Source organism: Macaca nemestrina, chromosome 2 (genome assembly GCF_043159975.1).
Source record: "Macaca nemestrina isolate mMacNem1 chromosome 2, mMacNem.hap1, whole genome shotgun sequence".
Lineage (NCBI taxonomy): Eukaryota > Metazoa > Chordata > Mammalia > Primates > Cercopithecidae > Macaca > Macaca nemestrina.
The window spans coordinates 120,026,639-120,236,461 of record NC_092126.1 but is presented as its reverse complement, the minus strand read 5'-3'; the positions used below and the strand labels follow the sequence as shown (position 1 = coordinate 120,236,461).

Sequence of the window (209,823 nt, the reverse complement as noted above, 5' to 3'; positions counted from 1 at the left end):
CTACCTTCTAGCCCCTGTTCCCTTTCCATAGGCAAACAATATTGCTAGCTACTTATGTAGCCTTCCACTAAAGTTTTATGCAAATAGATGTAAATATTTGTATATATTTAACTGTATTTTCCATTTTTTGATATAAATACTAACACACTATTCATCCTGTTCTGCATGTTGGTTTTTTTTTTGTTTTTTTTTTTTAGACGGAGTCTTGCTCTGTCACCCAGATTGGCGTGCAGAGGTTTGATCTTGGCTCACTGCCATCTCTGCCTCCTGGGTACAAGCAATTCTCCTGCCTCAGCCTCCTGAGTAGCTGGGATTACAGGCGTGCGCCACCATGCCTGGCTAATTTTTGTATTTTTAGTAGAGATGGGGTTTCACCATGTTGGCCAGGCTGGTCTTGAACTGCTGACCTTGTGATCCACCTGCCTTGGCCTCCCAAAGTGCTGGAATTACAGGTGCAAGCCACTGCACCTGGCCACTTTTTTTTTTTTTTTGAAAAAACACTAGTACCTTATGAGCTTCTTTATTAGAAAAATAGGAATAATGTGAGTACTTACCTCATAGCATTGTTGTGAAAATCAAATGAGTTAAAATATACAAAGCACTGGCCCGGTGCGGTGACTCATGCCTGTAATCTTATCACTTTGGGAGGCCGAGGCGAGCAGATCACCTGAGTCAGGAGTTCGAGACCAGCCTGGCCATCATGGTGAAACCCTGTCTCTACTAAAAATACAAAAATTAGCTGGGCCTGGTGGCATGTGCCTGTAATCCCAGCTACTCGGGAGCCCGAGGCAGGAGAATTGCTTGAACCTGGGAGGTGGAGGTTTTAGTGAGCCGAGATTGTGCCACTGCACTCCAGCCTAGGTGACAGAGCAAGACCTCTCTCAAAAAAAACAAGAAAAAACAAAACAAAACAAAAAAAAACAAAAAGAAAAGAAAAAGAAGATGCCAAATGCCAGGCATATTGTAACCTCTGTATTAGTTTTCTATTACTGCATAACAACTTACCACAAACCTAGTGGCTTAGAACAAAACTGTATTAGCTCGCAGTTTCTGCAGGTCAGAAGTCCAGGCATGGCTTAGCTGGGGTCTGTGCTCAGAGTCTCACAAGGTTGAAATCATGCAGCTGGACTGCATTCTCACTTGGAGACTTAACTACAAAAGGGGTTTGCTCCCAAATTCCTTCAAGTTGTTGGCAGCTATAAAACTCATGGCAGCTTATTTGTTCAAACTCAGCAACAGGAGAGAGTTTCTGCTGCTTGGAGTCTCTGACCTCAAGGAATGCCTAGTCCTCCCCACCACATTGAGATATAATTCATATATTATAAAATTCATCTTTTTAAAGTATATAGTTTAGCCAGATGTGGTGACTCACGCCTGTAATCCCAGCACTTTGGGAGGCCGAGGTGGGTGGATCACGTGAGGTCAGGAGTTTGAGACTAGCCTGGCCAACATGGCAAAAACCTCATCTCTACCAGAAATGCAAAAATTAGCTGGGTGTGGTGGCAGGCACCTGTAATCCAAGCTACTTGTGAGGTTGAGGCAGTAGAATCACTTGAACCCAGGAGGCAGAGGTTGCAGTTAGCCAAGATGGCACCACTGCATTCCAGTCTGGGTGACACAGTGAGACTCCATCTCAAATAAATAATAAAGTATATAGTTCAATGGTTTTAAATATATCCACAAAGTTGTGGAATTACCACCACTATCCAATTCTAGAATATTTTCATCACCCCAAAAAGAAACCCTGTACTCATTAGCAGTCAGTCCCCATTCCCCACTCTCTCTGGTCCCTGGTAACCACCAATCATTTTTCTGTTTCTGTGGAATTTCCTATTTTGAACTTCCATATTAACAGACTCTATAACATACTGCTTTTGTATCTGGCTTATTTCACTTAGCATAATGTTTTCAAGGTTCATTCATGTTGTAGCATGCATCAGCGCCTCATTCCTTTTTATGGCTGTATTCCACTGTATGCACATACCCCATTGATAGATAAGTTATTTCTAATCCTTTGCTATTATAAACAACACTGTAAAGAATATCCTTGAATACATATTTAGAATGTGAATGAGTACATCTGTACCATATACATTTCTAGAAGTAGAATTGCTAGGTAAAAAGGTTATGCATCAGTAATATTGATAGTTACTGCTGAGTTATGCTATTTATATCCTGTCTTTTAAAGTACTGTTTGAGGAAGGGAGATGAAATGGCATAGTGGAAAATGCACTGAGTTTTGGACTTTGTTTCAAGAGAAGTTTAATATATTGTGGTTATTAAGGGCATGGGGCTTTGGAGGCACACTGCCTGTGTTAGAATCTTGGTTTTGCCACTTACACTCTAAATGACATTAAGTTAATTAACTGCTCTGCCTCAGTTTTTTTCATCTGTAAATGGAAATAACATTAGTACCTTCTCTGGGGATTGATGAGACTACACATGTAACACTCTTAGAACAGTGTCTAGGCTGGGCGCAGTGGCTTATGCCTGTAATCCAGCACTTTGGGAGGCCGAAGTGGGTGGATCACCTGAGGTTGGCAGTTTGAGATCAGCCTGACCAACATGGTCAGAGAAACCCTGTGTCTACTAAAAATACAAAAATTAACTGGGCATGGTGGTAGGTGCCTGTAATCCCAGCTACTTGGGAGGCTGAGGCAGGAGAATCACTTGAACCCGGGAGGCGGAGGTTGCGGTGAGCAGAGATCATGCCATTGCACTCCAGCCTAGACAACAAGAGTGAAACTCCATCTCAAAAACAAAACAAAACAAAAAGTGTCTGACACACAGAAAGTACTCAATAAATGTTCACTCTTTTTACTAGCTTGCTATATGATCTTGGGTCATTGTCTTTTCCTATTTTTATTTTTTTACATTTCTGAGACAGAGTCTCACTCTGTCACCCAGGCTGGAGTGCAGTGGCGCAATCTCGGCTCACTGCAACCTCCACCTCCCAGATTCAAGTGATTCTCCTGCCTTAGCCTCCTGAGTACCTGGGATTATAGGCATGTACCACCATGCCCAGCTAATTATTTATTTATTTTTTTGAGATGGAGTCTAGCTCTGTTGCCCAGGCTGGAGTGCAGTGGCACAATCTCAGCTCACTGCAACCTCTGCCTCCTGAGTTTAAGCGATTCTCCTGCCTCAGCCTCCTGAGTAGTTGGGATTACAGGTACCCGCCCCCATGCCCAGCTAATTTTTGTATTTTTAGTAGAGATGGGGTTTCACTGTGTTGGCCAGGCTGGTCTCGAACTCCTGACCTCGTGATCTGCCCGCCTCGGCCTCTCAAAGTGCTGGGATTACAAGCGTGAGCCACTGCCCCCGGCCTTAACTTTTGTATTTTTAGTAGAGACAGGGTTTTACCATGGTGGCCAGGCCGATCTCAAACTCCTGACCTCAAGTCCACCTGCCTCGGCCTCCCAAAGTGCTGGGATTATTATTATTGTTTTTAAAAACAGAGACAGAGTCTCACCATATTGTGAAGGCTGGTCTTGAACTCCTAGGCTCAAGTGAGCCTCCGCCCTTGACTCCCAAAGTGCTGGGATGACAGGTGTCAGTCACCACATCCAGCCAAATTTCACTAAACTTTTTTTTTTTTTTTAAAATAAATGTTGATTTGGAATGGGAAGCAATTTTTATCTTCACAAAATTTAAGATTCAACCTCTGTGGAGGGCTAATGATTCTGTCTAGCCTTAGTTTTAGGTACTCTTTACTAACAACCTGTGGTGCTTTATGCATAGCCTAGGAGCTTCCAAGTAGAGTTGCCTTTTCTTGAGTGGATGAGTGCTGGCATTAGTATGCAATTAGTTGTTTTGTTTGTTTTAGTAGAGACAGGGTCTCACTGTATTGCCCAGGCTGGTCTTGAACTCCTGGGCTCAAGTGATTCTCTTGCCTCTACCTCCCAAAGTAGGATTTTGACGTGAGCCACACCTGGCTGCAATTAGTTCTTAGTTTTGAATTTGATAAAAATTAGCTTTTAGGTATACCTTCAATGAATCAACAAAAAAGCGAGTTACCAATTTGGGACTGCAATGTGAATTTCTGATCTTCTGTACTCTTTTCTAAATCAAGTAAAGCGCCTCCCCCAATTAAAAAAAATTTACTTAAAATAATGTAGCATTTTTCCCTCAACCTAGACCTCAGTTTTTCATTTAAACATATTTTAAAATGTGTGTGTATGTTTTGAGACAAAGTCTCAGCCCAGGGTGGAGTGCAATGGTGCCATCTCAGGTCAGTGCAACCTCCGCCTCCCGGGTTCAAGTGATTATCATGCCTCAGCCTCCTGAGTAGCTGGGATTACAGGCATGTGCTACCATGCCCGGCTGATTTTTGTATTTTTAGTAGAGATGGGGTTTCACTGTTGGCCAGACTGATCTGGAACCCCTGACCTCAGGTGACCCGCCCGCCTCGGCCTCCCAAAGTGCTGGGATTACAGGCATGAGCCACTGCGCCTGGCCTAAAATGTGTTTTTAAACTATTTACTAATAATGGATTTACACTCTTTCGTATGATTTACTAAATTGATTCCAATAGGTTGGCAATTCATGATTAATTTTTTTAAATATCAGCTGTTAAACAGTGGTAATATTTATTAGAGGACAAAGGAATCCAACTTTCGTGTTGCCCTTGGGAATGCTCTTTAAGCCTGAGGCTTTATTATGAATAATTTGGTCTGTAAACTCCTTGGGAGGTAGTTTGGGATTAGAGATCTGGGTCTCAAACCTGATCCTGCTGCTTGGCGACCCTCAGCAAAATGTCAGCCCTCTGTCGCTTCGTGCATAAAATGAAAAAAAGTGCACAGCTGCTGTGAAAATTAGGTCTTAGAGAAGCAGTCAGTGCAGTGCTTAAGTACTTACTGGGAGAGTTAAATAGACCTGGTTTCAAATCTTGGTTTTGTTACCATAATTTGTCCCGTCTTGCAACGCTTATTTTAAATTGTGCAAAACAGTATCTCCCTCATATCTGTTGCTGTGAAGATTAAATGGAGATAATGCACGTAAATCACTTGTCCAGTCAGTGTCTAGCACATAGAAAGCACTCAGTAAATATTGGCTGTACTCACGATAACCCATGATAGTTTATACTGACAAGGTAGAAATTACTATGCAAACGGTTCTTCACTATGAAGTTATTCCCTTTATGGGACAGCGACCACTGCTGTATATTTTTTAATGTAACGGCAAGTTTATTTTTTCTTTAATATACATTTAATATAGGAAAACGTGGAGGGGGGGTGCGACCAAAGAAAAATGGTAAAAGTTAACAGCCTCCTCCTCTCAAACTCCCCAGAACCAAATCCTGTTAACACTAGGTTGTTAAGTACCATCAGAGGATCTCAGGTTAAAGTGCTTGCTGGCGCTGTGACACTGGGTCACACCCTCTGAGATAAAAGAGAAGGCCGGGTGCGAGTCATCTATCATAAAGATACAAGATCCGGTGAGAACAGCAGGTCGCAGAGGCCGGACGCTTTTAGGCTATTACTGCGTAGCCCATTCTCTTATTTCCTCTCCAGGTCTCTGTACACATGCAAATAGTTCATAAAGCCGAGATCGTCCCGCATCCATGCGCTGAAGCCCGTTTGGGCCGAGATAACTCGTACACTGAGGAAAGTTCTTGCCCACAAATGGGCCACCCCTGCGATCCGGAGACAAGGCCAAGCCCGTCTCCCTCGCCTGCAGCGCGGCGGGGGATCCCCGGGAACCCGAGGATCGCCAGCGCGGCATCGCCAGGAACCCGAGAATCGCCAGGGGCCCACACATTCTGCAGGCCACGGCTGCGGCGTCGAGGCCCTCGCCGGGCGTGGCAGTCTCCCCTTTTGGCGGGCTCAGGCGCCTCAAAACTCCGCCCCCCGGCGCAGTATATCCGCACTCGCGGAGGCGGGTTCCGCACTCCCATTGGTAGAGTGGCCCGCGGTGGCCCCGCCCCCTCCCGGCCCCGACGCGCGCACGTTGAGTGGCGGGGGAAGGCAGAAGAACTGCCCGAGCGAGGAGCGGCTCCGAGGGCCGGGCAGCACAGTTGGGGTGCCCGCTTCGGGGCCCCCAAGAGGCTGCCGGGTCGGAGTGCAGCCTGAGACCACGGGGGGAAGGGGGTGGGTGGGCTGAGAGCAGTTCGGCGGCGAGGCTGGCCCGCCGCCCCTTCCCCCCACACCCGTCGACCTTGTGGGCAGAAGCTTCCCAGAGCTCCTTACGCCGGCGCGATGGCGACTGCTGTGGAGACGGAGGCCTCGCAGCCGACGGATGCGAGCTGTGAAAGTGGCGGCGGCGGAGACGACGAGATGAAGCAGGCGCTTCCGGAGCTTGAGTCCTCCCCACAAAATGGCGGCGGCGGCGGCGGCCTCAACATCGCTGAGCCCGGCGGCGGCGCTGGGCCTGAGGAGACCGCGGGGGCCGAGGCCGCCCAGAGCTTCAGCCACGAGCAGCCTCAGGACTCCTCTGAGGCGGGCGCGGCCGCCCTGCTCAGAGGCCCCGAAGAGCCCGAAAGGCCTCTTAGGAGGAGTTTTCAGATCCCCAGGAAGAGCAGAGAAAAGAAAGGTGGTGCCTCCCCTTCTTCTCAACCCTCTCTCTCTCCCCTCCATCTTTTCATTAGAACCTTTCTATCTCCTCTTCCCACACCCATCTGAGATACGTAAACACGCATGCAGCGCCGGCTGCCTCTCCCCTCACCGCCACGGCCGCCCAGCTGCCGCGCTTGGTGCGAGAGAAAGCGGTGGAACCACGCTCCCCTGCTGCCCCTCCCCGCGGAAGTTGGAAGTAGCTCAGGTTTGAAGCTTGTCCATAAGGCTGCAGCTCCCAGAGAGGAAAGATGGTGCTCGGCGCCCCTCCCTCCCAGCCCCCGAAGGCAGAGAAGCTGTTGTGTCCTCCTAAGGATGCTTCTGAGAAGTCTCGCTATGGAAATAGCCCGTGGCCATGGATTCTGGGGCTTTCTCCAAGGCCATTGCCAATGTTCTGAGGACCATGAGTGCTTCTCCCCGTGGAAATTCTTCAGCTCTGTGTGTCTACTTGAAATGTGCTTGATGTCAGCGTCCTCCCTTATTTAGAAATCTCTATTAGTAGATGTGATCCATGCACACTGCTATTTTCCATCACACTTCATTTCCATTTAGTTTTTTCCCCCTTGTTTTTGAAGCGTTAAATAGGTCTCTCTCTCTTTAAATTTGAATTTAGTATTGTTTTTCTTATATTTGAAAAGAATGGCAAGGTAGGTTCTTGGTGCAGTAATTTCCCAATGGAAAAAGATTAATGAGAAGTTACCTTATCCTCAAGAGTCACCAAGTTGGTCTTCTAGATGGTAGAACTTCAGATTAGAAAAAAGTCTAGTCTTAGTTTTTGGAACCCATATGGAAACAGTTACATTAATTACTTGTGCCTTTAAAAAATCTTAATGCCATATTGTTAATACGGAGACAATTCCTAATGGACATAAAAATTAGTATTGTTTTTTGTTATTGGGGTATAATTTTTTAACTATCCAGTAAATTTTGGATATTCTGGATTTAGACAACTTCCTTTTTGCCCTATTGTGTGGTTAGGTTTTCATTATTTACTTTGGAAAATAATAGGATTTGGTTTTTTCCCGTATAGAAAGCTTTTCCATTTATTTGATTATAGAATCTTGGCTGTAGCCTTACACTGACTTTCCATAAGCATCACCAGTTCCATTTGCACTACTGGAATTGTTTGAGCCTTTTATTGGGAAAGTACAAATAAAGTTCATTTCTGTTTGAATGGCAAAGCCAAGAAAATACTTGGTGTGAGAAACCGTGTTGACAAAGATAAAGTTAACCTTTGGAAGTTAGCATGAGGAATGTTTCTAGAAATATCTTTTGAGTTAATGTAGTTTAGGGTTCAGAAAGATACTTTTAAAGGTCAAGACTGTCAGTTTTTTTGGTGTATTTAGTTAAGATTTGAGATGTATGATTATAGTCTATATGAGAAAAGTTCCCATTGTAATCAGTTGGTAGAGAATAGGTTGGAAGTACATTCAGATGGGCTCTGGTTATGAGGTAGGAGGTGGAACTATTTTTTTCTTCACAGCTTGATAAAAGTCGGTTGGAGTCTTTTTTTTTTTTAGGTTTAAGTGCCTAAGAATATGGACAAACCACGATATATATATTTTTTTACTGTTAGGACCAGAAAATTGGCCTAGAAACTTAAAATTTTGTTTGAAATGTGGGAAGGCAGTAGGAACTGGAAAGGCACTGTGTTTGTGTGTTTTTTAAATAAAACCCAGAGATTGTTGTAAAATAGACTTCAGTTGAACACACTAAAAGTGGAAATAATTGAGGGATTAGGAAATACAAACCTTGCTGTTGTCCCCCATAGTCTTGTACCTCTTGGGTAAAACTTGTATTTTCCATTTTTACTTGAGAGACAAAAGTTGTGAGGAAAATATATCGCAGTGGGCTTTTTCATGATTAGTGAAAATGAGCAATTTTTAACTTGTGTAATTATTTATACCCTGAACACCAGCTGTTCAAATAGTAAAATAGCTAAAATAGCGATTTAAATAGAACTTTAAAAAATTAAATAAGCAGCTATTTTACCACCGTGAATTTTATCTTGTTGAAGCTGAGGGAAGTTAGTAGTTGGTGATAGAATTCAATACATAAATTCAACTTTATTTAAAAAAAAAATTCATCATAAACAGTACAGGTGCTGCTAGTTTTACTCTTCATACTCTTCATCGCAACGCCATCTCTTGGAAGGCTCTAAAGGTAAAGATATCACTTTGTATAGGATTTGGCTAGGTATTACTAGTTGTGGTCATCTGAGTCTTTTAATCAAGAATATTAGATGGTTTTCAGTAGGTATGTCTGCTTGAACTTTTCAGTATCAAAGGTTCTGTTGCATTCATGTTTTAATACGGCAGACCTTTTCTTGTGACTGTGCTTTTCCAGTGAAATTTAAGATTAGTACTTAAATATTTTAATAACTTAAAGGTCATTACTATGGAAGTATAACTTGTTGACTCAAAGTTCTTTCTTTGGTCTTGCCAATAGTATGACATCCAAAATAACTGCCATTGTAATTGAGTAATAATATTGGCAAACACTTGTATAGTGCCTAATAAGTTGTGGGCATTGTTCTAAGCAATTTACATACATTGACTAAATCTCAACAGTGTTTTGTGGTAGGTACTATTCCCATTTTACAGATGAGACTAAAGTACTGAGAAGTTAGGTAACTTGCCCCAGATGACACAATTAATAAGTGGTGGAGCTGGAATTTGAAGATAGGTGTAGAGTACTTTTACTACTATAAAAAAGAAAAATCTTGCTACCCAGTTTGAATAATCTAAGGTTTTAAGTTAGCTGCTTTTGATCTGACCTGTTAGTAACAAAAACTGTTTTTATCCCCCTATTAAATATAGAAATACTTAATATGTTTTCATCCTTGGGGAATTTTGACATTCAGAGATTATGTTCACTATCAACATTTGATTGGTACTGACAGATTAAGTGCCTCTTTGACTGGAAAGGTATACATTTTACTGTTTTTGATGTATGTTACATTATTTATTGGCTGAGGCATGATTCTTATATTTAACCAAATTGTAGAATTGCATTTTGTTGGTAGATGTTTCACTATCGCCGCCTTCAAATTTAGTAAGTCATAAAATAAATTAAAATTGGTAATTGCATTTGATGTAATTTTTCCCTCCAAAGTTCTTGGGAAATGGAGTAGCGATGATTGACTATCTGGAAAATGTTTATTGGTTAATGTTTTTGTAGGGTCCAAGGGAGTCTCAAAAATTAATTGCTCTCATGCACTAAGTTTCCATACTGGTTTAGTCCAGAAGTAATGGCTAATTCTGCTAACCTCCATCTTCCCACACAAAATTTGCACTTGCGTGTTGGAAGCCATTGGAGCCAAGTCTCATTCTTAAGGAAATTTCCGTGGTATTTCATTAGTTGTATATGGATGAGTGGGTTCTGAGAACAATAGGTCTCTCCATACATAATAGCAAAGTAATCGAGGTAAAATTTACTTTGACCTATCCTCAGTGCAAAAAACATTGTTTTGTATTTGTACTCTCTTGATTCCTGCCAGCATATTCATTTCTAATTGTACGCTATGTTCAACCTTGTTGATTTAGAGATGAAGTACCCACTCCTAAAGTATTGTCTGTGGTAATTTTTTTTAGACTGAAGAAAAGTGATTTTAAAAAAAGACCTTACTGTGAAGAAGAAATGGATGGAGAGTGGTTGTATTATAATCATTACACATCAGCGATGAATTCAGAGAAAATTTCAGATCCCTAGCCTCCTCTTGCTAATTATTCCGTCATCTTCCATGAATTAGTTACTTTAAATCAGACAATTGTTTATTTATACCTCATACTACCCATTTATTTATTTATTTTTTTTTTTCTGGAGGCAGAGCCTCTGTCGTCCAGGCTGGCATGCAGTGTTGCAATCCCGGCTCACTGCAGCCTCCGCCTCCTAGGTTCAAAGGATTCTCCTTCCTCAGCCTCCTCCGAGTAGCTCGGTTACAGGCATGCGCCACCGTGCCCAGCTAATTTTTGTATTCTTTTTAGAGACGGGATTTCATCATGTTGGCCAGGCTGGTCTCGAACTCCTGACCTGAAGTGATCCGCCCTTCTTGGCCTCCCAAAGTGCCGGGATTATAGGCATGAGCCACCATGCCCAGCCCCATTTGTATGTTTTGATAGGAATGGTCCATCTTTTAAGTTTAGCTTTTTAAAATTTACGTATATACGATAATATTTTTTGCGATTCATATATATGTAATACAAAAAGATCTGTCTTAACACCAAATTGGTAAAACTGATGAAGATGTTCTTTTGATTAAGGAACAAAGCTGTTTGATGATTTAAATTATATATCTATGCTGACTGCCTTTATAAATATAACCTTCAAATCTTGAGTGTGGGCCAGGCATGGTGGATCATGTCTGTAATCCCAGCACTTTGAGAAGCCAAGGTGGGCGAATCACGAGGTCAGGAGTTTGAGACCAGCCTGGCCAACGTGGTAAAACCCCGTCTCTCCTAAAAATACAAAAAATTAGCTGGGCCTGGTGGCGGGCTCCTGAAATCCCAGTTACTCAGGAGGCTGAGGCAGGAGAATCACTCGAACCCAGAAGGTGGAGGTTGCAGTGAGCTGAGATCGTGCCACTGCACTCCAGCCCGGGCAACAGTGCGGGACTCCATCTCAAAAAAAAAAAAAAAAAAAAAAAATTTGAGTATGTTTTATATGATGCTACTAATAAAAAATATTTGATGATAGTATGGCTAAGAGTCAGGAAATTTGAATTCCAGTTCACATTCTATGTTACTGTCAGTTTCCTCATTTAAATTATAAATCTCCAAGTGCCCTTCTAAATCTGTGCTCTTCAGTCTCGTAAAATACATCTATAATTAGTTTGTCAATAGGGAAACCTAGTATGATCAGTAATCAACTCAGCTGTTTTTCTGACAGGCATTTAATGGAAATCCATTAAATAAGCAAAATTACACATTTCTTAATGTGTGAAAGAGCCTCTATTGCTACTGCTGTTAACCTTTATAAAACAAAGGGCTTTACAACTCTTGGCCCTGTTATCTCTAGAGGAAGATTAAAATCAGAAAAAATTAAGAGATTTGAGAAAGGATATGAGGGTAGAAAGAGCAGTATTAGAACCAAATTCTTTGTTCTTTTATAGCCAACTTCCTGTGCCTAAGTGTTCTATATGATTTATGGTCTATAAAATGAGGAAACAGTCATTTTTCCAGCTTTTGACATGATTGGATATTGTACTTCTAATATTACCACACACACGCACGTCGTATATTTCAGGATACAAGATAGGGAGCCTGATCACTTGAATTTGAATCCCAGCAGCTTGATCCATTCGTTAATCCTGTAACCTTGGGCCAACTCAAAGGCTACTTGTCCCAGTTTCAACTGAGAAATGGGCATGTTGAACTTCATAGCATAGTTTGGATGATTGAAATGATACATGTAAAGCTCTTAGTACAGTATTGAAGGTGGTACTTAACCACTAATGGTTAGACAGTAACTGTCATAATCTAGAGAACAGTATGTTGAATACTGAGTTCCCTGAGTGAAATGGATGGTTCATATACATAATGCTTTCCCTGTTTGGATAGACACAGGGTTGTTTATTATTACTACCTCAAATAGTGACCCATATTTGAGATTTTTGACTTAAGTATTTTCTTTAAAAGGAGTGACAAGACACATTGATCAAGATACATGTAGTGTTAAACGACCTCTGAGGACATAAAATAGACTACCAGAGAATGTACATTCAGAAGATGAACTTAATAAATTTTCTGAACTGCTATTACCAGCAAGTTGACTTGAAATCCTTAAAAATAGTTGCAGGGTAATTTTATTATTTTAGAAATTATCACCAGAAAAAATGAGAAATTATAACCGGCCTAATGAAGCCACTGAGGCATTTACAAAACAAAATCATTAGGATACAGATATTTATTGTTAGAGCTAAAATGCTTTTTTCTTTGCATTAAAAAAATTTTTTTCCTGTCAGCTGTCATTTTTAGTACATTGGACATGACTCTTGGACATTGCTTTAGAGTGAACTGGAAATGTTAAGTACTTTGAGAATAATTTGGATGTGAGCTTTTACGCAGATTTATGATTTGACTAATTTTTTACTTATGATTAGATTAATGGTATAAATTGTATTGGGTAGCTTAACTAATGAAAATCTATGTAGACTATAAAATTTCATAGAAATTGGCAGCCATGTGATATCTTTTTTTGTGTAAATTTTAGATATCCGAAGTCATTTTGTTTAGAAACAAAATTGTGTAAATTTAACCCAGCTTTTACAATCATGCTTGGCCCACTTTAGATGTGAAAGCTATAAAGACCTCCATATGCTGCGTTCCTTGCCAAGTTTTTCACAGTTTAATTGGGGACAGTCATCACAAAGATAAGATGTTTTTGTCCTACATTCCGTAACACAGGTTTGAATGAAGACAATATATGCCTCCTACCCTCTTCTGAGCTTTCATTTGTGTTTTGTATGTTACTGAATTGTTGAATTTGCGAATGAGTCTTAATTTTAAATAACAGTCATTTAGTAGTAGAATATATTGTTACCATTTTTAAAACTTGACAAAATTTCTCATTTTCTTCACTTGACTGTTCAATATTTTTAGGGCTAGCACTCACAGGTCTAGCTACTGGAATACAGGAAAGATGAGTAATGAGCAAGGCAGATACAGTTCCTGCTCTCATGGAGCTTACAATCAATAGGTTACTGAACATATTCGTCTGCTACAAGTTTGATTACAGTACACTTTGTGTTGAGTAGTCTTGTTCTGTTTGAGTACTTGTTTGAGCTTACTCCTGTTTATTAGTTGCATAACTATAACTGTGTTGTCTATTTTTTTAGTGTGCAGTTCCAAAATAGTGGTAACCATTTGTTTGTACACATTGTGCCATTGAAAACTGTGTTTTTACAGTCACTTCTGTAATATAGACATGGTTGGTAAATGAATGGATGAATGGCTCTGTCATTTGACATGTCCTTTAAAGTCTAATAATCATGTATAGAAAAGACAAAAGTTCGCTGCATCTGTCACCTTTAGGAGTATGTAAAAGTGGAACATTATGTTTTCAGTAGTGACCTGTTTTGACTATGACATTTGTTGACCCTTATTAAATAGTGTCTTGAAAGAAATTAAGGTAATAGAGAATAATATAGTTTCTATGAGTAGTTCTCTCTACAGTGAAAAGTGGTTCCTTTTTGATTTGGGGAAATATATATATGTATAGACTTGTATTAGTAAATTAAAGTATTTTGTGCATAAGATGGAAATTCGAGGTTAATAGACCAGTAATTCTCAAGAACGAATTGGATATTTGACTTAAATATTTTAAAAATTAAGTGGGGGCCAGGTGCAGTGGCTCACGCCCGTAATCCCAACACTTAGGGCGGCTGAGGCAGGTGGATTACCTGAGGTCAGGAGTTTGAGACCAGCCTGGCCAACATGGTGAAACCCCATATCTACTAAAAATCTAAAAATTAGCTGGGCGTGGTAGCAGGTGTCTGTAATCCCAGCTACTTGGGAGGCTGAGGCAGGAGAATCACTTGAACCTGGGAGGCATGGAGGTTGCAGTGAACTGAGATCGCGCCACTGCACTCTAGCCTGGGTGACGAGCAAAACTCCATCAAAAAAAAAAAAAAAAAAAAAAAAAAAATTCAGTAGGATGTAGAATGGTTGGGGATGTGGAGAATAAAAACTTAATGTCCTGGCCAGGCACGGTGGTTCATGCCTGTAATCCTAGCACTTTGGGAGGCTGAGGCAGGCGGATCACGAGGTCATGGGATTGAGACCATTCTGGCTAACACTGTGAGACCCCATCTCTACTAAAAATACAAAAAAAAAAAAAAAAAAATTAGCTGGGCGTGGTGGCGGGTGCCTGTAGTCCCAGCTACTCGGGAGGCTGAGGCAGGAGAATGGTGTGAACCCAGGGGAGGGAGTTTACAGTGAGCCGGGATTGCACCACAGCGGTCCAGCCTGGGTGACAGAGTAAGACTCCGTCTCAAAAACAAAAAAATAACCTTAATATCCTACTATGTGTTGGATGCTATGTTTAGAGCTTTTTCCACGTGTTGTCTTATGTATGGCGTGTGGCATATAATGGTTATTAGGGCTGCTGGAGTTTGCTGTTTTACATAGGAGAGAGCTGAGCTATATAAGTAATTTATTTACCCGCATCTTATTCCAAGCCAGTAATGCTGGGTTTGGTATTTGTGTCCAGGTTTGACTCCAAAGCCTGACGTGTTTTCATTTTACTAAGTTGTCATAATAAATGTTCTACTACTTTTTATGGATTATACAAGAAGCCACGTGAGTGCAGCATTTTATTTTTTATTTTTATTTTTGAGACGGTCTTGCTCTGTCTCCGAGGCTGGAGTGCAGTGGCATGAATATGGCTCACTGCATCCTAGAACTCCTGGGCTCAAAGGATCCTCCTGCCTCAGCCTCCTAAGTAGCTGGGACTACAGGCATGCACCACCATGCCTGGCTGATTTTTTTTTTTTTTTAATGGTTTGTGAAGACAGGGTCTCACTATGTCGCCCAGGCTGCTGTCGAACTCCTGAGCTCAAGCAGTCTTGCTGCCTTGGCCTCCCAAAGAGCTGGAATTACAATCATGAGCCACCAAGCCTTTTTTTTTTTTTTTTTTTTTTTAAAAAGACAAGTGTGTCAGTAACAGCATATAATTTGTTCACATAATGTCTTAAATGTTTTTATGTTCTCATATATGATATAGGTATTTAGTTTGCGGAAATACACAATCTGAGACATACTTCAGTGTAACATAAAATAGGAGCTGAGACAAGTTGAGTATAAGCACAGATTCTTATAAGAGTCTTTAAGCAATTTAGGTTGCCTGATGTAGCATGCCTAAGGTTGGCAAAGTTGCAACTTCCTTGTCTGTGTATGTAATGCCAGATCCTCATTGTTGAAGGAACTGGTATATGTAGGCAACTAGTTTTACATTTTTTTCAATGAGTTAGTATCTCTTTTGCATATCACAAAGTAAGATAGCCTTCATGCCTTTTTTCGTGTTTAAGGTTACATTTGCCCACAAAAATATAAGAAGCTATATTTAAGATGGAGTAATGTTAAACATTTTAAATGTTTGTTTTTTTTTTATTTTAGCACTTTTCCAGCCATTAACTCCAGGCTCTCGAGAATTTGAAGATGTTGTAAATATTCTTCATTCTTCTTACCTTGAACCAACCTCAGTAACAAATTTTAACTACAGACGTGCTTGCTTGATACACAATGAGCTTTTGGAAAAGGAGGTATGTTTTAAATTATACTTACTGTAAGATTGTTTTCAGAACCAGTTAACAGCCTGGGAAAAAAATTTTCTCTAGAAATACTAAAATTTTTAGGAAAACCAAATTACAAAGGGAAAACAAGTTGTTGTTTTTTGTTTTTTTTTTTTTTGAGATGGAGTTTCACTCTTGTTGCCCATGCTGGAGTGCAGTGGCACGATCTCCGCTTACTGCAACCTCCGCCTCCCCAGTTCAAGCAATTCGGCCTCGGCCTCCAGAGTAGCTAGGATTACAGGCATGTGCCACCATGCCTGCCTAATTGGGAAAACAAGTTTTAAATGATATCTCTTTTTCCCACCAAATGTTGCTGTAGCATTACATTTATCTGCTATGTTAAATTGTTATTAATAGCAATTGTGTAAAATAACTTTTTAACTGAAAATCTTAAGTATAGCGATAGCTTACTAGCTAATGGTTTAATTGTAAATTCAACTGAGCATTGTGGCTCATGCCTGTAATCCCAGCACTTTGGGAGGCTCAGGCGGACAGGTTGCTTGAGGCCAGGAGTTTGAGACCAGCCTGTCCAATGTGGCGAACCCTGACTCTATAATAATTAGCTAGGCATGGTGGCACATGCCTGTAATCCAACTTCTTGAGAGGCTGAGGCACAAGAATTGCTTGAACCCATGAGGTTTCAGTGAGCTGAGATTGTGCCACTGCACTCAAGCTTGGGTGATAGAACAAGAACTCTGTCTCAGATAAATAAGTAAATAAATAAACTGAATTTGTAGGGCTTTTTGCTCTTTTTGAGTATTGTACATGTTAATTAAATGCCTAAATTGGAAGGTAATTAATGAAATTAAATATGTGGGTGTATTCGTTTTTAGAACATGCTTAATTTTTTCCACAATTATTGCCTGGTGGCTATATGATGATTTTATCATTAGTGGATATTCTTAGTGAAAAAGTTCAAACAAAGAGGAACAATTAAGCATGTTAGACAGTGAACTTAAGTTTCCTGTACAAATTAGAATATTTGAGTTTTGATTTAGGAAAAGCCAGCATGTGTAGATGTTTCGAAATATTTGATGCATAATGCTTTCTGATGGGCCTGAAATACGAATTTTTTGTTTTTGCAAGTTGGTTAACCAAGGGATACCAGGATTTAATTTTGAAAGGTTCCCTAAAGGGCACTAGTGTTACTGAATCCCAGAGAAAATTAAAATCTTAGTAGTTTGAATTGATGTGGCTTCATGGTATGATAGCGATTATTTGTTAATTTTATGTGAAAATTTAGTCTGAAGATTCATTAGTTATGTTATTGAAGAGCAGTAATAGCCTGAATATAAAATGTTAGATATTTTATATTTTAAATGTATATCTGTTTTATAGATAGGAAAGCCAGCAGTTTAGGATAACTTACAGTTCCGACGACTAAGATGAAGTCACTCTTCCATCCTGTAAATATTTATGGAGCACATCTTATGTGCTTGGCATTGAGAATACAGTTACAGAGAAAAGAAGCATTTTTCTTGTCTTAATTGAGTTTATAGTCTAGAAGTTGGTCATTCAGATTTATTAAACCACCTATTGGATGCAGTGTACCATGTTAAGTAAATGGGAGATACAAAGATAACTAAAGCATTAATTTATAATCTGTGGGAGAGTTGTAATGTGGTAAAATTATAAGAGAAATTAGGCCGGGCGCGGTGGCTTATGCCTGTAATCCCAGTGATTTGGGAGGCCAAGGCGGGCGGATCACAAGGTCAGGAGATCGAGACCATCCCGGCTAACATGGTGAAACCCTGTCTCTACTAAAAAAAAACACAAGAAATTAGCCGAGTGTGGTGGTGGGTGCCTGTAGTCCCAGCTAATCGGGAGGCTGAGGCAGGAGAATGGCGTGAACCTGGGAGGCGGAGCTTGCAGTGAGCCGAGATCGGCCACTGCACCTCCAGCCTGGGCAGCAGAGCGAGACTCCATCTCAAAAAAAAAAAAAAAAAAAATTAGAAATTTAAAGATTGATGAGCATTAGATGTTTATTTGACTATATTAATATATATAAAGAGCCAGTTAAAATAGGGGAAAAACTGAAGGACAGAGAGTATAGAGAGATAGAGATTTTTTTTTTTATTTTGGAAGGTATGAGATTTCTTGGGGAAAAAAATAAAACTTGTAGCTTGAAAAACATAATCACATGCTAAGGCGTTGTTATAGATTTAATTTCATTTAGTTTACAGAAAAGCGAAGAGAACTGAAGTTTGATGGTCGCTTAGATAAGGAACTTTCAGAATCCTATGCATTTCTGATGGTTGATCGATACCAGGTGAGTTAATGCATTTTATAAAGAACAATTTGAGATTGTTTCCATTGTAAGTTACTAATTTTGTGATTATTCAACAATATACTTGACAATTATAGACTTTTTTTGAAATATAAGTGGAATGCATGATTTAAGGGGGCAAAATGTTTATTGTTTGTAATTTGTTTTTCAAATGTACTCAATTTTTTCTCTGACCAGTCCTATTTTCTTACCCTAGAATGTGCTTGATAATAATAGTTTTCTCTTTATTTATTTATTTTTTTTTCTAAGATGGAGTCTTGCTCTGTTACCCAGCCTGGAATACAGTGGCGTGATCTTGGCTCACTGTAACTTCTGTCTCCTGAGTTCAAGCGATTCTCCTTCCTCAGCCTCCCAAGTAGTTGGGGTTACAGATATACCCCATGAGGCCTGGCTGATTTTTGTATTTTTAGTAGAGATGGGGTATCACCATGTTGGCCAGGCTGCTCTTGAACTCCTGACCTCGTGATCCATCCACCTCAGCCTCCCAAAGTGCTGGGATTACAGGTGTGAGCCACTACCCCCGGGCTTTTCTCTTTATTAAAAAGATTGTCTTCTATATTGTTGATTATATGTGAGATTATCTTCTATATTGTTGATTATGTGTGGCTGGAACCATTTTTCCTTTTTTTTTTTTTTTTTTTGAGATGGAGTCTCACTCTGTCCAACAGCTCAGGCTGGAGTGAAATGGTGTGATCTCGGCTCACTCACTGCAGCCTCCTTCTCCCAGGTACAAGTAACTCTTGTGCCTCAACCTCCCGAGTAGCTGGGATTATAGGATGCGCCACTGCACCTGGCTAATTTTTTTGTGTCTTTTTAGTAGAGTTGGGGTTTCCCCATGTTGGCCAGGCTGGTCTTGAACTCCTGACCTCGAGTGATCTGCCTGCCTTGGCCTCCCAAAGTGCTATTATTACAGGCGTGAGCCACTGTGTCTGGTCTGTTTTTTCCCCTTTTAATTGAAGATATTTAGGTGGAATAATATTTTGCTGTTTCTAATTTTCTTTGAAAAGTAATGGTTATATATATTGAGTGGCAGGAGTTAAGAGTTATCTGTCACCCTTGGCATAAAGAAAAATGATTGAAAACTAGCCAGGCATGGTGGCACGCATTTGTAGGCCTAGTTACTCAGGAGGTTGAGGTGGGAGAATCACTTGAGCCAAGGAGTTCAAGGTCATGCCACTGCACTCCGGCCTAGGGGGCAGACAGAGACCCCGTCTCTAAAAAAATTAAACAAAGAAAAATGGATTCTAGATATGGTTACTTTGAGAAGTGTAAGTCAGTTTTACATTAATATTTATAAAGTGGCAAATATATAACTTTTGTGTGATTTAGAATGATATGTAGTTTAGAAGCTTTGTTTTTATTTAAAACAAGTTTATAAAATTATTTTTTCATGTTTTAAATGTTATTATGACTGCAAGATGAAGTAATTTTTTTTTAATTTAGGTTCAAAGCATATGTGAAAAAGGATTACATGTGGGTCAGTCCAAAATAACAATTCTTGGCAGTCCTTCCATGGGTAATCTTTTTTTCTTTTTAAATATAAATATCTACTATTAAGTTGCTGTCTAAAAATATATTATCTCATGTAATTTCACTGTAGTTGTTATTAAATTCATGCTTTATTATGTTTCCAGAAAAAGAGACTACTCATAGGTTCTGAAATGTAAGATCAGTTTTATCTTTTGTTTCTGACTTTCTGCACACTTCAAATTGATCAAGGATAGCTTTTTAAAAATGTCTTTAGTCCTAGTGATTTTGAAAAATATAATCAGTTTCCTTAATTTTTCCCACTTTTCTAGGTGTCTATCTTTCTAGGTATGCTGATTTATTACAAGCGAATCCTTTGGACACGGGGGCAATGGGTGATGTTGTTATTTTTAAAATAATGAAGGTAATTTAAACTTACACATTTCATAGATGAAAAACTACACTTGATTTGGATTTTAATTTTTAGATGATGCTAAGTCTTTAGAAGATTGTTTAAAAGTTCATGCTTGCTAGTGTTTGGTAGTTAAAGATTCTTTTGAAAATGGTTTATTTGCCATCTTTTTTTTGTGTGTGTTGTTTTTTGTTTTTTGAGACGGAGTCTCGCTCTGTCGCCCAGGCTGGATGAAGTGCAGTGGCACCATCGTGGCGTACTACAAGCTCCGCCTCCTGGGTTCATGCCATTCTCCTGCCTCAGCCTCCCTAGTAGCTGGGACTACAGGTGCCCGCCACCACGCCTGGCTAATTTTTTGTATTTTCAGTAGAGACGGGGTTTCACTGTGTTAGCCAGGATGGTCTTGATCTCCTGACATCGTGATCCCACCCGCCTTGGCCTCCCAAAGTGCTGGGATTACAGGCGTGAGCCACTGTGCCCGGCCTGTTTGCCATCTTTGATCTAAGCTAACCATTCTTAAGAGTTTGTTTTCCTTTCCAAAGAAAGGAATGTAGAGAGTAATATGTTGGTAATATAATTTATGTTAGTGGAGAGTATTATGAATGGAGTTTATATTTACTTGTTATTAAACAAGTTCAAATGATTTTTTTTAGTGATTAACTTTTTCTTACTCCTTCAAATTTGGTAAAAGTGTTCTGTGAGATATTATTTTATTTATTTTTTGGAGATGGAGTCTCACTCTGTCACCCAGGCTGGAGTGCAGTGGCACAATCCCAGCTCACTGCAACGTCTGCCTCCCAGGTTCAAGCAGTTCTGCCTGCCATAGCCTCCTGAGTAGCTGGGATTACAGGTGTGCACCACCATGCACTGCTAATTTTTGTATTTTTAGTAGAGACAGAGTTTCGTCATGTTGGCCAGGCTAGTCTCAAACTCCTGACTCCAGGTGATCCGCCTGCCTTGGCGCCCACCTGTTCTGTGAGATACTGAAGGGAAAAAATGGTTGGTATAGTTGATCTATATTCAAAGAAGTATTTCATAATATTAATGTTATATAGTCAACAATTAGGTTTAGGTAGACACTTAAAAGGTTTTCTCTATTTTAGGGTAAAATAAAGAGTATATATGACCCCATGGGTGTAAAAAGTTTGGAATCTATGTTAAATAAAAGTGCTTTGGACCCCACACCAAAGCATGAATGTCACGTGTCGAAGAATGCCAATCGAATTACATCACTTTTGGCTTACAGAGCCTATGAGCTTACTCAGGTAGGTGCCAGGATCTGTTGTAATTTTATGACCGCATATCTGTTTGTTAACAAATCCTTTAAAATGTCTCCCTTTCAGTTCTCTCTGTCCCCACACCAGTCTAGACTCTGGTTTCTGCATATCACTTCCAGACTCCAGTGTCTGTTGCTGCTGTTTGTTCAGTGTTTTCTGAGATGTCTCAGAAACATACAGTGGCTCTTCAAGGTTACAGGGTAATATTTATAGACTGCCTAGTCTAGCTCTTCCTGCCGGAAGACTGTGGCCTGGTTTTTGTATGATCATTGCCCTCAACACATCTTACTTCATTTTGAAACCTTGGCATTTCCTGGCCTAGAAAGGTCTCCTGCCTAATACGATATTACTTATCTTTCAAGGTAAAGTTGAAATCCCTTGAAATATCTTAAGTCATAACATTTCGTACTATTGATTTATTTGATAGATATTTTCTATCTTTATTAACATTTTTAAAGATGCAAACCTAGACTTATTTTTAAAGCCTTATTCAAGTATAATTGACATACAATAAACCACACATAAATAAAAGTAACATTTGATGAACTTGAGTGTTAAGTTTTTATATGAGGTTTGACTATAAAGCAATGGTTTTTTTGTTTTTGTGTTTGTTTAAATAGAAATGGGGGTGTCACTGTTTTGCCCAGACTGGTCTAGAACTCCTGGGCTCAAGTGATCTTCCCACTTCGGCCTCACTATTCTTGTTTTTTTTTATTTTAGTATTTTGTTATTTTATTTTGAGACAGAGTCTCGCTCTGTTGTCCAGTCTGGAGTGTGGTGGCGTGATCTTGGCTCACTGCAACCTTCGCCCCCAAGGTTCAAGTGATTCGCCTGCCTTAGCCTTCCGAGTAGCTGGGATTATAGGCACCTGCCACCTCACCTAGCTAATTTCTTGTATTTTTTTAGTAGAGACGGGGTTTCACCATGTTGGCCAGGCTGGTCTCAAACTCCTGAGCTCAGGTGATTCCACCTGCCTCAGCCTCCCAAAGTGTCGGGATTACAGACGTGAGCCACTGCACCTGTTCTTTTTAACATTAAAAAAATGTCTGTAACCAAATGGATGGACTGTTTGTGAAAAGTAGTAATGTTAACTTCCCTGGAAATGTTCTTTCTTTAATTATGTAAAATAAAATTTTAAGAACTATTGTTGTGGGCTTTCAGCAAAAATTATATTCACCAAAGTCATTTGGAACTGACTCATTTGATTACCTTCTGGACAGTAGCAGTATTGGTAGGTGTGAAGTATACATGTAAAATAGTTACTGGCTTTTCTAGAAGGACTTGCAAACTAGCCTTATGTTTTTTAAAAACTCCAGGCATTTTTAGAGCAATAACAATATTATTGAAATCAGGTTTCCCAGGGGAATGGACTTTGAAGGACAATACTACTGTGTTCATAAACTCAGGCATTCTTAAAGTGAAAATCACTAGTCTGCAAGTTACAAAACTGTACTATACTGGATGTGGTGAAGAGGTGAAGGGAAAAGGCTGATGCGTAATGAGAAGAGGGTCAGCTACCTTTGTCACCTATGTTCATATTCTTTTCCGTATCTCCTTTGCTACTTTATTTGCAATTGGAGCCCAGGTGTGTTTTTCTTTTGAAATAGCAAAACCATAGTTTGGTTTAGTTGAGATTGTGTTCTTAGTATTTTGCTTTTTGTATTAGATTGGCTATTCTGAGCTGACCTGCGAGCTTAGGCTCTGTTTATAATATTTTTATTAGGAAACTCCCAGTAGTCAACTCTACAGAAGTAAACTTTTGGAATACTTAGTAATACTGTGGGATCTTACACACTTAGATGCAGAATATTTTATATCACAAAACGAATAAAAAGTACTAATTATTTTAGTTAATTTGGCAAGCAGAGCTTAAAGACATTTTTGTCAGAGGTGCATATATGGTTTTCTATTTCTCAAAAATCAGGCAGATAAATATAAGGTTTCATCTTGCCTTTTTAAAGAAGTTAATTTTGCATTTTCTTATTTTTAGTATTATTTTTATGAGTATGGCTTTGATGAGCTAAGGCGAAGACCAAGACACGTTTGTCCATATGCAGTTGTGTCTTTTACTTACAAAGATGATATACAAACTCCGAAGTTTGTACCTTCATCAAGGTAAGACTTAGGAGTTTTAGACATCATCCACAGTGATACTCTACTACAGATCCTGCACTGCTGAGTTAGGAGGACCATTTTGTTTCTTTCCCATTTTTTTTTTTTTTAACTTCCCTTGAAGTTAGTTGGAGACTGAAGTGTTTACGATGACTTTTAAATGGTCAGTGTGAAGAACAGTTAGTTTACCATGTGGAAATAAATACAAGCTAAAATTTAAACCTCATCTGGTTAATCTCTTCCTTAGAAATGAAGGTTTGTGTAGTTAAGTAAGTGGCAGGTTTTTTTGTTTGTTTGTTTGTTTGAGACGGTCTCTCTGTCTGCCAGGCTGGAGTGCAGTGGCACAATCTGGCTCACTGCAAGCTCCGCCTCCCGGGTTCAGGCCATTCTGCCTCAGCCTTCCGAGTAGCTGGGACTACAGGCGCACACCACCATGCCCGGCTAATTTTTTTATATTTTTAGTAGAGACAGGGTTTCACTGTGTTAGCCAGGATGGTCTCCATCTCCTGACCTTGTGATCCACCCACCTTGGCCTCCCAAAGTGCTGGGATTACAGGCGTGAGCCACCATGCCTGGCCAGTAAGTGGCAGTTTTAAAAAGTGAGATTTGGCCGGGCGCAGTGGCTCACGCCTGTAATCCCAGCACTTTGGGAGGCCGAGGTGGGTGGCTCACCTGAGGTCAGGTGTTCAAGAACAGCCTGTCCAACATGGTGAAACCCTGTCTCTACTAAAACTACAAAAAACTTAACCGGATGTGGTGGCGCGCGCCTGTAGTCCTAGCTACTTGGGAAGCTGAGGCAGGAGAATTGCTTGAACCTGGGTGGCGGAGGTTGGTAGTGAGCCGAGATCGCACCACTGCACTACAGCCTGGGCGACAGAGTGAGACTCTGTATTTTTTTTTTAAAAGTGAGATTTTGTGTGTTAGCACTCTTGGAAATGGGGAGCTTCTACAAAGGATGCTCATGCCTCACCACAAACCAATCAAATATTTAGTGGGCAGTCAAGGCATTGATAGTTTTTAAAAACTTCCAGGTGATTCTGATTTTCAGCCAGTGTTGAGGACCATTGGTTTCTTTTTTTTTTTTCTCTTTAGAGACAAAATCTTGCTCTGTTGCTCAGGCTGGAGTGAAAGTGGTGCGATCATAGCTTGCTGCAGCCTCAAACTGCTGCGTGCAAGCCATCTTCCCAAGTAGCCAGAACTACAGGCGTGCACCATCACGTCTGGTTTATTTTTAATTTTTGTGGAAATGGGTCTTGCTGTGTTGCCCAGGCTGGTCTCAAACTCCTAGCCTCAAGCAGTTCCCCTGCCTTGGTATTCCAAAGCACTGGGATTATAGGCATGGGCTGCCACACCTGGCCTGATGATTTCTTTCTTTTTTTTTTTTTTGGTTTTCTGTTCTTGTGTTATTGAATATTTCTTACAAGCTCTAGGATAAGGTGACCAAATAGGAAGCAGTTACCATTTTTTCCCCATGTGGTGATTCTAAAAATGTTTTAGCCAAATGGAGTAAGTAAGTTTATAGGAATGTAGGTGAGATGGTCAAATGTCTGCTGATTTTTACTTTGGGTGTCTGTACATAGTTGAAGTCATGTATGATATCAATTAATTTGGAAATACTACTGTTTTAAAACCATATATTATGAAACATATATGTACATTTTTGAGGTTGACCTCTTTGTCAGTTTTCCAGATCAAATTATCTTCTCTACCATTTACGGTCCTTTTTTCATGTAGGTGAATAATCCTTGAAAACCATCTGTAGCCACGGGTACCAATTGACATAGTATCAAGACAGTTGTGGCTTTTAATTTTTGTGGCTCTAAATTTATGATCACTCTGATATATACTTCACTACTTCACTATAGTGTTTTTCATAAGTAGTCTTTTTTTTTTTTTTTTTTTTTTTTTTGAGACGGAGTCTCGCTCTGTCACCCAGGCTGGAGTGCAGTGGCCGGATCTCAGCTCACTGCAAGCTCCACCTCCCGGGTTCACGCCATTCTCCTGCCTCAGCCTCCCGAGTAGCTGGGACTACAGGCGCCTGCCACCTCGCCCGGCTAAGTTTTTGTATTTTTAGTAGAGATGGGGTTTCACTGTGTTACCCAGGATGGTCTCGATCTCCTGACCTCGTGATCCGCCCGTCTCGGCCTCCCAAAGTGCTGGGATTACAGGCTTGAGCCACCGCGCCCGGCCCCATAAGTAGTCTTTAAAAGACATCTAGCACTTATAATTATGAGGTCATGCCCCCAGGAATAATGACTATTAATTTCTTTGCCTCCTCTTTTGATTCCATCTCTTGACCTCCATATCATTTCAAAGGAGCATTGATTGAACATCCATCCTTGTACCTTGAATATTCCATGAATGCTCCTGCTTCAGGGCCTCTGCATTTGCTGTTCTCTCTCTTTCCTCAGTAAGCTGCATAATTCATTCTGCATTTCTTCGGGTATCTCCTTATCATTGAGGTTTCTCTGTTTTTTTTTTTTTTTTTTTTTTTTTTTTAACCTCTGTACTCTTAATGTCTCTTTTTATAGCACTTAAAACCATCATGATCTGTTACATTAACATTGTTTTCTGTCTTCCTCATTAGATTTATGTACGTTGGAACTTTGTTTAATATTATTACCTAGAACTGTGCCTGGTAAATAATAAGAGTTTAGTACATATTTATTGAATGATGAATTAATGTATTTATGTATTGAGGCTGTGTCTTCTAATGTCACCAAAATAATTGACAAGAGACTTTGGTGGACGCTGTTCTCTCTTGATTAATATTTTTGGAAAAAACAGCTCCTTTATATTTGGGTAAATGTGGTAAAATGAGCAAAGTAAGTACTTCTGTTTTCTCTAAGTAGACTTGGATTTACTAGATTTTGTAATGAGTAGTTTCTTTGTTCTTCCTATCTGGAGGAAGGACTTAACTGTAGTATGCTATTAAACATTGCACTTATATCAAAGTCTTATATGTTAATTTTTATGATTATACTAATGAGTAATTTTTTCTTTCCTTTTAAAAAATTTGTAGATCTAACAGCTTTAATGCAGATAGAAACATAGGTAAGAGATTTATGTTTCTTTAGTTTTATAAATGGAAAGAATAAGTACATATAGCAAAAGATTAAGTGCTTTGTATTATTTTTATAATGAATGAAAATCTGCAAAGTATGAAAAAAGTTGTAATGTAGCATCAGCATTTGGTTGTCCAAGCATAAGATCCCCTTTGAAAATCTGCTGCTGTGAATAGAGCAAAAGGTTTTAGCACTTTAATTGAAAAAGATAAAAAATAAAACATGTTTCATAACTCAGCTTTTTAAAAGTATTAAATTCACCAAAGGTACAGGATTTAGAAGAGAAGTAGAGAAGATTGAAAGTAGCATTGATGTTAAACTATTTTAAAGTTTCTTCTTTTTTTTTTCCTGAGACGGAGTCTTACTCTTGTCCAGGCTGGAGTGTGGTGGCATGATCTCGGCTCACTGCAACCTCTGCCTCCTGGGTTCAAGTGACTCTCCAGCCTCAGCCTCCTCCTGAGTAGCTAGGATTACAGCCGCCACCACACCCGGCTAATTTTTTGTATTTTTAGTAGAGACGGGGTTTCACCATGTTGGCCAGGCTGGTCTCGAACTCCTGACCTTAAATGATCCACCCGCCTCGACTTCTCAAAGTGCTGAGATTACAGGTGTGAGCCACTGTGCCCAGCCTATTTTAAAGTTTCTTTATAAGGAAAAGACAATGAGTAGAAGATACAGGACATTGTAGGCATTCATATAATCAACCAGATCTACAGTGTCCCTTTGGAGGAAATAAGAGATGAATAATTGTCTTTGCTCCACAACTTTTCTGATAATGACATTTAGACAGATACATTTGTTATTCTTTGCAACTGGAATGATTTTGCCGGGGGATAAATACCTGAAACAAAAATCCTAATATTTGAACTCTTAGTAAATAGAAGTGTAGAAGTATCACTTTTTTTTTTTTTCCTCCTCCTTAAACCTTGTTTCAGATATTTTCCCTCTCATTTCTAATAAATGTGCACTCCTCTGGGCTGCCAAGTGACTAAGCTGTGTCATTATATTCTTTTTATTTAGATAAATATAACTATACCTTGTGGAAAGGACAGCTTTTAAATAAAGGAAAACTTTTGTGTTATATTTCTCTGAGGTCAGCCACTCGTGCTTTTTTGCCTGTCAAACTGTAAGTATAAGTAAAGAGCAGTTCGTGGTTGCTAATTTTATCACTTTCTTGAGCCTTTTTCCTTATTTCTTTTTCATATTTAAATTTTATTTTGGTTCATAAGAACTTCTATATAAATGTTGGTTTGTTTTTTAAAAGGTTGATTTGAAATTAGGTCATTTGGCAATATGAGTCCTCTACCTCTCTGTCTTGATTTGAGGATAGGCTAGTCAGTACATTTACGGCATAAAATTTTTTCTTTATCTTTTTTTTTTATTTTGAGATGGAGTTTCGCTCTTGTCTCTCAATCTGGAGTGCAGTGGCGCAATATCAGCTCACTGCAACCTTCGCCTCCTGGGTTCAAGTGATTCTCCCATCTCAGCCTCCTGAATAGCTGGGATTACAGGCTCCTGCCACCATGCCCAGCTAATTTTTCTTTTTTCTTTTTTTTTTGTATTTTTAGTAGAGATGGGGCTTTGCCATGTTAGCCAGGCTGGTCTAAACTCCTGACCTCAGGTGATCTTCCCGCCTTGGCCTCACAAAGTATTGGGATTACAGGTGTAAGCCACCGTGCCCGGCCTAAAACTTTTTCTTAGTGATTTAAATCTAAAATATAATTTTTTAGTTTTATCCTAAGTAGTAGATATATATTTTTTATTTAGCATTTTGAATATAGTAGACTTAAAAGTTACCCGTTCTTTGTTGGGAAGAGCTTTGATTTGGTGAGTTGAAATATACAGGCTGTTTTCAGTCCTATGCAGCATATGTTGGTATAGAAAGGTCTAAAATCTTTTGCTTCCATCATTGTGAGCCTTCATAAATGTGTGAAGATTAACAGTTTATATTTCAGTTGTCCTTAATAAAATGACAGCCTTTTAGTTTCTGGCTTAAGGATGGAAGGTTGGAAATACTGCCTGGCTAGCTAGCTACCCATGTATATATCTGGACTTCCAGTATCAAATCCCCTTTACTGCTGGGCATAGTTTCTCACTCCTGTAATCCCAGCACTTTGGGATGCTGAGGTGGGAGGATCACTTGAGACCGGGAATTTGAGACCAGCCTGAGCAACGTAGGGAGACTTTGTCTCTACAAAAAGACCCAAAAAAAAACCCCAAAATTACCCTTGCGTGGTGGCACATGCCTGTAGTCCCAGCTACTTTCCAGAGGTTGAGGTGGGAGGATCACTTGATCCTAGGAGGTTGAAGCTGCAGTGAGCTATGATCGCACTACTGCAGTCCAGCCTAGGTGACAGAGTGAGACTGTCACAAACAAAACAAAAGATCTTTAGAATAAGGTAAGATGTTAGTAGATACGCTCTTTTTTTTTCCATCAAGTATACTTTTTTGTGTATGTGTTGATTGCTAGAGTTGAAAATACGGATAAGGCAAACATGCTTTTTAAATTTTCTTTCAGACCTGAGAAGTTAGATGTTGAAACAGTTATGAGTATTGATCATCTGAAACAGAAAATCCCTCCAGCACTGTTTTATAAGGAAACATACTTAGGTCCAAATGAAGGTAAGGTAATTTAATTTTATTGAAATGCATTAGAAGCAGACTTGATTTGGATATTTACTATGTATTTTTCTTATGTCAGTTTTGAAGAATGGAATGTATTGCAGCCTTTATGAAGTTGTAGAAAAAACAAGAATTGGAAGTAACATGGAGAGTTTACTGCAAAAACTAGACAGAGAAAAACTTGTGAGTGAAAGGTTTTTTGATGTTTCTCATTCTTTCTTACAAATATGCATATTCATGTATGATCATATTAGTGTTTCAGTTTATTTTTGCCTCTGAAAGTACCATGAGGTGTCTGTCTGTTGCTACTGTTTAATTAACAGTGTTTTACTGTGGCTTCTGGTATTCTTTTCTTTGGGCCATGGTGTCAGAGCTTATGCAAACCAGTCTTTCCCATGGAATATCTTTTTTTTTTTTTTTTGAGACGGAGTCTCGCTGTCTCACCAGGCTGGAGTACATGGGGTGATCTCAGCTCACTGTAATCTCTGCCTTCCTGGGTTCAAGCAATTCTCCTGCCTCAGTCTCCCGAGTAGCTGGGATTACAGGTACACGCTACCACACCCAGCTAATTTTTGTATTTTTAGTAGAGACGGGGTTTCACCGTGTTGTCCAGGGTGGTCTCCATCTCCTGACCTCATGATCTGCCCGCCTTAGCCTCCCAAAGTGCTGGAATTACTGGCGTGAGCCACCGTGTCTGGCCCCCATGGAATGTCTACTTTGTGACTAAGAATGTGATTATCAGGCCGGGCGCGGTGGCTCATGCCTGTAATCCCAGCACTTTGGGAGGCCGAGGCGGGCAGATCACGAGATCAGGAGATCGAGACCATCCTGAACAACCTGGAGAAACCCTGTCTCTACTAAAAATACAAAATTATCTCGGTGTGATGTAGTCTCAGCTACTGGGGAGGCTGAGGCAGGAGAATCACTTGAACCCAGGTGGCAACGGTTGTGGTGAGCCGAGATCGCCACCATTGCACTCCAGACTGGGCGAGTGAAACTCCGTCTCAAGAAGAAGGAATGTGATCATCACCATATATTTTTTGAGTATCATTTTCTTACGCAGGGTGTATAATATAGTTCAGTAAAGAAAGAGACAGAGTTTCTGTTTTCTCCTGTTATAGAGTGATAGAGTTATTCAGATAGCTGTGGTTTGTTCCAGTAGAGACAGTGGCATATTTGAAAATCCAAGAAAAACAAACATGGTGAGATTGAAGAGTTAAACGAACACTAGAGTAGTTGGGGGAAAGTAGTAGGGACCTGTGTCATACAGTGTCATTCAGGCAGTGTTCAAGTGTTTGGAAATTTGGATTTGATCCTAAGAGCAGCAGATTTTGAAGGCTTTTCAAGGGTGTGCATTGAAACTTTGAAAGTGTATGCAACATAAGATCTGTTTTGAATAATTACATTAATTACTCTGTAGAGAACAAATTGGAGAGGGGAGAGATGAGGTAGAAACTGTTAGATTAGAGGGTGATGGTGGGTTGGATGAGAAAGATAATGATATAAAAGGAGACTGATTTATGGGATATTTTTGAGGTAGGGTCCAATTTAATACTGAAGTGTATCTAGTTTGAGGAGAGGGATTGGGTCAAACATCAGATTGTGATGGGTTGAGCAGTGAGTGGAAAATGAATGTGATGCCAATATGTGTGGTTTAGCTGAAGGTGAGGAGGTGGTTGTAGAGAACGGAAGTGGCTGTTACAAGGTTTCTGTCTTGCTAAATGTTGGTCGAAAGTTCCAGGAAAGAGGGATACAACTTTTTTGCACAGGTGTGCCATTTAATACAAGTTTTAGGACAGTTGACTTTTTACTTCTCACTTTGTTGAGCCTCAGTTTCCAGGTAGTCGAATGGCAGTCAAATATCTTTGAGTTTCAGAACCTGCAGCTTCATGTTTAATGGCTATGTCGAATTTAATTATTTTCATGTATATGTGCTTAATCAGTCTCTTGTTTATAAATGGGATGGTCAGATTGCACATAAAACTTACAGGCAGAGTTGTAAAACTCTTACAAGTCTGACTTACAGGCTAGAAACCTGTCAATTAAATGTCCTAGAATGAAAACACAAACACACACTCACTCTCACTTTCTCTCTTTCTCTTTCTCTCTTTCACTGTCTTTTTTTTTTTTTTTTTTTTTTGAGACAGAGTCTGCCTCTGTCACCCAGACTGGAGTGCAGTGGTGCAATCTCAGCTCACTGCAACCTCCACCTTCCGGGTTCAAACGATTCTCCTGCCTCAGCTTCTTCAGTAACTGGAATTAGAGGCATATGCCGTGACACCCAGCTAATTTTTGTATTTTTAGTAGAGATGGGGTTTTATGTTGCCCAGGCTGGTCTCAAACTCCTGACTGACCTCAAGTGATCCACCCTCCTCGGCCTCCCAAAGTGTTGGGTGAGCCACCGTGCCTGGCCCTTTCTTCTTACTTTCTCACTGCATGTGAACATAATTTTATGTTTATATTACATTGCTTGTTTTCCTCTGAAAGCCTGACTACAATGCAAGCATTCCTTATGATCAAAATCTATTCAGATCCCGAGTTCAGAAAATGAAAGTTGAGATAGTAGGTTTGGATATGGAGAGATACCAAGTTATTCAAATCTATTTGGTTCTTGTGTTCCAGAGAGTGAGTATTGAGAATTCGGACAATGAGGGGTGAATCAGAAAATTACAATATCTTTTCAGTTACCGATAGTGAGGATCAGGAGAGAAAAGATGGCATTTCGTTCCTCACCTGACCAAGTATTACATTATGTTCATGGAATACTGGGTCTTTTCCAGAATCAAGAAGTAAAGTAAAATCCTAGATCTTAAAGGTTACTAGCATTCCACAAGGATACACTCCCAGAATCTAATGTACCTAGGAATTTTGTGTTGCTATCCCTTTTCCAGCAGGCCTCACTGGGATTATTCCAGCTGTAGCTCCTTTATTCATAGTTCTCTTGATAATGAGCAGTGCATTGAGGAATACTGATATTTTAAATTTTGTCCAAGATATGCACAAAAGGTTTTCTGAATCGGAGACAGATTTTGTGAATACCCCACAGTGAGTAAAAATGTATTGGCCCTCCTTTGCCCTAGTCCTTGACTCCCTAGGGCATGCAGGCCTAAGCCGCTTGTCCTGAGTAACTGCATACTTCATAGGTAAGAGATGAGGACAAATACTTTCTCTTTGCTTATAAAGGGGGAAGAGACAGCTATTCCCTCCTATGCTGAATGTGTTTCTTTGAAATGTTACGAATATTAACACCAACTCTTTGGTATATAAATAAAATCTCTTCAGGAGCCATTTATTTAGCCCTCTTGGACCAAGAGGTATTTCCAAATTCCTGGGAACTCATTCCGTACTGAAATGTAAATACCTAGGGAGATCTCCATAGTCTTCTTGGCACCTCTGGACTTAACCTAGGAACCTCTCTTTGCTGTAATCTCTTAATCTACCCCACTTGATGCTCTCAGGGAGATAAAGTAAGTTTTATTATTGGGGAGCAGAGCAATTAACTAGATAAATGGCTACAGATCTAAATCTTAAGGTATGCGAAGAGTAAAATATTTGGGGGGATATGAAATTAAACATTCCCTTATCTTTATATCATATACATTTTTGTATATTAGAAGGCTAGGACTTTTTGCAGTAGTGCTTAGAAATCCAGGGAAGTTTTTTCACCCAGGGAGACGATAAACGAAGTAAGATTATATTGACTTTATTTTTTTGGGGGGACAGAGCCTCGCTGTGTCGCTGCACTGGAGTGCAGTGGTGTGGTCTTGGCGCACTGCACTTTCCACTTCCTGAGTTCAAATGATTCCCCTGCCTCAGACTCCAGAGTAACTGGGATTACAGGTGCCCACCACCATGCTTGGCTAATTTTTGTATTCTTAGTAGAAATGGGGTTTCACCATGTAGGCCCGGCTGGTCTTGACCTTGTCATCTGCCTACCTTGGCCTTTGAAAGTGTTGGTATTACAGGCTTGAGCCACCGTGCCTGGCCATCTTGTCCTTTCTTTAGTGTATTTTTTATTTTTGTCGGGGTTTCGCTCTTGTTGCCCAAGGTCCGATCTCAGCTCACTGCAACCTCCGCCTCCTGGGTTCAAGCAATTCTTCTGCCTCAGCCTCCTGAGTAGCTGGGATTACAGGCATGCGCCACCACACCTGGCTAATTGTGTATTTTTAGTAGAGATGGGACTTTCTCTATATTGGTCAGGCTGGTCTTGAACTCCTGACCTCATGTTCTGCCCACCTCGGCCTCCTGAAGTGCAGGGATTACAGGTTTGAGCCACTGCACCCGGCCTAGTGTATTCTTTTAATAGAGTTTTAGAATTTTCTGGATACGAGTCTTGCTCATTTTTTGTTAGGTTTATCTCCAGCTGTCTTACATTTTTTGATGCCTTTGTAAATAGTATTTTCTTTCTTCTTTTTGCGGGCAGGGGGACAGAGTCTCACTCTGTCACTCAGGCTGGAATGCAGTGGTGTGATCTCAGCTCACTGCAACCTCTGCCTCCCGGGTTCAAGGAATTCTCCTGCCTCAGCCTCCCAAGTACCTGGGACTACAGGTGTGCACCATCATACCTGGCTAATTTTTTTTGTATTTTTTGTAGAGATGGGGTTTTGCCATTTTGGCCAGGCTGGTCTCGAACTCTTGACCTCCAGTGATCTGCCTGCCTCAACCTCCCAAAGTGCTGGGATTACAGGTGTGAGCCACCATGCCTGGCCTGTGAATAGTATTTTCCATGTTAGTACATTTTCTGTTTCTTGTATACATAGAAATGTAATTGATATTTACATATTGATTTAATGCAGATCAGTGTTAAATTTGAATAACGTTTGTTCATTTTTATACATTTTTGGGGGTTTCTATATAGAATTCATTATCTGGAAGGTAGATTTGTTTTATTTTATTCCTCTCATCTTTATAGCAGTCCCCCATTATCCTTGGTTTTGCTTCCTGTAGTTTCAGTTACCTGTGGTCAGCTGTTGTCTGAAAATACTATATGGAAAGTTCCAGAAGTAATTCATAAGTTTTAAATTAGTTTTCAGTAGTAGCCTAATGCTGCATCACAATGTCTGTGTCATCAGCCTCACTTCCATCTCATCACATAGGCATTTCATCATCTCACGTCATCATAAGAAGGGTGAGTACAGTACAATAAGATTTTGAGAGAGAGACCACATTATGTAATTCTTATTATATATTGTTACAGTTACTCTATTTTTTTGGTGGGGGGACAGTATCTCATTCTGTTGCTCAGGTTGGAGTACAGTGGTGTGATGTGATCATAGCTACTGCAGCCTTGAACTCCTAGTCATAAGTGATTCTCCCACTTCAGCCTCCTGGGTAGCTGGGCTGTAGGTGTATACCACCATGCCCAGCTAGTTTTTAAAATTTATCTATTTTTTTAAATTTTTGTTAGAGAATGAGGTCTTACTATGTTGCCCAGGCTTGTCTCAAACTCCTGGCCTTAAGCAACCCTCATGCCTCAACCTCCCAAAGTGCTGGTATTATAGGCATGAGCCAGCATGCCCAGCCTGTTCTATTTTATTATTAATTATTGTTGTTAGTCTTTTAGTATGCCTAATTTAAAAGTTAAACTTTATTATAGGAATGTATACATAGGAAAAAACAGGGTTTGTTACTGTCTGTGGTTTCAGACATTCACTGGGGGTCTCGTAACATACCCTCTGCAGATAAGAGGGAACTACTATATATTCTTTTCCATGTTAATGTGCAGTCTAGGATTTGTAGTAAGAAGCTGAATAAAAATGGTGATTGTGGGCATTCTTGCCTTCTTGATTTAAAGAAAAAAAATTCTTATAACATTTTACCATTAAGTAGGAAGTTCCCAGTAGTTTTTTATGTTGTAAACATTGCTTCTTTATTTTTTTAACCATGAGTGGATTTTGAATTTTAGCAGATGGTTTTTGTTTTGGGTCGGGGGTTGGATTTATCAAGCTGGTCACACAGTATTTTAGGGTTCTGCAGAGAAACAGAACCAATAGTGTATGGTAGGGGGGGGTATGTAAAAAGAGATTTATTGTAAATAATTGGCTCACACATTTATGGAGGCTGACGTGTCCCAAGATCATATCTTCAGTTAGCAAGCTGGAGACCCAGGAGAACCAGTGGTTTAGTTTCAGTCTGAGTATGCAGAGGTGAGAACCAGGACTGCCAATGATATAGTTCTAAGGCTGGCAGGCTCAAGACTTAGGAAGAGCCAATGTTTCAGTTCAAGTCTGAAGGCAGGAAACAGTTGATTTCCCAACTTGGAAGACAGACAGGAGAAATTCTCTTGTTGTGGGGCTTAGAGTTTGCCTTTTGTTCTATTTAGGCCTTCAGCTGATTGGATATGGCCAACCTACATTAGGGAGGTTGGCCTGCTTTACTCAGTCTATTGATTATAAACTCATCTGAAAATAACTTGACAGGAACACCCAGAAAAATATTTGATCAAATACCTGGGCACTACATGACCAAATCAAGTTGACATAAAAAATTAACCATCACACATGGTATTTATTCTGTAGACCTACTAAGGTGAGTTATCAGTTTTCCAATATTAAACTACCCCTGCATTGCTTGTATAAAAACTACCACCCTACCCCTGCCACAGCTTTTAAAGTAAATTGTGGGGTTTTGCTTTTGTTTAGGAATTTTGTATCTGTGATCATAAATGAGATTGACCTGCAATTTTCCTTTCTTATACCATCTCTATCTTGTTGTTGTGTTTGTGTGTTTTTTTTTTTTTTTGAAGACAGAGTTTCACTCTTGTCCTCCAGGCCTGAGTGCAGTGGCACAATCTCAGCTCACTGCAACCTCTGCCTCCCGGGTTCAAGGAATTCTGCCTCAGCCTCCCAAGTAGCTGGGATTACAGACATGCTCCATGGCACCTGGCTACTTTTTGTATTTTTAGTAGAGACGGTGTTTCATCATGTTGCCCAGGTTGGTCTCAAACTCCTGGGCTCAAGTGATCTGCCTGCCTTGGCCTCTCACAGTGCTGAGATTACCGGGGTGAGTCACCAAGCCTGGCCAACTTTTACTTTTTTGAGATTTGTTTTGCTATTTCTGTCTTAAGTCAGAAAAATAGTAAATACTCAGTTGTAAGTACTGCTTTAATTGCATTTCACGTTTTAATGTGCAGTATTTTCATTATTCATTTCTGAGAAATTTTTATTTTTTAGTTTCCAATTTTTGTTTTTAAACTTTGATATATGATGTAGAGGTATGTGTATAGGGAAACATAGATACTTTCGTCTTTTTTTATTTCTAATTTAATTGCATTGTAATCAACAGTGGTGGTGATTATTTGAAATTTGTTGAGACTTTAAGATCTAGGTAGTTAATTTTTGTACATGCTCCTTCTGTGTTTGAGTTCTGTGTTTGAGAAAAATGTATAACCTATAATTGTTGGGTGCTGGCTACACAATTCTGGGTTGATAGCTATTTTCTTGCACTTTGACTATGCTGCAGTGTCTTCTGGCTTCTGTTTTTATTTAGGGGTTAGCTCTCAGTCTAATTGTTGCTTTGTAGGTCCCCTGCCACCCCCTGGCTACTTTTTAAACCTTTTTTTTTGTCTTTGATGTTTAGCAGTTACAGTATCTAGGTGTAGATTTCTGTTTATCCACCTTGGTATATTTTTCCTTTCATACCTGTGGATTTACATCTTTTTTTCTGGAAAATTAGTTACCTCTTTTATTGTACTTCTCCCTCATTTTCTTTAGCCTGCCTTTTTTTTTTTTTTTTTTTTTTTTTTTGAGACGGAGTCTCACTGTGTTGCCCAGACTGGTGTTCTGTGGCATAATCGTGGCTCACTCCAACCTCCACCTCCTGGGTTCAAGCAATTCTCCTGTTTCAGCCTCCCAAGTAGCTGGGATTATAGGTGTGTGCCACCACGCCTGGCTAATTTTTGTATATTTAGTAGAGACAGGGTTTCGCCATGTTGGCCAGTGGTCTCTAATGCCTGACCTCAGGTGATCCACTGGCCTTGGCCTCCCAAAGTGCTGGGATTACAGGCGTGAGCCTCCGCACCCGGCCTGGCCTGGCCTGTCTTTTTAGGACTCTGAAGAGGCATATTTTCCATGTCTGTTAACCTCGTCTTACGTTTTCCATCTATTTGTTTCTCTGTACTGCATTCTAATTAACTTCATCGTAACTATTTTCTAATTTAAAAATCATATATTTAGCTGTGTCTCATTTGTTGCTTTATTTATTGTGTTTCTAATTTCACAGCGCGTGTTTTTTTTTTTTAAAAGTTATATTTGAATTTTTTTGGATCTGCCTGGTTATTTCATAGCAAGTTCTTGTTAATTCTTTCAGAAGTATTTAGTGAGTACCTATTATATGCCAGGCAGAGTTCTAGGAGGTGCACATTATATTCTGGTATTCTTTGCTAATTTTTTTTAAGTGAAATAAAACTCACGTAACATAAAATTAACCATTTTAGCCTTTTTTTTTTTTTTTTTTAAATGGGCAGGATCTTGCTTTGTCATCCAGGCTGGAGTGCAGTGGTGTGGTCCTGGCTCACTGCACCCTTGACTTTCTGGGGTCCGGTGATCCTCTTACCTCATCCTTCTGGGTAGCTGGGGCTAAAGGTACATACCATCACACCTGCCTAATTTTTGTATGTTTTGTAGAGACAGGGTTTTGCCATATTGCCTGGGCTGTTCTTGAACTTGGCCTCCCAAAGTGCTGGGATTACAGGTGTGCACCACCGTGCCCGGCCATTTTAGCCATTTTAAAGTATATAATTCCATGGTTTTTTTAGTGGATTGACACTGTTGTGCAGCTATCAACACTGTCTAATTCCTGAACATTTTCATCTCAGAATTCACTGTACATTCCCCCTTCCCAATCCCTGACAGCCATTAGTCTACTTCTGTCTCTATGGATTTATCTGCTCTGGATATTTTATATAAATAGAATCAAGCAATATGTGGCTTTCAGTGCCTGCCTGGCTTCTTTCACTGAGCGTAATTCAAGGCTCATTGATGTTGCAGCATATATCAGAACTTCATTCTGTTTTATGGCCCAGTATTCTTTCATTGTATAGATAATACCACATTTTGTTTGTTCTTTTATCAGTTACTTCCATTTCTTGGCTGCTATGAATAATGGTGTTAGGAACATTAGTGTAAACATTTTTGTGTGAAAATGTTTTTAATTCTTCCAATTATTTTATGTCTTTAAACATTTCATAGTGGATTATTTTACATTTTGCATCTGATAATTCCAATTTTTGATGCCTTTGAGTGTTTGAATCTTTTTTTTTTTCTGCTCAATCTTACTTTAGTATAGCTTATTTCCTTCTAAGCTTTTTTTTTTTTTTTTTTTTTTTGAGACAGGACTTACTCTGTTGCCTAGGCTGAAATGCTAAAGCGTGTGGCACAATCACAGCTTCACAGCTTGAACTCTCAGAATCAAACAATCCTCCTCCCACCTTAGCTTTCCAAGTAGCCAGGACTATAGGCACATGATGCCACACATGGCTACTTTAAAAATTTTTTTTGTAGAGATGGGGGCTTACTGTGTTGCCCAGGTTGGTCTTGAACTCCTGGCTTCAAGCAATCCTCCCACTTCAGCTTCCAAAAGTGCTGAGATTACAGGCATGAACCACTGTGCTTGGCCCATTGTACATGTGGTTTATACTAACTCTTTTTTTGTGGGGGTTGGGGAGTGCCATAGTACCTTTAATGTTATCTGGAAATTTAAAATAGTAGAATCAACTAACTAAAAATCCCACAGATTGGATTAATACTTTTTTTTTTTTTTTTTTTTAAAGAATAACCAAACAGTTAAAATAGAGGCAGCAGGAGCACAATTTCCAGGATTTTTCTTTTCTGCAGAGCTGAATGGATTTCTTTGGGCTGAAGCCACAGATACAACTGCTGAAGGCCTCTGTCTACCTTAGTGTTATTTCTGATTATAGATTGCCTATACTCCATGGATTTTTAGAAACATTGGGACCCCTTAAGTACAGGAATCTTTAGGTTACTAGTAGTGGAATTTATAAAACCTAGTATTTGGAGTGAGTGAGAGGTTAAAGGCATCTAATTGGTTTTTGTCAGTGAGCACAAAACATGAAAATCTTACTTGTGCTTCCTAACTTTTTATTTCATCAACTAGGAGTTTGGGCAAAATATTAAAAGAAGTGTATTATCTAAAATATTTTAAATAAAAGTATTTGTGTCTGAAACAAATTTTTCAGGTACGTTGTCCACTTGTAGTATACTCTAAGAGACTTAGCGTGGCTATAAATGGTAGCCATAAGACGCAGTTAAATGTCTTGCAGAGCCAATACTGTATGTCAGCAGTATCATGTAACTTGGCCTGAGGATTTTTTAACCTTGGCCCTGGGAGTTTTAGGAAACAAGGCCACCTCAGCACAGATGTAACTATTAGAAACCTTACAACAAAGTTTGCCCTTACAAGATTATTTAAACTTCCTTTATAAAAGGAAGACCTGGTAACTGACCCTCACGGAATACAGGCAGTAAAAATGGGGAAAGATGTCCCAAAGTTTAGAGTGATCTTCAGATGGAGACCTTCCTAGTCATTTGGTCATCTGACCCCCTGACTGTATCTGGCCCATGCCACCAGCCTGCTTCCACTAAAATAAACTCTTTGAGCAACAGGTATCTATGACTGATTTTTGGCACAGATTGAACTGAAGGAGAAGTTGACCCTGGAGAAGGTGATCAACTAAGACTACCTGAAACCCCCCAAACACAATACCACTTTACTTTTGAGTGTTCAGTGTTTTTATTAAATGTGAATTAGTAGCACAGTTACTTTTTGTCCTCTGAATTATTAGTTTTTATACAGACATTGTTTACTGGAATTGTTTTAGTAGGAATTTAGGTAATACAAGTTTTCTTTCAGAACTCAGGTATCCTTTTGGTGTTCAGTTGCCTTGCTCAGTTTCTCATTTACCCAAAACATTGTGAACTATTGCAGTAGCCCCTGAAATGAATTCTTTGCATTAGATTGTTTTTCTGCCGCCTCCTGCACAGTGCTGTCAAGTCTTTTTTGTTATTGTTGTTTTAAGGAAACACTAGCTCAAAGGCGTATGCTCTGAAGGACATTCTTGGCCAACCTGGCTTCTGGTCTTTTTACAGCTAACCTATGATCTTTCATTCCAGACTTGTCTTACACATTTATCCTAGTCTGTCCTCACCCTCTTGCCAGTGATAAATAACTGTGATGTTTGTAAACTGTCCATTATAACTCACCTTTGCTCATGGTGTTTCCTCTACTGAAATGTCCTTCCCACAATCTCAGGCTCTTGTCAGTGTACCCATCCTTCAAAATCCACTTTTGATACACTTTCAGTAAACCTTTCTTGACCATCTTTTACTACTGTAAACAAACTGTATTTTTCTATTTCTGTTATTTTGTAAATCTCTTAGGGAACTTTTCTGTCTTATGTAGTTACTGGTATTTCTTGTGTTACTCTCTATACCTAATTATAAACTTCTTGTGATCAAGGATCTTGTGTTGCTTGTATTTGGTTATCTCTGGGCAAATTGCCTTACATGTGAAAGTGTTCACGTAATATGTGTGCAATTCGATTATGGAAACACATTGGGTTTGCGATTAGTCTGAACTCTTGCAACGCAGTGTTTCAAAGCCTGTTTTATATCTAGCATCTAGCACATTACTTTGGCCACTAATAAACATATCTTTTGAATTGATGACGAAAATATTTGAAGTCTTTAGTTTGGTCCATCCTTGTATTTTAGCTTCAGGGAAAAATTAACGTGGTTTTGCAGTTAGGGGAGTTCTTTCAGTAACATTTTCTCGTTAATGTTATGAAAACCAAGGAATTTTTATTTGATTGGAATCCTGTTAGCAGAGTTGGTAGAAAGAGTTAATTAATTGATTAGCAATATTTTTTTCTTAAAAGATGATTAAGAACTCTTTTTCTTTACAATTAGTAGAAAATGCTGTGTGTCTGCCTTATGGTGAATAATAATAAAGCAGATACAACTTCTTCCTTCCCCTCAAAATACAGGTTCTTGTTAAACCTTTGGGAGACCGAGGATACCTTTTTCTTCTCTCCCCTTATCAGATGGTTCCTCCATATGGTAGGTGGTCTCTCTTTAATTTTTACAATTCTTTCTTAACTTTTTAGTTAAAACACATTGCTAATGAGTTTGGCTTCTGTTTTTTAGAATATCAGACTGCCAAGTCTCGAGTCCTACATGCTTTGTTTCTATTTCAAGAACCTAGAAGCATAGTTACTTGTAAGTTCTTTGAATATCTAAATCTAGTTACTTATAGATACTTAACATTTCATTGAAATTTTCCAGATAACTCACTAAACATTTTGCTTTTCTTACATCATGTTTCAGGAAATACTGGTGGTTAAGAGGTAACTAGCAATAAAAGACACAAATTATATGACTTTTTTTTTTTTTTTGAGACAGTTTTGCTCTTGTTGCCCAGGCTGGAGTGTAGTGGCGTGATCTCGGCTCACTGCAACCTACGCCTCCTGGATTCAAGTGATTCTCCTGCCTCAGCCTTCTGAGTAGCTGGGATTACAGGGCATCCACCACCATGCCCGGCGAATTTTTTGTAGTTTTAGTAGAGATAGGGTTTCACCATGTTGGCCAGGCTGGTCTCAAACTCCTGACCTCAAGTGATCCACCTGCCTCGGTCTCCCAGAGTGCTGGGATTACAGGTGTGAGTCACTGTGCCTGGGCAACGATTTTTTTTTTTAACTGTGAGAAATTAATTTGTGTATGTCAGTGCTCTCATAAAGCTTGATTATAATTGTTATAGTACTGTAGCTTAGTTATGAGGGTTACTTATTTATTTATTTTAGATATAGGGTCTCACTCTGTTGCCCAGGCAGCGGTGTGATCATGGCTCACTACATACAGCCTTGCCCTCCCTTCTAGGCTCAAGCAGTCCTTCTGCCTCAGCCTCGAGTAGCTTGGGATTACAGGCGTGTGCCAGCACACCTAGCTAAATTAATTTTTTTTTTTTTCCTTTAGAAGCAGGATCTCACTATGTTATCCAGGTTGTTCTTGAACTCCTGGCCTGAAGCGATCCAACTATCTCAGCCTCCCAAGCTTTTGGAATTACAGGCATGAGCCACTGTGCCCAGTCTGTGAGGGTTTTGTATGATTATTTTTTAGCTTAGTTTAATTTTGCATTCAAATTTTAGTAACTCTAAAGCATAATTTGCCAGGATAAATATTAGACCATTCAAAATTAATAAGAATTTTTGGCGCTGATATAAGACAAGATTTGTTAACCACCTTTTCTAAGAATGAACATTAATACTATGTATTAAGATAAAGTTCTCACTAATGGCTTTATTTCACTGTTGGATTAAGGATGAGTTTCTCAATTGTGGCTACTCAGCATCTGCATATCTGTTCATGTGAAGTTAGTTATTACTTTATACGAGGAAGGGATGACATGCAGGACTGTTTTGCTTGGAGCCTCAGATCTTGTTCTGTCTCTATTTCTTCTTACATGTTGCTTGCCACTATTTGAATTTCCTGGGGGCAGTAGGAAGTGAAATCTTCAATGAGTGGGTGATTTTTCCTTTAAAAATGTGTTCTGCTCTTTCGTTTGTTTTAGTTTCTTACTGGCCTATTACAGGTTCCTGGACTTTTAACAAGCATGCTATTCATATATTTGCTATATTGTATGTATATACTAGGGTACATACTCGTCTGGTTCAACATTAATGTATAAATGTTTTTACACTTCTTTGGCAATATTTAGATCTGTATTTGATTAGTTTCTTGATTGCTAACATGGTTTGCTTTTTTTTGTTTGTTTTATTTACAGCACAAAAAGGTTCAACCAATGCAGCACCAAAGGAGAGGCATGAGAGCATGCCAGATGTATTAAAAATAGCTCAGTTTTTACAATTTTCTTTGATTCAGTGTCGAAAGGAATTTAAAAATATAAGCACTATAAATTTTCATTCTGTTGTTGAAAAGTATGTAAGTGAATTTTTTAAGCGAGGTTTTGGTTCAGGTAAACGAGAGTTTATTATGTTTCCATATGATTCACGATTAGATGATAAAAAGTTCTTATACTCAGCTCCCAGAAATAAATCCCATATTGATACTTGTTTGCATGCCTATATTTTTCGGCCTGAAATGTATCAGTTACCTATTTGTAAATTAAAAGAACTATTTGAAGAAAATAGAAAACTTCAACAGTTTAGTCCACTTTCAGATTATGAAGGTCAAGAAGAAGAAGTGAATGGTACAAAAATGAAATTTGGAAAACGAAATAACTCAAGGGGTGAAACCATTCTATCTGGAAAGCAAAGATCATCTCATTCTTTGGATTATGATAAGGATAGAGTCAAAGAATTGATTAATTTAATTCAGTGTAGGAAAAAGAATGTGGGTGGGGACTCAGACACCGAAGATATGAGAAGCAAAACTGTCTTGAAGAGGAAGCTTGAGGATCTACCTGAAAATATGAGAAAGCTCGCCAAAACCAGTAATTTATCTGAAAATTGCCATCTGTTTGAAGGTAAAATATCAGATTGCTCTTATAATAACAACCAAAAATAAAGTAGTTCTGTTCTTTCCTGTAGTAGAGGGGCATATAAATTAAAGTCTGAGGGCCAAATTCAGCCTGTCCACTATTTTTTTTAAGGAAAGTTGTATTTGAATACAGCCATATGTATGTAGCTGCTTTCATGCTGTAATGGCAGAGTTGGCATTGGCACTGAGACTGTATGGCCCACAAAGCCTAAAATATTTGCTACCTGGCCCCGTACAGGAAACACTTTACAATTCCTGCACTGGAACATCAGATTTCTAAATTGTTTGGTTTATGTTAACATGACATAATAATACTAATCAGAGCTCTTGTCCTTTTATATTCCTTAATTTGTATTTTTTAATGGTTATTATTATTGTTTTTTGAGACGGAGTCTCGTTCTCTCGCCCAGGCTGGAGTGTAGTGGCACGATCTCAGCTCACCGTAAGCTCCACCTCCCAGGTTCACGCCATTCTCCTGCCTCAGCCTTCCGAGTAGCTGGGACTACAGGCACCCGCCGCCAAGCCTGGCTAATTTTTTGTATTTTTAGTAGAGACGGGGTTTCACCATGTCATCCAGGATGGTCTCCATCTCCTGACCTCGTGATCCACCCGCCTCGGCCTCCCAAAGTGCTGGGATTATAGGCGTGAGCCACCACGCCCGGCCATATTCGTTTATTTTTATAGTTGAAGAAGTATAGTATTAGAATATTAGTATCTTTTAGGCTGTTGCATAATGAAAAGGAACCTTCTGAATTTGAAAATAAAATATGCATACACGTATTCTTTTATACCCCAAGAATCTAGGAATATCTTTGGGTTTTTCTTTTTTTGTTGTTCTTTTTTCCTTTGTTTTGTTTTGGTTGACAGAAAAAGATAAGACAGTAAGGTGCTTGTTTTAAGTGTGTTTGTTTCAATATTGCAAGTCAGCTAAAACACTTTTATCTGGATTTTTAAGATCTTAACACTACTAGTTCATAAGCACGAAATGAGTTCTTTTGCATTCAGAGAAAGTTGACCTGACAATCCACATTTCCTGCTGCTGTTGCTCCTCTGAGTGATTATGGCAGAACTGAGTATTCTTAGGTTTTTTATTAAGCAACTTGTCTTTTCAAATTCAATGTGTCTTAGTCTAGGTTAGTCAGATCAGTGTCTTTTCACACTTTTGCTCTTAGCAATCTGTATTTGTATCCTCACTTTTCACTTTCCTGCTCTCTTTATTTATTTGTTTTTGCGACAAAGTCTCACTCCATCACCCAGGCTGTAGTGCAGTGGCTCCATCTTGGTTCACTGCAACCTCTGCCTACCTGGTTCAAATGATTCTCATATCTGAGCTTCCCTAGTAGCTGGAATTACAGGCACGCACCACTGTGCCTGGCTACTTTTTGTATCTTTAGTAGAGACGGAGTTTTGCCATATGGGCCAGGCTGGTCTTGAACTCCTGACACCAAGTGATCCGCCTGCCTTGGCCTCCCAAAGTATTGGGATTACAGTCGTGAGCCCCCACACTCAGCCTGCTCTTTTTTAACTTTTTTATTGTTATATGGTATTCAATATGGTAGCCACTAGTCATATGTTGTTATTTAAGTTTAAAATGAAATAAAAATACATTTCAACAACCACACCATTGTATTAGTATAGAGAGAGAACATTTCCATTATTGCAGAAAGTTCTATTTGACATTACTGTTCTTTGCAGTAACTATCATGTTTTCATTAGTTAACCTGTGTGTCTCTCTTTCCAATGTTGTTATTCCTTGTCCGTGTTCTTTATCTCTTTGGTGGCCTTCCTGACTTACTACCTTCTTGCACCCGTTTCAGTATCATGTTCTTCTCAGTATTGCTTTGCTAATTTACTACCAATCTCATCTTATATACTTGCCTTTTAAAGCTTTGTTATAGACTATCCATGTCCACCCATGTTTCCCACTCTTCTCTCACATGTGTTGGTTAAGGGTCATCTCTCTCTGCCTAGAGTATGTCATGGTCAGTCTTTTATTTCCCTCTTTTTTTTCCTGAAGTAGCTTCCATTTCTTTCAAGCCTTACATCTTTGCAGTTCATATTTCTCCTCAGCTTTCTGTCTGTTCTCCTTAATGATCTCCTCCTTTAGTTTATGCTGGATTTGCAATCTGCTGAACCCGTTAGCACTTAATTGTCTTATCTTGTTGACATGTCTTGAGAGTTTTGTTTACTGTGTGCTAGGTACTTTATGTATATGAACTCATTTATTAATAGTTCTTGAGTAGTAGGCATTATTATCCTAATTTTGCAGATGAGAAAATCGTCTCAGATAAGTTAAATAACTTTACCAAAAGTTATGAAGTTAGTGGCACAATCCAAAGTCAGTTCTGACTGACTCCAAAGCATTGTTCACAAACTGCTGCGTTCCCTGTCACTGAGCACGTAATATGCACTGAATAAATAAGATACTTATTTTTTGGTACTGTTTTTGTTGGTAACCAATTCTGTGTATGTGGAAAAAATAGTTGTGGGTAAAAATCAGGCTTCATCAATAATTAAAATGATGAGAAAGCCATACTAATTATAATAGGTCAAATGAGAAATGTGGCAGAAGAAGGGTATATAGCTTAACTGAAACTAGTGACTGTCAGACTTGCATTTTTAGGTGTTTCTCACTTATTTCTTTTCAAGTAATTTTGCATACTTTGTTTCTGAAGGTAGAGATTTCAAAGTTGTATTCTAACTTTTTTTTTTTTTTTTGAGACGGAGTCTCATTCTATCGCCCAGGCTGGAGTGCAGTGGTGCGATCTTGGCTCGCTGCAAGCTCCGCCTCCTGGGTTCCCGCCATTCTCCTGCCTCAGCTGCCCAAGTAGCTGGGACTACAGGTGCCCACCACCACGCCCGGCTACTTTTCTGTATTTTTAGTAGAGACGGGGTTTCACCGTGTTAGCCAGGATGGTAATCTCCTGACCTCATGATCCGCCCGCCTCGGCCTCCCAAAGTGCTGAGATTACAGGCGTGAGCCACCGCACCCGGCTGTATTCTAACTTTTAAAACACCCTGATCTTGATTTGGTGGTGAGCCCAGTCATTTTATGAGGTAACGTCCTAACCCATTCCCACCACCCCTTATAACTTTTAACATAAACTGTTTTGCGGTACAGTTTATATCAGTGTACCTATTTAAGCGCACAGTTTGATGAGTTTTGACAGCTGTGTAATCACCACTCCAGTATATAGAACTTTTTTTTTTTGTGATGGAGTCTTACTCCGTCTTCCAGGCTGGAGTGCAGTGGCCTGATCTTGGCTCACTACAACCTCTGCTTGCTGGGTTTAAGTGATTCTCCTGTCTCAGCCTCCCGAGTAGCTGGGATTACAGGTGTGCGCCACCATACCTAGCTAATTTTTGTATTTTTAGTAGAGACAGGGTTTCACTATGTTGGCCGAGCTAGTCTCGAACTCCTGACTTCAGGTGATCCACCCTCCTCGGCCTCCCAGAGTTTTGGGATTACAGGCATGAGCCTATAGAACTGTTTTTTTTTTTTTTTCGGAGACGGAGTCTCGTTTTGTCACCCAGGCAGGGGTGCAGTGGCACGATCTCGACTCACTGAACCCTCTGCCTCCTGGGTTCAAGTGATTCTCCTGCCTTAGCCTCCCGAGTAGCTGGGACTACAGGCGCATGCCACCATGCCCAGCTAAATTTTTGTATTTTTTTAGTAGAGACGGGGTTTCACCTTGTTAGCCAGGATGTTCTCGATCTCCTGACCTTGTGATCCCCCCACCTTGGCCTCCCAAAGTGCTGGGATTACAGGCATGAGCCACCATGCCTGGCCAGAACGTTTTTATATGTTGCTTTGTGTTCTTTGTTAGGTAGCTCACCCCACTCTGCTGCTGATCTGCTTTTTGTCTTTAGAGATTAGTTTTGCCTGCTCTATAAAAAGTTGACATAATTAGAATCATACAGTATGCACTCCTTTGTTTCTGACATTTATTTTTGTTGTGGTACATTACACTCAAATTAGAAATCCTAACTCAGGCTTCACCCAATCCCTACCCCAACCCAACATTAAAGCACATGACTTTCTGAATGTTTGCTCCCTTTACAAGTTTTAAAATATATTAGTTGTTACAGATTATACAGATTTATAGTGCATGCATGGAACCATGTCTTAACGTATGTGCATGGAACCATGTCTTAACGTGTTTCCTCTTATAATGCTTTTTCTTGATGCAAATTTCGTGGAGATTTCTTCAAGATGATTTTATGTCTGTAATATCCTAGCTTCATTATGAATTTAAGTAATCTAGTCATTCAAGATAAGGTGTAGATTTTAAGTGTGTCTGCCAGTGCCTTAAGGACAAAATATAGTAGGTATGGAAAAGATAGAAATCAAATTAAGTCATTTTTTTATTAGCCTAGTGTAATACGCATATAATCCTAACAATTGGCAAAATAGCAAGTACAAATGTTTCATCTCTTGTCAGGCATCTGGTTGACTTTGAGATTTTGATGGTAGAGTTATTAATACACATATTTAAAACCTGATGCATGAGCTTATTTTCCTATTGATAGAATGCTTAAATTACAATGAAAATTAAACTTAAATAGCAATTTTGAACTATGTGCAAAATTTTACAATTCTGTTTGTAAAGTGATGCGGATATTTGTAAAGTCTAAGCAAATTGTTTGGTTGAGTTCCTGACCATAAATGCTTTACGATAATTTTTTAGGTATATTTGATTTCAAAAATTTTATGCTGGTTTTTAAACTTAACTTCAACCAATGACTTTTCTTTCCTTTTTCTCAGAGTCTCCACAGCCTATTGGCTCACTTGGACATGATGCTGACTTGAGGCGGCAGCAGCAGGATACCTGTAACTCCGGCATTGCTGACATCCATAGGCTGTTTAATTGGTTATCAGAAACACTAGCAAATGCGCGCCATTCTGATGCATCTCTGACAGACACAGTCAACAAAGCCTTAGGATTGAGCACTGATGATGCCTATGAAGAGCTGAGGCAAAAACATGAGTATGAGTTGAACTCTAACCCAGATAAGAAAGAATATGAGCAGCCTACTTGTGCAAAAATTGAAAATGCACAGTTTAAGGGTACTCAGAGCTTATTACTAGAAGTTGATGCAACATCTAAGTATTCTGTTGCTATTTCTACCACCGAAGTGGGCACTGACCATAAGCTACATTTGAAAGAAGTAAGCATATAGCTGTTGGTTATCTTTGTGTTTGTGAGTGTGTGTGTGAAAGAGGTGCTGTGAGTGTGCTTCAGGGAATGATTTTTTTCTTTGAAAAAGAAATAAAATGCACTTTTGAGTAAAGGTGCCTGTCTAGGATGGTACTTCCTAAGTTATTCCTTGTTACAAAGAGATAAATGCTGAAATAGTTTTCCTTCCTTCCTTAGAAGCTTAATATATTGTCTACAGTTTACTTGTGATAAAGCTAAGGTGGAACAATCTATTAATATTTGTCAGAAATGGCTTATTGGGAGTTAATTCCTTATTGTTTCATAATAAAGTTGAATTATCAAAACATTGGCTTTCTGCTGGCACTAACAGAGAACCCAAAGGTGAGACAGGTGAGGATACCAGTCTCAATACAGCAGTGTAACAAAGTTAAGTACTTGGTATTTCTTATGCAAATAGGAATGGGACATAAGTAGCCTTTAGGATTACTTCTGAAGTGACTCGCAGCTTTGCTTATTGGAGTGTTCAGTATATTTATGATATATGTTCGGAGTGCTGGTTTGTAGCTGAGAAGTAGCCTTATCTCCCTTAAGTAGTCGCTGCGTCACTGGGGAATAGTTCTAGGATGGCACCATATTCCTATGGGCTTACTTCTTCATTTACTGTCTCCATTTTCTGTTCCCTGCCTTTGTTTAAAAGTTGTATGCATGTCCCCATTCTTTCTCCATGTCGTTTTGGGATATTTATTTCAAGGGGAAGATGATGACAGGAAGCTTATTTGTTGGGGTATGTAAGGTAGGCACTGAGGAACTAACCTGTATTAATATTTTCCTGATAACTTTTGTATTTTAAATCAAGTTGATGGGGGGCGGGGGCACGATGCGCACCTAGCACACCACCGATTTTTATAACTAAAGTTTTAATGGAGCACAGCTATGTCCATTTGTTTAGGTATTGCCTGTGGTAGACTTGAGAGTCTGGCCTGCAGAGCCTAAAATATTTACTATTTGGCACTTTAGCATAAAAGTTGACCAATCCCTGTTCTAAATTAACATAAAATTAAGTTTTGAGGGAAAAGTTATGTTTTGAGACTAGAGTGTAACTTTACCATGTTGATTTTACACATTTGTAATATTTAGATTGAAGCACATGAATTTACTGTGAAAAAAAGTTTATTCTTGACATTAAAATGAATTGGAAAGAAAGCTATTGAGTGTGTACTTTGATTTTTAGGATCCAAATTTAATTAGCGTGAATAATTTTGAAGATTGCAGTTTGTGTCCCAGTGTTCCCATTGAACATGGATTTCGTAGACAACAGTCTAAGTCAAATAATGTTGAAGAGACTGAAATACATTGGAAACTGATACCAATTACAGGTAAGAAAAGTATACTTAGACTTCGGTTTGCTTCATTTTACTTTGAGACCAGTTTCCTGAAGGTTTCCATCTGTTCTGGATTTCACTCTTGGGTCACTAGGTGCTTCATCTTACTTGGCGCTGATACCTTCAGTGTCTTATTTAAGTAATACGATGTAATACTTAAGTAATACGAAGTAATTCTGAGTGTTGCTGTTCTTGGTCAGCATCAGCAAGCACCGGCAAAATCACCTTAAAAACAGGGATTTAAGACACACTGTCTCTGTGGAGTTTAGCATGCAGACTGCTGAATGAAGACTGTTGGCAGAAACTGAGTTTTTGATAAGCTGAGGTAGCTGCAGAGATAAAATGGTGCTCTTTGGACAATCAATTAAATGTTGTCTTCTCAAACTTACTAAACTTCACTGTAACAAGCTGTCATCTAGTAAGTGATAATGTTGAGGTTCATCTATTAGAAATTTGATTTCTTAATGCTGGATTATCTTAAATAAATTGGATTATCTTAGAGAATGGCCTCAATGATCACATGTAAATGTTATTGAACTATGAGGCAAAAAGTTTAGCAGATGTTGAAATATTTTTTTTTTTGGTAGCATCCTGATTTCTCTGTGCAAACACACACATACAAACACACAAATACATACACTTAATATACCAAGTTCTTTTTCTTAAATATTTTTGGAAATATTTTCAGGGTATATGTCTTTTCCAGTCTTACATCTTTAACCTTTTAAAAACAATAGCAGCAGCAAACAACTTTTTGTTACAAAGTAGACTGGCCTATGAACTAGACTAGAACCTGCTGAGACTTCCGAGGACTCAGAAGAATTTATAAAACTTTATGAGTTCCCATGGGCTTTAGCAGTATCTTCTACTTAACACCTTTCTGGAGGGCAAGCGGCCTGTAGGTGATGATAGAGGGAACCTAGTATTGTTTTATGAGGTGGAAATACCAGCTTGAGTGGGAGAAACAAAAGAAGTAGTTGATACAAGAAGGTTATCCTAACCGTTTCTCATTTAGACACCTTCATACTTGGTGTTGGGTCATTTGAAGGTACAGTGTCTTAAGTGTTGATATTCCATCATCACAAGTATGACCCTTCAGATTATTTTAGGCAGGAGGAGAAGGAATGCTTGCATTTGTTATCACTTGGGGTTGTCTGAAAGGTGCTTAGTAGGTATCACTAATGTCTGAAGAGAGTCTAATGGATGCTTTCCCTCAGGAGGGAATGCAAGAAGCCCAGAAGACCAGCTGGGGAAACATGGTGAGAAACAAACACCAGGTGAGAAGGCTTGCTTTGCTTTTCTTCCCAGTGTGCCCTTCTTCAGAATTGCTACTTGCATTTCTGATACTCCATCATTAAGGGCATTGACTTAAATTTTTTTAATTACAGAAAATTTGGACACTACCATATTTATTTGTATGTAAATCATTACTTGAATTGTATCCAATATTCTTACTATAGTGTTCAAATAAGTCACCTTTTTTTATATTTATATAGATTTATATAGATTAAGTTTTATATAGATTAAGTTTTATAGATTTATATAGATTATATAGATTAAGTTTTATATATTTATATATTTATATAGATTAAGTTTTTTTATATAGATTAAGTTTTCTTCACACATAGTAGAGTCTATCTTACAGTATGATTTGGAAAGACCGGAATACATTCCTAAACCATTTGTGCAGTATATCTTATGAGAAGCTCTTTTTTTTGTTTTTGTTTTCGTTTTTTTTTGAGATGGAATCTTGCTCTATCACCCAGGCTGGAGTGCAGTGATGTGAGCTTGGCTCACTGCAAGCTCTGCCTCCCAGGTTCAAGCAGTTCACCTTTCTCAGCCTCCCAAGTAGCTGGGATTACAGGCGCATGCCACCATGCCCAGCTAATTTTTGTATTTTTAGTAGAGACGGGGTTTCACCATGTTTGCCAGGCTGGTCTCAAACTCCTGACCTCCGATGATCCACCCGCTTTGGCCTCCCAAAGTGCTGGGATTACAGGCTTGAGCCTCTGCGCCTGGGTTTCTTTTTTTAAAATTTTTCAAAAATAGCCAAGAGGGGAAGCCATTTATATTTGAGGTATACTGTTCATAGTCTTAACCTAGTTGTTCTGATTGTAAAGCTGATTTCTGCAGGTACTTTAAATAAGAGATTAAGAAACTTGGATTTCAGAAACAATTGCAGATATTACTGATTAGCTAGTTGGCAGTGGGTACCTAGGAGATAATCTTTGAGCTTTGTGGATTCAGCTTCTCTGCAGATGGTCTTGCTTATAGTTTGGTGGTGATATTTTTTATATTTTCTTTCAGTTTTACTGTATCTGTCTCAGAAATTAAAGTGTTGTTTTTTTATTTGAAAGAAATATGAAATGATTTTCTTACTACATCTTTGTAGTAATTTCTTTGCTTTGGGAGTTGTTTCTCCCCTGACCCCCCCCCCCCCAATTAAAGTTACTAGCTTCCTTCAAGAAAATCTTTACCATCTCCTAGGAAAATTATGGTTTAAAAAAAGAAACCATGAACAACAGATATATAACATAGAGGAAAGTTCACAAATCTTTTTTTTTTCTTTTTTCCTCTGATACAGAGTCTCTCTCTGTCGCCCAGGCTCTAGTGCAGTGGCATGATCTTGGTTCTCTGCAACGTGTGCCTCCTGGGTTCAAGCGATTCTCCTGCCTCAGCCTCCCAAGTAGCTGGGATTACAGGCATGTGCCACCACACCCAGCTAAGTTTTATATTTTTAATAGAGACAGGGTTTCACCATGTTGGCCAGGCTAGTCTCGAACTCCTGACCTCAAGTGAGCCACTGAACCTGGCCACAGATCTTTATTGTACAGCTTTTTGAAATTTTACATATGTATATGACCACCACCCAAATCAAGGTATAGAACATTTCTAGCATCCTAGAAGATTTTCTTCCGCATTCTCCTAGTTAGTACTCTCCTTATTCCCAAGTAATTGCTAATCCAACTTCTTTTACCATATATTAGTTTTGCCTGCTGTTGAACTTAGGGTAATTAGAGCCTACTCATGTCGTCTCTCATGTTTGGTACTTTCATGCAATATTATGTCAGGACGTGATCAATGTTTTGCATCTATCAATAATTCTTTTCTCATTAAGAATAGTAGAATAGTTTGTTTTTTTTTTTTTTTTGAGAGTCTTGCTCTGTCACCCAGGCAGGAGTGCAGTGGCGTGATCTCGACTCACTACAACCTCTGCCTCCTGGGTTCAAGCGATTCTCCTGCCTCAGCCTCCCGAATAGCTGGGAATACAGGCGCGTGCCACCATGCCCAGCTAATTTTTGTATTTTTAGTAGAGATGGGGTTTCACCATGTTGGCCAGGATGGTCTCGATCTCTTGACCTCGTGATCTGCCTGCCTCGTCCTCCCAAAGTGCTGGGATTACAGGTGTGAGCAACCGTGCCCGGCTAGTAGTAATCTTTCTTATGCTTCAGAATGTGACATCTGACTGATGCTACCTTTAGAGAACTCACTACTCCCCTTTCACTTAAAAGTTAAAATACTGCAATTATTTAATGGCAGTAAGTTAAAAAAAAACAAAAACGTGGTGGCTCATGTTTGTAATCCTAGCACTTTGGGAGGCCAAGGCGTGCAGATCAGGAGGTCAAGACATTGAGACCATCCTGGCCAACAAGGTAACAACTTGTCTCTACTAAAAATAAAAAAGTTAGCTGAGCGTGGTGGCTTGCACCTGTAGTCACAGCTCCTCGGGAGGCTGAGGCAGGAGAATTGCTCGAACCTGGGAGGCAGAGGTTGCAGTGAGCCGAGATCGCACTCCTGCACTCCAGCCAGGTGGCAGAGCGAGACTCTGTTTAAGAAAAAAAAAACAACAAAAGCATTATTATAGATTGACATGTATGGTGTTTTCAATCACTTATAGATGGAGATCTTTTCAAAGTAATTACGTTTTTTTTTCCTTTTTTTTGTGCAACAGAATCTTGCTCTGTTGCCGAGGCAGGCTGGAGTGCCGTGGTGCAATCTTGGCTCACTGCAGCCTCCGCTTCCTGAGTAGCTGAGATTACAGGTGCCCGCCACCACGCCTGGCTAATTTTTGTATTATTTTTTAGTAGAGATGAGGTTTTACCATGTTGGCCAGGCTGGTCTCGAACTCCTGACCTCAGGTGATCTGCCTGCCTTGGCCTCCCAAAGTGCTGGGATTACAGGCATGAGCCACCGCACCTGAGCAGTTAAGTTCTTAATAAAATCATACAGGGAAATTTGTGCAAAATAAAATTAGGTTGTGATTATTTATATTTTATAAAGGGTTATATTTGGTTTAGAGGTTTTTAATTATGGAAAATTCTCCATGTAGATTTAAGTTACGTTGCAGGTTAAAAATATTCCCTTTATTTGTAACCCTTCAGGAGTAAACTTACTGGTTGGTTGTTTAGCTGTACATTTTGGGAGCCACTGTTTCATTTAAAGTAATAAATAGTCGGATGTGGTGGTATGCACCTGTAGTCCCATCTGCTTGGAAGACTGAGGCAGGAGGAATTGAGGCCAGAAATTCAAGGCCAGTCTGGGAAACATAGTGAGGCCCCATGTCTAATAAATAATTCAGAACTTTTTAAATTAAGGTAGTTCTCCCCAACCCATATGTTTTAGGAGATGCAATTCAACATTTTTTCTTTGAATATATCAGATATTTGACATGATACATAATTCAAGAAGTCTAAAAATACTTCAGAAAGTAATACTACCCCAGCCCAGGTCACTTAGATTCTAAATCCCTGTATATTAGCCATGGTTACCAATTTCTTGTGTATCCTTCCAGACACTTTATATGTACTAAACCACATTTTAATGTTGCAGATTTAAGATATTCAGGATATTTAGTATTCCTAATTATCTTATGGAACTTGGATTTTCTGGTTTATCAATTTCATACAGTTCTAATTCTTATCCTGGCACGTTGGATATTTTGTTCCCCTCTCACCTCCGCCTACAGACCCACCTTGGGTCTTTTCTCTGTGCTGACAAATTGCCTTTGCAATAGTTAATGAGTGTACTGGTTCAGGATAACCACCAGGATTGGTAGAGAATGTCATAAGCTGACTCCTAGTGAGTCTATTTAAACCTTTTCTAGTGTGATGAGTGTGAGCAAAATCTTTACTGTAGGTTTGAAAACTACCTGTACCTGGACTTCCTGATTTAGAGGCACCATTTCCTATACTACAGCAGCAATTTGTTAGGGAATGTTGGCCAAGGCTTAAGGAAAATCAGTAATTTTTTAGCAGGTAAAATTGTGTATAGGTCTTCTAAGCAAAGATCATGAGTTTTTTCTTTTCCTAAAATATAACACTAAAATTGAAGTTAAATGTTTTTCAAACCCTTGTTGCTTAAAAATGGAATTTGGGTTCCCTTTTTCAAACATTTCAAAAACATCCTTTGTTTGAATTTAGGATTTTTTGGGGGAAAGTTGATCTTTTGGGTTGAGCTATTTGTCAAGAGTGAAAGGTTTTAATCCCATTAGTATCAGCTAACCATAGTATCAGCCAACCTCAGTATCAGCCAACCTCTGTATCTCAAATGAGGTATAGCTATCCTCTTTTCTCTTAGAATTATTTCCAAACAAAAGGAAAATATTTATGAAAGGACTGTCAAAAGTGTGCAGCTGTGAAATATATTCTTCTCTTATTATTATTCGTTTTATTTCCTGATAAAATGAAGTCCCTGACATTACAGGAAGTCTACTTAGCAACCTCATAAGTGAGAACAAGTCTGAAAGCAGATACAAAATTAATTATCCTAGATCCTAGATGCAACTTTTAACTTGACAGTTATTCCCACAGCATTTCTGTTTGGTATTCTTACAATTAAGTCTTACACTCAGAATTCTCACTAAGGGGCCATTACCATAGTAGATATTACTTGGCAAATAATAAATACAGGGATTGAGCAAGCTGATGCAACTGACCATCTTGATTAAAACGTGTATTAAACTTAGATCTACAGAATGGTAGGGAGGCAGAAATAAGCAAATGACTTAATTTGTATTGATGCCAAATTGGTGTTTGCTTGAACACTTCAAAATGGCAGAGTTGTTAACACTAGCTACAACTCTTAAGGACCATCCCATAAGTAGGGCACATAGGGCATAGAATTCATACCAGAATTTTAGGATTTTATTTTACTTTCTAATATATAATTAGTTCTTAATGTGTGTTAACCCTTTTTTTCCCTCCAATTTAAGGGTCTGTGTTTTCATATGTTATATTTTTGGATTGCTCTTATAATAATGAACTCTTCCTGTATAGGTATGAAATCACCAGAAGAACAACTGGTGTGTGTGCCACCACAGGAGGCCTTTCCTAACGACCCCCGGGTAATAAATAGACAGAGAAGTTCTGATTACCAGTTTCCATCCTCTCCATTTACAGACACACTAAAGGGCACCACTGAGGATGACGTGTTGACAGGTCAGGTGGAGGAGCAGTGTGTGCCAGCAGCAGAGGCAGAGCCGCCTGCAGTGAGCGAAACCACAGAGAGGACAGTGTTAGGAGAGTACAATCTCTTTTCTAGGAAGATAGAAGAGATTTTGAAGGAAAAGAATGTTTCATATGTCAGTGGAGTTTCCACACCTATCTTTACAACACAAGAGAAGATGAAACGGCTTTCCGAGTTCATATATTCTAAGACTTCCAAAGCTGGTGTGCAGGAGTTTGTAGATGGTTTGCATGAGAAGCTAAATACTATTATTATTAAAGCATCAGCCAAGGGTGGGAATTTGCCACCAGTCAGTCCTAACGATTCTGGTGCTAAGATAGCATCGAATCTTCTGGAAAGGCATGTCATACCAGTTTCCTCAAGTGACTTCAACAATAAACATCTCCTTGAGCCACTGTGTAGTGATCCTTTGAAAGACACCAACTCTAATGAGCAGCATTCCACTTCGACTTTGAGTTTAACTGAAGTAGAAATGAACCAGCCTCAACATGCCACAGAGTTAACGGTGACTTCTGATCATACTGTACCTGGTGATACGGCCCGGGAACCAGTAGAAGAAACAACAAAATCCCCCAGTGATGTAAACATTTCTGCTCAACCGGCTCTTTCAAATTTTATAAGCCAGTTAGAACCTGAAGTATTTAATAGTTTGGTTAAAATCATGAAAGATGTCCAGAAAAATACTGTGAAATTTTATATTCATGAAGAAGAAGAGAGTGTGCTCTGTAAAGAAATAAAGGTAACTAAACGAGAAGGTAATAGTAATGCTGTACAAACTTCTCTTGTTGGTGTGACCTGTATAAAATGGAAGTTTTTTGTGTTTAAATGTTTACCATAGGCCAGGCATGGTGGCTAGTACCTGTAATTCCAAAACTTGGGAGGCTGAGGCAGGAGGATTGCTTGAGGCCAGGAGTTCATGACCAGCCTGGGCAACATAACAAGACTTTGTCTCTTAATAACAAAATAGGTGTGGTGGCACTCTACTGTAGTCCCAGCTGCTTGGGAAGCTCAAGTGGGAGGGTCAGTTGAGCCCAGGCATTTGAGATTACAGTTAGCTATGATTGTGCCAGCTTAGGTGACAGAGTGAGACCCTGTCTCTCAAAATAAATAATAAAAATAAATGTTGATTGTATATCTTCATAATTTAACTCAGGGTGGAATAAAAGAGTGGTAAGTCCAAGTAAATTCAGAACTTGGGGTCTAAATATGTTAGAATTTAGAATCTTGTTTTACAGTGTCATTTATGCACATACCTTTTAAACTGTTGATTTGAAGGTTTGAAGTGTTTCTTGGAATTATTTTTTTATTTTTATTTTTTGAGATGGAGTCTCCCTCTGTCGCCCAGGCTGGAGTACAGTGGTGTGATCTCGGCTCACTGCAACCTCTGCCTCCCGAGTTCAAGCAGTTCTCCTGCCTCAGCCTCCCGAGTAGCTGGGATTACAGGCATGCAACACCATGCCCAGCTAATTTTTTTTTGTATTTTCAGTAGAGACAGGGTTTCACCATGTTGGTCAGGCTGGTCTGGAACTCCTGACCTTGTGATCCACCCACCTCAGCCTCCCATAGTGCTGGGATTACAGGCGTGAGCCACCATGCCTGGCCATTTCTTGGATTTTTAATGAAGAGGAAGGAAAAACACAGAGAGGAAAAATTAAGTTGCCAGGGTTTATCTCATGGGATTTGATCAATCACATAGAAAAACAAACTGCCCAGGGTTGGCCTAATGATAAACTTTTGGTATTTCTTGATACCTTAGCCATGTTACATTCCCTTTATCCTTTATTGATCAAGAAACCTGATAATCTTGAAAGACTACTCAGTCACGAAAGATTTCTCACTGTGAGGTGTATTTTTTCTACCGAAGCTGCAGACTAATATTTCAGATATTTGGTTGAAACACACAGATGGCCAGGCGCTGTGGCTCACGCCTGTAATCCCAGCACTTTGGGAGGCTGAGGTGGGCGGATCACGAGGTCAGGAAATCGAAACCATCCTGGCTAACACAGTGAAACCCCGTCTCTACTAAAAGGACAAAAAAATTAGCCAGGCGTGGTGGCAGCTTCCTGTAGTCCCAGCTACTTGGGAGGCTGAGGCAGGAGAATGGCGTGGACCCAGGAGGTGGAGCTTGCAGTGAGCCGAGATTGCATCACTGTACTCCAGTCTGGGCAACAGTGCAAGACTCCGTCTCAAAAAAAAAAAACAAACAAAAAACCACACACGCCTTTCTGTGTGTCTGTATGTTAGAGATAGATATGTAAGTTTGTTACCAGTAGGTAGGTAAATGGTAACACATTGGAGCAATTGTATTAGTGGTGTAATATTAAAATTAATACTCAATAAATTATGGGATTTTAATTCCTCAAGGGAATGCCTAAGATTTTGAAATAAATGCCTGCTCTCATTTATGGAGTTTACTTACCATGACTGGAATTTCATTAGAGGAATCAGAGGGACCATGGGCTTTATAGCTACTAACATGTCCTAAGCCTTTTGTCAGTTTGGGCATCTCTGAGGTCAGCGTGTTTCGTGTGACGTCACCTGGTCAAGACCTGAAGAACATAGAAAGGACATGAGTCAGAGTACTCTGTTGGGCTTTCCTTACTGATTCCTAATGGTTTCTTGGGAAAATGAAATGAGACTTCTAGGAATTCCTTGGTTGCATTGACTGAATGTAGAGTTTCTCAACTTTTCCCCACCAGCCAGCAATAAGTTCCCAAGCACAGTACTCTTTGGGGGCATAGCTGCATATTGGTTTGGGGCTAGATGACAGAATAGGTTGCGCCCAGTTCCAAGCCTGCTTAGCATAATTCCAACTCCCTCCACCCCTACACCCCCAACCCCCTGCTCCTTTTTTAAAAAGATTTGTAACACACCTATTTGACATTTTAAAAAATTTATTTAGTGAGATGGAGTTTTGTTCTTGTTGCCCAGGCTGGAGTGTAATGGCACTATCTTGGCTCACTGCAACCTCCACCTCCTAGGTTCAAGCAATTCTCCTGCCTCATCCTCCCAAGTAGCTGGGATTACAGGCACCCACCACAACGTCCAGCTAATTTTTTGTATTTTTAGTAGAGACGGGGTTTCACCATGTTGGCCAGGCTGGTGTTGAACTCCTGGCCTTAGGTGATGTGCCCGCCTTGGCCTCCCAAAGTACTGGGATTATAGGCGTAAGCTATCGCACCCAGCCGTGACATTTAGATTACGGGGATAGGAGATGCATTTCCTAATGAAATGTGCTTTTAATTTTTTCTGGCATAGAACAAGTCATTTCTGTCATTTATATAGAATAAAAGAGCATTCTTTGTTTTACGAATCTGATAGAAAACCAGATTGAAACCTTAATTCTTTTAATCAATATCCATTGGAAATATTCCAGCAAAAATACTACAGTAAAAGACTTTATGAATAAAAATGGAAACTTTAAATATTTCTGGAGTCAAACTGATTTATTATATGAATTAAACTCTCTTATTTTAAATCAACTTAAAGCTTCTTAATGTAAGAAGACATCAAAAATTACCAGGAGGGAGGCTGAGGCACGGGTGGATCATGAGGTCAGGAGATCGGGACCATCCTAACACGGTGAAACCCCATCTCTACTAAAAATACAAAAAATTAGCCAGGCATGGTGACGGGCACCTGTAGTCCCAGTTACTGGGGAGGCTGAAGCAGGAGAATGGAGTGAACCTGGGAGGCAGAGCTTGCAGTGAGCCGAGGTAGCGCCACTGCACTCCAGCCTGGGTGACAGAGTAAGACTCCATCTCAAAAAAAAAAAAAAAATTATCAGCAGGCATGTCAGATGGTAATTTACCTTTTCATTAACTGACTAAGCTGGTCTGAGATCTGCCCAAAAGTTCCAGAGCTTGGATCAAAATCAATGTAGAAGGTGCTGCTTTAGCACAACATCCTCCTCTTTGGGGTGACACTTTAGGCAGCTGTTGAAAGAGCAGTAGACAGGTTGTCAGGTGAGCTGGGTTTTTATTATAGCTGTCTGACCAGCTGTGCTGACATTAAAAGTAATCTCTGAAATGAGGAATATGACCTCCAGGATCTTGCAGTTTACTTCAGTGTTTCAGGATTCCACCAGCAAGCAGAGAGCAAAGGGAACTCTGCATAGAAGTCTGCCTGTGTCTTGTGAAAGGCAGTACCATGTTCACCAGCATGGAGGAAGAAGAGCTATTAGTTGGGAGAGTCTACTTTGAAGACAGAAACTTGACAGAAATGGCTTATTAGTATGTCAATACCATTGTACATAATGAAGGTCTATATAAATGCTTTTTGAGCTGTTGTGAATTAAAGGAGCTATGGTTGTGAAAGTTCTTAACTCTGAAGGCGTTTATCCCAGTTAATACTGCTGCAAATAACCAAGGGCCTGCTTAGAATGGAAAGGAAAATGGGAGCTAGGGAGTGGTTAATGATTAGACTCTAGGTGGCCTTAAAGTGTTTCTAAGGTATTACAGGCAACCTAGAGTCTAATCGATTATTAACCTCTATAATAACTAAAGGAGCTGGGTTAAGAACCTGGCCTAATTAACAGTTCTTTCTGTTATTCTCACACTGTTAATTAGCTGGCTTTGTATAGTGCTGTAACATAGTGACCATGTGATTGGTGAAGCTCTGACCTTTAGATTGCTCTTCTAGAAAAGAAAAGTGGATTTGGGCCATGTGCAGTGGCTTATGCCTATAATCCCAGCACTTTGGAAGGCCAAGGCAGGAGGATCATCAAACCCAGGAATTTAAGACCAGCTTGGGCAACAGAGCGAGACTCTCTTACAAAAAAAAAAAAAAAAAAATTAGCCTGGTGTGGTGGTGTGAGCCTAGTGCCACGTATTCAGGAGGCTGAGGTGGGAGGATTGCTTGAGCCTGGGAGGTCAAGGCTGCAGTGAGCTGTGATCATTCCGCTGCACTCCAGCCTGGGAAACAGTGATAGCCTGTCTCAAAAAAAAAAAAAAAAAAAAAAAATTGATTTGATGGTCTGTAAGGTCTCTTAGAGTGTAAATTCATTCATTGTTAATAATGTCCTAGTAGTACTTAAGCTTATCAGTTTATCTTGCATTTCTGGTATTAAATTGATGTTTACAAAAAAGCATTTTAATATTGATTTAGTTGTTTTTCTTTAACAGGAATATCTTATCAAATTAGGCAATACAGAATGTCATCCAGAACAGTTTTTGGAAAGAAGATCAAAATTAGATAAACTATTGATTATTATTCAAAATGAAGACATTGCAGGTTTCATTCACAAGGTAGACTATTAAGTCAAATTCACTACTTACTTTGGTTTTAAAAACTCCCTTATTTTAAAATCTTGCTGTCTGGCAGACTAGTGTTTTTAAAATAAGCTTTAAAGGAGATTAAACTTAAGGACCCATCTATGAATCAGCTTGTGAGATTCAAGTTTGTACCTCTGCAAAGTTTTAAATTGCTGCACATCACGGATCTTCCCTGTCACTCAAGTAGTCAAGACTAATAAGAGTACTGAATCCTTGAATGCCATTGGGTCTGCTGACTGACTACTTAATGTTTTCATCTTCATTTGTATGTCCTAGGAAAAACCTATTTGTGCTCCATCTTTGTCAGACCAGTCCCCTTTTCCCTTATATTTTGAGGTATCCCATCTAGTCTTAGGAGCCCTATCTCACATCTTACATCTTGGATGCCTTTCCTGATTGACTGTTCCAGCACATAGGCTTTTTCCTTCATCTGAATTCTGACTGTACTCACAGGTTATAGAGAGGTCAGCTTTTGTCCATTTTGTGTTTTCAGGTCTATTGTAAGCTTCTTTAGTGGTCTCCGATAGGTCCCAGTACATAAATGTTGGTTTATATATTGGGAAATAATGTTGAGAATATTATTTGTGTGTGTGGCTTTCCAGAGGCAATCTACTAATACAGATGAGCCATAATGCATTCTGTTAGACTTCTTGTAGGTTCCTTCACACTTGAGTCTATCACTTCATTCCCTCATCCATCTGTTTCTCTTTTTATTTTGGGATTTAAACAGATACCTGGCTTGGTGACTTTAAAGAAGCTCCCCTGCGTTAGTTTTGCTGGTGTTGATAGCCTGGATGATGTTAAAAATCATACATACAATGAATTATTTGTATCTGGAGGTTTTATCGTATCTGATGAATCAATTCTAAATCCAGAGGTTGTCACAATTGGTAAGGTGTGATGTTCTTTTGAGCACATAACTCCTCTTCTGACTCTAATACTTTTTAATGTACTGTCCATTTATTCTGCCATTCACAGATAACTAGTACATTTCAGTCTTTTCCTGAGCTTTTATTACCTCAAATTTCTTTCCCCTTCTCTTAGACCAATAATTTTCTCTAAATCTGGTGTAAAGCAAGGCTTTCTGCCCCTGCTGCAGTTGAATCACTTCTTGTATTACTGTCATCAACATGTTCTTTTGTATGTAGATGTTATATTCTTAGAGCTTTAGGCATGTATAGATCTGTCTCCCTTAGACAAAGAGAAATGAAAAGAGTACATAGGAAAGTAGGTATTTCTACATAATATGAAAAAGCACTTCTTGCATAATTCACTTGTGGAATGATTATTTATTGAATTAAAAAGGAACTTCATTATTTCTAACAGAGAACCTTAAAAATTTTTTGACATTCCTTGAAGAACTTAGTACTCCAGAAGGAAAATGGCAATGGAAAGTCCACTGTAAATTTCAGAAGAAACTAAAGGAACTAGGCAGGTAAGCTTTGAAACATAACTATATAATGGTTGTTGATTTTAACATTGTACTCATATTTCTCTATTCCCATGTTTGTAGATTATGGATGTTCTTCATTTTTCACAGATGTCCATAGCCAGTCATAATGGAGTATAGATACTAAATTATTCTTGCCTTTATAAGAGGAAGCAGTATTTTTAAGTAGAAGTTTGGTGAAGTTCTTGTTATGTGCATAGGTAAAATTTGTTTAATCTTTGCCATTTGTGGATTTAGAGTAATCATCCAAATGGAATGATCAGCATTTTTCTCTTTTTTCTTTCTTTTTTTTTTTTTTTTTTTTTTTGAGATGGAGTTTTGCTCTTGTAGCCCAGGCTGGAGTGCAGTGGGGCAATCTCGCCTCACTGCAACCTCCGCCTCCTGGGTTCAAGCGATTCTCCCACCTCAGCCTCTCAAGTAGCTGAGGTTACAGGTGCCTGCCACCATGCCCGGCTTATTTTTGTATTTTTAGTAGAGATGGGGTTTTACCACATTGGCCCGGCTGGTCTTGAACTTCTGTCCTCAGGTGATCTGCCCGCCTTGGCCTCACAAAGTGCTGGGATTACAGGCGTGAGCCACTGTGCCCGGCCAGCATTTTCCTTTTTTAACTGAACTGTATGTTCCAACTACATCAGACCCTCTCTGAGCCAACTGACTACTTTGTAGGTAGCTAATAAAATTACATATATTTGGACAAGGATTAATCTTGACCTGGTGAAGTGATTTGTGAGTAGGACATCAATTCATGTATATATAGGTAATTTCTAACATGCATGGGAGTCACTTCTTCAAGTGTGATCTTTGGAACACTAGTCACTTGAGAGAGTCCATAAATGATTGTGGTAATCAGGCACATTTGGGACAGTATATCCTACTAGTAAAGTCTATAAAATGTATTTACACATTAAAGGATATGAAGAACTCTAGTTAAAAGAATTGTTCTACATTGTGTTAATCATTATTTCCTTAAACTTAGACCACAAAATTTTATTTCTTAAAGTATGACATTCCATGGTATACTTTTCAGGAAATTTAGGCTTAAATAAGTTTTGAGTATTTAATTCTTTGTAGCAATTCACTTTTAAAAGCTTATCTCCACTTGTTGCTTGTCCCTTGCAATATAGAAACGGCTTAGAGCCGGCCGGGCATGGTGGCTCATGCCTGTAATCCCAGCACATTGGGAGGCTGAGGCAGGCGGATTACGAGGTCAGGAGATTGAGACCATCCTGTCCAACATGGTGAAACCCCGTCTCTACTAAAAATACAAAAATTAACTGGGTGTGGTGGTGTACGCCTGTAGTCCCAGCTACTCGGGAAGCTGAGGCAGGAGAATCGCTTGAACCCAGGAAGTGAAGGTTGCAGCAAGCTGAGATTGCACCACTGTACTCCAGCCTGGCACCAGAGCAAGACTCTGTCTCAAAAAAAAAAAAAAAGAGTTTAGAGCCATAATAGTGTACTTTTTTTTTTTTTAAGAGACTTTAGTTCTTGTTGCCCAGACTGGAGTGTAATAGTGCAGTCTCAGCTCACTGCAACCTCTGCTTCCTGGGTTCTAGTGATTCTCCCGCCTCAGCCTCCCAAGTAGTTGGGATTACAGGCATGAGCCACCTCATCCGGCTAATTGTATTTTGAGTAGAGATGGGGTTTCACTATGTTGGCCGGGCTGGTCTTGAACTCCTGACCTCAGGTGATCCAACTGCTTTGGCCTCCCAAAGTTTTGGGATTACAGGCGTGAGCCATCAGGCCTGGTCTGTATATTGTATTTTTTGAAGGAAGGATTTATACTTTTTTTGTCCTTTTAAGTCCTTCATTAAAGTTCAAAATTGATAGAGGTAATCATACTTTAAGTAAGTAGAATAATCAGCTGAGATTTTAGCCTAAACTGTATAGCTGGCCCTGAGGCCTTGCGACCAAGAAACCCCTTTCTTTCTTTCCAAAGAAGCACGCTCGTACATCAGGCAGAGAGCTAAAGCAGTGCAGTTGTCATTAGTTGCCTCAATGGAAGAAATTGAATTTTAATCTACAGCAGAAATTTCCATACTAAATTTTAGAAGTACAGATCCAGATACTGAACTGCTTAATTTCACAGATTGAATGCTAAAGCTCTAAGTCTGTTGACGCTTCTGAATGTCTATCAGAAGAAACATCTGGTTGAAATTTTGTCATACCACAATTGTGATTCACAAACTCGAAATGCTCCAGAATTGGATTGCCTTATCAGACTTCAGGCTCAGAACATACAGCAACGACACATAGTCTTTTTAACAGGTAAAGAGAGCACTCCTAAGCTTTCTATTATGAATATAGGAATGTGGATGAAAGGATTTTATGGGGCTGTGGTGGGTATTGCTAAGCTTTGATTCTGAAAATGTGAAGGAAAGGATTTTGTGAGGGCTGGGGGCTGTCTACATTTTGAAGGGTTTCATACATGAAACGTTTTTTCTTAATTTAGAGAAGACCATCAAGATGCTTTCTAGTTATACAGATAATGGAATAGTGGTTGCAACTGCTGAAGACTTCATGCAAAACTTTAAAAATCTTGTGGGCTATCACAACTCAATCACAGAAGAAAACCTTCCGCAGCTTGGTGCTAATGAGAATCTTGAGTCCCAGTCAGGTAACTTTTCAGTGGTTTTCATTTTCTTTAACGCAGACAGTAAAAGAGGAATGGTTTTGTTCTGTTACCAAATAATGAAATGACTGTTTTGAAACCACTCGCCTCAGTATAAACAGTCATAGGGAACGTGTTTGAAGACATTTATCATTCTAATACTTAGCATGCACAAGATCTGCTCATTTATTATACTGTAGCCAGTCTAAGTTGTTAGTTATTATAGATTATGCATTTCTATCTATATTGTAGACAATGCATACTATGGAGTATGCATTTTCTCTTCGAGGGTTTGTAAGCATTATTGGTTACTATTGTCAGCAAAGGGGTTATATTAATAAAAAGGTAGGAAACCAGATATGGCGATTCAGCATTGAGCTGCTAGACCTCCCCACATGTATAAAGCAGTTTAATTGCAAGATAGTAGAGCTGTCATAGCTTTAGTCTTTCGTGAGATGGCCTCTGCTTTGGTTCCAGGTTCTATGTGAAATGAAAGATGTACTTTTGTTTTGGATGAAAAAAAGCAGAAATGATCATTCAGTAGTGCTAACCAGTTTAGTAATCCAGTGAAGCTAGATGTCAAAAAATTTTATTTTATATTTGTCTTGTCAAATACTGAATTACCGTATAACTTTAGATGCTGTTTTGACATTAACCCCTTTGGAGCTGGGAGTTGGGATTTCCCAACATTAAACGTGAACACATTTCGCAGAAGCTTTTAGCATCGGATTATCTGGACATTCACATCTAGTGTGAGTGTTGTGACTAAGTGAACTTGTGGCAGAAGACCAAGCTTTAAGGGATTGTGGACTTGCAGACCCTGACGCGTTATATTGTGTGAGTAGTGTATAATTTTAAAACGTAAACAAACTGTGTATTTCAATAGAGGAGGACTTTTTGTTTTTTAAATGTAGCTCTTTTAGAAAACGATGAAAAGGATGAAGAGGATATGTCTCTGGATTCAGGGGATGAAATCTCACATATAGAAGTATGCAGCAATTTTCATTCAGAAATATGGGAGAGAGAGACCAAAGGATCACGTGGAACAGATCAAAAAAAGAATACTCAAATTGAGTTGCAGTCGTCTCCTGATGTGCAAAACAGTTTATTAGAAGATAAGACTTATCTTGATTCTGAAGAGAGAACTTCTGTTGATATAGTATGCTCTGAAGGAGAGAACAGCAATTCAACAGAACAAGATTCATATAGTAACTTTCAGGTTTATCATAGTCAATTAAATATGTCCCATCAGTTTAGTCATTTTAATGTTCTCACTCATCAGACATTTTTGGGGACACCATATGCCCTTTCATCAAGTCAGTCTCAAGAAAATGAAAATTACTTCTTATCTGCTTATACTCAAAGCTTGGATAGAGATAAATCTCCACCTCCCTTAAGTGGAGGGAAAAGTGATTCTTCCAGGCCATATTCACAAGAGAAATAACTATAGTAACTTTTTTTTTTTAAAATAGATTGTTGTGGACTTTGTTTATTAACAATTTATATTTCATTCTCTAAACAAAAGGTTCTTGTTCTTTCTCAAATGTTTTTTCTTTTATTTAAATCATGATGGTCTGTAACAGTTGAAGCATCTAAAAATTGAAATAAATATATATTTTTAACATATATTGTACTTGAATTATCTCATGTTGGCACTTCTGAGTTTTACTTTTGTATGTTACATGTAGTTAGGCTTCAAATTGAAGCCTGTTTTATGTGTAAAATCAGATGCTTGCAGGAGGACGGTAAACAGCAAAGGCTTTACTTCTTTTGCTCTAATGTCACCTGATACAAAGTACTTTTGTTGAAGTGAATTATTTTGATTTAGGCTTTTGTATAGTGTTTTTACACAGGTATAAGCCAGTAATAGCAGTGTTAATATTTACAGGATTTTGGCTCAATACCTCAAGATTTAACAGTGCAGTTTCATTTAGATAATAAACTATGTACATAGGACACACTTTTTATCTCTAGGCTTAGTCACGTAAAAACTGCCTATTGCTAAAATTCCGGTAACTTCGAGAGCATTCAATTTTTCAGTACTTGTGCAATCCTTGATTTAATGAAATTAACGTTTATATTTCAAAAGATAGGCTTCTGTTTATCAATGGCATTGAACAATTTGATTTTTAAATTAGTTTTAGCAATATTGAAGTATAATGGAAATATATTTTTGAGGTGGTCTTAGTAGTAATTACCATTTGTTGAACACATTAGTGCTATACTAGAAAGATACAGTGGAGATAGCTTTCAAACCTACATCTATTCCTAACTACTGCCTCTAATACTAATTACTAACTTGTTGCTAATGCTAACTTATAAAAATGTTTTTGAAAATTGCAATTTCTACAAATGTCATAAAAGCAGGATTTAGAGAAGAAAACAATTTCCACAGAAGCTTAAATTGAATTTGTTATTTTAGTAAAGTTATATAGAGTTATGGGTCTAGACGTGTTAATAAGTTAGATAGAACTGAACTTTGGCACTTTAGAACAAATGCATGAGTGGTATTTCACTTAATAAGTTACATAAAAAGTGTGAAAGAACACTGTGAGGTCCCAGGAACGCCAGACTATATTAAGGTAAGTAGTGTTTTTTTTTATAGGGCTTCAATACTCAGGTGGTGACAGAGCAGAAGAACATGTTTTTTTTTACTACTAAGCTTTTACAAAAGTATCTGTTTTATTGTATAGAACAAGTACAGCATTTTACTACATAGTATACAAGTTTTTAATGAGCATTTAAAAAAATAAAATCTAGGCTATTTGAAAAATACCGTTGAGCCAGTGAGCACATTTTATAATTTGGAAGACACAAATCAAATGTGAATGATTTGATTTTCTACATTTAAAATGAAGAACCAAAATTATCTTCTGGATTTTCAGCTAAAGGCAGGAGACTACTTTCCAACTCCTTTTGCTTCTGGAGAAGGCCCTGAAATCACATTGATATATGTTAGTAAAATGTGCACACCTGACTTGCAATGTTGTGTTAAACTAGAATTCTATTCACTTGGAAAACATATTGCTTAGGATAAAATTGTCATTCAACAATTTTTCAGAAATGCTTGTACTAGACCACTTCATTTGGATATATAGCTATCACATTTGTAAGATTGTATTTTTAGCATAAAAATCAGTAGGGATGAGAATTTTCTTAAAAATCAAGCCTCCAAAACTATGGGGGTAAATGAAGTCATTCCCTCTCCCCCAATCCACCCCCAACTGCTCTTAGATACTAGGAGGCGTCTCTCTTAACATACATACAGTGTTTTTTTATTTTGTTTTGTTTTGTTTGAGACGGAGTCTTGTTGTGTTGCCCAAGCTGGAGTGCAGTGGTGCGATCTCGGCTCACTGCAAGCTCCGCCTCCCAGATTCACGCCATTCTCCTGCCTCCCAAATAGCTGGGACTACAGGCACCCACCACCACACCCAGCTAATTTTTTGTGTTTTTAGTAGAGACAGGGTTTCACTGTGTTAGCCAGGATGGTCTTGATCTGCTGACCTCGTGATCCACCTGCCTCGGCCTCCCAAAGTGCTGGGATTACAGGCTTGAGCCACACTGTGCCTGGCCAACATCCAGTGTTTATCTTGACTGTCCTAACCTTACCTTAGATGCTAATAGAAGGGTCCTGCTGAAATAACACTGGGCACTATATTTGTGGGTAAATGTGTACATCATATTCCTTTCTCTTTATCTCACAATTTTTGTCTCCACTAAGCAAGAAGTAAATTAACACTTTGTCACTCTAAAGAAATAATTTATGTAAAACTCTTAGTAATCCTGTTTGTCTTCAAATGAGTAAATAGACCAAAGGGGACAATTTTCTAGTTCTGTAGAGGGAAGACATCTGAGTCAGCATTTTGAAATGCAGAGGGTATTGGTACATGAAGACATGGAAAAGGGCACTTATAAACAACAAGCTTATTCTTCCCTGAGTACAGAGTATATAGTGAATCAAAGCTAACTACAGCCATTCTTTTTAAAGCCCAAGGGATGGAGCAAAGGTTGTAAGGATGTCACCCGTTTTAATCAGAGAGTAAAATAATGAGAAGTCACAATAGTTTGGGAGAAAAAGTAATCTGGTGAGTAAGGTTATACGTATAATTTCATACTGAATTTACTACTATTTGGGATGTACGTCAATGTTCTAAACACTGCCAACACGTCAATTTTTTTTAAAAGCCACATATTGCTAAGAATTTGTTAAAGCGTAACTGTATTTTTTGTTTTAGGGCCTTATTGATGTTTTGCCGTTCCAATGTATGCATTTTTTTTACTCAATAAACTTGTCTTAATTTTGGAACTGTCTCATGATTTCGTACTGGAAAGAACTACTCAAAGACGGCAATGTAAAAGCAAGTCCAAGGAAAGTCCCATTTTATTTGTGTTCAACATACGGGAACTGAAATACTTGTTAAAACCTGGGATGCATCAAAGTAACTTAAAACAGCCATTCAACATGTTCCCCGAACCGCCCACGCCACATAAAGAACAGACACATCTACACTTGAAAAAGCTCATACCTGTCTCAGTTCTGAAAGTCCCTTAAGGATTGCTTGCTGTCGATCCCTATTTTTCACCATGTTAGGATTAAGAAGTGGATCCCTGACACAGTCAGAATCAAATAGCTGTCGTTCTTGGCCACAGTCTAAAGCGAGATGAAAGTAACAAATCAGCCAATTACATTAGTAAAATGATACAGCCCTGTGCTATATAATATTCTAAGGAGTCATTAATAAATATGTATCCTAGGAAAGTACTAAGCAAAATTTAAGACATATTCAAGAGAAAATTCCTTCCTCTCTCCAGGAGCAAACATTGTAAGAAACTTTCTAGAACTAAGTGCAGGAATTACTAATTTGGAATTTAAAGTTGGGGGTTTACATGGGTCAATTTTTACAGTTAGAATGCTTATATTTACTTACCTTGTGAATTTTGGTACTGAGGGTCCTGGGTTGAAGGCTGAGACAATGGTGCATCGGGATCAAGGTAGTAGATCTCATTTGTTCGAACATAGGGAATAAAATGGGATGATTCAGAAATTCCAGGTGATAATTCTGTTTGATTACCTCCTGAAATCAAATTCTGTCTCTCATAGCTACTGTTTTTTAGTGGTAAGTGTAATGTATTTTGAGTTTGTTGGGTTCTGTTTTTCACTGCTGGAACTGGTGGTGATGGAGACCTATTAAAAAAAAGAAAAATAGGAGCCTTAGTAAAAAATTGTGTATTTAGATTAAGTATCTCTCTTTGATCACATTTCACTTTATGAAACGAAGTCTTGCTCTGCTGCCCAGGCTGGAGTGCAGTGGTGTGATCTGAGCTCACTGCAACTTCTGCCTCCTGGGTTCAAGCAACCTGTCCTGTCTCGGCTTCCCAAGTAGCTGGGATTACATGCGCACGCCACTGTGCCCAGCTAGTTTTTGTATTTTTAGTAGAGACAGGGTTCACCACGTTGGCCAGGGCTGGTCTTGAACTCCTGACCTCAGGTGATCCACCTGCCTTGGCCTCCCAAAGTGCTGGGATTACAAGCGTGAGCCACATGCCTGGCCCATTTCACTTTATTCTAAATGTACCTGTAACACCTTTGGGAATATATGCATAGAAGCCTGAGCTCTATAATATCATTCCAGAAAACAGGGGAAAAGAATGGTATTTATTTGTGTTTTTACTAGCACTAGCTATGGTATGTGTACTGTAGCACAAGGAAGAAATTTAATTACTAGATCCTGAGGAACACTGCTGGTTTGGTTAATCTGAGCCTACTGTTTTCTCCTTAGATAATTCACCATATAATAATATACTCACCATCTGAACGAAACTTGTTTTTAAGCCCCATTCTGAGACAACTAAACCAGCTGGTTCATGCACAAAGACAGAATAAAGATTTCTAATTCCTAAATCTCTCATTGACTGAATTTCTCATTGTCCTTATCAGTCATTTCTTCCCATTCACCACTCCTGGCCATCCCTCCTCCCAAAGCAGAATGCCTATTCTGCTAGTGACATACCTGGAATATCAAAATCACTTAGTTAATTAAGTCTAGAGATAAAAGTAAATGTTATCTACATTCCTGCCTAGGCCCAGTCCAACACGGGCCTTCAAGCTCCAGCTAAAGTGCCACCCTATCCCTTAATCCTCTAACCCTTACCTGGAAGCCACACCCTTTCTGACTGTTCTCTATATATAACTATATGCCTCATGCCGTCCAGATCTTGAATCCCTTTTTTGTCCCATACAGAAAGCACTAAATAGCTGCAGAATTAATCTGATGCATACATACCTTTCCTTGCTGAATGAATGAATATTCAAAGGCTCTTCTTCCTAAAAGATGGATAAATGCAGAAAGGAATATATAGCATTTTCACATGTCCCCACAAATATTTTTAGAGCTACTTATTGAAATAATCTGAGGGTAATATTTGAATAACAGGTACCAACTGAGCAACAGAATAGATAGATTCAATATTTTTCCAGAGTCAAACTAATCCAGTAGTTCCTAATCTCCCAAACTGACCTCTGTCTATATGGACTATAAACAAGGGTTTTAAAGGAGTATTTGAACACACAGCATTCATCTATAGAAGTTGTGTTAAATGTAAAGGACTCAATAAGAAAACCTTTTCAGCTTTGTGGGCCATATTGTTTCTGTTGCTAGTCTGTTGTGTGAAGTCAGCCATAGACAATTCATAAAAGAATGAATTGACTATGTTCGTATAAAATTTTACAAAAGCGGGTAGCAGCCTGGATTTGCCCATGGGATATAGTTTGCTGATCCCTAATGTAAACGGAAACAGATCAGAACAGCCTTACCAAAGCATACATGTGAGAAACTGTTTTGAATCTAGAAATATCGACACATCTTCTAAGATGGAAGAGCTTTACCTTTTTGACTAGATGCCACCTGAACTTTGACTCAGTTTCTTGATGAGATGAATGAAAAATTTCTGGTGAAATGCCTCTGTTTTGAGAGATGTGCCCAGGATTATTTTTTTCTACCAAATGAAGCAATTCCATCTGCCTCCTTACTTTTTTTTCTTCTCTTTGCTTTTGAAGCTGTTTAGGGTACTTTTCTGATGCTGGAATATACCTTTTAGGTGGCTTATTTATATTCCAATCAGGCCTTTTAGGATATTTCTTCATGTGTTTTGTTTGTTTCTCTATTCTTGTGAACTGATTACACTGGTCATTATACCGATTGTTTTCTTTTTCTAAGCTGGCTCCTTTATCCTGAGTTAGTTCTTGCTTGTTTTTCTTGGTGCTAAACTGTCCAATAAGTTCTGCCGAAATCTCAGGAGATGAACAATTTGTGATGTCCCTCTCCATTAATGATCCACAATGTGATTCTGCATTGGTGAATATTCCTATATTTAAGTCATCTAAAAAAAAGTTTCAAATGATTTTTAAAAATTATAAACAAAATTTTTAATTTTAAACAACTTTCCCCAAAACATTAAACAATTACTGCCCTCTGAGACTTTTTTCTTTCATTGATTTTCAACAAAACCAAAACTCTATTATACTCATTAAAGAACAACCCCTCATACTCCCAACCACTGGCAACCACCACTCTAATTTCCATCTCTATGAATTGATAATCATGAAAAGATGCTCAACATCATCAGTCACTGGGGGAGATGCAAACCAAAATCACCTAACACTTCACAATAGTAGAATAACAAGGGTTGGCAAGAATATAGAGAATCAGAACCCACATGCACTGATGGTGGAAATGTAAAATGATACCACTGCTTTGGAGAAGAGTTTGGTGGTTCTTCAAAATGCTAAACATAACAGTACCTGTTACTCATGACTCAGCAATTCTACTCTTCTCTCAAAAGAACTAAAAATGTACAGCCACAAAAATCTATATATGAATATTCACAGCAGCATATTAATAGCCAAAAAGTGGAAATAACACCAATGCTCATCAACTCATGAATAAAAATGTGGTATTATAAATGTATTTATTCAGTGACAAACAGGAATGAAGTACTGACACATGCTACAACATGGATAAACCTTAAAACATGCTAAGAGAAAGAAGCCAGAGAAGACTATGTGGTCTAATTCCAGTTACATGAAATGTCCAGAACAGGCAGAAATATTCAAAGACAGAACGTTAACTGGAGGAGAAAGAAGAAAGAAATAGAAAGTGACAAGTAATGGGTACAGTGTTTCTTTCTAGAGTGATCAAAATGTTTTAGAATTGATTGCGGTAATGGTTGCACCACTGAATACCAAAAAAAAAACTGTAGGGTAAATTTTGTGGTATGTGACATATTTCAACAAAGCTGTTATCCCTTTATTTTGTAACTTACTGAAAACCTCACCTTTCATTAATTTTTGAACTTTTAAATTGAACTTAATTCTAATTGCTTTAATTATGACTTTAAATTTTAAATCAAACCACAGTTTCTACACAAATACCTGTTTGCACACCAGTATCCTTCTTAGAAGTTGTATAATTCGTGTATGTATTCATTTTGCCGCTGACTTCATCAGAATCATGTCTTGAATTTGAAATGTTAGTAGATGCATTATATTCCATTTGTATTGTATCAACTGGCAAAGAGAAATTACCTGATAAAACAACACTTAAGGAATATTAATAAAAATTATGTATGTATAGCAGCAACTAAATACAATAATTTTCACTTAATCAGGATGAACACTGCAATAAAAATTTTCTTACAAAAAGTTACCCACATTCCTATCGGTTATGGAATTTAGGGAGATCATTTCATAATTGTTCTCTGTAAAAACAGACACAAAAAGTACACATTTTACCTATTATTTTAACATTATTTAACACATTTTAACATTATTTCTGCTTTTATTGCAATTTTCCACATAAATTAAGCATTCCTATTTATAAAATTACACTAGTTTAAGGTCTGAAATTCCTACAAAAATAGTAGGTATATTAAAGGTATTAAAAATAGGCAATCATTTAGGCTGGGTGCAATGACTCACACCTGTAATCCCAACACTTTGGGAGGCCAAGGTGGGAGGGTCATCTGAAGGCAGTAGTTCAAGACCAGCCTGGGCAACAAAGCGAGATTCCATGTCTACAAAAAATACAAGGTTGCAGTGAGCTGTGATGGCACCACTGCACTCTAGCCTAGGCAACAGAATGAGTCCTTTTCTCCAAACACAGAAAAAAGGAATTATTTAAAATCATCTTCTAAAAATATTATAAATAAAGTTCTGGTTAAGCCCTTACCACCAAGATTTTTAATCAATCTAGAAGTGTCATGTCCCTTTTGCGCCAATTCTCGGATTCTCTGTTCTTGTTTTAGTCTCTGTGCCAGTTCCTGCGCTCGCTGCATTGTCTGGAATAGCTCATTTGTCTTGACAGTCATGATTTCCTGTCAATATTGATGTGTTATTAAATACAACTATTAAACATACAAAGACTTGACTATTTCCTCTCAGTAAATATTTTCTAAGCTTCTCCTATGTGTCAGGCACTTGTTTACATACTAAGGTTAGAACAGTCAACAAGGCAAAAGTTCCTGCCCTTCTGGAGCTTACATTTTAACATCTTTTTCTACAGCTGTATTCAATCACAAATATGGTAACTCTTTTTACCCATTTCAAATCTATACTAAAAGTTTTCAAAGTTTTAAAAACTGTTCTATTACATTTAAAAATATATTTTAAAAGGTAAACACAAGGTTTATGACCACTTCTTGCAGTTCAAATGATACTTTACTGATTTCCTCATGTTACATAGGGGTAACCGGCTCAGCCTATTCAACTCAATGAAACTGGAACCCAGACCATGTGTCCCTTTACTAGCCAATTTTGGAGTGAAGGTTGCCAAGGGGGAAAACTGCAGCAAAAAGCAAGAAAACGTTTAAAGTGCTCTACATTTTAAAACTTTAGCAAGTGAGTATTTTTGTTAGGTTAGCTCAAATATGGTACCACCACCATACATACCTATCTTGTCTACACCACTTAGGGTTCTCCTAGTGGTGCAGACAAGATAGGTATGTATGCATACCTATGTTGTCTCCTAGTATCTACTTTTTAAAAAGGCCATTTAGGCCAGGCGCGGTGGCTCACGCCTGTAATCCCAGCACTCTGGGAGGCCGAGGTGGGTGGATCACGAGGTCAGGAGATCGAGACCATCCTGGCTAACACGGTGAAACCCCATCTCTACTAAAAATGCAAAAAATTAGCCAGGCGTGGAAGCGGATGCCTGTAGTCCCAGCTACTTGGGAGGCTGAGGCAGGATAATGGCGTGAACCCAGGAGGCGGAGCTTGCAGTGAGCGGAGATCACGCCACTGCACTCCAGCCTGGGTAACTGAGCGAGACTCTGTCTCAAAAAAAAAAAAAAAGTCATTTAACACAGAGATCTCTAGGACAGTCACAAATTGTATCATCAATCCCAGCCAATTATTCTGCAAATGTATGTTCCTGTTCATAAGTGGATACTGATAGGTCAATCATTTCTCTTAACATACCTAGAATAATTATTAATAATTATTGCTTAGAAATGAAGCAAAGAAACTAGGAGTAGATAAAAATGAAGTGCATAGGTAACACCTGCTTTGTGCTGTGACCTCCTCTACAGAAAAAGCCAAACCAATATAACATTTGAGAACTATTATCATGTGAAATAATGAAACTTTCTCAAGCTTCCCTCTTTCCTAACTTTATGTGAAGGTCTGACATGTCCATACATAGCTTCACAATTTCAAAATAATAGAAATGTTCAACTTCTGGTTATTTTTCCTTTAAAAATACATCCATTTTTATTCTAAAATGTTAGGATGCCAAACATGGTAGCTCACACCTGTAATACCAATACTTTAGGAGGCTGAGGTGGAAGGATCGCTTGAGCCCAAGAGCTTGAGACCAGCCTAGGCAACATAGTGAGACCCTGTCTCCTCCACACACCAACAAAAAAATCAGCCAAATGTGGTGGTACATGCCTGTAGTCCCTGCTACTGAGGAGACCAAGGTGGAAGGACAACTTGTACCCAGAGGTCAAGACTGCAGTGAGCTATGATTGCACCACTGTACTCCAACCTGAGCAGAAGAGTGAGACCCTGTCTCAAAAACAAAATCAAAAATCAAAGTTACAATTAGAATGTAAATACCTACTTCCTTTTGTTTTTGCTTAAGTATGTCTTCTTCATACTGTTTCTGCATCTCTTCACGTTCCTGTGCTAAGCGAAGCTCCTCTTCTTGTTCTTCCTTCTTTCTTTGCTCTTCCTCCAGTTGTTTCTTCCTGCGCTTCTCTTCTACCTGGGCAGTGATGGCTTTCTAGTCATAAGCAATCACATAAATCATTGTCAAAAATAAAAATCTGTGAAGCAGGAGGGACTTCAAGCAAGATGGCTGACTAGATACATTCAGTGCTCACCTCTTCCACAGAGGGGAACCAGAATAATGAGCAGACAATCATACTTCACGTAGATCTAACAGCGAATAGTGGAATTCAAAATGACAGGAAGCATCAAAAGCAAGGAATGAAGCAAAGCAGCCTGTCTTGACAGGATTAGCTAGGAGTCTACAGAGGCTGCCTAACTGGAGGAAAAGGAAAGTGAGCAATCCCCAGCAATCTACATTCCCACCAAGGACTCCTACAATCCTAATCACCAAATAGCCCCTTGACCCTTGTGGGTCTCAAGACTAACAGGGCATTACCTGGAGACCACATGAAAGCACTGCTCAAGAGGGAGCTCACACTAGGTACCACAAACACCCAAGACCTAAGGAACTGTAGCATGGCACTATTTTGAGAGCCCAGCTCCTAGTGGACCTGCATCTTGCCCTGGGGCCCGGCCCTACAGCCCCTGCATCTCCACATCCCTAGAGACCCACTGACATTCACCATCTGCAAGAGCAACTCACTGAAAGCAAACCCACCCTCCCTAGCAGCAGAGCTACAATGCAGCTGCTACTGCCCCAACCTAAGCATTCTGCTGGTGGCCTGGAAATCATCCCACCCCTGCCTACAACAGCCAGCACCTGCACACAACACCTTGGGAACCTGGGGGCAGATCTGCCCAGCCTTGCTTCATCTCCACCAGTAACCAAGCACATGGTCCAGAGATCTGGGGATTGCCCTGCCCAGGACACCACCATTGGCACCTGAGCACTCCTCCCAGAGTCTGGGCCCAATCAACCTGCCATTACCATCACAGCTGGCACCCACCCACATATGCCACCAGCAAGTCTGAGGACTGGCCCACGCAGCCCATCATAGCCACCGCCAAAACCACCGCTGACTGCTTGGATCCCAGAGGGTTGTCCCACTACTACTACTGCCATTGCCCATGTTTGCTGCCCAGTGGCTTGAAAACCTACTCACCCACCCAACCCACTGCCACCATTCCCAGAACTAAATGAAACTGAAACAAAAAATACAATAGACAAATGAAACAAAAAGGTGGTTATTTGAAAAGATAAATAAAATGGATAGATCATTAGCAAGATTAACCAAGAAAAGAACAGAGAAAAATCCAAATAACCTCACTAAGAAACGAAACAGGAGATATTACTGACACCACTGAAATACAAAAGATCATTCAAGGCTACTATGAATACCTTTACACACATAAACTAGAAAATGTAGACGAAACAGATAAAGTCCTGGAAAAATACAACCATCCTAGCTTAAATCAGAAATAATTAGATACTCTGAACAGACCGATAGCAAGCAGTGAGACTGAAATGGTAATTAAAAAATTACCAACAAAAATGTCCAGGACCAGATGGATTCACAGCAGAATTCTACCAGACATTCAAAGAATTAGTACCAATCCTTTTGATACTATTCCACAAGATGGAGAAAGAAGGAACACTCCCTAATTCATTCTGTGAAGCCAGCATCACCCTAATACCAAAACCAGGAAAGGACGCACCCAAAGAAGAAAACTACAGACCGCTATCTTTGATGAACACAGACGCTAAAATCCTTAACAAAATACTAGCTGAGTCTAACAACATATCAAAAAGATAATCCACCATGATCAAGTGGGTTTCATACCAGGGATGCAGAGATGGTTTAACATACTCAAGTCAATACATGTAATAAATGTAATTCTTAAAAGAAGAACAAAAATCACACGATCATCTCAATAGGTGCAGAAAAAGCATTTGACAAAATCCAGCATCCTTTATGATTAAAACCCTCAGTTAAATCAGCATACAAGGGACATACTTTAATGTAATAAAAGCAATGTATGACAAACCCACAGCCAACATAATACTGAATGGGGAAAAGTTGAAAGCATTCCCTCGGAGAACAGGATCAAGACAAAGATGCCCACTCTCACCACTCCTCTTCAACATAGTACTGGAAGTCCTAGCCAGAGCAATCAGACAAGAGAAATAAATAAAGGGCATCCAAATCAGTGAAGAGGAAGTCAAACTGTCCCTGTTTGCTGATGACACGACTGTTTACCTTAGGAGTCCCTAAGACTCCTCCAGAAAGCTCCCAGAACTCATAAAGGAATTCCGCAAAGTTTCCGGATACACAATTAATGTACACAAATCAGTAGCTCTTCTATACACCAACAGCGACCAAGCAGAGAATCAAATCAAGAACTCAACCCCTTTTACAACTGCAAAAAAATACCTAAAATACTTAGGAATATACCTAACACAGAAGTTGAAAGACCTCTACAAGGAAAACTACAAAATGCTGCTGAAAGAAATCACAGATGACACAAACAAATGGAAACACATCCCATGCTCATGTATTGGTAGAATCAATATTGTGAAAATGACCATACTGCCAAAAGCAATCTACAAATTCAGCATAATCCCCATCAAAATACCACCATCATTCTTCACAGAGTTAGAAAAAACAATTCTAAAATTCATATGGAACCAAAAAAGAGCTCACATAGACAAAGCAAGACTAAGCAAAAAGAACAAATCTGGAGGCATCACACTACCTGATTTCAAACTATACTATAAGGCCACAGTCACCAAAACAGCATGGTACTCATACAAAAACAGGCACATAGACCATTGGAACAGAATAGAGAACCCAGAAATAAACCCAAATACTCACAGCCAACTGATCTTCAACAAAGTAAACAAAACATAAAGTGGGGAAAGGAAGCCCTTTTCAACAAATGGTGCTGGAATAATTGGCTAGCCACATATAGGAGAAAGAAACTGGATCCTTCTCTCTCACCTTATAAAAAATCAACTCAAGATGGATTAAGTACTTAAACCTAAGACCTGAAACTATAAAACTTCTAGAAGATGGAGGGTTGCTGGCAAGATGGCCGAATAGGAAGAGCTCCAGTGTGCAGCTCCCAGCAAGATCGATGCAGAAGGCAGGTCATTTCTGCATTTCCAACTGAGGTACCTGGTTCATCTCACTGGGGCTGGTTGGACAGTGGGTGCAGCCCACTGAGGGCGAGCCAAAGCAGGGTGGGGAGTTGCCTCACCCAGGAAGTGCAAAGGGTCAGGGAAATCTCTCCCCTACCCAAGGGAAGCAATGAGGGACTGTGCCATGCCATGAGGAATGGTGCATTCTGGCCAGATACTGTGCTTTTCCCACAGTCTTCGCGACCCACAGACCCGGAGATTCCCTCTGGTGCCTATGCCACCACGGCCCTGGATTTCAAGCACAAAACTGGGCAGTCGTTTGGGCAGACACCGAGCGAACTGTAGGAGTTTTTTTTCCATACCCCAGTGGTGCCTGGAACGCCAGTGAGACAGAACTGTTTACTCCCCTGGAAAGGGTGCTGAAGCCAGGGAGCCAAGTGGTTGGGCTTGGAGGGTCCTACCCCCACAGAGCTCAGCAAGCTCAGATCCACTGGCTTGAAATTCTCACTGCCAGCACAGCAGTCTGAGGTTGACCCTGGGACTCTGGAGCTTGGTGGGGGGAGGGGCATCCACCACTGCTGAGGCTTGAGTAGGCGGTTCTACCCTCACAGTGTAAACAAAGCCGCCTGGAAGTTCGAACTGGGCAGAACCCACCACAGCTCAGCAAGGCCGCTGTGGCCAGATTGCCTCTCTAGATTCCTCCTCCCTTGACAGGGAATCTCTGAAAAAAAAGGCAGCAGCCCCAGTCAGGGGCTTATAGATAAAACCCCTACCTCCCCGAGACAGAGCACCAGGAGGAAGGGGTAGCTGCAGGTGCAGCTTCAGCAGACTTAAACATCTCTGCCTGGTGGCTCTGAAGAGAGCAGTGGATCGCCAAGCACAGCATTCGAGCTCTGCTAAGGGTCAGACTGCCTCCTCAAGTGGGTCTCTGACCCACGTGTATCCTGACTAGGAGACACCTCCTAGTAGGGGCTGACAGACACTTCAAACAGGAGAGCTCTGGCTGGCATCTGGCAGGTGCCCCTCTGGGATGAAGCTTCCAGAGGAAGGAACAGGCAGCAATCTTTGCTGCTCTGCAGCCTTCGCTGGTGATACCCAGGCAAACAGAATATGGAGTGGACTTCCAGCAAACTCCAGCAGACCTGCAGCAGAGGGGCCTGACTATTAGAAGGAAAACTAACAAACAGAAAGAATTGGCATCAACATCAACAAAAAGGTCATCCACTCAGAGACCCCATCCAAAGGTCAACAACATCAAAGACCAAAGGTAAATAAATCCATGAAGATGGGGAGAAACCAGCACAAAACCCAAAATTCCAAAAATCAGAATGCCTCTTCTCCTCCAAAGGATCACAACTCCTTACCAGTAAGGGAACAAAACTGGACAGAGAATGAGTTTGAGGAATTGACAGAAGAAGGCTTCAGAAGATGGGTAATAACAAACTCCTCCGAGCTAAAGGAGCCTGTTCTAACCCAATGCAAGGAAGCTAAGAACCTTGAAAAAAGGTTAGACAAATTGCTAACTAGAATAACCAGTTTAGAGAAGAACAAAATGACCTGATGGAGCTGAAAAACACAGCACGAGAACCTTGTGAAGCATACACAAGTAACAATGGCTGGTGTATCAACAGATGAACTGATTAAGTGGAAAAAGGGTATTAGTGATTGAAGATCAACTTAATGAAATAAAGTGAAAAGACAAGATTAGAGAAAAAAGAATGAAAAAGAACAAACACAGCCTCCAAGAAATGTGGGAGTATGTGAAAAAACCAAATCTACATTTGATTGGTGTACCTGAAAGTGACAAGGAGAATGGAACTAAGTTGGAAAACACTCTTCAGGATATTATCCCGGAGAACTTCCCCAACCTAGCAAGACAGGCCAACATTCAAATTCAGGAAATGCGGAGACCACCACAAAGATACTCCGCGAGAAGAGCAACCCCAAGACACATAACTGTCAGATTCACCAAGGCTGAAATGGAGGAAAAAGGGTTAAGGGCAGCCAGAGAGAAAGGTCAGATTACCCACAAAGGGAAGCCCATCAGACTAACAGTGGATCTCTTGGCAGAAACCCTACGAGCCAGAAGAGACTTGGGGCCAATATTCAACATTCTTTAAAAAAAGAATTTTCAACCCGGAATTTCATATCCAGCCAAACTCAGTTTCATAAGCGAAAGAGAAATAAAATCCTTTACAGATAAGCAAATACTGAGAGATTCTGTCACCACTAGGCCTGCCTTACAAGAGCTCCTGAAGGAGGCACTAAACATGCAAAGGAACAACTGGTACCAGCCACTGCAAAAACATACCAAATTGTAAAGACCATCAACACTATGAAGAAACTGCATCAACTAATGAGCAAAATAACCAGCTGGCATCATAATGACAGGATCAAATTCACACATAACAATATTAACCTTAAATGTAAATGGGCTAAATGCCCCAATTAAAAGACACAGACTGGCAAACTGGATAAAGAATCAAGACCCATCAGTGTGCTGTATTCAAGAGACATCTCACATGCAAAGACACACATAAGCTCAAAATAAAGGGATGAAGGAGGATTTACCAAGCAAATGGAAAAAAAGCAGGGGTTGCAATCCTAGTCTCTGATAAAACTGACTTTAAACCAACAAAGATCAAAAGAGACAAAGAAGGCCATTACATAATGGTAAAGGGATCAATGCAACAAGAGCTATCTATCCTAAATATATATGTGCCCAATACAGAAGCAGCCAGGTTCATAAAGCAAGTTCTTAGAGACCTACAAAGAGACTTAGACTCCCACACAATAATAGGGAGACTTTAACATCCCACTGTCAATATCAGACGGATCAAAGAGACAGAAAATTAACAAGGATATTCAGGACTTGAACTCAGCTCTGGACCAAGCGGACCTAATAGACATCTACAGAACTCTCCACCCCAAATCAACAGAATATACATTCTTCTCAGGACCTCATAACACTTATTCTAAAATTGACCACAGAATTGGAAGTAAAACACTCTTCAGCAAATGCAAAAAAAATGGAAATCATAACATAGTCTCTTAGACCACAGTGCACTCAAACTAGAACTCAGGATTAAGAAACTTACTCAAAACCGCACAACTACATGGAAACTGACCAACCCGCTTCTGAATGACTACTGGGTAAATCACAAAAGTAAGGCAGAAATAAAGATGTTCTTTGAAACCAATGAGAACAAAGAGACCATGTACCAAAATCTCTGGGACACATTTAAAGCAGTGTTTAGAGGGAAATTTATAGCACTTAATGCCCACAAGAGAAAGCAGGAAAGATCTAAAATCGACACCCTAACATCACAACTAAAAGAACAAGAGAAGCAAGAGCAAACAAATTCAAAAGCTAGCAGAAGACAAGAAATAACTAAGATTAGAGCAGAACTGTAGGAGATAGACACACGAAAAAGCCTTCAAAAAACTCAATGAATCCAGGAGCTGGCTTTTGGAAATGATCAACAAAATAGACCACTAGCCAGACTAATAAGAAGAAAAGAGATAAGAATCAAACAAATGCAATAAAAAATGATAAAGGGGGCCACGTGCAGTGGCTCTCGCCTGTAATCCCAGCACTTTGGGAGACCAAGGTGGGCGGATCACGAGGTCAGGAGACTGAGACCATCCTGGCTAACACGGTGAAACTCCATCTCTACTAAAAAATACATAAAATTAGCCAGGCATGGTGGTGGGTGCCTGTAGTCCCAGCCACTTGGGAGGCTGAGGCAGGAGAACGGCGTGAACCCGGGAGGCGGAGCTTGCAGTGAACCAAGATCTCACCACTGCACTCCAGCCTGGTCAACAGAGTGAGACTCCATCTCTCAAAAAAAAAAAAAAAACAAGATAAAGGGGGTATCACCACTGATCCCACAGAAATATGAACTACCATCAGAGAATACTATAAATACCTCTATACAAATAAATTAGAAAATCTAGAAGAAATGGACACATACACCCTCCCAAGTCTAAACCAGGAAGAAGACGAATCCCTGAATAGATGAATAACCAGGTCTGAAATTGAGGCAGTAATAGCCTACCAACCAAAAGAAGTCTAGGACCAGATAGATTCATAGCCGAATTCTACCAGAGGTCAAAGAGGAGCTGGTATCATTCCTTCTGAAACTATTGCAAACAATAGAAAGAGAGGGAATCCTCCCTAACTCATTTTATAAGGTCAACATCATCCTGATACAAAAACCTGGCAGAGACACAACAACAAAAAAAGAGAATTTCAGGCCAATATCCCTGATGAACATCGATGCAAAAATCCTCAATAAAATACTGTCAAACCAAATCCAGCAGCACATCAAAAAGCTTATCCACCACAATCAAGTTGGCTTCATATCTGGGACGCAAGGCTGGTTCATCAAACGCAAATCAATAAACATAATCTATTCACATAAACAGAACCAATGACAAAAACCACATGATTACCTCAATAGATGCAGAAAAGGCCTTTGACAAAATTTAACATCCCTTCATGCTAAAACCTCTCAATAAACTAGGTATTGATGGAATGTATCTCAAAATAATAAGAGCTATCTATGACAAACCCACAGCCAATATCATACTGAATAGGCAAAAACTAGAAGCATTCCCTTTGAAAAACAGCACAAAACAAGGATGCCCTCTCTCTCCACCCCTATTCAACATAGTATTGGAAGTTCTGGCCAGGGCAATCAGGCATGACAAAGAAATAAAGGGTATTCAAATAGGAAAAGAGGAAGTCAAATTGTCTCTGTTTGCAGATGACATGATCGTATATTTAGAAAACCCCATTATCTCAGCCCAAAATCTCAAGCTGATAAGCAACTTCGGCAAAGTCTCAGGATACAAAATCAATGTGCAAAAATCACAAGCATTCCTATACATCAATAACAGACAAACAGAGAGCCAAATCATGAGTGAACTCTCATTCACAACTGCTACTAAGAGAATAAAATACCTAGGAATACAACTTACAAGGGATGTGAAGGACCTCTTCAAGGAGAACTAAAAACCACTGCTCAAGGAAATAAAAGAGAACACAAATGGAAAAACATTCTATACTCATAGATAGGAAGAATTAATATTGTGAAAATGGCCATACTGCCCAAAGTAATTTATAGATTCAATGCTATCCCCATCGAGCTACCTTTGACTTTCTTTACAGAATTGGAAGAAACTACTTTACATTTCTTATGGTATCAAAAAAGAGCCCACATAGCCAACACAATCCTAACCAAAAAGAACAAAGCTGGAGGCATCACGCTGCCTCACTTCAAACTATACTACAAGGCTACAATAACCAAAGCAGCATGGTACTGGTACCAAAACAGATACACAGACGAATGGAACAGAACAGAGGCCTCAGAAATAACACCACATATCTACAACCATCTGATCTTTGACAAACCTGACACAAACAAGCAGTGGGGAAAGAATTCCTTATTTCATAAATGGTATTGGGAAAACTGACTAAGCCATATGCAGAAAACTGAAACTGGATCCCTTCCTTACACCTTATACAAAAATTAACTCAAGATGGATTAAAGACTTAAACGTAAGACCTAAAACCATAAAAACCCTAGAAGAAAACCTAGGGCAATATCATTCAGGACACAGGCATGGGCAAAATGACTAAAACACCAAAAGCAATGGCAAAAAAGCTGAAATTGACAAATGGGATCTAATTAAACTAAAGAACTTCTGCACAGCAAAAGAAATTATCATCAGAGTGAACAGACAACCCACAGAATGGGAGAAAAGTTTTGCAATCTATCCATCTGACAAAGGGCTAATACTCAAAATCTACAAAGAACCTAAACAAATTTACAAGAAAAAACACCATCAAAAAGTAGGCAAAGGACTATGAGCAGACACTTCTCAAAAGAAGACATTTATGCAGCCAAGAAACACATGAAAAAAAGATCATCATCACTGGTCATTAGAGAAACGCAAATCAAAACCACAATGAGATACCATCTCATGCCAGTTAGAATGGCGATCATTAAAAAGTCAGGAAACAACAGATACTGGAGAGGATGTGGAGAAATAGGAACGCTTTTACACTGTTGGTGGGAGTGTAAATTAGTTCAACCATTGTGGAAGACATTGTGGCAATTCCTAAAGGATCTAGAACCAGAACTACCATTTGACTCAGCAATCCCATTACTGGGTATATACCCAAGGGATTATAAATCATTCTACTATAAAGATACATGTGGCTGGGTGCGGTGGCTCACGCCTGTAATCCCAGCATTTTGGGAGGCTGAGGCAGGCAGATCATGAGGTCAGGAGATTGAGACCATCTTGGCCAACATGGTGAAACCCTGTTTCTACTAAAAATACAAAAATTAGCCAGGCATGGTGGCAGGTGCCTATAATCCCAGCTACTTTGGAGGGTGGGGCAGGAGAATCACTTGAACCTGGGAGGTGGAGGTCGCAGTGAGCGGAGATTGCACCACTGCACTCCAGCCTGGCGACACAGCCAGATTGTCTCAAGGAAAAACAAAAAAAAAAAGATACGTGCACATGTATGTTTATTGTAGCACTACAGCAAAGACTTGGAACCAACCCAAATGCCCATCAATGATAGACTGGATAAAGAAAATGTGGCCTATAATCCCAACACTTTGGGAGGCCGAGGCAGGCAGATCACAAGGTCAGGAGATCAAGACCATCCTGGCTAACATGGTGAAACCCCGTCTCTACTAAAAATACAAAAAATTAGCCGGGCGTGGTGGCAGGTGCCTGTAGTCCCAGCTACTCAGGAGGCTGAGGCAGGAGAATGGCATGAACCCAGGAGACAGAGCTTGCAGTGAGCCGAGATCACACCACTGCACTCCAGCCTGGGCAACAGAGCAAGACTCCATCTCAAAAAAAAAAAAAAAAAGGAAATGTGGCATACATACACCATTAATACCATGCAGCCATAAAAAGGGATGAGTTCATGTCCTTTGTAGGGACATGGATGAAGCTGGAAACCATAATTCTCAGCAAACTAACAAAAGAACAGAAAACCAAACACTGCACGTTCTCACTCATAAGTGGGAGTTGAACTACGAGAATACATGGACACAGGGAGGGGAACATCACACACTGGGGCCTGTCAGCGCGTGGGGGCCTCTAGTGGAGGGATACCATTAGGAGAAATACCTAATGTAGATGATGAGTTGATGGGTGCAGCAAACCACCATGGCACGTGTATACCTATGTAACAAAACTCCATGTCTGCACATGTACCCCAAAACTTAAAGTATAATAAGCAACAACAAAAAAAGATATGGGAGAAATAATAAATAACCATAAATACAAAAAACCAAGATAACATTGGAAAAACCCTTCTAGACGTTGGCTTAGGCAAAGATTTCATGACCAAAAACCCAAAAGCAAATGCAATAAAAACAAACATAAATAGCTGGGACCTAATTAAAGAGCTTTTGCATGGCAAAACAAACACTCAGCAGAGTAAACAGATAACTCACAGAGTGGGAGAAAATCTTCCCAATCTATATATCTGACAAATGACTAATAACCAGAATCTATAACAAACTCAAATCAGTAAGAAAAAAAACAAACAATCCTATCAAAAAGTGAGCTAAGGACAGGAATAGACAATTCTCAAAAGAAGATATACAAATGGCCAATGAACATATGAAAAAATGCTCAGGGATTTTCATAATGATCAGGGAAATGCAAATCAAAACCACAGTGTGATACCACTTTACGAATTGCCATAATTAAAAAATCAAAAAACAGTAGATGTTGGTGTGGATGTGGTGATCAGGCAACACTTCTACATTGCTGGTGGGAAGGTAAACTAGTACAGCCACTATGGAAAACAGTGTGGAGATTCCTTGAAGAATTAAAAGTAGAACTACCATCTGATCCAGTAATCCCACTACTGGGTATCTACCCAGAAGAAAAGAAGTCATTATTCAAAAAAGATACTTGCACATGCACGTTTATAGCAGCACAATTCACAATTGGAAAATCATGGAACCAACCCAAATGCCCATCAATCAACGAGTGGATAAAGAAACTGTGACACACACACACACACACATATATATAGATATATATAGAATGGAATATTACTCAGCCATAAAAAGGAATGAATTAACAGCATTTGCAATGACCTGGATGAGACTGGGGACTATCATTCTAAGTGAAGTAACTCAGGAATGGAAAACCAAACATCGTATGTTCTCACTTATATGTGGGAGCTAACCTATGATGATGCAAAGGCATAAGAATGATACAATGGACTTTGGGGACTTGTAGGGAAGAGTGGAGGTCGGTGGGGGGGATTAAATAAACATATATGATGCAATGTATACTACTCGCATGATGGGTGTACCAGGATCTCACAAATCACCACTAACTAATTTATTCATGTAACCAAATACCATCTGTACCCCAATAACTTATGGAAAAATAAAAATTTTTAAAAAGGAAACAGGACACCTCCAAAGGAATACAATAATTCTCCAGCAATAGATCTCAATCAAAAAGCAAGTTATGAAATCCCAGAAAAAAATTCAAAATTTCAATACTAAAGAAGCCCAATGAGGTACAAGAGAATACTGAAAACCAATACAAAAAAGTCAGAAAAACAATTCAGGGTATGAATGAGAAATGTACCAAAGAGGTAGATATCAGAAAAACAACCACCAAACAAATTCTGGAAATGAAGAAATCATTGAATGAAATACAAAGCATATCTGAAAACTTCAACAATAGATTAAATAAAACACAAGACTTGTAGAGCCTAAAGATAGGTCTTTAAAAATAACACATTCAGAAAAAAAAGCAAAAAGAATAAAAAAGAATCAGGCTAGCTTTTGTGACATATGGGACAACAAAAAGGACCAAATATTTGAATTTTCAGCGTCTGAGAAGGCAAACAGAAAGGATAGAGTTAGAAAACCTATTTAATGAAATAAAAGATGAAAACTTCCCAGGTCTAGCAAGAGGTTTAGTAATCCAGATACAGGAGGCTCAAAGATCCCCAAATAGAAACACTGCAAAAAATTCTTCTCCACAGCATGTTATAGTCAAATTGTTAAAAGTAAGAAACAAAGAGAAAATTCTAAAAACCATGCAAGAGAAAAGCATCTCGTCACCTATAAAGGAACCCCCATCAGACTAACAGCATATTTCTCAGCAGAAACCTTAGAGCCAGGAGAGAATTATATCTAAAGTGCTGAAAGGGGGGGAGAAAAACCTGCCAAAGATACTACACCCAGCAAAGTTATCCTTCATAAATGAAGAATATATAAAGTCTTTCGTAGACAAGCAACAGCTGCGGGAAGTCATCACCACTAGACCGGTCATACAAGAAATGCTAAAGTTCAGGGAGTCTACACCTGGAAGCACAACAGCGATTAACTACCACCAAGAAAACACTTGAAAATACAAAAACCACTGGTAGGGCAAACAAATAAAGAGGAGAAAAAAACCTCAAATGTTACCACTACAGGATGCCACCAAACCACAATGTTAAAAAAGAAAGAAAGAAAGAGACTAAAGAGAAAGAAAGAAAGAAACACACTAAAGAGAAAAAGAAAGGAATCAAACATTTTCACTACAGAAAACTACCAAGCCACACTGATAAATAATGAAAGGAATAAAGGATATACAAACTACAAAAAAAAAAAAAGACAGGATTAAGTCTTCATATATTAATAACTTTGCATGTAAACTAAGTAAATTAAAAGGTATAGACTGCCTGAATGAATAAAAACCAGCCAAACAAACAAAACATATTTGCTGACCATAAGAAAGTCACTTCATCTGTAAAGACATAAAAAGACTAAAAGGGAAGAAATGGAAAAGAAATATTCAACACAGCCAGAACCAAAAGCAAGCAAGAATTGCTGTACTTATTTCAGATGAAAAAGACTTTAAGTTATGAACATTAAAAAGAGACAAAGAAGGTCATTCTATAATGATAAAGGGATCAATTCAGCAAGACGATATAACAACTGCAAACATATGTACACAACACCAGAACACCTAGAAATATAAAGCAAGCATTATTAGATCTAAAGGTAGAGATAGACTACAATACAAGAATAGTTGGGGATTTCAATACCTCACTCTCAGCACTAGATAGATCATCTAAAAAGAAAATTAACCAACATTGGACTTAAACTGTACATTAAGCCAAACAGACCTAACAGCCTTACACAACATCTCATCCATCAGTTAAGAGAACACACATTCTTTTCATTAGCACAAGGATTATTCTCCAGGACAGATTATATGTTAGGACACAAAACAAATCTCAACCAACTTTAAAAAACTGACTTCAAATCAAGTACCTTCTCAAACTACAATGGAACAAAACTAATAATCAGTAACGAGAAGAACACTGGCAACTGTACAAATAAACAAATTAAACAACATGCTTCTGAAAAAGCATCCAGTCAAGGAAAAATTTTTTTAAAAAATTCCTGAAAAAATGAAAACTGAAACACAACATACCAAAACCTATGGGATACAGAAAAAGCAGTGTAAGAGGGAAATTTTCGCAATAAGTGCATTTATCAAAAAAGTGGAAACATTTCAAAAAGCAATCTAATGATGTACCTAAAAGGAACTAGAAAAGAACAAACTCCAAATTAGTAGAAGGAAAAAAATAATAAACACTAGAGCAGAACAAAACAAAATAGAGACAAAAAACACAATACAAAGGATCAAGAAACAAAGATTTTTTTAAAAGATAAACAAAACCAATAAGCTACTTGTTAGACTAACCAAGAACCAAAGAGAGAAAACCCAAATAAAATCAGGAATGAAAAAGGAGAAATTACAACTGATACCACAGAAATACAAGAGATCATCAGAGGCTATTATGAACAACTACACACAAATAAACTAGAAAACCTGGAAGAAATGGATAAATTCCTGGACACACACAAGCTATCAAGAATGAATCAGGAAGAAATAGAAAACCTGAACAGACCAATAATGAGTAATGAGACTGAATTGGTAATAAAAAGTCTCCCAACAAAGGAAAGTCCAAGACCAGACAACTTCACTAATGAATTCTATCAAACTATCAAAGAACTAACCAATTCTTCTCAAACTATTCCAAAAAAGTCAAAGAGGAGGGAATTTTCCCTAACTCATTCTGTGAGGCCAGCATTGATTGCCCTGATACCAAAGCCAGAGAAGGACAGAACAAAAAAGAACAAAGAAAATTACAGGCCACTATTTTTGATGAACATAGATGCAAAAATTCTCAACAAAATACTAGCAAACTCAATCCAACAGCACATGAGAAAACTAATACCCAACAATTAAGTGGGGTTTATCCTAGCGATGCAGGGAGAATTCAACATATACGAATCAATAAATGTGATACATCACATCAAAAGAATGAAAGACAAAAACCATATGATCTTCTCAGTAGACAAGAAAAAACATTTCACAAAATTCAACATCACTTAATAATAAAAACTCTCAACAAACTAGGCACAGAAGGAATATACCTTAACATAATAAAGACTATATATGACAAACCCACAGCTAACATCATAGTTAATGGGGAAAAGCTGAAAGAAAGCCTTTCCCCTAGGAGCTAAAACAAAATAAGGACGCCCACTTTCACCATTCTTATTCAACATAGCAACAGAAGTCCTAGCCTGAGCAACCAGGCAAGATAAATAAAGGGCACCTAAATTAGAAAAGATAGGCCGGGCGCGGTGGCTCACGCCTGTAATCCCAGCACTTTGGGAGGCCGAGGCGGGCGGATCACAAGGTCAGGAGATCGAGACCACGGTGAAACCCCGTCTCTACTAAAAATACAAAAAATTAGCCGGGCGTGGTTGTGGGCGCCTGTAGTCCCAGCTACTCGGGAGGCTGAGGCAGGAGAATGGCGTGAACCCGGGAGGCGGAGCTTGCAGTGAGCCGAGATCGCGCCACTGCACTCCAGCCTGGGCGACAGAGCGAGACTCCGTCTCAAAAAAAAAATAAATAAATAAATAAATAAATAAATAAATTAGAAAAGATAAAATAAAAAGTCCCCTATACAAAAATTACCCAGGCATGGTGGTGCACACCTGTAATTCCAGCTACTTGGGTGGAATTGCTTGAAGCCAGAAGGTGGAGGTTGTAGTTAATGGGAATTGCTTGAACCCAGAAGGTGGAGGTTGTAGTGAGCCAACACTGTGCCACTGAAGTCCAGCCTGGGCGACAGCTGTCTCAAAACAAACAAAACAAAACAAAACAACTAAAATCAAAACGTCCCCTTTGCTGATATTATGATCTTATAGCTTAAAAACCCTAGACTCCACTGGCGCACTGGCTCATGCCTGAAATACTAGCACTCTGGGAGGCCAAGGCGGGTGGATCATCTGAGGTCAGGAGTTCGAGACCAGCCTGGCCAACACTGTGAAACACCATCTCTACTAAAAAAATACAAAAATTAGCAAGGTGTGGTGGCACACGCCTGTAGTCCCAGCTACTTGGAAGGCTGAGGCAGAAGAATCGCTTGAACCCGTGAGGCAGAGGTTGCAGTGGGCCGAGATCACGTCACTGCACTCCAGCCTAGGCGACAGAGCGAAGGCTCTGTATCAAAAACAAACAAACAAACAAACAAAACCCAAAAACAAAACCTAGACTCCACAAAAAAACTCACAGCTGATCAATACATTCAGTAAAGTTGCAGAACACAAAATCAACATACAAAAATCGGTAGCATTTCTATACACTAGCTGAGAAATAAATAAAGAAGGCAATCCCACCTACAATAGCTCCAAAAAATAAAATACCTAGGAATAAATTTAACCAAGGGAGTTACACATTTCTACACACAAAAAAACTACAAAACAGATGAAAGAAACTAAAGAGGACACAAACAAATGGCAAGATATCCCGTGTTCATGGATCAGAAGAATTAAGCCTAAAGCAATCTACAAATTCAATGCTATCTCTATCAAAATACCACCTTCATTTTTCACAGAAATAGAAACAATTCTAAAATATCTATGAAACCAAAAAAGAGCCGTAATAACTAAATCAAGGTGGATCACAAGAACAAAGCTGAAGGCATCACACTACCTGACTCAAAATATATTACAAGAATAGTAACCACAACAGCATGGTATTCGTATAAAAACAGACATATAGATCAATGGAACAGAATAGAGAATCCAGAAATAAATCCATGTACTTACAGCCAACTGATTTTCAACAAAAGTGTCAAGAACATAGTTGGGGAAAGTACATACTCTTCAATAAATAATGCTGGGAAAATTGGATATCTATATTCAGAGGAATGAAGCTGGAGCCCCATCTCTCACCATATTCAAAAAAACAATTCAAGGGCCAGTGTGGTGGCTCATGCCTGTAATCCTAGCACTTTGGGAGGGTGAGGCAGGTGGATCATTTAAGGTCAGGAGTTCAAGATCAGCCTGGCCAACATGGTGAAACCCCATCTGTACTTAAAAAAAAAAAAAATTAGCCAGGTGTGGTGGCATGCACCCGTAATCCCAGCTACTCAGGAGGCTACGGCAGGAGAATCGCTTGAACCTGGGAAGTGGAGGCTGCTGTGAGCCGATCACGTCACTGCATTTCAGAGTGACAGAGTGAGACTCCACCTCAAAAAAAAAAAAATTCAAGATGGATTAAATAGTTAAATGTATGACCCCAAAATGGAAACCTACTAGAAAAAAACATACAGAAAACACTTCAGGACACTGGTATAGAGTTTATGGTCGAGACCTCAAAAACACAGGCACCAAAAACAGACAAATAAGGCTAAACTGAACTAAAAAGCTTCTGCACGGGAAAGGAAACAACCAGAGTGAAAGAGACAGTCTGTCCCCCAGTTTGAATATTCAGTAGTTTGAATATTCAATAGCTTGCATATTCAGTAGTTTGAATATCTGCAAACTATTCATCCAACAAGGGGCTACTATCCAGAATACATAAGAAACTCAAACTCAACACACACAGACACCAAAACCCAAATAATTCCATTAAAAAGTAGGCAAAGAGTATTAATAAACATTTTTCTAAAGAGGATATATAAATGGCCAACAGGTATATGAAAAAATGCTCAACATTACTAATCACAGAAATGCAAATCAAACCCACAATGAGGCCGGGTGCGGTGGCTCAAGCCTGTAATCCCAGCACTTTGGGAGGCCGAGGCGGGCGGATCACAAGGTCAGGAGATCGAGACCACAGTGAAACCCCGTCTCTACTAAAAATACAAAAAATTAGCCGGGCGCGGTGGCGGGCGCCTGTAGTCCCAGCTACTCAGGAGGCTGAGGCAGGAGAATGGCGGGAACCCGGGAGGCAGAGCTTGCAGTGAGCCGAGATCGCGCCACTGCACTCCAGCCTGGGCAACAGCGTGAGACTCCGTCTCAAAAAAAAAAAAAAAAAAAAAAAAAACAAACCCACAATGAGATATCATATCGCCTCAGTTAGAATGGCTATTACTAAAAAGACAAAAATGCTGTGCCCGGTGGCTTAGGCCTGTAATCCCAGCACTCTGGAAGGCTGAGGTTGGAGGACTGTTTGAGGAAAGGAGTTCGAAACCAATCTGGTCAACACAGTGAGACTGTGTCTCTATAAAAGAAAAAATTTAAAATTAGCCTGGCATGGTGGAGCATGCCTGTAGTATCAGCTACTGGGGAGGCTCAGGCAGCAGGATTGCTTAAGCCCAGGAGTATTAGGCTACAGTGAGCCATGATCATGCCACTGCATACCAGACTGGGCAGCAGAGCAAGACCCTGTCTCAAAAACAAACCAAAAGACAAAAAATAACAGATGCTGCCAAGGAAGTGGAGAAAAGAGAATCCTTATACACTGTTAGTGGGAATGTAAATAAATACAGACACTATGGAAACAGTAGGGAGACGTCTCCAAAAACTAAAAATGGAACTACCATACGATCCAGCATTCCCAGTACTGGATATTTATCCAAAGAACATGAAATCCGTATATCAAAAGGATACCTGCATTCTTGTGCTAATTGTAGCACTATTTACAATCTAAGTGTCTATCAATGAACAAACAGATAAAGAAAATATGGTATATACACAATGGGATACTATTTGGCCATAAAGAAAAAATAGTCTTGTCATTTACAGCAACACAGATGCGACTGGAGGTCATTATGTTAAGTGAAATAAGCCAGGTATAGAAAGATAAACATCACATGTTCCTACTCACGTGTGGGAGCTAAAAAAGTAGGTCTCAAGGAGCTAAAGAGTGGAATGATAGGTATTAAAGGCTGGGAAGGGTGTGTGTGAGGGTGGTGGTGATCAAGAGAGGTAGGTTAACGGGTACAAACATATGGTTAGATGAAAGGAATAAGTTCCAATGTTTGATAGCAATAGTAAGGTGACTATGGTCAGCAACCATGTATATTTCAAATTGGTTAGTAAACCTGAAATGTTCCCAATACAGAAATGATAAATACTCAAGGTGATAGATATCAGAATACTCTGGCTTAATCATTACACATTCTACACATATAACGAAATATCTTATGTGTCCTATAAATATATAAAACCTTATATATCAATTTTAAAAATCCATGAAGCATTTGTTTGGTGACTGTAGAAATAAGTTTTATCAGCATACTGAAAGTATTATTTATGTAAGTGAAGTGGAAATGTCAAATTTCCAATGCACTTCTCCCATCTCCCATTTGTACTGTCAAGTTCTACATGCCTTTTCTTCAACCCTAAGAGGGCTACTGGAGGAAATGATATTAAAAAAACTGAAGAAATAATCTCAGTGCTTAGCATAGTGCCTGGTAAGTAGCAGATGCTCTGCAAATGTCTGCTCACTGACTAAGCGTAACATTAATGATGCCAAATTCATGTATCAAAGGATTTGAAGAATTATGCAGATATTAAAGTCCCTTTACCAGTAGGCTAAAATCAGGAGAGGAAGTTTTAATTTTAGCCTCTTTTCTTATATTATGCATTAGATTTCTTAATCATAATTCTAGTTCAATCCCTATTCAAAGAATGAATTCTCATCTTAAACAGAACTCAGGAGAAATAAATTGATGGGAAAAAAAAAAAAAAAACCAGTACTAACCTAAGACAATACAAATTCACATATACAACTTATATATTAAAGACCTTCTCTACTGGAAGGCAGGTGGCTGTAGTATGTGACACTGTTGGGTTCTTAGCATAAGTATAATTCTAATATTACAATGCCAGTTGGGGTAGGGACTGGATTCATGACACAACTGGACAGGACCTATGCTGTAAAGTTACATCAGAATTTAAATTTCCATTTACTTAGGTATATGTTCACCATGACTGTTACTTATTAAGGTAAAGAACAATGTTTAACAATGCAATACCTGATGCTCTAATTGTTTTTGTCGTCGTCTGTCTCGTTCCTCAATCTGAGCTGGGTCCAAGAGAGCAGTCATGGAACGGAAAAAGCTGGAAAGATACATATATTAGCTATTAAAAACCTCAAAAAGGTAGATTCAACAAGCTAAATCCTTTTTGTTTGGGATAAATCTACTGATTATTTCTATTTTAAAGACAAATACCAAATCTGAAACCAATGAGACATTAACAAGTCTTACTAAAGCACAGAGACTTTCTTAAAAATCAATAAATACATAAGCATGAACTTACTTTGTTTTCTTACTGTTTGCCATAACCACATCCTTAATAGGTTTTGCTCTATGCTCCACCTCTGAAGGTTCAACCTGGCTTCCAGTTGTAGGTGTACAAACACTGCTGACATCAGCCAGCTCCTGAGTGTCAGGAGAGACACAGAAGTACTCAGGTTGTTTGTGTGTTGACCGAGAGGACAGTTGAGATTGAGAACCAGGATAACTCTTTAATGAATCAAAGTGCATTGCCCATCTGTCATGTTCCTCACCCTAATGGTGACAAAAAATTCTCATATATAATTCCAAATGACAACCAAAGATGATTTCTAAAAGTCACCTTAGAGCAGAATAAGCATCATAAAAATTAACAAAACTGTACTGTTTAGAGTCCTTATACATAGATAACTAGCTTCGAAAATTTGAGAAATTCAAAGAATTAGGAAATTTCTAAAAAGTTGTAAGAAGCTATGCAATGCCACATAATGCATTCAATGAAACAGGTTCACAAGGGCAAATGTGGAATAACTGGAATATTCTGGTCTTGTCAAGAAGTTTCAGAATACTTCTAGTTTTAATTGATTGAAGACTTTGATTTTTATTATCATTTTCTTTTATAGCCATAAAACCTCATAAGTTACCTTTGAATATATAATTTTTTCCTCTATTTTTCTTTGACGGTCATCTTCTATTTGCTTATTCAACTCTTCAATCCATTTTCTCTGCAGTTCTTGTTTCACAGCACTGAAAGGGTGCTCCAGCAGTACTGTTTCCTAAACAACAGTCATAAAAGCTATCTAAAGTTCAGTTCTCTTTTTCTAATCATTTAATATGGGCAAATCTTGCTAAAGTAACTTATACAGATTTAATCCAGTGAGGCATTTATCTGTAAGAGGAGCAATAACTTCAAATGAATTTGAATTCAAACAAATAATTAAGTAGATATATTCTGATTCTCAGAATCATATTTTAAATATATTAGAGCAGAGAGATATAATAAGATATCTAAGTGTAAGGAAAGGGAATTTTCTAATAAAAAACAGAAAATTCTTTCTCCAAAACAATTAAAAGACTCAAAATTCAGCTGGATGCAGCAGCTCATGACTATAATCCTAGCATGTTGGGAGGCTGACATGGGCAGATCACCTGAGCCCAGGAGTTCGAGACCAGCCTGGCCAACATGGCAAAACCCCATCTCTACTAAAAAATAAAATAAAATAAAATAAAATTAGCCAGGTGTGGGTGCATGCCTGTAATCCCAGCTACTTGGGAGGCTGAGGCACAAATCACTTGAACCTGGGAGGTAGGGGTTGTAGTAAGCCGAAATCATGCCACTGCACTCCAGCATGGGCAAGAGTGAGACCCTGTCTCAAAAAAATTATTTTTCAAAATTCAAAGTCCCTTTTAGAGGCTGAAAGAGTTATTAACAATTTAAAACAGATGACTATTGTTTTACATTTGGCTTTGAAATACAACAAATACTGCCTTTAGGACAAGAACAAGGAGAATATAGAAAGATGTGTGAGAGCAAGAGACTTTCCCTACTGAATCATGTCTCTCTCTAGGAGACCCTCTGTCTTCTAGGTTTCTGCTACTACAGCTCTATCACAGCCTATGATGTTTCAATAAGAAAAATATACTGTGTCCAGAACAAGTCTTTGAATCTTAAGGAAAAAGTAAAAAACGAAAACAGTAGCATAAAAGTTTGCTGCCACTTTAACTGATGAGTTTAGGATACTCTTAAAAATATATATCCTACTCAAACTGTTCTGAAATGCAACAGGCAAATAACAAAACATTTCATTACATGAAATAACTGCAGGACATAATTAAGAAAAATGGTTTGACAGAATCCTACAATGACAATACCTCACAATGTTACTTTCTTCCCTTGTTTTTACCAGAAAAGATCACAAAGGTCATAGTTTACAACTCACTGTTTTGATCAGAAGAAATATTTATACAAAAAGTAAAGATCCTTATATCTCGTCCTCCTACATTCTAAACAGATTAAAAACCATCAAACTTATTTAAGCCTAAAACAATCACTTCAAAAGGAACATTATCTTTAGGTAAAAGAAAGTATACCTCAACAAATGTTTTAGAGGTCAAAATGGGAAAAGAAAAACAAGCATTGTCCAACCTGTGGGCCAAGACAGCTTTGAATGTGGCCCAACACAAATTTGTAAACTTTCTTAAAATATTATGAAATTGTTTTGCAATTTTTTTTTAAGTTCATCAGCTATCACAGTGTTAGTTTATTTTATGTGTGGCCCAAGACCATTTTTCTTCTTCCAGTGTGACTCAGGGAAGCCAAAAGACTGGATACCCCCAAATTGCAAATGGACCCTTTGAACTCCCTAAAGAAAATTTTCAACAAGGTAATTCAATAGTCTTAGAATGCTGTGTATTTGTTTGAGTCTGATGTAACGAGATCTGATTCCATATTCTAGTGTAGTGGTATTGCAAATTATTCACGGATTAGACAAAAGTTAAAATTACCCTTAAAAATTCCTTAAACACTCAAAATGTTTTATATATATTTATAACCCTAAGACAACTGAACAATCAGATCTCTCAGTTTAGTCTTTAATTTCTTACTCAAAGATATCTTACAAAGCTACTACGACTTACCTGCATTTCATTTCTGTTGTTGACTGGGAAAGCCTTTAAATTATTCTTACATTCTTTTTCACAAGTCTCTCCCAATGTGCATTCAGTTAGAAGAATGAAAAACATGGGGGTGGGAGATGGGGAGAGATGTAGGTAGAACTGCATTCCTTTTGGTTTACTGCGTGCATTTAGTTGAAGGTGAGTAAGGAATATTTGTGTGTAACACAAGACATACTGTAACAAGTGTTGTGTTTTGACTTTCTTCTAGCATTCCCTCTTGCTAAATCCTCCATACAGTTAAAGAAGCCTCTTTTCCCAGGCTGACTTTTTCACTGTATCTCCCTATTACAGACCTGAGACTTCCCCTACATAAAAACTGATTTCCTAAATATGTTTTGAGCCTATTCTTTTTTTTTTTTTTTCCAGGCAGGGTCTCACTGTCACCCAGGCTGGAGTGCACAATCATGGCTCACTGCTGCCTTAACATCCCAGGCTTAAGTGATCCTCCTGCCTCAGATTCTCAAGTAGCTGGGACTACAGTTGCACGCCACCACACCCAGCTATTTTTATTTTTCGTAGAGACAGGATTTTACCATGTTGTTGCCCAGGATGGCCTTGAACTCCTGGGCTCAAGAAATCCACCCGCCTTGACCTCCCAAAAAGCCACTGCATATGGCCTATTCTCACGTGACGGCCTTGTGTGAAAACTCATAGGAAACCCACTACAACCTTCCCCTCAAATAGTTCCTGATGTTAAGAGTCCTAATGTAATTATTTTAGTCTTCAAATTATTCTGTTAGGAAATGTTAGTCTCACTCCTGATTCAAATGCTGTACAAATGGCAGCTGGTAAGTCAGAACTGAAAATAAAGGGCTTTTCAGATGGTCCACTATAGATGCCTGTTTCCATTTCATGTAATTCTCCCCTTAAAGCAGTCTATAAAAATGCAGCTTTGGGAAAGAACACTCAGTGTTGACTTTGCCAAGGGCCAGAAGAGCCCTTCTTGCCAGTTCATGATTCCCCAATTAAGATGACAACATCCACCTGCCTACCTTGTCTACTGGCCACGCAGAAAAGGCATTCATGTGGGTGGTAGGGATGTCAGGACAATGGATTACAAAGACCATTACCTTACAGGAGGAAGGGCAGCAAAACACAGAGCTGAAATCACTTTTTAAAAAACAAAATTACTCTGAACTTAAAAATTATTTAAAATCCCTCTGGAACCAGAAGGCCCATAGAGTAAACGATGGCTAAAAATCCGTTTCTCATACTTATTTGCCATATATCCTCTTTGGAGCCACATCTATTAAAATTCTGCCAATTAAAAAAATTGGGTTGTCTAATTACTGAATGTTTAGTTTTTAAAAATATATGCTGGATGTAAGTCCTTTTATCAAGAATTAATTTGCAATCATTTTCTCCCTCTATTTTATAAACTTAACTTTAACCTAAGAACAGAACTTTCGATGAGGTCATTCATCAATTCTTTTTTAAAAGATCATCCTTTCAGTGTTGTACTAATGACACTGGTACATTAATTCTTGTGTCTAGCCACCTTTATTAAGTTTACCTATTATTTTTATAAATATGATGATCATTGATTTGTGAACGTTAAACCTAGCTTGCTTGCATTCCTTGAATAGACCCAACTCATCATGATTTATTATTACTCTTTCTTGTATTTATTTTTCTTTCTTGTATTTCCTGTCAGGTTTTGGTATAAAGAGTTAGTTTTGGGTATCAGGTTTACTACCCTCATAAACAACCTAAAAGGTTTTCACTTCCACCTTAACTGTTGGGAAGAATTCACCAGTAAATACATTTGGTTCTGGAGTTTATTTTGTTGGGTTTTTAGTAATGGGTTCAATTTCATTAAAGTACCATTCTGATTTACTGCTTCTTGTGTCAATTTTAGTAATCTGTGTTTTTCTAATAATTTGCTCATTTTTAAGTCCAAATTAACTTGAAAGTGAAGTTATTCAGAAAATCCCCTTCTCTTTCTAATGTCCATATTCTCTGGTGATGTCTCCTTTTTAATTCATCTCAATTTTATGAGGGGGTTTATCAATTTAAATAACTTTTCAAAGAATTAACTTTTGGCTTTGTTAATTCTATTGTACATATTTCTAGTTTTACTAATACCCACTCTGACCTACTTTGGGCTTAAATTTTGCTGTTCTTTCTCTAACCTCTTGAGATGAATACTTTAGGTCACTGATACTTGATTTTCAATCTTTCAAGAGATGCATTTAAGGTGAAAAATTTCCCCCTCAGCACAGGAAACCTACATTTTGATATGTAATATTTTCATTATCACTCAGTTAAAAATATTTTCTAATGTGAATTTCTCTTTCACTCAGAAGTATACTGCCTACTTATCAAACATTTGGGAATTTTCTAGTTACTATTTGTTACTGATATCTAGCTTAATTCCATTATATGGTTTGATTCAGTGTCCCCACCAAAACTCATGTTGAATTGTAATCCCCAGTGTTGGAGGTAGGGCCTGGTGGGAGGTGACTGGATCACAGGGGTGGTTTCTCATGGTTTAACACCATCCCCCTTGGTGCTGTCATTGTGATGAGTTCTCATGAGATCTTTTTATTTTTTAGGTTGGTGCAAAAGTAAATTGCAGTTTTTGCCATTGAAAGTAATGGGTAGGCCGGACGCGCTGGCTCAAGCCTGTAATCCCAGCACTTTGGGAGGCCGAGACGGGCGGATCACGAGGTCAGGAGATCGAGACCATCCTGGCTAACACGGTGAAACCCCGTCTCTACTAAAAATACAAAAAAAAAAACACTAGCCGGGCGAGGTGGCGGGCGCCTGTAGTCCCAGCTACTCAGGAGGCTGAGGCAGGAGAATGGCGTGAACCCGGGAGGCGGCGCTTGCAGTGAGCTGAGATCCGGCCACTGCACTCCAGCCTGGGCAGCAGAGCGAGACTCCGTCTCAAAAAAAATATAAAAATAAAAATAAAAATAAAAATAAATAGAAAGTAATGGGTAAAACTGCAATTACTTTTTTTAAAAAATTTTATTTCCATAGGTTTTGGGGGAAGAGGTGGTATTTGGTTACATGAGTAAGTTCTTTAGTGGTGATCTGTGAGATTCTGGTGTACGCATCACCCGAGCAGTATACGTTGAATCCACTTTGTAGTCTTTTATCCCTCAGCCCCCTCCCGGCCTTTCCCCACAAGCCCTCAAAGTCCACTGTATCCTTCTTAAGCCTCTGCATCCTCATAGCTTAGCTCCCACTTATGAGTGAGAACATAAGATGTTTGGTTTTCCATTCCTGAGTTACTTCACTTAAAATAATACTCTCTAATTCCATCCAGGTTGCTGCAAATGCTATTCATTCATTCCTTTTTATGGCTGAGTAGTATTCCATCATATATCTATATCTATCTCACAGTTTCTTCATCCACTCACTGACTGATGGGCATTTGGACTGGTTCCATATTTTCCCAATTGCGAATTGTGCTGCTATAAATGTGTGTGCAAGTATCTTTTCCATATAATGACTTCTTTTCCTCTGGAGAGTTAACCAGTAGTGGGATTGCTGAATCAAATGGTAGTTCTACTTTTGGTTCTTTTTTTATTTTTTACTTTTATTTTTTGAGACGGAGTCTCTGTCACCCAGGCTGGAGTACAGCGGCGCAATCTCAGCTAACCGCAACCTCTGCCTCCTGGATTCAAGCAATTCTCCTGCCTCAGACTCCTGAGTAGCTGGGATTACAGGCACCGCCACCACGCCTGGCTAATTTTTGTATTTTAGGAGACAGAGTTTCACCATATTAGCCAGGCGGGTCTTGAACTCCTGACCTCAGGTGATCCGCCTGCCTCGGCTTCCCAAAGTGCTGGGATTACAGGCATGAGCCACCATGCCCAGCCTAACTTTTAGTTCTTTAAGGAATCTCCACATTGTTTTTCATAGTAAGATCTGGTTGTTTAAAAGTGTGTAGCCCTCCCTGCTACCTCTCTCTTGGTCCTGTTTGTGCTGTTAGATGCCTGCTTCCATTTTGCCTCCCACCATGACTGAAAGCTCCCTAAGGCCTCCCCAGAAGCAGAAGCCACGATGCTTTCTGTACGGTCTGCAGAACTGTAAGCCTATTAAACCTCTTTATAAATTACCCAGTCTCCAGATATTTCTTTACAGTGATGAGAGGACAAACTAATAAAATCCATGATAACAATCTATGTAATGTGAACCTATGAAATTTGTTCAGACTTTTATAGCCTAGTAAATTATTAATTCTCACTTTTTATTTTGAATATTTCATCTATAGATTCTTTGGGGTTTCTATATACATGACTAATAACTACACTTTCATTTTTTCCTCTCCAATTCTTATGACTTGAAATTTCTTTTCCTTGTTATATTGCCTAGAACCACCAATACAAACAGTAATAATATATTGGCATCTTATCTCTTTTCAGAGACAGGGTCTTACTCTGTGGCCCAGGCATAATCATAGCTTACTGCACCTCTAACTCCTGGGCTCAAGTAATTCCCTCACCTCAGCCTCCAGAATAGCTAGGACTATAGGCACATCCTGCCACGCTCAGCTAATTTTTTGTTTTTTGTGTGTGCTGTGGAGACAGGGTCTCACTATGTTGCCCACGCTGGTCTCAAACTCTTGGCTCAAGGCAGCTACTCTTCTGCTCTGGCCTACCAAAGTGTTGGGCTTATAGGCATGAGCCACTGTATCTGGCCCACAATTTTTAATAATGTATAATTTTATTGTAAGTGTGTCTCTTTTAAGCATCAAGTCTTTGGAGTTTTCATACCTCTGCTTTTTAACAAAGGATTTTTGACTTTTCAGAGTTGATTCTTGTTATCTTGCTATTACTATTTATCTTGATGTTTACTGTACAAACTATGTTGGCAGATACTCTTTATAATTATACTAATGGTTACTTTTTTTTTTTTTTTTTTTGAGACAGGGTCTTACTCTGTCCCCAGGCTGGAGTGCAGTGGCGCGATCTCGGCTCACTGCAACCTTCGCCTCCCAGGTTCAAGCGATTCCCTTGCCTGAGCCTCCTGAGTAGCTGGGATTACAGCCGCGCGCCACCACACCCGGCTAATTTTTTTGTATTTTTTAGTAGAGACGAGGTTTCACCATGTTGGCCAGGATGGTCTCGATTTCCTGACCTCGTGATCCATCCGCCTCGGCCTCCCAAAGTGCTGGGATAACAGGCGTGAGCCACCACGCCTGGCGAGTTACTTTGGTTTTCTACATTCTTTAACTTTTATCTGATTTTCACAATCATAATAAACTCTGCCTTTATGGAGAGATCACACAACAGCTAAACACTTTGCACAATATTCTAGCAAAGCAAATGCATAAAGAACTAGAAAGTTCTCCTTGTTTCCTTCCACTATCCTTCACCAGAGTGAGACAATACCAACATTCTGCTTTTCGTGTGTGTGTTTGTGTGTGTATGTATGTGCTAGTCTTTTAAAGCATTTCTTTAAATATAGATATGATTATAGTATATGCATTATTCTGCAACTTAGTCTTTTCATTTCACAACGTCTTAAGAGACTTTTGTGTCAGCTACTCATTACTTTTTAACCATAAAATTCTTGTAAACTGTTTTAATTTTTACATTTTTCTGATCCATTTTTCTGATCCAGAAATGGTCTTTAAGAACTTTTCTATTAAAAGAAATATTTGGGAGAAATATTTTATATAATTATTCAGGTCTGAGTATGTCTTTATGTTCTCTTTATGTATGAACATCTTGTCTAGGCATTAAATATTTTAGCCCCACTATCTATTAAACCTTTATAAATATTGCTATACTATCTACAGAGGAGAAATCTAAGATCACTTTGATTTTTGTTGTCATTTTCTCATATTTAAATGCTTGAAGAAGTATATCCTTATTCTTGATATTTGTAAACTTATTACCATATGCCTTCAAATTGGCCTCTTTTCATTCATTCAGCCTAACTTTCTTCTGGATCTAGAAAATTTTTTTCTATGAAACTTGATATATCATTACTGCTGTTTTCTTCTTTAGGAAAGCCTATGATTCAAGATTGTATTTTTATAAGCTATTTATAATATCTTTGATATCAGATTTTTCATCTCTTTTGAAACTTCTTCCTATATTCTGGGAGTGTTCCCACAGCAATTTCTTCTTTTTCTTCATTGTAATTTAAATTTAATGTTTTACCAAGTATTTTTTCTTTCCTGTGATTGTATGCATTGTTTTCTTCCACTCACCTTATGTTGGGCCTATTCCTGTACAAAGACTTCCTGGACCAATTCAATTCCTTAAGATATGAGTAGATAAAAACTAAGTGAATGTTTTCTTAAAAAACTCTTAACTATGCTATACGAGGGGCTCTTCCTAAACTTGTATGACATGACAGAGGTGTATTTTATACTATCCTTTATGTTTTCTTGCATTTCACAAATATATATAATATTTTTAAAAGTCAGAAAGTTGGCCAGGCACAGCGGCTCAAGCCTGTAATCCCAGCCCTTTGGGAGGCGAAAGCAAATGGACTGATTGAACCCAGGAGTTTGAGACCAGCCGGAGCAACCCTGTCTCTACAGAATACAAAAAAGTAGTCAGTCATGGTGGGATGTGCCTGTAGTCCTAGCTACTTGTAAGGCTGAGATGGGAGGATTGCTTGAGCCCAGGGAGGTCAAGGCTACAGTTAGTTGTGACTGTGCCAGTGCACTCCAGCCTGGGTGACAGAGTGAGATGTTATCTCAAAAACTAATAATAATAAAGTTGAGAAGTCAAAAAAGGGAAAGATATGTAGAATTAAGTTATGATTATGCATATATGAGTATCTTGAGCATTAAGGTAGATCAAAGTTTATGTATCTACTTATCCAGAAAGCAAAATAGTACCAGAAGGATCCACATCAAACTCTTGCACTAGACAATGACCATCACTAAGATTCTACAAAAACACTTATAGAATAAATTCAGCCAAGTTGCAGTATATAAAATCAACACACAAAAATAAGTTGTGTTTCTATATACTAATCTATATACTAAAAAGAACAATTCTTCAAGGGTATTTAAAAATATTCTGGAGGAGGTTCCAAGATGGCCAAATAGGAACAGCTCCAGTCTGCAGCTCCCAGTGTGAGTCAACGCAGAAGACAGGTGATTTCTGCATTTCCAACTGAGGTACCAGGTTCATTTCACTGGGGCTTGTCAGACACTGGGTGCAGCCCACGGAGCAGGGCGGAGCATCGCCTCACCAGGGAAGCTCAAGGGGTCGGGGAATTCCCTTTCCTAGCAAAGGGAAGCTGTGACAGATGGTACCTGGAAAATCGGGACACTCCCACAGTAATACTGCACTTTTCCAACGGCCTCAGCAAATGGCACACCAGCAGATTATATCCCACGCCTGGTTCGGAGGGTCCCACGCCCACAGAGCCTCGCTCACTGCTAGCACAGCAGTCTGAGATCAAACTGCAAGGTGGCAGCAAGGCTGGGGAGGGGCGTCCACCATTGCTCAGGCTTGAGTAGGTAAACAGAGAGGCCTGGAAGCTCGAACTGGGTGAAGCCCACTGCAGCTCAAGGAGGCCTGCCTGCCTCTGTAGACTCCACCTCTGGGGGCAGGGCATAGCTGAACAAAAGGCAGCAGAAACTTCTGCAGACTTAAATGTCCTTGTCTGACAGCTTTGAAAGGAGTAGTGCTTCTCCCAGCACAGAGTTTGAGATCTAAGAACGGACAGACTGCCTCCTCAAGTGGGTCTCTGACCCCCGAGTAGCCTAACTAGGAGACACCTCCCAGTAGGGGCTGACTGACACCTCATACAGCCACGTGCCCCTTTGAGACAAAGCTTCCAGAAGAAGGATCAGATAGCAAATTGCCGTTCTGCAACATTTGCTGTTCAGCAGCCTCCGCTGGTGATACCCAGGCAAACAGGGTCTGGAGTGGACTTCCAGCAAACTCCAACAGACCTGCAGCTGAGGGTCCTGACTGTTAGAAGGAAAAGTAACAAAGAGAAAGGACATCCACACCAAAACCCCATCTGTACATCACCATCATCAAAGACCAAAGGTAGATAAAACCACAAAGATGGGGAGAAACCACAGCAGAAAAGCTGAAAATTCTAAAAATCAGAGTGCCTCTTCTCCTCCAAAGGAACGCAGCTCCTCACCAGCAACAGAACAAAGCTGGACGGAGAATGACTTTGACAAGTTGAGAGAAGAAGGCTTCAGACGATCGGTAATAACAAGCTTCTCTGAGCAAAAGGAGGATGTTCAGACCCATCACAAAGAAGCTAAAAACCCTGAAAAACGATTAGACAAATGGCTAACTAGAATAAACAGTGTAGAGATGCCCTTAAATGACCTGATAGAGCTGAAAACCATGGCACGAGAACTAAGTGATGCATGCACAAGCTTCAGTAGATGATTTGATCAAGTGGAAGAAAGGGTATCAGTGATTGAAAATCAAATGAATGAAATGAAGTGAGAAGAGAAGTTGAGAGAAAAAGGAGTAAAAAGAAATGAACAAAGCCTCCAAGAAATATGGGACTATGTGAAAAGACCAAATCTATATCTGACTGGTGTACCTGAAAGTGACAGGGAGAATGGAACCAAGTTGGAAAACACTCTTCAGGATATTATCCAGGAGAACTTTCCCAACCTAGCGAGGCAGGCCAACATTCAAATTCAGGAAATACAGAGAACACCACAAAGATACTCCTTGAGAAGACCAACCCCAAGACACATAATTCTCAGATTCACCAAAGTTGAAATGAAGGAAAAAATGTTAAGGGCAGCCAGAGAGAAAGGTCGGGTTACCCACAAAGGGAAGCCCATCAGACTAACAGCAGATCTCTCAGCAGAAACTCTACAAGCCAGAAGAGAGTGGGGGCCAATAGTCAACATTCTTAAAAAAAAAGAATTTTCAACTCAGAATTTCGTATCCAGCCAAACTAAGTTTTGTAAGTGAAGGAGAAATAAAATCCTTTACAGACAAACAAATGCTGAGAGATTCTGTTACCACCAGGTCTGCTTACAAGAGCTCCTGAAGGAATCACTAAACATGGAAAGGAACAACCGGTACCAGCCACTGCAAAAACATACCAAATTGTAAAGACCATTGATGCTAGGAAGAAACTACATCAACTAACGAGCAAAATAACCAGCTAACATCATAATGACAGGATTAAATTCACAGATAACAATATTAACCTTAAATGTAAATGGGCTAAATGCTCCAATTAAAAGACACAGACTGGCAAATTGGATAAAGAGTCAAGACCCATCAGTGTGCTGTATTCAGGAGACCCATTTCACGTGCAGACACACACATAGGCTCAAAATAAAGGGGTGGAGGAAGATCTACCAAGCAAATGGAAAACAAAAAAACAGCAGGGGTTGCAATCCTAGTCTCTGATAAAAAAGACTTCAAACCAACAAGCTCAGAAGAGACAAAGAAGGCCATTACAACAAGAACAGCTAACTATCCTAAATATATATGCATCCAATACAGGAGCACCCAGATTCATAAAGCAAGTCCTTAGAGACCTACAAAGAGACTCAGACTCCCACACAATAATAATGGGAGACTTTAACACCCCACTGTCAACATTAGGCAGATCAACGAGACAGAAAGTTAACAAGGATATCCAGGAATTGAACTCAGCTCTGCACCAAGCAGAACTAACAGACATCTACAGAACTCTCCACCCCAAATCAACAGAATATACATTCTTCTCAGCACTACTTCACACTTATTCCAAAACTGACCACACAGTTGGAAGTAAAGCACTCCTCAGCAAATGTAAAAGAACAGAAATCACAACAAACTGTCTCTCAAGACCACAGTGCAATCAAACTAGAACTCAGGATTAAGAAACTCACTCAAAACCACTCAACTGCATGGAAACCGAACAACCTGCTCCTGAATGACTACTGGGTACATAACGAAATGAAGGCAGAAATAAAGATGTTCTTTGAAACCAATGAGAACAAAGACACAACATACCAGAATCTCTAGGCCACATTTAAAGCAGTATGTAGAGGGAAATTTATAGCACTTAATGCCCACAAGAGAAAGCAGGAAAGATCTAAAATTGACACCCTAACATCACAATTAAAAGAACTAGAGAAGCAAGAGCAAACACATTCAAAAGCTAGCAGAAGGCAAGAAATAACTAAGATCAAAGCAGAACTGAAGGAGATAGACACACAAAAAACCCTTCAAAAAAATCAGTCAAACCAGGAACTGGTTTTTTGAAAAGATCAACAAAATTGATAGACCGCTAGCAAGACTAATAAAGAAGAAAAGAGAGAAGAATCAAATATATACAATAAAAAATGATAAAGGAGATATCACCACCAATCCCACAGAAATACAAACTACCATCAGAGAATACTATAAACACCTCTACGCAAATAAACTAGAAAATCTAGAAGAAATGGATAAATTCCTGGACACATACATCCTCCCAAGACTAAACCTGGAAGAAGCTGAATCCCTGAATAGACCAATAACAGGTTCTGAAATTGAGGCAATAATAGCCTACCAACCAAAAACAGTCCAGGACCAGACGGATTCACAATGGAATTCTACCAGAGGTACAAAGAGGAGCTGGTACCATTCCTTCTGAAACTATTTCAATCAATAGAAAAAGAGGGAATCCTCCCTAATTCATTTTATGAAGCCAACATCATCCTGATACCAAAGCCTGGCAAAGACACAACAAAAAAAGAGAATTTTAGACCAATATCCTTGATGAACACTGATGCAAAAATCCTCAATAAAATACTGGCAAACCGAATCCAGCAGCACATCAAAAAGCTTATCCACCACAATCAAGTTGGCTTCATCCCTGGGATACAAGGCTGTTTCAACATATGCAAATCAGTAAACGTAATCCAGCATATGAACAGAACCAAAGACAAAAACCACATGATTATCTCAATAGATGCAGAAAAGGCCTTTGACAAAATTCAACAGCTCTTCATGCTAAAAACTCTCAATAAACTAGGTATTGATGGGACATACCTCAAAATATTAAGAGCTATTTATAACCTTACACCATATAGAAAACTTAAAATAGATCAAAGACCTAAACATAAGAGCTAGAACTAGAAAACTCTTAGAAGAAAATACAGTCTGATTATCAGACTTGGCAATGATTTCTTTGATAAGACACCAAAAACACAGGCAACAAAAGAAAAGAGATAAAATGGACTTCATCAAAATTAAAGACTATTATCAAGAACGTGAAAAAGTAACTCACAGAATAGGAGAAAATAGTTGTGAATCATATATCTGGATAAGGGATCATCATACAAAATATATAACTCCTACAACTCAACAACAACAAAAAAAAACCCCAAAAAACCTGATTAAAATGGGCAAAGGATCTCAATAGGCATTTCTCCAAAGATGTGCAAATAGCCAATAAATATGTGGGAAAATGTTCCATATCAGTAATCATTGGGAAATGCAAATCAAAACCACAATGATACCATTTCACAACCATTGGGATGGATACTGTCAAGAAATCAGAAAATAAGTGTTGGTGAGGATGTGGAGAAATTGAAACACAGTGCACTGTTGATGGAAACATACAATGGTACAGCTGCTGTGGAAAGCAGTGTAATCCTTTAACACAAAATTACAAAATTAAAATTGGTAAAAATTTAACATAAAAAATTTAAAAATTACCATACAATCTAGCAATTCCACTTCTGAGTACATAACCAAAAGAACTGAAGCAGGAACTCAGAAAGATTATTTATACACCAATGTTCATAGCAGCATTATTCCCAATAGCCAAAAGGTAGAAACAATCCAGATTTCTACCCATGGATTAATGGATAAAGAAAACATGGTATATACATACAATAGATGGTATTTAGCATTAAAAAGAAATGAAATTCTGACACATACTACAGTATGGGTAAACCTTGAGGACATTACGCTAAGTGAAATAAGCCAGTCAGAGGCTGAGACAGGAGGATCACTTGAACCCAGGAGTTTGAGGCTGGAGTGCAACATGACTGCACCTGTTCAGCCTGGGCAACAAAGTGAGACCCCCAACTCTTTAAATTATAAGTAGAACAAAACTTCATTAGCATTTGTTCTGTTGTCAGTCACTATTCTAAGCACTTTATATGCATTACCTCATGTTTTAACAATCAAAGCTTTGGTGACTGCCTACAACCAAACTTCTTTCCTTCCCAATTATATAAAGAGGCTAACTAGATTATTCAAATAGTATAAATAGTTGTGGCTACAGCTGGGATTTCTGAAAACAACTGCTCTAAGGTATTTGAGAAGAGGGCTTTTTTGTTACACAGCAAATTCCTTTTCCCTCAATAACATCTCTCCAATTTTGTACCACAATCACATACAAATACATAAAAACTGCATTTAAATAGTAAAAGAAATGAGCCAGTAATCATACTCTTTTAACTCTTGGTTGTCCAGTCCTGGATACTGCATGTGTTTCATTTTCTAGTCCACCCATCATAAACCCCCACAACTTTTGTTTCCAAAAATTTTTTAAATAACTTTACTGGGATTTTTTATTATTAAAAAAAAGATACACATGAGGAATAAAAGTAAAATTCTAAGTCCCCCAACTAACTGAATGGATCATCTCTTGGCCAAGGGGACCCAAAAGTGCCTTGAAAACTGAGTTCTTGGCCATGAGTGGATGGGGGAATCAGACACACCACATTATACCTCCTCCCTCCCTGGCTAACCACTATTTAGCCTAAAGGCTAAACAGAAACCAGCCCTTCAAAAGATGCCAGCACTGACACCAACCAACATGCTTCTGGCCAAAAGGTTTGTGTCCTCTGCTTCGCTTTTTGATGTCAGAGGGCTGAAAACTCTACCCTTGGATCATGCCAACGCTGCCATTTTTTGTACATGGGACCCATGAAGGGGCATAAAACTCAATTGTGTATGCGTGTTTCTCCTTTCATAAATATTCATGACTCCTCGTATAGCTTATTAAATATGTATATTCAGCCACTTCACTCAGCATAAATTCCTGTTCCCTTCCCCACCACCTTGAAGTTTTTGCCTCCTGGCCCGCCAAAGGCTATGCTTCCCAGCCTGTCAGAATGGCCATGCTGCAGGTTGCAACCACTGATGAGAAATACAGTTCTCCTTTCCAAATTCATGAGCTTCATCATTTCATCAGCTGACAAATACTATCATTGAAAAATATATACGAAATATTTTAAAACCTAAAAGTCACCTCAAATGGTTCTTTACTTGCATTAACAATCATGATATGGATTATCCCCAGATAATAAATGACTTAAAAAGCCATGCAAAGTAAGAAACAATAAATTATATATTGACATTTCAACTGAAAATTTGGCAACTGAAATTAACATTTTTAGCATTACAGATTTTTTATCCTGATGTTGAAAATAAAAGCCAACAACTGATCCTCACCAATTTCATGAAAACTTAGTTTTAGCTACAGTTTTTAACGGTGTATGCATACAACTTCTAAACTTTACACGCTTAAAATTATCACCCAGAGCTATAGAATTTTCCAAAATGAGTTCTACCAAGACAACCTTATTGCCTTTTCAGTCAAAGTGCTTTTGGGATTGTGGGCAAATGCAATTCAGATTTCATTCCTTTTGTTAATGTAAAATTATCAACAGACAACAAAAGTATTCAATGTAGGCAAGTCAGCTCTACACGAAGCAGAACAGACAGCCATGCAAAAAAATTAACTTGAAGGGGTTCTATAAGAAATTTACCTAATTAGGCCACAGTGCCAAAAGTATCTACCACCAGAATCATATCTTTAGGAGAACCATCCCTTTAGGTCACTGCATTATTTTCAGAATACATTTGCTAACATGTAAATGTTCACAAGGAGGAAGGGAAATAAATGTAAAAAAGAAATGAAGGCGAATGAAGCATAATACACTCAAGTAAAAATTAACTGATAACTAAAAATAAGTAGGACTTAAGATTCTCTCCTTCAAGGAAAATAGGTTAGAGGTCAAACACTAAAAGGTTTAAATATCCAAAGTACTGACACTTAGGACTTACCGCTAAAGTCTGACTAGCTCTAAGTAGTGAATGCCCCATCAGCTTGGCCCACCATCACCTGGCTAGGAGACTGTGATAGAATGCTTGAAGAGCTAGCAGAAGTATAAAAATCAATAGAAAAACAGTGACACTGTTTCTTTACCCAAAATTACCACAGATAAAATTTAAAAATCACAAAAGCACTACACAAGGCACACTTGGCATATGCGTATATTTGATAGCTAAACACTTACACATAGTTAGTGGCAGAGTTTTGTATTCACTTCAAAAATTGCAGACCTCCTTTATAAGACTCCAAAGGAGGTGCTTGGGAGCCTCTACACTCACCTAATGACAACGAGACAACTTAGAGAATGTAAATGGAGACCGGCTGAGGTCATAATTAAATTCAAAATAACAGTTTTAAAATACCATTATGAGCCAGGCCCAGTGGCTCACACCTACAATCCCAGCTACTCAAGACGCCAAGGTGGGAGGATCACTTGGGGTCAGAAGTTCGACACTAGCCTGGGCAACACAGTGAGACCCTGTCTCTAAAAAACATTTTTTTTTAATTAGCTGGGCATGGTGGAGTGCACCTGTAGTACCAGCCATTTGGGAGGCAGAGGCAGGAGGATCCCTTCAGTCCAGGAGTTTAAGGATGCAGGGAACTACGATTTCACCACTGCACTCCTGCCCGAGCAACAGAGCAAGACCCTGTTGCTTAAAACACACACACACACACACACACACACACACACATGCACGCACACACAAAAACCCAACAATATGACAAGTTTTTTAAAATAGGCTGGGCGCGGTGGCTCATGCCTGTAATCCCAGCACTTTGGGAGGTCGGGGCCAGCAGATCACATGAGGCCAGGAGTTCGAGACCATCCTGGGTAATGTGGTGAAATCCCATCTCTACTAAAAATACAAAAAATTAGCTGGTCGTGGTGGTGAGTACCTGTAGTCCCAGCTACTCGGGAGGCTGAGGCAGGAGAATTGCTTAAGCCCGGGAGGGGTAGGTTGCAGCAAGCTGAGATTGCCACTGCACTCTAACTTGGGCAACAAGAGATAAACTCCGTCTCAAAAAAAAAAAAAAAAAAAACCTTTTTTTTTTTAATAAGCTTTAAAAATAAATTCTGTAATATGAACACTGCTTAGCATTTTAAAAATTGCAATTAAGATGTCTTACCCTAGATTGGTCAAGAATTTGAAGTTTTTCCCATATTATTTTATCACTTTCAGATTTTTTCCAAGGATCATTCCATTTTTCAGAAACTTCTTTTTCTTTCTTCTTTAGAGCAACCTGTTCATCTGTAAATAATGTCCTTTTTAAAAACATGTACAAAAACTGTAAAAAAAGAACCATGTAAACAAATCATGACTTTCTTAATGCAGATACCAATACGGATCTAATCAAAACTTTTTTTTAGGAAGGAGACTAACTCACGAAGTAGAGAATAATTTTTTAGGGACACAGAATAAGAAAAAATTTAATCAGAACCAAAGTTAAGTATGGTACAATTTCATTATCACAATTACCAATAAGGAGCAATTTTTTTTGGAATAACTTATTTTATATTTTGTCAATTATCATGAGGTTCTAGTTTCCTGTAATGTTCATTCAATTATTATTAAGAGAATTAAAAGCTAGAATTCTGAAGTAGAGAACTATGGGTTAAAATTCAAGTTCAAGAATTTCCTAGCTATGTGACTGTTAGCAAGCTGCTGGTAAGCTTTTTTTTTTTTTTTTTTTTTTTTTTTTGATATAGAGTCTCATTCTGTCACCAGGCTGGACTGCAATGGCACAATCTCAGCTCACTGCAATCTCCGCCTCCCCGGGTTCAAGCGATTCCCCTGCCTCAGCCTTCCAAGTAGCTGGGGCTACAGGAACACATCACCACACCCGGCTAATTTTTTGTATTTTAGTGGAGACAGGGTTTCACTATGTTGGCCAGGATGGTCTCTATCTCCTGACCTTGTGATCCACCTGCCTCAGCCTCCCAACATGCTGGGATTACAGGCGTGAGCCCACCGCACCCGGCCAACTGCTGGTAAACTTTCTAAGCCTTGGTTTCTTCTATAAAATGGGGATAATGCTAGTGCCTATCTCAATATAGGGCTTGGCACAAAGTAAATATTCAATAAATGTTAGCTATTATTTCTTAATTGCTGACAAGTAAAAAACATAAAACCCTGTGTCTGACAGATATAGTCAAAACTAAACCCCCAATGAACAGTTCTTTAAATACAAAATTCAATGATATATAAATTTAAATTCCAAGGATGTTACTGGAAGCATGACTTAAATAGAGGCGCTTTACTGAGACAAATTTAAAAAAAAAAGTAAACTGAGTTTTAAAATAATAAAAGCATAAGGCCGGGTGTGGTGGCTCATGACTGTAATCCCAGCACTTTGGGAGGCCAAGGCAGGCCGATCGCCTGAGGTCAGGAGTTTGAGACCAGTCTGGCCAACATGGTGAAACCCCATCTCTACTAAAGATACAAAAAGTAAGTTGGGCATGGTGGTGGGCACCTGTAATCCCAGCTACTCAGGAGGCTGAGGCAGGAGAATCACTTGAACCCAGCAAGAGGAGACTGCAGTGAGTTGAGATGGCGCCATTGCACTCCAGCTTGGGCAACAAGAATGAAACTCCATCTCAAAACAACAACAACAACAAAAATGATTAAAGCACAAAACATTCCGGTCATTTCCAAGTACTTCTTTTTCTTTTTTTTGTAGAGATGGGGTCTCGCTCTGTTGCTCCAGCAGGCAGATGCTGAACCCCTGGCCTCAAGCAATCCTCCCACCTCGGCTTTCCAAAGTGCTGGGATTACATGTGAGCCACTCACCTGGTTTTGCTTATCTGTTTTTCTGTGTCACCCATCCCAGCCAAGTTAGTGATGGCCTCACAAGACTTACTAGTTTTTCAACTAGAGTGAAGCCCATCTCATGCCTTTGGCATAGCTATTCTTAAGAAATACAACTGCTAGGTCACACATTTTGCAAATTGTGATATGCAGACCCCAAGTTTAGTCAAAGAAGTAATGGATATTTCTTAGTCACTAACGAAATTTCAAGACTATAACAGAAATCTGTAATTTCAAGCAATTCTCCTGCCTCAGCCTCTCAAGTAGCTGGGACTATAGGCGCACACCACCACGTCCAGCTAATTTTTATATTTTTAGTAGAGATGGGATTTCACCATATTGGCCAGGGTGGTCTCGATCTCTTGCCCTCCTGATCCGCCCGCCTCGGCCTCCCAAAGTGCTGGGATTACAGGTGTGAGTCACTGCGCCCGGCTTCAATACATATTCTTTAACCCAATAAAACTATAATAAAGGTATAAAAGTTACCTACCTAGCTCTTTCCTCCACTGGGCTTTTTTTGCCTCCAACGAACTTCTATCATGTTCCCTTTCCCCCAGAGTACTGAATATGTCAGCTGGTTTCCATTCATTCTCTCTAAGGTAAAACACAAAAGATAATAGAAACTGTATCACACATTTCTATACAACTGACTCCATAAATATTAAGTAATAAGCTTTTAAATAGCTCTAAGTATTCAGAGTAACTATTTCACATGCAAGTAAAGGAAAAGCAAAACCATATTCCAAAGATGACCACAAAATAGTAACAGACAGGAGTTACATACATGGCAATTTTTTGCTCACACTGCTTAGATGTATCCTGATGTTCATTTAAGACAGATTTACTTTCAGCTGGGACAGATGAAACCATTTCAGTTTTTTTGAATAATCCCATAATATTCTCATCCTTTGGCTGATTAGAGATACTGTTTAAATGTAGACTATATTGACCTAGGAGGTAAAATACATGTTTTAAAATTACCACTAAATTACATCTATTATAATACTTGACATAGTGCTATACAGTTCTTACATATCTTATACGTTACTTAAATTAACTCTCAAAACAATCCTTGAGGTGGCTTTAAGCTTCCCTTCCCGTCAAAAAGGAAAAAAGGAAGCAGGGTGTGGTGGCTCACACCTGTAGTCCCAGAACTTTGGAAGGCTGACGCGGGCAGATTGTTTAAGCTCATGAGTTAAAGATCAGCCTGGGCAACATGACAAAACCCCGTCTCTACAAAAAATACAAAAATTAGATAGATGTGGTGGCACGTGCCTGTAGTCCTAGCTATTTGGGAGGTTGAGGTGGGAGGATGGGTTAAGCCCAAGAGGTGGAGGTTTCAGTGAGCGGAGATTGTGCCACTACACTCCAGCCAGATCCCACCTCAAAAAAAAAAAAAGGAAACTGAAGCCCAGAGGTTAAATGGCTTGCTCATGACCACAGTCCTACAGTTTCTTATATCAAATAAGGAAGAAAATAAGCTAGCAACAACAGAAAAAAATCTCCATTTCCTCTTGCCAACATGCTTTTAAAAATAAAAACTGGCCGGGCGCAGTGGCTCACTCCTGTAATCCCAGCACTTTGGAAGCCCGAGGCGGGCGGATCATGAGGTCAGGAGATCTAGACCATCCTGACTAACAACGTGAAACCCTGACTCTACTAAAAATACAAAAAATTAGCCGGGTGTGGTGGCGGGTGCCTGTAGTCCCAGGTACTTGGGAGGCTGAGGCAGGAGAATGGCGTGCACCCGGGAGGCAGAGCTTGCAGCGAGCCAAGATCGCGCCACTGTGCTCCAGCCTGGGCGACACAGCGAGATTCCGTCTCAAAAAATGAATAAATAAAAATTATAACACAAATCACAATCTAAAGGGGAATAAATACAAATATCTTGATAAATACTCATTACCTTGACATTACTTTTCTTATTTAGCTGTGAAATCAGTGGAAAACCTTTTCATGAATTGTCTCTATGTCCCAGCCATAATATCAAAATCACATGTTTTACAGAGGGCTCATGGGCTGGCTCAAGAAATGTTCTGATTTCTTTTGAATGTGCTAGTTCTCCCAATGAAGAGAAAGCATACTTAATATGAATGTCTATATGATTAGGCAAATTCTGCTTTTAACTTTGTTGATATGATCTCTTATTATGCCTAATAAGCAGGTTGTGGCTAGAATTTTAGCCCTAAAGACAAAATCCAGCTCCCTCATTTTAGCAAGAATAATCTATAACAAGAGAGTAAAGAATTCCATCTTGAGTATCATGGGAATATACAGGAATTACTGGGTCCCCAAACCATTTGTGGGGCCTCTCCATGTGAACTGTTAATTTTTTATTTATTTCACTATTGCCTAATAAAATTTTAGATATTTCTATTGTCTTCATATTCGCAATTCCTTATCCCAAAGTGGAAATTAGAAGGCTTTTAAAAACATGATGCAATGCTAGGACTTGTGAAAGAGAAAGCTTGTAACACTCTACTGTTCGTTCCAAATCTGTGTTAACTTTGTTTTTTAAAAAAAGTACTGCCAATTCTTAGCATGGAATGAAGAACAGGAAGATTAAATGCAGCAGCCAGGAAAGCAGTGTTTTTCAGCAACTCAAGTCAAATAGTCATAGTAAAGTTTCCTTAATTTTCACTGGAAATACCATAATGGGTTTTTTTCTTAACAATGTTTCATATAACTATTTTAAATATGAGTAAAGCTTCCTATATTCTAAAATAAATATAATAGTTTTTTGTACTAACATTTTTTCTAAAATCCACAGAAACTGGGTTTCTTAATATTCCGAGCACTAACCTTAAAATATGGCACAACTATAAAAATAATTTTGCACATCAGAGAAAGTCCTCTAAAAGAACAATTATTTTAATAGCTTGACAGGTTAAATTAGAATTTAAGAGTCACAGTTACATAAAACCCAATGAATCTGACATTCTAAAACACACATTGAAAAAATCAAAATTCATGAAAACTTTAGAAAAATCTTACTTTTTGCCTCCTTTCCATTCTCAGTAAGGGAAAGAGATCTATTTCCTTGGTTTACAGTCATCAAAATCTGTTGTAGTTGGTCTTGTGTTAGACACACCAAACTGCTCTTCATGTTTTCAGCTGTGATGTGTTTTTTGTGAGGCTTCTGTTTAGCTACTAGAGATGTATTTACGGTGTTTCTAGTCTTCTGTATATTAGGGGTTGCAGGTGAAATCTCTTTCTGGATATGAAGACAGTCTTTATCTACACATTGTTTACATAAATCCTTAATGGATGAAAAAGTCATTCCATTTTTTTCACCTTTTGCCTGTGATGTTTCTGAACCAACTGTCTTCTTTTGCAAAAGCTTTTCACTTCCTATACAAGTATCTTGTGTTGATTTTAGAATGTGCCCAGTTTTTGTTCTTAAAGGACATTTTGCAATCTTGGTCTTATTTCCCATCTGTTAAAACACCAGAAGCTTATTCTTTATAACTGTCCAAGAAAAATCAACAATTATCTTTATTTATATGATCTGTGATAAATCAGTCCTCTAAACTTTTTTCCATTTTGCTATTTAGGTAATATAACCATAAGAAACTAACTCTTAATACTTCCAAATCTTCATCAACAACTAGAAATTATCTTACTTCAGGAACTTTTATTATAGTTGTTATAGTACAACTCCACTATACTCCAGCTTTGAATCTAGTGTCATTAGATTATACCACCTACATTACCTCTTCTTTTTTTTTTTTAATTAAAAAAAAATTTTTTAACTACTTTCTTTTGACACAGCCAGGCTGGAGTGCAACAGCACGATCTCAGCTCACTGCAACCTCCACCTCCCGGGTTGAAGAATTCTCCCGCCTCAGCCAGCTGAGTAGCTGGGATTACAGGTGCCCACCACCACGCCTGGCTAATTTTGTATTTTTAGTAGAGATGGGATTTCTTAGCCAGGCTGGTCTCAAACTCCTAACCTCAGGTGATCCACCCGCCTTGGCCTCCCAAAGTGCTGGGATTACAGGCGTGAGCCACTATGCCCAGCCATTTTTCATTATTATAAAGACAATGTTCAATGGATTTGTTTAATATCAGCTGACTTCACAATTTATATGGGGCCAGGATCCCAAGACCAGTACAAATCAGAGAAAAGTAACATTTTTAAATATAAAATGTGGACTGGGTGCAGTGGCTCACACCTGTAATCCCAGCACTTTGGGAGGCTGAGGCAGGTGGACTGCCTGAAGTCAGGAGTTCAAGGCCAGCCTGGCCAACATGGTAAAACACCATCTCTACTTAAAAAAAATATACAAAAAACATAGCTGGGCGTGGTGGTGGGTGCCTGTAATCCCAGCTACTCAAGAGGCTGAGGCAAGAGAATTGCTTGAACCCAGGAGGCGGAGGTTGCAGTGAGCCGAGATCATGCCACTGCACTCCAGCCTGGGCAACAACAGCGAAACTTCATCTCTAAAACAAACAAACAAAAAATATACATATAAAATGTGCTACCTAGCACTAATATTACAAATACCTTTTAGTATGTCACTGATTCTCACATGCAGACATACTCATAAAAATTTTTTTATTGTTTTATAGTTCAACTAATCTTTGAGACTATTTTAAGTGTAAGAGTTTTAGAATCCATTATTTTAATAAATTACTTATGACACTGGACTATGTGTAGTTTCCCATTTCTCTTCCTATAAACCTAAGAAATTAGGCAAGTAACCAAGTTTACTTCATTACCATGGACTGAAGAAAAATGTAGGAGAGGCTAGGCACAGCAGCTCACACCTATAATCCCAGCACTCTGGGACGATGAGGCAGGAGGATCGCTTGAGCCCAGGAATTTGAGACAAGCCTGGGCAACACAGGAAGACTCCCGTCTATACAAAAAATTTAAAAAAATTAACTGAGCATGGTGGTGTGGGCATGTGCCTGTAGTCCTAGCTACTTGGGAGGCTGAGGCAGGAGGATCCCTTGAGCCCAGGAGGTTGAGGCTGCAGTAAGCCATAATTGTTCCACTGCACTCCAGCCTGGACAAAGAGAGAGAGCCTGTCTCAAAAAAGAAAAAAAAAGAAAAAAGAAAAATGCACAGATTTTGATAGAATTAGGAAAGCACTTTGACCACATATATGTTAAACTTGATGATAATGAGATAGAGTTCAGCTGTGTTTAAAGAACACACTATGGAGATTACAATAATTCAACCAGTGGGAAATGGGAAAAAAGAGAAAAGAGACTTTTGGCGTTGTAGTAACTCAGGCGCTTACCCCATTAGAAGGAACAAAGAAAAGCACTATGCAGACAGAATTCATGAATAACTTGCAGAAAAGAGAATTCAACATCTAGCTGCCGAACTGTGAAATTTGGGAAACTAAAAAACAAAACAAAAAAGGAAGAAAATACTCCTGATTTTGGTGTTTATAGTCTGTGAAGAGCAAAAAGAAACGAGAAGGATCTCTGTAACCTCTATCAATATGGGAAGATAAACTTGAAAACAATCAATACAGAAGGGAAACTTAGGTTGCATCAGTATTTTGAAGTCCCAAATGCAATAGGGATAAACCCAATTTGCTTTAAAGCAGTAAACAATTTAGGCTCAACATTAGTTGAGAACATATTAGTTACTCTTAAAAAAAAAAAAATCCTAAAACACCTCTTGACAGCTGATAGAATTTCTTAATTAAAAATTAAAAGTCTAGTAATCAAAAGTCCAAGACTAGTAACTTTATTATAGGCCTACCAAAAATCCAAGACTAATAATTCTGTTCATTATAGGCTTATAAAAGGGATCTTCAGATGTTTTGAGTTGGTTAAAATGACAATAAAATGTCTTCACAAATGTGGCTTCTGTAACAAATCAGCCTGGAGAAGATAAAAATCAACCATTACAAATAGCTTTTCATCTAGGTACTTGATAAAGGCCACTGTATTTGTAAATGTGTTTCAAATAACAGCAGTTAGTTGCAATTTTTAATAGGGAAAGGGGTAGGAATAACATACAATCTATAGTCTGTGATTAGGGGAGCATACAGGGTATATAACTATATGATAGAGAAAGAGAAACAATTTTTATATGTAGCTTGTGGAATTGTTCTGATCATCTTCACCTATTTATTGAGGGATATTTTGGGTACTCCAGCAACTTCTTCACCTTGATTAAACCTGCAAGTAAAGCCATCAAGGGCTTAGAGTTGAAGGGCAAAGTGATACATCATCCAAACTGGGTTCTATCCACAGACAAGTAAAGACTTTAAGACATTGTAAAGATAAAAGAAAAGGGGGCTGTAGTAAATTATGGAAGAGGAGAAGATAAATTCCTACTGATATTAATCTAAAAATTAAAAAAGAAATAGGTAACAAGAAAAGTAGAAGTATCAAAAAAGTTGGCTTTTTTTGTTTTTGTTTTTTGAGAAGGAATTTTGCTCTGTTGCCCAGGCTGGAGTGTAGTGGTGCGATCTCGGCTCACTAGTGGTGTGATCTAGATCTACAACCTCCATCTCCAGGGTTCAAGTGATTCTTCTGCCTCAGCCTCCTAAGTAGCTGGGACTAGCACCACCATGCCTAGCTAATTTTTGTATTTTTAGCAGAGATGGGGTTTCACCATGTTGGCCAGGCTGGCCTTGAACTCCCGACCTCAGGTGATCCACCCACCTTGGCCTCCCAAAGTGCTGGGATTATAGGCGTAAGCCACCATGCCTAACCTCAAAAAAAATTTTTTAATGATAATTCCAGCCTGTGCAACATAATGAGATCCCATCTCTACTAAAAATTTAAAACATTAGCCGGGCATGGTGGCTCATGCACATGGTCCCAGCTACTCAGGAGGCTGGAGGAGGAAGATATGCAGCCATGATTATGCCACTACACTCCAACCTGGGTGACACAATGAGACTCTGTCTCAAAAATTAAAATAAACATAGTGATAATGTATTTTGCAGAAGAAAAGCACAATAGATTCCTGATAAGGGAAAATAATTTAAAAGGAAAACTACCCTTAAGCTCAAGTGCAACCTTTTAAAGGAAAAAGCTAAATGCATGCTACAATTTGTGAATTAAATTTCCCCTTTGGTGTGGGCAAATGGACTTTGAGTATGAAAAGAAAAAACATTTGCTTAAAGTCTGAATATCTATTTTTAAAGATCTCTGGAGCTGCACTGTCCAGTACAGTCCATTATCCATTAAATTTCATTAAAAATTAATGGAAATTAGAAATTCAGTTGCTCAGTCATACTAGCTACATTTTAAGTGCTCAATAACTACACATGACTAGGGGCTTCCATATTCGATAATACTGACTTTATTAATGAACACTTCCATTAATACAGACGCTTTACTGAATAGCACTTATCTAGAGGAAGAGGTTCTATTGGGCTTTTTAAACCTAAAATGATTCAATTTCTGTGAAAGGACCAATCTGAAAGCAAGAAAATAACTTCTCACTATAATTCCAAATCCCTCACAACACTTGATATTTCCCAGGAATTATTTTCTAACCACTGTAAAGAAAACTGCATTTTACATTTGAAAACAGGTCAGGTCAAAGTCATATGGCTTACCTTCACAGAAATTTTTGATTTACGTTCTACAAAAGAAAAAAAAAATTACTAAACTGTCCACCAAAAACATACTAAGGTGGTCATGCAAGAAAACTGTAATTAATATTGTTGTAAGATTTTAAAGTGGCAACATTATCCTCGAAAGCACTAACTTTAGATCTTGACTGAGTGTTCTTTCCTAATCCAGTTCAAGTATTTACTTCTATTTTATTTTTGTTTTTATCTTTCCAAGGAAAAATATAAACAGAAAAAAATGCGAAGGAGAAGATACCAAAGTACACTGAGATTAAAAACGAATACTAAAAGTGACTTTAGCATTTTACTGTGGTCTTATTATAAACTTTTCTCAAACGATACATTCTTTACGTGCAAAGAACATAATTACATAAATTTCACTTGTATTATTCCTCAGGCAATAAGGATATTGGCTATATGCAAATATAATGAACACGCACTACACTGGGACATTAAATGTTATGAGTCCAAATACTGACAGTAGTAAGCAGTGTTGTAATCCGATTTGGCTAGAAGTAAATTTGAAGAAGTTTGAGGAAACAGCTTTTTTCAAAATATTTAAATATCACTCTATTACAAGCAAAAAGTCGGTTGAACTAATATAAATTTTATTTACGAATTTAAAATTTAACATTTCAGATTTCTGTAACATAACATACCATATGGAGACAATATTAGCTTGGTTTTTCCATCCAGTAATTCAGTTTCAAGCTTTAAACCATCTCTGCAATAAAAAAAGAAAGTTGTCTCTCATTTTTAACAAACCGCAACATTTTAAATAACCAGAAATTTTCATTTGAACCTTGACAATAAATCCATTATTTTGAATTTATGCAGAAATCTTGTACACATCAAACCAGTTTTTTTATTAAAAACGTTTTGCAATCCAAGATAAAACCCACAACTACAGGGAAAATTCTTGAAACTCTTCAATAATACAAGCATTGTTATCATTAACCTGAAACCTCATTTTGTTATTGGTAAACTATCAATTCAGTTATACCACCTTTTTTTTTTTATAATTCTAGACTGGAAAAAATAATGCTGTTAGCAAAACGCCTCACATAAGTTAAAGGAGCAAGATATATTTAACCACCATTCATTAGTTTCATAATGAACTCAAGACTAACACATTCTATGGAGTGCTGGAGCATCGTAAATGACTACTAACAACGCCATCAAGTTTAGTAACTGCTTGAGCAAAGAGTACCACTTTGAATATTTCAAATAATACATATTGATATTTAGTATGATATTTAGTACTGATATTTAGTATATTTATACGTGCATGTCAAAAGCAAAGGCATAAAGTAACAGCAGGCACTGCCAACAAAACTTGAATGTCTGTTAAGGTCCTAAAACTCCACTGAAAACAAAAATGGCAGCCCATACATACAGTCCATAATTCAGAGAAAATTAAATCCAGCAAGCCAGTCAAGGGAGACAGAGGCTGGGAAAGGTCTGATTAGGAATGCGAAATTTGCGGTGCTGCTCAGGTAGGGGAAATCAAATTACCTCAACTATTAAAGGTAAAACACTGGAAGGAATAGGTTTTACGGCTTTCCCTATTGCAGGGTTATGAACAGATCATGTTTATGTTGGTGAAACGTCACCAAGAAAGAAAAGACCTTGAATGGTAAAGTATCTTCAATGACGCACTACACTGTAATCTCCTTAAGGGACACGCTATCTTATTTATTTCCATATCCTCAGATTCTAAAACATAACAACATTTGCTGAACGATGTGTAGTTAAGTGTGAGTTTGGTGGTTTTTCATCTTCTTAAAATATCAAACCTGCGAGTGATTTAAGACCATGCACCAGTCCTTTTTATTTATTCACCCCTACGTAAGGAGCGCCTACTAGGTGTTAGGCACTGGTACTACATCGATTTCTTCAGAAGCCTCGGTTCCCCGCCTCGTGCACCTAAAACTAATCTGGGCGCTCCAACATTCTGCAAGACTCCAAAAACAAGGTGGCGAAGAACCCGGGGCGTGGGCCAGGAGTCCTCCCCAGGAGCCTCCACGCTTCCTCTGTCTCGTCATTTCTCTCCTTTCCTCCTCAGCTCTCTTTCCTCCCCATCCTGAGGTAAATAAGGGACCGAAACGGGAATCACGGGCAGTTTTAATGCGAGTCATTAAGTGAAAACGTAAGGTCTGTGGAGTCGCTAAGGGCCGACCCGTCTACCTCGCTCTTCTACCCGAGAACTGGGCTCTGTCCCTCTCGGCGGCGCAGGTTGGGAACGTTCTCCGCTAAAGACTCCAAGGGACAACCCAGATACACATGGCCCCCCTTTCCGCTGACGACCACCTTCCTTACCCCAGCTTACCCCAAGTTCATGGCCTGACCTCGCACTTTCTCCACAGAACGCTCCAGCCCCTTGTGTACGTCGGTTGCCGCCGCCGCTCAGCAAGCGCCACGCTAATTGGATATAGGGGTGCCGGCGAGCGGAGCAAGTGGACCAATCAGGATGGGGCATGCTGGCTGGTGCGCTGAGCTGGGCCGGGGCTCCCAGGGCTACGGCTGCGTTCGCCGTTTGTGCCCCAATTGTGCCGTTTCCCTACGCGCAGCGGAATTTGGCCTGACCCGGCTTATGAGTCTAAGGCTTCGGTGGCGGAGACCTACGCTTCTCGCAACTGTAACCTTGCAAAAGGTGCGCGCGCGCACACACAACACACACACATACACACCCTTTTTTGGGTCACCATTTGAAAGTAAGTTACAGACATTGTAACGCTTAACACTTTAACATTGCAGCATGTATCTCCTAAGAACAGATGTTCTGCTATATAACAACAGTACCATTATTATACCTAAGATCATTAATTTCATGATAGTATCTAATTTCCCTTCCCAATTTAATTTCCCCCACTTGTCCTAAGAGTATCTTATAGGCGTTTTATTTAGAAAGCAAGAGCCAATCAAGGATCACACATTACATTTGGTTGTTAAGTATCTTTGCACACTCTTTCCAGAAAAAAAAATGAAAGGTATATTATTAAATGCTAGACAAACCTTTACTTTTTTTTATTGTAATATATGTGTTAAAATTTGCTATTTTTTGCCATTTTCAAGTAGTAATTACATGATACAATGTTGTGGAATACACCAGTATGTTTTTCCAAAACCTTTTTAATACCCTTAAATAAAAATTCTGTGCCCATTAAGCAATAATTTCCCATTCTCCTCTCCCCTCAATCCTAAGAAACCTCTAATCTTATTTCTGTCACTAGGAATTTGCCTATTATAAATATTTCATGTCATAAAAGTAAAATCAAACAATATTTGCCCTTTTGTGTCTGACTTCTCTCATGTAGCATAATGTATTCAAGGTGCATCCATGTAGTATGTATCAGAGTTTCATAACTGTTTATGATTGAATAGTATTCCATTCTATGTATATATATACCACAGTTCGTTTACTCATTCATCCATTGATAGACATTTGGGTTGTTTCCATCTTTTAATTATTGTGAATAATGCTGTAGTGAACACTGATGTACAAGTATCTGTTTGAATCCTTATTTTCAATTTTCTTGGTATACACCTAAGAGTGGAATTACTGGGTCACATGGTAATTCTATGATTAACTTTTCGAGAAACTGCCAAAGTGTTTTCATAGAAGTTGCAGCACCTTACATTTCTGCCAGCAGTGTATATGAGGGTTCTAATTTCTTCACCCCAACACTTGATTTTTCTGTCTTTTTGTTTTGTCTTTTTTTTTGAGACATGATTTTGCTCTGTCACCCAGGCTGACTACATTGGTACGATCATAACACTGTAACCTCAAACTCCTGGTTTTAAATGATCCTCCTGGCTCAGCCTCCCAAGTAGCTAGGGCTACAGGCATGCACCACTACACCTGGTTAATTTAAAAAATTTTTTTTTGTAGAGACAGAGTCTCTTTATGTTGCCCAGGCTGGTCTCAAACTCCTGAGTCCCCCCTCAGACTCCCAAAGTGCTGGGATTATAGGCGTGAGCCTGTAGCCAGAATTATTTCTAAAACGTGAAATTGCTTAATTCACTCTGCTGCTTAAAATCTCTCAATATAGGAGAATGTCCTTAACTTGATAAGCAATATCTACAAAAAAAATCCCCAAGAGACCGGGTGCGGTGGCTCACGCCTGTAACTGCAGCACTTTGGAAGGTCACGGCAGGAGGATTGCTTGAGTCTAGGAGTTCGAGACCAGCCTGGGCAACATAGTGAGACCCTATCTCTATTAAAAAAAAAAAAAAAATCCCCTAGAACCCAATATCACATTTAACAGTGAAAAAGTGGAGGCTTTTCCACTGAGATCAGGAACAAGAGCAAGGCAAGAATGTCCCTGCTTATCACTGCTTTTCAGCATCACACTGAAAGTCTAAGCTAATCCTAAGACTTAGCCTTAGTCCTAGCTAAGACAAGAAAAGGAAATAAGTATACAGACTGGGAAGGAAGAAATAAAACTTTGTTTGCAGATGATATGATTGTAGAAAATCTGAAAGAAGCCACAAAAAATCCTCCTGGAATTAATAAGTGAGTATAGCAGCATTGCAAAATGCAAGGTTAATGTGTATTAAATTGCTTTCCTATATGTCGGTAATCAACAAATAAAAGCTGAAATTAAACGCAATACCATTCACATTAGCATCCCATCAAATGAAATACTTAGGTATAGATCTAACAATATATATATATTAAGTCTATATGAGGAAAATTACAAAACTGATGAAAGAAAGAACTAAATAATTGGAGAGATATTCTGTGTTTATAGATTGGAAGACTCAGTATTGTGAAGATGTCAGTTCTTCCCAACTTGATCTATAGATTCAACACGATGCCAATCAAAATTCCAGCAAGTTATTTTGTGGGTATCAACAAACCAAATCTAAAGTTTATATGGAAAGACAAAAGACCCAGAACAGCCAAAACAATATTTAAGATGAACAAAGTCAGAGGACTGACCCTACCCAACATCAAGATTTACTATAAAGCTACAGTAATTAAGATAGTGTCGTATTAGTGAAAGAATAGACAAATCTATTAATAAAATAGAGTGCCTAGAAATAGACCCACATAAGTAGTCAACTGGTCTTTGACAAAGGAGTAAAGGCAAAGCAATGGAGAAAAGATGATCTCTCAACAAATGGTGCTGTAACAATTGGAAATCCACATGCAAAAATGTTAGTCTGACCCAAACCTTGCATTCTTCACAAAAATTAACTCAAGATACAACAGAGTCCTAAATGTAAAATGCAGAACTGTATAACTCCTAGAAGAAAACATAGGAGAAAATCTAGATGACTTTGGGTTTAATGATAACTTTTTTTACAAGCCCACAGCTAACATCATATGATTATAACTGCTTAGATGCAACACCAAAGGCATGATCCATCAAAGAAATAATTGATAAGCTGGACTTCATTAAAATTAAAATTTTCCATTTTGTAAAAGACACCGATAAGAAAATGAAAAGATAAGCCACATTCTAGGAGAAAATATTTGCCAAAGATATATCAGATAAAGGACTGTTATTCAAAATATACAAAAAGATCTTTAAACTCAACAATAAGAACATAAACAACCCAATTTTAAAAATGGGCCAAAGACCTTGATGAATGCCTCACCTAAAAAGATGCTGAATACAGATGGCAAATAACCATATGAAAGATGCTATATGTCATATATCATCAGGAAATGCAAAATGAGACAATGAAATACATTACACACCTATTAGAATGGTCAAACTCTAGATCACTGATGACACCAAGTGCTGGTGAGGATGCAATCTCTTTCATTGCTGGTGAGAATGCAAAATGGTATAGCCACTTGGAAGACATTTTGGTGATTTTCTTTTCGTTTTTTGTTTTTGTTGTTGAGACAGGGTCTCACTCTGTTGTCCAGGCTGGAATGCAGTGGCATGATTTTGGCTTACTGCAGTCTTGACCTCCTGTACTCAAGAAATCCTCCCCACTCAGCCTCCTGAGTAGCTAGGACTACAGGCGTGTGCCACCATGCCTAGCTAAATTTTGTATTTTTTTGTGGAGATGGGTTTTTGCCATGTTGCCAAAGCTGGTCTTGAACTCCTGAGCTCAAGAGATCTGCCTGCCTTGGTCTCCCAAAGTGCTGGAATTATAGGCGTGTGCCACTGCACCTGGCATTTGTGGTTTCTTACAGAACTAAACATATTCCTACCATGTGCGTGACCCAGCAATTGCCTTCTTTGGTATTTATCCAAAGGCATTGAAAACGTATGTCCGCAGGAAAACCTACACATGGATGTTTATAGCAGCTTTATTCATAATTGTCAAAACTTGAAAGCAACCAGGATGTCCTTCAGTAGGTGAATGCATAAACTGTGGCACATCCTGACAATGAAATATTATTCAGAACTAGGAAAAAATGAGCTTGATACCAAGTCATGAAGAGGCATGGAGAGAATGTAAATTGATATTACTAAGTGAAAGAACCAATTTGGAAAGCCTACAAACTGTATGAGTTTGATTATATGGCATTCTGGAAAAGGCAAAACTATGGAGACAGTAAAAAGATCGGTGGTTGCCAGGGATTGGAAGAAGGAGGGATAAATAACCAGAACAGAGGATTTTTAGGGCAGTAAAACTACTCTGTATGATATTATAGTAGTGGATACATGTTGATATAGTTAGGCTTTGTGTCCCCACCCAAATCTCATCTTGAATTGTGACCCTCATAATCCCCATAATCCCCATGTGTCAAGGGAGAGACCAGTTGGAGATAGTTGAATCATGGGGGCAGTTTCCCCCATGCTGTTCTTGTGACAGTGAATGAGTTCTCACAAGAGCTGATGGTTTTATGAGGGGCTCTTCCCCCTCTCCTCAGCACTCCTCCTTCCTGCTGTCTTGTGAAGAGGAGTACCTTGCTTCCCTGTCACCTCCCACTGTGATTGTAAGTTTCCTGAGGCCTCCCCAGCCATGCTGAACTATGAGTCAATTAAACCTCTTTCCTTTATAAATTACCCAGTGTTGGGCAGTTCTTTATAGCAGTGTGAAAATGGACTAATAAACATGTCATTTTCATCCAAACCCATAAAATGCACAAGAGTAAGAGCGAACTCTGTCTAATGGAAACTATGAACTTTGGGTGAGAATGGTTTGTCAGGATAAGTTCATCCATTGCAATGAATGTACTACTCTAGTGGGGGGATGTTGACAAAGAGGTAGGTTGGGGAAGGGGCAGAAAGTATATGGGAAATCTCTGTATTTTCTGTTCAATTTTGCAGTGAACCTAAAATCACTCTTACAAAACGGTCTATTAAAAAACTCCCAATAATTAAAAAACCCCGTTGCTCCTGATACAAAGCGCAAAGGGCTTAACAATCTCATGAGTCCCATCTTGACCTTTTAAATTTCACCTCTCACCACTGCCCTCTTAACACACTGATCTTTCATTTCCTCAAATGTAGCCACACTTGTTCCTATCTCCCACCTTTGCGTAGTCATTTATTCCACATACTTTATTGAGTGCCTAATGTGTCCCCAAAATTGTTGTAGCACAAGGGATAAAGCTGTAACCAAAACAGACAAAATCCCTGCCCTCCTGGAGCTATTACTGTTTGCTGAAATGCTGTTCCTCAGGGTGCCCCTCACCTGAGCAACTTGTTCTACAGAGTTGTTGTTGAGATGTCACATCTTCCTGGGAGCCTCCCTTACTGTCTCCCTCTCTGGGTTACACCCCTCCCCCACTCCAGGGTGTACTCTGCACTTCGCTCCACAGAGCATTTGTGACTGTCCCTGAATGCCCACTAGAGTATAATCTCTGAGAGCAGGGACATGCTGCCCTTGCTGTATTCCCCCCAAAGCCTAACACATGGGAAACTCTAAATAAATATCTGTTGGAAAGAAGATACATAAAAATTGCCATAAACCAATAACTGCCTGCTAGAAAAGGAATCATGTAAAATGGAAACATGCTACTTCTAAACTTGTAATGTGGCAACAGAGGTTCATAATTTATATATTAACTTAGACATATCAGAGAAAAGAGAACACTATGGTTGGTATAAGACTTAGCAGCAATGAAGGAGAGGTTAGCTGGGCAGTCCTAACTCTTAAATTTGGGGAAAATCTTTTTGAGAGCAAAGGTATTGTAATAGAACTCTGCATGAACTATCCAGGATAATGTGTTGCTTTCAAAGAGACTTCTCTGGTCAGTCTTCATAAAACACACAGAAGTAAAAGGTGAACACATTTGTCTATGAGGAAAATGAATTGTGCCACCAATTAATTGTGTTTATGACAGGTCAATGTACATGGAAGCACCTTGCAGCATGCAGAATAATGGTGCCCCCAAAAATGTCTACATCCTAATCCCTGGAAACTGTGAATGTGTAACCTTACATGGCAAAGGGGAATTAAGGTTGCAGATGGATTTAGGATTGTTAATGAACCCACCTTAAAAAAAGGGAGATTATCCTAGATAATTTGGGTGGGCCCAGTGTAATTACAAGGATCCTTAAAAGTGAAAGAGGGAAACAGAAGGTCGGAGAAAGAGGTATGACAATACAAACGGGGTTAAAGAGATGCTACATTGTTGGCTTTGAAGATGGAGAAGGGGAGCCACAAGCTAAGGAATGCGGGTGGCCTCTAGGAATTGGAAAAAGCAGGGAAATGTATTCTCCTCTAGAGCCTCCAGAAGACATTCATCCCTGGCAACACCTTGATTTTAGCCCGATGAGTCCCACATCAGACCTCTGAGTTACAGAACCATAAGATAATAAGGTTGTGTTGTTTTAAGCCACTAAATTTGTGGTAATTTGTTAAAGTAGTAATACAACTAATGCATATGCGGTCATGTGCCACATAACCACGTTTCAGTCAATGACGGCCCTCGTATACAGTGGTGGTCAGAGCAATAGCGATACAAGATAGCCTAGGTGTGCAATAGGCTGTCACCTAAATTTGTGTAAGTGCACTCTATGATGTTCACACAATGACAAAATCACCTAAGAAGCATTTCTCAGAATGTATGCCCTTCATTAAGGGACACATGACTGTACTTGTTCCATGAAGCACCCCTCCTTTCCAGTACAGTACCCAACAAGAGTTGAGACCCCAGCTCTAATTGAAATCTATAGAGATGAACAAATTGTGGGATTTGCTTTTGAGTTTTGAATGGCTTGGAGTTCTCCAGCTTTCCTTGTCTCTCATTTCTTGCACCACCCACACACACATACCATCTCATGCACAGAAACATGACTCAGAAAGATACAGTCTGTCACCAATATGTCTAAGATTTCTGTTTAGCAATACCATCTGAGATGGCTTTCTCTGGGGTCCTTTAACCTGGACCTTGCAACTCCTCTTTGGTGCTATCTTCTGTTTTCTTTCTAGCCTGCCTGATATACATTTAAACTAGTTTATTTATTTTTTTTGAGACAGAGTTTCACTCTTGTCACCCAGGCTGGAGTGCAATGGCATGATCTCTGTTTAATGCAACCTCCTGAGTTTAAGCCATCCTCCTGCCTCAGCCTCCCGAGTAGCTGGGATTACAGGCACTCAACACCACGCCCGGCTAATTTTTGTATTTTTAGTAGAGACAGGGTTTCACCTTGTTGGCCAGGCTGGTCTCAAACTCCTGACCTCTGGTGATCCTCCCACCTTGGCCTCCCAAAGTGCTGGGATTTCAGGCGTGAGCCACCATGCCTGGCCTTAAACTAGTTTATTCTTACATAAAAGTGTTGAAGGAGATGGGGAACTGGATTGCAGATGGTGTGGTGTCTCTGGCTCAATATTTTTGCTCCTGGAATTGTCTCTATTCAGGTTCATTATTAGAAGGGCCCTTACAAGATGAGACCAGAAGAAAGAGGTTTAAGTTATAGTTAGCAAGAGTGGTCAGATGCTGGGGAGAATTGTAGTAAGAGCATTTTCATCATTTGTAGAGGGATATACTGCTGCGTCTCATGACTGACTCCCCAGTTTTGTTTTCTAGCATCCATGGCCCCTGCTCTTCTCCCAGGTCCTACTTCTGATTGTTCAACCTCTCTCTTACCTCCCTTTAACTCTCGTTTCTGTAAGGATTGTAAGGGTGGGTCTGAAACTCCCAGGTACTACTTCTTTCCTCAGCTATGCAATCTCCTGTTACAGCTGCCAGTTCTCACATGGCTATGTGGAATCACTTCCAATGCAGCAGAGGCAATGCTACGTGTACTGTCCTTTCCCAACATGACTCTTGTGGTCCAATTTCCCTTCATTTTGTCAACGGCACAGTGGCTTTCCCAGCCCCTAGAAATCCATCTTTATGTCCCCATCTCCTGATGCTCCAGCTGTGACAGTCTACTTACTCCTCCCCAAATATACTTAGTATCCTCTCTCATTTCTGTGTCTCTTCAGCTTTCCCTCTATCTAGAATACTTTTCTCCCCACATGAACCTGTAATGGGACAATGGGGGCTCATAATTTACATATTTCCATAGACGTACCAAAGAAAGGGAACACCATGATTGATATAAGACTTAGCGGCAACCAAGGAGAGATTATCTGGGCATCTGAGTCTTAAATTTGGGAAAAAATCTTCCTGGGAATAACAGGACTGTTTTGAAATAGAACTTTCTCTACTAATTCTCCAGGGTGAAGTTGCTAGCATGGAAACTTCTTCACTGGTCAATCTTAAAGCACACAGAAGTAAAAGGTGAACACATTTACCTATTAGATGTGCATATTTGCCTATGAAAGGCTTTCCCAGTGATAAACATGACAACCATGAGGGTAATTTCCTTGGGTGGGAGTGGTGGCAATGAGACCAGGGAGACAAACCCAGCAAGTAACAATGGCATTGGTAATATTCATTTTTTAGTAAAGATGGTGGTGGAAACATAAGTTTGTTATATTATTCTCTATTCATTTTTGTGTCCCTGAAATATGTCGTGTTAAAACCCACAGACACAATTCCTCCCCACACTGCTAATACGAGTTGAAATAAATAACTGTTAGTACATATTTTTCCCTGCATTCATTTTCCAAGAAGCAAAGTAATACAGGTTTTCCATATATATGTTTTGCATTTCTTAAACCCAGTTTATGTGGGTGATTTTAAACCTAATCTTGACACAGCAGATGGCAGTGTGGGTCCAACTTCATATACAACAATTCCATATGGACATTTTCACAGATGAAATTTATTTTAGTTGAATAATCATGGTTTTAAATGGTTAACACAGAAAATATAAAATTCTAGAAAATCATGACTCTCTTCTTGAAGACTTAGAGACACATTTTCTGATTATATTAAGCTCATTAAAAAATACTTCCTTAATAAACCCAAAGCTAATTCTTAAGTAGAAATAGGAATCATCATCTCCAAAGAGATTTTCACAAGATTTGAGTAATTGTATAAACTAGTACTTCAAGTTTGACTTTTGCAAATAAGCCCCCTTATATAAAATTACTTTAAAATCTTCACATTTTATTTATTTATTTGTATTTTATTTAATTAATTAATTAATTATTTTTTTTTTTGAGAAGGAGTCTCACTGTGTTGCCCAGGCTGGAGTGCAGTGACACAATCTTGGCTCACTGCAACCTCTGCCTCCTGGGTTCAAGCTATTCTTGTGTCTCAGCCTTTGAGCAGCTGGGATTACAGGCATGCATTACCATGCCTGGCTAATTTTTGTATTTTTAGTAGAGACAGGGTTTCACAATGTTGGCCAGGCTGGTCTCGAACTCCTGACCTTAGGTGATCTGCCCACCTCAGCCTCCCAGAGTGCTGGGATTACAGGTGTGAGCCACCACACCTGGACAAGAATCTTCATGCTTTATTACTGTGGTAAGATAACATTTTTGGCAAGACTTTAAAAAAACACACAAAGAAAATTTTAAATAAATTTTTACTTAAGAACTACGGGTATGAAGTTTTGCCAGTACATTTTCTTCACATTCCCCCACTGCTTTCCTAAATTCCTTTGAATCTCCTGCTTTCCTTGCATTACCAAGAGCTAGTAGTACAGCAAGGTGGAGAAGAATGCAGGCTCTGATTAAATAAACCCAGATTCAAATTCCTGACTTGCTACTAATTTTGCTGTGTGGTCTGGGGGAAGTTAATTGGCCTCTCTAAGTCGCAGTTTCTTTCCCCAATGGGGATAGTATTATAATTTGGCATTTAAGGTTTTTAGAGAGTTAAATGTGAAAATGTGTTCACACTATTACTACAGATGCCTGTTCTTGAGGATTTCCAGGTGCCAATCTCATTATTCTCCTCTTGTATGTATTCTCTCTCTTTCTCTGCCCTTCTGCAGAATGTGGAAAAACACCTGTCACCAGACATCTTTCTTTCCCAGCCTTTGGAACAATGTATCTCTGATATGCTGCCCCTTGTTAGGCCCTGATTGTTTTTTCTTTCTTTCTTTCTTTCCTTTTTCCCATTCTGAAACTCTACTTCTGTCTCATTTTGCTCACCAGTGTTCAGCTTTATTGACTCTGAATTTCCACAGAAATTAGTGACAGGCCTTGTTTACTCTTTCCCCGCTGGGGATGCAGCCAATCTTCTCTTTGGGTCCACCCATCTTTCCTATCGTTCCCTGGGAAAGGCTCAAGAGAACTGAAAACACTTTGCTTCAACTAGAAGATTCAGCAGATGGACTTTTCTCCCAATGTTAGAAATATTTGAAAATGGGTCACTTTAGAAAGATAGTTGAAGTATTAAATAGAATTTTTAATTTTTTGGGAAGACTTTTGTGATAGTTTAATTTTGTATTTTATATTGTACTGTTGGAAGGGAATGCATCTATTTTTGAAAGTGTCATTAATTTTCCTAGACTACAAAATAGATCACAGCAAGAATTATCTAACTTTCTTTCTTTTATTTCTTTTCTTTTTTTCTTTTTTTTTTTTTTTTTAAGATAGGGTCTAGCCCTGTCACCCAGGTTGGAATGAAGTGGCATGATCATGGCTCACTGCAGCTTTGACCTCCCAGGATCAAGTGATCCTTCCTACTCAGCCTCCTGTATAGCTGGGACTACAGGCATATGCCACCATGTCAGGCTAGTTTTTTAATTTTTTGTAGAGACAGCATCTCACTATGCTCCTGGGTTGGTATGAAACTCTTGGGCTCAAGCCATCTTCCTGCCTTGGCCTCCCAAAGCGCTGGGATTACAGACGCGAGCCACCGCTCCCAGCCCCTACCTTTATTTCTACAGAGGTTCGCTGGATAGAAACAAATATTGTAATCATGATATTCTTGAACAGGCAACAAAATGACCAATTGAGTGATTGTTTTAATAATAATACAATAAAATAAGTTCCTGTTTATTTAGTACTTATTATATTTGACATAGAACTAAGCACTTTAAAAGTGTCTCAATTTATTCTTAAACAAATGAAAACTCAGTTGTAGATATTAGTATTTTCTCCACCTTACAGAAGACAAAACTGAGGCTTAGAGAAGTAAAATAGCTTGATTAAGTCAGACAGTGAGTAAGGGTAGAGTCAAATTAGTCTACCTGGTCGGGCGTGGTGGCTCACACCTGTAATCCCAGCACTTTGGGAGGCTGAGACGGGTGGATCACGAGGTCAGGAGTTCAAGACCAGCCTGGCCAAGATGCTGAAACCCCATCTCTACTAAAAATACAAAAATTAACCGGGCATGATGGCACGTGCTGGTAATCCCAGCTACTCGGGAGGCTGAGGCAGGAGAATTGCTTGAACCCAGGTGGCAGAGGTTGCAGTGAGCCGAGATCATGCCACTGCATTCCAGCCTGGGTGACAAAGCAAGACTCTGTCTCAAAAAAAAAAAAAAAAAAAAAAAAAAAAGTCTACCTCTGAAGTCTAACTTCAATATCACTGTTAGATGGTATCTGGTCAGTACAAGGCAAATATTCCTGATGAAATTGGCCGTTAGACGCTAAGTTAAATCCAGTTTTTTCTTTTTAAAATTACATTTCAAATTTTATTATAAAAATATGAGGGTGCCATAAAAAAGTTTGAAGCAAGGGAATAACGAGAGATTAGTATTTAAAGAAAAAATAAAATTTTGGTAAAGCGAGAAAATGGTATTGCAAAAGTTTGAGATAAGGTGATTGGTTGGTTAGGATTCCATTGGAAAACCTCCTCTTCTGGTCAAGATGGAGGTAGAGGACTGGATTTAACCTTCCAATAGAAAGAACAAAAACAAATAATATACATAAAGCAATGGTTTTCAAAACACTGGACATCAGACAATAAAAGACAGAGATCCTTGTGAAATAGGAAACATGAAGGATAGACGAATCCTATAGCCCTACGCACTGCTTTGAGAGAGTTTCCAGACTCTGATGCAGGAAGAGGAAACCCAGGTGGAGCCCAGTGGTCTCCCTGAGTGAGGAGACCAAGCTGAGACTTTGGGGAGACCAAGACAAGTTCCTAGAACAGGGCACCACAGAGGAGAGAGCTGCACAAAGGCAGCGAAGCCTGGAGATGTGCAGAGGCTCCTTCAGTATTCAGCAAAGTGCTGATCAGCACGCGTGTGAGGCCAGGGACGTAACCATTCAGAAGAGTTAGAGAGAACAGTAGCTGGTACTCAGGCAGGTCCGGGAACAGTACCTCCTCCCATCAGCCAGACTGGAGAAACCCAAAATTCATGGGTAGATTAATCAGGAAGGTTTTGCCTCAGTATTGGAAGAGACTGAACACTGCTCCAGATCTCCCTAACAAGTCACAAAAGCTAGACCTGAAAGGATCAAACTCTTTCCAAGTAATTTAACTTCATCCCAGACTCAGGAAGATTTATAGGGATACAAAAAGTATACCTTGTACCCAAACAAGGTAAAATTTGCAATGTCTATCATCCAATCAAATATTACCCTACAAAGAAGCAGGAAAATATGGCCCAGTATAAGAATAATAATCAATTGAAACTGACTGAGAACCTACACAGATGGAATTAGCAGAGAAAGATTAAATTAGTTATTATAACTGGATTGCATATATTTTGAAAGTGAAGTAGAGGTGGGTACAGTGGTTCACACCTGTAATCCCAGCACTTCGGGAGGCTGAAGTGGGAGGATCACTTGAGGTCAGGAGTTTGAGACCAGCCTGGCCAATGTGATGAAACCCCATCTCTACTAAAAATGCAAAATTAGCTGGCTGTGGTGGCATGCACCTGTAGGCCAGCTACTCAGGAGTCTGAGACAGGAGAATCACTTGAACCCAAAGTCGGAGGTTGCAGTGAGCTGAGATTATGCCATGGCATTCCAGCCGGGCAACAGGGCAAAACTCCATCTCAAAAAAAAAAAAAAAAAGTGAAATAGAGACATAGAAAATATTTTAAAGACCCAAATTGAACTTCTAAAGATGAAAAATACAGTGTTTGAGATGAAAAATATACTTAATGATATTAACAGTATTTTACAACAATTATCTCAATGAAACTGTCAAGAAAAAAAAAATATTCCATTGCATTTGTCCAAGGAGAGGTAAGGAGAGCCTTAACAGATAAGGGGCATATTGAGGTAGAACTCTGAGGATTTTCTGGCAATTAGGTAAGGGTGTGGGGCAGAAAAAGAATGGGAGATTGGGTGTCAAATGCTGCCATTCACAAGAACAAGGAATAAAGATGGAAAGATGTGAGTAGGAGGTAGAAAAAACATTGTTTCAGGCATATTGACTTTAGTGTGTTCCATAATAGAACTCTCAGGAACTCCAACGTTTAAGGGGTTGATGGAAAAACAGAAACTTATCAAAGGAAGTGAGAAGGCATGGTCCCAGAAATAGAGAACCAGGTGTAAGAGGCTTCATGGAAGTTAAAGGAGCTCCAAATTTCAAGGAAGAAATGATTGGCATGACCAATGCTGCAGAGATTAAGCAGGAGAAAACATGAGAAGTGGCCCAAGTGGCTCCTGTACCTGAAAGGTAAGAAGTCACGGATGATCTCAGATATGTGACAGCAGGGACTGCATCTGTTTTGTTCACTACTATATAACCCAGTGCATATTCCACAGTTTCTGGAACAGAGCGGGTTTGGTGAATGAGTAGATGAATTCAACACAGTTGGATGTATAAGATACCTGGTGCCTGGCAGAGCCTCTTTGTGATCTCAGCAAGGGAAGATTTAGTGAGAACAGAAGGCTGGAAGACTGGAAGCTAGACTACAGTGGAGACAGTGAAGACCGGAAAGTGAAGGGAAGAAGGCCACAAGAAGATGCAAGATGAAGACAGACTTTTATTTTAACGGGGAGGGAAGTGGAGAGGAGTGAGATCTGAAAAACATTGAGAACTTTGAAAAACATTGAGGTGGATAAACATGGTGTTTAAGGCTACCTGCTCAGGAGTCAAGTTGCCCAGGTCAAATCTTTTTTCCTGTCCTTACTCAAGTTAGTTACCTTCTCTGAGCCTCACTGCCCTGATCTGCAATAGTAGTCTCTATCACTTAGCGCTATTGTCAGGGTTTAATGAAGTAACACATGTAAAGTGTTTGGAGCCATCCCTGGCTCAGTGAATGCTAGCTGTGATCACTGAGAAGGTAGGACCATAAGAGACACACAAGTGCCAGGTTGCCTGGCCTGAAGGAGGGAGGATGGCTGGAGGTAGGTAAGCTCAAGATAAAGAAGAAGTTCATGGGACTGGAGTTTTACATATGGGACTTAACAAAACTGTTTGGATTTTGAGGAAGATTCTTTGGCTGTAGAAAGAACTACACATCACAGCTTGGAGACAAAGAATGAAGGAGGATTTGGAAAAGATGTGCTAGAAATGAACTAGAAGGGCAGTTGGAGAAGGGCTTGGCCTGAGCCAATGCAAAATAGCATTTCGAAGCAACCATTTACTGTGAGCATTTGTGTTGGTTAAATGTAGCACATTCCTTTAGTTACAATTCTGAAATTCATAGCATTCATCTCCAGTCTTCAGAAGTACTGCAACATAGAAATCTTTACATCTGATTAAGGTAAAAGAGATAGGAAAATATAACGGTTGGAGTTCTTTGGCTAATTTAAGCAAAAATAAACAATTTTGGAGTAGCTTACAGGATTTAAGGAAAGTTGAAGAACCAAGTCTTAGTGGCTGTCCAGGACCCAATAGAATAAAAGCTGACAGTCATCTTCTCAGGGGCCCATGCCATTGAGATGATGGCCTCATCTGCACCTCTCAGCCTAAGTAACCCCTTAAGATTCAAAATCTTGGGAGAAGACAGGTCTGATTGGCCTGACTTAAGGCACGTGGTCATAATCAGTTTGCTTTCTGAGTGTGTGATGTTAGTCCCCAGCATTCAGTCTTCAGTAAAGTTGGCAGGACTGGGAAAGGGATGATTCCAGGAAAACCATCTAGTGTGTTGTTTTTCTTTTTCTTCTTTCCTTTTTCAGTGAATATTTTATGTACCTGCTATGTGCCAGGCACTCTGTTAGAAGAAAGAGATATAAGTAATAATGTGCCAAACCAGACACAGTCTGCTCCTCTGGAGGGTTGGACTGTGGGAAATTGATCTTTTTTTTTTTTTTTTTTTTTTTTAAGAGACAGAGTCTCACTCTGTCGCCCAGGCTGGAGTGCAGTGGCACAATCATAGCTCTCTGCAACCTCAAACTCCTGGGCTCAAGTGGTCCTTTCCCACCTCAGCCCTCTGAGGAGCTAGAACTGTTGGCATGTACCACCGCATTTGGCTAATTAAAAAAAAATCATAGAAGCTAGGCACGGTGGCTCATGCCTGTAATCCCAGCACTTTGGCAAGCTGAGGTGTGCAGATGGCTTGAGATCAGGATTTCAAAACTAGCCTGGGCAACAGCAAAACCCCATCTCTACAAAAAATACAAAAATTAGCCGGGCATGGTGGCATGTGCCTGTAGTCGCAACTACTTGGGACGCTGAAGCAGGAGGATATCTTGAGACCAGGGGATCAAGGCTGCAGTGAGCCTTGATCCTGCCACTGCACTCCAGCCTAGGCAACAAAGTGAGACCTTGTCTCAAAAAAATTTTTTTCGTAGAGACAGACTCTCACTATGTTGTCCAGACTGGTCTTGAACTCCTGGCCTCAAGTGATCCTCCTGCCTTGTGCTGAAATTACAGCATGAGCCACTGCACCTGGTCTGAGATTGCCATTAGTTCAACATCTAACTTAATAATTATACAATTGCAAACCAAAGAACTGCTCTAAAGGAACTAAATGTCTCCAAGAGAGTGTATAATAAAGGAGTCTGATCTAACCTAGGGGCCTGGGGAAATACTTCCTGTAGATAGAGATGTCTGAATTGAGATCTGAAGAATGAATGAAGAGCATGGCAAACAAGACAAACAGCATGTGCAAAGGCCCTGTGACTGGAGGGAACCTATTATACCCTTGATTGAATATAAATTTTGCAGTAAAAATTAAGTCAAATTTTATCAAGCTGTAGCTTTCTAAGGCATAATAATGATCATGTTATTTGACAAATAATACGAAAAAAACATAATTTAAAGCCGGTTTAAGAATTTTATTTAGATGAACTGTTTTCTGTAGGGAATCATTATATGGAATTTGTATAAACTATAAGAGCCAATGTAGATGTTTTCATATCTCTGTAATCATCAATTAAATATGACTACTAAATATAATTAAATGTTTATCACAGATGTAATAGTTTCACTTGAGTTTTAAAAATTCTAGCAATATATTACTAACTGTAACATAAATTAGTCATGAAAATACAGGTCAGGCCGGTTGCAGTGGCTCACACCTGTAACCCTAGCACTTTGGGAAGCCAAGGCTGGCAGATCACTTGAAGTCAGGAGTTTGAGACCAGCCTGGCCGACATGGCAAAACCCTATCTCCACTAAAAATACAAAAATTAGCCTGGTGTGGTGGCATGTGCCTGTGATCCCAGGTACTCAGGAGGTGAGGCAGGAGAATCATTTGAACCAAGGAGGTGGAGGTTGCAGTGAGCCGAGATCACACCACTGCACTCCAGCCTGGAAGACAGAGCAACAGTCTGTCTCAAAAAAAAAAAAAAAAAAAGTCAAATTTTGTAATTGTGTTTTAGAAAAATTTCTCATGCACAAACACCTATTTTAAGTAAAGTTGATACACACAAGCATTTTTAATATTAGTACAAAGTTTAAATATCATATTGGGCCATATTTTTTAATTCACAGGATTTGGAGAAAATCCTTTTGAAAAGTCATTCGTCACTACCATTCACCACCATCTAGTTTTAGAACATTCTTATTACCACAGAAAGCTTCCTCTACAATTTATGTGTTTTTCTTTTGGAACAACTATCACCTCAAAAAAGAGTAATTATGTGTAAATGACTGGAGTATAAAATGCTTGTTGAATAGGCAAGCTAATCAATCTCAAAAATTAAATCTCAAGCGGCCGGGCATGGCGGCTCACGCCTGTAATCCCAGCACTTTGGGAGACCGAGGCGGGCGGATCACAAGGTCAGGAAATCGAGACCACGGTGAAACCCCGTCTCTACTAAAAATACAAAAAATTAGCCGGGCGCGGTGGCGGGTGCCTGTAGTCCCAACTACTCAGGAACTTGAGGCAGGAGAATGGCCTGAACCCGGGAGGCGGAGCTTGCAGTGAGCCGAGATTGCGCCACTGCACTCCAGCCTGGGTAAATGACATCCAATCCACACTTTTACATAAGCCCCAGGCAACCTGTGATCTGCTTTCAGTCTCTATATAGAAGTTTGTGACCTAATTAAATTCAACTGAACAGGAGAAAAATGTAGGAGAAGTTTTGTATGCTGTGGCTCCACATGTAGTCCCTGGCACATTGTAGGTGCTCAATTAATGGAGTCCCCTGGTATGTGCTATGTATAAATGTCTGTTGAATGTATTATAATTACTTTTTTTTTTTTTTTTTTTTTTTTGAGACGGAGTCTCGCTCTGTCGCCCAGGCTAGAGTGCAGTGGCGCAATCTCGGCTCACTGCAAGCTCCGCCCCCTGGGTTCACGCCATTCTCCCGACTCAGCCTCCCGAGTAGCTGGGACTACAGGCGCCCGCCACTGCGCCCGGCTAATTTTTTCTATTTTTAGTAGAGACGGGGTTTCACCATGGTCTCGATCTTCTGACCTTGTGATCCGCCCGCCTCGGCCTATAATTACTTTTTAAGATTTATTTCCTTCTTGTGCCAGAGTGCGAAATACTGTATCCTCAAGAGTTCCAAAGGGGAGAAAAACAATCCAATTTATCCTTCTAGATGCTTTATTCAAATCTTCTTGGATAATGTTTCCATTGTCAATGAGAGCACTTTGTAATTGTCACCTCGTCTATTGTTCCTTTCTATAAGTATAAACGCCGTTAGCTTGTAAAATAGGAAAGTAGAGAGGATATCGTTTTTCAAGTTTGCATGAGCCCATCTGGGTTTACCATTGAAGAAATAAGCCAAAGTAGTTTCATTTTATCATATGTACGTCCTTATTTCTCTTTTCTTGATACATTAATTTTTTTCTAAGTAGAAGAATTACTATTGATTTTTGAGACTGAATCGCCAATTGAAGAGTAAGCATTTTATCATCTAGTCATCTATAATTACTTTTTTTCAGGTTACAGATGTTTCACAAGAGAAACAAACATAAATTTTACAATGTGTGGTCAAATTATGGTAAAGCACTCATTTCCTAATTAGATGACCTAATATGGAACTTTCACAATTAACACATGTTTAGGATTTTACTCTCTGTATCGTTTATAGATTAGCTACATATGGAACTTTCTTTTTCTTTTCTTCTTCTTCTTCTTTTTTTTTTTTTTTTTTTGACTTTCATTATAGTTTTACTCATATGCATGCATCTGTTATGGGCCAAATTGTGTTCCCGTGCCAAATTCATATGTTGGAGTCCTAACCTCCAGTATCTCAGAATGTGACTGTATTTGGAAATACGGTTGTTGAAGAGATAATTCTGTTAAAATGAGGTCACATGGGTGGTCCCCAATCTAATATGACTGGTGTTCTTTTAAGAAGAGGAAATTTGGACACAGAACGTGTACAGAGGGAAGACCATGTGAAGACATTTAGAGAAGAGAGCCATCTATAAGCCAAGAAAAGAGGCCTCAGAAAAAATCAAGCCTGCTGATTCAAATTTTGAGCCTCCAGAATTATGAGAAAATAAAATTGCGTTGCTTAATCCATTTTGTTATGGCAGCCCTAGAAAACTAACACAGTATCTTTAGCAGTATTTGATTTGCTTTTGAATTTTGTATAAATGGATTCATATTCTAAGAAATCGTCTGTACCTTGTTTTTTTCACTCAATGTCATGGTTTCCGAGATTCAACCAAGTTGATGTTTGAGCAGTAGTTCATTCTTTTACTGCTGTATAGTACTTATAACAACATGCTGTGCTTACATCAATTTACCTATTAATTATTTTTGTTTGTTTGTTTTTTGTCTTTTTTTTTTTTTTTTTTTTTTTGAGATGGAATCTAGCTCTGTCTCCCAGGCTGGAGTGCAATGGCGAGATCTCGGCTCACTGCAACCTCCACCTCCTGGGTTCAAGCGATTCTCCTGCCTCAGCCTCCTGAGTAGCAGGGATTAAAGGCACGCCACCACGATCGACTAATTCTTGTGTTTTTAGTAGAGATGGGATTTCACCATGTTGGTAAGGCTGGTCTGGAACTCCTGACCTCGTGATCCGCCTAGCTCAGCCTCCCAAAGTGCTGGGATTACAGGTGTGAGCCACCATACCCGGCCAATTTATGTGGTTTTATTAGTCTGTTACTTTTCATTTTATTTGTTTGTTTGCTTGTTTGTTTTTTGAGACAGAGTCTCACTCTGTCACCCAGGCTGGAGTGCAGTGGCGCGATCTCGGCTCACTGCAAGCTCAGCCCCCCGGGTTCATGTCATTCTCCTGCCTCAGCCTCCTGAGTAGCTGGGACTACAGGAGCCTGCCACCACGCCCAGCTAATTTTCTTGTATTTTCAGTAAAGACGGGGTTTCACCGTGTTTGCCAGGATGGTCTCGATCTCCTGACCTCGTGATCCGCCCCGCTGCGGCCTCCCAAAGTGCTGGGATTACAGGTGTGAGTCACCGCGCCCGGCAGTTTTCATTTTATTTCTTATAAATGACGCTGCTGTAAATAATTTCATTTCTGTTTCCTGCTCATAGGATATATGTATCCTCACCTTTACCGGATAGGGCCAAATCACTTTTTAAATAGTTTGCAATTACGCTCCCACGAGCACTGTAAAAGCATTTCTGTTGTTTCAAATCCTCACCAAAATTTTCTGTTTCAGAGCTGTAATTTTTGCCAATCTGGAAGATTTGTAATGGTATCTCATTGGTTTTAATTGGCATTTTCCTGATTATTATGTGTGTGTGTGTGTGTGTTTTGTTTGTTGGTTCGTTTTGAGACTGAGTCTCGCTCTGTTGCCCTGGCTGGAATGCAATGGCACAATCTCGGCTCACTGCAACCTCCGTCTCCCAGGTACAAGCGATTCTCCTGTCTCAGCCTCCTGAGTAGCTGGGATTACAGGTGCCTGCCACCACGCCCAGCTAATTTTTGTATTTTTAATTGAGACAGGGTTTCACCATGTTGGTCAGGCTGGTCTTGAACTCCTGACCTCAGGTGATTCACCCTCCTCGGCCTCCCAAAGTGCTGGGATTACAGGCGTGAGCCACCGCACCCAGCCTTTCCTGATTATTAATAAGATTTTCTATTTTTTAATGGGTTGATTGGCCAGGATGGTGGCTGACACCTGTAATCCCAGAACTTTGGGAGGCTGATGCAGGAGAATCACTGGAGGCCAGGAGTTCAAGACCAGGTCAGGCAACATAGAGAGACCTTGTCTCTACAAAAAAAAAAAATCAACCAGGCATGGTAGCATGTGCCTGTGGTCCCCAGCTACTCAAGAGGCAGGAGGATTGCTTGAGCCAAGGAGGTCAACACTGCAGTGAGCGGACCGTGCCAGTGCACTCCAGCCTGAGTGAGAGAGTGAGACCCTGTCTCTAAAAAATAAAATTTTTACAACTTTTGTCATAAAGTCCTCTTTTGTTTTTTCCATCATGAAGTCTTGAAAATCTTTTGCTAGATTTATTTTAATGTACCTCACAGTTTTCAGCCTTGCAAATGGTGTCTGTATAGTTGCTTTTGCTTCTGTAAACAGTATGGCTTTTAAAAACAATATTGGCTATTTATTACTCTTATATCTGCTTTTAAACTTATAAGTTATATTTTACAACTATTAATTTCAGTAATTTGTTAGTAGATTCTTTTGGGTTTTCTGTGTAAGCAGGTATATCATTTTCAATTTAAAAGTGTGGTTTTTGAGAACACTTGGACACAGGAAGGGGAACATCACACACCAGGGCCTGTCGTGCAGTGGGGGGATGGGGGAGGGATAGTATTAGGAGATATACCTAAAGTAAATGACGAGTTGATGGGTGCAGCACACCAACATGGCACATGTATGCATATGTAACAAACCTGCACATTGTGCACATGTACCCTAGAACTTAAAGTATAATTTTAAAAAAAGTGTGGTTTTTTTTCTTGTCCAATCTTAGTATCTTTAATTTCTTTTTCATATATTACTCTGCTGACTAGGATCTCTAACATAATACAAACTAGGAGTGGTGATAGTAGGCCGACTTGTATCTTCTTTGTTTTTTTTTTTTTTTTTTGAGACAGAGTCTCACTCTGTCACCCAGGCTGGAGTGCAGAGGCATGATATCTTGGCTCACTGCAACCTCAGCTGCTCGGGTTCAAGTTATTCTCCTGCCTCAGCCTCCCGAGTAGCTGGGACTACAGGTACCTGCCACCGTGCCTGGCTAATTTTTGTGTTTTTAGTAGAGACGGGGTTTCACCGTCTTGGCCAGGCTGATCACACCTGCCTCAGCCTCCCAAAGTGCTGGGATTACAGGCGTGAGCCACCACGCCCAGCCCCAATATCTTCTTGTTTTTAACAGGAATGCTCAGTATTTCACCATTATGAAGAGTATTTGCTGTAGATATTTTATAGTTCTCCTTTTGAAGGTTAAGGAAACTCACTTTCATTCTGAAGTGGATGAGAACTTTTATTGTACATGTTAATTTTATCAAACACTTTTTCCAGACCTATTGGGTTGGTCATTTGGTTTTTTCCTTCTTTAATCTAGAAATGTCACTAAATACACTAACACGTTTTTTGAATGTTCAACCAGTTTTACATTTCTTAGATAACCGTACCTTGGTCGTGATATATAGTGTAAAATTTAGCTTATCAATATTGTATTTATGATTCTTGTTTTGGTATGCATGAGGGTAACTGGCCTGGAATTTTCTTTTCTTGCATATTCCTTATCTTGCTTTGATGTAGAGGTTATTTTAAGTTTATAAAGGACTTATTTCTCCTTTTTTATTCTCTGGAAGAGTTTGTGTGAGATTGGAATTACTTGCTTATTGAAAATTTTAATATGTGTATCTTTACCTTATGCATAACCTTCAAAGTTAGGTGTAGAAGCAGACATATGGGGACTGACATTTGCAAAGCTGAATAATAAATCAGGATTAAAATAATTGGTGTTAACAACTCAGTTTTCCTCCAGGATTCACAACATGTACCTAACAAGAGAAAAAGAGAAAGTGATTACAAATTGTGAGGATCTTCTGTAAGTTGAATGTTTCTTTGGTGAGCATTTATGCAGATAGGAAAGATAAAAATGAAAAGCTTTGAACTTCTGTTGAAAGAAAGTGAATCCTTATTTATGGCAGACAAATTGAAGCTGATTGCCACCTTTCTCCAGTCATGCATCTAGCTTCTCTCATTTGCCATCAGATAGCTCAGACTGATGTGTACTGTCAGTCCTTAGGATGTTGTGTTGCCATAGACACTTGCCCAATTCTCAAATCCCCTTTATTCCACTCATTTCCTTCACAAAAGGAGTGCTGATTGAGGTCAAACAGATTCATGCAAAAAAAAAAATGTGTACATAGAAGAAAAAACAGAATTAGAATCTGGTTGAGCTTCTTTCCTAAACCCCCACCTCCAGATTCTTTTCTTAGCTAATGAAAGGAGCAACTTGCTTAACGGCATATACATACACTTCTCTACTCTTTCTAAACTCATTCAATAATTCTTTAAATAAAACTAAGCCATAAAAGCAAAGCTTATATAAAAATTAATTGAGAAGTTTTCTGTCACAAATTTATTTCTTATATAATTGCATCATTCTTCATTTGTTTGTACTGAATGGCATTATTAATAATTTTACCTTGTATTAATGTTGCATTTCATAGATTACAATCAATGTTGTTGTATATTGCTTTTATGTGTTTCTAGTGACATAAATGAGTATCATTCCCATTTTACAAATGTGAATCACCTCAGAGTAGTCATTCATTCCCCAATGGGAATCAGATTTAGTTAAATTTATATTTAATACATCATGTACTTAATTAAAAGAGTATTAAAATTATTGAGAACTTGATTAGCATTATTTTATTGATAACTAGGACTTGCCTAGGAAAAGAAAAAAGATAGACCCTTGGAAAACAAAAGCAGATTTATGCTATTTAAAATATTTCTTTTTTTCTCCTCTTGCCTGGAGAAGTAAAGTGAGAAAAACATCATGAAGCTGCTTGTCTTTGCCAATGTTGAGGTTGAATCTACCTTAATATTGCATTATTATTGGAAACTTTTGTAATATGTGGTGGCTCCATTTAGATACTGCTTGTTAGGAGCTGAACTGTGTTTCTTCAAAATTTATATATTGAAGCTGTAACCCTAACCTTGGCCGTTAGGTGGGCCCTAACCTAACCTGACTGGCGTCCTTATAAGAAAAGGAAATTTGGACACGAGAAGAGAGAATTAAGATGAGCACAGAGGAGAAAGACCATGTGAAGACACAGCAAAAAGGTGCTCATCTGCAAGCCAAGAAGAGAGGCCTCAGGATAAACCGAATCTGCCGACAACTTGATACTGGACTTCTAGCCTCCAGACTACAAGAAAATTAATTTGTGTTGTTTAAACCACCCAGTCTTTAGCATTTGTTATGGCAGCCTTAGAAAAATACTACACCACTCAAACACATTGAATATGGGGAGAAGGAATGATCAGTTGTCAATGAGAAGCATTCTGAGGCCCCTTCAATTTCTTAAGTCCCAAATTAAGCCTTTCAAAAAGAAGTCTCCCCATAAACTAAAAAATAAAGATTGACATATAACTATAAATACTTGAAGAATCATTTCATGAATAGCGTCCTTTATTTTGGACAAATGGCTCCAAATGAGCTGCTCATTACCAAACCCTTGACTGAACCACATTATGCAGAAGCATGGCAAGGGTTCAGCATTATTTGCAAATTAACAATGAGTTATAAGCAGCTCTGTATTCTTTTTCTGGCCCTTTCTGGGCCAGAAGGAATTATTTAATTTGGAATTCATTTTTCTAATCAAGTAAATGTTTAATAAAGTGGGTTTTCTGAAACAGCAAATTCACATAAAAATATATTTTAGGTGCTATGTTTCGTATTTTTAATAATTTATTGAGGTGAAATTCATATAACATAAAATTAAAGAGTTTAAAGGGAACAATTCAGTGGCATTAATTACAGTCACAATATTGTGCAACCATCACCTCTATCTGCTTATAAAACATTCCTGTCACTCCAAAGTAAGATTTCTTACCCATTAAACCTTGTGCGTCATTTTCTCGTGTCCCAAGGCAAGTTAACTTCGTTGGGGCAGGTGAGTAACACACCAGGGTTAATAGTGTTGGATTTTTTGTCTTTTAAAGTAGATGACTTGGGATGCAGCTTCCAATTTTCATTTAGTTGGAAGTCATAAGATAGGATGGTAGTGATATCCATGTCAGAGGTGTGGGAAGTATATTAGAATGTTGCCATTTACTATATCCCATAGCTGAGCTTTTATAAAAACTTAAAGAAGCAAAGTGAGATGGGAGGTTCTGATCCTGGCTCACGGTATTGAAATTTATACCAAATAACATTTTCCCGAGAGCTGCCTTTGTAGGTAGAAGTGTTGATTCCTTCGACATATTTGTCAAGGACTGCAGGCTGCAGGGGATTCAGTGGTGGACAAGTGAAGTTTGGTGATTGTGGTGGAACAGGTGACAGTCTGGTAGGGAGGACAGCCAATTAAACAAGCCATACTATGAAGTGTAATAAGAACCTAAACAGTGGAAATACACGTCAGGAACCCCCGACTCTACTAGAGAAACAAAAAGCATCTTGGCTCAAACCCCTATTTTTCAGGTGTGGAAACTGAATGCGGAGAAGGGAGGTGACTCACACTTTGTTAGTAACTAAGCCAGGAATAAAACTCTTGTTTCTCAATTCTGCTTTTTTTCTTTTCTTTCTTTTTTTTTTGAGTCAGAGCCTTACTCTGTTGCCCGGGCTGGAGTACAGTGTGGTGCCATCTCGGCTCATCACAACCTTGATCTCTTGGGCTCAATCGATCCTCCTGCCTCAGCCTCCCAAGTAGCTGGGACTACAAGCACATGCCACCACACCCAGCCAATTTTTCTGTAGAGATGAGGTCTTGCCATGTTGCCCAGGTTGGTCTCAAACTTCAGGCCTCAAGTGATCCTCCTGCCATGACCTCCCAAAGTGGTGGAATTATAGATGTGAGCCACCATGCCCGCCCTTCAATTCAGCATTTTAAAAACAGAATCTCTGCTATCCTTTCTTCCTAAATTAGTTTGAAAAATATGATCTTTGCTTTTAATTTCTTTTTTACTCACATAGAAGTTAGTTTGATTGTTCAAAAGCCTGAGAAGGGTGCTGCAATTGTGAAGGTCAATTACTATTCAGGCATTCCATGGCACAGTTAGTGCACTCCAGCCACTGTGGGTTTGTTCTGCAGACAGGATTCTCTTCATCTGATCCAGACCACAGGATCAAGTCTAGAGTTGTTGGATGTTATGATTTGGCTCCGTGCCCCCACCCGAGTCTCATCTCCAGTTGTAACCCCCAGGTGTCAAGGGAGGGACATGGTCGGGGGCGATTGGATCACGGAGGTGGTTTCCCTCATGCTGTTCTCATGAGAGTAGTTAGTTCTCATGGGATCTGATAGTTTTATAAGGGTCTCTTCCCCCTTCTCTCTGTCTTCTCTCTTTCTTGCTGCCTTGTGAAGAAGGTACTTGCTGTTTCTTTGCCTTCCACCATGATTGTAAGTTTCCTGAGGCCTCGCCAGCCATGCGGACCTGTGAGTCAATGAAACCTCTTTCCTTTATAAATTACCCAGTCTGGGGTAGTATCTTTATAGCAGTGTGAAAATGGACTAATACACCTGACAATGCTCACATACTTCCAGCAGACCCTGGGCAACTTCAGCCCCATGGCCCTTTCTCCTCAGACCAACTTTAAACCTGGACTTCACTTATGAACTCAGCCTTTCTCTAAATCACAACTGCCTTTAAAGTCTAATACATTATGTTGCTTAACAGTTGGTTATGTGATGACATAAAGAAAACTATATTTTAGTTTTTATCATGCATTGGGTCCAGATCACATAGCAATTGGTGGTTCCTTGGATTTTTATTTCCTGTGACCTGAGTAAGGCAAGCAGAGACATGCTAGTTTGACAGGTCAGCTTGTGAGCAGCCACCAGCAGTCCAGGGCTTGAGGGATCCTGAAAGATCTTCCTTGGAGATCATTTGGAATGACACAATTTCAGGGTTTTAAGGAACCTTAAAATTATCACCTAGTTCAACCAAATACCCTTTTAACTGGTGAATGTCATTTACTGTTTATTTGTTGGATGGACATTTAGCCAGTCTGGTGTCCTTCCTTAATTGCTCCATTGAAACTGCTTTTGATAAGTTCACCAATGACTTTCGGGCCAAACGCTGGTCCCTTTGGTTCTCATTTTACTCAATATCTCTTAGGATTTTAACATTGTTAATTATTTTTCAAGCCCTTGGCTTCTGTGACATACTTTGTTTCCTGTTTTCCTCTTAGATCTTTGATCAATGGTTTTCAATTAGGGACAATTTTACCCACAGAAGACATTTGGGAGTATCTGGAGGCATTTTTGGTTGTCCAAACAGGGAGTAGAGTGCTTCTAGTGAACAGAGGCCAGGCATGTTGCTAAACAAATGCCAAGGACAACCCCCTGAGACAAAGGATTATGGAGGCCCAAATATCAATTGTGCTGAGATTGAGAAACCTTGATCTTTGATCACCCCTTCTCTTTTCTTCTTCAGGGAAGCCCCATATTATAATTTTTTTAAATTTTGGAATTACCCAAGTTTCTTTAACCTTTCACCTTCCTCTCTTGATGCATTTTCTTTGGTGCACACCATCCATTTCCATGGCTTTACTCCTACCTATACCCATGTCTTCAGCTTTGACATTCCTCTTTGACTCCAACCTATTAAACAACTACCAAGTAGATATTTCTGCTTTTATATCCTGCAGACACAGTGTATTAGGCCATTCTTGCACTACTATAAAGAAATACCAGAGACTGGGCAATTTATTAAAGAAAGAGATTTAATTGACTCATGGTTCTGCAGGTTGTACAAGCATGGTACCAGCATCTACTCAGCTTCTGGGGAGGCCTCAGGGCTTTTACTCATGGCAGAAGGTGAAGCAGGAGTAGGCACTTCGCACGGTGATAGCAGGAGCAAAGAGAGAGTGAGGGTGTGGGAGGTGCAACACAACCAGATCTTGTGAGAACTAACTCACGATTGCAAGGACAGCACCAAGCTATAAGGATCTGCTCCCATGACCCAAACACCTCCCACCAGGTCCCACTTTCAACATTGGGGATTGGCAATTCAACATGAGATTTGGCAGGGACATACATTCAAACTATATCATTCTGTCCCTGGCCCCTCAAATCTCATGTCCTTATTACATTACAAAATACAATCATGGCTTCTCAACAGCCCCCCAAAATCTTAACTTGTTCCAGCATCAATTCAATCAAAAGTCCCAAGTCCAAAGTCTCATTTGGAAATGGATTCCTTCTACCTATGAGCCTGCAAGTTCAAAATCCAACAGGGCAGTCATTAAATCTTAAATCTTAAAACTCCAAAACAATCTTCTTTGACTACCTATCCCACATTCAGAGTACACTGGTGCAAAGGTTGGGCTCCCCAGCCTTGAGCAGCTTCACCCCTGTGCCTTTGCATAGTTCAACCTCTGTGACTGCTATCACAGATTGTTGAGTGCCAGTGGCTTCTCCAGGTGCAGTGTGCAAGCTGCCAGTGGATCTACTATTCTGGGATCTGGAGGATGGTGGTCCCTTTCCTACAGCTCCATTAAAAAGTGTCCCAGTGGGGACTCTGTATGGGGCGTCCAACCCTACATTTCCCCTCTGTTCTGCTCTAGTGGAGGTTCTCTGTGAGGATTCCATCCCTGGCTTTCTCATACATCATCTGAAATCTAGATAGAGGCTAGCCAGCCCCTTCACTATTGCCCTCTGTGCACCTGCAGGCTTAATGCTGTGTGGAAGCCACAAAGGCTTATGGCTTGCACCCTCTGAAGCAGGAGTCCAAATTGTATCTGGGGCCCTTTGAGCTCAGGCTGGAGCCAGAGTGGCCGGATGTGGGGAGCACTGTCCCAGGGACACAGGGAACACTGTCCCAAAGACTGCACAGGGCAGTGGGGCTGGGAACCTAGCCCATAAAACCATTCAGTCTTCCTAGGCCTAAGGGCCTGTGATGGGAGAGATGGCCTCAGAGATCTCCGAAATGCCTTCAAGGCCTTTTTTTCCATTGTCTTGGCTATTAGCACTTGGCTCATTTTTAGTTATGTAAATTTTTCTAGCAAATGGTTGCTGTACAGCCTGCTTGACTTTCTCTCCTGAAAAAGCTTTTTCTTTCTCTACCACATGGCCAGGCTGCAAATTTTCCAAATTTTATGCCCTGCTTTCCGTTTAAATATAAATTCCTACTTTAAGTCATTTATTTGCTATCAAATCTGAGCATAGGTTGTTAGAAGAAGTCATGCAACTTCTCAAATGCTTTGCTACTTACAAATGTCTTCTGCCAGATATCCAAAACCGTTACTCTGAAGCTCAAACTTTCATAGAACCCCAGAGCATGAACGGAATGCAGCCAACTTCTTGGCTGAAGCATAAAATGGGTGACCTTTGCTCTAGCTCCCAATAAAATTCCTCATTTCCATTAGAGACCTCATAAGCCTGGACTTTATTGTCCATATCACTATCAGGATTTTAACCAGGCTATTAAAAATTCCAAACTTTCCCTTGTCTTCCTGTCTTCGTCTGAGTCATCCGGACTCTTCTAAATCTTCCCATTACCCAGTTGCTTTCACATTTTCAGTTATCTTTATAGCAATGCCCACTCCTCCAGTACCAATTTTCTGCATTAGGCCATTCTTGCATTGCTATAAAGGAATACCTGAGACTCGATAATTTATAAAGAAAAGAGATTTACTTGGCTTATGTTTCTGCAGGCTGTACAAGCGTGGCACTATCATCTGCTCGGCTTCTGGGGAGGCCTCAGAGAGCTTTTACTCATTGTGAAGACAAAGCAGGAGCCAGAACAGGCACATCACATGGCGAAAGCAGGAGCAGAGAGAGTGGGGAGGAGGTGACGCACACTTAAACAACCAGATCTTGTGTGAATTCACTCACTATTGTGAGGACAGCACCAAGCCATGAGGGTTCCACTCCTATGACCCAAACATCTCCCACCAGGCCCACCTTCAACATTGGGAATTACAATTCAACATGAGAATTGGCGGGGATATATATTCAAACTATGTCACACAGCAAACCTAGCAGTGCACCAAACAAACTGGTTATCTTCCCCTCAAGTCTGCTGTTACTCCTTTTCCTCTGTCTAGGATTTCTTTTCTTAACAGCTCCCAAATCTCCAGGGTTGGTTCTCAGGGCTCTCACCTCAGGTGTACAATTTATGTGTGTCTCTTGGAGACTTAAGGACTCTCAAACTATTGCCCAGGATGCTGCCTGCTCCAGAATTTGCTGCTCCTGTCAGATCTAGAGACCTGGCACCATCTCCTAATAAAACCTGTGCAGCTGAAAAGACACCCAAGTGGCCACATATATCTGTTTTTTATGATCTCTCATTCATGCTGTTGCTGGCAAAACCAGCACTTGGAATGTTATCTGTAGTTGGAAGAGATGTGGCTTGGGCTGATCTGCCTGCCCTGGTGGCTTTTGTTGCTGCTGTTGCTGCAGCCAAACCCAACGTAGGCCTTAATGGCCCCTGAAGGAGGTACACATCTTCACTCCAAGTTACACTTAAAGAACAGGGCTCTTTGCTGGACTGGTGGGCCTGTGTATTACAGCTCATTAGTTTTTTGCATACTGTCAGTTCCTGTGGGCTGATGTTTACCACTAAGAAGCAGAGATGCATGAGGCATGTTCTGATTTAGCTGCCTACTGGGCCTATTTTAAAGGTTTCCATCCAACTGACTTCTGGTACAGAGGTCAGTACTCATGGTCCTTCCCAACTACACAATATTCCCTCTTGAGAGCCTCCTCATCCCTTCTTCCCATCTCTATAACCTTGATCACAGCCCTCCCTGGGCTGGGCCAGGTCACAAAAAGTGGACTGAACTTGGATCCTGGAGAAAAGGATGACTTGGACTTGGTTTAAAATGTTCTTTTCCTCATTATAACACTGAATCAGCAAGTACGCAGTGCAAAGGACATACATGCAGAGCCCATTGAGAGGACACAGCTTCCAAATGGCCTCTGCATTCCATAGAAGTACCTCCTAAAGTAGAGATCCTAGCATTTTTCATGGAGTAAGGAAACTGGAGTAGAAAGAACCCTAATCCCCAAGCTCATCAATGGGCTCAGAGTGGGGCCATGTCAGGTCTGAAACACCTGCTCTCATCACATAAGAAAATGTCTTCTGTATTTGTTACTTCCGTGTTCTATTTTTTTAAATTGTGCCATTGGGTTTAAAGTAGGTCTTACCATGCTCTATCTTAACCTTAAGCCACCAGATAATTTTCAATAACTTTTAACTTCAAAGTAATCAGAACCTTAGTTTCAGCATGAACAAGATTTTTTGGTTGCGAGTAACAAAAACAACCGATTCTGGTCAATCCAAATAAAACACAAAAACAAACTCAAAACAAGGATTTAAAGGAAAGATATGAGGTAGCTCAAAGAATAAGAATCTACACAGGTCCTGAAATCTAGGAATCAGAAACTAAGAACGCTGTTGGAATGATTATGTTGTAACCTTTTTCTGTCCTTGTGTTTTATAGTTAATACTTCAGATTCCTAGGAGAAAACATCTGATTGGTCTTGCTTATTGCACGTGTTCATCTCTGGACTAGGTAGGGCTATGATTGACAGTCCACCAAAACTGCTCTAAGTGGTTTCTGTATATTCAAAGGAAAGTCAGGGTGCTCTTACCTAACAGAGCAAGAATTCTCAGCAGGTAAAACCAGCAGATGTCCATTTGTTCCCTGTCTTAATCAGTTTGGGCTGCTATAACAAAGTACCATAGACTGGTGGCTTATAAACAACAGAAATGTGTGTCTCACAGTTCTGGAGACTGGAAGTTTGAGATCAGGATGCCAGCATAGTTGAGTTCTGCCGAGGGCCCTCTTCTGGGTTGTAAACTTCCCATTTCTCATGAAATGGCAGATAAAGAGCTAGCTAGCTTTCTGGTTTCTTCTTACAAGGGCATTCACTAATCCCATTTATGAAAATTTCACCCTCATGGCCCAATTACCTCCCAAAGGCTCTACCTCCAAATACCATCACATTGCATGTTAGGATTTCAACATATGAATTTTGGAGGAAGACAAACTTTCTGTCCATAACAGTCTTCTTCCCAGGAGGCTGTGTAGGCTGAGGATTTTGGTACAATTCCTTCCTCCATAGTTTTTTGCTCTGAAGGCCAGTGTGTTAGGAGAAGGGTGGCTGGAATCCATCTGCCTTTAGGATTGGAGACCTGGGTTTAGTGAGGTTTTCTTGTTCCATCATATTCTTGAAGATTAGACTACATTTTATAAATCAGTCTTTTATTTATTTGTAGCCCTGAAATGTAAAACCAATATTTTAAAATGTATTTTCAGGTTTATATTATCCTTCAAAGCTGCAGGCAAGATTTTTTCCAGATCAAAGCACTAAAATGCCAGGAAGGAAATCACCTAAGCCCAGTAATGTCCAGAGAAAATGTTATGTGCATTGAAATTGATAGAGAAAGCACTGGAGCAGTGCAATCTTAAATCAAATGCAAAAGTAAAAGGAAAACGCTAAATACAGAAAGTAGAATCTAGTAATTATAATTCCATAGTCTCCTGATCAGTTATTTGCTTATTTATTGACTCCTTAAATATTTATCAAGTGCCTCCTCTGCACCAGGCATTATGTTGGGTGCTGAGGATGGATACAATCCCTGCCCATACAGAGTATATCCTGTAGTGGGGATCACATTCTAGTGTTATGTTCATTTATAATAAAACCTATAGCTTAAATATTCAAATATTTTAAATACCCAAGTCACAAAACTATGCCAAAGTCCACTGAGGAGCTCAAAGGAAAAATTCACATTTCACATGTGGGAATAAATACTCAGTATTTACTTCTCTAACTTCTTCCCACCCTTTAACACATGCTCCCATTTCCCCTAATCTTGTTTCTTTCTCTTTAAAAAAATTAGAGAAATTAAGTAAGGTAAAATTTTCCAAAAATTTAAGTATGTGTCTGCAACACTCAATTTAGAGTAACTAAATCTCTCAAGGAATTACAGTGGAGTTCTCCATGAAATAATGTGGCTTTTCCCAATACTTGAAAAATCATATTTGTGCTTAGGATTTTTTTCCTTTAGATTTATCAGGTTGGTTGTTAAATGCACCATGTGGTTAAAAAAAGAGGTATGAGGAAGCGTTTGGAGCTGTCTGGAGCAGCAGCTACAGCAAGACACTGGAAGTTTCTGGGCCTCTCCCGTTAGGCCATGGCTGAGCTTCCAGCAGGAGGCTACTGCCCAGGGATGCATGCATGAGTGAAGATGGTTAAACCGAGCACTCAGTGAGGACAGAGATACCCTCTGCCACAGTCATTGCTGGCATCCTCAGCATCAAGCACTGTGACTGGCAGAGGGCTTGCACTCAGTAAGCTTTTATTACATGAATGAATAAAAATAAAAAAGGTCCTTTGAACAAGAGAAGAGAAAATTTGATCTCCCTGGATTTATAATCAGATGATTTTAAAACATTTTTACTTTAATTCTGGGATACATGTGCTGAATGTGCAGGTTTGTTACACAGGTATGCGTGTGCCTATGGTGGTTTGCTGCATCTATCAACCTGTCATATAGGTTTTAAGCCCCACATGCATTAGGGGTTTGTCCTAATGCTCTCCCTCCCCTTACCCCCCACCGACAGGCCCCTGGTGTGTGATGTTCCCCTCCATGTATCCATGTGTTCTCATTGTTCAACTCCCATTTATGAGTGAGAACATGCTGTGTTTGGTTTTTTGTTCCTGTGTTAGTTTGCTGAGGATGATGGTTTCCAGCTTCATCCATGTCCCCGCAAAGGACATGAACTCATTCTTTTTTATGGTTGCATAGTATTCCATGCTGTATATTGCCACACTTTCTTTATCCAGTCTATCATTGATGGACATTTGGGTTGGTTCCAAGTCTTTGCTATTGTAAATAGTGCTGCAATAAACATACGTGTGCATGTGTCTTTATAGTAAAATGATTTATAATCCTTTGGTATATACCCAGTAATGAGATTCGTGGGTCAAATGGCATTTCTGATTCTAGATCCTTGAGGAATCGCTACACTGTCTTCCACAATGGTTGAACTAATTTACACTCCCACCAACAGTGTAAAAGCGTTCTTATTTCTCCGCATCCTCACCAGCCATCTGTTGTTTCCAGACTTTTTAATGATCCCCATTCTAACTGGCATGAGATGGTATCTCATAGTGGTTTTGATTTGCACTTCTCTAATAACCAGTGATGATGAGCTTTTTTTCATATGTTTCTTGGCTGCCTAAACGTCTTCTTTTGAGAAGTGTCTGTTCATATACTATGAACAGAAGTGTCTGTTCAAAAAGTACCCACTTTTTGATGTTATTTTTCTTGTAAATTTGTTTAAGTTCCTTGTAGATAAGCAGTTGATTTTTTTTCTTTTTTGAGATGGGGAGTCTCACTCTATCACCCAGGCTGGAGTGCAATGGCGTGATCTTGGCTCACTGCAAACTCTGCCTCCTGGGTTCAAGCAATTCTCCTGCCTCACCTTCCTGAGTAGCTGGGATTACAGGCATCTGCCACCATGCCCAGCTAATTTTTGTGTTTTTAGTAGAGACGGGATTTCACCATGTTGGTCAGGCTGGTCTCGAACTCCTGACCTTGTGATCCGCCTGTCTCAGCCTCCCAAAGTGCTGGAATTACAGGCATGAGCCACCATGCCCGGCCGATAATCAGATGATTTTTAACAGCTCCTTTGGGTAATTGGTTGATTCTGAGCTGCATTTAATATACTAAAGACCCAAAGCCCAATAAAAGCAGACAAAGAATTTGGGTGTTTAGAGACCTCTGTTTTTTTTGAGATGTAACCCTAGGTGACTCTTTGGTTATATTTAAAGTAAACTTTAATGCCTATTTAGCCAGCTCTCTGATTTAACTACAAATTCTTCTTGATTATGAGTTAAATTTTGACTTCATAAGATAATTTGAATTCCAGCTGTGTATATTTGGAAGTTATTATTTTGGGACATTTTACTAATTAAGAAAGGTTTCTGTATCTGGTAGGCATAAGGGAGGTTTTCCTATATAGGTGATGGTAATTGAATTTCATCTCACTTGCCAATTTTAATGGATTGGTTTGTGTGGGGTGCCAGATTGAGAAGGATTCTGAGGCCAAGCCTGAGCTCTGTAGAGAAGGTTACCATGCATGATAGATGATCAAGGTCTTCTTGGCTGACAGAGGTAGGAGGCTAGAACATGTCCTTCATAATTTCTATCCCTGCTCCACAAACTATCATACAAGATCAGCAGTGCCTCTTCTGTGACCAGAGACTGAATGCAACCAAGATCTGCAAACCAGGGGAGTGATTAGTAGACACATCAACATAACCCCATCCTGAGGGAGTCATTTGTTGTTAGCTTGATGACAAATAGCCTGAAATGAAATTATTGAGGGAATCTGATTCCTTATTAGAAAGACGAAGACGTAAATCAACACAAAATTGTAAAGTCTAAGAAGTCACTGGGGAGTGTTCTGGAGAAGGAGTCTTCTGGAAAGAAAGTTAATAAGCCTAGTAGAGTAAAAAAATAGCTTGGGGATTGGTACCAGATAAATACAATTGTCATCAGCTATGTGCCTTTGGATAACTCAGCCTTTCTTCCTGGGACTGCTTTCTCCTCTCTAAATATGGATACTAATACTTACTCTGCAGACGATAACAAATACATAAAAAGGGCCTGGCACAGAGAACAACTCCAGCGATAGCCATTTTCCCATAGAAGTGTAAATTGCCGGATATCTTTGGACATTATCCTTTAGATTTGTTTCTTAACAAGTTTATATTTTAAACATGCTTTGGGGAACCTTTCTATTTAGAAGATCCATGAGTGTCAGCTATTGCTGGCTTTATGAATATTTAAAGAAAGCAATATAACTCCCTTGCAATAGTTGGCACTGGCAATTCCATGTAAGAGATAATCTAGAGTTAAGCTAAATTACTGGTGACTTTTGAATCTACTCATATGTGTCCTCTGACGATCCAAGCTGTCTGTTGATGCTTCCACTGCCCAGTTCAAATAAACTTTATCCCCTCTTCAGCTGCCATAGTACCACAGCATATAGATCAGAAGAAATTACATCAAAAGAACAGATACATACTCAGAAAAGGGACAAACTCTGGGCTCAGGGAAAGATGGTGTTGTCAGCACTCTTTCACATGACTCTTGTAATTTCAGTTGCTCTTAGAAACAGATTTCTTTACGTGGAAGTTGCTTTTTAAATCCAATTTATACTTAGACTTATCTCCAGAGTTATCTCCAAAGGAGTTCTAGCAAGGAGAACTATGCAAACATTGTTTATTGGATGGAACTGTTTTTCTAGATCACTTTAGAATTTCAAATATGGAAATTCAGGTAGGAAAAGATCATTATGAAAATGGTATGTCTCCAAAGAGATTTTATCTTTATTTACTTGGATGTAGGAAAGCAGTCTACATATCTGCTTCTGTTTCCACATGGGAGAGAAAGTTGGAAAGCAGGTGAAACGTTTATCATTTGCCTATGGTTTTAAAATGTAAAAAATTTCCAGTTGGGCCTACGGAGGTAAAAGCTGCCTTATAAAAAATCCATTAGGATACAGGAATATCTAAAATGTAGAATAGGACATTTGTGTGTTGAATTATTCAGACAACCTGGAAAAATTTACCATGGAGAAAGTAAAAAGAAAACATACAGGTGCACACACACACACTGCTGATTGGTAAGAGAAATGGTGTGCATGCACATCTGGGAAAAGAAAGTTACACAGAAATGTGAGATTTTTAAATTTCAAGAGTCATTTTATAGCACTTTCAGGCTTGGGAGGCAGTAGAGTTCCATGGTTATGACGTTGGACTCTGTAGGCTGACAGATCTGGCTGCAAGTCTTAGCAACCTAGGAATATGGGTTTTGTTTTCTTATTCTTCCTCCACTCCAAGCTCTCTGATAGTTCTTTCTTTTCTTTTCTTTTTTCCTTCTTTCTTTCTTTTCCTTTCTTTCTGTCCTTCCTTCCTTCCTTCCTTTCTCTTTCTTTCTTTCTTTCTTTCTTTCTTTTTCTTTCCTTTCTCTTTCCTTCCTTCTTTCTTTCTTTTTCTTTCTCTCTCTTTCCTTCCCTCCTCCCTCCCTCCCTTCCCTCCCTCCCTCCCTCCCTCCCTTCCTTCCTTCCTCTCTCTTTTCCTTCCTTCCTTTCTTTCTCTCTCTTTTCCTTCCTTCCTTCTTTCTTTCCTTCCTTCTTTCCTTCCCTCCCTCCCTCCCTCTTTTCTTCTTTTCCTTTCTTTTGCTCTCCTCTCCTCTCCTTTCCTCCCCTCTCCTCTCTTCTTTTCTTTTCTTCTCTTCTCTTCTCTTTCCGGGGTACCTCTGTCACCCAGGCAGGAGTGCAGTGGCACCATCTCAGCTCACTGCAGCCTCAACCTCTCAGGCTCAGGCTGTGATCCTCCCACCTCAGCTTCCCTAGTAGCTGGGACTACAGGTGGGTGCCACCACACCTGGCTAATTTTTTTGTATTTTTTGTAGAGATGGGAATTTTACCATGTTGGCCAGGCTGATCTCGAGTTCTACATATTCTCAGACACCCACAGTTCATATTTAGTTTTTATGAACGAAATTAGCGACACTGTCAAATAATATTTCATATGGTCTGTTTGCATAGCGAAACCTTTTTTCTTCTTGAGACTCAGTAGGAGACTGGCATTTGCCCCTTGTATTTGGTCACTTTTGTCTATGTTCAAGCCTATTTAGGTGAATTAATTTTCATATGTCCATATCAGAGTCTAAACTAAAAGACAGATGTTACAGTGGGGGAAAGCCATTTCCTCTAGCTAAGCTGCAAGGGATTATGTAATCAAGAGGCATCAAGGAGCTCTGGAACCAATGGCTTAATATTCTTGATATATGGTTCTGATTGTACAACTCTATACATTTGCTAAAAATCATTGGATGGCACACTTACACGGTTGACTTTTATGGTATGTAAAATCTACCTCAATAAAACTGTAAAAAAAAAAAAGCATTGATATATTAAAAAAAAAACCCTACAAAACAATTTGGACAAAAAGCAACAATTCAGTTGTGAAATGTGAAAGACATCTAAGTAGGAAGTAGATGGCCAATAAACATAAAAACAAGTTCAGTGTCACCAGCAATTAGGAAACTGCACTCTGAAACAGCAATGAGAGCACTCGTCATCTATCATTTGGCAGATTTTTAATGTCTGAATTCAAACTGTATAAATTATTTGAATAGGTAGTACATTTAAAGGGTTCAAAGATAAAGATGAAAATAGATATGAAAAATGTATGTGGAAAGTTCCCTTTCCACCTCTTTCTGCCAGATCTGTTATGCCTTTTCCCTCAATGCAATCCGTTATCAATATCTTGTGCAATTTCCCTGACGCTGTCTTTAATGTACATACAGTAAAATACATATATTTACTACCACCACTTTATACACTAGCGGCTAGGCACTGTATCAATTGCTCTGCATCCTGCTTTGTTCCTCTACCTTCAAGAGCTTCCCCAAGGGATATATACAGTGAGTCCTTGCTATTTTGTTAATAGATGCATAGAACTTCATTGTGCAGATATACCACAATCTATCTAAATGTTTCCCTATTGGTGAAATATTTTTTCAGTATTTTTCCATTAACACTGCAGTGTACATTCATTACTTCACATAAGTGTGAATATGTCTGTGGAGTAGTTTTTGGATGTAGAATGTGGAAAAACGTTTAAAGGTTGATTGCATACAGCATCAGTAAGGGTTTAGATAAATGAGGAGCCCACAGTTTTTTTGCAGGGGAGCACAATCTTACTGTATAACAACACCAGAAATGTATATACCTTTGATCCAAAAATTATATTTCTAGGAATCTCCCCCACAAAAATCCTTATATATGAACACAAAGTTATATGTTCCAGGATTGTTCGAAATAGCAAAACATTGGAATCAACCTAAATATATAGCAATCTTAGTAGTAAACAAATTATGGTACATTTATACTACAAAATATTCTGAAGAAGTAAAAAGAAAGAGGTAGATCTTTATAAACTGACATGGAAAAGCAACTCTCTGAAATTTGTTAATGTGAAAATCATGTTGCCTGTGTGTTGTGGTTCCTCATAAGATAGATGGATAGGTAGATAGCTATCTAGATATCTATCTAGATATCTCATAAATCTTTTTCTCTCTTCTTCCTTCCCTTCTTCCCTTTCTCCCCTTTCCTCCCATCCTTCCTTTCTACAAACGCATAGGAAAAGAACTGGGGACATATATATGTATTCACACACACACACACACATATAAGGTATTATTCTATGCGACTATATTTGTATATTCCATTTTCATATTGCTATAAAGTATACCTGAGACTGAGCAATTTACAAAGGAAAGAGGTTTAATTGACTCACAGTTCCACATGGTTGGGGAGGCCTCAAGAAACTTAAAATCATGGTGGAAGGAGAAGGGGAAACAAGGCACATCTTACATGGTGGCAGGAGACAGAGTGTGCAGGGGAAACTGCCACTTTTAAACCATCAGATCTCATGAGACTCCCTCACTATCATGAAACTCCCTCACTATCATGGGGAAAACCACCCCCATGATCCAGTCACCTCCCACCAGGTCCCTCCCTTGACATGTCAGGATTACAGTTCTAGATGAAATTTAGGGTGGGGACACAGAGCCAAATCATATCTATATTTATATATATATATACACACACACACACACACACACACACATATATATACACGCTGTTAGTGAATGTGTGTGTATACATATAAACACACACACTAATATTATACTAATGTTAGTATATATCTAATGGTAATATACTAATGTTAGTATATACATGTTAGTGTGTATATATAATGTATATATAGTATATATGTATTATATATTATATTAATTATATAGCATATATAATATAATATATATACATATACACATTATATTATACATGTATATATACACATTATACTATGCATAGATATACACATTATACTTATACACATAACTATATGTATATAACTATATGTATGTAAGTATAATACGTATATGTATATGTAGTATAATGTGTATATATACACAATACACACACACACACACACACACACAAACATTTAGCAGTAGTTCCCTAAGGAGAGAGAAAAAGGATTGAAATAGAATGAAAGGGGAATTTCTACTTTTTATTGCTTTTTTTTTGTATTGTTGAATGTTTTTACAATGAGCACATATTCACATATAACTCTGTCATTTAACAAATGATATTTTGAAATACCAAGAAAAATTCTAGTATAAGTTATCAACTGCCCCTCTAAGACTTTCTTTTTCTTTCTTCCCCCACTCTGTTTTTTGTTAATCATGAGAATTTTCAAGTATCTCTAAAGTACAGAAAATAATATTATAGACAACCATGTACCCATCATTCAAATTTAACAGATGTTAACATTTTGCCAAATTTGTTTCAGATTCTTTTCTAACTAAAAGACAGAAAATGTTACTGATAATAGTTAAAGGTTTGTGCCCTATACTCTCGAGGTGGTGATTTTCTTGGAGTTGTGTATTATTTACAATTTTTTGGATCAGAAAATAAGGTGCCCTTAGATGATTTAAAAGAAAAAAGTCTTAAGTGCAGTTTTCCACGTTTTGTAGAAAACTTCCTGTAAGCGGGATTAGAAATTGCATCTTTCTTTTTCCTTTGAACCACTTGGAGGGTTTGCCATTTCCTGTTCATTCTCCCCTTCTGGCCCCTCATTTCACTCCCATCTCCCTGAATGAGCATCTCCCCGAATGAGCATCTCCCCTGGCTCTTGACCTCTTCTCTTTGTTCCATTTTGGCAGCCACTGCCAGACTATCTTCCTAAAGCAAGGTTTCTCAACTTTGTTACTACCGTCATTTTGTGTGGATAATTCTTTGTTGTGGGGGTTGTTCTGTGCATTGTACAGTGTTTAGCAGCATCCCTGGCCTCTAACCACTAGATGCCACTAGATGCCTTCCCGAGTTGTGACAACCATAAACGTCTCCAGCTATTGCCACATGTGCCCCTGGGGAGCAAAATTGCCTGTGGTTAAGAATTACTGTCCTAAACTGTGACTTTTGATATTACTTCCATGCTCCTAAAAGTCCCATGGTTCTCTACTGCCCATCACATCATGTTCAAACTCTCCTCACACCTGTCACTGCCCCACGTGATTTCAAGTCACCTCTGCTCCCACCTCCTCCTGGTTTCGTGCTTCCTCCCATCAATCAGTCACTACCTCCCTGCTCTTCTAGTCCTCTTGTATTAGGCTAAATCTCACCGTTGGGCTTTTGTGCATGCTTTCCTGCATCTTACGGTGTCATATCTGTTACTTTCTGCCTGTCCAACTCTTGCTTGCCTTTCAAGGTCAATCGTAAGTCCCATTGCTTCATATAATGTTTCCTGATTTCTTCGGCCCTTAATTGTGTCCTCTTGATTTGGAAGCAGTAAGCTCTGGTGGGTCAGTGAATGGACCTCAGGATCAGATGAATGTGGGTACAGCCCTGACACTCCTATATGAGAGCTGTGTGACATAGGCAACTAGTTTAGTCTCTCTGTGCTTTGTCTCCTCAATGGCATAATGGGGACAGCCATCCCTACCTTACAGGGTGGTTGAGAGGATTAAATTACATTTTGTAGGCCCCACTTAGCTCCTGAGTATATAAACTACTTCACATGTGTTTGTCTTAACTGGGCAAATGGAATGAAATTTGTTTGTTTGTTTGAGACAGGGACTCTGTTACCTAGGCTGGAGGGCAGTGGTGGAGTCATAGCTCACTGCAGTCTCAACTCCTGGGTTCAAGCAATCCTCCCACGTCAGCCTGCCAAAGAGCTGCAATTACAGGCATGAGCCGCTGCGCCTAGCCAGAATGTAGTTCTTTGAAAAAGGAGATTGTATGTTAAACTTCTCTGTCGTCTCTTGTGACAGATGCTTTGTAGATATACAGTAGGTATCACTGACTGCATGGGGAAAATGCAGTAGTACATATGTACCAATTACTACACTGCTTCTGTACGTACTCACAACTTTGGGGGTCCTTGATCTTTCATTCCTTCCAAATGAGTTTCAGAAGGATTAGGCTTATCACCTTGATTTTTTAAAAAATTATCATTGGTGTATAATAGGTGTATATATTTATAGGGCACATGTAATGTTGTGATACAGGCATACAATGTATAACAATAAAATCAGGGTAATTGGGGTATCCATCATCTCAAGCATTTATCATTTCTTTGTGTTAGGAACATTCCAATTTCAGCCTTTTAGTTGTTTTGAAATACATAATAAATTATTATTGACTATAGTCACCTGTTATACTACCAAATTCTAGATATTATTTATTCTATCTAACTATATTTTTGTACCCATTAACCATCCCCACTTTATCCTCACTACCCTTCCCAGCATCTGGTAACCATCATTCTACTCTCTATTTCCATGAGATTCATTGTTTTAATTTTAACAATACATATCACCACGGGCTAAGTGGGGTCCCACGTATGAGAACATGCACAATTTGTCTTTCTGTGCATGGCTTATTTCACTTAACGTAACGTCCTCCAGTTCCATCCATGCTGTTGCAAATGAAAGGATTTTCTTTTTTTAATGGTTGAATAATATTCCATTGTGGATATGTGCCACATTTACTTTATCCATTCATCCGCTGATGGACATTTAGATTCCAAATCTTGGCTACTGTGAATAGTGCTGCCATAAACATGGAAGTGCAGATATTTCTTCGATATACTGATTTTCTTTCTTTTGATATATCCCTAGCAGTGAGATTGCTGGATCATATGGTAGCTCTATTTTTAGTTTTTTGAGGAACTTCCATACTGTTCTCCACAGTAGCTGTACTAATTTACATTCCCACCAACAGTGTATGAGGGTTCCCTTTTCTCCACATCCCTGCCAGCATTTGTTATTGCCTGTCTTTTGAACAAAAGCCATTTTAACTGGGATGAGATGATATCTCATTGCAGTTTTGATTTGCATTCCTCTGATGGTTAATGATGTTAAACATTTTTTCATACACTTCTTGTCCATTTCTATGTCTTCTTTTGAGAAATGTCTATTCAGATTTTTTGGCTTTTTTTTTTTTTTTTTGACGGAGTCTCGCTCTGTTGCCTAGGCCGGAGTGTAGTGGCGCAATCTCAGCTCACTGCAGGCTCTGCCTCCCGGGTTCACGCCATTCTTCTGCCTCAGCCTCCCGAGTAGTTGGGACTACAGGCGCCGACCGCCACGCCTGGCTAATCTTTTTGCATTTTTAGTAGAGACGGGGTTTCACCATGTTAGCTTGGATGGTCTCGATCTCCTGACCTTGTGATCCTCCCACCTCGGCCTCCCAAAGTATTGGGATTACAGGAGTGAGCCACCACGCCTGGCCTGCCCTTTTAATTTTATTTATTTATTTATTTATTTATTTATTTATTTATTTTGAGACAGAATCTCGCACTGTCACCTGGGCTGGAGTGCAATGGCATGATCTGGGCTCACTACAACCTCCGCCTTCTGGGTTCAAGCAATTCTCCTGCCTCAGCCTCCCGAATAGCTGGGATACAGGTGCACACCCTCACACCCTGCTAATTTTTTGTGTTTTTAGTAGAAACGGGGTTTCACCATGTTGGCCAGACAGGTCTCGAACTCCTGACCTGTGATCCACCTGCCATGGCCTCCCAAAATGTTGGGATTACAGGGGTGAGCCACCACGCTTGGCATATTTATTTATTTTTGAGACAGAGTCATGCTTTGTTGCCCAGACTGGAGTGCAGGGATATGATCATGGCTCACTGCAACCCCAACCTCTTGTACTCAAGAGATCCTCCCACCTCAGCCTCCCTAGTACCCAGGACCACAGGCGCACACCATTATACCTGGCTAGTGTTTGTATTTTTGTAGAGACAGGCTTTTGCCATGTTGCCCAGGGTAGTGTTGAACTCCTGGGCCCAAGGAATCCACCTACCTTGGCCTCCATAAGTGCTAAGATTATAGGCTTGAACCACTGCACGCAGGCCCTTCTGCCCTTTTAAAAATAGAATTATTTGATCGTTTTCTATAGAGTTGTTTGAGCTCTTTGTATATTCTGGTTCTCAATCCCTTGTCAGATGAGTAGTTTGCAAATATTTTCTCCGATTCTGTGGCTTGCCTCTTCACATTGTTGATTGTTTCCTTTGCTGTAAGGAAGCTTTTTTAGCTTGATATGATCCCACTTGTCTATTTTTGCTTTGGTTGCCTGTGCTTTTGAGGTATTATTCAAGAAATCTTTGCCCAGAACAATGTCCTGGAGAGTTTACTCAATGTTTTCTTTTAGGAGTTGCATAGCGTCAGTCTTATATTTAAGTCTTTAATCCATTTTAATTGAGTTATGTATATGGCAAGAGATAGAGGTCTAGTTTCATTGTCTCTTGTACAATGTTTAGCAGCATCCGTGGCCTCTAACCACTAGATGCCAGTAGATGCCTTCCACATTTGTGACAACCATACATGTTACCAACTATTGCCACATGTGCCCCTGGGGAGCAAAATTGCCTGTGGTTAAAAATTACTGTCCTAAATATCCATTTTTTCCATCATCATTTGTTGAAGAGACTATCCTTTTCCCAGTGTATGTTCTTGGCACCTTTGTAAAAAATGAGTTCACCATAGATGTGTGGATTTATTCCTGGGTTCTCTATTCTGTTCCATTGTTCTATGTGTTTCTTTTTATGTCAGTACCATACTGCTTTGATTACTGTACCTCTGTAGTATAATTTGAAGTCAGGTAATTTGATTCCTCCAGTTTTGTTCTTTTTGCTCAGGATGGCTTTGGCTATTCTGGGTCTTTTGTGATTCCATATAAACTTTAATAATCTTTTTCTATTTCTGTGAAGACTACTATCAGGATTTTGACAGGGATTGCATTAAATTTGTACACTGCTTTAGATAGTATGAACATTTTAACAATATTGATTCTTCCAGCCCATGAACATGGAATATCTTTCCATTTTTATGTGTCTTATTTCATTTTTTATCAATGTTTTATAATTTTCATAATAGAGATTTTTTATTTGTTTGGTTAAGTTTATTCCTAGGCATTTTATTTTATTTGTAGCTATTATAAATGGAATTACTTCCCTGGCTTCTTTTACAGATTGTTCACTATTAGCATATAGAAATGCTACTGATTATTGTATGGTGATTTTGTATCCTGTAATTTTACAGAATGTATTCACCAGAGCTAACAGTTTTTTTGGTGGAGTCTTTAGATTTTTCTAACTATAAGATCATATTGTCTGCAAAGAAGGATAATTTAACTTCTTCTCTTCCAATTTGGGTGCCCTTTACTTCTTACTCTTGTCTAATTGTCCTAGCTAGGAGTTCCAGTACTATGTTGAATAACGGTGGTAGAAGTGGGCATCCTTGTCTTGTTCCCTATCTTAGAGGAAAACCTTTCAGTTTTTCCTCATCCAGCATGGTATTAGCCATAGGTCTGTCAGATATGACTTTTATAATGTAGAGGTATGTTGTTCTGTACCCCATTTTGTGAGAGGTTTTATCATAAAGTTTTATCATAAATGTTGAATTTTATTGAATGCTTTTTCAGTGTCAATTTAAATAATCATATAATTTTTGTCCTTCATTCCATTGATACGATGTATTACATTGATTGATTCGTGTATATTGTATCATCCTTGCATCCCCGGGATGAATCCCATTTAGTCATGATTAATGATTTTTTTTTAGTGTGTTATTAAATTTGGTTTACTAGTCTTGTGCTGAGGATTTTTGCATCTATGTTCATCAGAGATACTGGCCTGTAGTTTTTATTTTTTTTTTTCACTGTGTCTCTGTCTGGTTTCGGTATAAGGATAATACTGAACTTGTAGAATGAGTTTGGAAGTATTCCCTGTTTCTTGATTTTTTGAAATAGTTTGAATAGGGTTAGTTTTAGTTCTTCTTTAAATGTTTGGTAGGGGCAGGGTGTGGTGGCTATGCCTGTAATCCCAGCACTTTGGGAGGCTGAGGGAGGTGGATCATCTGAGGTCAGGAGTTTGAGATCAGACTGGCCAACATGGTGAAACCACGTCTCTTCCAAAAATACAAAAATTAGCTGGGAGTGGGAGTGGTCGTGGGTGCCTGAAATCCCAGATACTCAGGAGGCTGAGCAGGAAAATCGCTTGAATCTGGGAGGTAGAGGTTGCAGTGAGCCGAGATTGCACCACTGCACTCCAGCCTGGGTGACAGAGCAAAACTCTGTTTCAAAAAAAAAAAAAAAAAAGAAAAAAAAGAAAAAGAAAGAAAGTAAAAAAAAAAAACTAGGTGGAATATAAGAGTGAAGCCATTGGGTCCTGGGTTTTTCTTTGTTGGTAAACTTTTTATTATGACTTTACTCTCATTACTTGTTATTGGTCTATTCAGGTTTTGGATTTCTTCAAGGTTCAATGTTGGTAAGTTGTATGTGTCTAGGAATTTGTCCACTTCTAGGTTGACCAATTTATTGTCATATCATTGTCATCACTATGACAATTTATTGTCATAGTAGTCTCTAACGATCTTGTGAATTTCTGCAGTGTCACTTGTAATGTTTCTTTTTTCATCTCTGATTTTATTTATTTGGATCCTCTTTTTTTCTTAGTCTGGCTAAGGTTTTGTCAATTTTGTTTATCTTTTATCTTTCACAAAATCAACTTTTTGTTTCATTGATCTTTTATTTTTTTTTGTTTTAATTTCATTGACTTCTGCTCTGATGTTTATTATTTCTTTTCTTCTTGGAATTTTGATTTTGGCTTGCTCTTGCTTTTCTAGTTCTTTAAGAGGTATCATTGGGTTGTTTTTTGATGATTTTCTGCTTCTTTGATGTTGGTGCTTATTGCTATAAACTTTCCTCTTAGTACTGCTCTTGCTATATCCTATAGATTTTGGTATGTTATGTTTCCATTTTCATTTGTTTCAAGAAATTTTAAAATTTCCTTATTGACCCACTGGTCATTCAGGAACACACTTTTTAACTTCTGTGTGGTTGTATGGTTTCCAAAACCCCTCTTGTTATTGATTTATAGTTTTATTCCATTGTGGTCAGAGAAGACGCTTAATACAATTTCAATTTTTTTTTTTTTTTGAAATGGAGTCTCGCTGTCGCCCAGGATGGAGTGGCGCAATCTTGGCTCACTGCAAGCTCTGCCTCCTGGGTTCATGCCATTCTCCTGCCTCAGCCTCCCAAGTAGCTGGGACTACAGGCGTCCGCCACCACGCCCAGCTAATTTTGTGTATTTGTAGTGGAGACGGGGTTTCACTGTGTTAGCCAGGATGGTCTCGATCTCCTGACCTCATGATCCGCCTGCCTCGGCCTGCCAAAGTGCTGGGATTACAGGCGTGAGCCACTGCGCCGGCGTAATTTCAATTTTTTAAGACTTGTTTTGTGGCCTAATTTGTGGTCTACCCTTGAGAATAATCCATGGGCTGAGGAGAAGAATGTATACTTTGGCCAGGTGCTGTGGCTCACACCTCTAATCCCAACACTTTAGGAGACTGAGGCAGGTGGATTGCTTGAGTCCAGGAGTTTGAGACTAACCTGGGCAACACAGTGAGACCCCATCTCTTTTACAAAAAACACAAAAATTAGCCACGCATGGTGAGGCATGCCTATATTCCCTGCTACTGAGTCCTCACTTAAGGGGGCCGGGCATGGTGGCTCACACCTGTAATCCCAACACTTTGGGAGGCTGAGGCTGGTGGATCATTTGAGGCCAGGAGTTCGAGACCAGCCAGGCCAACATGGTGAAACCCCATTTCTACTAAAAATACAAAAATTAGCCTGACATGGTGGTACACGCCTGTAGTCTCAGCTACTCGGTAGGCTGAGGCATAAGAATCACTTGAACCCGGGAGATAGAGGTTCCAGTGAGCCAGATAGTGCCGCTGCATTCCAGCCTGGGCGACAGAGCCAGACCCTGTCCAGAAAAAAAAAAAAAAAAAAGGCTTACATGAGCCCAGAAAATTTAGGCTGCAGTGAGCTGTGATTGTGTCACTGCATTCCAGCCTAGGCGATAGCGTGAGATCCTGTCTCAAAAAACAAACAAACAGAAAAAAGAATGTGTATTCTGCAGCTGTTGGATGAAATGTTTGTAAATATCTGTCAGATCCACTTAGTTTATGGTGCAGATAAAGTCCTATGTTTCTTTGTTGATATTCTGTCTGGTTGATCTGTCCAATGCTGAAAGTGGGGTGTTGAGGTCTCCAGCTATTATTATGTTAGGGTCTATTTCTCTCTTAACTCAAATAGTATTTGCTTTATATATCTAGGTGCTCAGAGCTGGGTGCATATATATTTAGAATTGTTACATTCTTTTGCTGAATTGTCCCCTTTGTCACCTTGATTATTTTAAAAATAAATGTACTGTGCCAATTGGTTGTTGCCTTGTTTGAATGAAATAATGAATTGCCCAATGATTGGTGAGGATGATTCATTTCATAATGCTCTTGGAAATACAGATAGACATTATGGCACTCAAAATCTTCAATTCTATGGCTTCTCTTTGGGATTATCCTCTGTTAAAGTGCTGAGTGTTACTAGTGTTTTGAATTTCTTCTTCATAGACTCATAGTTAAGGATACATATTGAGAATTCAGACCATGATTGTAATTTCAGCTCTTCTGCATACTAAAAATCTGACTTCAAGAAAATTTTTAAAAACCCCTCTAAGCCTCCATTTCATTATGTTTAAATTGAAGAAACGATAGCCCTTCCTTTATGGGACTGCTATGGGATAATATATGTACAGTCTTAGCACGGTTCTTGGCACATGCCAAATGCTCTATAAACGCTACCTATGTACCATTATTTTTTCTCTTTACAAATATTCATCAGGCATCAACTATGCTCCAGGCAATGAACAAAACAGAAATGGCCCTGCCCTCAGACAGCTTACGTCCAGTTTTTGTTATTTTGAGGGTGGTAGGTGGTTTTAAGTAGAGGGCACATTTGACTCTGCAGACATAAAAGTCCTTTTAGAAAAATGACTGTAAGAACCGATCTAAAAATTCAAATAAGAATTATTAGAAAGAGACTTGATAAATAACAACATTATTCTACAGTCATTTTCAATACTTAGAAATAAACCTGATATGGATGTAAAGTCTTAACCTTCCAGAAAGCCTCTTATGTCAAATATCATTTTTATTGTTGTGCAAATGAATATAGTTGACAGTGACATATGAGAGAACCAGTGTATAGAATCACAGAGCCAGAGCCAACCATTTAAATTAACCCACACCCTGCCCTGTGTGCTTTCTGTGTAATGGACTGAATGTTTATGTCTCCCCTGCCCTCCAAATTTATATGTTGAAAGCTTAACCCCCAATGTCATGGTATTAGGGAACTTTGCGAGGCGATTATGGTGGGGCCTTTGGGAGGTAATTATGTCATAAGGTAGAACCCCCATGAATGGCATTAGTGTCCTTATAAGAGGCCCTGAAGAGGCCTTTCCTTCCACCATGTGAAGACACAGTGAGAAGGTGGCATCTGTGAAAATGCAGGTCCTCATCAGACACTAAATCTGCTGGTGCCTTGATCTTGGACTTCTCAGCCTGTAGAATTGTGAGAAATAAATCTCTGTTGTTCATAAGCCACCCTGTTTGTGGTATTTTCTTATAGCAGCCTGAAAGGACTAAGACATCACCCTCCTCTGCTGCTCACATTATATCCCAGGCATGGGAGATTTTTCCATGGCGATATGCGTATATTTTGTTTTCTTTTTAGACTTCGAAACTTATTTATAAAAGCATGATGATAAAGTAGCATGAATGTGAAGCTCTTTGCTTCCTGGCCCCTAAAACATGCATTTTTGTACATGTTTCTTTAATTTAATTATAAAGCAGAACACGTAGTGAAAAAATGAATGACAGATCCTTCACTCTCTGGGGGCTAAAAGAATCCTATAGAGCAGAGGAGCTGCTCCCTGGGGTCTTCTCTGCCTTTTCTGGGTCTCTATTTTGTGGTAAAGGTAACTTCTGGTGACACGACAACTGTAAAGCCTGGGGCTTCCTGACTTGGCATTTCACGAAAGATTAACTGATAAATTCCACTTCTAGGAATTGATCTTAAAAAAATAATGATAAAGGCTGGGCGCGGTGGCTCACGCCCGTAATCCCAGCACTTTGGGAGGCCAAGGAGGGTGGATCACGAGGTCAAGAGATCGAGACCATCCTGGCTAACATGGTGAAACCCCAACTCTACTAAAAATACAAAAAAATTAGCCAGGCGTTGTGGTGGGCACCTGTAGTCCCAGCTACTCAGGAGGCTGAGGCAGGAGATGGTGTGAACCCAGGAGGTGGAGCTTGCAGTGAGCCGAGATCACAGCACTGCACTGGAGCCTGGGTGACACAGTAAGACTCCGTCTCAAAAAAAAAAAAAAAAAAAAAGATAGAGATGCAACATGATCTAGTTATAAAGATGTTCATTGCAGTATTGTTTATAATAAAAAATAGAGACTCCCTAAGTACCTAAGAACACAGATTAGTTAAGAAAACAGTGGTAAATCCATATGTTAAAAAAATATAATTTACATGAAAAGATGTTCAAGATGTGATGAAATAAAAAAGTAGGCTGCTGCCGGGCACAGTGGCTCACGCCTGTAATCCCAGCACTTTAGGAGTCCAAGGCGGGGGCAGATTATGAGGTCAGGAGTTTGAGACCAGCCTGACCAATATGATGAAATCCCATCTCTACTAAAAAATACAAAAATTAACCAGGCATGGTGGCACATGCCTGTAGTCCCAGCTACTTGGGAGGCTGAGGCAGGAGAATCGCTGGAACCCAGAAGGTGGAGGTTGCAATGAGCTGAGGTTGCATGTGCCACTGCACTCCAGCCCGGGCGACAGAGCAAGATTTAGTCTCAAAAAAAAAAAAGTAGACTGCAAAACAGCAGGCACAGTAGGATCCTAGCTTGTTAAAAAGGACATATGTCTGTGTTAGCTTGTACACATAACAACTGACTAGAAGGTATATACAGTGGGTCCCTGTGGGTGATGAGATTACAAGTAACTTGGATTTTCTTCTTTTTGGTTCTCTATATGCTCTGCAAATAACTAGTGGCAGCTTTCACTGGTACCTGTTAAGTGCTGATTATGTCTCCCCAAATTCACATGCTGAAGTTCAGGATATGACTATTTGGAGATAAGAATTTTAAAGAGGTAATTGAGTTAAAATAAGGTCATATGGGTGGACCTAATTTGATATGACTGGTGTCCTTATGAAAGAGGGAAACTTGGACACAGACATATATAAAGGGAAGACCATGTGAAGACATAGAGAGAAGATGGCCATCTGCAAGCCAATAAGAGAGACCTTAGAAGAAATCAACTCTGCTGACACGTTGATCTTAAACTTCTAGCCTCTGAAGCTGTGAGAAAATAAATTTTTGTTGTTTAAGTCACCTAGTCTCTAGTATTTTGTTACAGTTACCCTAGCAAGCTATTGTAGTACCCAAACCCCAACAATCTTTATGCCTTCCTCATCTCTAATGAAACTCCAGCTTGGTTTAGGTATCCACCTTCCTCCATGAGAAATGGGCTGAATCCCTATCGCCCATGCCAATGGCGGTAGGCCCCTTCCCTTGACAGATGTTGACTTATACATGCACATGTGACTCAGTTATGGGTAATCAGAAGTGAAAAATCTTGAGAGTTTCTAAGTTTTCCTAGAGCATTAGACACATCCTAAGGCATAGTCCCCTGTTTGGTTTATATTTTTGCTGGATGTTGTCATATCTGCCTAAGGGTGGCAGCACCTCGAGATCATGAGAGAAGCTGGCCTGATCTCATGATCAGAGGGTCACTTTGCCTTGTGAAGGACAGAAAAGCAGAAAAATAAAAAGAATCTGGATTGATGATGTCTTTGTATCCGCAAATAAATCACCCCCATGGAGTCAAACACCTGAAGAATCGTTTCATGAGATAATACAGTTTATTTTTAAGCCAGTTTAAGTTTGTTTTTTCCTTGCTTGGAGCCCAAAGCATCCAAATGGGTACAATTGAAACCCAAAACAAAATGCAAACCAGTGCAAAATACGTTCTAGAAACCCTCAGATACCTCTAGGCCTCTACCTAAAAGCATGGACTCCACATCTAACAAACTGCTCCAGCAAGAAATGGCCTTCTTTGGCTAAAGCATAGGTGCTAGTTAAAAAATTCGTTCTGTTCAGAATATTGACAACCATAGAATACACATTTGAATGCCCCCCACTCAGGTTCCCACGTCACTGAGTTCTACTCAGTGAATACAAGTGCCCAAGGTCCATGTTGCATAACAACTTCAGGGATTATTTAATTGGAGCCGCTACTTCATCTCAGCCATTTAACATTTGAATGCCTGTGGAATATGCAACCCAGGACCCTGCCCTGTTGCGAAGCTGTGGGACTACTAAGCATATGGAATTAAGACCTGCCTGCAAACAGATTATATTCAAGGTAGGATAAGACAGACGTGTGAGGGAACACCAAGACAAAGCAAGACCACGTATAGGTAAGTAGGATAGGCAGAGGGGTAGACACAGGATTAGCTTCCATTGGGGATGGGAGGAAAGGACCAGAAAGTCAGGATAGTTCCCTAGTTCTACATTTTTTTTTTTTTGAGATGGAGTTTCACTCTGTCACCCAGGCTGGAGTGCAGTGGCACAATCTCGGGTCACTGCAACCTCCACCTCCTGGGTTCCAGCAACTCTTCTGCCTCAGTCCCCTGAGTAGCTGGGACTACAGGCACGTGCCACCACGCCTGGCTAACTTTTTTTTGAGACAGAGTTTTGCTCTTGTTGCCCAGGCTGGAGTGCAGTGGCAAGATCTTGGCTCACTGCAACCTCCACCTCCCTCCACCTCTCCTGCCTCACTCAGCAGCCTCCCGAGTAGCTGGGGATTACAGGCATGCGCCACCATGCCCGGCTAATTTTTGTGTTTTCAGTAGAGACAGTGTTTCACCATGTTGGCCAGGCTGGTCTCAAACTCATGACCTCAAATGATCCAACCACCTCGGCTTCCCAAAGTGCTGGGATTACAGGCGTGAGCCACTGTGCCCGGCTGCTGGTCCCACATTTTTTGTAAACCATTTGCTGTGTTTAGGCTTTTACTTCATTCAGGTTCCTCTGCTAATTTCATCCCCATGGAGAAGTCTTTGTTATCTAGAGTGTCCCACACATCATTCCCCAATTCCCTCCTATCCACTCACACTGCTTTTAATTTTTTTCATAGTACTTCTGCCAACACTACATGTATCTCTCTAGGAGAGATTGTCTGTCAGTTTTTATCTCTCTTAATTTAGCTCCCCTGTACAAATCAACCAAAGCTGTGAACTCCGACTTTGGAAGTTAACTGATTTTCACTCTCTTGTTGGAAACAGATCTTAAAAAACTTGCTTATACATGGACATAGAGACATATATGCTAAAGTGTTCATTACAATATTGTTTGCAATAGAGAAAACTAGAAAACAACTCAAGTGTCCATTAATAAGCTAGTTATTACATAGTTTATGATACATCCATACTATGTTTCTTAGCTAAAGAAACACAGTTGCATAAGTTATGATACATAATCCCTGTTACAGTTCAGGCTACTATAACAAAAGTACCATAGCCTGGGTGGCTTAAACCACAGACACTTACTTCACACAGTTCTGGAGGCTGGGAAGTCCTAGATCAAGGTGCCAGCAGATTTGGTAGCTGGGGAACCCCATTTCATGGTTCATATATTGGTGTCTTCTTGCTTAAAGAAGGGCAAGAGCTCTGAGGTCTCTGTATTTTTTGGGGCGGGAGTCTCTTTTACAAGAGTATGAAACCCATTATGAGGATTTACATGACCTAATCACGTCACAAAGGTCCCATTTCCTGAAACCATCCCATCGAGGTTTAGGATTTCAACAGGAATTCTCAGCGTACACAAATATGCAGCCCAGAACACTATGGAATACTATGTACTAGCTAATGTGTAATTAACAGTAATAAAATAAGAGTATGACCAGCCTCAGCAACACTGTAAGACCTGGTCTCTAAAAAAAAAAAAATTACCTTGGCAGGGTTCTCACCTGCAGTTCTAGCTGTTTGGGAGGCTGAGGTGGGATGATTACTTGAGCCAAGGAGTTTGAGTTTCAGTGAGCCATGATCATGCCACTGCACTCCTGCTTGGTTGACAGAGTGAGACCCTGTCTCTTAAAAGAAAAAAAGTAGCTAAATTTACTAAATGCTTACTTATATTTTATCATTTCTTTTCCCTTCCACCACTGTAAGACGTGTACTTTTTTAAATCCCTAGTTCACAAATGAATAACTGAGGCACACAGAGTTTAAGGGATTTGGTCAAGATCAGATAATTAGGAAGTGGCGAAATCAGGATCATGACTAGTCTGAGGCTAGCACACACAGCCAGCCACTTCTCCATAATGTCTTACAAGAATATGTAAGAGACATGTATATGGAGATTTTTAAAAATCTCCTAGGAATTTTATTAACTAAAAATAAAAGCAAATGGGCCTAGAATGAGTCCATTCACAAAACAAAAGGTGTTGGTAAGTAAATATATGTATGTCTCGTGTATTATCAGTGCTAACTTCCGAGGTGGGAAGTAGGAGAGGAAGGATAATGGGAACTTGCACATTTACTCTGTATTTTTAAGATGCTTGGATGTTTTATAACAATGTTTTCATGTGTCACCTGAATAAAGGCACCCCTTATTTTAGTGCACTTCACTTTATTTAGCTTCGTGGATACTGTGTCCTTTACAAATGGAAAGTCTGTGGCAACCCTGCCTTGAGCAAGTCTGTTGGTGTCATTTTTCCAACAGCACGTGCTCAATTCATGTCTCTGAGTCACATTTTGGTCGTTCTTACAATATTTCAAGCTTTTTAATTATGATTTTATCTGTTATGGTGATCTGTAATTAGTGATTTTTGATGTCACTATTGTAATTGTTTTGGGGCATCATGAACTAGTCCCATATAAGATGGCAAACTTAATTGGTAAATTAAGTTTGACTGAGTCTTCTCACATCTCTCCATCTTCTCTAGCTTCCCTATTCCCTGAAACACAACAATATTGAAATTAGATCAACTAATAACCCTATAGCGGCATCTTAGTGTTGAAGTGAAAGGAAGGGTCACACATCTCTTTCTTCAAATCAGAAGCTATTTCTAGCTTTAATGTCTAGATTAAATTTAGTGAGACAGGCATATTGAAAGCCAACACAGGCCAAAAGTTAGGCCTCTTGCACCAAAGAGTTAGCCAAGTTGTGAATGCAAAGGAAAAGTTCTTGAAGGAAATTAATAGTGTTACTCCAGTGAACATATGAATAAGAAAGTGAACAGCCTTATCACTGATATGGAGAGAGTTTGAGTGGTCTGGATAGAAGATCAAACCAGCCACAACATTCCCTTAAACCAAAACCTAATCCAGGGCAAGGCTCTAATTCTCTTCAGTTCTATGAAAACTGAGAGAGGTAAGGAAGTTGTAGAAGAAAAGTCTGACACCAACGGAGGTTGACTAATGAGGTTTAAGAAAAGAAGCTGCTTCTATAACATGAAAGTACAAGGTGAAACAGCAAGTGATGGAGAAGCTGCAGCAAGTTTTCTAGAAGATCTAGCTAAGATCATTTATGAAGGTGGCTATACTAAACAACAGATTTTCAATGTAAACAAAACAGACTTCAATTGGAGGAAGATGTCACCTAGAATTTCCATAGCTAGAGAAGAGAAGTCAATGCCTGGCTTCAGAGCTTCAAAGGACAGGCTGACTCTCTTGTTAGGGGCTAAGTCAGCTGGTGACTTTGAAGCCAATGCTTATTTACCATTCTGAAAACCCTACAGTCCTTAAGAATTATGCTAAATCTACTCTGCCTGTGCTCTACAAATGGAAAACCAAAGCCTAGTTGAAGGCGTATCTGTTTATAACATGGTTTACTGAATATTTTAAGCCCACTCTTGAGACCTGTTGCTCAGAAAAAAAATATTCCTTTCAAAATATTACCACTCATTCACAAAGCCTCTGGTTACCCATGAGCTGTGATGGAGATGTGAGGCAGCACTCCTTTCTCGGGGGCACTAGCTGCAGAGGGTCTGTTCCTGCAGACCCCTGATTTGGTGGTGGATGAATAAGCGTACACTGACACACAGATATTCTGCTTTGCCAGTCCAGCTGAGGGTCCGAGGCCTCTCACAGACTCCAAGAAGAGTCCTGTAAAGAATGGCAGGCACTGCCCTGAACAGTTCGTGCTCCAGGCATTTATTTAGTATAGAATTAACAACGGAAGTTTTGAGTCAACACTTGTGGATAATTTGCATGGTTAAGAGAGTAGTTCTACGAATGATTAAAGCTCAGGTACTGTGGTCTAAAGTAAATACCATTACGGGATAATTTTCCTGGTCAACGTCCCCCGCTCTGGACCATCTGGCTCAGAGGTTAGTTAATGGAGGTAGGGTAGACAGACTTAACAGAGGAAACCTCTATAGTCCCTAGTATTTACCCTATGACCTAATGCTCTAAGGTAAGAACAGGCTGCCTTTAGCCTGTTCAATTATTACATGCTATGTAGCCTTTCAGCCTTCCAGAAAGCTTTGTGACTGTTCCCTGTAACTTTCCCTAATATTTCCCTTTAATATTTCTGCCACCATCCTGAGTGAATCCCAACAGAGATGTACAAAAGGATTAATGTTTTCCAGCCTGCTAATACAACATCCATTCTGCAGCCCATGGATCCAGGGGCAATTTTGAGTTTCAAACCTTATTATTTGTAGAAATCCATTCCATAAGGCTATAGCTGCCATAGATAATGATTTCTCTGATGGATTTAGGCAAAATAAATGGAAAATCTTCTGGAAAGGATTCTAGATGTCATTAAGAACATCTGTGATTCATGGAAGGAGGCCAAAGTAGCAACATGAACAGGAATTCGAAAGACGTTGACTTCAGCCCTCATGAATGACATTAAGGGGTTTAAGACTTCCATGGAGGAAGTTATGGCAGACGTGGTGGAATTAGCAAGAGAACTAGAATTAGATGTGGAGCCTGAAGGTCTGACTGAATTGCCACAATCTTACGATAAAACTTGAATGGTTTAGGAGTTGCTTCTTATGGATGAGCAAAAAAAGTTGTTTCTTGAGATGGAATCTACTCCTGGTAAAGATGCTGTGAACATTGTTGCGTGACAACAAAGGATTTAGAATATCATATAAACTTATTTGGTAAGGCAGCAGCAGGGTTGGAGGGGATTAGCTTTAATTTTGAAGGAAGTTTACTGTAGGTAAAATGCTATCATACGGCATCACATGCTACAGATAAATCTTTCATGAAAGGAAAAATCAATCAACACAACAAAGTTCATTGTTGCCTTATTTTAAGAAACTTCCACAGCCACTCCAACTTTCAGCAACCTCCACCCTGATCTGTCGGCCAGCAAAGATACTATCTTCACCAGCAAAGATACTATCTTCACCAGCAAAGATATTATGACTCGCTAAAGGCTCAGATGATCATTAGTAATTTTTAGCAATAAAATATTTTAAATTAAGGTATGTACTTTTTTTCAGAGACAGGGTCTCACTCTGTTGCCCAGGAAGGAATGCAGTGGCATGATCATGGCTCACTGCAGCCTCAATCTCTCAGGCTCAAGTGATCCCCCTACCTCAGCCTCCTGAGTAGCTGGGACTACAGGTGCACAGCACCATGTCCAGCTAATTTTTAAACTTTTTTTTTTTAAATGAGTTCTCACTATGTTGCCCAGACTAGTATCAAACTCCTGGGTTCAAGCGATCCTCACACACTTGCCTCCCAAAGTGCTGGAATTACAGGTGTGAGCCACTTTGCCAGGTCAGTACATTGTTTTTTGACATAATGTTATTGCACTCTTAATAGACTACAATATAGTGCAAATATAACTTTTATATGCACTGCAAAACCAGAACTTTTGTGTGGCTCACTTTATTCTGATACTAGCTTTACTGAAGTGGTCTGGAACCCAACCTGCAGTATCTCCGAGGTCCACCTGTAATTTTAAAAACAGTTGTGCAATAACTAAAGCAACCACTAGAGGGCTCAACAAAGCTGCTTACCATGCCCTCTAGAGGTGGTGCCAAGAGAGCTGTCCAGGTGCTGAAGTGTGTAGAAAGGTTGCTCACTGGAGTGACACTAGGGAATCTAGAATGTGTCTTGGAGATTCCACTGTAGAGCTCTGTGGCTGGAAATCAGTTGGCGTTAGGTGTAAGGCAAGAGTACAGAACTGCTCTGGATTCTTTAGTCCTTTCTATTATTCCAACATGAATCAAACTTAGCATGTTAGGGAAGGGTAAGCGAGTGACAGTATTTTCATATGCTTCTCACCCAAGAAAAGAAAAGACTTTGCAATCATGAATCCTGGTAACGGTGGAAGCCTAGTCAAGGCGAAAGCTTCAGGTAGCAATAGAGACTAAGAATTTTTACCTAGTTCTCAAATGGTTGCGAAAGGATGTGGTCTAGGAAGAGAAGATTTTTTTTTGATTGTTTGTTTTTAACTTTTTTTGAGATACAAGGTCTCACTCTGTCACCCAGGTTGGAGTCCAGTAGCACAATCATAGTTCACTGCAGCCTCCAACTCCTAGGCTCAAGTGATCCTCCTGCCTCAGTCTCCTGAGTGGCTAAGACTACAGGCATGCATCACCATACTCAGCTAATTTTTTAAATTTTCTTTTTTATAGAAATGAGGTCTCACTGTGTTTCCCAGGCTGGTCTCCAACTACTGGCCTCAAGTGATCCTCCTTCCTCAGCCTCCCAAAGTGCTGGGATTACAGGCATGATCCACTGCACCTGGCCTGAGATTTTTTTTTGTTTTAAAGATTTATTGCCTGAATTAACTTAAAAAACCTAAATTTTAAAGTCTGTTGTCACATAGTTTGTAAACAATAGCCAGGCCCTTCATCCCTTCATCTTACTATTTTATAAGAGATTATACATTCAAATGTAAAAATAAGAAATCTGTAAAAATGAAAACTATCTGCATTGCCCAAATTTGCTGAAGGATTGGGCAAATAAGTATGGATGTATATTACTCCTGAGGGTTTTAATTGTTGCAACATTTTAGAGGGCAATTTGGCAGAATCTATCAAAATATCAATGGGTATTCTTGTATTTTTTTTTTTTTAATACAGAGCCTCACTTTGTCACCTAGGCTGGAGTGCAGTGGTGCAATCACAGCTGACTGCAGGTGGTGCCATCACAGCTCACTGCAGCCTTGACCTCCCGGGCTCAAGCAATCCTCCCATCTCAGCTTCCCGAGCAGCTGGGACTACAGGCATGTGCCACCACACCTGGCTAATTTATTTATTTATTTTTTTAAGATATGGGGTCTTGTTGCCCAGGCTGGTCTCAAACTCCTGGGCTCAAGTGATCCTCTCACCTCTGTTTCCCAAAGTGCTGAGATTACAGGAGTGAGCCACCGTGTCTGTCCTGGGTATTCTTTTTGACCCCGCAAATCCATGTTAGAAATTTAACTTAAAGTAATATAAATAAATAGGAAGCATCTTTTTATTGCAATCATGCAGAAATTATACCACTGATGTGGTAAAAAATTGGAACCAATGTAAATGTTATCAGTAGGAGATACGTTAAGTTATGGTTCAGCAATTACTATGCAGTCATTAAAAGCATTGATTTATATGAATAGGCAAGGAAACATATCCACAATACTTTGTTGGATTAAAAAATATAGGGCAGAGAATGGTATGCATAGTATAATCTATTGAGGCAGACACATTTGTAGATGTATGCACAGAAGAATCTAGAAGGCCATACGCTAAAGTATTAACAGTAGATTTTATTTAGAGACTGATCTACCAAGGGAAAGGTGAGGGCCTTTTCACTGTTTGGTACACATTTGTACCATACAATAAGCATGTACTATTTACACTTTTAAAGAGATAAAAAGGAACTGTGTAAACCAAAATATTGAGGCAGGAAATATTACTATTCCCTGTGTTTGTATCCTTTTAAATTTTTATTCCTTTCAGTTTTAAATTTAACACCACTAGATAATTTGTTTCTTTTTTTTATCCTTCTGGTTGTCAGCAAAGGACTTTATTAGAATACTTTTTAAAAGTGAGACGAGGCCAGGCACAGTGGCTCACGCTTGTAATCCCAGCACTTTGGGCGGCCGAGGTGGGCAGATCACCTGAGGTCAAGAGTTCGAGACCAGCCTGAACAACATGGTGAAACCGTATCTCTACTAAAAATACAAAAATTAGCCAGGTGTGGTGGCGCATGTCTGTAATCCCAGCTATGTGGGAGACTGAGTCAGGATAATCGCTTGAACCTGGGAGGCGGAGGTTGCAGTGAGCTGAGATCATGCCATTGCACTCCAACCTTGGCAACAAGAGAGAAACTCCCTCTCAAAAAAAAAAAAAAAAGTTAGATGGATATTACTCCCAAAATTTTTCATTAAGAATCAAATCACGAAAGTCTCCTGGCAGCTTAACTGATCAGTTCGCATATCAATTCTGCAAAAGTTATCATAACAGACAGCTATGGATGTATAAACCACTAACAAAGGTTTTAGGTACTGGTCTATTGAATCCAAGGATCTGAGAATACATAGCTTAGGTCTGTATTAACTTATAAGAGTCATCTTTAAGTTGACTTATGCAAAATTCAATTAGTATTGATTAAGCTCTTGACCTTACAAAGTGTATTAGTCTGTTTTTGTGCTGCTGATAATGACATACCTGAGACTGAGTAATTTATAAAGGAAAAGAGGTTTAATGGACTCACAGTTCCATGTGGCTGGGGAGGCCTCACAATCATGGTGGAAGGTAAAAGGCACATCTTACATGGTGGCAAGAGAGAATGAGAACCAGGTGATAGGGGTTTCCCCTTATAAAATTGTCAGACTGTGTGAGACTTATTCACTACCATGAGAAAAGTATGGGGGGAACCACCCCAGTGATTCAATTATTACCCAGTGGGTCCCTTCTGCAACATGGGAATTATGGGTGCTACAACTCAAGATGAGATTTAGGTGGGGACACAGCCAAACCATATCAGAAGGGGTAGTGAGGTTTTGGGAAGTGGAAAGTCTGTTTAGCATTGGAAAGATTCCTGGACTAGACACAGTAGGAATCCTTTGCAAAGATTCTAAATTAAAGGGTGAGTATTGCAACAGATTATTCATAAACATGATCTAAGGCACCAGATTCATTAATGTTTGTAAACTGTACAATCACTGGATAATTCCTCCAACTTGTATCATGGGGTGGGGAGAATGAATCACCACAAAGGCTGAAATCCTGGGACAGGATTGCCTGCATGCGGTAATTAGAAGTTTTCTAATAAAATGTTAGTTGTCTTTTGCTACAATCTGCTCAGAATCGTGTTTGGCAAGTCCATCTTTTAACGTTTCTTCCTCCTTACATTTAATGCATTCAGTAAATAGAGCATATTGTAGTGGATGCTTTGGATACATCAGATTGCTATTCAAACTGAAACATAACAACTAATGGGTCTAGAAAACATTATTAAGGTAAAAAGCATTCCACCCTGGAGTGCCAGTGAAGAGAGAGGGGAACCTGGGTTCCATTATTTATCTCTTCCAACCAGTACAGTGCTGTGTGCTCATCTCAAAACAAGAAAAAGTAAAAGGCAAGAGACATATACTTCTTCATATACTACAGAACTGAATCTGCAGTGATTTTATACTTTTTGGGTGAGATCACTTTCCTTTTCCCAGGTGTGGCTTTACAATAAAATAATAATAATAATTCTCTTTTAATGGAGCATTTACTATATGCCAGACAAATTTATCTAACTTAATCTTCACTGCACTCTCATCAGATACATTCTATTTAAGAGTCAGAATTTATTCCTTGTTTACTGATGTGAAAACTGAGGATTAATGTATCTGAGGAACACAACTGTCGACTAGCAGTAGTTTACCATTTATTTAAGCAATTCAGATTTGTTAAAACCCCAGAGTCTATACTGCTTCCTTCTAGGCACTTTAGAAAAAAAGAGGCTTGTTTAACCTGATTGTTTTTTCCTATGGGTTAATAATGTGCTTTGGGAGATAAGACACATACTGATAAAGCAAGGTGTGAACAAGGGAGCATTAAATAAAATAGACTTAAATCTCATATAAAGACTAAAAACAGGACAGTGTAAACTACCAAAGAGGCAGGCTGGGTAGAAGGCCAAAAAACTCTATCAGGAAGTGTCTTAGTCAGCTTGGGCTGCCAGAACAAAATACCAAAGATTGGGTGGCTTAAAAACAGAAATTCCGCTGGGTGCCGTGGCTCACGCCTATAATCCCAGCACTTTGGGAGGCTGAGACAGGCGGATCACTTGAGGTTAGGAGTTTGAGCCCAGCTGGGACAACATGGTGAAACCCGGTCTGTACTAAAAATACAAAAAGTAGCCAGGCGTGGTTGCACACACCTGTAGACCCAGGTACTTGGGAGGCTGAGGCAGGAGAATCGCTTGAACTTGAGAGGCAGAGGTTGCAGTGAGCCAGGATTGTGTCACTCCAGCCTGGACAACAGAGCAAGACTCCGTCTGAAACCAACCAACCAACCAACCAACCAACCAACCAACCAACAAAAAACCCAAAAAACCTCAGAAGTCCATTTGATCTGGAAAGTCTAGGATCAAGGTGCTGGCAGGGTCGGATTCTCCCAGCCTGTAGATGACTGCCTTCTTGCTGTGTCCTTTTCACATGGTCTTTACTCTGTGCGTACACACCCCTGGTGTATTTTCCTCTTCTTACAAAAACACCAGTCAGATTGGATCAGGGCCCCACTCTCATGAGCCAGTTTAGCCTTAATTACCTCTTTAAAGGCTCTATCTCCAAATGCAGCCACACTGGGGGTTAGGGCTTCCACATAATTTGAATTTGGGAGGGACATAATTCAGTTCACATTACAGAGACTCAGTGGGGTAGCAGTGGGTTGTGCACAGGACCAGGGGAAGGCTGGAGGAAAGATGGTGCTGTAGTAGTGGCTGAACGTGCACACCATCTGTCAGAAGGTCAGGGAAGAAGCCCTGCACTGGGATAGTATTTAATGAGATGACCTCAAAAACCCTGTCCAAGTATGAGATTCTGTGAATTATAGGCCAGAGACTTCTCCAGCTGGCAGAGATCTTTCAGGAAGAGTGCTTGATAAACACTCTTGACAGTGTGGAATGAATCACTGATGCTAAGTTGAACCTCAATGTGCATAAACAATTCATTTCCCCCAGTTATAAACATAGTGTTGTACATAAGCTTCTATCCCTGTGCAGGATTTCTGTAACACAGAAGGTCAAGGGTTTTGTTTTCTTGGATAAGGACATTTATGCCTCTTTAGAGGAGCATCACTTTTAATTGGATCTGATTTTAAACTTCTTGAAACTCTGGAACACAAGACAAATGATGAGTGCTTGGCAACATAGTCTGTGCTTAGCAAATACTTAACGACTTGCACTAAGACAATGAGCCCTTCTCCCAAAAGGTTTCTTATTTTACTAAATATAAAGAACAAAAATGTATACTATGGCTTGTAGATGGCAGACACCAGATTTTTTAAAGCGAAAAGTCCAGATGTTTTGGATCATGTTGAGTCTCCCCAAGATAAGCCCTCCAGCTGTGCAAGGAAGTCTGGACTCATGGGAACAAACATGGCCCTCACACAAACTTGTTTATTTCCTACTCTATTCCAGTTCTTACAGAGGCAGGCCTTGTGGAATGTTTTTCTTTGGCTTTGAATTTCTCTAGATAATGTGCATTAAAGTGAAAAGTCGATATCTGTAGTTCAAGGGCAAAGGAGACCATAAGGTACTGAAAATATTAGAGTCCTGCAACCCAAGAAGGCCGCTGTGTGGTGCTGGCATATCAGGCCACAGCAGTGGAGTAAGCCAATTCTTGAGGTGAAAGCCACAGGGAGGGAATTAAAGCAGCTCCAAACCTCTTACTCAGCACATGCTGTTATTCATGCAGAAGCGGGGATACCAGTAAGACTCAACGTGCTGACTCAGTGTCAGTCTACAATTCATATTATTAATAGAGAAATCCTTCAAAGGACTAACACTTAATCGGCGAAACACCCTTATTACGTTTGGGTGAGCACACCCAGATATAATTTTTGCCATGGGTCGTGGAAAGGTAATTTGCCCAATCAAGGGCACAGCTGGAATTGAGAGAAACACTTCCACTTGCAAACTGTACACAGGCTGCAGAGACCTTGAGAACACTGCCTTCCAGCCGTGACCTTGGGCAAAATGCTTACCTTCTCTAGGCCTTCCTCAGTTTCCCTATCTGTAAAATGGAGATTAATTGGGGGAAATGGGGAATGCTCACTTTGTAGGTGGCCTGGGGGATTAAATATCAAAATGAATGATGCCCTTGTCCCAGAACCCTGATACTTCATGAGTATTCAATAAATGTGAACAGTAATTAAGATAGTAACTCAGGGTCTCCTGTTTCCATTCAGAGTAGTAAGCATTACCAGTTGCTTTTAAGCAACTAGGCACTATCTTTCATATTTAAGTTTATGACCACAAAGACTACTAGAAGAGAGAAAATTTAGAAAAATTTATTTAAGAAACAGAACAGGAAGTTCTGCCTAGTATTTTGAAAAAAAAATGCTACTATTACTCTAGGATCTTAAAATGAGGATCTCACTCTTGTGATTCTATTGATGACAATTGTGCACATATTGAATTGAAACATTGTGTGATGGTCACTATGTTAAGGGCTTTGACTGAAATATTTCGTTTAATCATTAAAATAACCATAGGAAATAGGCTCTTATCCCTATTTCACAGATTAGGAAACGAAGGCTTTGAGAGATTAAGTAAATTTCCAAAGGACTCATTGCTAGCACATTGGTTATCTATTGCTATGTAAGAAATGATTCCAGACCCAGGTGCAGTGGGAATTGAGGCAGGAGGAGATTGAGGCAGGAGTATTGCTTGAGGCTAGGAGTTTCAGACCAGCCTGGGCAACATAGTGAGACATGTGTCTCTTAAAAGAAACCTTAAATTAAAAAAAAATGCGATGATTCCAAAACTTAGGGTCTTAAGATAGACATTTTCAGGGCCAGGACTAGGGTGAAGTAAGTGAGGTATAAGTCTGGGGTGCAAATTTAAGGGGATGCCAAAACACTCAGCAGGAAAGAGAAGCAATATTTTTAAAAATCAAAATTAATGCCAAAAAACCCCCATGCTGAACAAAATGGAATAATTTTAAATAAACATAAGATCGTTAATACTGACCTTTCCTTTTGCCTCAGACTCAGCATTGTTAGTGATCCTGTCTTGCTTTCAGTTTCCCCATCCTTCAAATAACCTTATATTCTCCAACCTCTACTTCCTCATCTCAAATTTGTCTGCTTATCTCCATCTCCAAAGCCACTATTTTAGTCCAACCTCTCTTTGTTTTTTGCTTGTGCTACCGGAATAGTCCCTGCAAATATCCTTTCCACGTCTGCTCTGGGTTCTCCAGGAAGAACCTGAGATGATTTGCATGCAGGAAGCTTAGCAGGGAGTGCACAGGATCCACATGGAAGGGCAGTGAGAAAAGCAGGACTGGGCCAATGGAGAGGTAGCATTGTGAGGCAAACACTCATGACAAAATCCTCAGCTGATCTCACAGGAAGTGCTGAAGTTGTCTGGAATTACTGCAATGACTGTGGACTCCTCCTCACCAAACAAAATCACAGGCCTTTATACCAGCACCTGCCCCCTGATTACCACATACATAATAGACTTGTCATTGCATGCAGGATTCCCCCAGGGAGGACCACGTCCTTAGGCTGGGCAGCTCTCTTCAGCCAAAGTGAATTCCCAGACAGGGATCAGCTGAACAGTTGCCAGTGCTAAAAGAAGCCAGGAGATCGAGTGCCTCAGTCTTGAAGCAGGTGATAGATGGGGCATTGGGATGGCTTATCCACTCCCTCTTCCAATCTACCTCCTTCTGCAGGGGCCTCCCTTCAGCTGTTGGACAAACTGAGAGCTGCCCCATCCCTAAGCCAGAACTTCACCTTTCTCAGCCTGAAATGCTCTCCCACTCTTTGCCTTTGCCTTTGCCTTCCCAGCCTCCCGAGTAGTTGGAACTATAGATGTGCACCAACATGCCTAGCTAATTTTTAAATTTTTTTGTAGAAATGGGGTCTTGCTTTGTTGCCCAGGTTGGTCTTGAGCTCCTGGGATAGAATCTTACTCCGGCCCTGGCCCCCCGAAATGCTGGGATTACAGGCAAGAGTCATAGCACCCAGCCCAAAGTTGAGTTATTTCTAAACGGAATTTGAGTTTTCTGTTATTTTGTCCAAGTTATGGATGAGGAAATCAAGACTCAGGGGGAAGAACTTGCTCAAAGTTATGAAGACAACGGGTATGAAAATGGGATCCCAAACCATACAAGGTAGATGACTACAGACAAGTTACTGTTGACAGAACATTGATATAGACAAGCAGGGCTTTTCTGTCTGGCTTCTTGATGAATATCAGTAAGTCCTGGGGATCCAGAACTTTCCAGTGGCATCAAGTCATGACAGGGAGCCAGCTAGCTGGAGCTGCTGCTGTTTCTTTCTACATAGTGGGGGTATTGAGAGGCTTGGGATGTAGACTTTCTACATAGTTGGGTACTGAGAGACTTGGGATGCTCCTGGGACTGCCTAATATACTTAATCCTCACCTTAAACAAGCAAGGCCATCCCTATGAACATTTGGATGCCGTTTGGTAGATGCTCCAATATAATTTTCTGAAATGAAGAAAAGCTGGCATCTCTTGCATGGTCCTCATCTGATGCATTGGCATTCCCCAGGCCGATTTTGCATTAGTAAAATAGCTAATAAGTCATATTTTTCCACCCCACTGTTGGTGCTGTTCTGGGTTTTTGTTCATTAAACAGAAGAAATCATCATTGTATATACAATGACTGCGGACTCCTCCTCACCAAACAAAATCACAAATCTAAGCTTCCATAAAAAGCACCAATTAAATACCCGTCAATAGGAAATAAATGGTTGTTAGCACAGAAGAGACTAAAAAGCTATCATCCGAATTCCATACCTTTTGTTTATTACAGTATCTGTCCTATATATTACTATGATGTGATAGCAGCCACCTTTCATTGATTGCCGATATATAACAAAAGTGGTGCTAAAAGCTTTATATATTATATGATTTAATTCTCAAAACAACATTATGAGGTGGTATAATTTTATCCCCATTTTTCTAATGAACTGAGGCTTAGAAAGGCTCTCATGCTTCAAAGCTGGCCAGTCTGGTGAACTACTCTGCCATGCTATATACAACAATGAGAAATGTAAGAATAACTTAAATGTTCCTTCAACACACTTGACTGATTTTTTTTTTTTTGGCATGCAAAATCTTAAGATAATGCATTTTTAAGGTTCAGACCACTGAATTACTTTTAAGAAATGCCTTTCTGGCCGGGCGCGGTGGCTGACGCCTGTAATCCCAGCACTTTGGGAGGCCGAGGCAGGTGGATCACGAGGTCAGGAGATTGAGACCATCCTGGCTAACACGGTGAAACCTTGTCTCTACTAAAAATACAAAAAAATTAGCCGGGCATGGAGGCAAGCACCGCTAGTCCCAGCTACTAGGGAGGCTGAGGCAGGAGAATAGTGTGAACCTGGGCGGCAGAGCTTGCAGTGAGCCGAGATCACGCCACTGCACTCCAGCCTGGGTGACAGAGCAAGACTCCATCTCAAAAAAGAAAAAAAAAAGAAAGAAAGAAAAGAAAGAAATGTTTTTCCTTCCCCCCGAGTTGTTAATTACAGAAAACAGCATACGGTTTTGGTGAGCAGTAACGGCTTTGATATGAGGAATGTCCAGATCTGGGGAGAGCCACCTTGTGGGATAAGGTCCCTTGTCCTGCAAATGGGGAATATTGTGTCCCACCTCCCATAATTGTAGTGAGTGCTAAATGAGAAGACGTATCCAGGTAAAGTTCTTGACTCAGTGCCCAGCACCCAGCAATTGTTCAGCGAGTGGTGGCTGGCTCTGTTATTATTACAGGAGTCCTTCAAGTCCAGCTGAAGAGTTCTCCAGTGTTTCATCTTCCCTACTCCTGGTCCCATAGCTTGCATATACACTTTCATTTATTTAAGGCTTATATCACATCTACTTCCAAAAAGAGTTCAAGATGGGAGTTTTAAGTCAATCTCTATGTAATCTTTGGCTATAAATTGGTTGGAGGGGTCACAGGTCCCAATTCTTGTCCTAGCCATGTAAACTAGGCAAGCCTTGTGCCTCATTTTCCTTATTTGTCAAATAGGGATAATATCAGCACTAAGCTCCTCAAAAGGTTGTTAGGAGGATGAAATAAATCAAACAAATGGAAAGCTAAAATGTGCTACCAGCGGTCATTAATGTCAGCTTCTAGTGGGCTTGTAAATGCTACAAAGGACATGTTCTGCAACAGAGAACAGCGTCAGACCATAATGAAACTCAGTGACAGATTAAAGCCTTATCTGTTTACTGCTGGGTCTTCTCCTGTGGACAGCCAATGAGAGAGGGTCAGCGGTCCTGGTTTCTACTTCCTCTAATGGACTCCCTGTGGTACGATTATTCACCTAAGGTCAAAGGGCAAGTCTTAAAGGCAAAGACCAACCAGAAACCTCATTGGCTTACTTAGGACATTAAAGTACTTCAGCCCCTTGGGGAGAAGATGCTGTGAATAGGTTTACTTTTAATTATGTACTTTCTCAAATTAATGATCAAGGTAAGGAGGAAGCATACAGATACTCAAAAACATATTAAATATATTGCTGTTATTCTTGATAACCTGGAAAAAGTTTCCACTGCTCAGAAGCTGAGGTTCATTTATCATTTTATGTTTTAGATGCTGGTCTCGTGGAAGAAATATGTTCTTTAACCTTTGTTACTACTGGAGACTACATCTACTCCCCAACCTCCGCCTTTATTTATTCAGCGTTTGCTTTGAAGGCTGCCAGCTGCCTTTTCTCCCACAAAGTAGACTGAATGGCCAGACTCACTTGGGCACTGCTGTTGATGATTAAAACTGGAACATCCAACCACAGCCCACTCCGAGTAGGTTGGTACAAATTTATATCCTATGGCTGTGTGGGCAGCACCTTCTGAAGAGACAGCTGCTTGTTTGAAGGTTGGGATGGGCGTTCTGGAGCTGTTTTAAATGTGTCAGATGGTAGGAGGCTCAGTTGTCTCGCAGTTGGTCAAGAGCTTGAATTTGTGAGGCAGATGACCCAGTTAAAGCTTGACCTTACTAGCTGTGTGAGTTTAGGCAAGTCACCTCATCTCTCTGAGCCTCTTTCTCTCTCTCTCTCTCTCTCTCTTTCTCTCTCTCTCTTTCTTTCTTTCTTCTTCCTTTCTTCTCTCTCTCTCTCCCTTCCTTCCTTCTTTCCTTCCTTCCTTCCTTCCTTCCTTCCTTCCTTCCTTCCTTCCTTCCTTCCTTCCTTCCTTCTTTCCTTCCTTCCTTCCTTTCTCTCTATTTGTTTCTTAGATTTCTTCCACCAAACTCTTTTGTTTTATAGTATGGCTAGAAAGGTAGCTGTTTCAGAGGATTTTTCTGAAGTTTAAATGAGAGTAAACCTGTAAAGCACTTACATTAGTGCCTGATAGGTAGAAAGCACTCAGTGAATATCAACCATTGTTATTAATGATGCATGTGAAGTGCTTGGCACAAGTATGTATATGAAGGGTGGCAGTTGTTACTATTAATACTGTTGGTGTTGTCCCTTGTCATCTGGACCTCAGATCAGCTCCACTTCTGCTCCCTTGTCTCACAAACCTTTACTTGATGGAAATGGCTCAGTTACTTTCTGCTTAGAAGCTCCCTCTGTACAAGACTCAGACATGACTTCCTGGGGCAGTGGGTGGGAGATCTTCACCAGTATCTGAAACAGACTGCAAGCTCTCCTCACTCCCCACAGTCTTAGCCCTAGACTAGTGTAGCCCTCCTTTTCTCCTTCTCAACCTCCCTCCCCATCAAATTCCCCCAAATCTCTCCTACACATCCTGAGGTTTCTTGGTGAATTTCATTCTTCCTCCTCCATTCGAATGTGTAATTGACTTGCCACTAGAGCTCAATCATGGATAGCAGGTGTCCCACTCTCAGCTTTGCTCAGTGTTTGGATCAAAACTGAATTAGGTGTTCTCAACCTTGGCTACATATTAGATTTGTCTGGTGGAGGCTTCTAGAACATATAGCTGCCCCACTGTTGATTAAATACATCAGTGGGAGTGTCCTAGGTATCTGTGTATCTAACAATTTCATATATTAACTGTGTCAGGTACTGTGTTCAGAGCTTCTTATGAGTTAGCTCATGAAATCTTCATAACAAATGTATGAGATATGTTTATCCTTATTCTACCTAGAGGCTAAGTGTGCTGCCCAGGGTCACCTGGCTGAGGGGTGTCTTGGTCTCCAAAGCCATGGTCTTCTAATTACTAAGCTACTTCCCCAAAAATATGTTTCAAGAACTGACTGAATATCTGAGCTTCCCTGATAGTCTCACATACTTTGACGTTGGAAAGAGCCTTTGGGCCCACTGATATTGGTGGGTGCCTGATTTCAGCTGTAAGGCTAGAGGAGGTGGTGGTGTTGAGGTGATACCCACTATTTTCACTCTTACCCACACTTCATCTGCAAGGTAAGGCAAGTGTTAGTCATGTTCCCAGAGACCCAGGGTGCATGGGCATTTATTTTAATTAGAAGCAATTAAAGAATTACTCCTTATGGTGTGAGTATTTCCTTGCCCAAAGAAGAAAGGCTTTGGGCTTTGGCAAAGTAGACAAAACATTAGATTCTTTTCCATCTCTTGTTTTATATTAAAAATGAGGTGGATCTATGGGTTTAACCTATACTTAAATTTACTTTATTTAAATGTTTTGCTTTTCAATGACTTTAAGAATTAACAAAGAGGGTATAAAATAACTACTGTGGAGTAACCCTCCAGAATCTTATAAAACCGCTACTTTATTATGAAGTGACACAATATATTTACACACATATACTTGCACACACCCCCACACATACTTACAAATACATTCACATATACTTGCTCACAATTCATACACAGAATGAAGACAGAGGTTTATTATACTTTTTAATGGAGCAGTAAGCCTCATTTTGGTTTCAGAATTAGTAAATATTGACTTATTCACACATCCATTTATTTATTAATTAATTTAACAGATATTTATTGAGCATGTGCTTAGCTAAGGGTTGAGTACAAAATAAATGTAATGTATGATTGCTTACCATCTGAGTGGCAAAGCTGTTACGTTTCTATGTATGATGGTATGCCCAAATGAAGCCAACTTGACCTTATTTCCTTTTTGGGTTGGATTGGCAGACCAGAATTTCACAGACATGTTATAGGCAAAATATATCCTGATATGGACAAAGCATTTGACAAAGTATCTTTTGCATCCATAGGGACAAGGTGGCAAATGTGAGCTGGACAGTAGTTTTAGGCCACTTGAGGGCAGGAATGAGGGCTTACCCATTCTTTACATATGTTGCCTAGCTCAGAGCTTAGTGTATAGAAAGCATTCAGAAAACATTTGTCAACTGAGTGGAAAATAAAGTCATGGCACCTTAAACAATTGTGCTGAGAAGGCTTTTTAATGGCTCAGTGTTAGACTGAAGGTAGGTCTGTCATGGAATATCACAGACACAGAGCCCTTTACCTAGGCTGGTTGGTTTTTGTTTTGTTTTGTTTTGTCTTTTGTTTTTGAGACAAGGTCTTGCTGTCACTCAGACTGGAGTACAGTAGGGTGGTCTCAGCTCACTGCAGCCTCAACCTCTCAGACTCAAGTGATTCTCTCACCTCAGCCTCCTGAGTAGCTGGAAAAACAGGCATGTGCCACCACACCTGGCTAACTTTTGTACTGTTTTTGTAGAGGCAGGTTTTCTCCATGTTGCCCAGGTTGATCTTGAACTCCTGGGCTCAAGTGATCCTCCTGCCTCAGCCTCTCAAATTGTTGGGATTACAGGCATGAGCCACTACACTCAGCCAAGACTTTTTAATAGTAATTTAAATAGGATAAATCTGGGAAGGAGATCAGAATTCACACTGAAATGCCAAATAACTAAGCTTTTAAAATCTAACACATAAAATTTAAGAACAACAAATGTCACATGCTGTGTTTGCTTAAAAAATTAATTGCATAACATGAAACAATAGCTCTGAAAGACACATATCCTTAAGCCCTACAGTTGCTTTTAGGAACATGCCCTAAAGGAATAATCATAGATAGGTACAAAGATTTTACTACAAGGTATTCATCAAAACGTTGTTTATAGTACAGACAAATTGAAAACAAGAGAAATGTTCAAAAAGACAGGTTCAGCGGACACTGCCAGTTGCCCTCCCAATATTCATTTCCCCAAATTCCTTATTAATAAACCTGAATTTTATTCAAGGCAGCAAAGTGACCCATCAAAGAAACTATATTTCCCAGTTTCCTTTGCAGCTAGAGGTTACCTTATTAAACCAATAAGATGTAAATGGAAGTTGCTTAATATCAACTCACCTATAAATTAAAAATGAAAAGAGACACAATAAGCGCTAAAGGCAATTTATCTCTGGATAGTAGTATCATGGAAGATTTTTATTCTTCTTTCTTTTCAAGAGTTTGCAAAAATTTCTTGTATTGAACATATGCTGCTCTTAAAACTGGAACACAAGAACAATAAAATTTACCTTTAAAAGAGTTCAGTTGAACTAAGTCACTAGTCTGAGGGGACTGCTAACCTGTGTGAAATTCTTCCTTGCATACATAGAATTTTAGGGTGCAGACATGGGAAAGAAATGCCTCTTGTGAGCCTACACAGACTGGGGTGTTTTTCCTGTTACCTTCTTTCCCCACTGAAGTAGCTCTTCTTTTTTCATTTTTGGAGATGGGGCCTTGCTATGTTGCCCAGGCTGATCTTGAACTCCTGAGCTCAAGTGATCCTCCTGCCTCAGCCTTCAGAGTACCTGGGAGCAGTAGCTCTATGAGTTTGAATTAATCATCTCCTGCAGAACTTGATTCAATCCTGGAAGTTCATTGTGACCTGATCAGCTAGATGTCACAAGGCACCTTATAGAATAAATGGCCAAAGAAACCGGGAGTTAGCCTAGAAAAGGCTAAATGGGGCTGTTGTCTTCTGATATTTGAATGCTTGCTATGTAGAAGAAAGAATATGGAGAGTTTACAACTCTCTCTTTATATGAATCAAGCACGGGGCTAAGTGCTTGACGTGAATTTATTTTTTAATTTTGACCACAGGTTAAGATTTAGTAGCTAGGTTAAGAAACTGAGGCTCAGAGGGGGGTGAAGCAATTTGCCCAAGATCACACAGCTAGTAATACTCAAAAATGAGTTCGTCTTATGCTGGAACTAGAACTGTTAGCCTTGGTGCATCTCTCAAGGAGCAGAATGATTGTGATGGGTGGAATTAGAGCCAAACACATTTTTGTCTTAATGTAGGAAGAAACTACCCAGTCCTTTAAACCATTCAATAATGGAATGGACTGCCTCGTGGTGTTAAGTGAGTCCTTTCTCACAGAGAGGATCCAAGCAGAGGCTAGCTGGCTCTGAGAAGGGGAAGCTGTCTCAGAAGTTTCTTCCAGTCTGTGTTGTACTGAAACTACTGAAACCCAGTGTTGCAGGTGCTTCAGTGGGGTGAGCAGTGTTATCAGCAACCCTCTGGCTTTTGCCTTTTGTTCACTCTGGCTTTTGTCTGCCACCCTTGTTTAGCATGACTATGCAGGTAGGTAAGATATGGCTTTCAAGATCCCTTTTACCTGAGTCTCTTTCAATTCCTTTTTGAATCTAGCCATTTACACATCCAATTAGAGATAATTATTGTAATTATCACTTTCTTTCCTGAAACTGATAACCAAATAAATTGAGAGAATGTCGATAATATGACATCAAAGAGCTATAGTGGGTTTTTTTCTTTTTCTGTTACATGGAATAAAGACATTCCTCTGACCATCATAAGGAAAACTCCTTAGCACATTAGCTACTTATTGGGTTTTCTGAAGTCAAAATTCATTGAATAAATCAATTTTTTTCTCAAGATTTTCAGATATTTATAATATCATTACAAGGGACCTGGCATTGGGGCCAACGTGATAGAAGTGGTCCTATTTCTGGTGAAACTGGAGCATACAGGTTTGTGGATGAGATAGCACTGAGTCCAAGAGTCAGTTATTCCATGATGGTCTTGATAAGTGCTATGAAGAAGTGTGGTGGGCAATGAGATTTGATAGCATGACACCTTGTTAACAGAGGACTCAGGGAGTGCTGCCGTAGGAAATGCCATCTGGGTTGTGGCTGAAGGAAGAACAGAAGTTAACAAGGTGGAGTGGTGGGAGAAGAAGGTGTTAAACAATGGAAACTGCAAGAAGAGGACCATTTCTTGGAAGGTATTAAATTGAAACCAAATCCATGCTGCAGTTTTTTCCTCTTCTGTATTTTGTATGAATGATTAATCTGAATTCCCAAGGCCGTAATACCATCAGGGGAAAGTCCCTTGAATTCTATTTCACAAACTATTTGCCTTAAGGATCCAGGAAATTATCCTTTTTGTACCTGTTTGTACTTTGAAGAACATAATCCAGGGCGAACCTGAGGGCTGTGGATGTTGTCGTCAAATGAACCCTTCTTCCCTCTTCAGCCCCAAAACACCTGCTAGAAAAACCCCTAGACACACAGCGTATGTTCAACATATCCCGAGAAGGGCATATGCCACTCTAAACAACATCTGACATGTATTATGCTCCAATAAACTTCACTTTGGAACAAGGTCACAGAAAGAATGAATTTTGATCTTTACTCACAGTTTAATTTTGCTCTTAAAGAGAAACTCAACATTTAAAAAGTCATGCATCCTTTCCTTATTTTTAGGACTATTTTTGCTTCCAAATGTTTCCTGGCTAGCACCCAGCTTTTTAAAGAACAGTTTCTGAAAGTCACTTTGGCAGTTGAAAAACTTGGAAGGTGGAAGCGGTATACAGCCCTGGACAATGGAATGTATTGAATATCATGAAGAAGATGATGCTAGCCTCCATTTGTTAAGCGTTTACTATGAATGCAACACAATCATAGAAACTTTCCACACAATTTCTTTTTTAATCTTCTCAAGTTATTTATGAGATAAGTACTATTAATCGTTCCTCTTTTTTTTTTTCTAATGAGAAAACAGGCTTAGAGGGGAGTCTTACCTCAAGACCACACAACGTATAAATGGAGGAACTAGGACTTGACCCCATTACTGTATGACTGTGAAGCCCAAGTGTAATACTTTATTAAAGTTGATCCATGTCTTGGAAACTGCATGGTAGAAACATTGGGCTTCAGATCTTCAGATGGATTCAAACTTGGTACTAATCGTACTTATGGTTCCAGGTCTCAACAACTCATGCAAACACAGCCTCCTCTCAACTTCACTCAAGAATTTGTTCATCTATAACAAATAGGTTTAAAGACCCTGTGAATGAGTGGTTAAGGTTACAATGCTAGGGGAAGCAGGGAAACTGGGGTGCATACATAAGGCATAACTTTTAGAAATCTGCAGAGGTAATAACAAATGCCAAAAATCACTCTGCATAAGGTAGGTTTGATGAGTACTACATGGGAAGTTGGGGAATAAGTGCTACTTAAACTTCATCAATGCTGGCCTCTAATTTCCATAACAATCACCACTCCTAATGTGGCTGCAGCTCTTCAAGCTGAATGTAATTTTCTGTGTTTACCACTTTTAGAACCTTCTTGTGTTGCTGACTTCAGAAGAAGGTCATAAACATTCATCCATACAAAGGACTATTATTTGGCCATTGAAAAGGAAGAAGGAGATGTGCATTGATATGGAAATTGTCCATGCTATGTACAATTTTAGCTGAATAAAATCAAATTGCAGAAGAGTATGTATATTAGGATTCTCTTGGCTACAAGTGGCAGACAACCATGGGGAATAGCTTCAGTAAGAAATGGAACTTACTATGGGTGTAAGACAGTTATAAGAACTGGAACAATGCTGGAGTCACTCAGAGAATTGAAGAAAGAGCTGCACAAGAGAGCTTTGGGAAAGACTGGGACATCGGGATCCTTAGCAATGGAATCAGGAACCTGAATGCTCTCAGGGCCAAGACTTTCTCTCTGCCTTTTGTCTCTGCCTCTCACTGTTTGCAGCTTTTCCATGACAGTGGAGCCATGGATGCCACCAACTCTGTTATTATGTTCTTGTTTTTGAGACAGGACCTCGCTCTGTTATCCAGGCTGGAATGCAGTGGCATGATCATGGTTCACTGCAGCCTCAACCTCCTGGGCTCCAGCAATCCTCTCACCTCAGCTTCCTGAGAACCTGCGACTACAGGTGCACACCACTACGCCTGGCTAATTTTTCATTTTTTTTTTGTTGTTGTTGTTTTTTGTAGAGATGGAGTCTTGCCATGTTGCCCAGGCTGGTCTTGAATTCCTGGACTCAAGCGATCTTCACACCTTGGCCTCCCAAAGTGTTGGGATTATTACAGGTATGAGCAACTGCAGCCTGGCCTGCCTGTTATTACATTCTTGTAGCTCCTTGACTAGAGAAGAAGAGAGTTTCAGTAGTTGAAAAATCTCAGGAAAGGATTCTGATTGGCCTGGCTATGATCATGTGTCTAGTGCTTGGAGCAATCACTGTGGCCAAGGAGGAAAAGTGGTATGACAACTTCTGAAGTCAGAAGGGCAAAGTGTAAAGCTAGGAGATAAAGGATACTGAAAGACAAAAGCCATAATTGGATCCAATTAAAAATATATATACATTCAAAAATCCAAGGGAATAAACACTAGGCTGTTAAAAGTGGTGGTCAGTTATCTCAGAGGGTAGATTTTTGCTTTTTCTGGAACATTTCAATTTTCTTTTCTAAGCCGTTCCTCCTATTTTTTATGCTGAAAAAAGTTTTTTTTTTTTTTTTTTTTTTTGAGACGGAGTCTCGCTCTATCACCCAGGCTGGAGTGCAGTGGCTGGATCTCAGCTCACTGCAAGCTCCGCCTCCCGGGTTTACGCCATTCTCCTGCCTCAGCCTCCTGAGTAGCTGGGACTACAGGCGCCCGCCACCTTGCCCGGCTAGTTTTTTGTATTTTTTTAGTAGAGACGGGGTTTCACCGTGTTAGCCAGGATGGTCTCGATCTCCTGACCTTGTGATCCGCCCGTCTCGGCCTCCCAAAGTGCTGGGATTACAGGCTTGAGCCACCGCGCCCGGCTGAAAAAAGTTTTAAGATTTTCATTGAAAGGTTAAGAAAAAATGTCCTAAACTGATAAGCTCTTTGTTTGTTCAGCTGATAATGTATCCCATTAATCAAACCCAGGAGCAATCATTCTAAAGCTGTTGCCAATTTGGTTCATATTTTTTATCATTTAAAATAACTTGTTTTCTTTCATTATTTTCCTCTAAGCGAATGAATTCCCTTTCATTTAATTGTGTAGTTAGGCTTTTGTTTGGAAAAGAACTCTCAGAGCTGATCCAAAACCTGTTTCAAGAAATGGATAAATTTTTGGCAACGTAAGTTATGAAGCTTTGTATTGTCTATAAGAATTGCTTAGTGCTAGAACATTCAGTGATCTGAGCCACTTTTGTAGGTGATAGGATATATACCTAATGATTGGAAGAAAAACCATCACCCAGTCCCATTTTCTGGGTTTATGCCCCGTTCTCCCTTTATCTAGCATTGGCCCCGTTCTGCAGCAGGCTGATTAATGGACCCATCACTGATATCTTTGCAGTACAACTGTGGATTCCACTCTTCAAACTACATTAACAATTCTCCTATTACTAAAAAATGACTCATATTTATTGAGTATTCAGTGTGTTTATTCAGACATTTATCTCATTGACTTTTCAAATATATAGTCAAAAGCAGGTATTCTGTAGACCTTGGGTTCTTGTTTACATGGGTAAACAAGTTCATTTTGGTTCCAAGAATTTGCTGAATGGCTTGTTACCCTTCTTCTTGCAATGAGAACCCACCTTTTGAACAGGTGTTTTTCTCCTGCCCAGAGAGAGTCTAGGCTGTAAAGATAACAGATGAATGCAAGTGTTCGGCAGCACTCCTATCACTGGGAATTTGGCTGTTAATTAAAAGCCCTAGTATAAGAAATTCTTCTTTGGACCCTCAGGGTGTAAAATTCCCATATGGGAAGCTCCAGTCCTTTTTTCGCTTTATTGTTTCTCAAAACTTCCAATAAAACTTTATTTACAGAAACAAGCAGCCAGTCCATGGGCTGTAGTTTATGAATTTGTTTTTCAAAAATATTATATTAAAATATAATGTGTCTTGATTACTGAGGATTTGGTACCCTTTTGAATTTCGCACACTAGGCAAGTATTTCACTTGCTTCACCCTAGTCCTGGCCATTTATTATAAAGTTTTGCAGATTAATTTAAACCTTCTAAGAATGTTGCATGTAAATTATATTCTTTTCATGATCATTATTATGAGCACGGAAGCCACCACTTCTTGAGTGATCTAAGGACTTTACCTGAATAGTTATATGTTTATCCTCATCACAGTTATGTTGAAAATAAACTGTGACTAGTCCTATTCTATAAATAAGGAAAAGAATCTCTAAGTAAGTAATTTGTCTGAAGACACACGACTATTAAATTCTGAACTTTTGCCACTATGGAGGAAAACTGTAAAAAGGTGAGCTTTGCTGTGTAATTAATATTTTATATACCTTTCATATTTCAATACCTCCCCCGAATTTTGTTATTTTTTTCTGATTATAGTGAATCCTATTACTAGCTTGCTTTAATTTTTTGCTGGGTCTTTTCAGCATCTGCATGGATGGAAATGCAGACAAGATTCAAGGTAAGAACTCTTCATAGGTTTCTAGGCTAGCTCAACTTTCTGGTAAGCCTTTAGCTTTAGAAGGAAAACTGCATGGTGTTTGAATATAAATCCTTTGGTAGCAAAAAGCACAAGACTAAAGGAAGCAGGGTTTGAGTGAGGCAAATAAGATTACGTGAGTCTGCTGCATGGTGGAGGTTTTTTTTTTTTTTTTTTTTTTTGAGACGGAGTCTTGCTCTGTTGCCCAGGCTAGAGTGCAGTGGCGTGATCTCGGCTCACTGCAAGCTCCGCCTCCCAGGTTCACGCCATTCTCCTGCCTCAGCCTCCCGAGTAGCTGGGACTACAGGCGCCCGCCACCACGCCCGGCTGATTTTTTGTAGTTTTTTTTTTTTTTTAGTAGAGACAGGGTTTCACCGTAGTAGCCAGGATGGTCTCGATTTCCCAACCTCGTGATCCGCCCGCCTCGGCCTCCCAAAGTGCTGGGATTACAGGCGTGAGCCACCGCGCCCGGCCATGGTGGAGGTTTTAAAGCCTGTGTCTGTGGTTATTTCTCTCCTGGAGAGCTTCAAACAGGCCTTTTCTACCTTGGAGTTATTTTAAAATGGGTGTGTTAAAAAATTCTCCTAATTTTATAGCTTTTATCATAATTTAAAATGTGCTAATGAACTACCTTTAAATAGCCAAGCCAGGGAATGAGGAAGGAAGAGGAGGCCCAAGCAATGGGCAGGAGCTCATGGAAAAATACCACAGAGAACACACACACAGCCCAGAGTAAGGGGCTTGCCTAGGTGTAAGGAAGCTGACTTTCAATTTCGACAGTGCTTGTGGTTGCAAGGAAGAGAAACTCACTCAAGTTACTTAAGGAGGCAAAAACAAACAAACAAACAAGAAAGAAGATATCTACTGAAAAAACATAGAGGCCTCTCATGGAACCCAAGGATAGCAAGAGTGGTCAGACTTCATGAGTGATTAGAGTCAGGAAATGAGGTTATTGGAAACAAAGAACTAAATAAATTGATGTTATTTTACATTATATGTACATTTAATCAACATTTTTGCAAGGCCCTGAAAGACTTGCCTGCCTTGAGATGAGATTTACAGAAAATTATAAATTGAGAATTAAATGTTTAATGAATGTCTAAAAATATAACTTTATGAATTTTCATGTTTACAAACATTTCCTTTCATTTGGAAACAACTGTATGTTAGATTTTCTTCTCACCTTATAATAGTCTCTGAGTATGCTTAATGATTTTGGACACCCATAGCCACAAGTAAATAAAATGATTTGTTCTTGCTCAAATAATTTTAAAAACTTTCAAACATTTTCACAGAAAAACAAATGTGTGTGTGTGTGTGTGTGTATATATACATATATATATTTTTTTTTACAGAGTCTTATTCTGTCACTTACGCTGGAGTGCAGTGGTGGGATCACAGCTTACTGCAGCCTCGACCTCCTGGGCTCGAGTGATTCTCCTGCCTTGGCCTCCCAAAGTGCTGGATTACAGATGTGAGCTACCATGTGCAGCCAAAAAATATATATTTTTGATGGTGCTGGATTTTGATATGTTTGCTATGATGCTTAAAACCTACAAAGATCTTAAAACATTCCTGGCAAATATAATTTGAATGGTTTAATGGAACCAATTGTTGGTTTCCAAAGGATCAGGTGATTTTTTTCCAGTCCAACTGTTGTGGTGGTGGGTCAGTTAATTAGGTGTTTTGTTTTGTTTTAAAGTGGCAGTCCAATCATGTTTCTTTTGAGCTAAAATCTACCCTGTTAAGACTTGCACAAATGACCTTATACCTAAGAAGAACAGACAATTATAAGTTGTTTAGGGATTTTGTTTCTTATTTAACTAGATTCTCCCTGTGGACATGCCAATTACTGTTCTGGGTTACTCGGCTATGCCCAGGACTCTAATCACCAAACTTGGTGACTCCCATATACTGTCTTTATCAAGTATCTGTTGTCTGACTTCAAAGCACATTGAAACTGCCATGTTCTGGACATCTCTACCATGAGGTCCTTGGCATCTCAAATATGAAAAGCCTCAAATTGAACCCATAAACTGTTCATAATTGGGTTTCCCATAAGATCTATAAACGTTCCATAAACCTATACTCTTCCCCCAACCTTTATTTCTAGTTTTAGTGAATGGCACATTATCCACCCAGCTACCCAAACCAGACTCCTGGGAGCATTTTTGACTCCTCTCTCTTGACCATAGCCAATTGCTCACCAAGTCCAGTTTATTTTACCTTGTTTGTTCTGGAGTCAGACTTCTTGGGTTAGAATTTCAGCCCTGCAATGATTTAGCTGTGTGGTCCTGGTGAATTACCGTACTACAGGTGCCTCAGTGGCTTTGTTGGTAAAATAGGTATAATAATGGTATATTTTAGGTCGATTGTGAGGAATAAGTCAGTTAACGCACACAAAGAGCTTAGAACAGGGCCTAGCACATAGTATCAATTTTGTCTAATCGATATTTGTTCTTCGTTGCTATTACTATATTCTAAACGAATGCAAAAAATCCAAAGAAACAGAAAACCAACACAGGTTGTTGTTTTATGACCCTTCTTCACTGTGCAACAAGAACAGTTGTTTCCAACCTGTGCTCAGTTCCGAGGCCACTTGGCTATCATAATCCCACACTGGCAGGCTTATGAGGGTTAACAATCACAGGAGAACTGATTGGGCATTATGGTGCTTTTATATATAGTCATGCTTTTTCATTGTAGAGATTAACTTTTTCTATTTGGTTCAAAAAATATGTAGGGGTACACAGTTTTTCTTTTGCTTCAGGCTCTTATGTGGCTTGGCTCAGACCCAAGTAGAGCTGATAGAACTGGCTGATGGTGTAAACGTGTGGTATAAGCAAAAGGAGGAATTAATGATACTCCTAGGTTTGGACCTGAGCAACAGGATGATTGGCGATGTCATTATCCTGATGGGTGACCTTGGGAGAGAGGAGACTTGGTGCATAAAAATCAAGTTTGAGATACTGGTTAGATACTCACAATGGGGAAGTCAAATAAGCAGGTAGATATCCAAGTTCTTTAGGTCTTTAGAAATCTCATTTCTGTCTACATGGCTGGCTGTTCTCTTTACAGACCAGCTTCCTTGGCAAGGGTCTTAGAACTTACTTCGTGATGACTTTGGCATCATGGTTTTTGGTGCCATAGTTCTAATTTGGGCCACCACAGTCTACACTCTCACTATTCAATGCCAGCTGACTGACTCATTCTTCAAGCTCAATTTGAAATACTGGAGGGAGAGCCTGTCATGGCTCGTCCAGGGGCAGGTGTCCACCACAGCTCCCATCTATAATAGCTGCCACTCCAGGCTGAGCACACCGTAGGGCAACAAAGTTGGATGTGGCAACAAAGTTGACATTTCCTCAGGAAAACTTTTTCTAAACTCCAGGGGAATAGTTGGTTATTCTTCCTGCATGTTCCTGCAGTTCCCAGAACTTTGTTCCTTCATAGGCGGTATTGTTATTGCCTGCTTCTTGTTTGTCTCTGTCACTAAATTGTACAGTCCTTGAGGCAGGGGCTCTGAACCCACAGGACCTAGCAGAAAGTAGATGCTCAACAAGTATTTGTTGAATGAATGAATGAATATGTGAGAAAAAATATCTGCCATGAAAGTATGCTCTCTGACTTACTTGAGAAGAGCTTGCCAGGATGAAGAAAGACATCAATAACTGTCAAAACAACACAAACCAAACCAAACCACCACGACAACAAAAAACCCTGGAGCAACGGACCATGTTTTAGAAAATACAATATGTTTTAGAATTTTCTGTCCTGAAGGGTTAGATCTCACAATGGCTACTTGTTAGCATATTGAGAGGAGGTGTGTGTGTATGTATTTGTCCACATATACACACGTATATGTGTATTTTAACCTAAAGTTAGAAAATGTTAGCGTTAAGAGCAATCTTAAGATTCTTTAGTTCAGCTTTTTATTTTCAGAAAACTAAGTCCCAGTGAGGATAAAGATGACTTGCTTAAGATTCCTATAATTTCCACTCTTGTTTTACTATGTAGAGTCACTTTCTATTTAAAGTAATTATTCTTAACTTTTTCTGGGTCAAGGACCCAATTTGAAAGAAATCTGTTGAGAACCATGAATCTTCTCTTTGTGGGAAAAATGTACACAAGCATGTATATAACAAATTGTCCCCCAAATGTCAAGGATTCCTTTTAAAACCCATGGATCAAAGGAAAAGAGAATGGGTGGCCAACCAGAGTGAACCTCAGGCATTGATTTAAATAAATTCTTCATAGAATCACCCTGGGTATGTTACTCAACTTTTCTGAAAGACGGTAAACATCTTATAGAATTTTTGTGAGAATAGTTGAGAAAATGTAAGTGCCCGCACAGAGGGGGGTACTAAAAAATGTTGGCCACGTTTCAAAAGATATGGGATTTTAGGAATTCTCAAAGGACTCTCAACAAGCCTCTCATATACAACAAGCCTTTTGAGCAGAGGCTGTCAAGGATGTATGCGGGGAACAAAACACAATAGATGGAGCTTGGTTTTGCCCCTGGAGCATCTAGGTCAGGAGAATGAGTGTTGATTTCTTAGAGAAAGAAGAGGATGAGGGCAAGGAGAGTCTATGAAAAACCTTAGGCACCAGAGGTGTACAGGCTAAGGAACAGGCATTTGGGCAGGAACAGGAAGGCATCCTTGTCTCTCAGAGTCTGATTCCCTGAGCAGGAATCATTTAATATTTGAATTCCGGCCGAGCTCTGTGGCTCATGCCTGTAAGGCCAGCATTTTGAGAAGCTTGAGGTCAGTGGATCATTTGAGGTCAGGAGTTCAAGATCAGCCTGGCCAAGATGGTGAAACCCCATCTGTACTAAAAATACAAAAATTAGATGGGCATAGTGATGGACTCCTGTAATCCCAGCTACTTAGGAGGCAGAAGCAAGAGAATTGCTTGAACCCAGGAGGCGGAGGTTGCAGTGAGCTGAGATCACACCACTGCACTCCAGCCTGGGCAACAGAGCAAGACTCTGTCTCAAAAAAAAAAAAAAATTGAATTCCCACCAGTGGAGGAAAGAAGGAGTCATCCACTAATCGCTACTAATTCTATGCCTCTGCGCACCCAAACATCCCACGGCTGGATTTGCTTTATTTGTCTGAGCTTCCCAGCAGGAGAAATTTAGATCTGGCCACTGAAATTGCTGGAAGCAGACTCATCAGGACAGGAAGGAAATGACTGCCCTATCCCTGCAAATTGACTACTCAGTGAAAGAGACCAAGTTTAAAGATGCCCATGGCTATCCCAGTACCCTCCCTAATATAAAATGGCACAGCTGGGGCTCCAGACTTGTTGAGTGGAAGCTTTTTCCAATGAAAAACTTGTCCAAATCCTCTTGCTCATTACCTTGAGGTGTGTGTGTGTGCGCGCGTGTGTGTGCGTGCGTGTGTGTGTGCCTGTGTGCGCGCGTATCAACTCAGATATCATCTTTCTACCTTAAATTGGGACAATGCAAGCACATTTCAGGGCACAGAAGAGGCACCCAATGAATATGACGGATACGATCTTTTCTCTTGTTCCCGT

The 209,823-nt window shown here is 39.5% G+C and overlaps 2 protein-coding genes across 31 annotated transcripts; one reads left to right on the top strand and one right to left on the bottom strand.

Annotated features, from left to right (window-relative positions):
• Positions 1-5,940: 5,940 nt before the first annotated feature.
• Positions 5,941-70,235, top strand: TASOR (transcription activation suppressor). 7 transcript variants are annotated; one of them, XM_011742520.2, is made up of 24 exons: positions 5,941-6,531; positions 15,665-15,810; positions 18,017-18,109; positions 19,571-19,643; positions 19,927-20,018; positions 21,110-21,271; positions 23,274-23,398; positions 26,418-26,449; positions 27,481-27,586; positions 28,979-29,082; positions 29,162-29,265; positions 41,084-41,156; positions 41,244-41,315; positions 42,877-43,578; positions 48,358-48,761; positions 49,983-50,127; positions 51,351-51,410; positions 56,532-57,337; positions 61,722-61,844; positions 62,602-62,761; positions 63,198-63,306; positions 65,408-65,586; positions 65,771-65,935; positions 66,844-70,235. In XM_011742520.2, the coding sequence occupies exons 1-24, from the start codon at positions 6,198-6,200 to the stop codon at positions 67,371-67,373; spliced, it is 4,899 nt and encodes a 1,632-aa protein (XP_011740822.1). In that variant the 5' UTR covers positions 5,941-6,197; the 3' UTR covers positions 67,374-70,235. The 7 variants fall into 7 exon arrangements, with proteins under 7 accessions (XP_011740822.1, XP_070948028.1, XP_011740819.1 ...); XM_071091927.1 differs by having other exon boundaries at positions 66,567-70,235; XM_011742517.3 differs by having other exon boundaries at positions 56,409-57,337.
• Positions 57,049-126,364, bottom strand: LOC105482439 (coiled-coil domain containing 66). 24 transcript variants are annotated; one of them, XR_011620101.1, is made up of 21 exons: positions 126,248-126,361; positions 124,559-124,623; positions 123,885-123,910; positions 119,341-119,782; positions 117,131-117,296; positions 116,837-116,940; positions 114,668-114,789; positions 97,486-97,617; positions 96,867-97,117; positions 96,581-96,665; positions 77,047-77,208; positions 75,157-75,301; positions 74,909-75,001; positions 74,361-74,513; positions 72,816-73,309; positions 72,214-72,254; positions 70,858-71,114; positions 70,456-70,580; positions 60,410-60,533; positions 59,018-59,147; positions 57,049-58,204 (listed from the first exon to the last, which is right to left on the bottom strand). XR_011620101.1 is itself a non-coding variant. In XM_071091932.1 (20 exons), the coding sequence occupies exons 1-19, from the start codon at positions 126,237-126,239 to the stop codon at positions 60,417-60,419; spliced, it is 2,991 nt and encodes a 996-aa protein (XP_070948033.1). In that variant the 5' UTR covers positions 126,240-126,364; the 3' UTR covers positions 58,794-59,147; positions 60,410-60,416. The 24 variants fall into 24 exon arrangements, 23 of the variants coding, with proteins under 23 accessions (XP_070948033.1, XP_070948030.1, XP_070948034.1 ...); XM_071091932.1 differs by lacking the exon at positions 57,049-58,204 and having other exon boundaries at positions 58,794-59,147; positions 126,229-126,364; XM_071091929.1 differs by lacking the exon at positions 57,049-58,204 and having other exon boundaries at positions 58,794-59,147.
• Between the last annotated feature and the right edge of the window lie 83,459 nt (positions 126,365-209,823).

Coding starts and splice junctions, on each gene's coding strand:
- TASOR (XM_011742517.3), top strand. CDS start 6,198: ATGGCGACTGCTGTGGAGACGGAGGCCTCGCAGCCGACGGATGCGAGC. Junction 21,272..23,273: donor GAGCCTATGAGCTTACTCAG/GTAGGTGCCAGG, acceptor TCTTATTTTTAG/TATTATTTTTATGAGTATGG. Junction 57,338..61,721: donor TGCTCTGTAAAGAAATAAAG/GTAACTAAACGA, acceptor TTTCTTTAACAG/GAATATCTTATCAAATTAGG.
- LOC105482439 (XM_071091932.1), bottom strand. Junction 123,911..124,558: donor GCTAATATTGTCTCCATATG/GTATGTTATGTT, acceptor TTTCTTTTGTAG/AACGTAAATCAAAAATTTCT. Junction 72,255..72,815: donor GGTGGCATCTAGTCAAAAAG/GTAAAGCTCTTC, acceptor TCCATCTTTTAG/GAAGAAGAGCCTTTGAATAT.